Source organism: Tamandua tetradactyla, chromosome 6, assembly GCF_023851605.1.
Source record: "Tamandua tetradactyla isolate mTamTet1 chromosome 6, mTamTet1.pri, whole genome shotgun sequence".
Taxonomy (NCBI): Eukaryota; Metazoa; Chordata; class Mammalia; order Pilosa; family Myrmecophagidae; genus Tamandua; species Tamandua tetradactyla.
This window is the reverse complement of record NC_135332.1, coordinates 174,912,306-175,200,663: the sequence shown is the minus strand read 5'-3', so window position 1 is coordinate 175,200,663 and position 288,358 is coordinate 174,912,306. Positions and strand designations below refer to the sequence as shown.

The window sequence follows — 288,358 nt, the reverse complement described above, 5'->3', positions numbered from 1 at the left end:
AATTTGCTCCACTTATATTGTTTCACTCAGTTCCTCTCACCACCCTTCAGGCAGGTAATATTCCTTCTGGCGCATTCTACAGGGTCTGTGACTTGCCCACAGACACGTAATTAAGGAGGGAGTGAATGGAAGTTTGAATTCAGGGCTGCCTTACCAAAGCCTGTGTCTTTCAAAAGCTAATTCTTCAAGAGCAATCATTTCCCTTTCTCCTCCCTTTGCCCTTTGACTTGTGTTCCTGTTGTCCAGTTTATATGAAGCCCAGTGTAGAGTCACAGAGGGACACCCCTAGAAAGGGCTGCACAGGTCTCGCCTCCCTTCTAACAGCGCAGTTGGAGTTTGAAGACAATCTGGAGGCCCTTTGCGGATTGAACCCCAAACAGGGCTTAGACAGATGCACTAGAGGCAGTAAGAGAAGAGGTCTTGAAGGCCAAGTAGAAGAGTGATCAAAGGGGGGTTTTAAGATGCACCTGATCAGGCAGGTCTCTGCCCTGAGAGAACCAACCACCCCGTTTACTACCGACCGATGGCGTGTGTACCTCTGAGGACATTGGTTGCAGCGCATCCTAAGAGTTCATGTACGTGGTTTTGTCCTGCTAGACTCCAGATCCTTGAAAGCTAGAACCTTCTAGGTCTTACTCTCCCAGTAACCCCAGCACCCTGCGTAATGTCTGGTTCAAAGCACAGGTAAGACAGACACATTGAAGCACGGACCACTAAAATGCTAGGTATTCAAGAACTTGGCACTAAAGTTTCCTGAGGGAAGATTCTGAAAAGAAGAAAAACAATTGGATGAAAATTAATCATCTTTTATTCTACTTCAACATGAAGGGTAGCAGGTTTCTGTGGACATACATTTGCATATCTCTTTTCTTAAATAAGCAGACCAATTTACATACATTTGTATGTTCCATTCAAAGAAACTTGCTGTCAGTATGTAAATTACTCAGCACATTGAGTTCTCCTTTCCTTCTTCCCATTTTTTCTTAATTTTTACTGTTGACTTTGTGTTTAAATATGCATATTTTATGCAAATATCTTCTATAATTTGATAGTGCTTTTCAGTGTCATATATTATTTGAAATTGAATTGTATAATTGTATATGAATTATGTTTGTGCACGCATATATATATTTATATGGGATATATATATATATATGTTCTGAACTTTTACTAATCAAAGCAACCACATCCTTACACTTCAGTATAAAAAATATTCTGCTTTGTGTCTCCCTCCTTCTCAAGGACAAAACCTTATAGACTGAGAACCCTGAGTCAAGGCTTCAAGACCCAGCTCTGCCACTATCCAGCTGTGTAACCTGAGACAAGTCATCGCCCTGCTGTGAATCTCCATTTCTTCCTCAATAAAACGGAAAGGTTGGTGGTCCAAGATGATTTTCAGGTAAACGTCCAACTGCAGGCATCTGCTCCACGTCTCCCCCTGTGTGAGCTTCTAGGGGACACAGAGCCTCCGGGTACCTGGACCCAGGAAGCACTGCTGTGGGTAGAAGAGGCTCAGGGCATGGCTGGAGAGATCTGATGCATATGTCAAAGCATAAATCACTGTCAGGGCAGAATAGAGGAAGCACCTGGAGAGGTGCCCAGGACAGGACTCGGAGCCCCGGGCGAAGCAAAGAGCCCCGGGAATCACATATTCCCAAAGAACTCTGCTCCTTTCTGTTCTTTTTTCTCAATGCGCCATTCCTGAATTCATTAATGTCAAGCTGCCATCCTTGCTTGGCAGACTTACACTGAACAAACAAGAAACTGTTTCATCTCCTCCAAAAGGGCCACCCGCACAAGGACTTTTCTCAGTGTAGATGGGCCTAATTTCCGGGGAACGGAATGCTGCACAAACTGTCCCTAGTCCTAGAAGCCGGTGGTGCAGAGACACGACCTCTGCTGAGGCAGGTGTGATTGTGACACACACAGCAAGGGCCCGCCCAGCTGCAGATACTAATCCTGAAGCAGATAATGTACCAGCCATTTCAAACAGTCCCTCAACACTTACTGAGCGCCTGCTGTATGCCACGCAGTCATGGGAGCAGCAGGGGTACGAGATGTATCAAGTAGAGTTGGTTCTCTATTCTATCAGCGCCACGGCTCCGATGGTATTACAGATAAATAATTGAGTGGCCCTTTACTGTTTGAAATCAAGCCCGTGTGTAACATAACATTTTCATACACATAATTTTAAAAATTAGTATGAAATCAATATAATGCTGTTAGTATAGTATAAAGGAGAACACACTAAGAGATGTAATGAAGCAGTTAGATGCTTACCCTTATCTTTAATAAAAAATAAGGACTTAAGAGAAACAAGACAATTTTTGACTTATTGCTGCTGACACATTTTTATGTTTGACATTTTGAAATAAGTGGTGGGCAGACTAGCGGCCCCCCAAACATGCCCACATCCCAATCCCTGGGACCCGTTAATAAGTTAACAAATTAAGTTCATGGAAATGGGGAATTCAGGTTGCAGATTGAGTTAAGTTGCTGAAAAGCTTCCTTTGAAATGGGGGAGATCATCCTGGCTTGCCTGGGTGGCCCCAATGTTACCACAAGGTCCTTGTAAGTGAAAGTGTGTGCTGAAGAGAGACGCGGGTGAGACAGGCAGCAGGACTTCTCCTAACCAGAGAGGGAAGAGGCCCGCACCCGGGGAAGCAGGCCGCCTGGAGAAGCCAGAAAGGGCAGGACACTGGTTTCTCCGGCTGAGCCTGCACAAGGCATCAGTCCTGCCACCACTGGATTTTAACCCACCATGACCCATTTCAGCCTTCCGACTGCCAGAATTGTAAAATAACAAATTTATATTATCTTAAGCCACTACATTTGTGCTAATTTGCAACAGCAGCAATGGGAAACTAATGGCTATGGACACTCATTTGTATACATACACAGAATCCCTGTAAGGGCGCAGCTCAGAATCCAGTCGCAGCTCGGAGTGCAGGCAGGTTGCCTCGGGTGCCTGGAGGACCCCCGTGGGCAGGGCCTTTGTAAGGGGTGAGCATCATGACAGGTGAGGGCAGGGGTGGCTCTGAGCTGCACAGGTGGTCAGCACGGAGGCCTGGGAACAGCTCCAGGGAGGCCATGCCGGGGACACAAGCTGGATCTTAGCCTGCTGTCGGTGAGGTCATTCTCAAAATGGTGAACAAACTTGGCAAAAATCCCCAAAGAAAATAAAAGTAGCATGTAAGAAAATGCATAAAAGCCGCTTTCTGCTTATATGCAAAGAAGACGTGAATTGTGGGTTTTCAACATTATAAATAAACCTACATGTATGATTAGATACAGAACGTTTTTCACATTAGGGAAAAATTTTTTGTATGGAATTTGTCCTAAAAATCCAGAATGCCTTGCATCTCTAGTTTCCATACACCAAATGCCAGCAGTGCCCCCTCCAAGTAGTGTGGTGAACAGAAAACTCACCCTGGGGGTGGTACCCATACATGCTCCCTATTGTTCGGGGAAGCACAGACACAAATATGCTAATCAATCAGTTACAGCACAAAGTGAGGGGAAGTCACTGATGCTAAAGTGGTTGCATTGTAGGTTGAGATAAGGACATTTTTCTTATATCCCTATAAGTTATAACAGGATCCTGGACAAACAGATGACACATACAAGTAGGATAAATAGGGGAAGTTTAGTAAAGGATAATGTTTTCAAAGTTACAAGCAGGTGGAGGGAAACCAAGAAGGGACATTGAAGAACCCTGGTGCTAGGTGCCATTATCACCTAGAGCTTCAGACGGCTAGAGGGAAAAAGTGCTGTCAACTTTGCTTAGGAAAAAACAGCCAACCCAGGTGGCAGAAAGGACCCAAGGGAATAGAAATAGGGCCTCAAGCCCCTGCTCCTCTACACATCCTGACAATGCCTCCCATCAGCCAACTCCACCAGAAGTGGGAGGACACAGGAGCTCAGTTGATGCACCCCTTAGATCTCCGCCTGTGGGAGCACATGAGCTGACGGAGAGGGGTCCCCGGGGGCAAACAGGGCACATTCCTTGAAGGATGGCTGGTAGCCTCTAGGCCCTGAAAATGGCCTCTGGCCAACAGTCAACAAGAAGCTGAGTCCCTCAGTCCAACCTACAAGAAATTGACTGCTGCCAGCGACTACATGAACACGGAAGCAGATCCTTTCCCAGTCAAGCCTCAGATAGAAATGCAGCCCAAGTGACACTTCGGTCACACCCTGGCAAGACTCTGAAGCAGAGAACCTGGCTGAGCTGTGCTCAGACTCCCAACCTACAGAAACTAAAACCTAATGAATGGTGTTGTTTTAAGCCACTAACTTTGTGGTAATTAGCTTCACAGGAAAAGATAATCAATGTGTTACTGTTGCAGTTTGCTAAAGCTACTGAATATAATATACCAGAAATGGATGGACTTTTAAAAAGGGGATTTATTAATTTACAAGTTTACAGTTCTAGGGCCATAAAAATTCCAATTAAAGCATCAGCAAAAGGATACCGTCACTCAGGAAAGGCTGATCACATCTGGGGTTTCTCTGTCAGCTGCGAAGCACGTGGCTGGCATCTCCTGGTCCTTTGCTCTCGGGTTCTGTTGCCTTCTGATTGCAGTGGCTTTCCTTGTTGGTTCTCCAAGTATCTCTAAATGTCTGGGTGTAGGTGTCTGCTCTCTGTCTCAGTTCTTTTAAGGACTCCGGTAAACTAATTAAGACCCGCCTTGAATGGGTGGGATCTCATTTCCATCTAATCAAAAGGTCCCACCTACAATTGGGTGGGTCACATCTCCATGGAAACAACCTAATCAAAAGATCCCAACCGCAGTGAGTCTGCACCCACAAGGTTGGATTAAAAAGCATGGCTTTTCTGGGGTACATAACAGTTTCGAACCAGAACAGTCACCCCCAATGATGATGATTTTGAAACCACCCCAACCACGTGACGTAGCCCTAAGTCTTAACCCACCTGAGCTGTGCTTGCCCTGATTTGCTGACTCCAGTAAAGCTGCTGCAGAGCCCCGAACAATGGGGAAGAGAAGGGACAGGGGAAAATCACACTCATCCTGTGCCCATCACATGCCAAACACTAAGGATACAGTGGCTGATGAGACACAACCCCTATTTTAGAGACCTCAGCTGGACAGTATGAAAATATCCATTGAAGACGACTCTGTTCCAGGCTCTGTGCTAGGCTTGAGGGTCCAGCACTAAACAGTTGCACTCAGAAAACATAGAGTATAGTGGGGCTGACAGCCAGGTGAGGAGGCAGTGATGCTGCAGAGAGAGAACTAGATCCATTGGCCATGCGGGGTGTTGTGCAAGCTCAGCTACCCTGAAAGATATCCATTCTATAGATTGAGGCTTGAAGAAACCATATAAATTTACCAGGGTCTATACACACAGCAAGGGCCAGAAATGAGTTCTAAACCCAGGCTGGTCAGGCATCTACAGCCTCTCACTGCCCGCCCCCCCACCCCACCTCCACACCATGCACTTTGTGGAGGGCAGGAGGCTTTGAAGAAGGACCAATGGCACTGCCCCGTTAGAACTGAAGCTGATTAAACTGACCCCAGCAATCTCGGCCAGGGACTAGCTCCTGTCTCTCCAGAGTGCTTGTACCTTCTTTCAGAGGGTTTTAAACATAAAAGGGATTGGATCTGATCCATATTTTGATGTGTCTGTGGTCATCATGTGGAAAAATGTTGGTGGGGAAGCTTGAATGTGGCTGGGGAGACATCCGGGAAGCGTCTGCAAGGATTCAGGCGAGAAACGATTGCTAGCCCGTCTTTACACCCGACTCCAAGGGGGAGGCGCTCACCTGGGAGACTGGAGGGTGCATTTTATCACTTTTTTTTGGTATATTTGAGGAAGGCTTTGAGAGTTTAAGGGTATTTTCAAAAAATCCAAAGTAGTACAGACAGAGCCATGATTCCAAAACAGGGGTCTGTCTTCCAAGCTCATGATTTGTCCTTCCCTCTGGTGGGAAGCCTAAAGTCTCACTTAAATACATTTCATTAAAAGTTCTTTGGAGCATAAAACTCTCCACTTCCCTGAACAAGAACTGAAGCACAGAAAAGTGGTAACTTTTCTCTTGGTCACAAGATAAGTGTGAGAGACATGAGAGCAATGTCTCAATACTCTCTCGACATCTGGCTCATGAATGATCGAGTCATTTAGGTTTCTCTGTTGTCCATGGAAACACCCAACAGGAATACTTCTCTTAAGAAAATGAGCACACCTGTTGAGTGGCACCCTGGGAGGGCATCACACAGAGTTAGCATCATTAGCCGGAAAATTCTTACCTTCCTTGAGCTGGATGTTTGTCTGGCTTCTGTTTCCTGGATTTCTAGGGGCCCTCCTGAATAAGAGCTAGAAAAAATTGGCATTTTCTTGGGTCTGGACTTGATCATTTCTCAGTTAATCGAGAGAAATTTTCATTGAGTGCCAATAAGAATTCTACTCTGGGTGGGATGCTGAAGGACAAGAGATCCTGAGCCCTGAGAAGGTAGCAGGGCAGGAAAGAAAGAGTGTGACTTTGGGGCCAGCAGGAGCTGAAGGACCTTCAGTGAATTATTTAACTTCTTGGTCAACCTCTTGGGCAAGTCATTCAGCTTCTTTGAGACTTATTCTCCTCACCTGTCAAATTAGGGTACATATCCTAACTTTGTAGGTTTGATTCTTCTAGAACTGAATTGCATAATGCACGCAAAGTCGTAATACACAGCAGTCCCACAAAGTATGCTCATTTTCTCCCCCATTTCCCTATCCCTAAGTCCTAGGCTTCAAGAGAAGAGGAAATAATTTTATCACAAAGGAAACAAGAGCTAATGAAACCTTCTAGTCAAGAGTCAAATACTAGATGTATTGGTTGGTTCAGATTTGAATAACCTCTGCAGCTCAGAAATTAGCTGCTGGACTTCCCTGCACCCTTGAGAATCTGCTGATAATGGCTTCCATTCCCCCGACCCCTGAGCCATGGCCTGTGAAGGTCTCAGCCTCTTTGGAAAGTTTTCTCCTAAATCCTGAGCAAATCCATTCTTCAGCTCTCCTTGGTACCTAGGGTTCCAGCTCCCCAGCACTGTCTGCCCCCATGTCTACACAACCCTTTTTCAATTTTGATCCAACATTGTTGAACTATGATCAGTCACAAACTCCTGCCATCTCCCAGGCCCACTATCCCTCTCCCCGCTCCCATCCTCCTCTTCACTCCATCTCTCTCCACCAGGAGATTCCAGTTCTTCTGCCTCTGTCATCTAACCCACTCGTCCTCTTCTTTCCTCTCCCGTCTCTCAAGTCTGAGAGATTGACTGAGGAAAATATGACTAAGAAACGTTCATTTCCTATTACTATTACTTCTGCATTTGCTGCCACTACTGCATGTTCAAGAGCATGAGATTACCTGGCCACTTGGATTTGAATCCTGGTTGTGCTTGGACAGTGACTTAGCCCACCTGAACATCAGTTTCCTCTTTTTAAATAGAGGATAATAATGTAATGTACCTCTTCGAGTGGTGTCAGAATTAAATGAGTTAACATATGTTAAATATTTAAAATAGTTTCTGGAACATAAGTTCTCTGTGCATGTTAAGTGCAAGTATCACCTGGGGTCAACGAGGCGAGGGGCTGTTTGCTTTACCCTCAGGCAAGGTCACATGACATCTCCAAGCCCTACATTCCTCATCTATTAAATAGAGATCTTTAACATCTACCTTGCAGGTTGTGGTATGAATTTAAGTGTGTGTACACACACACAATATACATGATGTATATGTAATGTATGTGTGTGTCTTTGGGTGTGTGTATATACATATATATACATACATACATATATATATACACACACACACATATATAGGCACTTAGGAGGTGTTCCCTAAGTTGTAATTGTTTTTCCTAGTTGAAAAGTTTTGTTTTGTTAATTTGCTTTCCAAGAAAAATTGTGCCTATATTGAACCAGATACTCTCTGACATCATTTAAAAAAATTGTTTTTTTAGTGGAATGTGCAAACAGTACTAACTCTTGATCGCAAACTGAACTCTGATTCTTGTTCTCTCTTTTATATTACGTTTTTTTTCTGGAGTTCCTCAAGCTGAAAACAGCAATTTGATTTCACAGCATTCCAGCCTTTGCAGGTGTGATGTGCTCAGGTAGAGAGGGGGATTTTCGGCCTCATCAGATGCAATGGAGACTATTAGATGAAAATGAGTTTTTGACTGTTTCCAGCTAGTTTTGTTTCCGCAGAAGTTCCTGTGCATTATGGCTGATGTTTTAGGGCATGGAGTGAGAGTCCTGGGCAGCCGTACTTTTATTCTAATGTGAAATGCGGTTTTCTTGGCTGTAAAATGGAAAACCTAGTAACACTGCACAGTGTTTACTGAAGATTAAATGTCATAATGCACTTAATGGGTTTACATCATCACTTGGCCCAATAATGTTTGAAATTATGATTGTCATGATGATGATGATAATGATGGACTTTTCGTGGGGACCAAAACCATCAGAGGCTTTTTTTTTACCCTCCAGACATCTTCTCAGGCCCTTTCTCTGATTTTAAAGGCCATGTTAAAGACCCATGCACTAAACTATCAAGTCTGACTCCTGCTGAAAAGTGAGAAAATCCTTCATTATGAGTTTCACAGTTTAAGTTAAAAATAACCCAGCCACTCAGGCACATCATTTCTGTGATGGCACCACAGAAATCACTGCCATTGCCTGAGGACTGGCCATGTGGAAGCTGTCCTGAACACTTGGCTTGCATTAGCTCATTAATTCATGCAGCAGCTTCATGAGGTAGTAGAGTCTTCTCATTTAAGAGATATGAAGCTGATGCCTGCGAAGGTTAAATAATTCTAAGTCCCTTAAACTCAATGGGCACGTTGTTGTAAAATGTCTATAGCAGAGCATGCAAGCATTTGGGAACAATCCAGTAAATGCCTTACAAGTGTTAGGTTCTATTATTATTGCAGCCAGTGTGTCCCCTCCCCCACCACCACCACGTGTCTCTCTCAATAGGGGTCATGGTCAACTAAGGTACCCCAACCTGCCCCAGGGCATAATCCTTGACCACGCATGGGCCCCATCATGCTGTAAGTGTATAGGGGCGAAGAATCATGGGGATGTGGTTTCCCTGAAGTGTCTGTGGTTAGACCATAAGTTTTTTAAAAAATATTTACTATTCCTGTGTTAGTTAGATTCAGTTGTCAACTTGGCCAGGTGAGCATACCTAGTTGTTGCTGCGGACATAAGCCAATGGTACGTGAACCTCATCTGTTGCTAATTACATCTGCAGTCGGCTAGGAGGCGTGCCTGCTGCAATGAGTGACATTTGACTTAATTGGCTGGTGCTTAAATGAGAGAGCGCAATGCAGCACAGCTAAGCAGCTCAGCATTCCTTATCTCAGCACTTGCAGCTCAGCCCAGGCCTTTGGAGATGCAGAAAGAAGTCACCCCGGGGAAAGTCGGTGGAACCCAGGGGCCTGGAGAGAAGACCAGCAGAGACCATCCTGTGCCTTCCACGTAAGAAAGAACCTCAGTGGAAAGTTAGCTGCCTTTCTTCTGAAGAACCAACAAAATAAATCCCCTTTTATTTAAAGCCAATCCGTCTCTGGTGTGTTGCATTCCAGCAGCTAGCAAACTAGAACAATTCCTATTTACTGTTCCTATTTATTGGGCCTCCTCAACCCTAATGTGAGCTGCTGACCATAAGGTTGGGGGGTTCAATTTATGCTACCCTTGGTTCAGTAGCATGAAGCCCTATAAATTAATATTTAATATGGTTCCAAACTGAACATGATCCTGAGATATTTGAAAGAAATAAGCAGAAAATCACCACGGAGGAACGCCCACCAAACCAGGACCCACTGGATTCCTAAAAGTAAAGCCCCACTGCTGATGAGTTCATTATCTAAACCTAATGATGATGATTTTAGTGGTGATACAGTTAACATTTCAAGCAAGTATCATATGCCAGACTCTTTCTAATTATTTTAAATATAATGTTAATACATAGTCTTTCAATAAGAAAGGTCCTATTAATATGCAATTATATTTGAGGAAAGCAAGGCATAAAACATTTAAGGAGCCAAGTCAAGATCACTCAGCTAATAAATGGCAAAGTTGAGATTCAGACCCATGCAATCTGACCTTAAGAGTGTATTTTTAGCACTTTGCTGAACTTCTCCACAAAACAAGCAAGATAATCATGAGTCATGTCAGAAGACAAAGCAAATTAGAACACCGAGCATTTCAAATAATAGAAACATAAGATTGAAGCTACAAAAATATATGTTGAATGGTTATAGACATAAATGAAAGAATTGGAAACATAAAAAGAACACTATGAAAGAAACAGACACATTCAACTTCCATAAATGAACAAAATAGTCAGTGAAACGGAAAACTCAATGGAGAAGTTAAATAGCAAATTAGACACTAATTATTTAGAGAGAAATATGTCGTGAAAATTGATCTGTGGAAAATATCTAGAATGCAGTGGAGAGAACAGAGATAGAAACTATATAGATTCTGAAGTTTCTACATGTTTGTATTAGTAATTCTGCAAGGAGAGAAAAGATGAAACAGGGAAAGGCAAGATATGATAAAGTCTAAGAATTCTCCAGAATAGACAAAAATCATGAATCTTCACATTAAGAAGGAACATTAAGTTGTATATAGCAAAAATCAAAATAAATCAAAATCTAGACATTTTGGTGAAAAATGCAGGAAGCCAAAGACAAAGAGAGCTCATAGAAGCAATCTGTGAGAAGAAAAAGAAAAAGAAAAAAAAAACAGATTACCTAAGAAAGAATAGATCTTAGACCAGCAGTAGCATCTCTCTAGCAACATCAGAAACTAGAAAACAATGGAATTATATTGTCAAAGTTTTAAAAGAAGATAACTGTTAGCATTAAGCTTTATACCTTCTTAAACTGTCATTTAGGAGTTAAAGAAATCATAAGACGAAGTTTGGGAAAGTTTTCCACTAACAGTATTCCACTGAGAAAACTACTAAAGGATGTACTTTAAGAAGAAGGAAACCAAACTACAGAAGTAAGGTAAACAATGCAAAGAATAACGATAAATTTTAAAATATGATAAAGTTGTGTGTAAATATAAATAGTATAAATTAATCAAAAATGGTATTGATCAATTTAGTGTTATAAAAACAATGGGAAACTACAATTCATGAGAGGGGGATGCTCAAAAGAGTTAAAAATTGGAAGGCCCTCGTGTGATTCCAGATGAGAGGGAGAAACACTGATTTTCATGAACTGTGCTCAAATGAAATTTAGAAACAATATACTTAAAAGAAGTAAAGTATCATAATGACTGCACTTAAAGTCAACTTGTGTTCTTACAGATTCACAGCAATCCCTATCCAAGTAGGAACTCTAAACCAAAAGGTCACCTCCTAGCCAAGACCAGCAAGGGTCAAGATATGATTTAGGCTAACAAAAGAGGCTCTAACTAGAGTCTAATATTCAGTGTCACGGAACAGTGCTTTAGTATTGTAGTATCCAGACTCTTGTATTCCTGAGCATTGTCTAGACTGTGCTGCCATGAGAATAACTCTGAAACCTGAGTGACTCCATGCAACAAAAGTTTATTTCTCAGTAGTGCAAAGCCTGTCTGGGTTTGAGCAACTCTTCAAGGTTCTGCCAGCTCAATCTGAGACCTTCTTCCTAAATGCCACCACAGGAGACAAGTAAAACCAACCTGAGAATTGTACCGGAGCTTTTGAAAGTCTCAACCAAGCCACAGCACAAGATGCTTCCCTTCTTGTTTCATTGACCAAAACTTGTCAAGCCCAACTGATGATGGAGGGCTGAAAATTCTAGTCACCCAAATTCCCAGGAAGAGATGGAAAACTGAAAAGAGGTAGTTCCTAATAGTATATATCTTACCATTTTACAGAATTTTGAGGAGCCATGTCTTCTACTAGACTATCATGAATAATAGAAAATGTATAGAAGATATCTCCCATTAAAAATAAACTTGGAACCCCGTCCCCATGTCACTGCATTTTTCCAAGTTCTAGGTGTCTGAATGACTACTCTGAATGAAAATAAACCTTCATAATGCTATAGTACTCAAGAATTCACAAAGTATTGTGGAATATTGCATTACTTCATGCCAGGCATTTATATATTGAACATCTGTGATGTGCTAGATGTCATAGCCAAGGTAAGAACCACTTCTTCTAATTTGAATCCAAGATATCAGAAGCTCAGAGATTTAAAATAACTTACTGAAGGTCACAAAAATTATAAAGTGAAAAGTAAATTTTTCAACCCAGCTTTGCAACATTAAGTTCAGGATGTTTATCATAATATAATATTTTCACTCTTGAAGCTATAGTGGTAAAAGCTGGCCAAGCAAGTAAATAACTATTCCATAAAATATACTCATTTGTCCATGCCACCCTCAAGCTGACAGCATTTTGTTTTGTTGATATGTTTGTTTTAATTTATTTTGCCTTTTTAATTTTTTGTGTGATTTGTTTTGTTTTGTTTGCTATACCTGGATCCACCTGTCTAATTTTCATTAGACTTGGTCCCTAAATTTAGGATGTTTATCTTTGGTCCTGGAAAAGCTCTCAGTATCCTTCTTCTGTAAAACCAGTGACTGACTTTGACACCCTCTTCTGAAGTCTAGTTGATAGTAAAATGTGCCCTCTGTCCAGCCCTCATCCCCTACTTTGAGGGAGACTTATCTCCTTTTTGAGAGAGGAAGTTGTTCATCCTTTCCCTGCCCCCATTTTGAACTTGTATTTCAGTGCAGTTTCTTGATCCCTTGACCTTTGGCTCAATCGGGCATGTAACTCATGCTATCCAACCACAAACATTTATCAGATTTTTCGGTAGAGACAGATAGAGAGAGAGAGAATGATAAGTCTTTTCTCTACACTCTCAGTTTAGTTAAGGAGGAAAAATATGGGCATGGGAGGGAGAGAGACTTGTTGGTAATTAGATACCTGGTACTAGTTCCTTTTTTTTGTTATTTATTTATGGCATCTAATATATTCTTCAGCTCATTCAAGCTGAATTTCTATCATAAATAACTAGAGCAAGCTAACTACTACAAATATTGAGGACAAAGACCAATAGTGTCCCACATTGATCTTCAAATCCTGATTTGGTCCAAATCTGGACTCCAAATCTGTTAGGTCTTGACATATAAGCAGTAATATTAGCCTTCTGGCAGAAAAATCTCAAAATTTCTGGAGTTATTACTAGGCTTTCCTCTTGAAGAAAGAGGATCACATGCAAATATTACCCTCTGAAGCAGAAATGCTGATGGCTAGCCAAACATATTCCCAGGGAGATGTGCCAAATTGATAACATGCTCGCCTCTTCCCCCTCTTCTACACCCACACCTTGTAGAATACCCCCTTTCCCTTTATAGGGCTCAAAGGGAGACGCTCAACTTCCTAACAAAGTAAGTTCCACCTGCCCTAGCTTCTACCACCACCACTGAGGAGTGGTGATGGGCAGGTGCACCGAGCAAGAATGGGGCTGAATAGCTCAAGGGCTGCATTTGACCAGGAGTCAAGAGAGCTGAGCTGTGATCTCAGCTGCACCACCAAGTGGCTGGTTGATCCTGGAATAATCCCCTAACCTCCCTGTGCCTCAGAATGCTTATCTGTCAGAAGGAATGTGGTAGTTAGATTCAGTTGTCAACTTGGCCAGGTGAAGGCACCTAGTTCTGTTGCTGTGGACATGAGCCAATGGTACGTGAACCTCATCTGTTGCTCATTACATTTGCAGTCTGCTAGGAGGCGTGCCTGCTCAATGAATGACGTTGTTTGACTTAATTGGCTGGTTCTTAAATGAGAGAGCACAATGTAGCACAGCCCAAGCAGCTCAGCATACCTCACCTCAACACTCGCAGCTCAGCCCAGGCCTTTGGAGATGAAGAAAGGAATCACCCCAGGGAAAGTTGTTGGAACCCAGAGGCCTGGAGAGAAGGCCAGCAGAGATACCCTGAGCCTTTCCACGTAAGAAAGAACCTCAGTGGAAAGTTAACTGCCTTTCCTCTGAAGAACTAACAAAATAAATCCCCTTTTATTGACAGCCAATCTGTCTCTGGTGTGTTGCATTCCAGCAGCTAGCAGACTAGAACAAGGGAGTAATTGTGCTTGTTTGCTGTTCTGTGAAGACTTGAGAAAAGTCAGGTGTACTCCAGCACAGTGCTAGGCACACACAGGTACTCACTAAAAGCTGGTCATTACATATCACTTTGAATATGCTCATTTGAGAAACATAAAGGAATGTTTTTGTTACTTATACTAAATAGAAAACACAGGCAAAATATTTCTTTCAAATACTTGCTGAGATATTATTTTCTTCCTCTTAGTGTTGGACAGAGTGTGAGAAAAGGAACACCTCATCCAGTGCTGTCAGAATCACACATTGCAATTTCCTTTCCAGAGTTCAATTTGGCAATACACTTCGAAAGCCTTTCACCTAAAACTTCTACTTACAGAATTTTTATTGAACGAAATTTACTATTAGGAAAATGATTAGGCTTGTTACAAATGTAGATGTGCAAAAATATTCACATACTGTGGTTTGTTATGGAGACATATGGAGAGATGGAAGCCCATCAATAGGACATCAATAAACAAGAACTATTACATAATTTGCATGAAACCTATTCAGTTACAAGTGACAGAATGTCAGTTTAAACCAGCTCAAAGTAAAGTAATGTGTTGTTTATGTAACCAAAAGTGCCAGGAGGTTAAATCTGGCTTCAGACACTGATAAACAAAAATGATTAATTCAACAAATATTTACTGAGCATCTCTTATGTTCCAGGTTCTAATTCAAATTCTTGAGATAATTTAATGAACCAAATGGACAAAGACGCTTTCCCCAAAGAGGTTGCATTTTATAGGGAGTGATGGAGGGAGAGGAGGTGTAGCAGACCATGAGTAATAAAGTGATAAATAATAAATTATGTAGAATGAGAGAAGGTGATAAATACCATGGGGAGAAAAAAGATAAAGACAAGCACATGAATAGGATAAAGTGTGTGTAAGTTGCCATATTGAAAAATAAGTTGACTCATACATGTTTCATCAACAAGATAAGCTTTGAGCAAAGACCTGAAGGAAGTAAAGGACTGACCAAGCAAATATTGGAGGAAAGACAATTCTAAACAAAACCAGCATCTAGAATAGAAGACTGTACAGCAGGTGGGTGGCTGGTATGTTCCCAGAATTGTAAGGAGGATGTTGTGGCTGGAGCAAATAGGCTTGGGGGAAGTTGTAGGAGAAGACAAAGAGATAATGAGGAAACAAATTAAGTAGAACTTGTAGAAACATGGTAAGTGTTTTGATTTTTACACTGAGAGGAATGGGCTGTCCAAGGCTTTGAGTAGAGGGGGTACATGACCTGTTTCCCTGTTCACCGAATCACAAAGTAGACTTTCCAGGAGCATGGATGGGAGCAAAGAGGCTCCTGCATCTCTCAGTGCGGACGAACAATGACGATGGTTCAATCCAGGGTGGCCTCAGTGGAGATGGTGAGTGTTTGAACTCTGGGTGTATTCTGAAATACCATCCACAGAACTTATTGACAGGCTGTGTGGCTGAGTGGTCATCATCTTTGAGAAACGAGAAAGAAGAAGATGGGAAAGACAGTGCTTGTGGTGGTGAGGTGGGGAGGGAGTAGATCAGGCATTCCCCTGGGGACATGAAATGGTGTTATCAGCATAAGACAGATACGACGAGCTCAAGTTCATTTCCACTGACTTAATGACACCAGCGGAAGGTGGCCTTTTCCAGTGGTATCTCCTGCAAGAAAGTTTGAGACGGGTCTCCACCTGGCTGCTCAATAAGCCATGCAAAGCTGCTGTTTTGTAGGCCAGCTCTGAACTCATCACCATGGTGACAGGAATTGGTGACTCTGGGTCCAGTACCCCTCTGTGATCAGGTGGGTGCAGGACAGTGCCCTACAGAGAAGGTGCTTCTGCTACTAAAAGAAATGGGAAAAGATACCAAGCAGGCAAGACATCCATCATCCTTTGCACAGCTTCCTCCTTTCTCTCTCTCTTCCTTTCTAACAAATGCCGACATAGACTTTCTATGTTCTAAGTCCTTTACAAATAAATATTTACTTACTCAATGTTCATAATAATCGTATGAGATAGGAATTATTAGTAACCCCATTTGACACATGAGGAAACCTAGGGAGAGAAAGGGAGCAATTGAATGACTTGCCACTCAGGTCCCATAGCTGGTAAATGGCAGAGAAGAATTCAAAGCCAGACGCTCTGGCTCTGTGTCCATGTTCTTATATATGACACTATTCAAATCAGTGATGATAATTGTTATGTGTTGGTGTTGAAATAGATTCAATAATATGGTAGAATTTTTTTTAAGTTTTTCAAATAGCATGATTAATAAGATTTCATTAAAATATAAATTATGCATTTAAATACATGAATGGAAGGACAAGTACCAGTATAGAAGCAACAGTAGCTAATATGTATCTAAAGACTGTGATGCATCAAATATTTTTCTATATCATTTAAATACAATATTTCACCTACATGACATAACAACCCAATTTTAAGTATCTGCTCTTAGTAGTCCCCTTTTACAGAGGTGGAAACAGAGGCACAGAGCCTGAGATACTTGCCCAAGATCATACAGCTGGTAAGTAGCATGGCTAGGATTTGATGCTGGGCAGAAACATTTCATTTTTTATGCTTTTCTATATTGTCTGAAATTATTGCCATGGGGTAGTATCATTATTAAATTGCAAGTAGTAATAAAGCAATTTTTATCTTGAAGTGCAAAAGTTGTTTGATCATTGGGGTCAAAGTGGAAGGGCCACCCCTGGTAGCCACAAGGACTTGGGAAACCAGGTTTGATCTGTGGACATGGCACTGCAAAGGGTTCGCTCTATCAGGAGCCTTCTAACTTCACCTTGAACCCCAGCTCATGAGGCAAACATCCCACTTCCAGCCCCTCAGTCAGCAGTGAAAGGCAGATCCATTTCTCAAGTTATACAAGGTCCATTGTGCAGCTGTCAGTTTTGAGGCAGATGAAATGATTACGACTTGGAACCTCTGTCTGTTGTTGGGCCCTCTCTGGTCCCTATCGGGGCCTTGGCGAACAACACAGGGTAAAACTGGGGAATGTGAGCACAGAGGTGGCAAGGCGAGCTTTCTATTTGCGGGGCAGGATCTCAAAGCAGCGTTATATGGGCATTGTGGTCTGCACACACAAACTACCTTTTCCCTCTAAATTGAAGTCAGGGACTCCAAGGGTTATTAGGGCCAGCCTTTTAAAAAAGAACAATAAGAACAAAACACCTTTTTGAGCTTGGGTTTATGCCCACAGCATCCTGTATTTTTTGTTTTTTTGTTTCCTGGGCAGACAATCCATTTCATCCACTGTATTCAGAGAACCTGGCTAAATTAATGTGCTAGGTCAGTTTGGTTTCTTAGAAGGAGTCAACCTGATCAGAGGAACATTTGCATAGAAAAGGCAGCCAAGACTGAACCTAGAGTCCTGGTCAGGTTGCCCCTAGAATCCCACTTGATATTTTTATCCCCTACCCTGGAGTTATCTTAAAGTTTCCATAAATGCTAGCATTTCCCTCTCAGTTTAGGTTGCCTAACCCTGCCATAAGTCTGTACATTTTAATCTCTGCGAAATACAGCTGCTGTGCCCCAGATTACCCTTTTGACTGTATATTACCTGCCGTTTGATTTTCATAGGCAAGGTTGTTTTGTTTTCCTTTTTCACTAGGCAACAATATTCTCTCTTGTCAATAGCTAGAAGTAACAGAACAAGTAATTCCCCTCTATACTTTAGCCTTTGGAAGGCAAAAACCATGAGTTCATCTTTGCTTTACCAGTTCCTCATAGATAGCATTAAAAATAAAATAATCAAGTTCAGGGATAAAAAAGACAAGCCATATAATCAGAAGCTACCTTACAACTGTGTGTGTGGAATTTCTTTGTTTGAATATATTTAGTGCTACCTTTAAAAGTCACTGGAAAGGTAAATAGTATCAGTGAAAAGTGAAGAAGGCTGGAATGAGAAAGATAATAATATAGGAATGGGATAAAATAGTAGCTGACTAGGCAATGAAGTTGCCAGTGAAATGAGCAACTAATTTAAATTAGGAACTATTCACAGAAAGAATTAGACTTGTGAGAATAGGTTGGAAAGAAAGCTTAGAGGAGATTATGTGGGCAATATAATCAACCAGCTTTCTCATTTAACAATGACAGTTTTAGAGCATGACGTGGGAACCCAAAAACTCCCATGGGGAGCCCAAGTTCAGCATGGCGGGCATTCGCCACATGGTTGTTGTCTGATGATCATTCCAGCCATATGCCCGGTGGGTTGTTCTCATTGTCTGTGCTAGTGCATGCATATCTGCTGCTTTATTACAAGTCCACGTTGCAGATATTCCCAGAATCACTATGAAAATATTCATTTCTTAAATACTTAAAAAAAAATGTTACAGAGGAAACACGTGGTCATGGAGTGAAGAAGCATGGGCCAATGGAATGAGCATGGCCTTTGGATGGAGAAACAAAGAAAGTTCATCTCCTAGTTCAGCTCCAACCTAACTGTGTGATATTGGACATCCTACTTCCCCTATCCAAGCCTCAGTTTCTTCCCCCTGTAGAAGAAAATAACAACCCCTCTCTCATAAGGTTGCCATAAGATTTAAATGAACTGATTCTTTTTACCCTTCTTATACAAATTTTTTGGTCCAAAGAATAAAAGCTCTGTGCCAGTTCTAATCTTTGATAGTTTTAAATAAGCAGTCTTAAAAAAAAATTGTGTTCTGTTGAACGTTAATTCAATAAAGTCCCAATGTGTCTCCTGCGCTCATCTTTACTCTGCTGTGTAATGCTTTCACCAGCCAGGCACATATTTACTTCTCATCACATCAGCAGAAGCCCCATTATGAATTGCTTCTGATTTCATCACAGTCCTTAGCATCTTTTGATCTGCCATCTTTATGTCAAACATATTTGTTTCAGTTTCCTAAGCTGCTTAAAGCAAATACCATGAAATGGTTTAACCTGAACAACAGTTAAAGTTGTTCAGTTAAACAGGAATTTATTAACTTACAGTTTTGAGGCTGCGAACATGTCCAAGGCATCATTAAGGTGATGTTTTCTTTCTAAAGATTGACTGCCAGTGATCCTTGGCTCCTCTGCCATATTGCAAGGCACATGGCAATGTCTGCTGGTCTCTCCCTTTTCTTTCAGGTTTCATTGATTTCAGCTTCTTGTTTATGTGGATTTCTCTCTTTGTACTGCTTCTATTTATAAAGGTCTCCAGTCAGAAGATTAAGGTAGAGACTGTAGTTTATCCTACAAATATTATCATCTAGATTTCTCCTGGAAAAGACACCACCCAGGTCCTACCAAAAGATCCCAGAAGGATAAACTGCAGCTCCAAGCAAGACAAAAGGTAATTGCAGTGGATTCTGTGGTGTGCCACCCAGACCCCCTTCAGGACAGAAGCACTTGCCTTTCTTGCTGCTGAGAGTGTTGCCAGATGGAGGCTCACACATTGTCTCTCTCTGGGAATTGCCATCAGCCAAAAGGATCTGACTCGCCCAAGGTCCCTCCCCACTCTTGAGGGCAGCCTTCATCCGATGACTGGTCTATGCAGGGTTAAGGCCCTCGTCCCTTTCTTCAAGTTAGAACAACCCCAGTTCCAGAGTTCCCATGTTTTTGGCCAAAGACTCTGTTTTAACTGTGCTGCAATTAAACTTCTCCCTCTGTCCCATCCTGCCTTTCCTTACTTCCTCATAGTGTACTCCCAATGAAACTCCTGCAAATCTGAGTGTATTTCCAGGAAACCTGACCTAACTCCATCTATCTGTACTGTATTTGTTCATTTCTTACAAAATTAAAACAATGACTTTGACTCACATTCTTCTTGCCCTTTGTCCTCCCCAGTCTCCCTTTCAGTTATATGCACAAGGGATGCATTCACTGTGAGCTAATAGGCTCATTAATGCCTCCTCACCACATAAACATGTTTTCTCTTCCTCGAGCATCTGCATTTCTTTTTTCCTTAATATTTCAGGTTAGTACCAACACATTTTTCTTGTCTCTTTGATCATTGTTTCAGTTTCCTTGGCTGCTCAAGCAAATACCATGCAATGGGTTGGAGTAAACAATGGGAATTTATTAGCTCACGGTTTTGAAATTAAAACAAAGTTCAAATGAAGGCAACATCAAGGCAATGCTTTCTCCCAGAAGACTGGCATTCTGGAACTGGCTGCTGGCAATCCTTGGTCCTTAGCGTGTCAGTTGGTAAAGCACGTGACAGCATTTCTCTTTTCTTCCAAATTCCATTGATGTTCAGCTTCTGGCTTACCCACTATGGCTTTCTCTCCCTCTATCTGAATTTTATTCTGCTTATAAAGGACTACAGTACTAAGCCCAAGACATCCTGAATGAGGTGGGTCACACTTAACACAAGGAACTTCAACAAAAAGTCCTATTTATAATGAGTTCATGCCCACAGGTATGGAACAGGTTCAAGAATACGTTTTTCTAGGGTACATACAACTCCAGACCACTACAAATATGAATGGTTAAGTAGTTATTGATTTGGCCCTATGGTGTAGCTCTTAAACAATTGAATATTCTATCCCCGGGAGTCTAGAATTGATTTTGCATGACTCTGTAACATAAGATTTTCATTATATTCTCTGACTCTCTCACGAGGATTCTGCTTGGGTGAGGGTTCTACCACTTGTGGGCTCTCCAATCTTAGGCTTTAGAACTAGTGTTTGGTCAGGACACTGTTGTCCACAGAAAAAAGTTGCCAGATTTAGCAAATAAAAACACAGAGCAACTAGTTAAATCTAAATTCAGATAAACAATGAATAATATTTTATTATAAGTAGGCCCCAAACATTGCACATATGCTTATACAACATTTGGGACAAGCATGTACTAAAAAATTGTTCGTTGCTTATCTTAAATTCAAATTTGACTGGGTATATAGTATTTTATCTGAGAACTCTACCATAGAACGTATAAGAAATGGAAAAGACTACAGAGCAGTCACCATAGTGTTTAAAGTACTGAATTTGGAGACAACTTTGGGTTTGAGTCCCAACTCTGCTACTTATAAGCCATATGACTACAAACTTGTTACTCGAAATTGCTCCACTCTCAGTTTAACTGGCAAAAGGGGCATAGTAGGACCTGTCTTGCTTTCTAGAGCCCTGATAAGAATACAAAAAGGTGACAGACAAAAAAATACTTTAAATGTATAAACATAGATTCTAACTTGACTTACTTAGGATAAATACTTAAAAGCTTTAGTTTGGGGTTAATAGATATGCGCATTTTTAAAGATTTTGACACATAGTGCCAAACGGCCCTCCAAAAGACTTGAGATAATTTATCACTAGTGGATGAAAATGCCTCTTTTTTCTCCCAAACCAGAGCCAAATTATATTAGATTATCTCAGCAATTAGTAAATTGTGTGATTTTCTCCTAATTGGAAAGCACAGTTGCTTAAAAAAAAAACAACAATATTCATAGTCTAAGATCCCAATGGAGTGTCATCTCGAATAAATAATGATCCTATTATCAGGCATGAAGAGTCCAAAATCCTTCACAGGATGGCTGAATGGGGTCTAGCACATTTTGTCCTCAGCAAATAATAGATTAATCTATACTACCCCATGTCCAACAGGGCAACAAATGTCGAGGTTTAAATTGGCCCAGCCAAGATGCCTTGCCCACCCACAAAGAAAAAGGCATTCTTGGAGTATCAGCTCATCAAAATCTTTTGTAAACGGATTTCAGATGGCTCATATGTTGGGAAGAAGTCCAGACTAAAAGCCAGCTCGGCCGACAACCAGCTTGTGGTTGTTAGAAGGTCACCTGGCTTCTCCAGGATGCCTCTTACACAAGGAAGTCAGAGCAACGTCATCTCTAAACATTTCCATGCTCTGATGATCTCTTAATCCATAGCTTGGAGCTCCACTATTACTATAAAAATACTAATCTCCAATTCATGGCGTTGGGCTGTGATTCATTCAGCCCAGTATTCTTCTAGGGAGTACCAAGAGATGATTTCTATGAGCGCACTATCCACTCTACTCTTCATATGTTATTTATTCTCCCCCAAATCATTTTCAATAACTAATAAAAAATAAATAAGAATAAGAAAAATAGGGCAATGTGGGACATGACTCCCAGGGGTGTAAATCATCTTGGTGACATGGGACAGAAATCCTAAACTGAGCTGAGACTCAGCTTCAAGGGATTGAGAAGGCCTTCTCTGCTGAAAGGGTGAAGAGAGAAGTGAGAAAATAAAGTGTCAGTGGCTGAGAGATTTCAAATAGAGTCTAGAGGTTATCCTGGAGGTTATTCTTACGCATTATATGGATAACCCTTTTTTAGTTTAAGGTGTGTTAGAGAGGCTAGAGGGAAGTGTCTGAAACTGTAGAGCTGTGTTCCAGTAGCCATGTTTCTTGAAGATGAATGATTAATGATATAGCTTTTGCAAAGTGACTCTGTGATTGTGAAAACCTTGTTCTGATGTTCCTTTTATCTACAGTATGGCCAGATGAGTAAAAAGTGTGGATTAAAAATAAATAAATAATAGGGGGAACAAATCTTAAAATGAATTAAGTAGATGGAAATACTAGTGGTCAATGAGAGGGAGGGGTAAGGGGTATGGTATATGTGAGTTTTTTCTTTGTTCTTCTTATTTCCTTTTCTGGAGTGATGTAAATGTTCTGGGAAATGATCATGGGATGAATATACAACTGTGTGATGATATTGTGAACCCCCTGATTGCACACCAAGTATGGAATGTTCATACATTAAGAATGTTCGTGTTATATGTTGATCGGTTTTATTAATAAAAATTAAAAATAAAATCAATAAAATAAATAATGCAGCTCTCCACAAGGTGAATGATTGCCAATATTTTTTTCCACTCCCCAAAATAGTGTTTTCTATGCTGAGATAGACAACCATTGATTAAACCCAGCAGCCCCCATTCATCAGTTTCTTGAGTAAAAAATGAAACAGCAGGTTCCAACATTTTTATTCTTAGTTCCCTTACTAGAATGAAGGAGAAAGGAAGGGAAGAGGAGAGAAATTAGCTGCTAGATCCAAGATGATGTTGAAATCCATTTCTCTACCTCCTAGCCTACTGCCCCTGGACTCCATACCGTGTAACCCTTCACCATTTCCACAGACACCATTCCCTAAAGCCATTTCCTCCTCCACAGTGAATGAGGACCATGTAACTTTGTTTCCCTAATAAAAAAAAAAAAAAGAAGGAAAAATCGGGCAAAAACTAAGAGCCAAGACTAGGACAGATGGAAAGAAAAGCTTTGGCTAAAGATACCTAATAAAGAATGTTTAGCTTAGCTTGGAGCTTCCTGGTAGGCAAGGCAGAAATGGCAATGCAATAACCTTCAATAGATCTATAACTCTTACAAAAAATCTGACTGAGGAAAATATTAAATTGAATATATGGCGGCAGAATAATTAAACAAAAATCTATGGGACTACACTACACAAACAGTGTCCTATAGTTAATAGTACAATTATGAAATTGTGCCATCATCAATTATAACAAGTGATCCACACCAAGGCCAGGTGTTAATAATAGTGTGGTATATGGGGGTCCTGTGTTTTATGCACAATTGTTCTGTAAATGCACAACTTCTCTAATAAAGCAAAAAGAATCTGACCAATGAAACTACTGGAAAAAGTATGTTTTAGGTTTTGTTCCTTTGCGCTAAACTCTAAGGGGACATTTATAGAAGTCTTTATTTAAGTTATATCACTGTATTGAAGACCTCAATAGCCTTAATATACATCCTTATATAAACACTCCAAGGTTGAGGATGTCCCCCAGACATCCCTAAGTTCAGTCGACCACACAAAATATAAATGTTGCACATGTCAACATCAAAAGTGTCTGCTGCCTTTATGTATCCACAGTCTAGGCTGCCTTTTAGAGTAGCTGCTTTTATGCCATTGACAACCAATATGCAGCCACGAGCCAAATGTGCCTATTGACCACTTGCATCTATAGCTCGCATTATATTTCTATTAGATGGCACCAATATACATACTATTACTACTAACAATAGTAATGACAGTAAGAAAATCATAGATTTTTGAGCAGCAGTCAAGGGCAGACACTATGTGGCTGCTTTGGATTTAGCCCCCCTCATTATCCTTATGGTAACACTGCAAGCCAAGCTAAAAGTCAGAGAGGTCATGTACCTTGCCCTATATTGAAAAACTGGTGCATGACAATTGCATAGTTTTCCCAAAGCAGCTTTTTTCATGCTTTAAAGTTCTGGGTCTTCAAGTTCAGTTCAGCAGCTATTCTTATGTTACCATAATCGATGATGCTTAGTAGTCAGACTAAGTTACATCTCAGATAGGCTTGTGTTTCAGTCCCGTCTCTGGTACTGGCTCCTATCTCAACCTCCCAGATCTCACTTTGCCCTTTGAACTAGATAATCCAAGATCTAATGTGTAAATGTTTATTCTGCTCTTCCTGACAACTCTATGAGGAAGCGCTGGGGATCGTATCATGCGCACACACCTGTCCATGTCTTAATCTGTGTTCTCACAAATTTACACGATCCCATTTGGGTAAAGAAACTTTGAAGATGTTATTATTAACAGTAACCAATAAAGAGTTATTTTGATAAGGCCATATGGAATTTAGGTTGGCCTTGATCATAAGACAGAGGAAATTCAGATGCAGTCCATCAGAGAAAGCCACAAGAGGAGACCAAAGGGATAGATCTCCATGTCCTTAAGCAATCCAGAGGGTGCAGTTTGTCACCCCTGCAAACTGGCAAACTACAACAGATAGTTTCAACTGCATCTGTATTTTTCAAGTGAGGAAAACGAGACACTGAAAGGTTAAGCACTTTCCAAAGGTCACAGCTAGGAAATGGAGAAGGCAGGATTTGAAGGGGTTCGTTCAGCTCCAGCTTCCATGCACACACCTACAGGGGCTCCAAAGGCAGGGCAGTGGGGGCATCTGCCCTGGATAGGAAATAAGAAAGTACATTGTCTTCAAAAGTTTTAAAGCAAGAATCTGCCAGGCTAGATGTCAGTCTGCTTTTACTATCACCAAGCACTGGCAATTCTAAATAATGTCAGTGATAAAATACGAATTCCCCCTAAATTAATTGTTCCAATTAAGTGTCGAGTTTTAATAATATGCATGAGCTTTGAATTAGCACATATTTATTCTCCATTAGTAAAATAGAGATTATATCAGAGAACTCCCAATTATAGCCTGGGTCTCCGACACATGAGGGCCCAGCTACACATGATTATTTCAATAGTAAGTCTGTAATGCCTCAAAACCATTTGAGTTTGCATCAGATGCATGTGCAGTTTGTGTCTCCAACCTCTGTAGCAATACATTCCCCTATGTTGAATCAATAGATGAAAATAAACAATGATAATCCACTGATGGTAAAGACAAAGAAAAATGATTAGTGTTACTTCAATTCTATTATTCCATGGTAGCTCTTAGAGTGTTTATTTCTGTTTAACATTTTACACAGTGAAACAGGATGTGAACTGCAAGTTTTAATACTTTTATTTTTATGTGCAAATTTTAAGTTCCTACATGAAATACATTCTTTCCATGCCATGGTTATTTCTGAAAATAATTTTGTCCTAGAGGGGAAGGAAGAATTAAAAAAATAAATATATCTGAAGTTGATCTGTGTTAACTTCACCAGATTTACCACTGAACTCTGAGTTTTCAAGGATAAACAGCGTCCCCAAGTGACCTCCTGATCTAAGGTGCCATGGTTTTTATTATGTCACCTGTCACTCTTTGTAATTTTTAACCAAGCCAGCTCAGAGTGCTTGACATGTTTTATAAAATGGAACAGGTAATAAATAAACAAAATTAGTTTATGCCAGGCACCTCAATCATTTTATTTTGTTTTATTTTATTTTATTTTATTTTATTTTTTATGCTTCATGGGCCCTTCTCGGCTGTATTTCTCAGAGATGTGGTCAAAGACCCTCATTCACAATGCAAAGTTAATGTTTCTTTATATCCCTGAGTCCAAAATCCTCTGCAGCCTCATTTCATCCAAACTCCTGCAGTTTTCCCAAATACAACCACGACATCCCTCACCTCCATGCCTGTGTACCCGCTCCCCCCTCTGCCTGGAAGGCCTTCTCCCCATTCTTTCCCTCTGACTTACACCTTGGCTGCTGGAAAAGCCAGGCTTGCCTGTTAGGATTCAGCACACATGTTAGTGTGTCCTGAGAACCCCCCTGCAAAGTCAATGGTTATATCTTTAGCGAACACTTACCATGAGCTCATGGGCTTCTGTTCAGAGGCCTGATTCTCCCATAACAGGAAGCTGATTGAGTGCAGGAGCTGATTGAGTGCTTTTTTTTTTTAATCTAAGAGACACAGAACAAGGTCTATCCCCGGGTAAGACCTCCTTAAATATTTGGCTAATAAATGAATGAATGAGGTCCCATATTTTCTGATTGTTTAGGTTGATGCCCCTAGTGAAGAATATAATGACAATTAAAACAATAAGGAAAATTATCTAAGCCTGGGTTTCTAGAAAATTGTCCAAGGACAATCTTAATGGCTAACTTTTTGAGAGAGCACAAAAGAAAGCACCAAAAAGGAAAGCAGGTGAAAGGAAAGGGGATAAAAAGACAAAGTACACGTTGCTAAACTCAAATGAGTTTCAGGTGAAAATATGGGGAATCCCTTGTTCATGGAGAATGTCATAGGAAAAGCTGAGTGGGACCACTGTGTTTCACTAACGTGGACAGAGGAAGACTGAACAGTTCATCTGCCTGTTCTTTCTTGTCTACTATCTCTCACTTGTCCAAGCTTGTCCCATGAGCCATCAACTACACTATTGTTTTTGGCTATGTTACCTGACCCTCCAGGTAGCCTCTGGGGAAGCTGGTGCCTCCTGAGGCAGGTGGGGTCAGACCTGGGCTCTGGGATTGCTGCAGGGTCATGCTGGAGGCTCCACAGAGACTGCACTGAAGGCTCTTGTCACCAGGGGAGGCAACGGCAGGATGTACATGAAGAGGCAGCGGCCAGGCTTTGCTACCATGGCAATGGCAGGAGCCAAAGCTGGGCTACTCTGACCCAGGAAAGGACAAGTGGCCAAGATGTGTAGGTCTGGAGACGTCAAACAGCTCATTAGAACTACATTAAGTGGATCCAATAAAAATAATTAATAGCAAAATTGGAGCAGATAAGTGTTAAGCATTTACATTGGGCAAGACCTGAGATTGGGCCCAATGTCCATGATGGTGTCCAAAGAAGAAAATAAAAAAACAATCCTTCTTCATAGAGTTTGAATGGTTTGTTGGGGAAAAATGAGCATAATTGAATAATCACCAAATAAATGAAAAATTGCAAATATGAAAGGCATAGCCAAGAAAAGGTGATGTCATCCTCTCAGAACCTGTGACAGAGGTTGTTGGCCAAATTGAAGGGTCAAGGAACGAGTCTCTGAGGTTATAAAAATGAAGTAGAGGTATTAAGGGTGAGAAGTAGTTGGCTGGGTGAAAAAAGGGAACCGAGAAAGACAGACAAGAGACCACAGAGGCCATTGTCAGTGAGGTGCCTAGAGCATTTGGTAAAGGATACCTGGGGTAAGGTAAAGATGGAAAGACAGGCAAAGTCTGGGTCCAGGGGGACCCCAAAGTCTACCTTGCAATTTTGTCTTATTCTGAAAAGCAACAGAAAGCTACCAGAGGGTTTAGCAGATTTGGGGGGCATTAAATTGTCCAGATTAGTTTTGCCAAAAGATCATGTTGATGGTGGAGAAGAGAATAAACTAAAAAGAAAAGGGATACAGAGAGAGCAATTAAGAAATTACTGTAGTTTGGACTGAGGAAGTGACAGTAGGTGGAAAGAAAAAGTAGATTCGGGAAATGGTTGACCATGATAAGGCGCCTTACAACAGCAGATGGGGCGAAGCTGGAGGACTGTAAGTGACCATTAAAACAGTCCTAGTTTTACTCCTATCTTCATGAGACCTGAAAAATGTGGGTCATGCCCAGGCTTGTATTATTTGTCTCCTGAGTGCATCACTTCCCACTTTCCTATATCATGTTCCTTTGTATATCCAGGCCTCCTGAGGCCTAGTGAAGCACTTTCTCCTGTTAAACAGGGTTGCACCACCCCAAAGAGCAAAGTGTCATATACAATTGAGAGGGATATTCTTTCATTCCTGCTTCTGAAGTACCTCTTCTGAAATATTTAGGAACATATTAAGACAAGTACCTGCATAGATTTCTAGGATTATGTGCCAAAAATAAATATTTTAAAAGATCGTCACCAACATCATCTTTATTTTTTGGCTCAAATGGAGAGAATTAGCTCTCGTCTCCAGGAACTTTGCACCAGAGTAGAAGGCAGAAAAGCCACCCCATTTCCATTTTGCATGAGTGTAGGCAAGCCTCTTAACCTCTCTGCTTCTGCATTCTCATGTTTGCAAATTGTGCCCTGCCTGACTCACCAGTTTGTTGTGATAAGCCAAGGGAGGTATTGTTTTGTTTTAAAATAAACTGTACACCACTTATAAAAAGGATCATTATCATTACCAAAATAGGAAATGGTAATAGTATTATTTAGTGCAGTGCAATGCAGTATATTATAAGATTTTTTACTGCAATAGAAGATATGACTCTGTTATTTAGTGTAGTAATGCACTACACTAGATGAGAAAAAGTAATTTATTTTTCCTTATAAAACATAATTATGATGGAAAAAGAAAAAATACAGAGGAATATGGAAAAGATTAAATATTAAACTTGTGTGTGAAACATCAAATAAAATGCCATGATGATTCTAACAGGCAAATGAGCTTGCTTCTATGATGATAACCATCAGTAATGTCTCTTAAAAATGATTAAATATTACTTTGAAAGGGATGATACATCCTCTAGTTCTGTCTTTTCTAATTCTTAAATTTTTGCACAGGAAAGAACTATAAAATAGGAACCAGAAGAACTAAATTCCTCAGTTATCTTATGTGTGGTCTTAGGAATGTCACTTAAAAGCCATGATTTTGTTTTCCATCTAACAAACCAAAAACATGAGCTGATACTATATGTGAGACCATATAATTTTAAAATTCTCAAATTTTATCTTTATTTCCTCAAAACCCAGTTAAGACATATTCCACAATCAATTTGAACTGTTTTCCATAGAAACTGTGTCATTCTATGGAAACGTTCTATATAATGTCATTCAAATGATCATTGCAAGTCAAGAAAATAAAATAATGTTATAAGAGAATATAAGCTGTAGATAATGTGGGAAGGGGCATGGTACTGTTTTTATCTTTGCCTCCTTGGAGATGTTTGGCACATGTTCTAGTTTGCTAACTGCTGGAATGCAACACACCAGAGATGGATTGGCTTTTAATAAAAGGGGATTTATTTCATTAGTTCTTCAGAGGAAAGGCAGTTAACTTTCAACTGAGACTCTTTCTTATGTGGGAAGGCACAGGGTGATCTCTGCTGGCCTTCTGGGTTCTAACAACTTTCCCCGGGGTGATTTCTTTCTGCATCTCCAAAGGCCTGGGCTGAGCTGCAAGTGCTGAGATGAGGTATACTGAGCTGCTTGGGCTGTGTTACGTTGCGCTCTCTCATTTAAGCACCAGCCAATTAAGTCAAATGTCATTCATTGCAGCAGGCACGCCTCCTAGCCGACTGCAGATGTAATCAGCAACAGTTGAGGTTCACGTACCATTGGCTCATGTCCCCAGCAACAGAACTAGGTACCTTCACCTGGCCAAGCTGACAACTGAATCTAACTACCACAGCACATATTATGTGTTCAGTGCATATTTAATGAAGTCAAAGAAGGTTCTTTGCTCAAGCCATATCTTCCCTTGATTTGTTTCAAGGGATTTTTCACCTTATGTGTACTTATTTATTTATTTTTGATGGGTGTATTTTTTTTTTTTTGCTTTTGTTTTTGTTTGGAACATTTTTTGCTTGAATTTTTGAATGCTAAAGCTGGCTGACACATAAGGAATTCAGAGGGTCCCCAGATGGGTAAAAATCTCTGGAAAAATCTTTCTTTGATTCATAGTGGCCTCACCATAAACCTTCACCAAAATGCACGGAGCTGTCTTCCCAGGCCATGCCCTTGATGTAATCCTTCATTTGACCACTTGTCCCTTAACTAAACACTTATTAGATGTCTATCATGAGTTAAGTGGCTGCTCTCAGTCCAGGGACACAATGGTAAATAAAACTAAAAAGAGTACAATTTTCAAGGAACTTATATTCTAAAGGAAAAAGACAGAGGAAAAACATCCAAGCAAAAATGTGGCAAAGAAATTTTTCAGTTAGTAGAAGTGTTATGAAGAAAATAAAGCTATATAATTGGGACCAAGTAGGGTGACATTTTAAGGGAAACAAAATGAGGGCAGGTAAGAAAAGATCTGGGGACCCAAAGATCAGCAAGAGGTCAGAGCAAGTGCAAAAATCCCTACCATCTGGGAGAACTTGGAGGGTTGAAAAAAAGATAAAGGCCAGAGCAAAAGGAGAAGTTGAAAAGCTCAGAGGACAATGTCCAAGTCCCAACTGGTTGCTTATTTACATGTGTGGCATCAAAACATGTCATCCACCGTCTTTGAACCCCAGTTTACCTCTGTAAATTAGGGGTGATTATAGTTGGCCTCACAAGATTGCTGTGGGGGGATTGCACGGAAATTTGGCCAGACCTTACTTTGGTCAATTTCCCTTCATCCAGTTTCACCCAAATGCAATGTGTCCTTGCAGTTCCCCTAGTAGGCCAGGATTTCCCAGTGGACTGTGCCTCATGGATGTTCCCTCTTTTTGAAATACCCTCCACTTCCTTCTTCTCTTTATTTTTACTTGGTTGTCAAGTAAAATAGTTCAAGCACTACTTCACTGGAAACTTCATGATCTTTTCAGTGTGGTGTATATGCCCCTCCTCTGTTGTCCAATTACACCCTGATCACCACTGACCTGTAGTCACCATTGTACCAGTTGTCCCACCCTCTCCACTGTGCACTCCTTGAAACATAATGTATTTACACACCAAATTTGCACACAGCCTGGGGCAAGAAGGTACTCAGTGACGATGTGTTGGGTAATCTTCATGCTAGCTAGGGTCCCCTTAATGTTGGCAATCCAGATATAATTGCATCCCATTGTAAAATTCAAATTTCTAGTGTTAGCAAGATAAAATGAATCATTCCATAACAGTGAACATCTCAAAATCTCAATGGCTTATCAACTAAGAATTATCTCTCATTCATGTGACAGATTCCACCTGGGTCGGCTGGAGAAAATTCTCATTGTAGTTCTCAGGGATTCAAGAAGACAGAGATTCCTTCTTGGCACCTGACGCTGAGAAAGAAAATATACCTCTAATTAAACTATTAAGCAATGTTGTAGATCACTTAGAATTTTTACACTTATTGAAAGAGTTTTTTCAAACTAGTCAAATATAGATTTTATCACGCATCACAATCAGATATATGTAAAAAAAAAAAAAAAAGCATAAGTGGTATAAATTGAGAACTATATTCCTGAAACTTTCAAAGTGGTGTTCTTCTGAATAATTTTTCAACTCAGAGTCATTGACATTCATATTTTCCTGAAAATGGCATTAGTTTTGTCATCAAGAGCATTGGTGTTACATTATTTTATTTCTTAAAATAAAGTTTTGTATTTTTCTTCATTATTGTCCCCCTGGATTTTCTTCCAACCTGCTTATATCCATTCTCCAAATTTTAATTCTAACAATTCCTGGATCTTACTAGATGATGTCAAGCAGAGATTCTTCCAGACAACCAAAAACCAGAGCTCACTCTTCTTCTTCACATGGTTCTTAGATAGTTTGTTAAATGAAACATCAAGAAATTGTAATTATCTGGTCAGGCCACCAGGGAAAGCCATCAAGGCCTGGCACTGCAGGCAGTGATGCCAATATCACCCTCCCACTGAGCCAACAGTGTGGGCAGGACCCAGCCAAGTACCGGCCTTCAAGTCCTGACGTTTCTGATGTTAAACTAATATGGATGCTAGGATCAAGGAAATAGAATCGCTATGCAAAGTCAGTCATAGCTGCCAAATTTCTTTCATACCCACTATGAGCCCATGGGAGCATCTTAACCATGTTATAAGGCTGAGTGTGTAGGCATTGAGTTCCTTATTTGGCAGATAAGTAAACTGAGACTCAAGAGTAACTGAAGGTCTCCCTAGAGTTACAGAACTTAAGACCATGACTTCTCAGAGGTCAAGAAAGGATGGGCTCTCCTATTCTTGGAGACCCACAATCGACTGAAAAGATATAGTTACCAAAAAAAAAAAAAAAAACCCTGCATATTTGTTAAATGTTTATATTTAGGAAATTAGTCCCTTTCACCCAAAGGACATAATGCAACAGAAGTGTGCTATTCATAAGAAAATTGTGAGAGTCATTAAAGGCAAAACAAATAAACACTCTGAACAAAATGTACCACTGACAGCTCAGTAAGATGATAGGGAAGCAAGCTTAGAACTGTTTCTTCCTTTGGTGCTAAGTGTACTTCTGTGATCAGATGTATAAATAACCACATGGAGATAAATGTCAAAGGCCTCACATTGAGGCCCAGGACCGAGGACCCTCCTTCTAAGTGCGACCCTTCCTCAGGGCCACTTCTCCACTCCACGTCATCTCACCCGGGGCCTTTTGGAAAAGTTTGGGTTGGGCCTTTGGCTCTGGGCACAAACAGACCTCATAACCAAAGCTTCCCTTGGAGCCATCAGCCTGAACAGGAACTGAAGCCAAACAAGGAAGTTTTATTTGCAATGCGTTCCTTCCGGGTTCCATTGCCACGATGCCTGGACGAGTTATTGTTCTTCAGATTTGTAAGCAGTATACTTGACAAGCTCATAAATCAATCTGACTAATCGTGTGCACAGTTGTTAAAGAGTAACCACAGCTTTAATGGAGACAAAAGGGCACTAGATGTCTCCTTTGGTCTTCACTCAATCTATATAGCTTCACCTCCCTGTTCATTCCGTACCTTGCTGGATTCCATCCAGCTTCCACTCCTCTTTTGTATCAGCCATCCTTGTGTCTTTTGTCCTGTCACTGCTGATACTGGGTTCCATTCCTGAATCAGCCAGACAAATTGCTGTGTAAGTTTGATGAGGCCTCAGTTTCTTCATCTGTACTATGGAGTGGATGATAAAATCTGTCTTGCAGGGCTGTTGTGCAGATTAAATAAAATAAAGATGTAGATGTGCTGGGTTTGACATTAAGTGATGAGTAAGTACAGGTTATCATCTTTTCTTCTCTCGTTTTTCTATTTATCCTTCCTCTTTCCCTTATGTATTTTGTCCCTTTCAAAACCTTCCCAACTTTCTTCCTCTTCCTTTCCTTCCTTCTCTCCCTTCCTCTCCCCTTCCATGCTTTATCTTCTCCTCACTTTCTCCCATAACCACCTGAGTTCATCACAGGTGCAGTGGATCTGAGAATGTTCTGGATGTCTGGCAAGGCTGGCAAAATGTTATAAGACTGAAACATAAGAATAGCATTTTAGGTGGCAAAGGGATAAAGATGTCTGTTGTTTGTTATTGCATTAAGACCATCTTTCTCTTCCCTTTGTGGCTGGTATGCAATGCCTGCTGAAACAGGATACTGAGGTGGCCAGAGCCATAGAAAGGGATGCCTCCGTTCTCTCTTACAGCTCCTATTTTATATCTTTTATTAATTGTCATTGCACGGAAACAGGTGTGGTTAAATATGATACTTAGAAAGTTTCAATTATTTGAGCACTTTAAATCAATTCTAAGTGACATCTTTGATGCTGACTATACACTAAGTAAATCTACAGGGTTTTGTTTGTTTGCTTGTTATCTATTTGTTTTCTGCAGCCCACTTTAGCTATTGCTGGGAATCGATTTCTCTGCCTGAATCTAAATTGTACCCTGAGGTTGAGTTCTTATCACAAAGGACACATGAAGACAGATTGGGGAAAGGAAGACCAAACCACCCATGTCAATTTTATTTCTCACTTCTCCAGCCTCTACTGTGGTTTTAGATGGTCAGACCGCCCAGTGCTGGCCTGTGGGATCTAAGTAATCTGGTAAGGAGTGGTGGTGTAGGGGAAAGCTTTTGCCTTTCTTCTATAAAAAGGAATGTCAGACAAAGCTGGTGGGCACAGTTTTTTCTCCATCCTTTATTTCCTGATTTAAATGCACTGGACCCCTGAAGGCCAGGAGATTTTCCACCCCAGCACCTTTGAGCTTCTGACTCAACACTTGCAACCTTGAGAAAAACAAGCCCCTATCTACTTAAAATACTTATTCACTGTTACAAGTTGAATTTTATACTTAAAATGACATGTCAGAATCCTAAGCCCGGTCCTGTGAATGTGATCTTATTTGGAAATAGGGTCATTGCAGACAGTGTTGGTTAAGACGAGGCCATACTGGAATAGGGTGGACCCTTAATCCAATATGACTGGTGTCCTTAAGAGAAGGAGAGAGAAGACACAAAGAGACACACAAGGAGAAGGCTGTGTGAAGGCGAAGGAGACAGAGATTGGAGTGATGCATCAACAAGCAAGGAAGGCCAAAGAAGCTGGAAGAAGCAAATGTCCCCTACAGGTTTCAGATGGAGCATGGCGCTGCCAAAGCCTGGGTCATGGACTTCTAGCCTGCAACACTGCAAGACAATGCATTGCTGTTGTTTTAAGCCGCAGTTTGTCATAGCAGCCCTAGGAAACCAAGACATTCAGATACATTGTGTCTTGTAGCCAAACATATTCCTAACCAAAACCCTCCTGGGCTTTGAATAGTCATTGTTTTGGTTTGCTAAATGCTGCTAGGATGAAATATACCAGAAATGGAATAGCTTTTATAAAGTGAATTGATTAAGTTACAAATTTACAGTTCTAAGGCAGAAAAATGCCCAAACTAAGGTAATTCAGAGAAAAATACCTTGACTCAAGAAAGGCTGATGCCTGTCATTAGGCTGGTGCCTGCTGGTCCTTGTTACTGGTTCTGTTGCTCCCAGCTTCTGATGCCAGTGGTTTCCTCTCTAAGCATCTGTGGCCTTCACTTAGATACTCCAGGACACAACTCTGGGTTCTGGCTTGCTCAGCCTCTCACGGGAAGGCACATGGTGATGTCTGCTGGAGCCAGCATCTCCAAACATCTGTGTCTGCTCTCTGTCAGCACTCCAAGCATCTTCAAATGTCTGCACCTCTGTCAACTCTCAAGCAACTGTCTTTTCTCCAAAATGTTTCCCCTTTTAAAGGATTCCAGTAAAATAATCAAGACTGACCTTGAATGGGTACAGTCCCATCTCTATCTAATCAAATGGCCACAACCACAATTGAGTGGGTCAGTATCCACGGAAACAATCTAATCAAAGTTTTCCACCCTACAATATAATATCAGGATTAAAGGACATAGCTTTTCTGGGGTGCATAACACTTTCAAACCAGCATAGTAGCTAGGCCCCATCTCTTCTCCAGAAATGAGTTGTTCCTTTATGCCTCGGCTCTGTTTCCCAATCTGACGGAACACAAGCAAAGGGCCCTCATGAGGACCTTTGAGAATGGAATCAGATAAGGCAATAAAATACGAGCACTAAGCCTACTACACAGTAGGTCTTCTAAACACCTGGTTTCATTCTCTTTGGGAGGGATCATTGAACAAAAACGCGCTTCAATGAGAATTCAAGGAAACATTTACAGTTATGTAGTCAAGGCTTTCCTTATTGTGAGATTTGCTCTGCTCCTGCTCATGAAAGCTGCATCTTTTCTTTTAGCCTGGTTAACTCTGCTTCCATGGTTTGCCTTCCTCAGGTACACTAATTGGATAACTACTAAGACTGGGTCATTTTCACTCATTCATTCAAAAACTTTTTGCTGAGTTCCTACTGTATGCCAAGTACGAGACAAAATGGAAATAAAGCAAAATGGCCTTGCCCTCCAGGAGCTCACATTCTAGTCTGAGGAGGCAGAAACAAAGCAAACAAACAAATACATCGGATACAGGCAGAGAATAAGGTATTCTAGAAAGAAAACAAACAGATATTTTGGGGTTGAAAAATTCTGGGTAACCAGTGGAACGGTCAAGAATGATGCCTCTGAGGGAGATGACTTCAGAGCCGACACCAGAGCGACTGGAACGAAGCTGATCCAAAAAGCAGCCTAGATGGGGCAGACAGCCAGCACCGGTGCAGAGAAGCTCATCCTCACTCCCTCTGCTTCTGAGCTCATATTTGTGCTCAGTTCCTACTCATCTTTCAAAGACAGTGCAAATGTGTTCTCCTGGTATCTCCAAAGTGTGCACCCATGTGTCCACTAATTACATAATCAATTAATTATTAGAAGTGTGAAACATTCCTAAATCCAACAGGAAGCAAGCAAAATATTTTAAACAGAGGAATGATATCTCATTTACATGCAGCTTCCTGTTTCAAGTCACTCATGGCTTTATTGAAATAAAATTATCACTACAACGAAGCAAAGAAATCTCTTCCCCATATCCGATGAAGAGAAAATAAAGCAATCTTTCTGTGCCATTTTTACTGGTGTGCAACTGAGTTTTGTGGTTGCTCCTTTGTTTTATTTTAAGAAAGTTGTAGTCTACTGGGACAGTCAGACAGTGAATTAGTTATCTATCACTGCATAACAAGTAACTCCAAAACTTAGGACTTAATGCAATGAACATTTATTACCTCACAGTTTATATGGGTCAGAAATTCAAGAGCAGCTTAACTGGGAGATTTTGGCTCAGAGTCTCTCATGGGGCCACTTCCAAGCTGCCATCTGGAAGGAGCACAGACAGCCAAGGCTTGAATGAGGCTGGTGGATCCTCTCCCAAAATGGCTCACTGACATGAGTGCTTGAAGGGGGTATTAGTTCCTTGCTGGCTGTTGGTAGGAAGCGCAATTCTTCACAGTATCGGCTTCTTCAAAGGCTGCTTGAGTGTAGACACAGCATGGTGGTTGGCTTCACCAAGACTGGGAAATCCATAAGGGAGCAAAGCCAAAGCTATAACATTTTCTATGACCTATCTTTGAAGTGACATACCGCCACTTCTACTGCATTCTGTTGGACATACAGACTAATTCAAACCCAACATTGGAAGGGATTATACAAGGACATGAGGCTCAGGAGGCAAGGATCATGGGTGGTGAGGGGAGGGGCATCCAGGAATAGGGCTCCCATGCACAGGCAAGGCCATGGTAACTGGATAGGGCAGAGATGGACGTGTACTCGTTGCTAAGCAAAGAGCTCGTATGGGAAACAAGACAATCTCCATTTCCTTGCTAAGGTCCACCCCATTTGCTTTTTAACTCTGAAAGGCAGACAGAGTAAGATAGAAGTGGAAGACTTCTGGGAATTTCCAGAAAGATTTTTTTCATCTCTGATAAGAAGGAGACACACAAGGGAGAAACTCCTAGCTTTCGCTTGCTGTGTGCTGTGAGAGAATGAATGCTTAGGGCTACTGCAACCAGCTTGGGACCATGAGGAAAAACCAAAGGAATTTTAGTGTTGCCGGAATACAACCCCTTAGATAACTGGTTTTCTGAACAAAACCAGCACATCCCCATATCTGCATTTCTTAAATTGTGTAAGAGAAACAAACTTCTATTTGTTTAAGGCATTCTTATTTTGGTTTTCCTATCATTTGTATTCAAAAACATTTCTAAACTTGACATAGGAGACCAGGTAAAGCTTTTTGGAAAAGGGGCATCCATGCTAAGAGCACAGGATAGGTAGAAAGTGTGCACCAGGTAGAGGGAACAGCAAATCTATAGATTCAGAGAAAAGAAACAGGAAGACACACTTGAGGAACCTAATTAAGTTGAGCATGGCTGAGCCACTGGAAGCATTGTGGTCAGCACTGAGCAATGGAGCCTGAGAGAGAAGCCATAACCAGGCCTGCAGATATTTGCTGTCCTTTTTAAGGCATGTGGAGGCAAAGCAATGTCATAAAGATGTTTTAAACAAGAGAGAAACATGATCATATTTTTATTCTAAAATTATCACAGCCGCTAAAGAAAGGAGGCAAGACTGGACCTAGAGAGACATGTTCAGACCCTATTAAAATGATCCAGGCAAGAGATGATGGTAGCCAGAAATAAGAAAATGGCATCAGAGTTAGAGGAAATGGAACAGAGTTGTGACCTTCTCTGTTAGCAGACAGTAGGTCATGGGTTAGTAAGTGGGTGGGGCGGGGTGGGGAGGGGGGATGAGCGCTTCGGTACTGAGCACTTGCTTTATGTGATGCACCAGCCCAGGTGTTGTATATGAATTACTGTCAGTCTTCACAAAACTTGGCAAAGTGGTCATTTCTCCCCACATTATGAAAGTTCAAAAGTGATAGGTCACCTGCTAAAAGTCACAGAACTAGAACAATGTAAAGTTAGAACTCAAGAATAGGTATTCATGAATAAAAAGCTCACTTAGAATATTAAACTTTGGCTTCAGGTAAATATAATATTCAGGGAAGGCAGTAAAGATTTTGGAGGTAGACCAATGGCTTTCAGGCTTTGTCTTTTCTTTTTTTTTTTTTTTACTGCAGTTCCACTTTAAATTATGTCCAGTACATACAGACACGTGCCACATGTATGTGTACGTGTGTGTGCGCGTATCTCATGCTATCCAAATCTATTTGATTCCTAATTGGATAGTGAGATTTTGAATCTAAAGTCAGATAATGAGAAATACCATGCGAAACCAATATTTATGTTTTAGGAGTTTCAGCTAATGTGATAAATAGAGAGTTCAGATAAGGTATTTTTCAGAAATTTTATTTAATTTTCTTACTTCTTGATTTCAGAGAAGACGACTTTGGATATTGAAGAATGCCTTTGTACAGAGTAATGAAGCAATAATTATCCTTATGGCTTTATTTTACTCTTGTTTACTTATTTCTTTTATAAATGCTAATTGTGACCTACTAAATTAATTGTACCATCCACATGTCGTTGGAACTCACAGTGGGAAATACACTGATCTGGGGGACAGCGCACACATTTATATACATGGATAATGCTTTGAGATCTTAATTTATAGGGTGTGATTTTCTGTGCTCTTCCCTTTGAAAGCTTTCTATCAATCACTTCCAGAAAGGAGGAGCAGAAAGCAAAAGCCATCTTTCCAGCTTTTGTTTTTTCTAAAACATAATTCCAAAAGGGAATTTAAAGGTATTAGAGGTGCAAGGGGTGATAAGGTGCAAGGAAGAATAGCAATTTGTACAAGAAAAATCAGGTTGGCTTGGAAGAGCTATAATGCAAGATGGATTCTCACCTAACTAAAAGGAGTTACTCTCAAGCTGGGTAGGAAAGAGAGAGAAAGAGAAGCTGTGAGTCCTAAATACTGGCTTCATGGCAGTGCCCTCAGGAGGAAGGTCAGTGTGTCAGGTCAGGCAATGAGACACAGGCAGGTTTGGCCGAGGACTTCCCCTGCCCACGTGTAGGTAAGTGCCCTAGCGCCTCCTCATCCCCACTCCCGACACACCTGGGGTTCCATAAGAGCCTGGGACTATGGCATTGCCCTGGGATGAGAAAAGAACAGATGACAGCCCCAGGAAGGACACAGGCTAAATGTCTCCCTGCATGGGTAGAAAAGAAAATGCACTGATTTTTGAAAGACAAGGAGATGGTATGTTTCTTTCACACTGAATTAATGGACTGAAACCCACACATGCAACATAGAAATGCATATAAATACATTTATATTTTACTGTTATGTTTAAATTTCTAGTCTAAATAGGCTGCTTCAAAGGTCTCCAGTGCAAATAGCAATAGGTTGAAAAGTAAACAATAAGAAGGTTTGCACTCTTAAGATAGCAATCAGGTAAATTTCTTTTTTTTTAAGAGATTAGGGGAAAGCAACCTGCTTTTTATTCTCCCATGAGGCTGCTCATTTTGTCCCAACACTCAATGTGTGCCAATTAAAAAGAAGGAGTCTCAACCATGGCCAAATGAAGGTTTGATGACAGGATGGTGAACTAGCTAAAAAGCTTTTTATCTTTTTTTCCATTGCTGCTTCCTCTAGCTAACTTTTTGATCATTCCTCTAGCGTGCGCGTGTGTGCATGTGTGCCCTTGTTATCTTATGATTTCCATAAGCGAAAGCTTAATAAATTATGTCACAGGAAGCTCGTCCTCCAGTTAAACCAGAGACAAGAGAATCATCTTTTAAGAAGGGAAAAAAATGTTTAAGTATCTCTCCCTTGAAGGTTTCTTCCTCTGACTTGTCTGACTGATGAGCTGAGCCTTTCTTGTGTCAGAATTGTTTTCCCACTGATGAGACTCGCCTCTTCTTCCAGGCACCAGAATCTAATTTAAACTAGTTCCTGTGAAGAACCAAAATGTCTACAAAGACTTTTTTCTTCCCGCATTTTTCAAGGCAGAGAAAACATAAGACAGGAATAAAACAGACACCTTGTTTTTCTATTGGAATTTGTTTTGCATTCTAGATGAATGCGCGTGCAAAGCTTTTAATTCATGGACCTTTCCATGGAGGAACCAACTCACCTTAGACACTGCCTTTCCCTGATCTTGGTTCTCTGATATTTCTTAAGGGTAGTGCCTCCAGGCAAAGCAGGACCGTAATTCTCCTTTGAGGATTTCCGACTTTGGAGCCTGCCATGTCACAAACACTCTCTTTCCCTTTGGAAATAGGATCTGCCTGGTTTCAGGTCCCCTCCTGAACGGAGCCCATCTTTTCTTTTACATGTGAATATTTTATATGTCTTCAATGAGTCTCAGGGTTTCCATGGGCATTTGACAAAAGGGACAGCTCTTCGAAGATTCAAATGTATATACGAATATAGTTCATCTTTGACGTCAAAGTGCACCAGTACGGAAAAAATTTCCTTTTCCTAAGCATATCTAGATGGTTTTTCTCCCAGTGATCCCACAGGATCCTCTACCACCCCCACCGAAATAAAATGAAGTAGACCAAGTCAGTTACTGTGGCTTAATCCAATTTGTGAAAATCAGAAACCATACAAAAGTCTTCTGGCTGGAACAGAGCAAAAATAAAAGAAAATAAAACAGGCCCTCTATCTGAAGAGTGCACTCTGCCACCTCTACCTGCCAGAATTCAGAGTCATGCCACCAGAATTCTCCAAGTCTCAGAAGGAGCTTATTAATTTCGCTTTGAGAATGGCAAATATATTTGACATTTTCATTTTGATCATTTCTCTTTTAATTGGATAAACATTTACTGACTGCTGGTTACGGCACTGCATTTTTATTAAGCACATGGGTGCCAGATAGGTACCATCCAAGTTTAATCACTACAGTTTTGCTGCCCATTAATCATGAGATCCTAAGAAAGTTAGTTATCTGAAACTGCAGTGTCCTAGTCAACTAAATGGGAACAATACAAAGAGAAAAGACACTAACTCATAGAATTGCTGGGATGTTTGTAAAAGGAGGAGTCTGACACCCAGTAGGTCCTCAGTTCAGTGTTGTTTATTATTATCTCCAGGTATGCTGCAGTTGCAAGGAGCGGGTATAAGGGCCCAAGGAAACTCAGCTGACCCCTTCAAAGAGCTCACTGTGCCATGCAGAGAGGTGATGGATAGGTCAGCGAATGGGGTACAGCCCAATCCTATAGCAAGGTCCCACATCACAACTACACGGAAAACTACAAGAAACCAGGGAGAAGTCATTGATTCTCATGGGGAACAACAGGAAACCCTTTATGGAAAGACAAACTGCCCAGGCTGGGAAGGATGTGGGGAGCATTGTATTAAAGGGAGTAGGGGGAGCATACAGGGGCATCCCAAGAGGAGAGAACCACATAAAAAAGTCACTGAGTTGGCAATGTACAGTCTCTGGATCATCCTACAGACCCAGCCTCAGTAAATATGCGTGGAATAAATAGAAGCACGATGCCAGGTTCGTTGTGATCCAAACAGTGCGCTGACTTCTCTTGTTTTAAGTGATAACTATTTGGGGGGTCTGTATATTCCAAAGCCTCTCAGTATTTCTGTTGAGCCAATGCCATCTTTCAAAAACAGGGTGCTTTTTGCAACTAAGTATCTTCCCCCATGTAGGCTGAATAGCACCGTGTTGCCCCAAGAACTTTGGAGTCTAGCTGTGTCATTTGTGCTCTTATTTTAAAACAACCAACTGTAACACCCCTGGAGCAAAGGAATGTTCAGAGTCAGTTGAACAGATGCCATGCTTTCGGTCTGATACATTAGCTTCAACCTTTGAGTTGATGAAATTCTTTGAGTTTCTTTTTGTAGCATGCAATGCTCATTCATCAGCCTGAGTCACTCTATCTCGTTAGGTCCAATCTCCCCCCTCCTTGGCCCGCCTTCTCCTGCTGCTGAATAAATCATCCTGGGCTATGTCCAGGCTGGAGGAAGATTTTCATAGGAAAGTTCCATCTGCTTTGAACCCCTCATTTATTCAGTCTGTCCTCAGGACCCCAAGGAGAAAGGACTGTGAAAATAAAGAGGTGTCTTCCACTGCCAAGTTTGCTAATAGAGTCATTAGTAAGCCTAACTGGGGGCAAAGCCCACAGAGAGAAGATGTGACTACCTGCGCCCTGGCCAGGAACTGAGGGAAGCCCTCCTGCCCTTTCCCTGCCTGTCAGCTCCCTCTTCAAAGCAGGAGTCATTCCCCTCCCCAGAGTTTCAGGGCAGCTGGCAGGCCAAAGGAGTGGAAGGAATTAGGGAAAGGAAAGTCAAGCAGCACTGACTTTCACAGGGTAGCAATTTCTGATGTCATTTCATCAAGAACTTCATAAGAGCAGAACTGAGGTTTTTTTTGAGGTGCTTTGCCCTTAACTTCCAGCCCAGCTACTTTGAAAGTAGCAAATCAATCCATCTACAAAGTGGATGAATTGCCTTTGTATTTAAAATCCAGCATTGTTTTTTTCATTCTCTTTCTAGAGATACCGTAGAATATAACTCTAAGCGACTGGAATTAGAGACTTCTTCAAGGTGTCTACCAAATCCCAGGTATTTACTATTAAGAGGGGAGGAAAATGTGAGAGGCCTCTCTCTCCATTCTGGGAAAGCAGGTGACTTGTTCTGTGTTTAACTCGAAGCGCATATATGTGGGGGAGAAAGAATTAAAAAGGAAAGTATTTAATCCCGAGTTTCTGGGATTTATGTGGTTGGGGTCCTGTAAAGCTTTTCTTGCTCAGGTTGGGCAAGGAGCAAAGGGAGTTTCTCTTCTAGAGAGAAGAGAGAGTCCCTGGCCCAGGAGAGACTGAGAGGGCTGCCAGGCGGTCATTGGGCTTTCAGGGGACGCCGCGGGGAGCCGCCGAAGCGCCCAGGGCCTGACGTCATTGGCCGTCAGCTGACTGCTCCGGGCCCGAGCTCCACCGGCTGCAGCCGCAGACGCGGTGGCGGAGGTGGCGGTCACCGGGGCCCCGCCACCTGCAGCCGGGCTCCGGACTGCGGCGGCCGCACTGGTCCTGCAGCCCCTGCGCCCAGGCGCCGCGTCCTGGGGCGCCCCGAGCCACCGCGGGCTTTGTGCACCGCGACTCAGCGAAGCCCGGGCACGCGGGCAACCCGGGCCCCAGCGGGCCCCTGGAAATGCCTTCCCAGGTCCACATCCTCCTCCTCGGCCCCTTCTGTAAACAGCGAGAAACTTAGCGCGCGAGGCGCGCGGGGTGAGGGTGGGAGTGGAGGGGCGCCCCCATTTTAATGCCCCGCGCCCCCGGCCCTTCAAGATTCGTGTGGCATGAGTCTCCGCAGGAATCTGCCTGCGGCTACAATTGCGGCTTCTTGAGGGGATTTTGCCTTTAGCCTGAAAGTTGGCTTTGCCGAAGGACGCGCGGGTGGGGAGGACGGCAAGGGGCCCTCCGATTCCGAAGCGCTGGGCTCCCGGGAGTCGGTGGGCAAAGCGGCCTAGGAGCGCCGGCTCGGCACCTGCCGGAGACCAGCGCCAGCGCCGAAAACAGAACAAGCGAAGGAAACCGCGGCCTCGGCCAGCTGGAGCGTTGGCTGTCAGCGCCGAGGGAAGGCCGGGAGCGCGCGCCCGGGCGCTGGCTGAGCGCCGAAGCCCCGGTGGCCCTCTCCCACGCCGGAACGCGCGTGCCAACGCCTTCAAGACCTGGGCGTCCTGGCCAGATCTGGGGGCCGGGTCCCCGCCGCCACCCCCACCCACCCTGACTTCGAGGGCGTGGCTTGGTGCGGGAGGGCGGGTTTAAGTCGCCGCGGGTGTCTGGCGGCTCTGACAGGTCTCCAAATTCCTCCCGGTCTCGTGGTGCCCACGGTGCGCTCCAGAACGCGGGGCTCGCGCGCGGCGCATCCCTGCCTGCGGAGGCACCCCTTCCACCTGCACGCCGTCTCGGGCCTCTCTTCTCGCCCAAATCTTCCGGCCGCCGCACCTGCCAAGCTTCGGTTCTCAGCCTCCGGGATCCGCACCTGTGGCTTCCCTCGGTTCTCAGACCTGGGGCTTTGGGAGACCTCCCACTTTTTCTTTTCCCGGCCTCCCGCCCCTCCCAGCTTCGGGCCAAATGGACTCCAAAGAGCGAAGTGAAAGCGATGGGAACTGTGTGCTGCGACTCCTTGGAAGCACCACGGCAAGCGCTGACCTCGTCTTATAGTCGCGACTGGGACCTTGGGACCAGGCCTTCGCCCTTCCTGAGGGATGCTTCTGGCCGGAGGCGCTGCTCAGTCAGTCCTCAGTCTGGAGGTGGGGGCAGCCAAGAGCCAGCCGAGGAGGGAGGCTCGGCGCTTCCGCGCCTCCAAATTAACTCTTCTGTGACTCGTTAGCGCCGAGGCTACCACCTCGCCAACCCTCCCGCCCGGGACCCAGCCGCCGCACCGGCCCCCACTCCTCCCTCCTTGTTGCCCCCGCCCCCTGCTCCGCCCCGGCTCCCCAGCCCCGCGCGATGGAGCTCTCCGCAGGGCGATGTTCCAGCCACAGCTGCTAACTTCGCACCCGTCGCCGCCTCCGGCCACCCCCAGCCAGCCCCTCCGCAGCCTCCGGGTCGTGGGCGTCCGGACCTGGGTGCCGCAGCCCCGACCCACCGCGTGCGGAGCGGAAGCACGGCGCCCAGGCGCCCGGGAGCCTCTTGGAGAGCAAAGGCTGCGCCAAGACGCTGAGCCGAGAGCCTGCCAAGGAGCCGGAGTCCGGGAACGGCGCTGCGTGGCTCGGAGCGCTCTGGCGTCTGCGGGCCAATAGCCGCGGCCGCCGCGCACCCCGGCTGCGCGGGCTGGCGGGGGCTGGGGGTGGGGGCCAGCGCGCAAGGACGCAGAGGTCTGGCTGCGGTCTTCCCGGCGCCCTTTGCCCCGGGGGGAACCATGACCTGACCGGCGTGGCTCCCTGCCCAGGACTCTTGCCAGGGGGCGGCCGGGGATAGAAGGGCTCGCCGCCCAGGCCCCCCAGCCCCTCCAGGCCGCCCTCGGGTCTTTGCAAACCCCTCCCCGGCGGTCACCCCCAGGTCCGCGCCTCCCTCCCCGCCGGCCGGCGCCATGGAGCTGTCGGACGTGCGCTGTCTCGGCGGCCGCGAGGAGCTCTACACCATCCACCCGACGCCCCCGGCCGGCGACGGCGGGAGCGGCTCCCGGCCACAGCGGCTGCTGTGGCAGACCGCGGTGCGGCACATCACCGAGCAGCGCTTCATCCACGGGCACCGGGGCGGCGGCGGCGGCAGAGGTTCCCGCAAAGCCGCGGCCCCCCCGGGTGGCCCGGATCCCCGCACGCCGCAGCAGTCGGGCGATTCTGCGTTGCCGCTCTCTTCGCTGGGCCCCGGGGAGCGAGCGCACGGCGCCGGCAGCACCAAAGTCTTCCCCGAACGCAGCGGCGGCGGGGGCGGGGGCGGGAGCGACCTGGGTTTCCTGCACCTGGACTGCGCCCCGAGCAACTCGGATTTCTTCCTCAGTGGGGGCTACAGCTACCGAGGGGTCATCTTTCCCACCCTGCGCAACTCCTTCAAGTCCCGGGACCTGGAACGCCTCTACCAGCGCTATTTCCTGGGCCAGAGGCGCAAATCCGAGGTGGTGATGAACGTGCTGGACGTGCTGACCAAACTCACCCTCTTGGTTCTGCACCTGAGCCTGGCCTCGGCCCCCATGGACCCGCTCAAGGGCCTTCTGCTGGGCTTCTTCACGGGCGTCGAGGTGGTGATCTGCGCCCTGGTGGTGGTCAGAAAGGACACCACCTCGCACACGCACCTGCAGTACAGCGGCGTGGTCACCTGGGCGGCCATGACCACCCAGATCCTCGCAGCCGGTCTTGGCTACGGTCTCCTGGGCGACGGCATAGGCTACGTGCTCTTCACCCTCTTCGCCACCTACAGCATGCTGCCGCTGCCGCTCACCTGGGCCATCCTGGCTGGCCTGGGCACCTCATTGCTCCAGGTGGTCCTTCAAGTGGTCATTCCCCGGCTGGCGCTCATTTCCATCAACCAGGTAACGCGCGGCCGCATTGCTCTCCCCGCCCCCCACCCCACCCCCGACTCCCGGGAGTTAGTTATAAATAGCTGCCAGAGAGCCGGGGGGGGGGGGGGGGGGGGTTGCTTCACTCACTTCGGGTGCCCTCCCCCAACCTGGCACTGGGCCTTGCACTTAAGAGCCCCGGTGTTGGTGAATGGGCATTTCTCTCTCCTTAGAGAGAGGAAAGTGGAAGGAAAGGACCTCTAAACTTTCTTTCAACTCTACCCTTCTACTGTGATTTTGGGAGTAATTCTCCTCTGACATCAGCTAGGAAACAGTGTTCTTTCTGCATCTCACACATCCTCCAATCTGCAGTCTCTGGAGCAGGTGACAGAAGGGGAGGAGAAGCACCCCGATTTAGAAAGTGCCCCATTCCTTAGCAGCTTTACTCATAAAGTCACAGCAGGATGTCCTAAGGGGCACTGAGACTCTGAGCTGGGTAGCTGTGCAGCTTGATGGCAGATGGCTCAGAGTCTCTGTTCTCAAAGGAACCATTTGCTGAGCGCATATTAATTGCTGGTGCTATACATTTGCTATCTCACTCACCACTCCCAACAATCCTATGAGATGTGTTTGCTTTGGAAAATGTTTATTGCCGTGGGGGGATCTGAGATGGCGTCCTCTATCACTTCAGGTTCCAACCCCAGGGCTTGAATAAATAAACCTCAGGACTTTGAGGAGGGGTGGTTGTTGAGTGACAAAGAATGCAGGTTTTGTTTTACTGCAAAGGGACATTATAGGAAGATTATTTGAAATGATTTTTGGGTGGCATCTCACACTATACGTCTCTTTCTCCTTTCTCCACCTTTCTTACTGTCTTTCACCATTAAGTATGGATGTGTCTATTTGAACAAAGTTTCCATTATGTGTGGCTGAGAAGGTGGGTGAACAACTATTGTCTAAATTCACTAAATCCCATAGACAAATAATGGCCTGGCATGTTGTCAAATATCTGGTAGGAAACAGGCGAGTGAATTGGAAGACTTCTCCAAAACAAGGGAAACATGTCAAGTGAAGTGTTTTCAAAAAGGAGTCCGATGTTAAGTGCCCGGGCTGGAGGCTATTTTGTATGTAGCTGAACTATCCTCAGCCTCTGTGCCACGTTTCCCTTTTTTAGAAGCTTTAAAAAAGTTACAGTTTTGTTTTAATAGATGATTCTTAGAATAAATGGGTGCTATGCCTCTGAGAATTGCTCATGATTCTTAGGCTTTACCCATCCTATGGGGCTTCTAGTCAATTTAGGATTCAGCCTCTTCTCTGATGGCTCTATATTCGTTTGTTTGGGATACTCATCTGGTTGGTGGCTTCAGCAGTGCCGCTTGAAGTCTCTGTATAAAGCAGACAGTGTTGAAAGTCTATGGCTGTGATCATGAAGCATGAAATGGGGAGACGATGAGAGCCTCCATGAATAAGGGCTGACTGGTCGAACTTTTCCTTATTAAGATAAATGTTTTCTCAAAATCACCATTAGTACCCACAGATGACACATTTTCTATTTGGTAAGAGAGAATCAATTTCTTTGTTTGGGATTTTATAAAGTTTCGTTTTCTTAACTGCGTTTCTCTGTCCTGTTTACATGTGGCTCTGAACCTCAAGCTCTTCTAAACCTCCTGCTTTCTTCCAAGCGCTCTCATTTTTTTGAATTCTCTTTATTATTTACCTAGACACCAGCAGGTATCATCTTGTCTCCCTTGCTTCCTCATCCCCTCTTCCCTTCTCACCCTCTCTCTTTTTCCTTCTCTTCCCCTTCTCTTTGTTAATCACTCTGAGTTGTTTTATACAACATGTCATAGCTACCCAGTCATTTGAAGAAAATTCCATTTATTATAACCCCCTGCTTTTCATGTAGCACCCTTTCTCAGTGCATGTTACTAAAAGACTTCATCAGGTAGGTTTGGAGTAGTATTTAGATTAACACATCCCAAGTTGCAAATTATGAATATTCTCAAAGTTCTAAGTATAGAGACACATTTCTTGCCAAATGGATCCAGAAAGTAAATTTTGCTCCATATTTGTTTTATACTCGACTCAAATACTACCAGATGGGAGAAAATTAAAAATAACTCCAGAATGTCTTCCCACTCCCAGCCTATCATAAACAGTTCTCCGCTGTAAAAATCAAGGTCCTATTACAGGAAAACCATGCGCATTCACGTTCGTTTGGGTGGGAAGTAAAGGATGGTTTCACAGGCTGGACCACCTTTTACCGGATTCCAGGGAACAAAGAGAGTGCTCTCCGCCCTCCCTGGGTACTGAAAAGTCCTTCCAGGCTTTGGTTGCCAAACGTTTACCTATGGCGCCCTCTAGGGGTTCAAGCTTGTTTCCCAGCTCTTGCAGGGGGATGAAGTGGCGAATTAATCGCTTTTTAAAAACCCTTTCGTTTTCAATCGGTACTGTTTCTCCTTCCATGCTTGGTGATATCCAAGAAGTACCTAAAACCTGCTAATGGACTTTCATAGCAGCTAGGACAAAATCCTAACGACTTTCCATGGCCTCCTGTGTCCTCTGTGTGTTCATCACTGCTTATGTCTCAGTTCATATTTCTTCTCCTTACAGGCTCCACATACACTGTCCTTTTTCCTGCCTTTCAGATATCTCAAGATGTTTCTTCTGGGCCCTTTTTCTTGCTGCCAAAAACAATTATTCTGCATCTTCACGTAACTGATACATTCCCACTACTCCAAACTCAGTTCACATGCTACTAGGGATGCTTTCTTCATAGTACATCCACCACCTGAGAGGATCTCATTTGCCCCTCACCCCGCTCGATACCCCTACAACATGTTATGTTCTGTAAAGGCATGGGTGTTTTCCATAGTGTGCGTCACTTTATCCTCAGCACCTAATAAAATGCCAGGTACGTACACAGTAGGCACTTATAACCAGGCACTGAATCAACATGGGCTCTTCATTGCATAGGCTATATTGTAAAATACCTAAGTTCCCTGATGTTGTGTTGGAGAGAGCTATCTACACACACACACACACACACACACACACACACACACACACAAAGTTGTATGTGTGTAAAACAGTCTTACTTATAAATGTCTTCTGATGAAATTGAAGCACAAGAATAATCCTTTACATTTATGCAGTGCTTCACATATGGCTGAGCCCTTTCACGCTATTGCTTCTAATCAATGAAATGGTATCACCCTTCATTTTCATTTCAGAGAAGAAAGGACAGATTCTTAGACATTTTAAAGGGACGCCCCAAAATCGTGAGGGTAGTAAGTGGTGAGGGCAGGGTTCAAAGACCAGGTCCCAAGGCCAATCATTTCTCAGGAACTCTTTAGGGATTATTCCTCCAATGTAAGTGAATTGGAAATTGTTCAAGAGTGAGAAGTAGCGGTTTCACTACTCAAAAGCGTGAAACCCCATATAGCACATGAATAAACATTTACCGAAGATGCTGAAGGGAAATTACGAGAGGAAATGACTGACTTGCTGAAAGTGGTCTCTCTGTAGCCAGCGCATCGTCTTGCTCAGCTGGATTCAAATCTATAAACTGACTGCTGTAAATGCTGGAATAGCATCTGTCTCCTCATTAATCCTGATTCCCACCAAGGATGGTTTGCATATAACTTAGAATTTTTAAGAATCGGGAAAATAAAATGAGAGTATACAGTTAATGTACCTTGACAGCTGTTTCAAAAATAACAAATGAGCCAACGATTCCCTTCCCTGAAACTAAACCATGAGCATCTGCTCATCCTCGGTCCTTCCTAAAAAGAATGACATCAGTGGCTTTCCAGGGTAACAGCCAAGCTGTAAGTCTCTGCAGATGCTCTGCATGAGATGAAGCCCTGTGTTCACTTGGATCCTGTACTTTCCACTGTGGATAAAGATGGACCTAAAATGAGTCACCCAGGAGGTTCCTTGCTGTCCACCAAGAGCTGGTTTATATTTTCTCCACTCTTTTAGCAGTCAGAATAATGTCATCGACTTCCCACTCAAACGAAGTGGTTATTGCCGTGGGCACATGTGATCTCCCGTGCTTTCTGGGTCCAGAGTGGCATTACAAATAGTGAGGGACCTTCGGAAGGTTCCAAGCCCAACTGAAAGATGGGCTTTTACCTTTTACCTTTCCCCTAACAAAGCTTCTCTACAGGTAACGCAAGGGTTTCAGTTATTCCCTTGGGAAATCTCACCCATCTCATTTTAAGTCAGCTTCTTGTATGTGATTCAAACCAATGATACAAGTGTCTTAGTCCAGATTCTCTCCAGGACACTGATTTTTCACCCATCTTAAGCGAACTGTTTATCCTGCCTGAAAATTCAGTTTATCTACCTAAAAAGTCATTGCATAATGACATTATAGAGAGAGGCAAATGATACATAATTAGATTATATTTGCTGGTTTCTTTCACAAGGCTGATAAATTCCAAGCACAGTTGCTATAATTAGTATCTTACTCTATGTTAATTGATGGTGACAATAATATGGACTGCCTGACATTTGAAAGCCATTTCATTCTCATTCCTGAGCTCATTAACAGCAAGATGGTGAAAATCAGCAGTTATTGGAAAACCCAAGAGGTAGCAGTACTTAACCAAAAAGATCATTGCATTATACTTTCCTCCTGGGGATTCTAAAATGTTACAGCTAGTGGCTGATCAGTCTTCTGCACTTCTTGGTGAGGTACATGAGCAGACAAGCATGGAGGTGATTCCTCCAGAATAACTCTCCCAGTAAAAGCAGTCACATGTGCAAATCCAGGTTAGTTTGTGCTCAAGGTCATGCCTTCAGATTTGAATTTCCCATGCAGTATTTTCTTTCTGTCTTACACGCATCCCGTCAAACAGTAGACCGAGCCAGAAAAATGCTAATTAATGGCAATCCTTAAACTTGTCTAATAATGAGGAACATTCAGCCTATCATTTGACCTTTAAAAGAAATCCCTTAGGAGAAAATACATTTTTGTACTGGTAAGAGTGGTCTAGGATACGAGTAAGTGGGGGATTTGATTAGAGAAGCTGGCTCTGTGTATGCCAGAATACGCATTCCTGATCGTTTAAATGAAGGATTGACTTCACAGGAGAGATAAAGTGAGTATAGATGGATATATCAGCATCCCTCCCTCCTTATTAAATATAAATATAAGTGTCTGGGATTGCAAGATCCCAGTCACTTAAAGGGAATTGTGACTTCTTTGCATACAGCAAGTGGCATGTATCTGAAACCACCCAATTTGGTAGTTGGTGTCAAGGTAAACACTCACTGCAAAACACAATATTCTTACTCATAAATATCCATTAAATGAGTATGGCTGGGCTTTAATTAAATACTGTTCACTAGTTATCAAGTGCGTTTAAAGAAAACCCAGATCTCTGTATTACTGTACATTTTCCTTTAGCAAATTCATATAGCTTTTAAAAAAAAAATAATTGCAGCATCCCAACATGTCTGAGAAAAATACCTTTTAAAAGCAGATTTGAGTGTCAACCTTCTTGAGAGGATCCTCTCGATTTCAGGAGATGGAAATACTGTTCTCTCTTACTTGTGAAAAATACCCGGAAAATGGCCCTTTTGCTTTTCTTTCTTTTTTAGCGGGGAGAGTGGGCTTTCACGAAGAATATTTTAATGACTGTTGAAATGACCAATTAAATCTCATCAGTCTTGGCCTGGAGTTGCAAATAGGCTTGGGGTATTTAGAGAGAATTATGAAACGATTGTGAGGTGTGTGCTTTTCCAGATTGAATTTTGAATTTGTTTTTCTTTGTATCTGGTAACATCACCTGACTGGTTTCACTGGGTCAGAGAGGAGATTAGAACTGGGAAGCCTTTGCTGCTGGAGCACCTGCTAATGTCAGGCTGAGTAGGACTAATGCATTAGTCATATTTACACTTTGATGACTGATGGCATTTTAAGAGCTCATTAAAAACAAGCGGACCCAAGCATAAAACGGAAGATGAAAAAAAAGAAAACATTCATCCCCACATCAGTGCTGCTAGCAGTGTGTCATCAGAAGACTCTACTACAGTCATGTGCTGTTGTCTAAATATTTCTTAGGATGTGAATTTATTCATTTCGCAAGTGTGTCTATTTGGGTTGATCCTACATGTGTTTATTTTCAGAGCATAGGAGACATTTGTAACACTCATCTCAAACCTTTCCTGTCACCATCAGAAGGGCCCTATATTGATTCTCTGAGGGTCACTATGTCCAAAATATGCAGCTGGGCAGAACAGCAGTTCACTTGACATGTCACCTCTGAAGCGTGTTCTTTGCTCTTTTCCTGGGCTGGAATGCAAGGTAACAGGAACTAAAGGCTGGTGGTGCTTAAGAATTTCTGAGATACGTCTGTCTTGAACCTCAATTAGCAAAGGAATGGGTTTTGTACATGATTTCTTGCCCAGCATTTTCTTGCAACTCGAGCAGAATAATTTTTCTTCCCAGGCCAGCCACAGTGGGGCAGGGGAAACATGTGTGATCTGTCCTGCACTTCCCCAGGAAATGTGATTGGATTTACACACTCAGATTATGTCATGTGAGTCTTGTTTATGAAAGACTATTTTAAGAAGTCAAGTCACTTAAGCAACACTTCGGAAGCCAGCTTTTCTCACCAAGAGATGTTTCACAGTCAGCCCTGCTGCAGAGAGGGACAATTTGGAGATTAATTAACCGGTGAGGTGTCAGAGGTTCTTAGGGGAGGTTAGGCCACATCTTGGGAGGAAAGAAAAGCCATTTTATCAGTGCATGCAGCAATGTAGTTACTCCTCAACAGCCAAGGTAAACTCATAACACGTTTTCAGATAGACCTATGTTTGTGTGTTTCTTTGATATAGCTGCTTTGGACTCTGAATGGGGTTGTCTGTGATTTTGTACTTGCATTTCATTTAACTAGATCAAGTATTTTAATTGCACATTAATTGGCTGCTGGGGTGTTCTATCCCTCCCATCCCACTTCCTGCTGTATCTGCCCAAACTCAGGTGTTACTAATTGCAAAATGTCTTTGAAGAACAAATTCCCCCAACTTGGGTAATGATAAAATCGGGCATGGTGAAGATATCAGCTAGATGTGAAATTAAACCACATTAAGGTTCTGTTTTTTAATCAGTAAATTGAAAACTGCCATCTCTACATGAAGTGTGTACCAGTGTATAATTTTCACTAGATAAGATCTATAACCACTTCATTTTGTAAACACATCCTTTTCTTGTGTCAGCTGGGTTTCTAGTTGACTGGAGTAACCATTTCAGAATCTTCCCTTCTTTTTTTTGTTTTTTTTTTTTGTATGATTACATGCTGAATGCACATGATTGCTTATAAAATAGAGATGACTAAGGATTAAGGAATGCTTGATCAAAATATGTGTATAGTTTCACCCAGAACGTGGGGAAAAGAAATGTAGCATAAACAATCTAACAGAACATGACTAAGAAAAAAGTAAAAGAGGAAGATATCCTGGAAGATGTGAGGACAGAAGGGATGTAGGAAGGATATGATTGCTGTCTCCAAATATTTGAGATGCTGTTATGACTATGACGAAGAGAGAATGGCCATTTGATTCATGTCTCCACTGGGACAGAATAAGAGCAATGAATGGACATGATAACAGAAGAGATTTTATTAGTTCAGTAAAAGGTGAGGCTTTTTAACAACATCAACAAAAAGCTGTCCCGGCGGTTGTTTTTTAAAACGAGAAGCTCTCTGTCATGAGGAGTCTTCAAGACAAACCTGCACTGTCATCCATTTGTGGTGTCATAAACAAAAGTTCTCTACAGGAGTATTTTCTCCTCAATGTCAAGTGAAAGCCATTGGCTGTATGGCCAGCTATTGCATCTGCTTTGTAGGCAGCAAGGAGGAGAAGGGAAAAAGCCCAAGATGGCAAAAAGGCAAGTGCCAGCTGAGTTGGCCCCCTTTTTAAGGAGCTTTCCTGAAATTCCTGCCCAACAACACCTGCTTATATTTCAGGGACTAGAATTGTGTCACGTGGCTACTCCATAGCAAGAGAAGGTGGGAGGGTTTGTGCTTGCTAACCCCACCGGTAAAATCAAGATTGCAGCAGGAGGAAAAGGAGAAGGAGTACTAAGTAGGTAAATTGCTCAACAGTGATTTATTGGCTGCCTCTTGGTTTCTAAGTCCTGGGACTGTTGTGTTTGTACTAGTTGTACTAGTTGTGTTTGTACTAGTTGTTGGTGCTGTACATGTGGGTGCTGTAACGGAGCTAAGTCTTTAATGGAAGTTTGAAGAGAGTTTTGTAACTGGTAGTGGTGGAATTTGGGAGATCTGTACTTGGCTCATGGAACATGTCCAGAGCCTTCAGTAGACATTACATGCAAATGCAATTCTTGGGCTCCTTCACAACGGACCTCCAAAGTATGAAAAATCAAAGATGGAGTGGGTTTCTTTTAGGAGTTGCCTGAAAGGAAAGGTGAGACTAGAAGTTGTGATGGCCATGGACCTCCCTTCCTAGTGAAGAGAGTGTAAAGGGAAGCTGGAGAAGGGCTGACAGGTCAGTTTGTGATCATGTGATCATGTGATCACAAACTCAACCCATCCCAGGCCTGGTGACATGGCATGAGGGGCCATCTGCCTCACATGAAGGAAGGTCAGGCAGGTCTATAGGGGGCTTGAGGTGGCTCTGTGCTCACAGTGATACCAGCTGAAAACCAGTGGAGTGGTCCTCAGGGTCTCCTGGCAACCCACCTCCCACAGGGCATGGGCAGGTAAGGAGCGTGGATGAGGCTCAAATCCTTCTCCTTGAGCTTGCCTTGCTAGCACCCATGTTGATCTCAATCAGAGCAATCCTATAACATTCCCATGTGCTCCACCAGACCATGAGTTCCTGGAGGGCAGGGACTGGGTCTTACTCACTTTGCCTCCCGAGTACCGAGCCCAGCACTTGGCATGTGGAGCATTCCGAGTACCATATTTTTAAGTGAAAGGCAGGAGAGAATATTAAATGACCACTTCCATGGCCCCACCCCATACCCACAGCCTCAAGAATGGAATGAGAAACCAGTGAATAAAGAGAAGTCAGTTTCTCTGTTTAATGCACGTAGAAGCGCATCACAAACCATCCCATGAAGTGCTTTGGGTAGAAATCCAGTGGCTGAGTTTTTTGCTGGAGATATTTTAAAGAAGTCACAGTAGGTAATGTAAAGAAAAATCCAAGTAATTATCCAGATCATTAAAGTCAAAGGAAAAAAAGAGAAAAGGAATGAGAAATTGTGGACATGCATAGTCCATATCTATTCCTGAAAATGTTAAATGGATGGGTCTGATCCTCACAAAACTGAATCCAAGTACTATCACAGGTGTCGCCCTGACTTTTGCTTCCTTCTGGGTTCTTCAGCATCTTTTGGCTCTGAATCCCACCACGGTGACTTGCACAGGCACACCTGACATCCTTTCCCTGGCCTGGCCTCTCAGTTTTGCCCCTTTCTTTCCGCCACTTGCTGCTCGCCCTCTGGCCCCATGCAGGTGTAGCTGTGTGCAGGGGACGCTCCCCACTCTGACCTGCCTCCTGGCACTTGATGCCCCTGGTGGGGGCGGGGGAGGCGCCTACCTCCTGCCTAATGGGAGGACAGAATGGGTTGCCTTTGGTGGGCCTAGTAGCTGGATAATTGCTTAATCTGCCATTCCTGCAGCTTAAAACCTACCACATAAAAACCCTAACCGGACCAGTTTCCCTGCAGGCTGCCTAAAAGCAAAATTAAGTGTAATTTTAAGTATGTATTGGAATCCAATACCACTAATTAAAGTGAGACTATAGAAAGTCCAAAAAATGCTTAATAATAAGTCTTCTGTTTTTATGTTCTGTGAGGCATTTCCCTACTTATTTCATTTTTCTGTCAGTTCAAGAAACAAAAGAAATATCAGTAAGAGCAAGCTTGTTTTCTTCTAAGCTCAAAGTCAGCCCCCAGCCCCGCTGTGTGGGTGGGCCGTCCTGGTCTGTCCGTGGTGGTCAGCTCACCTGACAAGGGCTTCATGGCCCCCCGGTCAGTGTTCAGCAGGCACCAAGTCTCTTCTTTTCTACTCATGAGACAAAGATGCTGTCCTTGTCTCTTCCCAAGTGAAGAACGAAGTCATCTGCATCTCTGGGCCCCTGCCCAAGCCATGTCAGCCAGGGGGGCTGTGCCAGAGGACAGTCAGGGATCTTTGCAGAAGCATGAAGGTCCATTTCCTTAAAGACTTAGAAACCACAGCTGCTCATCCTACTTGGCCATAGATTTTTCTCAGTGGCTTTGGCCAAATAGCTATGGCTTCTTCAGACATGGGTCTCCTCCTGCTTAAAGGGGTTGATGGGTGGTGGGGAAACAGACAGGACTGTGCAGGGTTTCCTGACCCTCCAAATCGAGCTAGCTGTTCCTTCCCTGCTGGCCACCCAGCCCTACCTGCACATCTGCCCTGCCCTACGTTACATTCTTGTTGTCTCTATGTCTCTGTCGCCAGCTGGGCTGGGGGCATCACAATGGCAGGGAACGTAGCTGAGCAGCTGCTGTGTTTCCAGGGCATAGTCTACAGCCAGCTACATATTTTACCTCCTCAAATTCCTGCAGGGCTCTCTCTTCATTCACCCCTTTAATGTTGGGGCTCCTGAAGGTTCCATTTCAAATATCACCCCCTGTCTCACTCCACACATCTTCCTGGAAATCACACACACACCCTAGTGAATCACCACCAAGCTGTGTGTTGCTCACTCCTAAATCTAGATATGGAGCCGAGTTCTCTCTGCCATGCTTGAATCAGGGCTGGCTTGGACTCTGCTGGGCAGCTGTGTTTGAATGTCCCACAGGCAGTTCACCCTACATGAGTAAATAATCCACTTCATCTCCTCCAATATCTGCTGCTCCTCTCATGTTTCACATTCAGCCAACTAGAATCCCCATTAGCGTCATATACACACCAGAAACCTGGGAGCCTTCCTTTATTCCTCCCTCTCTGCAGCTCCCACAGCCAATGTGAAATCCTGATGGCTGGGCCATTCCCGGGATCTGCCCACAGGTCTCCATCTTGCTCTTTCTTTTCTAGTGCAGCCACCCCCCACCCCATGACTCCTCAAGTCTTCGGTTCCCTGCCTTATCTCGCTCTCCCCGACACCAGCTCCACACCTCCCTCGTGTAGGCTTCCCAGTCGCCAGATTCCCTCCCTATCACTGGTTAAGCTCTACAGTTGAAGCTCATTACCATCACCCAGCATTCACGTGTTTTCTAGGAAACTTAGCCTGTCCCTTTCTCCCTTCTTTGTCTAGCAGTATCCACTCAGGTGTCACCAGCTCAGAAAGCCACCTCTGTGCCTCTTCTCCAAGACAGATGCCCAGTTTCCAATTTTATAGAGTGCATTCCATTGGAGAATCCTGCTTTGTTGGCTCTTTTGAGAATTCTCAGATTTGAGAATCTGAGCTTAGGTTAGTTGGTAAGGGAAGGAGGAGCAGAGAGATATTACAGAATGGGACAAAAAGATAAGCAGTCCTCCAAATAAGACTCTTTCACTGCCACGGGAGAGTGCCTGCCCTGGGTATTGCTGTGTGCCCGAACACACAGGAGTGGAGCGAGTCCAGGCAGGATGTGAACTCCTCCAGCCTCGGATTGATCTGCCGCGTCAATTTTACAACACTAGCAAAGGATTTCATCTTTCTGTGCCTCATTTTCTTCAGGTGTAAGAAGGGAATAATAATTGGAGCCCAGAGCATGGTTGAAGAGGTGAAATAATATTGAGGGGTTATTTCCATCAGGGCCCGGAACAAGGAATTGCATGATACATTTTGTTTTTTGTCATAATTTAATTTTCAAAACACTCACCCTCTTTTCTCAAGCCCTTTGCCCTGAGTGGCCATTGTGAGCTCACCTGGCTCAGCAGACCGGTACTTCTCAGGCTTAGTGAGTGCTGGGGCCCCAGGGGTCTTGGTCAAGTCCAGGGGGAAGCTGAGGTTGTGCAGTTCTCACAGCACTCAGGTGCGGACAGAGCCGATCTGCAGATCACGAATTTGGGTTGAAAGACTTTGGGATTCAGCCCAGACCCCACCTGCCAAAAAGTCCTTTCTCTGCTCCCCCAGAAAGTGGATTTTGGTCCCTGTCTCTGGCTTCTCCTAGTTCTTTATCCATCCATCCATCCATCATCCCTCATTCCCTCTTACAGCAAATATTTGTGGGGCACCAGCTATGTGTTGGTTGCTAGTGCTGGGATACTGTGGAGAGAAAGAAAAAGCCAGATTCCTACTATTAAGAGATCATAATTTAGACTGTGAGATAGCCACTCATCAAATAATGACTTAAATGAAGCAAATAATTCCAAACTGAGTTAAGTGCTTTCTAAGCCAGCTGGTGCTCGGTGCAGGGCCCCGTCCAAGGTGAGGCAAGCGAGGCTTCAGGATGCAAAATGTAAAAGGCGCTGACACATAGCGCTGAGCCTGAGAATGAGCATTTCCTTAAACTTTTTGTCTTAGGCACCTTAGCTTGCTTCACCCCAATCCTATCCCTTGTTTCTATGAAAAAAGAAAAACCTAGTTTGAATTGGGATGAGGAAACTATTCTTGATCCAAAACTGAAAGGAGTAATATAAGTTGGCAGGAGGAACTTCTTTGTCTCCAGCCCTAAACCATATGGCCTGGGAGGATAGGGGCTGCCCTTTATATGTACCTGGAAAAGAAGCTGGCACATCGGGTGGGAAACTGAAAGCAGAGCCTTGTGGAGAATAGGCTTGAAAATTCATCTTAGCAAGATAAGCATGAGTACTGCTGCTTCCCTTTAAAAGGTTGCTGAACTCAGAGTGGTTAAATAATTTCCCTTCAGACACACAGCTAGTGAGGAATTCTAATCCAATTCTGTCTGATTCTGAAGTTGACCACTGGATTTGATAGTATTAAAGGTGACTTTATCTCAATGAACTCTGCTAGTTTCAGAGGTAGTAAGTTAAAAGAAATAAATAAGAAGAAAAATTAAATTTGTTTTCCAATGGTAGCAGTGCCTATAATGATGATTTTTTGTTTGTTTGTTTTGCCTTATGGGCCCAGGGGGCCAGCACATGCTATTGAAAATAGCATCAGAAGATTTATCAAAAGACCCATCTCAGATTTGTCATCCAATACAGTGCAACTTTGTTCATATCACGCAACCTATATTGGCCTCAAAATGCATTCTTTGTTCCTCTAAAACTCCATCACTATGAAATGATTTTGGAGGTCCCTCACAGTTCTAAAACTTTTTAATCCCATGAATTATGATGAATGGGAATGGGGGGGTTGTGTTTTACCTGGTTTATTTGGCTCAAAAGATCAGATAATGGCAATTCTTAGAAAAAAGAGAGTTTGTCGGGGTCTTTGACCCCTGAGATTCTTAGGAAGAGAAATATGACTAATGCTGTACAGATACTGAGAGAATTACTTATTAGATGGTATTTAATATTTAATTTCTCCTGGTGGCTTAATTATATTGACACCACGAGTTGTAAAACCATGTGCCATTTTAGTCATATGTTTGATCTGTTTCAAGGGGAATAGTAACTGCAATATTTAATTGACAGGCAATTGTTTCTTTTGAATATTTAATTAGTGACTTTGTGGTACTTGTCAGAATTGCCTCTCTGGCTTTTTCCAAATGTGCATATCAGCTGTGATCAACAAGCCATTTTATGTCAGTCTTACTCAGCAGTGACTGATCGGGCATTTATGGAGCCTGAGAATCCACAGTTGGAATCTCGGCTTTTGTGGATGCCTCCTAATCGTCAAAGGACCCCAGGAAGCAGACAGTGTAGCCTTGAGGAACTCACTTTGTCCTGCTGTATGTGAGTGGCTTCGTCCATAATAAAATGAGGATAAGGCACCTGCTGTCAAAGCATCACTGTTTATAAATAAGAAAGCAGTTAATAAATATGAAAGCATTTTGAACCAATCAGTAGCGATTATCATTCATTTTATTTGTATTATCATTATTATTATTTCTGTAGCCCAGCTGGGTCTATTGCTGTCCCCAGTAGCAGGCTGACTTGCCCTCTCACTGGCATAGACTCTGCTGGTCACAGGCAGTACAGCCCATGTGTGATTGCCTGAGCTGTGGATGAAGCAGGAGGGCTCTGCCATCTGGACCGTTTCTAGTCATAAGAATCATTGCCCACTAGAAGCAGGAACTGCCCTTCAGGATGAGAGGAGGCCCACTAGATTCCATCCTACCCTCCTCACTGCCCTGTCCGGGTATAAGAATATCTGCCACTAGGATTTTGCCACATATCAGAACGTTTTTATAAGGGAAGGAAACCATTTCGTTCTCGATGCTGATCTTCATTTTCTTGGTCCTCCACACTGAAGTCCTTTCTTATGTAACCTTCTTCCTAATTTGGTGCATGAATCCACAGACTAAATTGCCATTTGACATCCTGCAAAAGGGACCTGGCCAGCCATGGACTCAAGGTCATTTATGCATAAAAATGACAGAAATGATCATTTAAAAATCCAGTTATATTTGTGTTTCAGGCCTCTCCCATGCACATGGAGCTATTTTAAACTAGGACTCCACCCAATATTAAACAACCATTAACAGACAGCAAAACTAATCAATTGTTTATCACATTAGTAGGAAAACTCAGAACAAGGAAATAGCAGGTTCTCTCCAATAAATACAATAAAAGAAGCTTTTAGAATAGCAGTGAATCTGTTTTCAAACTGGACTAAACACTAAGATAGAAAGCTGATGACAGTGGCACTGCATTGGTTGAGACATGGAGGGAGACCCAGTTCACCTCGCTCCTTGCTGCATGGCTGTTTTCCTCCTTCCCAACCCACCAAGGTTCCACCGGACACCTTTTGAGAATCACTCTTAGAAGACCCCTTCCCAGTCTTCAAGCTTTGAGGACTTAATTTAGATGTTCCTAAAGGGAGCACCAGGTAACGGAACACAGTGGCATCTGGCAGTGTCTTGTCCAGTGTTGGTGTATGTGTGTGTGTGCATCAGGACTGAAGACGGGTGCTTTGGTTTCAGAGTATCCTCAGCCAAGGTCAAAGAGTTCTAAGGTCTAACATCCACTGTGCACCTCTCATGTCTCTGCTATGTAGGTTACCCACCTCCTATCCAATCAGAATGCTGTTCCTGCACAGTAGCATTGGAATCTACATTTTGAAAATGAGGAAATCAAGATTCAGAAAGATTAATTGGGTTGGAGTCATTCCAGCTGTATGTGGACAAGCAAGGGTTCCAACTCAAGTCTGATCGGCTCCAAGCATATATGGATTTCCATCTACCCCACCAACACCTTGCATATGCCAGGCTGTCTATTAAGTAAATGCATATTCACATTTAATAATTCATTTTCCTTTCATGTGTCAGCTGTCTACTCTGCACTAAACTTTAAGGATGCAAAGTCAAATCAGGTATCTTTCCTGCCTTCAAGCCATTTCTATTTACTGGAGCAAAAAGGTGAGAAAGAAGTTATAGGAATACATAGGCTGCATCTTATGTGGCTTTGCAGAGAGGTACAATGGATTTCATACCTTGATACTTACATGGCTTATGTGCTCTCTTCTGCTTCTGTTATTTAAAATAATCCAAAGCTATTTGCTCTCATGATCCTGAATTAACAATATCCATTGTTTCTATAGATGCTTTAAAATGAGGGTTGAGAAAACACCTGTCTACCTGGGGCAGATTTCTGCAGACAGACTGTGTTTCCAATAGCTGGTTGTCTACCAATATGCATTGCCCCTTTTCCCTTGCAAATAGAACCCAAATCTTATCTTGACAGGGAAAGTAGATTATATATACTTGCCTCCTTTGTCGCTAAGGGAAGCCTATGAGATATAAATGGTACTCATTACAGGAGGATATCAGAAAACATTTAAAAGATGCCCATTTCATTTGGGAAGCACTCCTTTTTTCTCCCACGCCATCTCCTCTTGCCATCTTTCTGCCTGATAAGCAGATGTAATGGCAGCTCCACCAACCATCTTGGACCATGAGGTGGTCTTGAGGATGGAAACCACATGGCAAGCATGGTGGACCACAAAACCGTAAGAATCCTAGGACACAGACACTACCATGAAGTCACGATACTAGCCCTGGACAGCTTTATTCCTAGACTTTTTTATGTGACATAAAATGGACTGCAGATTTGTTTAGTCCACTATTATTTTAGTTCTCTGTTACCAACATCCAAATTCAATGTCTAATTAATACAAGCTGTAAAATATATCCATGGTTTGTCTCATCCAATGAGTAACATTGACTACTCCTTGATATTACATTGTAATCCTTCTATCTTAACATTCTTAGGAATCTGACCATGAAAGACATATAGGACCATTTTCATTTCTGTTTTCCTTTCCTCCATAATTGAGACTTGAAAACAGAAAGATCCAGTTCAGATGTTGAGTTAGCTGATGTATAATTTATAGCAATAAAAGAAATGCCAGGTAACAATTACGGATGGAGAAGACTTGTAGGACTATTTCCCAAGAGAAGATGCTGATGCCTTCCTATTTATAACTCTGAAAGTGAACCAGCCTTGTGATATTAAAAAGCCAGCTCTGGAGGAGCTCAATAGAAGCTAGATATCCCATTGTCATAGATTTTGGGCAAAGGGGAATGGGTTCAACTAAATGATTTTTAAGCTCCTTTCTAATTTGAGGCTTTTGACTCTGTGGCTCTTTAAGTTATAAATAATTCATCTGATATAGAACAATTGGGTTCTAAAAAGAAGTCCAAGAAATCTTTTAAGTGTCAGAACAGAATACTGGGCATTTAAATTAAGCTCTTTCTCTAAACTTGTCCTCCTCCTGACTCTTGATTGCAGTGAACTCAAAGTTCTCTATTCCATCCTTGCTGTGGCCAGACTCGAAAGCTCAAAGGGCAACCTTATCACTTCTTTTTCTCTCACTCCCTATGTCTAGTCCATTAAAAACTGATAGGCCATCTTTTGTTGACACCATTGTGTTCAGCTGCTGGAACTAAAGATGTTCCATCTGTAATTTTCCTGTAGTTCCTGATGAGTTTGCCTCCTGAATATCCTCTAGTCCATACAATTTTATCTCTGCTCCTTCTTCTCCAGTGCAGGAGGTCATCAGTCTTTATCTGGAAAACAGTAACCTCCCTGTGTACACTTTTCCTTCCTTCCCAGCTGTTATCCACAGTATCACCAAGATGAAGTTTTTCTAAATGATGGTTCTACTTCTTCAGTAAATGTCAGTAGCTTCCCATCACTCTTAGGACAAAGGCCAACTCCTTCCTGGGACCCGCCTCTTAGATTTGGCCTCTATCTCCCTCAGAAATTTCCCTTCTTCATCTTGCGTTCTCTCCTCAAGTCACAGTGCTATTCACTAAGTTCCTTGAAAGATCCATGTCTTCTCCTGCCTCTGAGCTAGCTGAGTTTCTGTTCCTTTTCTGCCTGGGATGCCCTTTCCTCATTCTCAGCTCAGGCACCTTCCCCAGGAAAGTTACTCTGCCTTCTCTGATTAGATCACAGAGATTAGGTCACAGCCTAATCAGTTTCAATTCCCCCCATACTTTTCTTAGATAATACATGCTGCAGTGTCTCTATGTGTGTTTGTGTGTGTGTGCTGTAAGATTAGTTCCATGTCTGTCTTTCCCACCAGCCTATAAGTGCAGTGAAGAAAGGGAGTAGGTCAGGTTTGCTTGCTCACTGGAACATTCTCAATATCCCATGTTTAATGAATATTTAACAATGAATGAATCTATCAAGGGCAATAGCCCAGGCTGTAGGTAGAGGCCAGTTGCTAGTTCTGGCTTCTCTGAAGGATACATGGCAGTAGAATTTTATGCCCAAGAGGATGAGATAAACTTGGGTCTCATCAGGTCCCATGCCAGAACTTCCATCAGCTTCTAGGATGCCTCTCTCTGGCTCACATCCTGGGTAAGGCTAAAAATCGCAGATAGAATATTTCCATACCAACAGATAAACAGGGACCATGCCAAGGAAAGATGACCTAATGGATCTGCCAAGTGGTGACTCCATCGGTCCTACACAAAATCATCATGCCAGGGTGATGCTCTTCTTTTAATAGCTGACATTCCGGTAAAAGTCCTCATGCTTTCCACAGGCTTTAAATAGATGATGTCATTGAAGAGGTTAACAGCAATTTTATTAAGCATAATTACTCATTGCCTATTTCTTATGCTGGTTCTCGATAAGGCTGAGCTATCAAATCAATATAAAGGATCTACTGACCTCATGATGAGGAAGTTGACACTGTTACTATTATTGTATGTATATATGCATTAATTACTGAGGAGGATTTTTGAGTCATGCATTCATCCCCTACAATTTAGGATTGGAAGTAGAAGTAATGAACATAAGAAGGTGGGAAATAGATTAATATGTTTAATTTATAAATGTCCTGTTAAATTTTCATCCTAATTCAGCTTGAACAGTCCAATGATGGAAACTCAGTTCACCCCAAGTAGCTTTTTGGCTTAGGTGACAGCTCTACTGGTGGAAATCAATGTTTGTTGTTCACGTACTATGGACAACTGCCGCCCTAGTTTACTGCAAAGACCTGAACACACCCCAGATCATAATAGTCATTACTGTCAACATCACCATCCCTTTCATCCTCACCGCCACCTCCTTTCTTCTCCTTGTTCCTGATGACCACAGCTGTCCCTGACACTGGAGCCACTGGAAGCAAAAGCTGAGGCTTGGACAGATGGGCACGGGGGCCAGTGGGGGTTGAAGGCGGAAAGGTGCACATGGAGCCATAAAGTAAAGAGAGAAGCCAGAAAATAAGCCTGAAATCCCTTACTTAGAAGCTTAAGCTTTCACTGTTGCTACTTGGGAGCTGCTGAAGGGCTTTAAGCCGGAGGGCCATGTGCTTGGATTTACATACAGAAAGTGCCCTGGCTGATGTGTGGATGGAGGGGGTGGGGGGTGGGGTGGGGCCTGAAGCTAAGAAAACTAGAGGACCATTGCAACAGCTCCAGCTCCTCGGGAAGGCAGATTTATATAGCTAAAAAATACAATGCAAGGAAGATTCCCATCCAGGGGGACCCATCCTTCCTTCCTTTTCCTCAGCTGTCCATTTGCCATCATCCTTTCTCAGCCTCAGTACTAGACCCGAGAAGCCCAGGGGAAGGTGGCCTTGCTGACTCTCAGCTCTCCAGCCCATTTCAGAGCACTGTGTTTCCTGCCCAGCTGCCTTAAGTTGACAGTCACCCAGTGTCCCTCTCATTGCCTGATGCCCTGCAGCCAATGTGCTTCTTTTGTCAAAAGTACGTTGTTTAGACTGAAGCTTCGCTTTGCACACAGCCATCATAAAAGCAATGCACTTGCTTTTCTGTATTCTATATGGACTCTTTCCCACTGTGGATGTCTGCACACATTGTCCACCTGCTCTGGGCCTGGCTCACTGCCCTGTGGGTGTCATCTCTTCTATCGTGGGCTCCCTGCCCCCATCCTGATCGTGGGCCCGTGCTCCCTGGAACCGTTGTCACCTTTGTGCTCCCCTGCTGCATCTCACACTGTGTTTGGCATAGATTAAATGCAAGTTAAATGTCTACTGAGTTGAATTATTTCAATGTCTTTCTGAAGCACCTAAGAGGAGGCAGGCATTGTGCTGGATGCAATATGAGAGAGAAGAGGAAGACATGACTCTCCTCTTCTGGGACTTATAATCTAGATGGGGAGAAATAAAAATATACCTTATTGATAGTTGTTCTAGTTTGCTAGCTGCCGGAATGCAACACACCAGAGACGGATTGGCTTTTAATAAATGGGGATTTATTTTGTTGGTTCTTCAGAGGAAAGGCAGCTAACTTTCCACTGAGGTTCTTTCTTACATGGAAGGCACAGAATGGTCTCTGCTGGTCTTCTCTCCAGGCCCCTGGGTTCCAACAACTTTCCCCGGGGTAATTTCTTTCTCCATCTCCAAGGGCCCGGGCTGAGCTGCAAGTGCTGAGATGAGGAATGCCAAGCTGCTTAGCTGTGCTATGTTGCGATCTCCCATTTAAGCACCAGCCAATTAAGTCAAACGTCACTCATTGCAGCAGACTCGCCTCCTAGCTGACTGCAGATGTAATTGGCAACAGATGAGGTTCACGTACTGTTGGCTTATGTCCGCAGCAACAAGGTTAGGTATGCTCACCTGGCCAAGTTGACAACTGAATCTAACTAACACAATAGTATATATTTTTATTCCTTTTGATAGGAACAGTGGGAGGGGACAAACCCTGGGCTCTTGCAAACCAATCCAATCGCTGGGTCCTGGTGCATCCTGTCCAATGGAATCCTGAGCTGCAGGGCTGGGGAAGCCAGAGCGGGGGTCCATCATCCTGACTGGGGACAGTGAGGAAGGGTTCGCCTTGGAGGTGAGCATTTAGACGTACCCACAGAACCGTGTGGTGGTAAGGTTAGCCTGCCACTGCTAGATGAGATGCCTGCATTCATGACTTTCATTGTATTAGAATCCTTAGGACATTTTCACGCCTCTATTTCCTCCCAAATAGAAGGCAGCAGTATGACAAATTCATAAGTCAGTGCAGCAAAATGGGTGAGAATGCATGCAGTAGAGGGAGTGCTTGGGTTTGACTCCTGATACCACCAGACATTCGCTCTATCAATTGGCATCTCCTACATCTCCAGGAGCCTCACTCCCTCTGTCTGTAAAATGGGATCATTCTAGAAAGCATCTTATGAGGGAGGTGTGAGCATTAGCAAAGAAGATGCAGGGGAAACTTGGAAGCGGTGCCTAAGCCATCAGTTCTGCTGTATGATGCGCCTCAGGGTGGCAGCTCCACGAGGGCAGGGACCTTGATTCTCCCGTGTGCCACCGCAGTCCAGCCCTGAGCACAGCGCCCGGCACACGCGTTAGTCCTCCACTGATACTTGCTGAATGAATGAACACAGTCATTCGGGAAACGTAGCACGGCCAATGCGGAAAAACTGGCTTTGGCTAAAGCTCTGGTGACAGGTCTGATTAATAAAAATGTATACCTTTGATATCTTAATTGATATTTCCAAAGCATTTGACTGAGAGCCATAAGCTGTTTGAATACAAATATCACTTCTCTGAGACTGGTGTTTGCCAAAAGGGGGAAAACAGAAAAAGAAAAGAATTACCTCTCTTTCCTTGAGGGCTCTCTTTGACCTTTAAAAAATAATGATAGTGAAAGAAAATAGTGTTGGAACTATGTTGAGTCATAATTTGATTAAATATTGAAGGAGAACATGATTGCAAAGCCCACTTCTTTCCCTCGAACCAACACTTACTCTGAATGATCCACTTGCTCAGAGCACTCGTACCAAAAATATACATATTCTTGGCATTTGTAATGCAATTTATATTTAAAGTTGTCTGATATTGAACGTACCAGATGGCACAATAACTTGGTTACAGAGGCCAGATCACAGGTTCTGCTGCTTATCAGAAGAGGAAACGGGCACGAGAGTTTTCTTTAGACCCAAACACCAGGAATGCTACAATCTTGGCTTGTCATCTCCCAGTAGGTTTTTTTCCCTCTCTCTCTCATGCTTTCTCTCACATTTCTAAAACTCTAAGGGACAAACTGTCAACAAGCTGCGACCAGCCACCCCAAGACGCTAGGCTTGCTAATTGGCCCCCATGCCTGGTCCTCGCAGGCCTGTGGGGTCAAGCCCAAGCCTGGCATCATGGAGGGAGGGCAGTGACCTCAGGCGGCCCCACCCCGGCACTCCAGGTGGACCTCCCGCAGCCTCAGTGTGTTGCTTCAGGCTTCTCTCCTCCCATGCCATAAACGGGTTAATCGACTATTCACTGCCCTTAAACTCAAAAGCCAAGACAATTGTCCAGAGAAGAAGGACTCAGAATGGGGTGAAGCATTGCCATTTGAATGCTCCCAGTTTTGGCTTTCTACCTGCTCTGCCTTTAGCCTCAAGGACCTTCCAGGTTTGGGCAAATGTGCAAGGCAGCAGAGGGCCCTCCTACCCAAAGCAGGAGGTCATGCTCCATTGTTCTGAATGGAGTGGGGCTCGGTCACTTAGGGCTGAAGAGTTTCAGGCGGGCTTCAGGAGGCAGCCTTTGTGCCGTTTCTGATTTTCTCAGCTCTAGCAGATGGATCCATGGCTTCTTTAGGGATAACACCTGAACGGAATATAGCAGCAAGCCAGACCCCTCCTCTGCTCTAAATCCCAGCACAGCTCCCATTTTCCCCGGGGTCAAGCCAGTGTCCTTGCCTTGGTCCTCTAGACCCACCCTTATGCCCGCTACCTCCTTCTGCACTGTCTCCTATTACTTCAAATGCTCTCCTGTCCTTCCCATTGACTGTCCCCTCTGTCTGGAACGTCCCTTCCCCTGTGGTCTGCACGATTCACTCCCTCTCTCTCTTCAAGTTTTGGCTTAAAAATCTCCTTCTCCATGAGGGCTTCCCTGACATTCTTGTCTACATGCGTAACCTGTCCCTACGCTGCATCCTCACCGCCCCCCACCCTCCTTTCCCCTTCACTTCGCTCCATTAGAAAGAAAATTACCATCAACCACTCTGAGTAATTCACTTATTTATGATGTTCGTGGTTTGCCTCTGCCAGCAAAGCAGGCACCGAAGAAGGAAACTGTGTCTGTTTTCTCTGTGACCCACCCCTGGATTCCGATGGCACATGGTAGGCACCAGGAATGTCTGCTGGTTGATGGACGAAGGGATGAATTTCCAGCCCTAACTCCAGCTGTTAACTTGCTGTTGGCTTTCGCTCTTAGGTGGGCACAGGCTTCTTTCAGAAAAGGGACCTGGCCTTTGGGATCAGCAGATGGGGACCTGCATTTCGGGCCCCCACTGCCACCCCCACTCTCTAGCTGTGTGCATGTACAGGTGTCTTCCCCTCTTTCAGCCTCACCTGTCTCACCTGAAAGGGGCATCTGGTCATCACCATACCGACTGGCTGTAGTAAGGAAGAAGGTTTTTGTTGTTGTTGTTTTTAAAGAAAGTACCAGGCAGCTAGGAGAAACTTAGTAAATTTAACTATTATTTTAATAGTGGTAGCAGCTAGTAAGGCACTTAGTTATGAATTGTTTAAAAATCAAATAGCCAAAATTATTGGGAAGAAATGAACTTTTAAAATCCCTGAGAAAAGTGATCAGTTTACATCTTACCTGAGACCCTTTGTTTTTACCTTTTCCCAGTAGCGACGTAATTGCAACAAATATTTTTCATAATGGAATACCTACTCCATGCTATTCCTTTGGGTACCTGCCTGGTTGATCACTTCTTTTGGATTTTTGCTCAAACATGACCTTGTCAGAGATCCCTCCTGTCCACGTCATATAGAACAGCAACCCCTTTCCTTCATCATCCTTTCCCCTTTTTCCAACTTTGATTTTCTCCAAAGCTCTGGTCATCATGGCACAGATGATGATATATGTACTTTTTATTTGCTTGTTTTCAGTCCCTCTCCTTCCAGGTGCAGGGAGAGATTGTCTATTTTGTTGACTGATATGTCCCCAGAGCCTAGAGCTGTGCCTGCATTTGCTGAATTGATCAATTATCCAAGAATATAATTCAAGGACTTATATTCTCGGCCTATATCTAGCCCGTGATTTGTGCCGAGGAGCATCGCGTGCATTCTCCTTTGCACAGGGTCCTCCAGATGCATGCCTGTCTCCTGGAATAATCATCACTGCAATGATGCTCTAGTATCCCGATAATCATTATAGTTGATAATAAAACATTTATAATGATATAGTAATAATCATAATAGCCATAATCATAACCATAAATTGCACTACCTTTGATTCTCAAAAGTATTCCAGTTTGCGCAAGAAATCACATGGCCACTCTGACTACAGAGTCCAAAAGAATTAAATAGGACGAATAATCACTCATCACAGGACCACGCGGTCTACATGAGAAAGGGGAAGAAGTTGTCATCGACAGTCACAGCTAATGTGTATTGAATGCTCACTAGATGCCCAGAGCTCTGTGTCATTATTTCACTCAACCACAGCAAACTAAGAAGGCGGCACCATCATCATCTCCACTGAGCATGGGGGGCCCCTACTCCTGAAATAGGTTGAGTAAATTCCTCCTCTTCCTATACCTGGTAAAAGACAGAGCAGAGACTGGAATCCCAGAAACATCGTTCCAAGTCCTGGATCAGAGCAGCAGGCACCGTGGCTTTCCCTTATCCCGTGGCAGGCCAGGGAGGTAGTTGGTAATTACCCCATTTTTTAAAATTGATGAAACAGAATTAACCGTGTTAACCTGCAGAATTAGGATTCAAATCTAGAATAAGCATATTTATGAGGGAAAAATGGTGACCAGATTGGTACCAGGTTTGCATCTCCTTGGGGTCCGTTATATTTTTTGCTCCCTAGTGTGTCACACAGTGTATAACTCACCCTTAGGTGCACTTATTCATAGCCGCCATGTATGTAAATAGTGGGAGGATACCCAATCTGATTCAAACATTAAATGAGTACACTTGAAAAAGCAGTGTAAACTAACTCTTCATTAATCATTTGCTAAAGTGTATTCCCTGCCTCAGACACTAGCCAAGGCTTTTCCTTAGATAATTCATTATTTTTAAAAGACTCTGGACTCTGGACTCATCAGAGAAAAGCAGTCTTGGGAACTATTGTGTCCCTTCAGTCAAGAAACTTTATGAAGTTATTCCAGAGGAAGTCACCTTCTTAATGAACTGCGCTAGTCCATTTGGACCTGATAAATTCTGTTTCCACCTCTGTTAGGTCACAACAAGCACATATTCCTTGGAAAGTAAAGCAGAAGTTAATATGGCCTTCTTTGGAGGAGTCAGGATCAGGATTTGGATGACTTGAGAAAATGTTCTACTTATCGCTGCATATTCTGCTTTATCAATCCTGAACAACAGATGCATTTTCCACAAAAACAAGCTCTTGGCAAATTTGCTATTTTTAGCCCAGCAACTAATGATGAATCAAAATGTTTTTTCAAACCCAAGTACCCAATAAAAATCACCCCTGTAGCCATCACATTGTGCCACACATCCTGCACACTCACTCCGAGATTCTTCGGTAGCTGCTGCCGCCACCCTTGACACCGCCGTCTGCCCTTAGCGAGGAGGAGACAGTGGGGGAGGCTGGCGAGTTGAAGATGATGCGTGCGGCTCACTCTAGGGAGGGGGGCTTGGTAGATCCATCATGTTCTGTGGAACTCTGCGGTGATTTTCACCAGGGTCTAGAAGAAGTTCAAGCCAAGAACCACCAGCCTACACTAAAGCTTAAACAGGAGGACCTTTTCCTTCCCCCTCCACCCCTCCTCACTGTAGGGTCACCACCCAGCTTTTCCTCTGCCAGGGATAATTGTTACCTGGCTCTATTCTTGGCCAACTCCTCCTCATTCTTGGGTTTCACTTAAATAATCCTACCCCCGGGAGGTCTTCCCTGATTACCTGATCTAAATTAAAGTCCCCACAGGATGTTCTGTGGCATAAGGACCTTAGTTGTCCTATTCACCGCTGCAATCTAAAACAATGCCTGGATCACAGCTGGGGCTCAGTAAGTATCTATGAAATTAATGAAGAATGGAGTAAACTACCAACAAGACAATCATTATCACCATCCATCTGACGGTCTGGGTTGTACAAATGACTTAATTATTTAATTAAAGCGTTCATTCAGTAAATTCATATATTTGATAAACATTGGAGGTTGATGACGGTAGTAAGGATAGTTGAGGCTTGCTGCTTGCTGCAGGCTGCATCCCCAGAGAAGCAGAATCTCAAGGGGTGATGAGTGTATAGGGAGCTTATTAGGGAATATTGCTCAGATCAGCACCTGTGGAAGGGAAAAGTGAAGGAAATAGAAATAGACAGGGGGAAGTTAAGCTGTGATACAATTTCAGCAGAGGCTTCAGCCAATCAATTGTATGAAGAATTGTGAAGCTGCAATGATCTTTCCGAGACGTCCCAGGTTGGACTTAAGAGCACGTGTGCTTCCATTTTGACCGTCATGAGATGTGACCTTGAGTGAGAGGCTGTCTTCAGCCAAGGCAACCTCGTAGGAAGCTGACAGAGGAGGACTGGCTCCCAGCAGCAATCCTAGGAGATTTCTCAAGAGGGATTTCATGGCTCCTCACAGCCCACTCCTTGTGCCACTAGGACCCGCTTCTTCATACAGGTTCTTAGAGCAGTTCTTCTATGATCCTGGTGGGGGAAATGGTGATAAATTACACTCCCCACTGCTGCAGCTGATCTTGGGACCCCAATTCATATACATCATCTCCTTATATTCTTTCTAGATTGTCCTCACCCTCAGCTGGCACCTCTGCAGTTCTAGGGAGTTTACCTAGTGGCATGATTCAGACTCTGATCCCCAAATGCTCCAAAGCATCATTCCTGGGTCAAGGTGGATGGTCGCTCCTCTTCTTACCTGCTGACCGTTTGGCAGGAGCTGCCTAGAGTGCTGAGGGAAAAGCTTTAGTTTATAGTCCAACGACACTCCTCCTGTGTCACCTAGAGGAAGTGTTCAGTCTTTGACAGCCAGGCATTCGAAAGCTGCAGAACCCAGACTTGCAGAATCTGGAATCACAAATTCTCCAAATGGGTCCCTTGGAGTGAAGGTAAGTAGGGTCACTCCTACTTCTGTCTTGGTTCCCAGACTCAGGGATTCAACCATGGAGCACACAGCACCCTATAGAGGCTTTTGATTTTAAAAGTCTGCAGCATCATAGAAGGTAGCACTCAATCCCCATAGAGTCTTGATGACAAGAGGTGGCAGTCTCAGCTTACCTCTTCACTGAGGTATGTCCTCATTCCCCCAGCTTCTGGGTATGGGTTTGGTGATGCAACCAGTGGGTCCCACAGTTGCATCTCCATTCCCACCTCCCCTTTCTTGTAAAAGGAGGTTCTTGGGTCAGGTACAACCCTACCAGACTTTTGTGCACATGTCTTGTCTCCAAAGCTGTAGCCAAACTACCTCGGACCATACTGCCATCTCCATTTTTAGATCTGTGAAGCTTAGCTTGGAAGAAATACTTTCAAGGGTAGCTAAGGAAGATTTCAGCTCTTCTAAGGCCTGTGTCGGGAACAGCAGGTCGTTTTGAATACCCTGACAGTGACCTGGTTAGGTGGGCTCGTTCAGCAGGAGAACCATTCACTCGAGTCTACAGGCCCTATGAGGCTTTTCGCCTCTATTTAGTCCCATCCATAAAGCACTTTAGATGCAGTGCCTGACAGGTCTTAGGTAAAGAAGGAAGAAAATTGAATCAGTGTCCACTCCGGTCTTCAAAACATATCTGATTTGCCTGCCTGTGAATATTTATAGACTTCATTTCCAAAACAGTGTTGCAAAATGCCCCAGCGTTTACATGAGGAGCCCTTTAAGAAAATCCACCTGATTCCTTTCTGACTGCTAGTGATGTATGAGTCGTTATTTTATTTTTTCATTCCACAACATTTATTTTGCATCTCCTATTACTGGCTACACAGCTGGGGGCTTGGGGGATCCTTCACAGATTAGAAGCCCTGTGAGATAATGTCGCTTTTCCATTGTTTGGCTTTTTCACTCACTTCTACATCTACTATTACACATATCATAAAAGGACTTTGACACAGATTATATTTTGCTACTTGGGTGAAGCATGCAATACATTGGAATCACAACTTACACTGGGTTTAGGTTCTGAGATTGACAGCTGAGACAGAAAGCATGCTTTCAGAAAATCCTTTAAATGCCCACAAAAATCAGTACACAGAGGTATCATTGTGGGCCCAGCACAGCCAAATCCCCTAAAAAGTAGTTGGTTCTCATCTTCTTCCTCTAGGTCATTTGTTCCTTGAGCAAACAGCAAGCTATTTAGAATCCTCTAGCTCTCTTTTCTTCCCTTTCTTTTCCTTCCTCTTCCTTCTTTTCTCTCCCTGTCTCTCTCCTCCCTAAACTTGTAATTAAAAAATATATAAATGAATGCATATATGAGGAAACTTCACTGTAGCACAATTTGTCACCTTGTAGAATGTAAGGCCAAATAGAGAAACTTCCTCCCTGGGGATATTTGATGGGCCTTCTCTGAGCCTAGCTCCTGGTGCAAGCAACAACTGAGACAACTTCAACCCCTAGAAGCAGCATCTCTTCCTAAAACTAAATTCATTAGCATTAATACTAATAAGTATTAATAGTATTTGAATAAGAATTAAATTGGTATTTATTTAAATATGTTAAGTAATTCTTACTAATTTAAATGAGTATTTAATAATAAATGTATTAATAGGTTTTAATACTATCAGTAACATTAATACTCATGAGAATTCTTTTCTGATGCCATCTCTAGCTGGCATGTTCAAGGAACTGTTTGCGAGTACTAAAATAAGGATATCTAAATGTTCTGAAGCTGAGGATTGGATCCTGTGAAATGGAATGGAGTGGGGAATCAGACATGCTCCCAGCTCCTCTGACAAATATATGATTGGGAGATGTCAGGAGAGCCCTCTAAGGCTCTGTTTTCTTATCTTAAAAATGGTGAAAGTCATATTTTGCAGAGCTGGGATGAGAATTTAATGGATGATGGCATCAGGCCCTATCTTTACAGCCTGGCATAGCTTAGTTTATGAGGGTGGGCTCTGAAGCCAGACTGGCTCAGTTCCAAGCCTGGCTCTATACGGAGAGAAGTGTGGCCTGAGACAGGGTGTTCAGCCTGTCTTTGCCTCAGTTTCCTCTCCCACTAAGCAGAGAGCTGGGTGCCCGTGCCACCCTCTGTTTCTAGCTGAGGTTTATGCCACTGGGCCTGGCAGAATTATTAAGCATGGTTCTTTTCACTGTCAAAGCTTTTCTGTTTAAACGATAAATCATATGGCCACCTTAAAATAATAAATGCTCACCTCATTCACCTATGTGAATGAAATCAGTTAATAAAGGCATCGGTTTATAGCAGTGTCAGCTGTTCCCACGACGTGCATGTATAGCCCTTGGTGAGCCTCTGCTCTCACCCTCGTGGTGCTGTGTGGTGATCACATGTTTCAGTGCCTGTCTTCCCACCAGACCTGATATCCTAGAAGGAAAATGATACCATCTTGGCACTTCCTGTGTGCAGCTTAATGGACAGTTTTGAGTTCACATGCGCATAAGGAAAAGAAGTCCATATAACAGGGTTAGAAGTTTGGAAACATTTCAAAGAGAATTGCTCTATTTTGTAAGCCTCGAAGTTTCAAAAATAATTCTGGCCCTTACTGTTTATCTAACAATAATTACCAACACCTGCTGTGTGCTGGTCGCCGCTAAGCTCTCCAGTAGGACTTCCCAACCTCAGCCCTGTTGACATTGGCATTGGATGCTTCTCTGCTGTGCATTGCAGCATCTCTGGTATTTGCCCCAAAGATGCAAGTAGCAGCCCCATTGAAGTAACCAAAAACGTCCCCAGACATTGCCAGGTGTCCCATGGGGAGTGTCATGGTCAGGTTTATGTGTCAACTTGGCCACGTGGTGGTTGGGCAAGTTCTGGCTTGTCTGCTGCGATGAGGACATTTCATAGAATTAAATCACCTTCATGTCAGTTGCATCCACAGCTGATTCCATTTGTAACCAGCCAAAGGGGCGTGTCTTCTGCAATGAATGATGCTGTGCTGGTTTGAAAGGAAGTATGCCCCCTAAGAAAAGCCATGTTTTAATATAAATCCCAGTTCATAAAGGTAGAATAATCTCTATTCAATACTGTATGTTTGAAACTATAATGAGATCATCTCCCTGGTTGATGTGATTTAGTCAAGAGTGGTTCTTAAACTGGATTAGAGGATGACATGTCTCCACCCATTTGAGTGGGTCTTGATTGGTTTACTGGAGTCCTATAAAAGAGGAAATATTTTAGAGACTCAGAGAGAGAGCAGAGAATGCTGCAGCACCGTGAAGCAGAGAGTCCACCAGCCAGCGACCTTTGGAGATGAAGAAGGAAAACGCCTCCCGGGGAGCTTCATGAAACAGGAAGCCAGGAGACCAAGCTAGCAGATGACACCGTATTCGCCACGTGCCTGTCCAGCCGAGAGAGAAGCCCTGACTGTGTTCGCCATGTGCCTTCTCACTTGAGAGAGAAACCCTGAACTTCATCGGCCTTCTTGAACCAAGGTATCTTTCCCTGGATGCCTTTGATTAGACATTTCTATAGACTTGTTTTAATTGGGACATTTTCTCAGCCTTAGAACTGTAAACGAGCAACTTATTAAATTCCCCTTTTGAAAAGCCATTCCATTTCTGGTATATTGCATTCTGGCAGCTAGCGAACTAGAACAAATGATGCTTAATCTAGTCACTGAGAGCCTTATAAGGAGGATTCAGAAGAGACAGGCTCTTCCTGTTTCGGCTGGTGAGCCTCTCCTGTGGAATTTGTCCAGACCCTCCATTGGAACCGTCAGCTTCGCAGCCTGCTCTGCAGATTTTGGACTCTGCATTCTCGTGGTCGTGTGAGACACTTTAATAAATTATATATTTGCGAGTGTTCCCTGTTGATTCTGTTTCTCTAGAGAACCCTAACTAATACAGGGAGTAAAATTGCCTTCATTTGGAAACCACTGCTCTAAGACAGGACATGCCTCAGTCACCTTAGGAATAATGCTGAGGAAATTCTGTCTGTGTGGGTTTTGTATGGTAAAAGCTGTGCATGAAAGCCTGGCCCAGTTCAGCAGGCTCTGAACTCCTCCCTGGGCCATTAACATTCATGACAAGTTAATTCAGTCTTGTGCGTCCTTTTTCAGCTAAAAGAGCTTAATGAAACAATCACTGCAATGAAGATATCAATACTATTAATGCATGAAATATTCAATATGTTTTCTCCCGTTGGTGCATTCATTCACTATGGTGTGCCTACTATTGACCAGGCATGGCTTTTCTTCATTTTGGCTTTTAGATGTGTTGGACCTGATATTTCCTTCCGCCCTTACAAATCCATTGTAGAAAATGGGGGATTTACAAGATCAGCCTCATCAAGAAAATAAAATCCTCTATTTGCACAAAATGCCTCCTTGGAAAGATTGTCATCTTTCCTAAGTGCCAAGGCCTTAGCACTCACCCATGCCTCTCTGCAGAAATTGTTGCAGGTCTTTTGGAAGCCATCCATTCTGATATTTCTCTTCGAGATCTAAACAGGATTGGTGAGGAAACCAATTGTTGTTGGTGGTGTTTGTGTTTCCCTTTTTGGAAGTGATTTGTTCAGTGTAGCAGGCCCTGATATTATGAACTTTCCATAACTCCATGTTCCATATACAGATGGAAAAAGCTAGAATCCTGCCATGTTCACATGTGTTTTTAGGTAACAGGTCTTTTATTCATAAAAGCAGATTGTGGGAAAAGCTCTTGACTTTACAAGAGTAAATAAACTTGAAGTAGCTCCAATGCCCAGGAAATCGGCCTCTTCTAAGGGCCTCTGAGTTTGTTCGAAGTGCATTGACAGCATGCCAATTACTAAACCCTCAGAACCTCAGTTTTCTTTTCTTTGAAATGGACCTAAGAAGTCTAAACAGGGTTGCTATTGGATCACCCATAAAATAGCATGTGTAAACATACGCAAAGCGGTGTCTGGTACAGAATCAGGGGGAAAGTGAGCAGAAGTTCTCAAGTTCCCTTGTGAAGAGGTTTGCTGGGAATTTTAAGTGGTGGAACTGTATTTTGGCTAGAAGACACATTTGGGAGCAACTAAAATATTATCCAGCCAGTCTCTGAATATAATGGGATAGACATTTTCAATTTATCAATATCTGAAAGTGTCTTACCTTAGCAGGGTTTATGTTTAAAATTTCTGCTGCTACCTTTACTAATATGTCTCCTATTAAATTTTTTTTGCTCTCATTTTTACCTTGTCTGTTTTGAGAGGATTTAATTACTTCGTTTATCTTTCCTCACCTCGAGTCTTTCCTATTTTAACCCTTAACATTTTTACTTCCCTCCTTCATGTCTTCATTTAAAAAATCCATTCAAAAATCTCATACCCTTGTTCACTTATTCTTAGAGTTCTATTATTAAAATTCTCTTTGTTACCTTTCGAAAGGACTACACTTTTCCCCTCATAACGTTGTAATTTCTCTGGATGTTACTCTTTGAACTTAGCGTTTTAATGTAGGTGTTTCACTATTTAGTTTTACCTTTTATTGTATACTGACTATTTTCAGCAGGCTTCATTTTATACATTTTTCTTAGATTTTTCAGTTAAATGTGCTACGTATTGCCCGCTTTAGTATTCTATTCAACTGTCTCTCTCTTATTTTTTTAACTTCATTCCTTACTATTCATAGCTTTTTTTTTTTTAATTTCAATATATACAACTAAAAAGGGCAGGCCAGGGTGCACAGGTGGTTCAGTGGGAGAATGCTCACCTCCATGTGGGAGACCCGGGTTCGATTCCAGGACCATGCACCCCCCCCCCCAAAAAAAAGGCAGGAGGGCAAGCAGAAGCCCAGTCCCGGGACCAGCAGTGGGGGGGGAGCCGACCAGCTGGGAGAGGATGTGGGCAGGCATACTTGAGCCCTCAGGTAGCCCTGCAGCTTTTCCTGTGGGTCCTTTGAAACAGTTTTGTCCCTCTCTTCATTGAATCCTTGAGTTTAACCTGGGTGGTAAGTCTTCTTCACCCTGTATCACAGGTGACCTTTCTACACCAGCCTGGCTGTCACTTTCCCGCTCCCACTCGATCATGGCAGAAGAGACAACAAAAACAAGAACAGTGACAGTCACCCCAAGCACAGCCAGTGCATATTAAGCAATTATTTCATGACATGCTCTTTGCTAATTGTTTTTGTGCATTATTCAACACTATTCCTGAGAAAAGTATTCCCATTTTACAGGGGAGGCTATTGAAACCCAGAAAAATTCACTATCTGGGCCAAGTTCATATAACAAGTGCATGGCACTACGGGAATCCCATATTCTCAGCCACCGGGCCAGACTGCTGAGCTCGACCTAGCAGGGAAAACCAAACCTTCTAGCACCTGCCCCCTTTGCAAGGGTAATGACCTGCCACAGGCACCCTGTGGGAAGAGGGAGAGAAGGATTCAAAGCCCACTCACTCGTCTAATTCTGTGTTGCATTCCTAAGACCCTCGGTGTCTCCCCTCACAGTAAGTATTGGACATAAACATTCTCTGTAAATCACCATAAATCCAAAAGTTATTTTTAATACATCATGGTCTTCTGGGATGTTTTCTTAATCTGGAGGAAGAAAGTCCATAATGTATCATTTTTCCAGAAATAAAATAGAAATAAAATTACACCATCAGCTAGACTTTGGAAAAAGAGACGGCTGCATATTTCAATATATCCAACATTTATTGGGCATCCATTTTCTGCGAGGCACAGTCACATTTATACATTTGTCTTCCTCACAATCTTACAAGGCAAATTTTGGTTCTCATCGTTCAGAAGGGAAAGCTGAGGCTCAGAGAGGCATAGAGTGACTTGCCTGAGTCACACGGGCAGTGAGGGCTGGGACTGCAGGATGCAAACCTAGGCCTCTGGTTCCAGAAGCTCCAGCACAGGTGGAGGTCGTTTATGCTTCGCTCAGCAGACCCCACTCTTCCCTGGTTTCGGTTTCCTTCTTCTGTAGCCACCAAGGCTTAACTCCTACATGACAGGCCTAAGTCCAAAAGCAAAGAAGGCAAAGCATGCATGCAATTCTCCAGTCATGAGCGTGGTTCTGCAAAAACATATTGCTGATTTGCAAAACCTTTTGGGAGTTGAAAAGCCTGGGGTTTAATCTCAGCTCCAAAATTTACTAAGCTCTTGGCTTTGAGAAAGGTTCTCTCAGGCCTTGGTTTTACCACTTATAGACCAAAACAATAAGCTGTGCCTCCAAACGCCCTTGTGATGGAAAAGAGATGAAAATGTAAAGCCCCTGGTGGCTCTGACTCTGATTAGGGCTCAGGCCTGGGACATAGTCAAATGTTCCATGACTTCTGAATTGAGTAAAGAAACCATTCTTAAAACACATTCAAAGGCCCTTTTCCTCTTTATATCCTGGAACTACTCCTAAGTGAACCCTGTACTGTACAGCACAGCAGTTATAAGTTCATGCTCTGGTTCCAGTTATGAGGGTTCAAACCCAAGTTCTACCACTTGCTCCATTTACAATCTTGAAAAACTATTAATCTTTGAGCTTAAGCTCCCTCATCAATAATGTGTGCATCTTAATAGATTCTACCTCTTTGGGATATTGCAAGGACTCAATGAATTAATCCATGGAAGGCACTTAGAACGATTCTTGCTGGCATATAGTAAGTGCTTAGTAAATACGAGTTCTCTGAGAATAGGACACCAGACCTCTGCCCTGCCATGTTCAGTCACCTGCAGACATGAAGACTTATCCCACATCTTCTCACATGCCCATCATGTGCTAGCAAACCTTTCAACTTCCTCATTCCCTTGGAAAACCAAAGGGGTCACCTTGTTCAGATCCCTGGAAGTCAGACTTCCTGAGTTCAAATTCCAGTCCTACCACTTCATGACTGTTCAACCTTGGAAAAGTTGCTTAACCTTTCTGAATTTAAGCTTCTTCCTGTGTAAAATGGGCATAATAATAATTCCTTTCCCATTGTGACTCAATGAGAACATGTGTGAAAAACACACAGGGTTTCCTAGTATTTAATCTGACCATAACACAAATAAGGAATATTTGCTATTATTTAGTCTCCTTATTACAGTTTGCGCTTTGTCCAGTGTTTATGATGTAACTTCGATTGCAAAAGCAAACCAGGGTACATATCCTTAAAAAATAGTTTTCTCACCATAAGTACATGGAACTTTGAGTAGGGCATGAGATTTTGTAGGTTTGTCCATAGTGATGCCTCGATAAATCCCAGAGTGATTTGAACAGTGAATAAAAAGTATTTGCAAAGTCCCCTTTGCAATGGCAAGAAAGGGGGAAAATTCAACTTCTCCAAGTGGAGAATTCCTGATAATTCTCACAAGCAGTAGGGACAACCAAAGCAATAGGCTGAGCCTTCAATCTTGGGGTTTGTTCATATGAAACTTAATCCCACAAAGGATAGGCTAAGCCTACTTAAAATTAGGCCTAAGAGTCACCCCCAAGAGAACCTCTTTTGTTGCTCAAATGTGGCCTCTCTCTCTCAGCCAACACGACAAGCAAACTCACTGCCCTCCCTCTCTCTACGTGAAGTATGATTCCCAGGGGTGTGGACCTTCCTGGCAACGTGGGACAGAAATCCTAGAATGAGCTGGGACTCAGCATCAAGGAATTGAAAAAACCTTCTTGACCGAAAGGGGGAAGAGAGAAATGAGACAAAATAAAGTGTCAAAGCTGAGAGATTCCAAACAGAGTCAAGAGGTTATCCTGGAGGTTATTCTTACACATTATATAAATATCACCTTTTAGTTAAGGTATAATGGAGAGGCTGGAGGGAACTGCCTGAAAATGTAGAACTGTGTTCCAGTAGCCATGTTTCTTGATGATGATTGTATAATGATATAGCTTTCACAATGTGACTGTGTGATTGTGAAAACCTTGTGTCTGATGCTCCTTTTATCTACCTTATTGACAGATGAGTAAAACATATGGATTAAAAATAAATAATAATAAAGAGAACAAATGTTAAAACAAATTTAGCAGATTGAAATGCTGGTGAACGGTGAAGGGGAGGGGTAAGAGGTGTGGTATGTACGAATTTTTTTCTTTTTTCTTTTTATTTCTTTTTCTGGATTGATGCAAATATTCTGAGAGATGATGGTGATGAATATACAACCATGTGATGATATTGTGAGTTATTGTTTATATACCAAGAATGGAATGATCATATGGTAAGAATGCCCGTGTTTCTATGTTGTTATGTTTAAAAATAATTTAAAAAAATAGTTTTCCACATTTCATATAAATGAAACTTATGGTATCACCTTTCAAAATTCTGGTTTTAATGAAAGTATCGAAAAACACCCAAATGCAAATCCATTGTTGGATTGAGGCGATGACTGCCTTTATTTCCTGTCTAAACTGTTACAGAAAGCTAACGGGGGCAGATCCAGTAGATCTACGGATCACTTTCCCAGAACCGGTCTTTCCAAAAGCACCTGCGTGTGTGTTTCTGGGAGTCGCAGAAACGGGGGCAGGAAGTGGATTTCCTGTGTTCTTAATCAGTCGGGGCCCCCCAGCCTCAGCAGCGTGGGCTGCAGACGTATGAAGAGCACTGAGGAGAGGGGGGCGCGCGGGCCCCGAGGGGCGCAGGCCGAGTCCTGGGGGGGGGGGGTGCTGCCCAGGGAGCCTCTCCCCACCCTCCCCCCATCCCGGGGAGCTGTGCAGCAGCGGATCCTTCTGCAATGACAGAACTCGGGTTCCCCCTCACATAGGGCTGACCCCCCCCACCGCAGCACCCACCTCGGGCGGAGGGACGCGGGGCACTGGGACCCCCACAGAGGGTCCTCCAAACCCCTGGCGCCAGCTGGGGGCGGGGCGGCGCGGGGAAAGGCGAGGGGGGATGCTTCCCACCGCGGATGAATTTGAGTACAGCTCCCACATCAAAGTGACACCATGCCTCTTCCCAAAGGAATTGGAAAACTGGGCCAATCACGAGGTCGGCGGGAAGTAGCTCCTGTGATTGTGTGGAGTCAATTAGACTCAGCAAGCATTTGGTGAGCCCCCAGGGTGCCAGCCCCTCTGCTGGGAGAGGGCGATACAGTGGACACAGGCTCTGCTCTCGGGGCGTTGGGAATCTGGTAAGGCTGCTGGACGTATAAAGAGTGGAGCAGAATTCAGTGTTTTGTGTTGATGGGCAGGTCCTTTACGTCCGCATGCCTGACCGCTGGCCGGCTGCAGCAGATCCCTTTGGGGCTTTCTAAATATAAAGATTCCCAGCCACACGCCTGGGACCAAAAAAAAGAGGGAAGAAACTAAAAGTTGGGTCACTGGGTCAAAAGAAATGAGTAAAATTTTTCATAATGTTGCCAATTTGCTTTCCAGAAATAATTCCGTAATGTAGCTTCACATCAGAAATAAATGAGATTGCTTTCCTTAATAAAAAGTAGTTATTTTTACCATGAGACTTTGTTCATGCTTTTGTGCTTGGAAAATTAAAGGAAGGTTCCTCTTGATTTGCTTCTGTTTTTATCACCTCATTTCCCACATTTAGCTCTTTCATTTATTGGCATTTATTTTTGCATGTAGTGTGAGCTGAATAGCTACCATTTTCCCCAGTAGTTAACAAATTATCCTTTTATGGACAACTGTTCCCTTTTTCCCACTAAATTATTATGCCATATGTATCATATACAAAGTCATTATGTTTTAAATGGTCTATTTCTGGACCACATAAATTCTTCTATTCTATTTCTTCAGTTGAGTTTTCTTCTACTGCCACAGAGTTTTAATTATTGGAGCACGATATTGCATGTTACCTTCTGGCTAGGCAAGTACCGCTTCCAATTCCTTTTCTTAAAAAAAAAAAAAAAAGATTTCTTTGGTGTTCTAACACATACATTCTTCCAGATATACTTTCAAATCCTCTTTCAAGTTCCAATTAAAAAATTCCACATGGGATTTTCATGGCAATGATATTAAAGCTGTAAAGCAATTGGGTACTATTTACACAGTTGACAGTTAGCATTCCTTTGCCAAACATGCCTCTCCTTCTGTCCTTTGCAAAGTCCTGTACTATAGTTTTTCCACAGCTCTCACACATTTTTGTTGTTATGTCTTTTGAAGAGTTACCCTAGCATATCCACACATATTTTGATAGATCGTTTTCTAGTTACCTCATGATTTTACAATATAGTATAAAAGGTATATATATATATGTGTGTGTGTGTGCATATCGTATTTATACCTGTTGTGGATGTATAGAAATGTATTTGCCATTTTATTTTGTTTTATATCCAGCATCATTGCTAAATTCTTATTAATTCTCTTAATTTTTCTATAGAGCTTTTTGAATATTCCAGATAGATAATCATATCATTTGCAAATAATGCAAATATATTTCTTCCTTTCCAATTTTATCACTTTTATTTCATTTTTCATCCTATTGAAATGGCTAGCACTTGAGAATGATATTGGACATATTTGGTAATAACTGTCATTCGAGTATTGAAGTGAATGCTTTCAACATTTTTCCAGTGCATAGGTTGTTTCCTTTAAGTGTGTGTGTGTGTGTGTGTGTGTGTGTGTGTGTTTCCTGTAGAAATCCTACATGGTGACTAAAAAATTTACTCCTGATCTTAATTGGCTAGTAGATATTTTTTAAAATGAAGAATATTGAATTTCATCAGTGCCTTTTCTCCATATAATAGGAAATTCTTTTTTAAGCTGTAAATATGTAAAAGATCAACAGTAAACTAGTTGATTTGATAATGTTAAACTATCCTTAGATTCCTGGGATAAATTCAGTATGGTCAAGTTGTGTTGTCTTTTCTGTACCTTGCTGGATTTCATGTAGGGCTCGCACTCCATGTTCATGAGTGATATTTTTTGGTATCAGAGTTATGCCATCCTTGTAAACCACATTGAGCAGTGTTCTCTGTCTTTCTCTGGTAGAAATTAGGAAAGATTTCAACGATTTCTTCTGTAATTGTTTGTAGAATGCTCTGATGAAGCCATCTGGGCCTGTTGCTTTACTAGTGGAAAGATTTTTAATTACTAATTCCATTATTTAATTTTTATTCTTTAGTAAATTTTGGAAGATTTATTTTTAGAAATATATCAATTCAATCTAATGTTTTATTAGCATCAAGCTTTATAATATAATTTCATTATTAATTTCTGTGCTATATTTAAGTATGTCCTATATCTCATTAATGTTGTTTATTTGTACTTTTCCTTTTTGTTTTTATTAATAGTAAGAAGTGTTTATGTTTTATGAGTATTTTCAAAGAACAAATGCCTGAGTTTATTGAGCCTCTCTATTGTAGACTAACGTTTTATTTCATTAATTTCTGCTCTTATTTTTCCTTACCTTTTTCCCTTTATATAACTTGGGTTTATTCTGTTATTCTTTTGCTAAATCCTTAAGTTGAATGGCTGTGCATTCTTTCTCAGTCTTCTTGTTTTTAGGGAGGCATTTATGACTGTAAATTACTCTGCAAGTACTACTGATTTCTTCAGTAGTATTTTCACTATTTTTGGAATATACATATTTTGAAATCTCCATTATGATTTATTATTCAGTTCATATGTTATTTAGAAATGTTTTTAATTTCAAAATTTATGGTGTTGCTCTAGTTATCTTTTTATGTTGCTTTGTAACTTGACTTCATTGCAGTCCTTAACTGTGGTTTATATGATACTGGTTCTTTGAAATTTTACTGAGGCTAGTCACTAGATCATATTTCTAACATATTCAACATGAGTCTAAAAAGTATTTGTACTATTCTATTGTTAGATACCCTGTTCAATTTCGATGTTGTTTATTATATGAGCTATTCAAATAGTCTCTAACTTTAATGATTTTATTTCTATCTGCTTGATTCATCAACTGCTAAAAATTTTGCTAAAATATACCAATATCATAGTAGTTATGGAAATATTTCCGTGGCATTGTATAAGATTTTGCATTGTATATCTTGGAGCTATGATGTTAAAATGTGAAAATACTGAATTTTATATCTTTCATGAATTAAAACTTGGAAAGTAGTTTGTACTACAAGCATATAAAGCTGTATATTTCCCTCTAGGTACTGCTTTAGCTGTATCCTCTAGATTTTATGATGTGAGATTTTCACTATCTTTCAGTTTTATATACTATCAATTTCCCTTACCATGTCACCATTGACTGAAGAATTACATCAGAAATATATAGTTTGATTCTCCAGTATTTACGGCTTTCCTAGTTCTTGTTTTTTCTTACTTTTAATTTAATTTTATTGTGACCATAAAGCATATTATGTGTGATTTCAAATACTATACGTTTATAGAGACTTGTTGCATAGCCCTGTACATAGTCTATGAGCATGCATTGTTCATTTTTAAGCAATGTATATCTGCAACTAGTAGCAGCAGTTTTCTACTAATATCAATAGGTGAAGATGGTTGATAGTATTATTCAGACATTTATATCTTTATTGAATTTTTATCTAAGTCTATCAATTAGTAAGAGTGGTGTCATAAGCGCAAACGGTAATGTTGCAATTGCAGCTGGTTTTTCTCGTACACTGCTGGTAGAAATGTAAAAGTGTAAAAGATTTCTACAATCGCTTAGAAAACAGTTGATGGTTTTTTAAACAGTAAACATGCACTTGTATGATCCTCTCATTCCATTCCTAGGTATCCCACTCCCAAGAGAAAGGAAATACATAGCCATACAAACATTTGTGCATGAATCTTCATTGCTGGTTTTTATTTATTAGCACCAAACTGCAAACAAACCAGATGTTCATCAACGTTTGGATAAACAAATCGTGGTATATTCATACATCATAATACTTCTCAGCCATAAAAAAGATTATGTGCTATTGATATACACAACTTCATGAACAACCATCAAAATAATGCTGAGTGAAAGAAGCCAGATCAAAGAGGAAAAATATGTACATACTGTACTGATTCTATTTATTTAAAACTCTGGGGAAAGAAAATTAATTCATAATGGCAAAAATCAGACCAGTGGTTGCTTAAGGATGAGGGAGTGGGGCTGGGAAGGATGGATTAAAAGAGCATGAGGGAATCTTGGAGTGTGATGGATATGTTCATTGGCTTCATTGTCATGATGGTTTGATGGATTATATGTCAAAACTATCAGATTGTGCATTTTAAATATGCATAGCTTTTTATATCAATTATACCTAAAGCTATTTAAAAGCTTTTCCAATTAGATTATAGAATTGTCTATTTCTCTCTTTAATTCTGCAATTTTTACTTAATCTACTTTTGAAGTTTCATTTCTAAGCTTATGAGCATTTATGACTGTTATATCCTCCTGATGAATTGGCCTTTTTATCATTATGAAGCTTACATCCTTATATGTGCTAGCACTTTTTGTATTGAGGTTCGGTATTAATATAGACACTTCAGTCTTCTTGTTCATAGCCTTTCTATCTCAGTGTCTCTATATTTAAAATTTCCCCCTTATAGACAGCATATCATTGTATTTAAATTTTTTTCTGTCCATTCTGACATTTTCACTTTTAATCAGAGTTTAGACCATTAATATTTAATGTAAAAATGATGTCATTTTTAATTTTTGTTTTTCTATTTAATTTTCCCTTCTTTCTTTTGAATTATTGGAATGGGTTTAAGAATTAATTATAATTTATTGGCCTTTTATAAAGTAGCTTTAGATGACATATAATCTGTATATCATAAAGATCACCCATTTTAATGTCACAATTTAAAGATTTATAAATTAAATTTATTGCTTTTGTCAACTACAATCAAATTTTAGGACATTTCCATCACCTCATAGGACCCCTTGTGGTTCTTTGTTGTCAGTCCTGTTTCCCACTTCCATCCCCAGACCACCACTAATCTACTTTCTGTCTCTATAGATTTGCTTTTTATGGACATTTTATATAAATGGAATCATATAATATATGGTATTTTGGTATTTTGTGTCTGAATTCTTTTATTTGGCATGTTTTTGAGGCTCATCTTTACTGTAACATAATCAGTAGTTTGTTCTTTTTATCACTAATTAGTATTTCCATTGTACAGATATACATTTTTTATGCAGTCACAAATTGCTAGACATTCGGGTTGTTTCCACCTTTTGGCTATTGTGAAGAATGCTACTGTGAACATTCATGCACAGGTTTTTGTGCAGGTAATGTTAATCTATTGGCTTTTGGCTATATCTTTTTGCATATTTTTAGTAGTTACTTTAGAGATTAAAATATACATTCTTAAATTTTCAGTCTATTTAGAATTAATATTGTATCATTTCACATAAAATGTAGAAACCTTGATACCATGTGGGTTCATTTACTGTAGCATCCTCTTCTTCTCTGTAGCTATCATAGTTTTTCATCAACATTATAAACGCAGAACAATGATCTTAAAACTGTGTTATGTAAAATTTCTTATGTGGTTTTAAAACATGAAGAAGAATAGATAGTCCTTTTTTTTTTTCACCTTTGCGGGCACTGGGAATTGAACCCAGGTCTCCAGCATGGCAGGCAAGAATTCTGCTACATAGTCCTTTTATATATAACCTGATATTTAAGCATTTCAGATTATCTCCCATTCCTTCTTGAAAATCTGAGTTTCTACCTGGTATTATCTTTCTTTAGCTTAAAGAATTTCCTTTAACACTTCTTGTAGTGAGTCTGCTGGTAACAAATATTTTACTTTTATTTGAAATGTCATTGTAATTCTTCGTATAAAATTCTGTACTGACAGATTTTCCCCCTGGCACAGTAGAGATGTTGATCCACTCTTTTCTAGCTTCCAATGTTTTTGATGAGAAGTCTGTGTAATTTGAATCATTTTTCCCTATATATATATAACATTTTTCTCTGACCTCTTTCAAGATTTTCTTCAATTTTCAGCAGTTTCACTGTGACATGCCCAGACATAGTTTTGGGTATATTTATCCTGCTTGGATTTCACTAAGCTTCCAGAATCTGTAAATCTGTGTCTTTTAAATATCTTTATTTTAAATGCCAGCAATGATTCCTTCAAATAAATTATTTTGCCCCTTTCCTTCTTTATCTTCTCTTCTGAGACTCCCATTTCCTGTATGTTGAGCCTTTTGATATTGCCCTACAGATCCCTAGATTTTTTACTTTCTATCTTTTTCTCACTCTTCTTCAGAATAGCTATATTCTGTTGTTGTGTCTTCAAGTTGACTGTTTAGGTCATCAGCAGTCTTCTATTATATATTTTTATTTCAGAAGTTTGTCTTTCAGATCTGTATTTTTCTTTTTCTTTTTTTTCACTTATATTTCCTTGCTGAGATTTCCTAAGATTCACTACTAGCATAATTACTTTTCCATCATAGAGCACTATTGCAAGAGCTACTGTGTATTTTTTTTCCTGCTAATTCCAGCATCTGGGTCACATGAGAATAGGTCTCTGTTGATTGTATTTTTTCTTTTCTTGTGACTGGTTCACAATTTTCATGTTTATGCATTTGTCACATAATTTTGCATTGTGTCATAGATGTGTTACTGTAAGCGGGATTCTGAATTCTCTAACATTCATCTAGAAAACGTTGTGGTTTTTTATTTTTAGCTTTGCTTTTATAGGTGAGTAATTTGATTGGAATCAAATGATGACCTCTGTCTTTTGGACTGCAGTTCAAGTGTCACTTCTTTTATTTTATCCTTTGCTCAGGTTCTTAATGTCTGCCCTGTACATGTGTAGTTCATGGGAGAGTTTATACCTAGAATGTAAGGATCTCCCTCACATGCTCTCTTCTTTTGGGGATCTTCACCACACTTTCCAAAAGCTATAGTTGTCCCTATCTCTCTTCTTTGCTTCTCCAGGCCACCTGGGTTTTCTGTTGGACTTTAAGCTATACCCTATGTGCCATCCATTGTCTGAACTCAGGCTAACACCATAAAAAAAGGTGGGAAACCCATACCATGCTGCTCCTTTTTTGCAAATATTTACTCCCTTCCAGAATCTGCCTGCTCGTCTTCTCTGGGAAGTAGTTTGGAAGCAGGAAAGTTTGAAAGTAAAGCCTTATTTAAAAGTCAAGCCAGATTTTGGTGCCTGATAATAGAGAAATAGCAAAAGAGATGAAAAGCAGTAGAAAATTTTGATATTTTTCTGGAGTTAGAAACAGCAAGACTTGGACATTTTAAAAGGGATTCTAACTAAGAGGCCCCAAGAGCACCAAATTCAAAGTACAGCAGTGCACGCCATGCAGTTAATATCTGTCCCGGTTCTTATTAGCCCCTTCCTCATCTTCCCACATGCTTCTCCAACCATTTAAAGGCCAGAATTTGACATTCGTGAGTAGGTGAATGAGGTAGAGTGAGGAAGAGAGAAGAAGCTGACGGTATCCTTCTTTCTGACCTCATTTTCCAAATCAAGGTTCAGACCCAAATTTGGGGAGCAGGGAAAGCTTTAAATTGGATAGTATGTCATGGGAGGGCTCTCGGAGGGGGGTGGCACTTGATAGTCACCTCAATGACTATAAATACTCATAATAAATAGTGTTATTAGAAGGTTTGGATGACTACATTGTGATTTGCCTGTGAGATGGTTATTTCCTTTTCTCTCTCTTTGCCTTCCAAACTGCTCTTGTTTTAACCACCTGACCGGGCTGTGTTTGTGATTCTGCTTAGGTCGTGGCCCAGGCAGTGCTATTCGTGTGCATGAACACAGCTGGCATCTTCATCAGTTACCTGTCGGACCGGGCCCAGCGCCAAGCCTTCCTGGAGACACGCAGGTGTGTGGAGGCCAGGCTGCGCCTAGAGACGGAGAACCAGAGACAGGTACCACTCACCCGCTTACCTCCTAGCCAGCCTCTAAGTTACGTGGAGGCATGTTTCTCTCCAAAACACATCCTGATTTGCATGTGTTCTCTCAAAGTCTCTGTCATGGGATTCCAGAGTTTAAAGTACGGATGTTCAGCTTGCAGGTCAGAGTGGGTTGCCCTGTTCTCCAAACTCAGTTCATTGTTCCCCATAGAAAATGAAACAATCCTCTCTACAAAGTACTTTTCTGACACCTTTGGCTGGCATCTATGTTTGTGAACAAGGCCATTGTTCCTAAAAATCGTTGGCATTTTCATCTCTTACTCTCCTTCTCTGAGACTTTCAAGTTGTTACTTAGAATACAATTATCCATTTCCTCGCCATTCCGGTTATAGTCACCTCAGGTAAGAGTTCTGCACAGACCTAGTCCCTAATGCCTCATCCTGACTTTCAGAAGAGATCACTGTAGACATTCATTCCTGAGCAACATGGTACCAATGCACATTAGGGGACGCAGTGAGAAAAACAGGTTGGGCCCGGTAAGGGCGATGATGTGCTTCAGTTTGGAAAAGTTGAGATAAAGTCGGTTACTTGGCCATTCTGATTGGGTGCATTGAAAAATAGCTTTAGCTTCAAGTGATGTGCTTCCCAGAAATGAAATTAGCTTTCAAAAAGTAAATAGTCCCTTTACTGAAGCTATTCATATATTTAAAAGTCTTATATACCTTTGCCTCTGAAAGTAATTTTCAAAGAAGAATATCAGGAATGTTTTTAAAAGTGGCTTTAGAATCAACAAATAACTTCCTAAAGTTTTATGCTTTGGGTAATTCTTGGCCCAACAGATATATTAGTTCTGCCATACTAGACTTTTAAGTTATATGCATGGAGATATACTTGTGGTTTGAGAAATTATAAGATAGTGGTGAAAGACTCAATACTTTCCTCTTCTTAATTTGATCAAATCATCAGTAAAGCATGGATCTGTGATGTGAGTGAGGCCAGGTCTGAGTGATAATGGAGGAGGACAGGTAGGGTGGGACTTGGCAGGAGGCAGCTCCTTCTGTCATATGTTATCACAAGAGCAGAGAGGAAATGGCAGGATTTCCAGATCTTATATGAATTTTGCAGGATTCAGAATTAGGAAACTTGCAAGTTAACATCTATAGCTATTTCAGAACCTCATAATTATTTTACTATAAATGCCATGTGATATCCTTATAGAATAGTTAGAAATAAAACTCTAAGAAAGAAAGGACCTTGTACTATAAACATGGCTCTCTCCCAGGACTATGTAGTGTGTTCCCCTGAAAAACAGAGATGTTGCCAGACTGACACATCACCCTTTCCATGGGATCTGTGCCAATTCAGAGACTGCGGCCACATTAATAATTTATTTATTCAGCTGTTTTCTATGCTCTATCGCAACCAGAACTGCAATTGTGGGTGAGTAGTCAGAATACTCAGCCTCTTATACAGTATTTATAAAATACGACAGACACTGAACATTATTGCCATGTTATACCTCATCCTTCAAGTTGGGTACCTGGGAATCGCTGTACTCTATCTAGTAAACTAATATGGTGGAGGGATCTTTCCTCATTTGCTTTCATCTTTTTTTTAAGTTGGTGGGAAAAGATAAAGAAAATTCCAATATACAGAGGTAAGAACAAATGACCACTAGAATATAGTGAAAAGTCCATCAGAGTTCATACTACAACTCTCTTACTTCCTAATTGGGCCACCTAACTGATTTGGTTTCTCAGTTGGTTTTTCAATTCAAGCGTGGGGGCAGTATCTTCCTCTTCTGCATTGTATTTGCCTCAAATGAGATAATATTTATAAAAGCAGTGCAATATTATGTCGGCCTTATTGTTTTTATTGATGAAAAGCAAAACAAAAAAGACTATCCTTTGATGAAAGATTCTTTGTCCTGAAAATGAAGTAAACTATGCTGTAGGACGGGCCACAGTGGCTGAGTGGCAGAGTTCTCACCTGCCATGCCAGAGACCCGGGTTTGATTCCAGGGGCCTACCCACGTTAAAAAAAAAAAAAAAAAAAAGCTGTAGACCTGTTATAGTCCTATGTCCACAAATTTGACAAAGTATTTTTGTTATATTAATCATCCTCCTTCCCCTACCCCAAACCAGGAAAGTATCTGCCATGTAGCTGGCTTTATGTCAGTCATTGCTAAAGTTACTTTCCGTTAATATTTGATCTCTGCTTCAGGGTTCTATCATCCTTGAGTACTTCCCTCATGGTAGATGGGCAGTGCAGTCCAGCAGAGAAGGCACAGGCTTTCAAACAATACCACTCTGGATTTGAAATCTTTGCTTGGTTATTTACTAGCTTTGTGGCTTTACCCCACTGAGTTTTTGTTTCTCCATCTGTATCAGAGAATAATGATACCATTCCCACAGATTCTCCTTCATGGTGAGAAATATTGAGTATAATGTTCTTATATCACTATTTTTGTGCATAATGATTATATGAATCAGCCAGCATGGCTCAGTACCAGGAGGATTCATTTGAGAACTTATGGATTGGATTGTCTAACTGGAAACCCCAACGTAAGGTTATTTATATAGAGGAAAGTAGGATGTTGCTTATCCCAGGTGTACAACAATTGAAATTTATCATTAGGCTCCATATATTTTAAAATATCAGGTGTCATTACCAAATTTGTCCCCATTTACCTCTTATCAGAGCCTATTACAATGACATGACTATTAGACATTCTTTACCAAGTGATGACAGATAACTTTTCCTTGACTAATTATCCCAAGGGAGACTAATGGCATTTTTTGCCTTATGAATGCAGAACCCAAAGAGACCAAATTGCACAGAAATGGTAGATTTTTAAGTACTGGCTTTATCTCATGGTAGGCTTTAGAGAAAAATTTTAAAGGACCTAATTCATTCAAAGATGAATTCAGTTATTTATTGAGGGCCTATCATGTGTCAGGAACTCTGCCAGGTATTAGGAACACAATGGTAACTAACACTCACTCCCTGACCTTTCAGACTTTGCAGGTAGAGAAGGAGAAAGGTGAACATAAAGACACCTGTGGCAACAGTGTGTTGTTCAAACCTAAACTGGAGACCTATACAAGTCTTCCTAGAAAAACTGATGCTTGTATTGATACTCGAATGATGAATAGGATTTAGCGCAGTATAGAAGTGGTGAAAAATACCCCACACAGAGCAAAAAGCCATGGAAACATCCTGAAGAGAGGGAGAATATAGTTTGCTGGGGCAATTATGAGCTTTCCCATGATTGTTCATCCATTTATAGCTCTCTCCACACATTCATGATGCACATACAGGGACAAATAAGGCTCAGTCCTTCTTTCTCTGAAAGGGCCTAGAGAACGAGCAGGACTTTATATACTCGAAGAGAGGGAAGAAATAAAAGCACAAAGACATTGATGGCATGATACATACGATCCACTGAAGGACAACAATGTTGAACAGTAGGTCCTCTCTGATACCCTCCAGCAAAGTTGTGTGCTTTCTTCAATGGGACAACACTGCAACTTTCTATTTAAAAGTATTTACTGAATAGGAACTGTAGACCAGGCATTGTTCAAAGTGCATACAAAAAAATGGACAGTCTATTACATCTCTCTATACAATCTCAATCATCTTTACATATTTTAGGGTATACTATGAGTAGCTCAAGGGTATCCCATGGCTCATTCTTCTATGAATCCCATCTAGCAGTGCTGAAAACCAGGGTGGAATATGTGCTTTTGAAAAACCAGGATCATTGGTATTTAATGGTGGTTGCTAAGTGGTCTATGAACCATGCCGCTTGTTGCATGGGGGTCCCATCCATGATGAGATGCTTGGAAACAGGCCCAGTTCTGGAGAGAACAGCAGGCAGGAGAGAAGAGCAAATGTTAAGAGGCTTTATTCAAAGTCTCTTCTAAATTAGGTTTCTAACTAAGCTCCTTGAAGGGGTCTCTCAACTTTATGACTGTGACAGTGATGTCATTCTTTTCTGCAGCCAAACCCCCATGCATGGCCCAACAGGTTCTGCAGAATCCAGCCCCTGTTCACGCCCCCCTGGGTTCTCACACTCTCCTTTCACACTATACCAAATGACTATCCATTCCCTGAGCTCCTATTTCACTTCTCTGCCTGTGCTGAGTGGTTCTTTCAGCCTATAAAGCTCATTTTCCTCCTAAAGTCCTTCTATTCCTTGAAAATTCTGCTCCGGTATCCCCTCCTCTATGAGGCTTGCTCTCACCTCCCCAAGTTGGGTTGAGATGGCTTCCTTTTGCTCCCAGCAATCCTTGGACGCTAATTCTAATATAGCACGTGTCACACTTTATGACATTTCCTGGTTTGCATTTCTCTCTCTTCATCACCAGTTAAGAACCCTTAAAGTGTCTATAACTCATGTTTGATTTTCTGGTGTCTGTCTAGCACAGTGTCTGTAGTATTAGATCTTCTGCTTAAGTTTTATGTAACTAAATTGAATTGATGTCAATCTTTAGCTCTTGACTTCAAATGCTCTGTAAAAGTTAAGAAACCCGTGCCATTTGACTCCCATTAAATATTTGGGGGAGGGGGATTCATCCAATTGGAGAGACTGGACAAGCCAACCACACATCCAGTACAGAGCTGCTAGGGGAATTTTCCGTCTGCATGCCACAACTTGGAGCATCTCTCTTTAGGGAATTGACTTCTTATTATAATGATCTTTGTAATGCCACTCAAATGGCATATATTTATTTTAAATATTAAAATGAATTAATTGTGGGATTTTTTTTCGCTTTGAGAACTGCCTAAATCTCCTTATGGTAATCATGGTATTTTGAAGTGTCTCAAATCTCTCAGGGCACTGGAGTAAAGATTCCGATGGTGCCATATGTTGCAGCAGCAGGAAGATTATTTTTAAATGCAGCAGATGTTGTAGCTGTATAAAAGCAATTCCATTCAACTGAAATAGCTTTGTTAGACAATATTGGTGTAAGGGAGTGGTTTGGACAATGGAGTGGGTGAGAAAGTTAGGTTTCATCTAAGTTCTTCATTGATTGGTTTGGTTCATCTTGGTGCCCTGAAGCATCTGGGGAATTATTAAAGCTATGGATACTTTTAACTAATAAGACAGAGTCTTGTCATTCTTTCTTCCACTTGTTTATCCATTTTTTTATTCCTTTATTCATCCATGCAAGGCAGCGTTAAAGATGACCTGACTCACTATAATCCCAAAATACCTTGAATCCTCTACCATCAAACTATTTTCCTCCTATTCTCCATCTCAGATATTCAAGGCCACCCATGTACCTGCCTTCATGTTCATCCTTATCTGCTAATGTATTTCACATTCACTGTTCTCTAGTTTTATAGTGGAATATTCACTGTTTCTCTATACATTCTTCTTACTTTCCCACACTCATGTCATTGCTTAGGCTCCTCTCCCTAACTGGTATGACCCTCTCTGTCATCTTGAAACCTTAACTTCCCTTTAAAGCTGAGCTCAAATGTCAACTCAGTCACAAAGGCCCTCTGTGACACTCCCAGCTGTGATCTGTGTGTTTCATTTGTACATTTCTTCAAGGCAGTCATCTCTTTCTACCTCTGCTGTGCTCTTGCCTTACCCTTTTTTCTACATGACAAACTCTTTGAAAATGGGATGTGCATTTCACTTGTATTCTTCACAATAACTGTGGGTCTAGAAGGGGAGAAACCCGAGCTGAAGATAGGTAGACATAGTCCACACATAAATGGGCCCTACTAATTGTGTTTTTCAAATATTCTTTTACTCAAAAATAATCAGGAATAAATATTTGGGGTATACTCTCCTTTACCTCCAAAACTTGGAGTTCAATCTCTCCTTGGCAATTAAGAACTATCTTTCATTTCTTGCATCTGCCTGTCCAATTTCACCTTTATATAAATGACTTCAGTCTGGGTAGAAGGTTGCTTCAGCAGAATATTAAAGAGTAAATAAGAATTTCACCTAGAGGCATCTTCTTGATCATCTCATCCCTGCAAGCATCTGTTTTTCCCTGTTCCATTTCTTACATTGTCAATATTCAAAGGAAAAAGATATATTTTTACCATCATTCTCCCTCAATATATTATACTCTAAAACTGTGCTATCTGATGGAACTTCCCATGATAATGGAAATGTTCTATACCTGCATTATCCAATAAATACTAAGCACATATGACTATTAAGCAGCACATGAAATGTGATTAGTGTGACTCAGAATTAAATTTTTAATTTTTTTCATTTTTATTAATTTAAATTTAAATAGAAATAGCCATATGTGGCTAATGTTTCCATATTAGACAGCATGTCTCTATGATCTAATTTTTCCACACAACTCTACCTATATTCAAGAGTGGTTATTAAGCTGGATTAGGTGATGACATGTCACCCCCCATTTGGGTGGGTCTTGATAAGTTTCTGGAGTCCTATAAAAGAGGAAACATTTTGAAGAATGAAGGAGATTCAGAGAAAGCAGAGAATGCTGCAGCATCACAAAGTAGAGAGTCCATGAGCCAGCAACCATTGGTGATGAAGAAGGAAAACGCCTCCTGGGGAGCTTCATAAAACTGGAAGCCAGGAGGGAAAGCTAGCAGATGACGCCGTGTTTGCTATGTGCCCTTCCAGTTGAGAGAGAAACCTTGACTGTGTTCGCCATGTGCCTTCTCACTTGAGAGAGAAAACCTGAACTTCATCGACATTCTTGGACCAAAGTATTTTTCCCTGGCTGGATGCCTTTGACTGGACATTTCTATAGACTTGTTTTAATTGGGACATTTTCTCGGCCTTGAAACTGTAAACTAGCAACTTATTAAATTTCCCTTTTAAAAAGCCATTCTATTTCTGGTATATTGCATTCCAGCAGCTAGCAAACTAGAACAATCCATTTCTCAGCTGGTTCATTTGAAAGGTGGGGCATGGGACAAACTCACACCTCAAACCCAGCACAGGGTGTAATGCTCTCCAGGATCACCTTCTTAGTATCCCCAATTCTAATTTTTCAGTACTCCCCATGGAGTGTTACTCCCTGTGGAATACAGTCCACACTCATTTACACAGCATCACAGCCCGTCCACCTGCTTCCTGGCCCCAGCCAAAGTTTTCAGCCATGTCCCTTGCTACCTTCCTCCTTATGTTCCAGCACTCAACTCAGATCAGCAAACATACCCCACACTTCTGTGGTTTGAATTTTTTGCTGGCCGCTCCTGTTTGCCCTCTAGATCCAGTACCCATCCTCCTTTGCCTTTCTGTGAGGCTGACCTTTATGGATTGCATCAACAGGCTCCCTTAGTCAGAACTCTGACTTCTGGCCAAGTTTGGCCAATGGAAGGCACTGGAAGGAAACTAGAAAGTGGGAGGTCAGAGAGGTCAGAGTTTTTATCACCTCAACTCCCAGCCTGTTGGGCTATGGATTGGCAGCAGCTGTGATTTTCTGCCACATCTCCTATCAAGAAGCCCTCCCTGTGGCTACAGGGCTTGCTAGGCTCCAGGGATATACTTGTCTTCCCACTCTTCCTGGACATGGTGTGTTTTACCATCTATCATTGGGGTTCTGAACTCATTGAACTCTCCTCCATCATCTCTTTAGAAATGCCGACACTGAGTCCCTCCTAGGGGATCCTGAATAGTAAATATACAGACTTCTACTCTTTCCTTTGCATGATCTCACTCTCTCATTGTGAGTTAGTTTAGTAAAGCAAAAGACACTGGGATAGAAATCGGAAAAATTTTACTATGTCCAAAATAGTAGGCACTAGCCATATATAGCTATCAAATACTTAAAATGTGATGAGTCTTGGGCAGGCCACAGTGGCTCAGCAGGCAGAGTTTTTGCCTGCCATGCTAGAGACTCGGGTTCAATTCCTGGTGCCTGCCCAGGCAAATTAAAAAAAAAAAAGTGGCTGCTCTTAATTAGAATGTGTTGTACTATAAAATACACACCAAATTTTGAAGACAGCATGAAAAAGAATGTAAAAATATCTATTAATAACTTTGTATGTGTTGATTATAAGCTGAAATGAAAATTTGGGGGTATGTAATTGATTGAATAAAATATACGATTAAAATAAGTTTCAACTTGTTTCTTTTTGCTGTGTTGAATGTGGCTACCAGGATATTTGAAATTGCACATTTGACTTACATTGTATTTCTACCGGGCAGTGCTGACCTATGTGTTCAGCCCATTTCTATTTCCAACTCACTGGTGTGACTCTGTGAACATTGTCAAACTACTTTGTGAGTTTCCTCATGTCTCAATTAGAAATGGTAGTGCCTGACATACCCGTGGGGGTGTTTTGAGAGACAAATAGCATAATGTCTGAAAGACTGTTATTTCAACTGTAAATAGCTATACAAATGTTAGGGCTATTTCTGTGAAAATCTCACCAATTCCCCCAAATTGATGCTCACATCCCCCCACACACTTAAAGAACCTCTTCGAGTGCTTCAAACTAAAAGTTATATTTATTTTTCCTTGGCATTTAGAAACTTTTAATTAAGATTTTTTTTCACATTTGTCTTGTTTGACTGCACCGTGAGTCCCTTTAAATGCGTGTAAGATTTTGAGCAGTGAGCAGAGGCCTAGTGCTAACGGCCTTTCACCTTCTTCGAAAGCTGAATTTACTCAAAGGTGTCAGTTTATCTCCTCTGGGTGGGACACCAACTCTTACATCCCATCTGGCTCCCTGTTTCTTTGCAATATTTCCATTTCTATATTTGCATATCCTGGCATGGTGGAAGGAATGAAGGCTTGAAAATGGACAAATCTGAACGTGACCCCTGGTTTTACTGGGTGACCTTGGGGTGCCAGTCCAACTCTCTGAATCTGTGATTCCTCATCTTTGAAGATGATGATTCCTACATCTCAAGATTGCCATAAGGAAAACAGGCAGCAGACGGTGTATCAGTTAGGGTTTTCCCAGACTGATATATATCGTTGTTTCTGTTTCTCTACATGGATATTTATTATAATTTGCTCATGTGATTATAGGGGTTGGCAAGTCCAAATTCTGTAGGGCACAGACTGGAGGTTGCTAATTCCAGTAAGAGTGATGTTAAAGTCGTAAGACTGAATTCCTTAGGCTGGAAACTTAGGAAGATATGGAAGGGTCAGGCTTGAGGCAGAATTCCTTCTGATCCCTGGAACCCTCAGTTCTCTCTCTCTTAAGGCCTCCAACTGGCTGGATAAGGCACACCCACATCATTGAGGGTACTCTCCTTTCCTTAATCTCAACTGAGTATAGATGCTGCCCCATCAATGAAGTATCACCACGTGGCAGTTAGGTCAGTGTTTGAGCAAACAGGTGGACATCATAACCTAGCCAAGCTGACACAGGATATGAACCATCACAGATGGAAAGCACCTGACCCACTGGCTGGTATAGATGCAAGTTGGGGCTCACGGTTGGTCTTTTAGCTGTTGGACTGTAATCCGTCCCTGCTTGCACTGGTACCAGCCGAGCCCTGATCCAGGTTCGTGAGTCTCAGCACTAAAGGAATTTAGAAACAAGAGGGTCACTAGGATTACGTAGTAAAGTTGATTAAAGAGAAGGAGAGAGACTACAGGTTAGAGAGGTTAAGCGGCCATCCTAAGGGAGAGACACATGCAGTGGAGTGACTTAGCTTGTCCTATAGGAAAGTTGACTGGTGGCAGGTTTCCATAGGAATGTTAGAATATAGGTGTCTTCTTTGTTCTATGTCCTGGGAGGAGATAACTAGCAAAATTCGTGGTTTGTTTTCACATACCTTAAATTTGTCTTTGGACAGATGGTTAACAATCTTTATGACCCTATGCTTCCTATCATTAACGAAGAATTTATTTTGGGCCCAGAATTTTAGTCTTTTTTGGTATGCAGAGGTTTGGGGACTTAAGGAAAAGTTTTGTCCCAGGAAGTCTGCAGCTCTGTGTTAGTTCCTTTGGAGCTAGTTAAGAAAGAAGGGACTTGCGGTTGTCTGTTAACTCTTTCAGAGCTGAATAGGAAAACAGGGGCTTATAGCCGTCCTATTTTATCCTGCTTCGGAACCAGCTGGGCCAGATCCTGAGTTTCATAGCTACTTCCATGTTCCTACTGGCTATTTTTGTTCTTATTCTGATTGCGATTCCACGGACAAGCTAATTTTAACTAATTTTAAACACTCTCCTGGATTCGAAGGGAGGCCATCACCCTGCATTCATCTGCATACAATGAGCATGTCCAGAGGCAGTTCTAATAGAAGTTAACCGCTGTCAGGATTCTCATTACCTTTGATGGAGCCTGGAGAAACCTGGGAACATCTGAGCAGCTACTCGGTGTTGGGGGGGGATGAGAGGGGTGGTTATCTCATAAATCCATTCAAGGAATTTTGACTAAAGAAATTGGAATTGGAAACCTAACAGAGTCCAAACTACAAAATCCTGCAGAGAAGGTATATTATATAGTAGAAGGCATGTTTCAAAAGAGAATGGGGTGGTAGTAGAATAGAGCAAGACAAAATTATTTTTAAATGATTGTGGTAGTTAGATTCAGTTGTCAACTTGGCCAGGTGAAGGCACCTAGTTCTGTTGCTGTGGACATGAGCCAATGGTACGTGAACCTCATCTGCAGATTTACATCTGCAGTCAGCTAGGAGGCGTGCCTGCTGCAATTAATGACATTTGACTTAATTGGCTGGTGCTTAAATGAGAGAGCACAACGTAGCACAGCCTAAGCAGCTCAGCATTCCTCATCTCAGCACTTGCAGCTCAGCCCAGGCCTTTGGAGATGCAGAAAGAAGTCACCCCAGGGAGAGTTGTTGGAACCCAGGGGCCTGGAGAGAAGGCCAGCAGAGACCATCCTGTGCCTTCCCATGTAAGAAAGAACCTCAGTTGAAAGTTAGCTGCCTTTCCTCTGAAGAACTGACAAAATAAATCCCCTTTTATTAAAAGCCAGTCCATTTCTAGTGTGTTGCATTCTGGCAGCTGGCAAACAAGAACAATGATGCATGCCTAAAATAGTTTATTTTAGCTGTAAACATGGAAATGTACATTCATTTGCTAATTTGGGGGGAAGTTCTTTGAGTGTGGGTCCATCAATCAGAGTCCTCTATTTTGGACAAACCACACCCAAAATGGACTGACTATAAAAGAGAAGAAATGACTTGACACTTTCAGAACAGTAGTTTTCTATTATTCATCTTTTGAAAATACCTTGCCCCAAATACCTAAGTCCAAAGCAATCTTTTTAGCAATGGAACTCTAAGAATTTCCAAAGCTTTTAACTTATTATTATTATCATTATTATTGCATTGGCAGGCACTGGGAATCAAACCCGGGTCTCTGGCATGGCAGGCGAGAATTCTGCCACTGAGCCACCATTGCACTGCACTTAATTTGTTTTTTTTAATAAAAACAAAAGCTCTCTTTCTTTGAACACTCATATTTTTGTTGTTTACTCCATGCCTGATTAAATTTGGTTGTAGCAATAGTAAATACAACTAATATAAACAGATTTGGAAACAAACCCAGCTGCCTCTTATAAGGACATGACACAACTGATGGAGCAGGCAGGGATGGGTAGACCAGACAGCTAGCTGTGAGCAGCCGGCTTACTGATGACACGTCCATCACTAGGATAAGCTGGCAAGTCAGCTGAGTATAGTTCTGCTGTAATGCAATGCCATTCTATAAATTATTTATGAAAATCCAGAAGATCCAAATTGATCTTATAAAAATTTGAATCTCCTCTTGATTAGTAGTTGGAATCCACAAAGTTAAGACTCTATAAACTCTGATCTCAAGGCCATGAGAAACCTGGCATAGGATGAAATAATCATTTCAACCTCCTCTCTTTGTTCAACCAGCATCGATCTTTCCTTCCCCAGATCATGTGTTCCTTTAGTATCCCTACTTAGTGAATGTACTCCCTTCCACCAGTCCTCCAAGCCCATACCAGCTCTTGCCCTCCATCCCCCCTGATATCCAGTCACAAATGAGTGCTGGCTCTCCTTCCAGACCATCTCTCACATCACAGCCCCCCAACCCCCTTTCTAATATCACTTCATCCTCCTGGATCACTGTAACACCTCCTTAACTCTCTTCAGAGAGAGCCTTCTAAAATTGAAACTTTCTCAGGTCATTTCCATGCATATAACACCTCCATTTGACTTTCCATTGCATTTAGTATAAAAGCAGAACCATTCTTTCCTCATTCCCCATGCTAAAAAAAAAAACCAAACTCCTCTGTGGAATTATCAATAATTAATCTTCTAATTTTCATAGAGCATTTATTATGTGCTTATTGTAATACATGCATTGCAAATATTATTTCATTTCATCCTCAGGACAACCCTATAAAGTGGGGAGTCCTTTTTTTTTTTTTTTTTTAGCGTGGGCAGGCACCAGGAATTGAACCCAGATCTCCAGCATGGCAGGCAAGAACTCTGCCACTCAGCTACCATTGCCCACCCTATTTTTGGGAGGGTAGTGCTTTTATCTTTTTTATAGATCAGGAAATTGATAAACAGAGAGGTTAAGTAGTAGCTAGTAAGTTGCAGAGTTGGTATTCAAATCTAGGCAGTCTTGTTCCAGAGCTAGTATACCTAATCTTTATGCTATATAGATTAATGACGTTTTTTCAACTCACCATGCTCTTCAAAGCCCATCCCTCATCACACTTTCCTCCCTCCATTGGGTGGCCTGAGCCTTCTCTTCCTCAGTGGAATGTCAGTTCACAGTCTCTTTTGGTTTCAAGATGCATTTGGAAGCCCAACTCCTATTGGCCTTGACAAGGACATTTGGAAACAACTCCTATTGGCTTCATGTTACAGAAATATTCAAGGTCAGGAAGAGCTGTCAACAATTATCACAGCAGGACTGTGATGTGATCCATGGAAAGACATGTGGAGATGTGGGGAAATGCGTTTTCTTAACTTAGAGAAACTATACTATTTAATACCCTCCAAGGAACACAGAAACAAGGACCCAGAGCCCTGTGGAGGTGCCAGCTTCCAGTGAAGTCTCTCACTGCCAATGATATGGCCTGACTGGGCTGAGATCTGTCTCTAAGATCTGGTAGGATTCTTTGAGGAACGCTTTGCCTTTCTCACATGGGATGTTTATGTACATCTGTCTCCTCCTCATTATTTGAAAGACTATGGCTTTGTACTTGCCAGCCAACAAGTGCAAGAAACTGCAAACAACTCCCAAGGCATATAATCCTTCTCCCAGATCAGCTTTAGACCAGCCTGAGTCCCATTTCTAATAGGCTTCAGGCATAGCTTCGTCCAGGGGCCCAAATGCAGCTATCCAGTACACTTGGTTGATTTCACCTCATCATTCAGGATACAGCTCAGGAATCAATATCAAACTGAAGTTCCATGTTAAGTGACATCTTCTGAGCCCTCATCAAAGCTTTCAGAATAGTATTAACGAATGTATTTACCCTATCTGTTTTAGTTCCCTGAATGCTAAAGCAAATACAATACAATCAGTTGGCTTAAACAATGAGAATTTATTGGCTCATGGTTTTGAGGCTAGGAGAAGTTCAAACTCAAGGCATCATCAGGGTGATACTTTCTTCTACAGGACTCTGGCATTCTAGGGCTGACTGCTGGCAATCCTTGGTCCTTGGCTTTTTTATCACATGGCAATGCATGTGCAAACCCCACCTGGGTTCTCTATTTTGTTGATTTCCAGCTTCTGGCTGCTACCCTGTGACTTTCTATCTCTCTGTGGCCTTCCCTATAAGGCCTTCAGTAATAGGAATTAAGAGCTATCTTGCCTGATTCAGCTGAGTCACACCTTAATTGAAGTAACCTCATCCAAAGTCTTGTTTACTTTGGGTGAGGTTACACCCACAGGAATGGTTTAAGCTTAAGAACATGTTTTTCTGGGATACTTACTCCACAGTGTCACCATCTAGTCAGGTTTAGTAAATATTTATGGAACTCATACTATGTACCAAGCCCTGAGTTATATACCAGAAGTAAAAAATAAGATTTTTAAATAGAATTTTCAGATAAACTAGTTTGCTAAACATGACACTTTCTGAATCACCTTGCAGACATGTGTCATTTTGTATGCATCCCGATTAAATTGAATGTTTCTCGATCATAGGAGGATGTGATGGTTAATTTCTTGTGTCACTTTGGCAGGTTGTTGTGTCCAGTGGTTTGGTCAAGCAAGCATTGACCTGATTGTCACTGTATAGATCTTCACAGATGGATATACATATGTAGTCAGTTGATTGCATCTCCAACTGATTGCACCTACAATTAACAAAGGAGCTTGCCTTCAGCAATGAGGGGAGTCTCCTTATCCAAACAGTTGGAGATCTTAAAGCCAGAACTGAGGGCTTTAGAAATATGAAAGAATGTCCATCTCTACTTCACCAAACCAACTTCTGGGGAATTCAACAAGACTTCATTGGAATTTCCAACTTGTGGCTTCTCCTGGGGAAAATGCAACTTCACCTTCATTGAGTTTCCAATGTACAGCCTTCCCTAAAGAATTTGGACTTGCCAATCCTCATGGTTGCTTGAGCCAGTTATTTTAATAAATTTCTTAGTATTACTGGATTTCTCTGGAGAACCTTGACTGATAAAAACGACTTAGGTTTTTTCCCTTCTATAAGATATGCTCTGGTATTCAGTACATTCAGTAACATTGCATCAAGTGAATAAAATAGTGATTGAATTCAAGAGCATTTTCCATAAGATTCCTACCCAAAAGTGTATTATTGGTGAATATTGAAGAATTATTTCCCTTCTCTTGTTAGTCAAATTATAAATGGATTTTTCAGAGGTATGCATATCCAATAGAGTATGTTCCTGTTGAACTTCATACTCCATCAGATCCTCTTTCCTCATTCCATTGTCCCAAAGAGTTTGCAGTTTAGTTGCTCTGTGGGAGATACCTCCTTTGTCTATTAATCTCCAGGACATAAATATTTCATCTTTATACTTCCTGTCTTCAACAGCTCAAAGCATTCTTTTTTCACATCTATTATCCTATATTTCAGATTATACATCTATTATATATGGTATCTCTGGGGAACATTCAAGAGACAGATGGTGCCCTGTGCTGACTTCTGTCCTAAAGCCTTGAATATTTTATTGCAGTCACTTTAGGTCCCTCACTCCTCTAGATGGAAAGCCCAGGGTGCTTTCCAGAGGCACAGCTTCTCCGCTGCTCTCCCCAGTACAATGCCCTGGGGCCACTGACTCGTTCCTCAGTACAGATTTGCTAAATTACAGTTTTTCAGACTCATGAATGAGTAGTGGATGGTATTCCAGGATAGATTATATAAAGAGATGGAAAAGATTTTGCTCTGACTGTCAGGCCCAGGAAAGTCATTGAACCCAATTGTTATGAGTTCAACTGTGTCCCCCACACCCCACACTCCGCCCAAGGGATATGTTGAAGCCCTAACCCCCAGCATCTTAGAATGTGACCTTATTTGGAAATAGAGACTTCACAAATGAAATTAAGATGAGATCCCACTAGAGTAGGACAAGCCCTATGTGACTGGTGTCCTTATAAGAAATTTCAAAGGATGAGTTTACAAAACATTTGTCAGTGAATAAAATGATGACAGAATCATGGCAGTTGCATTAGAGGCAAAGAATTCACTGTGTCAGAGACTGTCCAAGCAGCATCTGAAACATGTGAGGAGACATAATTGTCATCAGGTATCTATGGAAACGGCAGCATACTAATACTTGAAATAGGTGATAATTCATTTTATTTGTCCACATGCAGCCAGAGGGAAGGTAGGGCCTCGAAGCAACGGCATCTTCCTGCACTTCAGACAGTGACATTTCCCTGCATTGATAAGCCGACGAAGCTTAAACTTCACCTCTCACTTTCCATGCTGTTTTTTTTTTCAGAGCACCCATCCTATTATTTGTTTCAGGACCCACAAAACCTGGTTCAGGCCACTGTCCTGCTTCTTGGAATAAACAGAATGTTCTCCCCACCCACCCCCAGGACCTTCACCTTGAAAATACCCCAAGCCTTACCTGTCTGCAGGGTTGAGACCAGTTTGAAACTGTGTGTATTCTGCCAGGTCTGTCCCAGTTTTGTTAGGAAAAAATCCTTACATTGTACCAATCTTTTCCACACCAATTTGCAGTTGTAGGAAACACGTGGTCCTTTTTAGCACACGGAACAGAACTTGGTAGCTTTTGTGGCATTACAGCTGCCCCACCCCCCATCACCATTGATCACCTATTATTACGGAGAATTTCTGAATTACTATGGTATGAAAGGAATTTATCATAACTGAGGGGATATAGCTGAGAATTACCCCATGGCTGAAGACAGGCTTGACAGGGCCACTCCTGGTGGTCCCAGAGAACGGAGTTCTTGCTGCCTCCAGGAGCTCATCTAACTGGAAGGCTGAGACGATCGTCATGTGTGCTCCCAGCCCCCCAGCTTGTTCCTCAGGGACAGTCTCATGCAGCACCCAGCAGCAGGCTGCCAGCCTGGCACGTGTCAGGTGTGATTACTGTTTACAGGAAGAAATTGAATTGAATAGTCAAATAAAGCAAATATGCATTCATTTTTTTGGATGCAATGGAATAGCAGGTAAATGTGCCGTGTGACATTTGCAAATATGTAGTCAGGAGGACTTCCAGAGGGCACGTAATTTCTGAGGGCCTGATGACTTTTTTTCAAAAAGGAATTTTGGAGTATTAATAAGATCGCAATCTACCTTGCTGCCCACTCCAGCCCTGCCACCAGTCATCAGGGGGACAGCTGTCTTCCTGCCCCAGGGCCAGAGGTGGGCTCACTCCTATGGCAGGAGGTTGGCCGTCCCACCTAGACCACATGGAGCAGCCTCCCAGGCCTGGGAAAGGCAAAGATTGAGTCCCCTGCTCTATAGCTGGTCGCTCTCAGGCCCTGCTCACCTCCTGGGCTCACCCTGGCCAAACATGGGGAATGCCTGCCTTCCTAATAGCCTCTGAGCTCCTTCCTGGGCCTGGTGTGCTGCTACCTAAAGACCCAATGTCTGCATAGCCGTGACTGCCAGGAGCAAAACCAGGAGGCACTGAAATAGCCTACGTCCAATGTCTACACTCTTAACCTTGCACGATGCAGCGAATTGGCAAAACCTAATTCATATCCAGAGTTGCAAGGATTGGGGGGAATGCAGTAATTGTCTTTCCAGCCTCTTTAACTCAGGCAGGGATCCTCATGGCCTTTTCACTTGTTTGAACTGCAACTTGCAGTAAAAAATCCATTTCACTTGTTGAATAGAGGAATACGTAACAAAGGAAAATTAAATGTTCATGAAACAATACTTACCTTTATAGTCATTGAGCTCTACTGTTTTCTTTCTCTTTTTTTTTTCATTTGTTCTTCTAACACTTTAGTGGTTTGTCCAAAGAAGCCATTACATTAGTAACAAAAACAAATTTTCAACCTGAAGTTCAGATAGAGGGTAAATAGTTCACATGATGGGTAAGGCCTATTTCATATTCAAAGTTCAATCTTTGAAAGAGTGGAGGGGGAAAGCCTGACTTAAAACACAATTTTTAAAACTATACCAATAGTCATAAAATACAATAATTCTATCTCTAAGAAGAATGGCATGCATATGATCAGGTGAAGTTTTTATGTTTAAGAACATAACACTTAGGGTAGTTAAAATACGTTCCTCCTCTTTGGGTCAAACCTGTGTATGGCTTTAGAGCTGGCCCTCAATCAGGTGTTTCTGAGTGACTACTGCTGGCTTTTCATTGTCTGTCCTCCAGTGGGAAGCCGTAATCAAGTCCAAAGGTCCTAGCTCTATGCCCAGTCCCATGCCACGTGTGGGAGGGCAGAGCCGCTTCGAACTTGAACTTCACTGGTATTGTTTTGGATCACCGCCAAAGCATTTTGGGATCGGCGTGGATGTCTGATGAGGTGTCACTGCAGAGGTGAAAAGTGTCGAGTGTTTTGAATTTGGCAGTTGTTGAGAGGGCCTTGGAAGTTCATGCAGAGAATGTGTGGCAGCATCTTTTGTAAGCTGCAGTGCCGCCTCATGTCTGAAGGTGCCCCTGGGACTGCTGCCGTATGTCCCAGGTCACAGGCCAGGGCACTGGGACCCTGTGTGCGGCAGGACGAGTAGCCCCCCAGCACATCTGGGAAGGGCCAGGTCTTAGTACTCTCAGCAAACTGAGCCATTTCCTCATTTGCCTCCGTAAGCCTTTTGGTTATTCAGGCAGAGACCGGGTTCATTTTGTTTTCTTCTGTGCACCAGCTCTGAGGACTAGAGAGGGATCTTTCTGCTTCCTGCTCAGGTTCACCCATTCGACATTGCACTGAGGATTGGCAGCACTGGCTCTTCTGCTGCTGGAGCATGATTTCAGCCAAGGTGTCCTGGACTTCAGCACTGGCAGCATTTTCCATTTTAATCCTTTTCATTTTTAAATGCTGGATATGACCCACTAACATTGATTTCAGGCTCACTAATGGGCCACAAGCTTCAGTTTAAGAAACACTGTCCCAGACATGCTTGGAAAGGAGGTTGGGTGTTTATCCACCCTGTTGCCATTCACCTTCCATGCTACATTCCAGCTGAGCCTTGGTGATCTCTAGTCCCTCCACCTCAAACCTTTGGTTGGTGAGTAATTCTGAGCATAGAATTCACTCGCTACTAGAGCTGTGTGCCTTTGGACAATTTCCTAACCATTCTGTGCCTTAGTCTCCACACTGCGTAATAATAAACATATCTACCTCACCATGGATTGTGAGAACTCAATGAGATAAGCCATATCTAGAGCTTGGAGCAGACCTGGCGCATCGTATGTACTCAGTGAGAGTTGGTGGTGGCAGTGGTGGTGTCGGAATTATGAACATTCTTTCTTAGGCGTTTGCTTTGATCATGAAATAACGCATTCACTGCTCCTTGAAGGAGAAGTGACAGGATGGACACAAAGGCGCTAGGGTGCTGCCATCCTCTGCCCCTGGGTCGGGATTCTGTCTGGAGGGTGAGCTCAGTCTGTGAAAATTCATAGAGCTGTACACCCAGGATAGGTGCCCTTTTCTTCAGTACAAATGTGTAAAAGGCACCTCGGTTATTCCCCATAGCTTTTGAGATGAAGTCCGTGTGCCCCAGCTTAGTACATGTTCTAGTTTGCCAGCTGCCAGAATGCAATACACCAGAAACAGAATGGCTTTTAAAAAGGGGAATTTAATAAGTTGCTAATTTATAGTTCTAAGGCCGAGAAAATGTCCCAATTAAAACAAGTCTTTAGAAATGTCCACTCAAAGGCATCCAGGGAAAGATACCTTGGTTCAAGAAGGCCGATGAAGTTCAGGGCTTCTCTCATGTGAGAAGGCACATAGCGAACACAGTCAGAGTTTCTCTCTCATCTTGAAAGGCACATGGTGAACACGGTCAGGGTTCCTCTCTCATCTGGAAGGGCACATGGCAAACACAGCATCATCTGTTAACTTCTCCTGGCTTCTTGTTTCATGAAGCTCCCCAGAAGGCATTTTCCTTCTTCATCTCCAAAGGTTGCTGGCTGGTGGACTGTCCTTCTCACGGCTGTGTTGTTCTCTGCTCTCTCAGAATCTCCTTCATTCTCCAAAACGTTTCCTCTTTTATAGGACTTCAGAAACGAATCAAGACCCACCCAAATGGGTGGGGACATGCCTCTGCCTAATCCAGTTTAACAATTGATTGAATTGCATCTCCAGGGAGATGATCTAATTACAATTTCAAACATGCAATACTGAATGGGGATTGGAAGAAACAGCTGCCTTTACAAAATGGGATTAGGATTAAAACATGGCTTTTCTAGGGTACATACATCATTTCAGACCAGCGCAGTACACAAACTCCTTTGTTTTGGACCTGTCCCCTGCCTGATTCTCCAGATCCAACTATGTGAAGTTCCATTAATACCTCATCTCTGACACATCACCATGTCTTCACTCATACTATTCCCTGGCAGTTGAAACCTACTCTCCCTCTTCTTCATCCAACTAAAGTCTCCTTGTCCTCCAAACTCAGCTCAAGCACCACCTCTTCCAGGAAGCCTTCCCTAACTGAGTCTCTATGAATCTGTCATCATTCCTGATTTTCCCTCTATCACTGTGTTTGCCACCCCATGTTATCGTTCTTGACATGTCTGAAGCTCTGGAAGGACAGCAGCCTTTTCTTTGGTAAATTGCATCATCTTGAGGAAGAGCCTGGAAAAACATTTGATGAATGGCTATTTGGATAAGTGGATGAATAATATTATAATGATCCCCTTTTCAGAATTGTGATTATAGAAATATGAGAATAAACTGGGGAAAGTGACAGTACTAGGAATTCCAAAATAATATGCAGATAACTGAGTTTTCTGAGTATGTATATTAATACCACATCCAATTTCTGTTTAATTGTTTAATCTACACTTGACCCTTTTTTAAAAAGGTGTCCTCTTGGCAGCACTTTCTACCAGTGCCTCTAAACAACCTAAATATAAAAGAGATTGCTAACTCTGTAGTAATAAGTTTATTAATAAAACATAATAATTGATGTGACAATGGTCACTTGTTAACACAGCAACAAGTAAGAGATATTCAGTAAATAAACACTTGCTGGGCCCCTACTGTATACCAGACCTGTGCTAAGCCAAAAGATGTGTAAGATTTCCTAGGCTGTGCCTTCAAAGTGCTCCTATTCTTTCAAGGTTAGTTTTAATAATAACATGCCATTATTGAACCCTTTCTAAGTACCAAGCACCAGGCTAATTTCTTTACATAAATTATCCAAAATGCCTTTCTCTCGTCCCTAGCATATACTCTGTCACACCAAATTCAAGGTTAATCTAAAATCCATCCAACTTTCTCTGCTGCCACCACTGGCACCCATTAGTGACAATTTCCTAACTGGCCTCCCTATTTCTATTCTTGCTTTCCTATGACCCATTCTCCACCCAGACTGAGATTGATCAAAACAAAAAAACAAGTAATCAAACAAAAAAACCCACTGCAGGCTTAAAACCTCCCGGTGGCTTTCCACCTCTTTTAAAGTACAGCCCTTCTCAGGCTCTCCTCTTTCTCCTCCCTCCCCTTCCCGTCCTCTCTCCTCTGCCACAGCAAGGACACTGCCCTTCCTTCTGTCCCTCTGGCACACCGAGCACTCCCAGCCCGGGGCCTTGCACTGGAGGGTCTCTGTGCCTGGACCACCTCCAGACCTTCCTCTGTCTGGATTCTCTTCCCTTCCCAGCAGCTTCTACTGTCCGCCATGCATAAATCACCTCACCCTGCTCTGCCGCTATCTAATGCTTCAGCCTACTTTGTTTTCTTCTTGGCTCTTATAACCACTAGAAGTTGTCTTGTTCGTTTCTTAGTTTACTAATATTCCGTCTCTTGTCTCACTCACATGACTCCTGAGAGTGGGTCTTTGTCTCTCTCCTCTATCACCATGTTCCCCAGGACCCGGGACAGTGCACAGTCCCTCAAGTGACTTAATAAATATCCATTAAACTTATAAATAATTGACTCCAATACACGTGACGATGCTATGGGGGAAGATACTAGTAACATCTCTATTTTGCAGACCAGAAAACACTCAGAGAGAACAGATAAATTACCCATGGTCTCATTTACAAGTGGCAGAATCAAGGCTCAACAGGTTTGACAGTCTCCAGGGACCGTGCACCTGAACTCTACCCTCTGCAAGTCCCACTCCACGTTTTCTTTCCTATAACTCAGTGTAATAAGCAATGCAATTGAAGCAAGAACAAAGACATATTGAAATACAGAGGAGAGGTGAATTCCAACTCCTGAAACCAAGGCAGTTTCGTCCATGGAGAAGGTGCCTAAGCTGGCCCTGGAAGACTGTGTGATTAGGAAGATGAGATCAGCCTAGCTGAGCTGGAGGCTATTTAGAACCTTCCAAAGATGTCATTGCCCCAGCAGTATGAAGCGCATAATTATAATTCAATGGAAAAGATAAAATAAGTTAAAGATACAAAAATCACTGAGAGAATTGAAGACAGATCTCAGCCCTGCCTCCTACAAGCTTGGTGACCCTTTGGGGGAGAATGTCTTTATTAAAATCCTGACCCTGCCACTCACAGTTGTGTGACCTCGGTCTCAGTTTCCTTACCTGTTCCCTGTTGAGAAGGGTGGAGGTAGTGCGTAGGAAGCAGAGGTTTCTAACTTTGGGGCATTGGGTCCTGAGGATTCTGCTCATGGCCAGAAGTGGCTGCCCTGGGGTTCTGGGATCCCCAAGTCCCCATACATCTGTGAGCAGCTTATGGTACATCATTGACCGGGCGCACAGATTGGGAAGCTCTGATAAACGTATTACTGTGTTGGCACTTGTAGTTGGAACTACAAGTGTAGTTAATAATAATGATAGTTACAATAATCAAAATAATAGGTCTCAATGTTCTTGTTTATAAAATGTTAAACATTTGAACTCCAGAAGTCATTATAGTTCCTACAAGTTCTGAAAGTCTGTGATTATCAGTTGGCTTAAAGTAACATAGAATTGGAGAACTCAATATCATAGACTCACCCAAGGAATGGAGAGAAGTTGAGAGCTGTGGGACTTGAGCCTTTCAGCAAAAGCTGCTTATGGCCATGGAGTCTGGAAGGTTGTCTAGGATGAGCGGAGAGGAAGGGAATTGCATATTCCACAGAAGCAACATCCTGGAGAATAAATCTAGGAATGAGCATCATTCATGTACCCAGGGATGTCAGGGACTTTCCAGAGCAGGAGCGTCAGTGGGAGAGCTGGGTGTGTGGCTGGGAAGGAAGGGAGAGTCTTGAGATCCAGGTGGAAGTCACACTTCAATGTTCAGCAATTGTAAAAGCATAAACTGAACTAAGGAAAGTGACTACTGTGGAGCCTCTCTATGTATTAAGTATTATGTGGGTTACCTCAGTTCATTCGACACCTGCCCCAGGCAGGGTCTATCAAGCCAATATTACAATTGAGAGAATCGAGAGAGGTGACGTGTGCAGTCCCACTAGTGAGAGGGGCGAGCAATACAAACAGAGGCCTTTCTGCCTCTAACCCATGCTCTCCCATCCCCCTGATGGGAGTATTGGGGCCCAATAAATATGTCAAGTGTGTATGGTTGAGGGAATGAGCTGATGCTGAAAGAAGAGGCAACAAGCTAGGGGCCTGGTCTTTTTTCACATCAGAAAAAGATCCATCTGACCATAGCTGCTTTCCTTACTATTCTCATCTTTGCTGACCCCACATAAGACATTCTGAAGACTAGGAACAGATGTTAGTCACAGTCCCTTTGGTCCAAACTATTAGAGCAACAACCTGCTTCTGTGTGTGCTCTGGGGTGATGGAGCATCTTGGTGATTTTACCATGGAAATTGTCTACATTATTCCTTGGGCCCTGGCAGTAGTTGTAAAGTCTTTTTTAGCATTGCATAGTGTTTCCACTGCAGCCTACAGAGATTTTATAGCACAGAGTTTGTTTATAACTGTAGCCATCAGCATCTCTGGGCATTGCTGCAGTGACCATAATAAAATAGAAAAAGCAGGAAGATGCTCAGGTTCCTAGGCCATTGCATCAGCGTGGAGGCATAGCTAGATTAGCTAGATAGGGAGCTAATACATACATACATACATATTAGATAGATAGATATTAGATAGCTAGAAGTTAGATAGGTAGAGATTAGATAGATAGATTAGATAGAGATAGATAGATAAGATAGGTAGATAGATAGATATTAGATAGACAGAGATTAGATAGATTAGATAGATAGATTAAGTAGATAGGAAGGAAAGTATTTAGGGATTAGATAGACAGACAGACAGATAGATAGATATGGTAGATAGATGATAGCAAGATATGATAGAGAGATAGAGATTTCAATGACATTTTTCCTCTGTTTTATACTGTTTCATCCCTTGTTGTACTTTGAAAAGTCGGGAAAGATTTACACTCCATGTATAATCAATAGTACCTTCTCTTTGTCTCTCCAGCTGACCCTTCTCTCTGCCCACATTCATATCTGCTTACCTTGCTCGAAACACAGCAGCAACCTCCCAACCAGGTACCCTGTTTTCTGTCCATCCCTTAGGCTTGCAGACCAGTTTCCACAGTCACGCAAATGATAATGACACTTTCCCTTACCTTCCTCTCCTTGCTTTAAAAATCACCTGCCCACTCCCTATTCTTTCTGGGCTAAAGACCAACCCCTTGCTGCAGCCTACAAAGTCCTCTCTGTTTCAGTGGAATTCTCAAGTCTCAATTCTTGCTGTGCCCCCTTCACAGGCAAACCTGCAACTGTGGTGGGCTGCTCCCCAAACCCACCTTGTGTTACCAGTCCTTTGGGTCTTTGGGCATGCCCATTTCCTGAATGTTCTTCCATCTGGAAAACTTTTGTTTTAACATATCCTCCTGGGGATTGAATCATCCCCAACAAAGACATGTTTCAGGCCTAACCCCTAATCCTATGGGTAAGAACCCATTTGTAAATAGGACCTCTGAAGTTCTGATGAGTTAAGGTATGGCCACATTGAATGAGGGTGGGCCTTGGTCCAATTGGGCCGAAGTCCTTATAAGCAAAGGAAATTGGACACAGAAGTAAAACCCAGAGGAGACGGGAAGAGGCAGATCACCGTGTGACAGAGGTAGAGATCGAGCCACCATAAGAATGCTCCAGGCTTGGGAGAAAGCTTGGCCTGCCGATACATTGATGTCAGTCTCCTAGCCTCAGAAACCGGGAGACAATAAATTCCTATTGCTTAAACCAACCAGTGTGTGGTATTTGTTACAGCAGCCCTGGCAAACTAAGACACACCCTAATATCTACCCAGAATGTCACATGCTCAAGGAAGCGCCTTTGTAAAGTAGACAGGGTAGGGTTTAAAGCCTGCCTTTTACACCTAAGGAAACTGCAATTGAGAGATATGAACTACCTCTCCCACGATAAGACAATGAGCAGTCACAAGCCAAAACAGGACTCAACTTACTCTTCTTCCAATGATAGTTTCAGTGTGTGGGTTTTTCCCCTTATTAAACCACAACAACTGTCTATCAATGTCTTTTTATTGAAATGGCACAGTCTTAGTGATATCTTCTGAAAACAGTAGCAAAACCTGTGGACAAAACCTTTTAGCACTCTCTAAAAAAGACGATAAAATCCTCATGCCACCATGAGAAGTGCGGATCAGAAGGCTCTTTCAAGAGGGGTTCCTGAGCAGTGGATTAGGCACCTACTGACTTCTGGGCTGAGCAGATGCCTTCTTTTCTTCTCCACATTTGACTAAATTCCTTTCAGGAGAGCTCAGCATCTTGCCCAAGTGTCATATTGCCTTTTAGGCTTATTTTTTTCAATGCTGTATCATATTGATTTTTGGTTTATCTTTTATTACTTTTCACTTGGTTTATCCTTTTTATTTCGTAATGTTAGAGTTGTTAAAATATCAGGCTAGGACCTCACCTAAAGGCTGCTGTGGGTTTGCTGAGCCGTGGTGAAGGTGAGGCTGACCACAGGCTTCCACTGGGGTACCGCACAGACCGTTCCACACGAGAACAGCTGAATTGGGGAATATATCCCATATTCCAGGTTCTCCACTAAACAGCACCCAGGGGGGAAAGGGGACTATTTCATCCCTGACACTTGTTTAGAACTGGCACTGAATGGTGATAAGAAAAAGCAGAACAACTGTTAGTTTGTTTTATTGTAATTTTGAAGTCTCTTTCGACAGGGACCCGGTTACTGGTTGCGCCCAGTACCAACCACTCCCCAGCCCACCCCACACATGTGGGACACTGTTGCTAAGCATGTCACAAACATGTCTCACGTGGGCACAGCACCCATAAGGGAGGTGCTGTCATCATGAGCTTGGACAGGTCAAGCACTCCATCCGAGGATACCCGGCTGATCCCAGCCTCTGAACCCTGGCCGGTGGGGTGGGGCCGCACCCTGCCTGGGGCCTTGGGGCACAGTGACACACTGCAGGGCTCCGGGAGTGAGCTGGTTTGAAAGGATGTATGTCCCTAGGAAAGCCATGTTTTAATCAAAATTCCATTTCATAAAGGTAGAATAATCCCTATTCAACACTGTACATTTGAAACTGCAATCAGATCATCTCCCTGGAGATATGATTTAATCAAAAGTGGTTGTTAAGCTGGATTAGGTGACAACATGTCTCCACCCATTTGGGTGGGTCTTGATAAGTTTCTGGAGCCCTATAAAAAAGGAAACATTTTGGAGAATGAAGGAGATTCAGAGAGAGCAGAGAATGCTGCAGCACTGCGAAGCACAGTCCACCAGCCCAGCAACCTTTGGAGATGAAGAAGGAAAACGCCTCCCAGGGAGCTTCATGAAACTGGAAGCCAGGAGAAGAAGCTAGCAGATGACGCCATGTCTGCCACATGCCCTTCCAGAGAGAGAAGCCCTGTGTTCGCCATGTGCTTTCTCACTTGCGCGAGAAACCCTAAACTTCATCGGCTTCCTTGAACCAAAGTATCTTTCCATGGATCCCTTTGATTGGACATTTCTATAGACTTGTTTTAATTGGAACATTTTTTCAGCCTTATAACTGTAAACTAGCGACTTATTAAATTCCCCTTTTGAAAAGCCATTCTGTTTCTGGTATATTGCATTCCGGCAGCTGGTAAGCTAGAACAAGGAGCAATCGGAAAAAGTGAGTGAATGAGGAAAGCAATTCTGTCTCCAGGCTTTAAATGTAAAATATGTGGGAATCCCTATGAGGAGACTTTAGAAAATCTTACCTCCTTGATAAGATGAAAGGAAAAAAGTTTCTGAAACCTGAATTTTGTGGCTCCTCCTTTAAAATGCTTTCCATGTCAGGGACTGTCACCCATAGAGCAGGGCGGCCACTGACTCTGAGTTGGCCACTGGAATGAGACAAACATGTCAGATGATGGCTGCTACTTAATAGACACCTCCTGCATACCAGGATTCTGTATGGGCTTTACATATCTTAGTCTTTATGACAACCCCAGAAGGTGGGTCTTAGTATTCCCATTTTATAGATGAAGAAACTGAGCCCAAGGGGGTCCTGTAAGTTAATCAGGGTCACAGCTAATCAGTGCTGATTTTTACTAGGGTTAAATTCGAACTGCCTAACTCCAAAATCCTTTAGTCTTTGCATTTCTGAGTAGAGTCAAAGTTTTTGGGGTCTTAAACCACCAGCAAGCAGAAAAGGATGCTATCCCAATTATTATCATCCTCACTGAAGCAGTCTGAAGTCCAGGCACAGAATATGCTTTTAGGAGCCAATTAAACAACAGTTTCAACACAGCTGTGCTCACCCTTTGCGTTCAGAGACAGCTCTGAATAAGAATTTCATAAGAGCCTTTGAGGATTTAAACTCAAAATGCCAGAGTGAAAAAAAAAATAAAAATAAAATTATTAAAGTATAAAGGTTTTTTACTGTATAGCAAATTGTCTTTTCACATCTTATGTCTTTTGATATCACACATATTTCCTGTGTCATGTCCCTACCCCAAAAGCTCAATTTGCCTTAACACCGATACACCGTTATGGCTCTTTCTCTTCTAAAACAGTGCCTTAAAATAGAGCATGCTTGCCTGTGAATTTGAGAAACACTTGGCTGTGCTTACGGTGTGCTAGACATTGTGTCAGTCATTTACAAATATCAACTCATTTAAACTCACAACCACCCTGTGAGATGCAGCTATTGGAATCACCCCCGACCTGCAGACAGGGAAACTGTAAAACAGAGATGTTAGGTGATGTGTCCCAGATCACAGAAAGACCAAGGGGCAGAGTTAGGACACAAACCCAGAAGCCTGGCTCTACAGCCAGGCACTTGATATCTGCCACCCACTGCCCTCTACAGTCGTCACCTTCACTCAAGTTCCCTAGTCTGCATCCCTTGTCATGGAGGAGACCCTGGCTCCTGGTCTGCTTTAGGTAGTTATTCATCCTTGGATCATCTGTTCATTCCGTGGACATGCGCAGGCTACCTGCTCTGCACACTGGTTTCCTGCCCCCTCCCACACCTTTCTGGGACTCCTCCCCTTCGACCTGCTCCTCTTTTTGTGAGCCTGCACCCCTGGCCAAGTTCATTAGGCAACATGGTGGAAGTTTGGCCCAAGCAAAGAAATGCAGATATTTTGAAACTTGAACTGAGCCCAAGTCTACTCACAAAAACCGAGGATATAAGAGAGGAGATCGGAAGGATGAAGCTAACCTGCATGAGAGGCAGAGCCCCATGTTTTCAGAGCAAGAGCCATGGTAGCATTTGGGTCGCTAGGTCCATTTGTCCCTACACTCCAGCCTCATTGCTCCCCCAGACTCCGTGAGACACCCACAATACTTATGACGCCTGCTCAGGCTGGCCCTGGGCTATCTGTATTTCTGTTGCCAGAAGAGTTCAGACAAATCCAGGCACTCCTTCCACACGAAGCCTGTGCTGAATTCTAGAGGTGAAAAAGTACCTTGATTCTCTAAAATTTCACAGTCTAAAGAGGGCAATGCAAACAAGCATTGTAAAAACGCTTTTAGCTGAAATGGTCAGGGTGGGCAGTTGTGTGTTTAATTGAAAAGGCCTGTTAGAATGGGGTATTATAACCAAAAAAAGGATGCTTAAATATTCCCTTTGTAACTGAAACATTAAAAAGTACATTCATCATCTGGTCTTTTAAAATGCATTCAAGAATTTTTTTTAACTGTAGATCTCTTGTTTCTTATACAAACAGTAACTATAGTGTATCCCCTATGATTTCTAGTTCCTTAAAATGGAACAAGAATTTAAAAGGACTCTGCAAATTGTCAGAGTGATTTCTGAATTTTTCTGTTTTTTCCCACAATCTTTTGCCCACATCTAATTTGACAGCAACTTTTAACTATTCAACGTTACCAGGTCCCTCCAAAGCATTTGATTCTATTTTCATCTCTCTTTTCCTACTTACTTAATATTTAATTAAATACTATAAGTGCACTAATGAGTAGAACCGACATCACTGGGGCTGCAGATTGACTAGAAGCTGTGGGCATTTGGAGCTCCCCCTTACAGCTGGGGACCTTCAGCCTACAGTGGCTTGCTCAGCTGGCATGTTGGATGGATGGGCTGGAGTGGTAGGTTAACCCAGTGTGTCATTTAATCCAGAGAGATGGTTAAGTGGAGGTTAGTCAGGAGAACTTCTACTGCACTAAAGTGGTACAGCTGCTGGTTACAAGGTTGGTGTAGGTGTCAATGGGAACAGAAGGAGGCAGGTCTACATGGTCTAGAGGAATTGATGGGGAGCTTCCTGGAGGTGGTGTCACTTCACATATAATACAGTAGGGCTTCCAGGCACTGATGCAGCATGATCCAAAGTATAGAGGTGTAAAACAACATGGCTTTAGGTGGGTACTTACACAGCTTAAAGCATTGGGGTGGGAACCTTACTCCTAAGACTGAGCACCCAGTGTTTAGTCTCTGTAGATCCAAATTTTAGCCACTTGGTTGCTGTCTTGCTCTAGAATCTTGATGATGAACTTTCCCTTGTCACCTCTAACAGTGTCTCAGGTCTGACCTGCTATGGATAAAGCAGTCTGCTCTGAGTCACTGGGTGCCTGTCTATGTCTCTAGCTTGTCAGGCTATCGCCAGCCACCTCCACTGCACCACTGTGATACCGTGACCATCACCTCTTCCCCTGTAATCTCTAGGACTGAGACTGTGAGCCCCACAAAGTCAAGGCCCTCGTCTGCCTTGTCCACCCTGTATTCATGGGTCCAGCACTTGGTGGATGTAGTGGAATCTCGAGAAAGATTTGTTGAATGAATGAATTTAGCGAGAAGCAGCATAACACAGCCTCAGAGTTCCCATACTTGCTGCTCCCCTGTGTCTGAAGCAGCCTTCCTTAGCTATCCACAGAGCTGATTCCTTCTGTCTTTCAGGTCCCAACATTAAAATCCCCTCCTTGAGAAGTTCTTCAGTGACCACCAGCTAAGGCAACTACCTGACCCTCTTATTCTCCAACGCTGTCTTTAGACACGTGATTCTCTATCTGCATTTTCATATCATATCTTCCCTCTAGTGCATTTGCTCTACCAAGCAAATACCATGTCTGTTTCTGTTTTTCTGCTGATTCTCCGGGTCCAGGGCCATTCCTGTCACACAGCACCTCCTCCTTGACTTGACAAAAGAATACATTCATGGCTGAATTATGATCTGAGTTTCCAAACTAAAAGAACATGGGCTTGAGGCTTCACTGTGTATGTTCCAAGTGCATGACTTTGAGTTGCCTGATTTGATCTGCACTGTTTGAATCTCAGTGTGCTCCTCTGTAAAACAGGATGAAAATAGTAACCACCACTTCCTTGGATGAACGTTTGGTTTCAGTTAGATAATGGATGTGAGCATTTGGTGTGCTGCATAGTAAGTGATCAATAAAAATAAGCTGTCGTTGTTACCACTAACAGCCACACCTAGGTCGTCACCCCTAGAATGAGTCCCAGCCTGTGCCTGGAACTTTGCTGCAGTTAATGCTGCCATCCCTGCTGTAAAAAGAGGGAGGTTAAGGGACAGCAGTCGCTAAGTTCGCACAAACTGGAAGAAGGAGTTTTTCCTTAAGCCACTCAGAAGCATTGCTGCCTGTAAGCACCAGGGGTGCCCCCTGCATCGCACGCCTGCCCTGCTCTCCTTTTCTTCCCCACTAGAGGCATTTACAGAAAATAAAGATCCTGACTCCCTGTTTTCACCTTGACTTCCCCTCACAGTGGACCACAGCAATCGATGTCCCTGAAACCATTTTAATGACATGAATAGGGTATGGCACGTGGGAAGAGAGAGCCACCGATGCACTTAGAATAAACCTGGAGTCTCTTTTCATGCAAATGGGGAGAACCCAGCAAGGAAAAATTGTGCACACTGTGAGCTCAAAGGCCACCCTGGGTTCCGCTCTGACTCCGGGGAAGATGCCTGTATGTCTGATCTCCGAAACCAGAAAGCCATACTTTATAGCCCAGCAGGAGTTGGGGAATTGTTCTAAGAGGCAAACTTTCCCATTTTCTTTCAGGCTACATTTTCAGGGTGTTTGAAAGATATTTCTCCATGAGTAAGCAAATCTGAGTGAGACGAAAGTGCTGAAAATGGACTTTGATAAGCAGACTCTAGACAAAGTCCTGTCGTGTTGCAGAAAATGTCTTCAGAGTCTGCAGCTGGGCAGTTGCCAATAGCGTAAACTGGCTGGTAGCTGATGAGTCTGGGTGCTGGGGAATTTGCTATTAATTTTTTTTAATTTCCCAAGAAACCCTTGATGGCATGGTGCTTGACAATTGAGTGTGCATGGCTACTTGACTATTTAACAAATAATTCTTGAGCATCCCGTTGGAGTGACCGTCGTGAACTGGACACAATCTCAGCATTCCATATGTTCTCTCCTTTGTTTAAGAAATATTTATTTAGCACCGACTGAATTTTTATATTTACGATGCCCTAAGGAACATATAGTCTTATGAGCAGAGGCACAACTAGACATGTGCGATGTGTGCCATGAGGGGGAGTCAAGGAGCGGAAAGATCTGGTTGTAATAGTAGCTAGACCTCCTGAAGGAGGGGACAGTAAATGCATTAAAACCAGAGCCCTAAGGAGTGAGTGGGGAGGAACACAGCAGAGGCCCCAGGAAAGGGTCTCGGTTCAGGGACCCCAACCTGTAAACACCCAGAGTGAGGAAAGTGATTGGGGAATTCACGGATGTGAAAGACCTTCGATGTGCTTTTTGCCAAGAATGAGAGGGAAGGAGAGTAGTTTATGAAGTGGCTGGAATCTGAAACTGTGGCCAGTGAGTAAGGTAAGGTGTTTGCGTTTCCCCTAACACTAGCACTGTTTAATGGAGGGAAATGGCATGACCAGAACTAGAAGCTTAAGTAATTCCAGGCGTCACTTGCATGTTTTCACAAGAATGCTCTATTCAACTATAAACAAAATGGCCCACTTTTTATTTATGGTAATTCCCTTTTCAACTTCTGAGAATTAGGCTCTGAGGGATCTTTTTCAGGAACAGATTTCTCTGATAAGGTGAGGGGAAGCTTCTAGCTGGCTTTGGAATCTGGCAGACCAGACACTGACCCTCTCTTGCTGTGTGACCTAAGGATGTCACTTTATCTCTCTGAGTCTTAGTTTTCTTGTTTGTCAAAGCAGAGTGAGTTATCCCTGCCCCAGAGCTATGGTGATTATTCTGAGATTGTGCATGAGAGCCCCTAACTCAGGGCCTGGCTCACAGTGGGTGCTTTCAGAGAACATAAATGGCAGCTGGCAAGGGTGCATGTCCTGTGTGCCACCAGCAGGCTCTCGGCCTCCACCTGTCCAGCCTCTCCCTAGAAAGGGATCTCCAGTAGTGAGGATTTTCTCACTCTTACACACACTCTTTGTGTGTCTCCAAAGCCTAGAACCAAGCTGACATATATTCTCAAGAAATAGTTGTTGAATGAATGCATAAATAATGGAATAATGAATTTTAAAAAAATTTAAAACCTTTGACCCATTTCCATTTTTCTCAGGACCCTCTCTCAGAACTCCATCCCCATGTCTTTTAGTGAATATGGCCGTCTCCTTCTGTGAACTCTCACTGCACACAGTTTGCCCCCATCATAGAAATGTCACACATGCTGCCTTCAAGAGTCATATGCATCAGATAAGATGTTATTGGAGTCCCTTTTGTAGGACTTGGAGCTAGTGTGGTAGAAAGCAGTATTTTTGGAGTCAGGAGAATTTGGTTTAAATTCTCTGCCATTTACACCCTAGGTGAGCATGGACAAGATTGTGTTTCTATTTTATTTTTTTTCTGAAGATACGTGCCTCACAGAGCTATAGTAAAGGTTAAGTGAATGAGTCTAGTAGCATTTGACAGTGAGGAGACCAGCAGTTTTCAATCCTACCAGATGTCCCAAACACCAGGAGGCAGTAAAACACTCTGCCTGATGCCTCTACCTGGAATCCGGGTTAGGGAGCCTCGAATGGGGTCTGTACAGTTGCTCTTTACTGAAGTTCCAAAACCATCCTAGGTGGAGACCCCGAAGAGAGGCTCAAAACCATACCCACGGACTTGAATTTCAGAGAGGAACCTCTTCTTGACTAGGTCCTAGTCCATGAACGCCTTTCTGCGTGTCTCAGTTCCCGCCTCCTCTTTCCACTCGGATCGTTTTATGCATGTTGCGTCACCTTCATCTTTTTATTCTCTGTGCTGTTCTGTTTCTATCCTAAGCCCTTCTCTCCTTTGACCTCCCCAGTTCCTAGCCATCAGCCCTAAGGCAACACTAGCACGTGAGATTTACAATTAAACACCTTTACAGCCTGCCCTGGGGCCCTGGGTGTGAGTGGCCCTTGCATCCTGCATGGCGATCACAGGCCATAGCGCTGTGAACACGGCGGTGGCGTCTCGTTCAGATGGGCCACCCTGGGGGCCATGGTCAGTACCCTAAGTCCACGTCTCCAGCCCAGCACTCAGCCCCTTCCAACCGCGATGACTGCCCACTGCCATCCAGCAGTCATTGTGTGAGCAGGGTGGCAGGTGCCTGGGGAGTTGGCAGATAGCTCTGATGGACATGTGATGGACGAGAGGCGGGGGCCCTGCGATGGGACTGCTGTTGAGAGAGGAGGAAGGCACCGTGGAATGACACTGAGTGGGCACTTATTAGCAGAGCCCTTTGCAGCACAGGCAGGTAAGGCGGGAAGAGGGCAGGGATGGAACTGATGCCTAGCCCCTCACCTGATTTATTTCAAGGAACTCTCCCAGCAGTCCTGCAAAGGAGATGGAAACCAAGCACAGGGTGATGAACCAGCTTGCCCGGTGCGCCACTGATACTAAGTGATGGAGACAAGATCCAAACTCAAAAGCCAAGGTTTTCAGGGCTTTTCCCATCTCACCAAGTTTTCCACTGGAGAATGACAACGTGAAGGTCTGCACTCTGGCTTTGTCACCAGGTGACTCTCCAGATTCTGCGAGTAAATGGAATCTTTCCCAGTCTCAGGCTGCCCAGTAAACATAGACAATTATTTCTACCTTCTTATCTTATACACTTTTGTGAGGAAGAAATAAAATAATGGAGAGTGAAGAATTCTTAAAATCCACGAATAACTATGATGAAATGAGAAATTGTTGGCCAGAATGCAGTTGTTCTAGCGCCTCAGCAAACCGTGTGTAAAAAGCCAGGTTCTGGCCAGTTTCCACGACACTGTCTTTTCAGAGTTTGGTTCATCTTGCTAGTTAACCAGTAACTTTGTTGTTCTCTATCATGGTGATCATGTGGAAAGGATATTCTTGTGACAAGCATCGGGTCCCTAACTCCAGGCTGCATGCATCCCACTTCCTCCCCTCTTTCATACAAAGTTAGTGCCTATGACACCTGGCTTCTCTCCTCTGTTCCATGTTTCTATAAATGGCCGCACACCCGCCCAGTCAACCACACGCCAAACCTCACCATCACCTTGGTGACGCCTTGTTTCAAACCTGCCTGCCCCAGCCAGTTGCCACCTTGTGGATCTTACCTCTTGCCTGTCCCCCTGCAGGAGCTTCTCAGCTGATCCCTCTGCCTTTACCCTGGGCATGTTCCCTGCAGTTCGTTCTCCAAATCACCTTCAGAGTGACCTTTCAAATTGGAAATCAGTTCATGTAACTCCTCTGCTTAGTGCCACTTACTGGCTTCCAGTTGCAGTTGAATTTACATGCAAACATTTTACATTGGTCTCTCTCATCCCCCTGTACCTCCAACCTCACCTCCTGTCGCCCTGCCCTTGATCTCTCATTCTCTTCCACACCAATGCTCTTTCTCACCTCTGGACGTTGGCTCCCACTGTTTCCTCTGCTGGAGCTTTCTTCTCCTCGCACTGGGAGGAGTGGCTCATTCCATACTGTGAGGTCACCGTGGAAATGCCCCTTCCTCCGAGAGGCCGTTCCTACTTCCAGATTTAAATCATGTCATCACCCATCATACTTGCTCATCCTGACCATCTTGCATGGCACTCACCACGTTGTATAAATGTGTGTGGGTGCACGTGGGTATGCAATGTTTAGTGTTAGTCTCCCCTGTTAGAGGGTAACTTCCATTTTTGGTAGGAAAAACATCCATTTTGCTCCACTGTGTACCCAGCACCCAGCACAGTCCCTGGCAGGTAATAAGAACTCGGTAATATTTGACATGTTCATATAATGGTATGGAATTACCAGTCCTTCATGAAGTCCAGCCCCCTAGTTGTTCCACCTTCCACCCGGCAGTCTGAGAGACACGGATCGACCTAATGAGAGAGTCCCTTTTTATTGCCTTGTTCCAGGAACGGCTTGTCCTGTCTGTGCTGCCCCGGTTCGTTGTCCTGGAAATGATCAACGACATGACCACTGTGGAAGACGAGCACCTCCAGCACCAGTTCCACCGAATCTACATCCACCGCTATGAGAACGTCAGGTGAGCATAGCTCCCCGCCCCGTTCTCTGCATGCTGCACGTATGCCTGCCTGCTCTCCTCTCACCACCCGAATGCCAGTGCCTTTTTTCCCTTTTTTCTTTTATTAATTCATGTATTAATGATTATTCATTAGAGAGCTCTACATTTCCAAACTGAGGCTAGAGAATAATGTTGGAGGAATGCAATTATATTTGCCAGTTGACTTACTGTCTGGCTCCCCAGCACGAGACTCACCTGCTTTTACATTTTGAGTGGAAAAGGCAAAAAGCTTTTGGACTGTGACTGGAAAACTCATCCCAGATTGTGATCTGGAGGACTCAGGGATGATCACATAAGTCTCCTCCCTTATTACCGAAAAGGAGTACTAACTTTTTTGCCTTTGCAAACATTTATTTGGCCATCCATCCTTCTATCCAACCAGCCAGCCTTCCAGCCATCCATTTCTACCCTCCTTCTCTCCTTCCTTCCCATCCTTCCTTCAATCATCCATCCATCCATCCATCCATCCATCCATCCATCCATCCATCCATCCATCCATGCATCCATGCATCCATCCATCTGTCCATCCATCAGTCCATCTATCCATCCATGCACTCAGTATGCTGAGCACTGTGTAGACCACATGAGGTACTGGAATTCAGAGGGCAGGCTCTGTAGAGTCAGAACAGCTTTAGAATCCCAATTCCACCTCTTCCTCATGTGTAACCTTGGACAATTCACTTTGCTGAATGTCGGATCCTTCTCTGCAAAGTGGACAAGCCATCTTGTGGTGTTTTATTTTGATTATGTGAGTGAAGATCTATACAAAGCATTGGGGAGAACTGAGACTGAAGTAGAGCATCTGGCATATCGTAGTTTGTAACTGACTTGTTTCTAAGTTGCAAGCAAAAAATTCAACTCCAGAAATTTTTAAAGACAAGAAATGTATTTGAAGTCTATGTGGTGGCGCACAGAGCAATCAGGAAAGGATAGAGAAGCAGATCCAGGAAAGGGGCAGAAGGAAGTAAAGCCACAGAGAGCCAGAAACTGAGCCTCAGCAGAGCGTCAGCAAGGACGCTCCTGCCACTCTCTCTAAACAGTCCACTGTTTGTGCTGCCCCGCCCAGGCCCTGGCCCAGTGTGCCACCCCTGCAATGCTTCCTGCACTTCCAGAAGCTGGAGGCTGCTGTTGTTGCCCCCACCCCACTCTGCTCCCTCTGCTTCTTGGCCTCTCAGTTTAAGACTCAGGGTGGGTGCATCTGATTGGCTGAGACCAGTCATTTGCTACCAGTGCCTGGAAAGCAAGTATCAGCATTTTTAGCTCGTCATCTTGAAAGTTGTATTTCCTCCCCTCCCCCCCCACACCAAATATCATCACTTGGAAATTTTCCAAACATAGAGAAAAGGCCATATGTTGAACAGCCCTAAAAAATGACATGTCCACATTTAATTCCTTTGTTCCTAACACCAGTAGAAGAGAAGAACAATTTTATCTCTTACTAGCATCCCTGAGTGTCCTACATTGGGAATGCAGGAACACTCCTTTCAAAGTAATGTCCAACAGACAACATGATGCTAGCACAACCCCTTAGCAGACCTATCAATATAGGGTATTCCCTGAGTCTTGTCCAAGACGTATCATGTTAATCTACACTGATTCAGGTGCTTCTGTTTGTCAAGCAGCTTCCCCATTAGGTAATACACCCCAGATATAAGACCTGCTCCCATAGATAAAACCGTCAATATTACTTCTAGAACATCAGGCATTATCTCTTAATTATAATGCAGTGGAGGGAAGTTCTATCATAAAGGTAGGTAAAGAGTGTTAGGAGATCACAAAAAGAGGAAAACCTCGGAGCTGGGAGAATGGGGTGAGATGAAGTGAAGAGAAACTTTTCTGTTTACTTGAGATTGGGTCAGCCAAGCTAAAAGGACAAAGCAGAGCGATCAGCGTAAGTGGAGACAGAAGGATGGTCCAGGCAGAGAACCATAGTAGGTTCTCCATGCTGCTTTCCGGGCAGCAATACGGCTTGATGGCAAAGGCCAGTTGAGTTGTGTGGCTTGCTGTCTGCAGTCGTCAGTTTTCAGTGCTCTCCTTAGTCATGAACAGATAAAGTTACTCTTCCCTACTCTCAACCCCGCTTGTTATTTTAAATCATGGATCTGAGTCCTTATGCTCCAGGCCCTTTTCCAGAAGTTCACACCATATTACATTAAAATTTGGTGTACTGCTCTACATTTCTCAGCATTCTTGGCGATGCAGCTGCCTCTAGGGGAGAAGATTCCGTGGGCCTCTCCCCAGCCCTCTGGCTATTCGCAGAAGCGTCAGTGGCAAGATGCCAACCGCTCCTGGAGGTATTGAGAGGAAGACTGAGCACAGGGCCAAGGGGCCTCTCCTGCTCACTGCAAGGCTGCTGGGTGCTAAAATAAGACCAGAGACAAAAAGATGGAGGAGAACTGGCCTTAGCAGTGTCTGAAAACAAAGCCAGACCAGCTGCTGAGCCCCCCTCCCCCATCCCCAAAGCAAAACCACTGCAGTGTTAGGAGCATTTTTTTTTTATAGGAGCAATTTTAGACTCAAAAGTTTCCCATTTTTTTGCTCTTTTCCTGGCAACCGGTTCTCTCTTTTCTGTTGCGCTGGGTTGTGCCAGTAATGTAACCTTTTCCTAAAAACAGTCTGCGTACCTTTCTAAGTCTTAATGATATTGCATACAGTTCACCACCTTCTATGAAATAAAGGACACAGTAAGGGGTGCCAGGACTTGGGGGCATTAGTGTGCCCAGGTGACTGAGGGCTTCTCATCCCAGAATCTTCTCCATGAGCAGGAATTTGGCTGCATCATTTCATCTTTCTAGGCCTCAGTTTCCCAATCCAAAAACTGAACTGTTTAAAATGGACAAAAAAATTGGGGCTCTCACAGTTGTTCCAGCTGGAAACTCAGATTTCATCAGATTCATCCTGGAGATCATCTGGCCACTCAGGTTTTTTTTTTTTTTTTTTTTTTTTTACTTGAAGCAATTTGGTCTTACAGTTCTACCTACACATTGTATTTTTTTTTCTTGATTTCTCCCAGGTATTTGAGACCATTCTTGTATTAGTTCAGATAATTCTGGCTGCACTAACAAGTAAGCCCCCAATTTCAATGAATTTTAACTCAATAAAATGTCTTCCCCACTCACACAACTGTCCCCTCCTGATATTCCTGATTAGTGGGTAATTCAGAGTCACAGGCTTGCTGCATTTTGTGACTGTACCATCCCCTGGAACCTTGAAGTTCTCTGCATTCAGCTAGTGGAGGGGAAAGAGTAGAGAAGGCAGGCCTGTTTCCTGATCACCTTTGCCCAGAAATAGCACCCATCGCTTCTGCTGGATTCCACGGGTGAGACCTGAGCACATAATCCCACGTAGATGGACAGGCTTACCAGTAGGAATGTATTGGCTACATACATTGGCTAGAGGCTAGCAGGTTTGCTTCCTTCAGGGGTAGGAAGCATTCTGGACATCTGGAATCCTTGCATTCCTTGGCTTTCCCATCCCATGGCAGGGTCTTTTCTTTCTATTCCTTCTGTTTGGACTTCTGGTTTCTAGTTCCTCCAAGAGAGTTTCTTTCTCTGTATTTGAATTCCCTCTGCTATAAAGGACTCCAAAAATATGGATAAAGTTCAACCTCATTCAGTCGGCCACAGAAATAAAAGAATATCTTCAAGAGAGCCTGTTGACAATGGTTCACCCCAACAGGAGTCTGAATCAAGACCAAGAACATGTTTAAAGGCTGCCTTTGAGAGCTCTCTTTGCAAAGTGAATATCTGGTGATTTTTTTTTTTTTAGCTAAACAAACAATTGTCTTACACCAACTTGTATCTGAAATTTAATAGATGCCTTCAGTATGCTCATCTTGGGAGACTACTCAAGTTTATACCAAGAATCCAAAGACCCAACTTGAGGCCGGATCCTGTGGTTACTTAGAATGAGAATTGGAGTAAGAGTCATGGCTCTGGTTTATACTTCTAGTCTTTTATTTAATAAACCCTTCTTATGCAACTATGATTTAAATTGGTGCTTCTCGATCCTTTATGTGTGTGTGAATTAGCTGAGGCTCTTGGTAAAGGGATGATTCTAACTCATCGAGCCTGGGGTGCACCCTGAGAGTCTCTACTTCTAACAAGCCCCCAGGAGATGCCAATAGTGGCTACAGCCACATTTTGAGGAAAAAAAAAAAACATAATTCTGAAGATTTCTATTGATTCAGCTCAGGAAGCATGAAAGGAAGCCTTCCATGTGCTGGCTGGTTGGGACACAGATGTGGCTCTCTCGCTATTGCTAAACTGAGATGGAGCCCACGTACAGGGGAGCACCGGGGGGCAGGAAAGATGGAGTAGGGGTGGCTGGCTGTACACAGGAAAGTCTCCATAAAAGTGGAGTTTTAATAGATGGGATCTCGAAGGATGAGTAGAATTCTAATAGGTAACAAACAGAATGACAGCCATGGCAGGGAGCAGATGCATCTTGGGCAGGTACATCAGGTGGGGTGTGTTCAGAAGAGTCAAGAAATTTGATGCAGTTGTAACACGGAGCACATCTGAAATGTTTATGACCTAAGCTCTCCGGGACTCCATTTCTTCTTTCAATGGGCTGAGTGTGCCACAAAGGCTGTGATGGCACTGTATCTCCAGTACTTGACACATAGAAAGCATTCAATTGATAAGCTGCTGAACGAATGAATAAATGATTGAACCAATCTTGCTATAGACAGATGAATATCAATAGATGCAGTGTGAAAGGGTGAATGGATCTATAAAGCGAGAGCGTTTGACTAGATGGTCTAAGGGCCCTCTCATTTCCCACTTTCCATGGCAATGACTATAATTATGTCAGAGGCAGCATAGTTTAGTAATAAAGAGCATAGAATCCAGAGGCAGTCTACATGGTTCAGATCGTAGCTTTTCATGACCGTGGGCAAGTGATTCAAGCCTCAGTTTCCTTATCTGTAAAATTTTTTAAAGATTATAATAGGTCCTACCTCATAGGTTGCTATGAGGAGTAAACGAGTTATAAGTGGTGAGACGTGAAAGTCTTAGAACAGCACCAAACCCACAGTAAATACTCTACATGTGTTCCTACTATGACAATTTCAGGATTGTCTCATCATAATGCTTCAAGCTAACAAATAATCCAATTATTGGTCACATTCTTTTCCAACTCCTTCTTTATGCCTATTTATCCACTTACCTACCTATTTATCACCTACCTCTCTATCTCTATCTCCTTCCCTCTCTCGTAAACATAACTATTCAATTAGAGTATGATTTTTTATAAAGTAATGATGGCATGAGCTCACGTGCTTACATAGAACCTACCATGTATCAGGCACTGTGCTGAATACTTGCTACACACCTATGTATAGATATCTAATCGTCTCCAGTTTACAGAACAAAGGTTTAGAGAAGTTCAGCAAATTCCCTAAGGTTACAGAATTCATAAGTGGTGGACCTGGGATTTCACTCAAATTCTCTGCAGGTGGTCATAGGCCAACTTAGCACAAAGCTGTGGCAGTGTGGCAGACCTGCCCTAGGAATCTTTTTATATAAAAAATCTAAAAGCATCATGCTCATGCTTAAACTCCTTCACTAGCTCACCATCATTTTCAGGACAAAGTCTGCATTCTTCAGCCTTCCTTACTGGCCCCTTCCTCATGGAGCCCCTGTCCACTTCTCTGACCTCATTTCCTTCTTGCTATTCCTTTCTCAAGGCCCTTGCTGGATGCTCCTTTCAGATGGTCTGCCCTTGCATTCCTACAGAGCTTTCATGCACATGCTCGCTCTTCCGCAAGACCGTCATGTATACTGATTCCCCAGTCAGAGAAACCTTCCCTTTACCCTCTTTACCCATCAAATCCTACAGGCACTTCTAGACTCAACTGAGACTTTGCTCCACTGGAAAACATCTGATTCCCTTAGGTCTGGACATTGCTCAGTGTGTCCTTTTACAACAGAAGTCATTGGTCTGCATTGTTACTGTACTTTTCCATATGCTGAGCTCCTCTCTCCAAAATCTAAGCATCTTGAGGACAGGCACTAGGTCTTACTTGTCATTTAATCTAACTGTCTAGCACAGTATCTGGCTAGGCATATCATAGATTCATAAATGTTTGCTGAAAGTGTTAGTATATCAACTAATTAAAATATTGCTATGACCTGGCATCTAAGGATTCTGAGGGTGTCCATGCATTGGCTTTGGGACAAATCCCTTGAGATAAGGTACAAAATTTTGACCACTTGGGTATTTTTTAGGAGAAAGAATCCATAGCCTTTATCAGATTCTTAAAGGGGTTTGCAAAGGAGTGCAAAAATCACTAAATATAAGGGGTGACTAATGTAAGTCAACATGTCCCCAAATCTTTTGGCCAATTGCATAGTTCATAAAAACTAAGCTACACTGATTATAGGACTCACCATTATTTTATGAAACACCAAGAAAATAACCAAAGAGTTTGACACACTACTAGGATGCCATCATGGGAAGACACATCACACCTTCAGAAGTGACAAAACATGAGCGTCATTGAAATATGATATCCTGTTTGGGGTCCATTCTTTTCTGAGATGCCCCTGCTCACCTGTCATTCACTGAGGCAGGGGGATAAGGTGAGGTTGGGGCAGTGCCACACAGTGCAGTTCAGCCAAGTAGCGTACCCTAGCTCTGCCATGAGGTAGCTGCAGAATGCTGGGCAAATCCCCTTTGCTTCTCTGAGCCTCAGCTTCTCCTCCATAGCAGAGATACATGTCCCACAGGGTAACTGGAAGGATTAACTATGACAGGGCTCATACAGTGCCTTGTTTTTAGAACTGGTTTTGTGACCTGCCCCTGACCTAACTTTCCCTTCCCTTGTGCCAAGCCATTTGCGTAGGATAAGACCTCACACAACTGAGATCCTTAGTAAGCATAAGCATTTTAGATCATCCAGTGTGTGCTGCATAAGGCCTCCCAGCTTTGTCAACATTTCTTCTCCTAATTTTTGAAAAATGCCTAGCTCTATTGTGGTACCATTTGAGGTAGAATATATGCCATTGGGCTTTAGTATATGTCACTGGACTTGTTTTTCTTTTCTTCCCCCATGTCTATTTCACTCTGTGTTCCTGGCATCTGCATTGCTATTTGTTATGAAAAAAGAAATACTTCACTAGGTTTTATTTTGCTTTAGTCAATAATTTCTTCTGTTTGTAGTGACAAAATCTCTCCTGGGTTATTTGCATCACCCACACTTTAAAACCATGCACAAAATGAAGGGCTTTCAGTTGTCGCCTTATCCTTCCTGAACTCCTTAGTGAACTCTCAGATATTTGTTAAATTCTGAGACATTCCTTATGACTCCTGTGGCAGGGAGAGCTGAAATCTCAGACCATAGAGAAGTTTGGACCATTTGGATGGTGTTGATGTGTCTCCCAGGATAGACTAAAATATTAATACGCTTTCTCCCCTCCCCTTCCCCTTCTCTGTTGTTTAGTATTCTTTTTGCAGATGTTAAAGGATTTACCAACCTCTCCACGACCTTGTCAGCTCAGGAGCTGGTCAGGATGCTCAACGAACTCTTTGCCAGATTTGATCGACTGGCCCATGTGAGTTGAATTTAATTCCCTCCTAGTCTTTTGCAGGAGTGAGGGACTGCATGTGGAATTAGGGGAGAGCAGGATCCAGCCTTTTTCACCAATTTCATTATCATTCTCCATCCTATCCCCAGGCTTGGATCCTTGACTCTCATGCATTCTGGGAACTGATGTTAGTTATTTACAGGTCTCAGATGGGAGGCTTATCAAACTAATTTTCCCAATGGAGAGACAGCTGGCTGAGGGACAATCAAACCAAAGTCTTTTTTATTAGCTGCTTCTCCCTCCCCCATTATTATCTCCCCCTGCCTGTGGCCAGGTGCCATGCCATGGCAGCCTCAGTTCTCAGACATGCAGTGATGGCTGCAGCAGTTTCCCAGCCAACCCCGGCCATGTGGAACAAATTCGTCTATTCTCAAGCACCAGTAATCTACTGGGCCATCCCACCACCATTTTGTTTGACCCAAGTTAAGAGCTTTGTTTTTGGCCAACAGGACACTACCTTCATTCTTCAGCTGGCTTGATCAGAGCTACACTAGAGAATGGCTTAAAAGAGATGAACATCTTTTTTTTAAATCAAAATGCAGATTCTTCATCCTAAAAGCCACTCAAGTTACTACAGGAATGTGAGTGCTACATTCTGTTTCGGAATAGATTTGGACTCAAATGGAAGTGACAATTTCCTAGTTTGGAAAGTGGATATATTAGTGCCAATTTCATAGGGCTGTTGAGAGAACTCACCAAGGCCTCATCAAGTGGGAGTCCATTCCTTGAGTAACAAAAGGTCCTATTTTAAGACCTTCTCCCTCCAAAGGCAATCCATTCATATGTTTCACCTGAGCATCCATTAGGTACAGTGCCTGGTGCTATATGTTGGGAATGTGAGAATGACTAAAATATATTTTCTCCTTTCCTCGAGTTAATTCTAGTTGGGGAGATATAAATAGGAACTTAATGCAGCATTTGCCAAGTGGTATGATGAAGGTAGGTTTGGGGTGCTATGGAAACACAGAGGGGGCATAAACACATAACCGTTGGTTCAGAGAAGACTTCCTGGAGAAAGTGAATCTTAAAAACAAGACAAATACAATAGAATATGAGTCAATAATAAAAAGGAATGGACCACAATACATGCACCATTATCAGTGAACCTCAGAGTATGAAACCAGGCTGCTTGTCTGGGGAGCTGGAAGGAGCTCAAGGCCGCTGGAGCGTGAAGGGCATGGGAGACTGCATGAGAAATGAGCTCCAAGAGGAACACAGGAACACAGCTTGGAGGGCACGGTGCATTGTTTTAAGGAATGTGAATTTTGTTCTGCAACTGGGGCTTATCACCATGGGTTAGTGAGCACAGTCGGGGAGGGTGAGCAAGGTAGGAGTACATGGCCAGCTACAGTGGGTGCGAGAAGCCACATTTCATCTTCTGGACTGTGAGTCTTATTGAAAGATTTTGAAGAAAAGAATATCAAAATAAGCACAGATATTTTTATGGAGTAAAACAAATAAGAATGACTCTTTCAGTTTGCTGAAGCTGCTGGAATGCAATATCCCAGAAATGGATTTGACTTCTACAAAGGAATTTATTAGGTTATAAATTTACAGTTCTAAGACCATGAAAATGTCCAAATTAAGGCATCAACAAGGGGATACCTTCACTCAAGCAAGGCTCATCATGTCCAGGGTTTCTCTGTTACACAGAAAAACATGGCGACATCTGCTGGCCCTTTGCTCCTGGCTTCATTACTTTCAGCTCCTGGTTCCAGTGACCTCCTCTCTGAGCTTCTGTCTCTCTCCAGGCATCTCCAAATGTCTGTCATTTGGTTTCATCTTTCTGTTCTCTGTCAGTTCTGAACTCTCTCTCTCTCTATGAGCTCTTCTAACAACTCCAGTAAACTAATTAAGATCCACCCTGAATGAGCGAGGCCACATCTCCGTGGAAGAAATCTAATCAGAAAGTCCTATCCTCAATCAGGTGGGTCACATCTCCATGGAAACAACCTAATCAAAGGTTCCCACCCGCAGTGTGTCTGCATCCACCCGTTTGGATTAAAAGAGCATGGCTTTTCTGGGGTACTAGCAGTTCCAAACCAACACAATGACTGTTAATTTTTATAAGAATATCAGACATTCATAAACTGTCGAGTATGTGTCCAACACTGTGCTGAGTGCTTTTCCTGGATTACCTAATTTAGTCCTCAGGTCAACCCATGAGGCAGGTTCTATTATTATTCCCATTTTGCAGAATAAGAGACTGAGGCTCAGAGAAATAAAATAATCTGCCCAGAACTATGGGTTGGCAGTGGATCTGTGATGCAAGACTAGACAGAGTGAGGCCAGGTGCTTGCTCTTAACTGAAAGCATCATAGGGATCCATCACGAGGCATCAGAGATGTGTTCAACTGTGGACTGACTTGAATGTACCTTGGACAGATGACCTCTCTGAGCCTCAGTTCCTATTAGAATTGTAATGAAGGATAAATGAGACAATCTGTATGAGGTGTCTTTTAGATCAGAGCCTGGCTTAAATGAAATGAAATACACATTAAGTATCCAAAGAAAAGCTTGAGAACCTCTGCGAGTGCAAGCAATTCTACTCACCTTGGAATGAGAAAACTGGCTCTGAAGATGTCTGCCCTCAACTTTAGGTGGGTCACTTAAAAACTGGGTCACAGAGTGGTAATTCAGTGGTAAGCTAGTGGCAGAGTTTTTGCCTACCATACCAGACACCCAGGTTCAATTCCCAGTGCCTGCCCATGCAAAAAAAACAAAACTGGGCTACAGATTTTGTTTCTGTATAAAAAAGGATTAGACTTGCATTTTTATGGTGTCTTGTAGCAACCAAATTCTGTGGCTTGTAATTCTCTCTGTTTGCCTTGTGATATTTTGCTTTTGATTTTCATTACATTACAGATTGGAGAGAACTCAGCTCATGTGTAAATGGCACATTCTGTACCTGTTTTTTTCACTGCTTTATTACAATGCAAAAATAACTTCAAAGTCTTCTATTAAAGTTCCTCATAGTTTGATTGAGTTCCTCAGTCCACAGAATTCCTCAGTCCCTTTGTGGTCCAGTCTGCTCAGAGCAGAAAATTTCTAACCTTTGATAAGACCCTTGGCAAAATTCAGTAAATCCTCATCTTAGCAATCTGTTTTTTTTAATAACTAGTCCTCACCTAGCCCCACAATCCCAATTAGGAACATAAGATATGTACACAATTCTGAAGGCCTTGAAATTATAAAATTAAGAATATATTTACTACTATATAGATGACATCATTTATGTTTAATTTTTTTAAAAATTTCTGTCAAAACTGGAAGCAACCTAAATTCCCAACAATAAGGAATATATCCACTAGTATAGAGTGCTAACCTACAGCTAAAAAGAAAAAAGATGGCTATTTTTGTACTGACATAGAAGGAGTCTCAAGACATGCTGTTTAAAAAAAAGCACATTATCAGATCTATAACATAGTATTACTCATTTATAGCTAAAGAGCATGAAAAATAATGTGTTTGTATATATATATACATGAATGCATAGTGACCTGTAAGGAATGGAGGCTGGGCATCAGTCTTCCAGAGGCTTGTGTCTGGGATGTGGGGGCATCCATTAGCCTTACTGAGTTTCATTTTTCCTAGGACAATGTGCCAGTTTGAAAGGATTTATGTCCCTAGAAAAGCCACAGTTTAATCCAAATCTAATCTTGTGGAGGAAAGCCGTTTCTTTTAAACCTTATTCAATACTATATGTTGGAAACTTGATTAGATTATCTCCAGAAGCATGTGGTTCTGCCCATTCCAGGTAGATCTTGATTAGTTTATTGGAGTCCTTTAAAAGACGATGCATTTTGGAGAGAGAGGCAGAGCCGTGAGAGAGTTCCGAGAACCGTGAGAACCATGAGAGCTCATGCAGCCAGAGACCTTTGGAGATGCAGAAGGAAGACATCCCTGGGGGAGGTTCATGAAACAAGAATCCTGGAGAGAAAGCTAGCAGATGTCACCATGTTTGCCATGTGCCTTTCCAGTTGAGAGAGAAACCCTGAATTCATTGGCCTTTCTTGAGTAACCTCTTGTTGGTGCCTTAATTTGGACATTTTTACAGACATGCTTTAATTTGGATATTTCTGCAGTCTTAGAACTATAAACTAGCAGCTTATTAAATTCCCTTTTTAAAAACCATTCCATTTCTGGTATATTGCATTCTGGTAGCTAGCAAACCAGAATGGACAATAAATTCATGTATCATTTTTGTAATTAATTACAATTAGATAAAAAGGCTATCAAATTTTCATGCCTGTTAATATAAATTTCTTTTTTTAAAGTACATCAGTGACACCAAGTTTTTGTTTTGTTTTGAGAGTTTTTTCTCTTTTCATTTACCTTTGAGCTTTTTCTGATTACTAAAGAAACACTTGTTCATTATATAACATTCAAACACAAAGAAATATGTAACAGAAAAATACATTCCCTGTAGTCCTAACCATCTCTCCCAAGATATAACCATCTTAAATAATTTGATGCATCTGTTGCCTAATTTTCACTATATCTACATATATGGTTTCATAAACTTTATGGATTTTTCCAGGATTTTTTTATAACATCAAAGTTATCAAGATGGGAAGAAAAGGATTATAATAAGACTAACTCAATACAGTGTACTAGATGACTCTCACCCTACTTTATTTTCATTTCTAATATATTTTTCGAGACACTCTTGCTTCCTTAATATGAATTTTTCAAAGCAGTTTTTGGGAGAAAGTTGCTTGGATATTATTGTCAAGTCATCTGACAGCTTTTGGAATTTGATCAGAAAAAAATTGTCTGCACATTGGTAGAACTTGAAGAGTTGAAGAGATAAGACAGACTTTGCTCCCTCATGAGACGTAATATACATGCATCACATATTTTGAGCCCATGTCTTTTCAAGGAGCATGCCCACTTCTCCTTTTATTTACAAAAGGAATGGATCCTTCCCAGGAGTATCTTCACCACATTGTTCAGTGTCTACTTCAAGAGAGTACTAAGCAATTTTAACCAATCTCCTTCCAAAACACATTTTTGTCAGGCAATCTACCCTTCTGGATTTGGCCACAATTCTTGTTGATTTGTAGGGAAAAAATCATGGAGCCCCAAGGTTAGACAGATATGGGTCTGCATTTCATTTGTGCTTCTTGTGTGCCGTGTGACCTTCTCCTCCCTATGCTGCTTCTCCTCACTGGAAACCCGGCACGTGCCTTGGAAGGCGCTCCTCCGGCTGAAGGAAGCAAACCTAACGAGGTTAACACGTAGCCTCTGACATGCAGTGCAAACTCCATAAATGTTAGTTCCTTCCCCAACTTCAAGTTTTCCAAATGCTTCCACCTCTGTTTTCACGGAAAGATCCCTGATTGGGGGATATGAAAATTACATCTGGTTCAGATCATCACTCTTAGCCAGCTGACCCAGGTGAGACATTCATAGTTCCTGCATTGCAGTTTTCCTATCTTTAAAACAGATGTCAAGGGCCCCCCTACCTTGTTTTGGGTCACTGTGAGGCTCAAGGAGAAAAGGGAGGGAGCAACACCTTGACCGCCAAGAAGCCGCTCCCCCAATATTAGGTGTCACTACCATAGCTAATTGATGGCCAAGGTAACTCTGTCATGTACAAAGGCCAAGGGTGATTATTTTGACACTGGTCACACACATAAGGAATTGATACCCACATTACATCCATGACTTAAGCAAGGTCAAACAGCTGAGGAATTTGGCCAGAATACAGATGTCTTGAGATCTCCTGCTGCACCCCTGTCCCTCATCCTTTCCCATTGCCCACGGGGAACAGATCCCCGCATGATGTTTAGCAGGATTGCGCTCCAGCAGCCGGCGTCACCTGCAGCAGCTCTGTCCCAGGAGACTGTCTTTAGATGCAGTGTGGACTGAGTGATGGAAATCTGTCTCCAGCCTCCCAGCCGTTCTTGTCTGCCAAATCAAATAAGGAATTAGATCAGCAGTTACCAGATGCTCCTTCACAGACAGATATTGGGAAGTCTTAACTTGTGGGTGTGAAATGAAAGGGGGGATAAAACAGAGTGATGTGTTGAACTTCTATAGTGATAAGTTTATTTAGTGTAAAGAACTTCCCTTTATTCTAACAATATGCCTTTCTACTTTTTTTGGTGTTAAAAATGCCCTTTAGTTTATAAAGTGATGGGGAGAGTAAGTAATGGTTGAATTTTTGTTTTTTTTTTTTGTTTGTTTGTGGGTGGATTCTTCATCCTTTCTTGGCAAAATACAAAAATTATACCAGGGGATTGTATTTTAGTTTGCGGGAACTATCACAAATACCACAAACTGACTTGGCTTGAACCACAAGCATTTATTGGCTCATGGGTCAGTTGTCCAATTCTATGGGCAAGACCATGCTTTCTCCTCGGGCCAGTAGTGTGCTGGTGCTGGCTTGTCCCGGTACTTGGGGTTCCTTGGTCTGGGCCTCTGCCCCATTACATGGTAGTAATGTCCTCTCTTTTCTCACTTCTGTGACTTTGGGTTCTTTTCATAAGGCCTCCAGTGATCCAGATTAAGATCCACCCCGAGTCAGCTGGGCCACCCCTTTACTAAAACCAACACCTTCAAGAGGTCCTGTTTGTAATGGGTTCTCACCCAGCAGGAAGCAGGTTAAGAACATGATTGCTGGGTTGCTTAATTCAATCTACCACACACAGTCCCTCAATCCCTCTGACATTTTTTTACACAGATTTGTGAAAATTTCCAGATTTGCCCAAATCTGGGAACTGACCAAATCATGGATGAGGCAATCTTAAGTCCCATTCTGGCCACGACCCTCTAGACGGCACAGAAGAAGCACCTGAAGGTCTTGAGCGTCCCTTGCTGGACAGACCTCGTCTTCAGCCCTTTTCCAAAATTAGCTACACTGAAGCAATTAATTAACAGGAACCACAAGCTCCTAAAAATAATCCTGGGAAGGCTGTGCATGCCATCAGGGTTCTGACAATCACATCTGTGCCCACTGCATCTGCCCATGATTACAGATGGAGATGCAAAGGAGCTAGGCCTGGGGTCCAAGTCCTCATCGTCATAAAGGAGGCAACATTAACTTAGTGCCCCATCTGCTGGACCCTAACTGAGCCTTCACCAGCATCATCTCACTTCATCTTCACAACAACTCAATGTGGCAGGTCCTCGTAGCATCCACATTTTGCAGACAAGGCAACTGAGACTCATCTCAGATGGGAAGGGTGGCAAGGCCCTGGAGGTCTGGTCCAGACAGGAAGCACCGGAGCCAGCCCCGATTCTCTTTTCCCTGTCTGGTATTTGTTTCTGTTTTTTTCATAGGATGATTTCATTCATTTGTTACCCAAAAATAGTGGCCCAACTCATGATGAAATTAGGAAACCAGCACAGAGCTTTACATCTTAGAGGTACCAGGGAATTGCCTGTGCTGCTGGCATCTCAGTGGGGCCCTTTCTGTCACCAGCCTCCTTCCTCCAACCCTCAGACCCTGCTCTCCCAGGGAGCCAGAGAGCCATAGCTCCTAGAACTTCAGCTCAAGAGAACATCTCAGAGGCCATTCAGTCCCACCATCCATCAAAGGGAAATGAGTGGGAAAGTTGCCTGCCTGGGATTACAGATGAAGATGCAAAGGAGCTAGGCCTGGGGTCCAAGTCATCTTCATAAAGGGAGGCATGCATTCACTTATGCCCCATCTGCTGGACTCAAGCCTTCACCAGTATCACCTCACTTAATCTTCACAACAACATAATGGGGCAGGTGCTGTTATTATCCCCATTTTACAGTTGAAGCAGCTGAGTCTCAGAGGTTAAATAGTTTACCCAAATACAGCAAAGATGTGGGGGATCTGAGATTTGACTACAAAACCAGTGCTCTTCACCCGTATGCTATAATGCCTCAAGTCTTCCAATATCGTGCTAGTTCTCTTTCCTCTATATCCTGCAATATATCACTTCCTCCAGTGCAATAAAAAGTATACACCATTTCCTAGGTGCTTGTCTCTCTTCGAAGATTTGCTAGAATCATGTCCTCAAGATCGTGAATCCACCAAATAACTACCATGTTCTATTTCTCTCCTATGAAAGGAAGTTAACTCGACCTACCTCATAGGGGAGAATTAGCTCTATTTAAAATATGGTGCAGAGTAGCTGTTAGGGTTCATCAGTTTTGTGTCCCCAAATCCTCGAGTTAATCAGTGCTGGCTTATCATAGATGCTCAATTTGTTATTGTTGTTTTTCGATGTATAAGCCTATGAATTAATAAATGAACAGAAGGATGTGTGAGATAGAGTCAGCCCTTCTTCTTAAGGCACCAAAACCCTAACTGGGAAAGAACTTAAAATAAAGGTGTGATAAAAGGAATCCCTAAGTGGCCTTATATTTTTAAGTGCTTGCTGTTGCACTGAAGACTGCTAGAAACAGGTTGGAGATGTGTGCTAAGAAGGAAGTTCTCACTGGGGGCCGGATGGGTAGAGAAGCAGCTAGAACATGCATCTCGAATGCCCAGGTTCTGCCAGACTTGTTCGGTGGTGGATGCACGTGCAGCTAGTACGTGGCAGAGTCAGAAAACAGCCCTGTGTCTATTGAGCTCAAGATCTGGTATTTTCCATCATACCACTCCACCTCTGAGCCCTGCAACCCCCCCCTGAGGGGATGCCTCCCTTTGAGGGTATGCCTCCAATTTCCTAGAGATAGTAGGAGAACTGGGTGCAGATGCCTGTCCCCACTCCCTTTCCCAAGCACTGACTCAACTGCTGATACAGTCCTTCCCTCTTCCACTCCCTTTCTTCCAGGAGCATCACTGCCTTCGCATTAAAATCCTGGGAGACTGCTACTACTGCGTTTCCGGACTTCCTGAGCCCCGCCAGGACCATGCCCACTGCTGCGTTGAAATGGGCCTCAGCATGATCAAAACCATCAGGTAATTTGTTCCAGGGGCCCATCAGGGACTGTCCTAAGGGTTTTTCTCTTCCCTAATACCTGCACCTTCAACGCACCCAATGGGAAAGACAAACCAACCTATCCATCCTTTCTGGTCCATCCTGTGTTGAAAGATGAAGTCCTTTGACTTATTACACAAAACCCAGATGTCTTTTAGTTCTCTCTGATGAAATAGCTTACCCACAGGCTTAGTTATTTCCTCAGCATTCCTCACTCTCAGTTATATGTGCAGCACATTTGTATTGCAGCTTTCCTTGTGGTGTTTCAGCAAGAGATAAGGACAGTTTAGTCTGCCTTCAAGGGAGGCTCCAGAGCAGCGGGAGTCAGGAACACTAGACACTCTCAGTCTGGTGCAATGAGCTCTGTGATAAATCAAATCCAGGGGCCTCTGGGGAGCAGAGGAGGAACAGCCCATCCAATCCACGTATTGGAGAAGACTTTCCAGAGGTACAGGCATCTAAGCTGTTTCCTGAAAGGTGAGTGGAAAGTAGCCAGATTCTGGAGATAGAGTGGAGAGCTTTGGAGAGAGGAGCATGGGCAGAGTCCAGGGGGCACTGTACGGTGGCTGGTGCAGGCGGGAGTAGACGGGGTAGTGAGAGGTGGGCTGCAGGTGGCATTTTGTCCTAAGGGCAATGGGAAACCGTGAAAGGGCTGCTGCCAGAATGAGCTCCATGGATGTAGGACCCGTGCTTTTGGCTTTGGTCAACATATCTCACAAATAGTGGCTAAAGTGAGGTGGGAGGAGTTATTGACACCAAAAAGTCTGGAACTAGACAGTGGATGGCAGGGGTCAAATGCTCAGTGCTGTTAGAGTTCCCCTCAGGGTTGCAAAATGGTTGCAGGGCCTCCAAGCACCACATCCTCACACAACCACAGGAGGGAATATGCACGGCTTGATATATGCCTTCATCTGTCCACAAACCAACTAGAGAAGGCTGTACTTGCAGGTTGGTTTTATAGTCTAACAGGCATGTGGTCCTTGGACGTGTCATCTGGATTAAAGGTCTGAGGTCAGCAGACAACAGCCCTTAACCCCCACACATACACCCCTTCCCTGCATGCTCAGCTTACCTGCCGGCTCCTGGGACCAAGCCTGGGGCAGGAAGAAGGGGTTGAAGCAACTGGAGTCTCACATTCTACAGCCCAGCTGTGGCGGATGCATCGCTTTTCCCCTTCCTCTCCTCCCCTCGCCTGTTCTCTCCTTCCCTTCCCATCCCCCTCCACTCTCCAAGCCCCCCACCCCCACCCTCCTTTCCAGCTCTTGCTCTTGCTGTTTTCTTTCTGTATATAAAAAGACCCTCTCACAGTTAGTCTTCCCTCTGGTTTGCTAACTTTAAGGAGGCCGTGTTTCCTGCCCTTGTCTGGAAGGCAGTGGGATAAAGGGCAAGAATAGGCTTTGGGGTCCAGTAGACCTGGGGTTCACTCCGAGCTCCACCATAACTGGCTGGGTGACCTGGGACCAGTGACTTAACCTCTCTGAGACTCAGCTTTCCAGTCAAGGGCAGGGTACAAAGTTATCCATCTTGAGGGTGGTTGTAAGGCTCCAAGGAGATGATTTTCATCCTGGGCTGGCACCGAGTCCACTCTCACTCAGCTACTTCTTTGCCTGTGGTTGTGGTTGTGGTTGTTTTTATGAGCATTTCTAGATCCTGCTCTTAAACTGCCCTCAGCTGGAGACGAGGTGCACATAACAAGCTGAAGGCTGCATTTACAAGCGCTGGAAGGAAACAGTTTTTTCCCTTTGGCAATTGACTCCTCCAGCTTGTTAGGGGAGGTGTCTGTTTTCTGGGTGATTTTACCCTCTTCTCTTGGCAGAAAAAACGAAAAGTAATTAAAATGCAGAAGAAATGCACTCCCCAGCACCATCACCAGGAAAGCAGGTTGCAATTTATTCCAAAGCTAAATGGAGAGTGTTTTCATGTCTTCAAAATGCCCTGGTGAGATGGAGTGAGGGGGGTCCCCAGAAGCCTCGCTCCTGCCCCTGGCTGAGGGAGCCATACCCCTAAAGCCATGCTTGGCACCACCCACCTAGGAAAGGAAAATACTGAAATTCATAAACATACACCAGGCAGTGTGCTAGGCATTTTACAACATTATTGCATTGAATTCTCATAGCAGTGTGTCCAGGAGGGAATTTTTTGTTTTCACCAATTATACTGACATAAAAAAGCAAAATTCAGAGAAGTCAAATGGCTTACCCAGGCTTCAGAGGCAGATTTGAGTAACTTTAAAGTCCTTTTTCTTGGTAAACAGTATGCTGAGCTCCTTATGAAAGAATTGCAAGTAAAAAGCAAAAACATAATTATAATAAATTAAACCTGGTAGATCATGTCTCTGAAACTAAGTCTACTCCTTTGTGTGACCCATGATTTTCCATTCATAGTATCCTGGAAAGTAAAGACCTAAATCTACTGGTATAGTCTTGGATAAATCTGTTAACTTCACCAAGAGGTTAGAAGGACTGATTAGGTGTTTCATCCGAAGTCATGCCACAAATGATAAAATGGAAGATAAAGATTTGCAGTGGTTTGGAAAAACGTTAAGTGAAGTTTGTCTTCTCCAACCTCCTACCAGCCCAACCCTCCAACAGCCCCAATGACCATAAAGAGAAGTGATTTTTCCAGCACACTGGATGCAGAGTAGAATCATACACACATATATATAATGTATATATGTATATGTACTTGGGTTGCACACCGGAAGCCTCGGGCCTCGGGGTAAACTGCTCTAGGGCAGAGCAGAGCATTTTGTGAGCTCCCCTGTGGAGCCCAGTGTCATGGCCTGCCTGAAAACACACTGGATTTAGAGTCCCTAAGAGTGGGACAACAGCGTAGCCAGGGGACATCAGAGTAGTGGGGGCTTGTACAAAATGAAGCCTCACAACTAGGAATGTGTCATCGCAAAGTCCCACTTGGATTGTGGAAAAAGCCATTCCCATAGAAAACTGCATTTTTCCCAAGAGAAACTGACTAGAGAAAAATCATAGTTTTCCAGAAGTTGGTATCCATCTCCCTTGAGGGAAGACCATTTTTTTGTTGAAAGACTGTGTTCATAAGCTGCTGGCCACGAGACCTCCAAGAAGAAGATAAGTGACAAAAGACAGCTCCCAAACATCCTTTTAAGGTTGAGTCCTATTTATGAACTGCAGTTGAGTTGGGTGTGCAGCTGGTGGGGCAGAATGCATTGCCGTGTGGTAAAGGAGGGGTCCGGAGGCCACCGACCAGGCTCAGCTCACAGGCAAGTAGACAGAGTCCAGACGGACCCACAGGTCACGGCACCAGGTGTCTAAGCCCGAAATTCAGGATTCCTTTCTTGTTGGGGCAGACTCCTATTTTTATTCTTCTGATTCAAAGAGAAGAAATTTGAGGATCAGGAGGTGACAACACCCTAGAAACCTGTTCTCTCCCTTTATGCCCTGTCTGATGTAATTCTGGGAATTATCCAGACAAGCTTCCCAGCACTGTGTCTAGGCCGCTGGACTGCCCAGCTTGGTGATGGAAGTGGGTCCAGAATAATTCTGCCTACAGCCAAGCCTCTCTAAAACCACCTGCCGGATGATTTTTCCAGTGAGGAGCAAGAAAAATAGAGGTCCCTTTCCATCGACAGAAATCCTGTGCCGATAGTGGTTGCAGCCTACCTTTTGGGGACCTGAATCTTTATCATGTCTTAAGAAAAAGTACAGTCGTCATAGTCTGTTCACTCCATCGGTCCTCATAGGAAGCAAAAGTCTTTGAATAGCAATTCCACAAGTCTCGTGCTCCATGTAAGGGATTTCTCTGCCCCTCCTCCCCCACAAAACTCAGAAAAAGGATTCATGAGAAAAGCAGAGTAAGTCAAGAGTTTATAGTGCTTGGCTGTGAGATGTGTGATGAAAATCCGCTCCTTCGCTGCTGCTAAGACCAAATATGCAGGTGGAGAACGAGATGGGAAATTCCACTCAACTGTTGCCTCTTCTGTGGGGATCCAGAAGGTTGCTCTTGTGGGGCTTTGGGGAGAACAGTCTATGGGTTCCCCCCAGGAGTGCCCTTTAGGTCAGGCTTGGGTACGATGGAAGTGGCCGCAGATGTTTCTTAGCCGTTACTCTGGCTAAATGACACTTGAGAGTTTTGATCTAAAAACTAGGATTTTAACTGGTTTCAAGGAAGGCAGTGGTGTCAAGACTCAGAAGACTTGGGAACTTGTACCAAATCTAAAACTGATTAGGTATGCAAACATTATTCTGTCAGTCAGTCATTAGGTCATTGCCAGGTGCCATGCTAAGCCTTCAGACGCAGGGATGAGCACGTCACTCTGGGTCATTGTCTTGCCCGTGGGGGTCCTCTAGGAAGAACACTTGGACGTATTGCCTATAGAACGAGGACATTGAGCCAGCCTAGCTCTTAAATCCCTGCCAGTTCTGGAATTTGGTGAGGTATTAAACACTTAAAAATCAAATTTTGGTAGCAAACTTTCTTGAATCTTTCTGCGGAAGTTTGTATCTTGAGCATAAGCAAAAAATATGTGACAGAGATGACATTGCAGAAGAAATTAACATCTGTTATCAAAATGCTTTAAGATACTTGCGGCAGCCCCATAGAGTTGTTGTCAGAGATGGATCCCTGCTTGAGGATATGCCCAGACCCTGTCAAAGGGCTCTCCTTCCGCTATTCCTTCAAAGCGTTAAGGACACAGCACAATCCCCAGAGTGCTGAAGGACACGAGAGGCTGGCATGCTGATGGTGAGATAGCATTTGGATCTTGGTTTTCTTTATCTCAGCAACTCTGATAGACGTTTAGGTGAGAGTTGTAATTTTTGCAGAGGTGATAAACCAATCCTTAACAGGATCCTGGTCCCTGGTTCAATGGTCAGTCCAAATATGTGATGGGAGGTCAGGGTGACAAAATCAGAAAAGGTAATTTGTCAACTGGTATAGTTCCAATGGGCGAGAGTCAAGACAATCAGAGTAACAAGGCTGAGGGAGATACTTTTCCTGATTTCGTTTTTACTGAGCTATCTCCACAGTAGCATTTTTGACAAAGAACCAAAGCTTTTTTTCCTGGAAACAAAGGTATGAAGGGTGTGTGTGTGTGTGCGTGTATTTGTGTGTATGTGTGTGTAAGTGTATGCATTTGAAGCAGACCTTGGTAACTATTATGGTTATAAGCGCAGATAATAGGATTAGTGCACAGAATGTCAGTTGCAGAGAAAAGCAGCGGATGAGGCCAGATAGATAGTTGATGGCCTTCTAAGACCTTCTTGGGCTTTATCGTTGCACAGGTAGTGCAGTCACTGAACCTTAGTGTATGGAAGTGGCATGGTTCCATTTAGGCATCTGAAAGATAACTCTAGAGATGGATAACTCTCTCCAGGTGACTTCTGGGAGAGAGGAAGCAGAGATTAGTGAGGGAAAGGAAACTTGGAGATATTTTTGAAAGAATCCAAGGCAAGGGATCTGAAGGATCTGGACTAGAGCTGTGACTGTGCAATAGAAAGGAATGAGTGATAATAAAACCCCAAAGCTGAAACCCTTGAAGTCCCCCAAGGGAAAATCCATGACATAGAAAGTTTAATTAAATCAAACACTGATCATTACAATAAGCTGATTTATCAGTTGACAATATTCTAAGAAGTGAGGAAAGGATTCCACTTTATTTAAGACACAGTTTGTTGCTGAATGTGATGAGGGTGAATGTTCCCTGAAAGAGAATATTTGATGTACCATAAGCTGACGTCACAGGGAAAAAACTGAGTGAATGAGTTGAGTACCTCAGCTACAATCAGAAGACCTAGGCTATTTCCTGGTCTTTCCAGGAAACAATGTGTGGTTTTGGATGAGTGATTCAACTTCTCAGAGCCTCCATGGCTTCTTCCATAAAATGGGTATAAGAAGATCCCAACCTCAGAGTGGTATTTTGAACACTCAAATAGGTAACACGTGTTAGCACCATAGGGGTATTTTTAATAGAATCTTGCAATTAGGGATGAGTGTGAGCCCTGGAAAATTTGACTCAGTGAAGTTACAGAAACCCCTTCCTTTCTCATGGCTTCTGTTCTATTCAAGTAAGATAATGATGATGTCAGGGTTTATAGAATAGCTGCTATAAACATCTAAATGCCAAGCACTGAGATAAGCGGTTTCCACGGATTGGTTTGTTAAGTCTTTATAATGATGTTATAAAGAGACAGGTAGGGGTGATAAACAAAATGTTTAACACCTAGTATGGCAGCTGCATTGACTAATCAGAATTGTCAGAATAGATTTTGTCTTTTCTGTACCTGTGCATCCTGACTCAATAGCAGCTCTAGAAGTAGGCTCCTGTTAGTCCTGCTTTACCAGTGAAAGTCCAACCTCATGCAACTAGCCATGGCAGAATGAGGTTGCTAATCCGAAACTGTACAATCCCAAGCCATTGTCATAATCACCTTGGTCTACCAAGGTAAGTCTCCCAGTTCCAGACTTGTGTAATTCCTTCCGATGCCTGAAAGCTGTCATCAGTAATCAAAGGATCAAAATATAACTCTAAGATACTCCACATGAATCCCTAATAAATTATCAGAACTGGCATGGGGGAGCAACCTTTCAAGGATAACATGATAATAAACCATAATCAAGAGGGCTTCATAATAAATTCATTCCACCAGAAATACTTGGTTTTAGAAACATGATACTATCTAGATGAATGGCAAAAAAGAAATCAAATGCAATTTTATTTCTAATGAAACATTTAATACCATCTCCTGCATATCTGTTCATGAAATTAAATTAATTAAAGTTGGCTTAGATAATAGTTCCATTACATAGATTAAAAAGTGGCTCATGTGCCTCATCTTTGCATGCTCCAGGTCTATTTTGGGGAGACCTGATAGCAGAGAGAAACCAGAGATGACAGTGGGTGCATGCAATTAAATGCAATATCTTTCTTAATGATCAGCAAATGGCTTCCTTGATGAATCGTAATGAAAATTGCAGAGCCTGGTCTTTTCAGTGCCATTGCTAAAATGTCTTAGGAATGGCTCCAGAATGTCAAATAGGACTAACTTGCCCCCAACAGTTATTAGAGCAAAGGTCTTCATCCTTGTGGCAGGGTTGCCCTGCCAAGCAATATGGGAGGAATCTTGCTTTCCTTCACTTGAGACAAGAAAGCTCAAGCCCTCTGCCTGCCTCTCAGCTTCTCCCCCTCCTCCCTCCTTTATCTTTCTCTCTTTCTTGCACTTTTTCACTTTTTTCTTTCTTCTTCTCCCTTTCACTCCTCTTCTTCTTCCTTCCTTCCTGCTTTCTTTTCCCTTCTTTCCTTCCTACCTGCTTTCTTTTCCCTTCCTTCCTTCCTTCCTTCTTTTTCTTTCTTTCTTCCACTATTTCTCTCTATATGCCCCATTCTCAGCCTGTTTTAAAGGTCATTAAAATACAGCATTCACAATGATACAGCAGGAGAGTCTCTTTCTAGTACATGAACAAAGGTGCTTTTGCAAGATTATTTGTAATGGTGAAGATGGAGCATATCTAGTAATGGAGCATATCTGATAAAGCTGATATTGCTAGAATGGTCACCATGCTCTAGGAACCATACTAAATTATTTCCCTGAGTTACCTCACTTAATTCTGACAACAATCCCACAAGGAAACTCCTATTACTCTCCCTATTTTTCAAATCAGGAAATGGAAGCTCTGATACAGTAAATAGCTAGTACCAATGGCACACATCTTGTAGGCCACAGAGCAAAGACTCTGAGCCATGTTTATATGATTCCCTAAATGTCCAAAGGAAGGGAAGTGGTTATATCAAGTCTGATAGACCTATAAAATAGGAAAATGAGTAGCCATTAAGCATCATGGTTTACATTAATAATCAATGACATAAGAAAATGCTCATAGGTTTAAAGAAGTATACATAGTAGTACATATATACACACATGTCTTTAGGGCAACCTTGATTAAATACATATATATGTTTATTTATTTATAGGAAAGAGAAAGACATAAAGCTCAGTGTGATAGAAAATGAATGGTAATAATTCTCTTCTGTAGTCCTTTCTGTCTTTTCTGTTTTTCAGAAATAAGTATGTGTTATTGATGTAACAAGAAAAGAAAATGTTATTTCATTTAAATAAAAACAGTAAAGAAGTTTCAGCAGGTGGAGATGAGCAGTAAGGTGTCCTTCCCTTCCCTCAGGCAATGACATCTGCAAAAGCAGAGTTAGATTGTAGGGAGGTGGGTCTGGGTAGCAAACACAGGGAGGAACATGCATTCTGGATGGTGCCCTAGGGTGACAGTTGCATGGGGCAACTCTAACTGGGTAGGTGACTGAGATCTTCGGGATTTGTGAGTAGAGAAGTCTAGCAGGGTGAAAGCTGTCTGTCCCTTTTAAATGCCATGAACCCCCAATTCGATGATGCTGTGATCCATTAGTATCCTTGAATCGATATATATTTTCACCGTAAATGGAAAGCACCTCCCAATGATACTTCTGGTATGAGACCATGTGACATAATGGAAAATGCTTAGAATTTATAAATAGGAGAACTCAGTTCACTTTCTACTTCTAAGAACCTTGAACAGAGCAGGCCACGGTGGCTCAGCAGGCAAGAATGCTCGCCTGCCCTGCTAGAGGACCCGGGTTCAATTCCTGGTGCCTGCCCATGTGAAAAAAAAAAAAGAACCTTAAACAGCTCTATGATGGCATCAAAGTTCTTAATGTAAAATTATGCTTATTTTTATTGATAGGAAATAAAAGTATTAATTTATGTGATGGATTGAGATGAGACTGGTCTATAATTAGAAAAATGTATTCATAAGGTGATTTTCTAAAAAATAGGTTTTATTAACTTATTAATAAGGTATGCAAAATCAGTGAATCACATAAAATTTTCCATCCATGAATTTTACATGATGTATCTTGTGGTAGGTTGTATGTAGAAGAAATAATGTCCCCAATTCAGAATGCTTGGGGTTTTGAATGGAGTCAGAGAAGGGCCAGCAGAAAGCCTTGTCCCACAGAGCTTAGAAAAGAAATAGCTGGGTGACATGGAAGGAAATCCAAATGACTCAAGAGAGCTTGGCAGGAGCAATGGAAGGAAGTTCAGGCCAGTAGGTAGCTGCAGGGTGTGTGTCCACAAGAGGCAGAGTCTTGGCCAGAAGGAGGAACACTGGGTTTGAGCTTTCTAGAACCTGAAAGAATGTTTGGTGAACTTGGAAGGGAAAGATACAAAGTGAAGCTTCAGGCCAGGCATCTCATTTTGACCTTGGACAGGGAGGAGAGAGGGTCACCTCAGGGAAAGAAAAGACATTATATTATACAATAAGAGGAGGAAGAACAGGGGATTAAGGGAGATAAAAGGAGCCCCAGTGAGCTCACGAATACCCAGGGGGCTCCACAGTCCTGAGTTTGTGCTACTTTAGGATGAAATTGCTCTGAAACAGCCCAGACCACTCCCATGCCCTGAGTTGGCCAAGGTCAGGAACACCTGGCTCATAAGGAGAGGATGAGCTGGGAGCAGAGCAGATGACCCTCACTATTCTTCTCACATCTGGGTGCCAAGCAGAAGCAGATTGCCAACATCCAGTACAGCTTCAGAAATGCCACGTGCTAAGTGGCCAGGCTAGACCATTCCTTTTATATTTTTCTCACTAGTTCTTCACTGTTTTTGAGCAGAAATGTACTTTAGATTTTCTCCCTACCTTTCCACTCCTAATAGCAGGAATTTAATTCCGAACGTGGTGCAAGCAGCACTGAAGTGTTCGAAGCTCTTTTGGCTTGGAGTCTTGTATAGTAAGTACCAGTCCGGGTCCTACAATTTACATCCTGTGTGACCTTGAGCAAGTGACTCACCCTCTCTCAGCTCCAGCTGCCCTAGCTGCAGAATGGGGATAAGCAATCACAATGTAAGCTCCATGAACACAGGAATTGTTTTGTGTATTTGGCTCACTGCTTATACCTGCAGAGGTGTTCAATGGCCACATGAATAAATGAAAGAATGAGTGAATGAATGAACTCTGTAGATGACATAGGGTGGTTATGAAGATGAAATGAGATTATGAAGATAAGTCTTGCTACTGAGAATGTAGTAGGTCTATCTTGATTCTCTCAGAGACTCAGTTCCTTCATCTGTAAAGTGGAAATTTATATTATGTGTAGGTACCTATATCACAGAATCTGTGTGGGCATGGAAAGAGACCACAAATAGGGAAACACTTAGTGACATCTCAACTTCCATGCTAGGATAATTCATGGTGGCTATCAGACATTTTAAGAAGCAGGTGAACCCCATTTGGGGAAGGGACTTGGACACAGAAGTCCATTAGAGGTTAAAGAATGGATGGGCGTTGAAGATGAAGTCAGGTTTACCCCCACAGTTTTGGCAGCCCCCACCCTTACCAGGACCCCTGAAATAGCAATGCATGGAGTGCAACAGAAACCTGCAAACTCTGTAGATCTACAGCAGGGAACCCAATACAAGTCCCTGACTCTGAAGATTAAATGGTAGGAACTGTGCTGTTCACCTGTTGTGTTGAGCCAATGCAGACTCCAATGGTCCAGAACCTGAGCATAGCTTCTTTTGAACCCGAGGGCAAGGTAGGGTAGTGTAAAGAGTCCACTGCATATAGACCCACATACCTGGGATAAAATTTCAGCTGTTCCACCTAGCACTGTCTTACCTGCTTCTTGTGACTCAGTTTACTTGTTTGTAACTGGTGCTGGTAATGACACTTAGGGCCCTTGGGAAGATAAGACTTGATGCCTACACACCAGGTCCTGCACAGTGAAACACAGTTGACCTTCTGTAATGAATTCTCTTCCCTTTCCTTTTTCCAGAATGTTCAGTGGTTCCATTTTCTTCTGGGAAGCTGAAGATCAATCCCCCATTTCTTACTAGATTATAAATTAGTTCAGAATTTTGGGAGCAGTCTGTGCCTGAAGATAAATTAAGTGGGTCAGTTGAACCTAATTTGAGGTATAAAGAATGAGTGTTTTAGCAGAACTAGGTGAAGTGATCACTTTATAACTTTTCATTGGTCTGATTCCACCACTGAAATTTAGAATTGTTACTAAGAAATAAGAGAAATTAATAGTAGCTACTATTTTTGAGTGTTCAATATGTACCAGGTCAAGTACATTGCTTGCATGATTTACAAAACTATCCTAACAACCTTGCAAAGTACTAATTCTCTTCCCCAGTTCCCCTGAAGAAGCCAGAATTCAGGGGCCAATACCATTGGTCCGAGATCCACAACCAGTAAATGGATGAGCACAACAGAAAACCAGCCCTGCTTTGATGCAGATCCTACGTGGTTACTGGCTCTTGGTGGTCTTGAAAGTGTTTTATTCAGCAATGAAAAGCAGATATCATTCTCACTTTACAGAAGGGAGAAGATATGTGATTTGCTCCAGCCACTGCCACCAATGAGTGTTAAAACCAGCACTGAAACTCCAGTCTGTGACTGCAGAGCCGATAAGTTGGATGTTTGTCCTCCCATGGTACCAAACTGTCACTCTGCTAAAGCTATTCCCTTTACCCATCCATTTGTTTAACAGTAGAGACCGTCTGATTAATAAATCAATGATGACTAAGAGATTACACTTCCTGTCATTCAATCCAGCAATTTCTATAAATTAATTAATTTGCTTAAAAAAGAACCATTTGAAGAATTTAAATTGAAAGAAAAATTCTAGGTTTCTCCATCTTTTCCCATAAAACTGTAGGATTACTGTTTAATAGTTCAATTAAAAGAAATAATGCCAAGTGGGCCACGGTGGCTCAGTGGCAGAGCTCTCACCTGCCATTTCAGAGACCTGGGTTTGATTCCCATGTGAAAAAAAAAAGAAATAATGTCTTCAGTTTTTTACTGGTTAACTATTGCTGTGTTCCCAGCTTGATATAGAGCTACCTTCCAAAAATAGTTTCAGTGGATTATCTATGAAAAAGAAATCTTAAATGGAAATTTACCATGAAAAGCAGGTGAGAATGGAGCTGCTCATTTGGAAGGGAGAAGGTATGGAGGGCAGCTTCCCTCTTCCAGGGCAAGTTCAAAGGCACCTCTGTGGCTTCCCTGGGGATCATAGATGCAGCTTGTGAAATCCACAAGGCTGTTGAGCAAGAAAGCCCATTGACTTTGTCCATTAATTCCATAAGTGCTTTGAGCACTAATTACAGGAATAATTACTACCTTTAGGAAACTCAGAATTTAGAGAGAAGAAGAAGAAGGTGCAGATGATTGCAAGGCAGGAGTTCAATAGTCATTTTCTTTCTGCTTGCAGCTGATGAAGCACAGCAAAACATCCCCAAGTCTCTATTCTGAAATAATTGAACAGGATACATAGCTCAGAGTAGAAATCCCTCCATTTTAGCTTCAGGAATGCTCAAAGCTCCTCCTACAAGGACTGATCTTGAATTATACTATGTGTGCTTATGGTTCTGTTGCATCACAGGGCAGCCTGTACAGACTGCAACAATGTCTGTAAATTATTAATCACTTTCATGCAGTATCAGCCCAAGTTTTACTTAAACCAAATCCCAGACATGAAGGAAGGAAGGAAGGGAGGGAGGGAGGGAGGGAGGGAGGGAGGGAGGAAGGAAGGAAGGAAGGAAGGAAGGAAGGAAAGGAAAGGAAAGAAAAGAATTTTAAGTCTTCTTTTTATGATTTTTGTTTTGTGGAAGAAAAAAATATGAAATATCTTTTCATTAAGATGCCCAGTGCCTTCCTTGTATAATGTGAATTGCCTAATGACATTAATGTCTCATGTGGTTTAATAATCCCTCATGCTTGTTGGCAAAGCTCTTTAACATCCATTACTTCCTTTGGGCTCAGAGCAGCTCTGTAAGTGAAGCAATCAGGTAAAGTTACTTCACAACCATTGACTCGTTGCCTAGGATCCTACACAGTACCTATGTTATAAAGAGTGTGGGACTTAAACACACAACAGTTCCAGTTTAGTCCTAGAATTCAGCTTACTAACTCTGTGGCTCAAGGAAAATCCTTTTACTTCCTGGGCTGCAGTTCAGGTAACCAAGTAATCTTAAGTATGTGTCAGGCACTATTCTGAAATCTCTGCACATGTTAACTTAATCCTCACAATGCTATGATTATTTCCATTTTATAGATGCAGAAATTGAGGTGTACAGAGATCAAGTGATTTGCCTAAGGTCATACAGTCAGTAAGTAGCAGAGCAGGATGCAAGCTCAGGTAGTCTGGCACTAGTATCCATGATAGCAATCCCTATACTATAGTGACTCTATGTAATGAGTAGAAATGTAAATTGGGACTGGTGATTGTACTGGACAGGAGAGTTCTGCTTATGCTGCAGTAACAAACATCCATCCAAATCTCAGTGGCTTCAAATAGCAATGGACGGTTTTTCATGTCCATTATGGGTGGAGTGTGGGGAGAGGGTCAGGTATCACTGTACATCATCCTCATTCAAAGAACTTGGTCAAGGAAGGCTCTTCCACCAAGCTTCCTTGATTGAAGGTGATGCAAGAAAAAATAAATAAGATTATAATTGATCAAGTATTTGCTCTTAAAGCTTCTACCCAGAGAAGACACATATCACTTCTGCTTGCATTTCATTGTCAAAAGCCACCATTGAACATTCAGGAAAGTGAAATCCTGTGCATTGGATATTGTGGTACAGGAAATAGTTAGTGGACAGCACGGATGCCACTCCCAATGACCTCCCTCACAGAGACCTGTTGGGTAAGTGCACCAGAAACTGAAATGCTCCTCTTGGTGTACTGAGTGCTGTTTTTCCCTTTACCTTATTAAATTTTTTTCAAATTATCCTTATTGTTTTCATTGTCAATGGATACAGCATACCATATATATTTTAACCTAAATGTTAAGTGCGAACAATGGCCCAGAAACCAGGAATGTCACCAGGTCAACAGTTGTCTCATTCTTTAGCTTTAAGCAGTTTTCTAATGCCCAGGGCTTACCTTTCTGATATCTAATTTCTTTAGATTTCCACTGTCAATCCACAACAACTATACTTCCTTATTTTAAAAAATTGCACTGGCTGGGTCTCACCCTCAGTGAAAACTGACACAGGTGACTCTTTCCTCCTGAGAGGAGGCCAGTATGGTCTGGGAAAATCTGACTGGGATCTATAATATCTAAGTAGACCCTCCTAAGGGAAAAAAAGGCTGCATACAGGCAGGGCAAGAAACAAGAAAACAAGAACTGAAAAATTCTGATCCATTAAACAAAACCTATGCTAGGGGTCTAAGAATAAGCTGAACTGAATATCAAAGAACAGATAGAGAACAAAGCCATCCAGCAAGAAAATCCTATATAAAAGAGGGAAAACAATCTCCAGAATAAACTAATTAAGGAAATTAAAAATAATGAGTCATACTAGGAAAATTGAAGATATGACCCAGTCAAAGGAACAAACCCACAATTCAAATGAGATACAAGAGTTGAAACAACTAATTCAGGATGTTCAAACAGACATGGAAAATCTCATCAAAAACAAAATCAACAAACTAAGGGATGATATAAAGAAGGCAATGGGAAAACAAAAAGAAGAAATTGAAAGACTGAAAAAACAAATCACGGAACTCTTGTGAATGAAAGGCACAATAGAAGAGATGAAAAAACACTACAAATCTACAATGTTAGATTTCAAGAGGCAGAAGAAAGGATTAGTGAACTGGAGGACAGGACATCTGAAATCCAACAAGTAAAAGAAAATACAGAGAAAAGAATGGAAAAATATGAGCAGGGTCTCGGGGAATTGAATGAAAAGATAAAGAGCATGAATATACATCTTGTGGGTGTCCCAGAAGGAGAAGAGAAGGGAAAAGGAGGAGAAAGATGAATGGAGGAAATTATCACTGGAAGTTTCCCAACTCTTATGAAAGACTTAAAATTACAGATCCAAGAAGTACAACGTACCCCAAACAGAATAGATCCAAATAGACATACTCCAAGACACTTACTAATCAGAATGTCAGATGTCAAAGAGAAAGAGGAAATTTCAAAAGCAAGAGAAAAGAAATCCATCACATACAAGGGAAGGCCAATAAGACTATGTGTTGATTTCTCAGCAGAAACCATGGAGCCAAGAAGACAGTGGTATGATGTAATAAAGATTTTAAAAGAGAAAAACTGCCAACCAAGAATTCTATACCCAGCCAAATTGTCCTTCAAAAATGAGGAGGAAATGAAAACATTTTCAGACAAAAAATCACTGAGAGAATTTGTGACCAAGGGACCTCCTCTGCAAGAAATACTAAAGGCAGTATTAGAGGCAGATAGAAAAAGACAGGAGATAGAGGTATGGAGAAGAGTGTAGAAATGAAAACTATCAATAAAGGTAAAAAGAGAATAAAATTAGATATGATATATAAAATCCAAAATACAAAATTGTAGAAGAAAATACTGCCCTTACAGTAACTATGCTAAATGTTAATGGATTAAATTTCCCAATCAAAAGCCATAGACTGGCAGAATGGATTAGAAACCATGATCCACCTATATGCTGTCAACAGGAGATGCATTTTAGGCCCAAGAACAAACATAAATTGAAAGTGAAAGGTTGGGAAAAGATATTTCATGCAAATAACAGTCAGAAAAGAGCAGGAGTAGCTATACTAGTATCCAACAAATTAGACTTCAAATGTAGAACAATAAAAAGAGACAAAGAAGGACCCTATATATTAATAAAAGGAACAATTAAACAAGAAGACATAACAATCATAAATATATAAGCACCGAGCCAGAGAGCTCCAAAATACGTGAGGCAAACACTGAAAAGAGAAATAGACACATCTGCCATAATAGTTGGAAACTTCAATTCCCCGCTCTTATCAATGTGTAGAACATCCGGATAATGTACAGAGGATCAATAAAGAAACAGAGAATTTGAATAATACAGTAAATGAACTAGACTTAACAGACATTTATAGGACATTACACCCCACAACAGCAGGATACACCTTTTTCTCAAGTGCTCATGGATCATTCTCAAGGATAGACCATATGCTGGGTCACAAAGCAAGTCTCAATAAATTTCAAAACATTGAAATCATGCAAAACACTTTTTCGGATCATAAAGGAATGAAGGTGGAAATCAATAACAGGTAGAGGGCCAGAAAATTCACAAATATATGGAGACTCAGTAACACACTCTTAAACAACCAGTGGGTCAAGGAAGAAATTACAAGAAAATCAGTAAATATCTCGAGGCAAATGAAATGAAAGCACAACATATTAAAATTTATGGGATGCAACAAAGGCAGGGCTAAGAGGGAAATTTATATCCTTAAATGCCTATATCAAAAAAAAAGAAGAAAGAGAAAAAAATCAAGGAATTAGCTGTTCACTTTGAAGATCTAGAGAAAGAACAGCAAACTAACCCCAAAACAAGCAAAAGGAAAGGAATAATGAAGATTAAAGCAGAAATAAATGAAATTGAGAACATGAAAACGATCAAGAAAATCAACAAAACCAGAAGCTGGTTCTTTGAGAAAATCAATAAGATTGATGGACCTAAAAAAAAATTGCACTATTTCTTAAAATTTGGTAATAACAGAGAATTCAAAGATTCATTGTAGTATATGAAATCTCTCATCCATTTCTTCTTTTAAGAAAGGAGGGAGGGTGTCAGGTATTTAAGATGTACTATAAGCAAAGGATGATGCTTTAGGCTGTGAGAGATGCAGAGGAAACAGACTCTTGCCTCCAAGAGTAACCAGAGCTGAGTAACTCTGCCGATACCAGAGCTGAGCTCCGTTCTAGGCTCGGAGTGTCACCATGAGAAAGAATCCAAGGACTAAAAAGCAAGTAGCAGTAAGCATTGAAGTTTATTGAAAGGTTAGTACATACCAGAGAAATTACCAGGGGCGTGCTTAAGGGAGAGGCACATCCTGAGTGGCATGGATTTAGCTTGTTTTATAGGGAGGTTTTGCTAGCAGTGATTTTCCATTTCGACCTTTGAATGCCAGGCATCTTCTTGGCCTCAGGAGGAGATAACCCATCATTGCTATGGCCTCCTGTCACATACTAACAGTTTGTTCTAGGCACATAGTTTAACAATCTTTATGACCCTAGGCTTTCTGTTATTAACTAAGAGCTTGTTTCAAACCCAAGATTTTATAAGCTTTATGGTTTTGTGGGATTTGGGTGCTTTAGGGGAAATTCTTGTCCTAGGGAGCTTTCAGTTGTACACTAGCTCCTTCAGAGCTGGATAGGGTCCCAGGGACCACAGTCTCAATGCCCTATTCTGTCCTGCCTCACAGGGACTTATAATCTTCATCAGAGAGCTCAAGTGTATGAGAACTTGAAAATGAATGGTGTGCGTGAACACCCATCCGTCCATCCATCTATCCATTCAGTCGAGTCCTGGCCAAATGCCAGACAGTGCTGTGTTTAGAAGACTAGATGAGGATGAGCCGTGGGAAGCCTCTGCCCTTCAGAAGTTTACAGTCTAGTAGGAGAGACAGAGGATTGTAATGTAACACCCCAACCACTGTTCACCCAGAATACGTAGGAGTGCTGGGAAAGGCCCTCAACGCAGACTGGGACAGCATGAACACTTTCTAGTGAAGGTGACCCCCAAGGTTGACCCTGAATAATGAAGAAGAGCCCTTCAACCAAATGAGGGAGTGGGCTGTCCAGGCTGAAGGAACATCGTGGGCCCAAAGTGGGGAGAGATGTGCAGGGTTCAGGCAGTGGCTGGTATTTTGGATGACTGGGTCTAAATGTTTCTATGAGAGATGAAAGCGGTGATTGAGGAACTGGGCAGCTCATGAAGGAGTTTGTGTGCCAGACAGGAAATTTTAATAGGCCAGTGGTATCTGAGTATTTTGATCCCTCATCTTTATTTAAAAAAATACTATGTGAGGACATGTGATACCTAAGAAACCATGTGTCATTTATTATCTACTGTATTAATGATATTCATATACTTTCAATATATGCTACAGAGCATACCCAAGAGGAATATTATATGGGTAATAATGAAATCAATATTTTTTTTGTTGTTTTGTTTGTTTTTATTTATTTATTTGCATGGGCAGGCTCCAGGAATTGAACTCAGGTCTCTGGCATGGCAGGTGAGAATTCTGTCACTGAGACACTATTGCACCACCCAATGTTTTTAATTGATTAGAATACAAAAACCATTCTGCCCTCACAATTTTTTTACTGAGAGTGGTGAGTTTGAACATAAAAATAATTGGATATTTTTTTCATCTTAATGGTTTGTGACATGATAATGGAAAGGTCTAGCTCAAAATTCAATTTATTCCTATACCTTGCTTAAATGGCTATCAGACATAGATGTATACAAGACATATACAAGACAGGTAGGTCTTGGAGGAGAACTTGCATCCTTGGCTGTGTTTTCTAAGGTCTTGCCACTAATCAGTTCAGCCAAAGTTTTGTATAAATCTGGTTAGGAAGTGTTCTTTTGCCTTGATACCAGTCAGTTATTCTTACATACTCATCAGAAGGCAAACAAATGGGTTCAAAACTGTCTGCAACTCTTAATTTGAAATCTTTTTAAATAGTTGAGGATATATGCTGCTCTGAGAATTTTCATAGATGTTATAACTTAAGTTTGATGAAAATTCACATAAAGATAGAAACATTCCTGATTTCCATATTCAAAATTCTCTTTTCAGGGCAGGTATTTCTTTTGAAGAGCAATTACTTTCTCAATCAATGTTAAACTATCATCTTTAGCTTAGGAAACAAATTAAGCAGGTGCATGAGGCTTTTTTCAAAATATTTGCTAGAGGAACTATTAATGCCAACCAGTTATAAAAGAAAAGTCAGCAAATTTGGATTCTTTGTCTTTTAGTCAAAGGAAAATGGGTAAATCATCTTTAGGTTTGACAGCTCGTTAAACATTTTGAAGTAAAAGAACCATTGGATCTCAAGTGATAATTAAGAGTTTCTAATTATTTTCTCTACTATTTCAACATATAGCCTACCATCTGAATTTTTGTGTCTATAAAATTTACAACAGAAGTGAGAACATCTAAAATTGTTTGAAATATTCTGAAAGCAAAGAAGAGAGTAGGTGTTCCCAGGGGCACCCTAATGGGGAAACTGTCCTCTTTTCCCAAATGTCCCCTCCCTGCTTACAGCTGGGATGGTTGATTGATTTGGACACTGTGAGGTCACTAGGGTCAACCCATATATCAAATTTTGGCGAAATTTTCCAAGCTAAAAACCAAACGCTATCAATGGCCATTCTGATATTTTCTTCCTGGCTTCCAGTGGATAATCCAGGTCATCCTTTAACTGGAGCACTCTTGTTTGGAGACCACTCCTCTCAGGAGTAGGATTCAGGAAAGAATTTAGACAAGGGAGCAGTGAGGGGGCATGGCCATGCTTGTGTTTGGAAGGAGTCACCAGTAAGCATGTAGACCATGGGCAGGAAGGAGATCAGGCTGAGGCAGGGTCCCAAAGTGCAGCAGAGGGTGACCTGAACTAGAGTGTTGGCAAGAGGAATGGAGAGAAGGAACAGAAGAAAAAAAGTAGTCAAGTTGGAAACAAAGTGTGCAATGAAGTATAGAATTTATAAGATACCCCAGGATTATGCATGCTTGGGTAGGCAAAGATGCTGGTACCGTTCCGAGACAGGGGATACATAGATGAGCATGTTAGGGGAGAAGAGTGATAAGGGCCCTTAGAAGTTCAGATAAAAGGGTAGGGGAATTCAGTAGAGGAAAAGAATCCTCCCAATTATCAGGGAATCCTAGAAAGATTCTTGAGAAGGTGACATTTGAATGGTCAAGAGTTGAATTTATGGAGTGGGCAAGACCAGGTCTGCCTTCAGGGTCTCATGATGCTTACGCATGTGTCTCTCCATTCACCTATTTTGACAGGTATGTGCGGTCAAGGACGAAGCATGATGTGGACATGCGGATTGGAATTCACTCAGGCTCGGTGCTGTGTGGTGTGTTGGGCCTGCGGAAGTGGCAATTTGATGTCTGGTCTTGGGATGTTGACATTGCAAACAAGCTCGAATCTGGAGGAATCCCTGGGTAAGCCAAAACAGTGCCTTTTTCTTGCTTAACCTTGTGATTTTCTCATTATATGACCATGGGTTTCTCATGGGAAGAATTCAGCAATACAGATACAAGAAACAGTTATTTGGGAGGAAACGAGTCATTGAAATGTCATATAAATACTGACCCCAAAAGTCTCAATGAAGACCAAGGATGGTGGAACATCACCTAGGTATTGTGGTCCCAGTTCATCATAGCATTGGTTCTTAACTTTGACTGCACTTTAGATCGACCAGGGAACATTTAAAAATTACTGGTGCCCAGATCCCATGCCACCTCAGTTAAAGCAGAATCTGTGCTTTCGGCACACATGTGTGCACACATGTGAATGCACACACATACACTCTTAAATTCTAAGCCAGGGTTGAGATCTACTAACCTTCTATATGATCTTGGGCTCAACTCAGAAGACCCTCCCTCACTCTTCCTTGAAACCTCAGCTCTCCAAACTTGGCTGGCAAGACCTGTGAGTATAGAATACCCAAAGGTACCCGTGTCCTAGACAGCTTGATTAAACAAAAGTAGCATTAAGATTCCATTTACAGAGGGGTGCCTGGGGACTCAGTGTTAGGAAGATCACCTGCCATGTGGGATACCCAGGTTTGACAGCCAGTGCATACGCACAAAAAGAAGATTCTATTCACTAAACTCTATGTTGTGTATATGGTATCGCAATAAATTTTTTTAAAGAGTTCTGTTTATATAGATTGGTCCTAGTAAGAACTCAGATATTTTCAGCTGGTAAGTGATTTTCTTTAGCCCCTCTCCCTGCGAGATGTTGGAAGAAAGAACTAAAGGAAGTAAGGGAGACAGCAAGCAAAGAAGAAGAAGGGAAGATAATAGGCACCAGACAGACAGAGAGCACTTACACATGTCCTTCTCCCTGCCTCTGAGACCTGCTTTTGGAGTAGTTTTGCCGATTATATTTAGCATCAGGTAATATGGTATCATGCCAGAAGAACTGCAGGAGGTGGAATCAGAGAAACCAGGATTCTATCTGCCCTATACTAAGCTGTGTTATCTTTCAAACGTTATGTCAAGCATGTGCAGTACCTGGCATATAATTTCAGTGCTAATTTTGACTTTCTTAATTGTATCTGTGTGGTCTCTGGCCATGACTTAACTCTTCTGAGTCTCACTTTCCTCACTACAAAAAGAGAAATGATAACACTTAGGATACAGTAACTCATGAATGTAGCCCCTCCTCCATGAGACGTTGTTTTTTCACCTACCAAGTGGGCACAGTCCACCTCAGAGATCCACTCTGAGGAGCAGCAAGGGCACTGGGCATGAGGCGCATTGTGGACTGTGCAATAATGTCCCCATGCCAGATATGTTCTTACGAGAGTCCTTCACTTCTTCATTGAGGTGTGTCATCATAGCTTGCCATGCAAGTTTAGAACCAAGGTATGCCTGATTTGCCTCTTCTTGGTTTCTTATATCTTTAAATTGTTTGTGATTTTCCTATAAGAAACTATCTGCTGAAATCAAACAAGCCAGAATGCTGGTCAATCCATGTGTCTTAAAAGTGTAACTGAATGGGGAATTACCACTATATGCAACGGCTTTCCTGTGCATCTTTGAGGATGCAGAGATACTGCATTTATGTCTGGAATCCAGCTTAGCTAATGCTCTTGGCAACATTAAGAAACCGAAATCTGACTGAGTTTAAATCATGAGGCATGAGTTTGAACCCTGAGTTTACTGCTGTATTGGCCAACATTCTCCAGGGAAACAGAACCAACAGAATACACACACACACACATTATGAGATTTATTTAAGTAATTTGCACACAGACATGGAGGCTGGCAAGTCCATACTCTATAGGGCAAGCTGCAAGCTGGAAACTGCAATTATGGTGATGTTAAAAATCCTGGGAATTCTGGCAAGAGTCAATGCTGAAGCTGAGGCAGAAATTCTTCTTCTGACCTCTGAAATCTCAGGATTTGATTTTAAGACCTCCCACTTATTGGATGAGGTGACTCCCACATGGCTAAGGACAATTTTCTTTGTTTGTTGTAGATGCAGCCAACTGATTGTAGCAACAACCAACAAAATATAGATACAAACAACATCTACAATATACCCTCATCATAACAAGTAGCCCAGTAGCTTTACCAAACAATTTGTCACCATTACCTAACCAAGTTAACATATGTAATTAATCATGACAATCACTTATCACTTACTAAAAGTGGTGCTAGCTCCTTAATCCCCCTGTGGGGTTCTTTCATTGTAAAACTGAGCTGAAAACACTACCAACCTCAAAATGTTGATTCTAAATGAAACAGTGCTTAAAAAGTACTTAGTCTATCTTTTATACAATATTCATTCTGCTTAGGCATCTGATAAACTCAAAAGTGGAAATTCAGTCATGCCAAAACATATCTCCAAATCCTGCATGGTTTCTGATTGTTTTGGTCTGTGTTTTTCTGCTTCCTAAATGTCTGATTATTTCCTAGTCTTATCAAATAATATATATGGAGATAAACTTCACTTACTTTCCCTTTCCACGAGAGAGTTGATCTAAGTATGTGTTGACTACTGAGTATGCATGAAGAAATCTATTAAATACCATTATACCATTTGACCTTACAGCAGTCTATTTAGTAAATATCAATTTAATTTTTTTAATGAAGAAACTGAGGTTTAGAGAAATTAAATAAGCTACATAAGAACAACTATTAATTGTCTCTTTACCTACACATCATGGTCTCCCATTGTTAATTTATCAGTTCACCTTGCTCAGGTTTGTCCTTTATTAGGCATCTCCTGGCCCTCGCTCTGTCCCAGAGCCTATGACAGTGAATGCAACACAGGAAGAAGGGAAGGCAGAGAGGGGCGCAGGGGGGCCCACGGCTCCAGTGTCGCGGTGGTTGAGAGGCTAAACCAGATTAAAATTCGGCCTTACCAGAGGCCCCAGCTATGTGGCCTCAAACCATGTCTTAACCTCTCTGAGGCTCAGGGCCCAAAGCAGCGGTTCCCAGACTCCAGGTGCCTCTGATCCACTGGAGGGCTTGCTGAATCACCGAGTTTCTGATTCCGTAGGTCTGGGGTGAGGCCCCAGAAGTTGCCTTTCTAACAAGTTTGCAGGGGAGGCCGATGCTGCTGGCCTCGGGGCCACAGTGAGAACCACTGTTTTAGAGCTTTTGTTAAATGAAGTGGTGCGCATGGACACCTTTGTCCCACGCTCAGTAAATATTAATTGTGGTGTGGTTGTACTGCTGCTACTACTACAAAGATGCAGCTGTGGGTCTTGGAAAGACTATGGAGTGGAAATCCTTGTCTCAGCCCAGCACCGCCACCTACTCCTGGCATGACTGTGCGCCATTTACTTACTCATTGTCTCTGGGTCAGTTTCATTCTCTACAAAATGAGAAACAATAATGCCTACACTCAGGGTTGTTGGAAAGGTGGAATTATATGAGGTCATGGATGGAGTCAAGCATACGGCAATATCTCTGACCACGAGATACAATTTATGCAATTGTTAGATCTTATTTACCATCCTCATTATTAATAGATCCTGGCATTTATAAATGCCAGAAAATGTCAGGTTTACCTGACACTCAATATATGAGAATATTGCATGAGAATTGACTCATTTCCTTAGGGGAAATGTAAACACCAGGAACTCATCTGCAAATATCTTACTCCAAAGTGCAAGTTAGCAAGGATGAAAAAAAGAGCATCTAAAACCCGTTTCCATTAAAACATTTAAGTGTATGTTGATTATAATGTTAGCAGAAAGCTCAGTAATTAAGTGAAGGTGAGATAGTGTTCTCTGCTGAAAACATAATACTGGTTTAGTATATGCAAATATTAGTCCCCTTGCACTGAATAATAAAATGTAGGATCCAGAGAAAATGCCAAACTGGGTTGATATTTAACATAATTATTTAAAAGAAAATTAGCCATTGGGCTTTACAAAACCCTCCAGGAGTTGCATTTGGCCTGAAATTAAAAAAAAAAAAAAAATCAGCTTTCTAACCTCAAGCTCAGAGCTTACACTGAGAAGGAAGGCTGGGCCATCCATTTCATGGAAAGTCAAGTGACTGAGTAAATTTCCCAGATCCAGGCTACTGAATTCTATGTTCACCAAGAAAACTCATCTCGAGAATATTTTTAACTTATTCAGCACATTTCTCAAGAGAGCACAAACATCTTTCACATGCTTTTATTTTTAATGTCTTTCCCTGGAAATGAATAACAGAAATACTTATTTGGAAAACATGGGGAACGTGCCTTACATGATCCAGAATGCATTGTTTGTATTTTCTGGCTATTTCTTTACATAGCCTTTGCAGTGAATTATTCTCTCTGTAGGAAGGAATTTAGCAGGATAGGTTAGAAGGTGAGAACAGGAGGCAGAAGTCATTCAAAAGTGCAATACAATTGCAAAAAACACTCTGAAAACAGAAACTTCATTATTTCCTTGAATGTATTGTTTTTAGGATTACAGAAACCAAAAACTACTGAGCATGTACTTCATTCATTCATTCAAATGAAGCTGACCCAGGGAAATGACTTTTAGGATGAATCTGGGAGTAGGAAATTGTGTAGAAAACGTGGGGTGCATATTCTAGGCAAACGGGATGCCTTGTTCTAAGATGAGTAGGTGTGAAATTGCACATTGAACTTGGAGAAGTGCCAACTACTTGAATAGCTAAAGACAGCAGAGAGTGGAGGAGTGTCAGAAAATGTCCCCTGGAGTCTCAGGCCCAGAAAACCGAGAATTTGGAGACTGTGTTTGGAAGTTAGATGGTGCCCAAAAGCCTTGAGAAGGCAGCAGTAAACAACAGTTATGTGATCGCAATGAAATTTTTGAGAATACTCCTAATAATTTAATCATTTGTTGTAAAAAAAAAATCACTGTTTTGAATACTTGACATGAATCAACTAATTTAGTCTTTACAATGACCCTAAGAGTTGGGGAGTGTCATTAGTTCCATTTTATGGGTGAAAAAACTGGCTCATAGAAAGGAGAAGTGATTTGCCCACAATTTTTCAGCTGGCAGTTGGCAGAGCTGGAGTTTGAGTCCAGGCAATCTGGCCACAGAGTCCATTCTCTTCACCACCGCTCTAGCTAACCCACAGTACACCGCGGCACAGTCAACACTTTGATTAACTTGGGCAATCATGAAGACAGAACCCCTCTTCACAGAAAGATTTACCATTTGCAGTTCCTCAGATTCAAGTTTGACCCTAAAAGTCCTTGGTATCATCTCTCATTCTGCTGGTAAAGAAATGGGAATCCTGTGCTATGGTGGTTGGTGACTGCGCAGGAATGAGTCTCTCAGCTTGCACGTGCCACAGCTTCTTCCCCTGTATAGGGTATAGGGGAAATTGTATCTTATAGTGGTTTGCCCAAAATATCCTGAATGCAGCCCTGTTTATAGCACCTTCCCTTGTCCTTAAGAAAACTATAGACAAGTTGGAGAAGCAAGGTACAAATATACGAAAAGTAAAATGATAGGTAAAGGGGAAAATAATAGTTCCCGACAATGAGAGATCTGTTGTTGCATGACCATTTGGACACTAATTGCCACTGGGGTTCAGAAACATTTCTGGAACTCACCTTTCCAGTATAATCAATACCACTACAAAAAAAAAGCACCAATTCTTAAAGGTCACTGGGATCAGGCTGATACTCATAGGAAAATCGAAAAGAAGCACTTAGGTGTAGCTCAGCTGGGGATATGCTTGATCAGAGGCAACCGGGCTGCTTGGGGTGCAGTGAGTGACCCCTTTCTCATGGATTTACACTTGAAGCTTCTGTTTTCTTTGATTCTTTCTGTTTTGTGTGTGTGTTGGGGGCGAAGGGACAAATACTGTCCTCGAGGATGTGTCCTGACAGGAACCCATGGACCAGCCGGCTTCTCCCGGGACCCAAATCAGCAGTGGCCTTTGTGGTGACCTCAGGAAAGTGTAATGACCTGTACTTTGTCCACGCAGGAGGATTCACATTTCCAAAGCCACGCTGGACTGCCTCAACGGGGACTACAGTGTGGAGGAGGGTCACGGCAAGGAGCGGAATGAGTTCTTGAGGAAGCACAACATCGAGACCTATTTAATTAAGCAGCCTGAGGAGAGTCTACTGTCCTTGCCCGAAGACATTGTCAGGGAGTCCGTGAGCTGCTCGGACAGGAGAAACAGTGGGGCGACGTTCACAGAAGGATCCTGGAGCCCTGAGCTGCCCTTTGATAACATAGTGGGAAAGCAAAACGTAAGTCCGCACTCCTGCACACCCGGGCGCCTGGGACTCTGAGGCCTCAGAGAAAACCAACTCATCATTAGGCTTTCCTCTGCAGAGCACCATAGGTGCAAATAATCAAAGTATCCCCACAGGGCAGGATTAGCCTATGTACGCGGGCCCAGAAATGCCACAGGGCCCCTGGTACCCCTTCCTCCTTTATTTTTTTGACCTACCTAAAAATAAATATCATGCAAAGCTGCATTGCAGTTTTATAACAACAATAAAAGTCACTCATGTTGAGAAAGATAAACCTGATTTTATTAAACTAGCAACAAAAGCGGATGGTCAGGTCCATGACAATACCTCTTTTTAGGTGGTTGGCCAGCTGGCCAGTGGCCCCTGGGCTATAAGAGCAGGAGGGCGCTGTTGATTTGGGAATATAAAAGCTGATTAAGGGGGCTGACAAGGAACATATAATTTCATGCCATCCACGTAATTCCTGCCTTACAAAGGATGGCTTCGCATCTTATATGAGGGGTAGGTTTGCAGAGTCAGCAAGGAAGTGCAAATCACTAATAATCAATTATTTTTTTAATTTTGGATCAATTATTTTAATTAAAAAAAATTTTTTTAATTGTTTCTTCCAAAGTACAGTCACACCAAACCCGATGAGGGGCCCGAACTCTGAAAGGCACTGGTTGGAGGCAGGGTTGAGGGGTGGGGAGTGGGGAAGCCGGATGGGCACGGGGCAGGATGCTTATTCAGAGCTTGGGGGCATGGGGGGGCAGGGGGGCGAAATCACCCATTTGCATATGGATTTTTGCCTTTATCAAACCACTAAGGCCCAACACATGTGGTTGAATCCATATCAGTTAAATGGTCTGACTCCACTGTGCTTTTTAAAGGAACAAACAGTTTTTTTTGAAAAGCCAATAAATACGAGTTATCTGACAAGCATCTTCCAATGACCTCCACATCCAAGCAGAAGCTGAGTGCTAAAAGAAAAAATAATCCATGGACATGCCCTGCACAAACAGCAAACCCTACGTTAAACTATGGACTATAGTTAATAGTAGAATTATAAAAATGCTCTTTCATCACTTGTAACAAGTGTACCATGCCAGTGCAAGGTGTTAATAATAGGGTGGAATATGGAAATCCTATTTTTTATGCATGACTGTTCTGTAAATCCACAACTTCTCTGATTAAAAAAAAACTAAGTAGAGCAATGCAATAATTTCTCATTGCTTTATGAAGACATAGATGGGTTAAAGTTTTCGAATTCATGGACCTGAATCTTTCTCACTAACTTGTAGATATAAGAAAAATCTGTCTGCTTAAAGATATTTAAAATGGAAAAGGTAAAAATGCTGCACAGTCCCCCATCTTTCTTCTGCACTTGGAAGACTGATAGGGAGTGCTGAGGCCAGGCTAATTTTGGTTTCGTTCCAGCTCTGTTTGGAGGAGCTATGGAACAGGCATGGACAAGCCCCTACTCAGGAAAGCTGCAGGCTGAACCCACCCACATGCCCTGCAAGAGCTGATCCTTAGGTCTTGATGAATCTTTTGTGTTCAATTTCCCGAAAATTACTATAGCCATACAGGTCATCACTAGTTCCAATGCCTAGTTCTTTTTGCTATCCCTGAATTGGAGTGTATGGCACAGCATGTTATTACGTCAAAAAGTGATCTCATATACTTCCTCCAGTGGATACGTGGCTAGCTGACAGTGCTCTCTCTGCTTCCTCTGCCTTTTGATTGCTTGACCCTAATTGCTATTTTTTTTTTAGAGAGATAAGGAGATATATGCCTTACCGTAAATACCTGAATGACTGTGCATAGAGTTCTCTCTTGGTTTTTTGTTTTTGTTTTTGCTTTTGGCTTGTCTGTTTGGAAAACTCTTTCCATTTGAGCTGATTGTGGAAATTGAGATAATTACTTATTGTTCTAATCTCCGTTGTACCTGACCTCACTACTAATTGCTACTAATAACTGAGAACAAAGAAGAGAGAGGTGGAGATGCTTGGTTTTATTCCATGGTTGACTGATCCACTAAAATTGTTTGGAATTTTTTAAGTTAAAATATTTCTTTGTGATCTGCTAAAGACATTTGCTGGTGTCCTTAAGGGTTATTATAAAAGATGCCATTATTTCTCAAAGATTATCAACCGTGTATTTCTTATCATGCCTGAGTTTTGTCTGGCTGCAGCCTATCTGTGGCATCTTCAGCATGAAAATCTCTATTTTGAAGTCTCCTACTCAAGAGCCAGTGAATATGTGCTGACATTCATAATAACTAAGAGGCACTAATAACATTTGGAAATGACTGCACCAATTATATCAGTCACAAGCATTCAGAGCTTAGGCTTAACTGTCAGCATCAGTGAACCATATGTGCAATTCAGAGACATAATGTGTCCCTGGATGCGAAAGGTATCAAGATGGTCTGGTTGAGATTGCACTATGCCAAGATATCCAGGCAATCCCATGGAAAGCCCAGACCATCTGAGTGTTTGCATAACACAGATAAAAACATACTAATGCTTCACTGGGGATTTTCCCACTAAATAAGCCAGGTGTTTTGGCTTTTATTGATTCATAATGTGTGTTTAGAATTAATTCGTAATGACATTGCTATACTGTATCATATTCTGTACTATGTAGACAGCAGATGTTCAGATAGTTCTATTGTCATTAATTTGATAAAGATTAATTGAGCGTCTATTATATGCCAGCTACTGGTAGTAATAAAGAAGAAGGAGGGGCAGAGGAAATAAATACTGCAGAGGTAAGGTTAGCCAAGAGTTCATATGCTTCATGAAGTTAGAGACTATATCTCTTTCACTTACTACTGTTTAGCCTACTATTAGAATAGTGCATGGCAAATAATAGGATTTGATCAAAGTTTGTTGAATGAATGAATGTAGATGTGGCTGGTAAGGGTGAGGAACTGGTCATATTTGACTTCTTAAGCTTTTTGATTGGATGATTGGGTGGGAGATAGAATTGCCAACTGAAATCAGCAATATTGGAATGGAAAGAGATTGGGTAAGGAGCACTAATAATTCAGTTTGGAACATGTTGAGTTTGAAGTGGCTGTGAAAGATCCCCAGAGAGATATCCAGAAGGCTGCTGAACATACACTTCTTAATAAAAGGCATTAAAGAACTGTGCAAAGGATGTGGATTTGATACTCATCCAAATTTGAGTGCTAGTTGAAATCTTGAACATAGAAGAGGGAGTATGTAAAATAAAGTAAATTAAATAAGTAAGAAGGCGTGGGGCAAACCTAAACTAATACCAGATGGGAGGTAAAAGAAAGTGAAGACTCCATGACAGAGATAGAGAAGAAGCAAAGTGTTCAGAGGGGAATAGGGAACGTGACGTCATGGAATGAAAGGGAGTGGAGCGTCTCACTCTTTAGTGACCAAAAAAACTCAAACAGAGCCAAGAGTCCCAGTAAGATAAAGACTGAAAATTGCTTGTCAGAATGGGATTGGAGAACAACATTGGCAAGAGGCAGATTTAGTGAATTCAGAAGCCAAGTTTTCATAGTGGATGAGAGAGGGCTCTTTGTTTCCAAAAAGAAGCCCAACTCCATCCCTGTCGCCTTTACTCTGCCCAGTTCAGGAGTCTCTAGAAAGTTTAGAGGAGCCAGAGAGGTCGCTAAGAATGATTTATGGTACCTTATATGAACCTCCCAGCCCCTGTTTATGTCTGAAGTTATTTCCTTAGTTTTGATGTGCTATATGTTCCCTGTCCTTATAACTGTATCCCTTTGGATAAAATTGCTGGTTTGTCCTAGCCAGGGTGTTGGGTGCGAGTTACCCACAGATATCCTGAGTGCCGATGCTTTTGTCCCTGACTCCCAGTGTGTGCAGAGCTCTGCCCACTGAGACGGTGCCTTGACTCTATGAGCCCTGGCTTAGTTCCTGGTGAGGCCTCCACTACCCTGAGTCACTACGGGGAATAAGAGAGAGGAAACTCGAAATGTTTATGGTCATGGGGTGGGCTTTTGGAATTTAAGACTACAAAAGTAGGGGTGGGTAGTCAAAGTTGACCAAAAGTGAAAAATTTTGCATTTGGGGGAGGGTGTCCAGGAATTTCAAGACTAGGTTGTTGACCATGTCATATACATGGTCATTGACTCTCTCGGAATAATAAAATTTAGGATGAAGAAGACTTAAGAAAAGAATTTTAGTATTAAAATCTGTATATTTCCCCTCTGGTTACATGCTATGACCACAGTCCTTATCTGGGCTTGGTTGTTTGTTCAATTATTTAACTGGCACTTGAGTATTTTAGATCCTGAGGATCCATAAGTAAAAAGACACATTTGGTCCCTGTCATCAAAGATCTTACATTTTAAGAAAGTAGAGAACACTTTCTATTAATTGAAATATATAATTACTATGATAGAAATATAGAGATAGATGACAAAAGGGAAGATAGAATACTGCAGATAGGAATGTCGGAGACAGACTCTCCAAAGATTTGATTTGAGTCCTGAAATGATCCAGTGTACTAAAAACCAAGAGAGGAACATACTAGGCAGAGGAAGATGAGGCGATAAGTTGGGGAAAAAAGTTGAGTGTGTTAGAGGAATTGTAAATGGGTCATGGGCTCTCAAGTACAGTGAGCAGGTAAGATGGAGGCAGGAGATCAAGCTAAAGAAGCAGCTCAGTCCAGCAAGGTTTGTGGGTTTGGGATTTTATTTCAAGGGAAGTGATAGAAGATTTAAGCAAAGCAGTGACATGACCTGATTTAAATTTTTAAAAGATCCGTTTGGCTGCCTCATGGAGAATGGGTAGTAGGGGGCAAGAATGGACTTGTCAGATAAACTGTATCTTAGACTTATGATTTAAAAGAAGATGCTAAAGGATGAAGCTTTTATGTAGCTATAAAATTTGACATGTGAAGGATATTAATAATTGTAACTGCATTTTTAAGACAAGTAGTATACTGATAGAGGTGGAGCCGCTCTCTTAGAAATAGTATCCCTTTTCAGAGCCTGGGGTCTGTCCCTCATATATTATTGTGAAGTCATCATCATTCAAATCCATTCCTTCCCCATTTATCATTGCATCAGAATCCAGGCAGCTTTAATTACTTCTTCAAGTCTCTAAAAAAAAAATCACATGGCCATAAAGAGAAAAATACATTTGGAAACTCCATTGTGTAATTTAGCCATTTCCACACAATAGACTGACATTGGTCACTAGTGTTATCATGATATTAATGTGTGCACTATGAGATTTATGAACATATGTTTAAAGCTGCTGGAATGCGATATACCAGAAATGGGAAGGCTTTTAAAAAGTGAATTTATTAAGTTGCAAGTTTATGGTTCTTAAGCCATTAAAATGTCTAAACTAAGGCATCCGGGGACAGATACCTTGGCTTAAGAAGGCTCATGGGTCCAGAACACCTCTGTCAGCTGGGAAGGCATGTGGCTGGCATCTGCTGGGGTGTTTGGCTTATTATTTCAAGCAGCTTCCCCAAGGGCATTTTCTTTCTTCATCTCCAAATGTCTGGGTCTTGTGTTGACTCTGCAGCTTCTTCCAAAATGGTTCCCTCTTAAAGGACTCCAGTAAGCAACCCCACCTTGAATGGGTGGAGACTCATCTCCATAGAGGCAAAAGTCCCACCCGCAATTGAGTGAATAACATCTCCATGGAAACAACTTAATCAGAAGATCCCACCCAGCAATACTGAATCTAGATTAAAGAACATGACTTTTCTGGGCCACACAACAGTTTCCAACCAGCACAACATAAATGGAATTTCTGTATTTCAGACAGTTAATGAAAAGCAAATGTGCATAGATAAGTACCCATTGTTATTAACCCAAATAGATGTAGAGAGCTTTGTGCCAGTACCATGTTGAGAGACACACACACATTCTTCCCTTTTTACTTTCCCACCAACCTTATAAAGTTTGATGTGTCTCTCTTACAAATAAGAGCATTGGGATTCAGAGAGAGCGATCAATTCCCTCAAGGACATGTAGCCAGGAAGTTGCAGAGCTGGAGTTAGAACCCAGTTATGTCTGATTCCAAAAGCTGCAGGCTTTTCATCAGGCCATACTGCCATCTTTCTATGGCCTGATGACATATGCCAGATTTCTATCTTCCACCTTGTTTTCAGGTCAATTGTGTGTGTGTTTGTGTGTGTAGGTATGTGTGTGTATACAATGATCACAAGGTCAGTACTAACCAGGGGCATTTAGAAATCTTCTGTTACAACTCCAGGAAATGACTGGATTTTCCTCCAGTTAAATTTCGAAAATCTTATCTGACTAGGTAGCATTTCCGAGTGTCCTGTGTGATAATGGTTTGATTGAAAAAAAGACAAGGTTAGGGAACCTTTCCTATCTGCCTAGTGGCAAAACAAACAAACAACCATTTGATTGTGTTCCACTTGCTATGGGGAGTGTGGGCTGAGTGTGGCTGACTAAAGAGCCGAGGGGGATGCAAGACCATATGTAGGCCACTTTATCTCCCCCCAGTACTAGCTGGGGCTCTTCTCAGATCCTGTGCTCGCTATCCATTGGAAGAAAAGAAAGCAATCCCATCTGATCACATTCCTGATCAAAAACTTCCGTTGACCTGATGCTGACTCCCCAAATTCCTCACAGTAAACTGGGTAGTCCTGTAGGCCGTGAGTCTTGTGATCTTTGTCACTCCAGGACCCCAAATTTACCCATATTGTAGGAAGGGCCTTGGATGGAAATTCCAAGATCTGAGTTATAGCTGCGACTTTTCCACTTACTCCTGTGAGAGCCGGGGGCATTTGCCTCTTCCGTCTAAGCCTCGGGGTGTTTCCATAGAATGGAACTGTGACGTTCTGTAATGGACCTTTTTGACAATTCCTTCCAGCTCTGGCACTGCCCCTTCCAATTTCTGTACTTCAGATCCCTAAAGTTTGTAGCCATACCAGTGAATCACATTTCAGAATGCTACCACCCAAAGTCTAGAGAATAAATAATTCACCAGAAAATTATTGTCACATGTGCTGTTTACAGTTATCCTGGTTTAAGATAACAGTTATCCTGTTATTCTAGTGAACTGCCTTAAAACATTAATATCAAATTCAGCAATAAGAGTGAAAGCAAAGAAAAAAAGTACTTGCATTAAAAATGCCAGTTAATTAAGCAATGATATTAACCCTACCTCTCAGCATTCTGAATAACTGAGTTTTCATTACATTGAGATAAACACTCAAGCGATGTTACACTTTGCATTGTTCAAGCACCAGTATTAACGTGATCACTATATTCTTCTATCAGGTAATATTCATCCCTAGGCTTTTGTTTCTTCCTTTCTTGTTTTTATCCCTAAAGAGTAGATTGCACACAAAAGTGGCAGGCTTCTTTATTGTGCATATGGATGCCCCCAAGAGAAATAACTAAATTCAAACTCATTTTACTTCCATCATCCCACTTGGGCAAGTCAGTCCCACCCACCTACCTCTAGATGTTCATTTGTTTTCTCATTCATTCATTCAGTCAGTCATTTTTCAAGTACTTATTGAGTAATTACAGTTTTCCAGGTACTGAGCTACCTGCTAAGGATAGAGAGAGGAAGAAAGTGGTCCATGTTCTCAAGAAACTCACAATCCAGTGGTGTCTGGACACATCAACAGGCTCCCTGGGAAGAGTGCTATGATGATAGTAGAGGAGGGAAAATTGATCCAAGATAATCAGGGAAGACCTTCCCAAGGAAGTGACGCTTCAGCTAAGAACTACAGGCAAGCAGCAATTAGACCAAGAATGAGGGAACAGGAACCTAGGAAGGGGGGAAATGCAAATCTGTCATCTCAGCTTGGGTTGCTACTGCTCAGGGCCAGAGCGTTTGCATTTCTTTCACCTTAGAGACCTCTGACCTGAATCTCCTCTGCATAAAGACACTTGAAATATAGGGTATTGGCCTTCTCGTTGGACGTACATTTTCAGGGTTTGCTATGTTTTGATGTTCATTGAATAAGACCTCTGCCACCACTGCATCAGGAACACGGAGGGCTTTGGAAATTTCCTTGAAGTAAATATGCACTTTTCCAGTAATGTGGCTTTTTCTGACAACACATTTCCCAGGGCTGTCCTTAGCTCTGACTGAAGATAGCAGCTGAGTTCAGCGAGGAAGAGTAATTAGAGGGGTCTGGTCTTTTACTCTGTTCAGAGTAAGTGGACATGCAACTTCCCAGGGAGCATTAAGCGAATTAAGTAGACAATTTGATCCACTAAGTTGAACTGTGCATTCTTCCTTTCTTTGATGTTCCTGGTGTAGACAAAGGTGGAAGAGATAAAGGTAGAGGTGACTTTGTGGTTCACGGAGCATTGCGGGTCTGAAAATGGGCATTTAAGTTGCCACTTACGTAATATGCTCTCTACAATTCCCCATGCCTAAAAACCAGCTGAAATGTTTCTAAACAAATTAGTTGGACTCTTTGTTCATCCAGAGATTCACTAGTTTATTTGCAGAGTCATAACTTTATGTATGAGGAACTGATAACTAACCAACAAGTGTATGGTATTATAGATATGTTAAGGTAGGTAGGAAGAGAAAGAAAAAAACCAGAATTGTTTTCTGACTTGTTTATGTATGTCCTTAATTTGGAAACAGAGAACTAGGGTTTATTTTTTATTAATCTTGCTGCTAACTTTGCCAGTGACTGATCTTAGGTTCTTCATTGTAAAATTTCTCCATTATGCATCAGGATTGTTTCCATCTTTTTGCCGCTATGGGTACGATTTATGTTTTGATTCAGTGCAAATCAAATGTATAAAGGATTTTCCTTTCAAACAAAAGTTGCATTTGATGTGAATGATTTTCTGTTCCTATTTTTAAAGTGATTTTGGACATGTGTCATGATCCACTGCTGCACAAGGAAATGCATGTCATCACTCCGAGGTGATCTAATTCCAGCCTAAAGCAAAGATACTTGGCATTTTTGTGGACCTGGGCAGCCTCATCTTGGGCATTGCTTTATGTATGCATTTTTACTTCACCCAGGGTCAAGAAAGAATTGCAGTGGCTTATCTTGGGTAGTTGTACAGTATCGATTGAACTTTTTAAAAGGTTTCCTCACATCTCAGGGATCCCCAAACTACGATTGTGAAGTCCAGGTTGGAAACCACTGGCTTTGGTTCCTTTCCCCACTCGGTGACTGCTTTTCACCTTTGCTCCTGTAAAGGAGCTCTTCCCACTGGGAGACACGAGGGTCTGTGTGACCCACACGTGGCCTTAGGCACTCGGTGGCAGAGACCCTGGGAGTGACTTCCACACGGGGCCCCTCTCAAGTGATCAACTCAGAAGCAGGCACGGGAGATAGTAACAGCCCAGAAAAATGAAACGAATTAGACAAAGCCAGTGGAAAAATTAAGGCAAGTGGAAGTGGAAGCTACAAAGTCCCAAAGACGTAACAATTAACTCTATCCCGAGTGGTTTCTGCTCTGCCCTGACTTTGTCCTTCCACAACAGGTGAAAAGTAAGAGAGGCTGGATTCTTCACAATCAGTAATTAGTATCTCCATTTGTTAGCCAAATTAAGGAAAATGTCAATAACTAAATTCGGTGACTAGATTGTACAATAGAAGTCTGAAAGAAATTCATACGATAGACTTAAAACAACAAATGAGCAATTTATGAGCAACTGAAGATATAATGCTTCTTATATATTCCTAAGTGAAAAGAGTTTCTTCAGAAACTTAAAAAAGCTAAAAGTTTAGATAATAATTATAGTCCGATTTTCCCCAAATTTCTATTAGGAAAGCACACACATGTATATACACACACACACGCTTTCTTTTTCCCCACAGCACCATTTTTGAAAAGGCAATATCCTTGATGTTTATAATAAAACTGAGTAACTGGGTGGGCCACAGTGGCTCAGCAGGTAAGAATGCTTGCCTGCCAAGCCTGAGGACCTGGGTTCAATTGCCAGTGCCTGCCCATGTAAAAAAAAAAAAAAAAAAAAACTGAGTAACTTAGAGTCCTGATAAATATTTGGTTATTCATTTCCTGAGTTAAAATTATCCAGTTTGCCCATCCAAGGAAATTTGGTCAATGGGAATAAAGGCTGAGTAGAATCCTGGCCTCTCTGGCCACAGCTTGTGATATTTTGATCTAGTCATTTCAATGCTAGGGACACTTGGATTCACATTTATCCTGTGGCACTAAAAAGAAAACCTTTGGTGTTTCAGTTTCTCTCTCCCCAAGCCGTATGTCGCATGTGAATCAGGAGCCCCGTCTCCAACCCTTAGCCTTACCTCATCCCTGTCGCCCACCCCACCTGCAACCCAAGACTACATCAGCACTGGCATGTGCATACCTGTTGCCCACACTCTTACGTATGCAATTTGTAAAAGCTAACCACTCGACTGACAATTTGCCTCAAATTACATGGCTTCAAAATTGCCTCAATTAAGTGGATATGTCAAACTCTGTTTCAGACGATACTGTACAAGTTTGATGACTCCTCTCGTTTGAAAATGATTCATGTGTGTAATGACTCAGGCACATTCACATTTCCCAAATTAATATTGAAATTTTCTTTCTGAGGAACTCATAGACTAATATCAGAGTTGGGAATCTGGCATTAGCTAGATTCCCAATCAAGCTTCTCAAGCAGGACAGAATCAGTGTCAGACCTTCTCATCCAGGGACAGAAGCAGGGCTTAGGGACAAAATGGAGAATGCTGGAGATCCCCTATTGGGCTTTAAATCCTCCTATCCTGAAAGTTCTGGCCAGTCACCTGGAATCATGGACTGGGGGAGGGGGAGGTGGGAATGGAAGTTTAGCCACAACTGATACTGGCCCACACCTTATCCAATGACAACTAAAACCAGTGTGTCCCACGTCCCCAGCCTTGACCCACCAGCCTGAAGCAAGGGCAAGGCAATCAATGTCAGTGTGTCCCACGTCCCCAGCCTTGACCCACCAGCCTGAAGCAAGGGCAAGGCAATCAATGTCAGGCAGAGGGCACCAGGAAGAGAGCCTAGTGCATGCTTGAATATTCTGGGACTCAAACTTAAGGCAATTGTGTTGTCTAAATGTTCCATCTTGTCACTATTATTTGAAAGGTCAAGTTTGTAGGGTTCAAATGAACAACAACATTGTAAATGTGTTGTTCATTTGAACAACTAACTGTCAACTAACTGTGACATCCACCAGATCTAGGGGTCCCTCTCCTGTCAAAATTTTATTCTCTTAATCCTAAAGATATTAGAAATTTAAGGTCACAAAGTGGCAAAGACCAAGCAAAGGTTTCCACACATCCTTTTTTCCGTATCAAATGCACTTCAGTAATATCTGGATGCTTCCAGACTTGCATTGTTTGCTTGTGTTTAGGGTTGCCAAAATCCTACAGCAGGCTCGTGGGTGATTTCTGAATTCTTATTTCAGCAGAGTGGATATTCTGATCCTTGTTGTTTAGTTTCCTAGGGCAGAAGATTTGAACCTATTATGCAAATTTTTTATAACTTCTTCCCATGGCACAGTCCCAGACACATCCTCCCACGATAAAATCTCATTCAGTAGTCTTTTGCTTTGTTGGTAAAACAGATGATGACAGTATAAACATCCAAGAAAGAAAAGGAAAAGGTAAGCAGGATCCCTAAGTAAAAAAATATCAGGCAGATAATTTGGATGTACTAATCCATTTTCTCTCAGTACAAACAGGAAAAGTTGCCCCTTAACCAATATGCCTTGCTTGAGAACGGTCAAATTCACAGGCATCTCTTTTCCATAATAAGGAAAACTTGTTACATGGTGACTTCTGGGAAGCCCCATGTGGACATTTTCCCTAGGGTCTCCCAGCTCGCATGTTTTACCGACATGCCACTTAGTGACTTCTCACCAGAAAAATACGTCTCGAATCCAAGGAACTCTCTGCTCTCCCACCTTCAGATTTGAGGAAAAATAATTGTGCCTCTTTAAAACACAATATGCTTTCTCCCTCAGGCCCTGCATGCAAACTGCTGTCGATTAGATCCCCTCTAAGCTTTCTCACGAAGCCAGCTTTTTACAACAAGCACAAAAATAGCTTACAAAAAATAGTAGGTGCCTTCTCTTCTTAGGGTTGCACTGGGATTTTAGCAAACAGTGAAGAAAATAATATCTCTAATATACAGACCTAGATGTTCAGATTCAGGGTTGGTGTTTGTTTCTGCCAACTTCTTCCCACGTTTGCCTCTGGTTGTAGGACCTGGGAAATGGTATGGAAACTGAAGGGCAGATTTAAGTTCTTGTAAATGCTACTGCTAAAGTCTCTGGTTTTCCACAACCCAAATCTTGGAGGAGTAAGTTTGAAGGGAGCCAGGGAGCCCTCCGAGTTAAGCACCAGCAGACACCACTACGTGGGGTGGGGTACGGGAGGTGATGCTGCCAGTCGGGGTGCCGACTCCAGCTTCAGCCTTTGGGGAGAGACAGTTCATCTCAGGAGGGGAGGCAGAGGCCCCACAGAATGGCCGTGAGCCTGCTGGACATTGTCTTCTCTCTGCATCGTTCCCAAATCAACAGCAGGCTGGGCCCACAACGGCGCACAGTCACAACGAACTATAGCACATCTTGAGACGCTCCAAGGGGAACTAAAAGATGAAGCCCTTTCACTGACGATTCCAGTCTTGTCCTTCCCTCTGGCTCATGAAGGGAGTTCCGACGTGGGGCCCAGAAAGGGCTCTTGGTTAGTACTTTCCATTCTGCGGTCCCTGGTGGCCCTGCAGCCGGCCCTGGGAGGTGACAGTGGGTCCGCAAGGCATTATCCGGATTCCAAAGAGCCAAATAAAGCCTCACGTTGACACACATCCATAAGGCTGCCTTTCAAGATCCTGCTCTTGGCTGGAATTCCGTCAGCTGGCATGGCAATGCCTTTTATCTCATGCTGATCAGAAACCCTGCCTTTGATTGAATCCTAAGAAAATAAAGTAATCCATTATTTAATAAAGACAGTTTGGGAAACAGACTCTTTCCACATTTGGAATTCAGTGTGGGGAGAAGGGGATAAAATAAAGGAGCTTGTGGTAGCCCTCTGTGTAACCTTCCCATACAGCCACTCACCCTTGCATCCTTCCATCCCACATCCCCTTACTCAGATCCTGCAGAATATGGCAGGTGCTGGAGATTCAGTTATGGATAAAACACAGTGCCTTCCCTCAAAATCAGACTCACAATTAGGCAATAGCATCATGGTAATTGCTGTGCAGAGAGTCAGGGCAGGCTCAGAGAAAGCAAGGACTGAATTGGTTTTTAAAGTAGAGAACATGCAGCCTGGTTCTAACATGTTCCAATGTAAAACACAAGGGACCAAGGAATTCCTAATAGTTCAGATTGTGCCAGGGTCTGAGGTCTCCAGGCAGTGCCGAATGTGATCTGCAACGGGTCAAGTCTATGCATAGTGTGTTCAGGCTATGGAGAGACTAGCAGGCTTTGTGAGATGTGTAGAAACCATGTCACCTGTAGAGTAACTGGAGAAATAGGAGTCGTTCACCTGGGGAAGAAGTCTTCGGATCTTAGACGGTTTCTACATGGATGGGGAAAATAGAGCTTATTCAGAGGTCGAAAACAGGTCAGGTGGAATTTGTGAACAGACGCAGAAAAGAACTTTAGAACACTGTTTCTTAAATGGTGCTCCATGAGTGTGGATAGGGAATTCAAGAAAGGGGGGTTTTATGTGCCCCATGTTGGCCCTGATGCTTTTATGTGCTTGCAAGTTGTTCCATTTGGTCTCCAGGACTTTGTTCTGCTTGGGAGGAGCCACACCTGCCAGCTGGAGATGAGAGAACCTGAGGGCTTCCATGTGGCATACTCCCAGAGGGCTTGGGACATAGGACACCCACCAAGCTGTAAGACCTCAGAGTCCAGGTGGCAGGCTCATCCTCCTCTTCCTCAGCCTAGAAAGAGCCTGGAATGCAAAGAGCCAAGCAAACATGGTGTGATGGACCTTGAAGACTTGGTTGGCAGGGGAGAGAAGCAGTGAGGGCCTCCGGGGATGGGGGTTGGGGGGCTGGAAACCATCCAAACGCACCGATGCATGCTGCTGCATGGTAATTTAAGGAAAAAAACACTCCACCATCACATTACAGGACAAGGCCTTGATTCCCATTAGATGGGCAAGGACATCTTTAAAAAGGAAAAAAAAAAAAAAGGAGAGATTTGTGGTCAAAAAAGTTTGAAAAACGCAGAGTTTAAACGTGTTATTGCTGCAGATCTAGTCCATGCCCTTATTTCAGTAATGTGGCTGTGAAACGCCAAAGAATGATACAAGATTTTTTTTTTTTAATTCAACAAATGTACTGAGTGGCTCCACAGTGTCAGGCACTGGCCTAGGCACTGGGGACAAAGAAATAGACAATGTCCCTTCTCTCAAGGGGTGTATTTTCTAGTGGGAAGAGATGGAAGTAAACAAATAGATCTGTATTTCCTGAACTTATTGGTCCACAAAACCAGTTTGCAATAAAACATCCTGCATTCCTTGAAACATGTTTTTGGGAAAGAGTAAATCAAGAGGATCTAATAATGAAAAAGAGTGGTGAGTTCTCCAGCACTCCAGCTCTCTAGCACTTAAACTATATAAGCTGATTATACCCACACAGTTGCTTTCAAGGGTGCTTGGAAACTAGAGTACAACCTGTACAAGCTGAGATGTTTTTGACTCAACAAAACCGGATATTTCTAGACAGTCCAGTTTCTGCCTGAAATTTTATTGGGAGACCCACTGATTGAGGAAGGACAAAGTTTATGGCCATCCATAAAGCAAAGGACCTTCAGGAGATGTAGGCTTTCAGTGGATATATAGATGAAAGAAAATTCCCCAAGAAAAGTCTTCAGGTTGTAAACCAAATGTTGAGATTGAGGACTCATGATCTCCCCCACCCCATTCAAAGCAAGTTTGCCAAGTGATCCCCAGAATCTCTGATAATAATTTTGACCAGAAACCCCAGACTCTTGGGGAGACTCCACATTCAGAAATATGGGTTTAAAGGGGACTCTGGGTTCACTATCTTACGTATCTTAAGCATGTATGAGACAGAAATTTCTGAAATACCTAAAGAGGCCATGGATCTCAGCTCAGCCTCAAACTTTGATATTTCCCCATGTTACTGCTCCTATTTGACCTCTCAAGTATCTAAAAACACCAGCCTAAGTAAATAGAGATACATATTTATTATTGTATATAAATACACATTTCAATTATACATGGAAATATATATTCAAATATATGTAATCAAACATATGTAAATGAATTATATATATACTCTGTTGCTCTCATGGCATTTTCCACCTCCTTCCATGTCTTCCATTTGTTTTTCATATCCTCAAGCACGTTGTTTAAATTGTTTAGAGAAAGAATGGTCTCCACAGCTTAGAGGTCACTTGAAGATTAGAAGAATATTTGAAAGCTTATGCTGTTTTTCAAATGTGCTCCCAATCGAGATCACCCTAGATTGCTACAAGTTTTAAAAAGAGCAAGTCATAGTCTATTAAAAATAGCTTGTTCCAGTATGAATCGAAACAGACGAATAATCAGGCAGGCTGCACGTTGCCTGCTGCTGCCTGCGGATGAATCACTGTGCAGACACCAGGTGGGGGCTCCTGGCATGGGAGCATCATCCGCTGACAGTGAACATGCAAGTCAGATCTTAAGGGTCCTTAGTAACAGAAGGAAAGGAGTATCACCAATAAGTCCCTTATGCTTTGCAGTACATCGGGGGTTAAATGAAGGCAGAAGATTTCCCTTCCAAATTCCAACTTGGTGGGTTCCTTAAGTCAATGCTGTTCTTCTCTGGAGCAGATGGGGCTGTGACAGGGTGAGGGGGGTGGCAGGGAGGATGCTGTGCTTGTCACAGGTAATGGCCATGTCATCAGGGAAAGGACCACTGAGAGTTGTGTGCCTGCATAGAATACTAGGCATTGCTGCCTTGAGCTGGGAATAAAAATAATTGCTTGGACAAGAAAAGCATTTTTCCTCCACAAGATCGTTGGCATTTTGATGAAAGGGGCTCCTCTGGTCTCTACCCGGAGGCACTCATAAAAGGAAGAAGGGTGCCTCCAAATGCCTCTCCCTGTGACGCGGGCCCACAGACAGTCGGGAGAATTGGGTGGGGAATGGGAGAGCTCTGAAAAGGGAAGAGCTTATTGGTCTCTGCCCTGCAGAAGCGGCCAGTGGGGACAGAAATGTCTGGCTGGGCATCTCTTCAAAAGCGCAGGCTGCCGGGAAGCAACGCCTTCAACCCTAGTGTCCCAAACGCCAAACCACAGACCAATATCTGTCCCTGCTGAGGTTTTCACCCGTCCGCATCAACATGAGAAAATCAAGGACGAAGTAGACAGTGAGTCATTAAATTAAATGAATCCAATGCAAAGGATGGTCGTTTACTCTGAGATTATGTCATTCTTGTTGGGGGAATAAGTACCGTTTCTTTCGTGATAGATGACATGGTAGAGAGCTGTCGTTGTGATAATTACTGCTGCTCTGGCTGTAATTCATATCAATTTGTCCCCAAAATATTTTTTGAAATTCCATTGCTTTTTGAAATCCAAAGTTCTCAGAGTCACAGAAGGCAGGAGGGACTGATAGAATGGATGGGCTCAATGTAGTTCTAAGAAGAAAAACTGTAAGAAAATTAAAATTACCCAGAGAGGGAGCAGGAGAGACTCTTCACAATGAATGTATGTAGATGACATCACTGATTTCATCTCCAGTTATTTCATCCCACTCAGAAAAAGAAAGTCCTGGCATCTCTAAGCCAGATTGGTCCTGCAGACAAGGGCCACTGAGCCTCCTTTTTACCTCCTCTCCAAAATAAAAAAACAGACTTTGTCATTCTCCCAACACTGTAGGTAGAATTTCCACCCAAAATATCAATAGGAAATCCCGGCACTGAGTGGCTGACAGCCTGGCCCTCCTCTGCTTTCTGCAGGGCTCTAATAGTCTTGGGTGCCAGGGCCCAGGCCCACTGGATGCTGCATGGTTCCTGCTAACCAGGAACATGGCCCCTGCTTTCTCCTCCTGGCTCCAGTGCTGCTCCTCTCCTCTCATCCTGCCACACCTCCCCCTAACATCTACCATTTACTCTGTGGCAGTTCCCTTGGTATTGAGAACTTAACTGCTTCTGTGCCCTAACAGCTTATATTTTGCTTTCCCATGTTGGCACATGCCACTCCATCCTTTATCCTGGGGCTGGAGATGAGGGTTTTGGTCAGTTCTACCAGTGATGAGGTCCTACCGTTCAATTCTTTTAAGACCTCAGATTGAAGGTGAAGTTGAATATCTCCAGGAAGGTTAAAGTGAAAGGTCCAGTGGTGCCATGGGAAGAGTCCTCACGGAGTGGGCTTGATGGCTCCACAGAGACCAAAGCTCCTGACTCCAGCTGGGGCTCTGGAGTCAGAGACTTCACTTGGCTGGAAAGTAGCTGACAGCTCTTGAGCAGGTCTCTCAGAGGTCCTTGGATTTATGGAAGGTCCCAGGCAGGAGGCCCCCAGGTCTCTTGTCAGCTGTCACATGCTGCCATTCGATGACCCCATCATCTTGTCCCAGTCCAGCCTTGGTCTTCACCATGGCCCAGCTGAGAGGCTGGAAGAGAAAAGCAAATGCACCAAGTGCATGCTCTTCCATTGCCTGCTGTGCAGATGCCCCACATCCTCCTTCTCCACAGGAGGAAATCTCTGGAGGAGGATGGGCTGCTGAGTCCCTGTATCCCTTCAGCTCCAGCCCCTCCTTGTTTGCCAAGAAAGTTGTCTTGAATTGGAGCTGTGATGAGCGCTGTGGATGCTGCCACTGGCTGCTGGGTCATCAGGAGAAAGAGGCCTCCTGGGCCCACCCGGTGCTGCTCCTGCATCCACATTTCCCTCACCACTTACTTCCCAACCACGGTGGCTGTTCCTTTTCCCACCTCGGGTTGTGGATCCCTGCAAAGCGGGAAAAGGCTGTAACTGCTTGCATTTTTTTGCCTAAAGGAAATTATGCACATATATCTATATGAAAATATGGATATATAATGGCTTATGAGGGAAAAAGCATATTTATGTAATATATAAATTTAGCAAAGCTTATCAAGCTCAGGGAGCATATCCTGGCACTTTGGGCCATTCTGTCCATGAGAAATGCTAAAAACAAAAACTTAAAAAAATGCAAGTCTTGGGTCCCCATGTCTCTCCACACCAGTAAGTGAAAGACCACACGAAGGTGTGGAACCCACCTGATTGGAGATGGTCATTTCTTTGGGCTTTTCAGATATGTTCAAATATATTTTACTTTCACTTATTTATATCAGTTCCTTTTCTCATATACCAGGGGTGTGCCTGGTTAGAGAAAAGGTCTTGATTAACATTCCTAAGCCTACCTGAAATACCAAATACCCAAAGAAATTCAGTGCACCTACATAGAGGAAAGGGATGTGTCCCTCCTGATGTAATATTTTGCCAGGTTGTGTTTTGCTGAAACAAATGCTAACTTACAAACTTCTGTAGGTTTCACTGAATACAACTGCATGGAATGCTATTAATGTTCGCAATGCAACTTAATCTAAAAAACATTGCATTTCTTTTTAATCCGAAGGGGACTAGCAGGTTTATTGTGTTTGCATGTGCTTTCCCCCTAGACTCTGGCTGCCCTAACAAGAAATTCAATAAATCTGCTTCCAAACCATCTTGCACAAGCTTTGCATGTCCAGTCTGGGCCTGAGGAAATTAACAAGAGAATAGAACATACCATCGACTTGCGGAGTGGCGATAAATTGAGAAGAGAGCATATCAAGCCATTCTCACTGATGTTTAAAGACTCCAGCCTGGAGCACAAGGTAGAGCTGAGTCTTCATCACGGCTTTGTTTTTTTTTTCCTGGAGTAAATCGTTGTAAATGTTCATGGGACTGGAGAGTGCCCAGGGGCTGTGGTTTTGGTTTGTTTGTGTGTGTGATTGTTTGTTTGCTGTTTGTTTGGTTTGGCTTAACCCTAACCCTAACCCTTATCAATATCGAGAGTCGACTAAAGGCCATGAGAGGGGTTGGTGGTTGATAAAGGAAGCCTCCACTTGGCTCTTTCAGGAAAAGGTGATTAAAAGAACAAAGAGACCTTAAACTCAGTGAGCCTCAAAGAAGTTGGACATCATGCAAGAGTGCTAAACCAAGTGATATTAGTACACATTTTCCTTTGCTCTCAGGTGAATTCCCATCCATTGCAACCCTGGTAACATAACGTAACCAATGACTTGACATAAGTATGCCTTAGATTGTAGACACCTATTCTCCACTTTCCCAGCTGTCTGCTAAGTCAGAGTTTCCCTGATTCATGAAGTAAATAGATTTGTTGTGGATGCAAAGCTGAGTTTGAATCCCGGTTCTGCCACGTCTTTGCTCTGTGACCTTGGGAAAGTGAGGTAGCCTCCCTGAGCAGGATTTCCTTGCTGCAGGATGAGGAAAATGAGCATGCTTCCCTCGTAGGATATTATAAAAGTGTCCTGGGCAATGTCTTGATTGGGTTGAGTGTTCAAAAATGGCAGCCATTGTGATCCTGATGACTTTCTCCCATGCCTGCCCCCCTCCCCCCATCTGCAAAGGGGATTGGGGAGATGATGTGCTAGTCCCTGCTTCACTGAGCTGCTTCTTTGCCTGGACACAAGCTAACACACCTTCCATGCCTGGGCACAGGAGTTGTGCAGTACCTGCAGGAACTTTGGGCAAGAACAGCAGGGAATTTGCAGGCAAATTTCAGGAGTTGGATCCAACACTCTATAAAGCTTCCAGTGAGCAACTCTTTATTGTTTTGTTCAGCTGCCTGGAATAGACTGCTTTCCTTGGTTTGGGGAACTCACCATTCCTAGTGAGTTTTTGCTAACTACCCGAAGATTGCAAACTCCAAATTTAATACCTTCACCTTTAGTTCTCAATTTGAAATGTATTGTGTCTCTACATCTAGCAAAAGAAAAAGAAACATTTTGCCTTGCTCAACCCACAAAATAGCAGGTGGCCTTTTCTCACCGGTAATATAATTAAGGGCATAAGTCCAAATTAAATGCGTTTTCTTTCCTAGTTACCACCTTGAAGGATCTGCAAGGAGCAGGATGGTCTTACAAAGAATCTTCTCAATTAGCCTGTGTCCAGAGCTATACAAAAGCCTTTTATTCACTCTTGCTGAAGATTTACTTGCTTTCCTAATGACCTAAAACCTGCAGACTATCGTTAATTTCTGGCATGTTTTACCTGACAGTGTCTGCATCTCATCTGCAAATACTGGTGATGGGGCAGAAATGGACCCAGGGGAGGGACAGCATGTCTGTGCCTGATTTCTGTGACTGGGGAGCTGCTTCCTGGAGAGACAGAAGGCAGCACATGAGTGGACAGGTGGGCTCTGCCCAGTGACAGTGCAGCCTCACACTGTCTAGACTGCTGTCTACACTGCTTGGTTTCCCCGGTGGTGAGGCAGTGAGGCACATGAGAAAATGTTCATTCCCCTCCTATCATAGAGACCTCCTCATGGCCTCTTGCTCTAGGTGCCGTGTGACTGCAGAAGGGAAAATGTAATAATAAGTAACATCCCTTGGGTATTCGCTTTGTACCAGGCACTGTTCTCAGCTGTTCACACAAATGACCTAAATGCAACAGTTTGAAGTAGGTTCTATTATTATCCTCATCTTATGGTGCCAAATAAGAGAAGCAGAGAACTGATGACATAGGCTACTCAAGGTCAAACAGTAAGCAGAGGGCTGCACTGGGAGCCCCCCAGGACCCCACAGCATGTCAGAGTGTTCCCTGGGCTCGTTGCTATCCCAGGCTCCTGAATAAAGAGGACAATCCTATGCTATCTTCATCTTCTCCACTTTGAACTTTAAATGGAGTGAGAAGCATACGGCAGAGTTCGGGGGAGATGCTGAGTAAGAAAAGGGTCCTGGAGTCTGTGCAAAATCCTCAGGACTCCAGAGTCAGAGAATGGCACCTGCGGGCATCTCATATGTGCCTGGAGTCCCTGGGTGTCAGCGAATCGCCCCCTTGCAGAAGTGCTCCATCCCCTTTCAGAAAACCGATGCTCCATGAGGCTAAGTAGAAGCCGCTCAGAACCAGCTACTACATTCCATTGACTCTGCTGGGCCATCAGCTGTGAGATGCTCCATCTCTGTACAGCACTAAGAAAGAGAAAACACTCTCTCCACCCCCGCCCCAAGAGCTGGCAGGATAGTGAGGAAACTTGCATGCTAGAAGGAGGGGGAAAGCTCCCTGAGAATTTAGACCCCAGTCTCTGCAGAGGATAGCCATCTGAGCCCACACTAGGAATGTAGTCTGACTTTGGATGGCAGAGAATTTGATTTAAAGTCATGTCAGGTTGGCATTGCCCTCTGCTGCCCCGCAGAAGTAATTGCAAACCAAGCTGGGAGAAGCCAAGTTGAATCCTGAGGCCAGTGGTTTTAAGGCTCCATTGACAGTAAGAGACATTCTAATTTCAGAGATACTAAAATGCAAATAAGGGTGCATCTGAGAATTGTTAAAATACTTACAGTATTTATGACTCTAAAACCTGTTCTCGTGCTTCTTCTCTGTAATGAATTTGTCCGTGGAATATGTGTAGGGAAGAGAAGGTTTTATTCTGTTTAAACTACAAGAAGATATACAAATAGGAAAACCTTTCACCTCTCATGCTTTATTAGTGAATTAGGGAGCATAAAAGCTCCTTTGAAATATGTAGACACATCATTCAATCAATCCCTGATCACATTCACATAAAAAATTGGCTTATCTCCAACTGCGTTATCTAAAGCAGGCTTTCATACACCTCATGGTGTGCATAAATACTTGTTGAGTGAAAAAACCACTCAGGTGAAGGAGGACGTTGAAGAGACTGTCTTGCCACCTGCAGCTGGCCTCGGGATAGCATTTGAGAATTCTAAAAACCAGAGGACATGGGCCAGTTTGGATCTGACCCTTTTCAGTGACGTTTCATGAGAAAAGACTGAAGTTCTGCTTGCTCCCTGGATTTCAGGGTGGGCCAGCCCCCACCACCACCCCAAGAAGCTTTTGAGTTTAGCTTCAGGAAAGTGTGCCCACAAATCACGGCGCTTCGCCAAGTTTTCCCATTGCTGGTCCCCAATGCCCTCGCTGGGAAAGGACTGGACTATCTCCTGATCTCTTCCAGCAGTTGCTATGGGGCGGTGAATCCCTACAGCTATGATGTCCTGGTTTGCCTGGGAGAGTCGTGGTTTATGCCCAGGTCCCTAGGGGAACTATGCGTAACACCCCCTTTTACTCTCAAAAATCACCCAGTGTGGATGACAAATAATGTGACCCAAGCCTTGGGCCTTAGCCTCGCTGGAACTGGTAGTTCTTAGTCTCTTCACCTCCCAGGAATCCCATGAACCTATTCTGAGCAGAACCATAGGCAGAGAGTGGGGGATGGGCTGTCTAATCCATTCCTCAAAGTTCCTTTCCAGAAGTTTCCCAGATGAATCCTCTGGCCTTCTTTACTTAAAGATTTCCTAAGGAAACTTCTAAATCTCAAGGGCAAGTCAAATTTAGAAATATGGTAAAGATATGTAGAAAATATGTCTCTGCTGAATACTGTTGATGATACTGGAATTTTTGTTTTCCTCTTCTTGTAAACATGAGTTCATTTTCACTGGCAAAAGTTTCAATCAACCTTCAACGCAGGATAACCACTGTTAACATTTTAGCAACTGTCATGGCAATCTTTCATTAGTGTGCATCTATATACTCATCTAGGCAATTTTTTATTAAAATGGCACCATTTTGAACACTGAACTTTGTAACAGATTAAGCATTCTTTGCTTAACGATAAAACTTGAAGCTTTTTCCATACTATTAAATAGTCATTTACAAAATAATTTTAGTAACTGTATATAGTCCATTGCAGCTCTAACCATTATGTATTTAACCAATACTCCAAATTTGGGTGTTTGCCCTCTTTTTTCACTATTATAAATTATACAAACTATGTATAATAGTTTATATTATATTATATAATAGCCAGGATCATAACTGGATCATCCATCCGTGTTCAATTATTTCCCTGAGATAAAATCCTAAAAGAATTTTAGAAGAATGCACATTTTTAAATACTTGATATGCCTTCGGAAATTGTCTATACACTGCAAGTATGGTTACTGACTTTAAAAATGTTGCTGATTTGATAAGAAACAAATTATCAAATAATCCTGTCATTTTTCTTTTCGTTGTTTAAACTCTTACTGAGATTGAAAGTGTTTCCATGCATGTTTTGGCCTTCTGTATTTCTCCTGCATTGGTGCCCTCCTTCGTCTTAACGTACGTCCTCTTTTGTGGCAGTCACCTTTATCTTATGGTGAGGAACTGAAGTGAGGAATTTAAGCCTTTGTGGGGACATTTGTCTTGGAACTTTGTCTACTGCCCAGATCACTTGCAGGAGGGTATTTCGCAGAATCTGGTCCTCATTTCTCTTGTAGGAAAAAAAGCTACAAATGAAGCTTAGGGTGGGGAAGGTGATTAAATACAATCACTTATGGATACGTTCAGGACAGAGAAGCCAATCCAAAACATTCAGTGCCTTACGATAATCTGGTAACATATTACCTGTTTGAACACCAGTTTATTAATCCTAGTGGTTCCAAAACCAGTGTTGCCACCTCAGAACAAGGTAACTTGATCTTCTACAATAGAGATGAAGTATATATTTAATATGTACTTCAAAGTTCATTGGGTATTTATGCTTTCAAGGCTGGCATTTGGGTGGGGTGAGTGTTAAACATCAGACTCTCTCAATGGAGAACTCATAGGCAATTCCTTCCTTCTTTTAATGCTGATATCTCTCTGTTTAATTCTGAAACACCTTTCTTTGAGAAAAGACCTCCTTTTGTAATTGTGAAACATTTATGCAATAAAAATGTCTTTGTCCTAGGCTAAAGGCTTCCAAACTGAAGCATCACCTGGGACCTTGCAGGTTCCTACCCATCGCCCTTCCCCCCAAGATTCTCATTTTGTAGGGGTTCCATGTTTTGATCCTAGCATTCTCTCATCCTGAGTTTTCAACCCCCTTTCTTGGTTTCTCAAGAAGATTGGGCTGCTCACCTGCCACCAACCTCCAGACATCAGATTGCATCAGCCAGGTGGCCAGGTCCCCAGTCTGGTCCACTTTGGCCTTACAGTAGAGGGCACTATGGCCTTAGAGTCTCTGTGAGGCTCATAGGGGCCCGAGGAGCTCAGGCTCTGAGGTGGGAAAAAAACACCTTTCTTCATTTCTTACTTTGGAAACAAGAGATCACAAAAGGACAGTTGCCTAATTTATTGATCCTTGCTAGATGCTGACAGGCTCCTAACTCTATGTCACTCAAATTTCACCCCATGCACATGCAAACACATCATTTATTTCACAAGTATTTGTTCCTTGTTAAAAGACAGAGGGAAGAGCAAAGACTTGATTACTAGGTCAAGATGACTTGAACCCAATTCCGGCCATGGCGGTTGGGTGACCAGGAGGAAGTGTCTGATCTCACTGAGATAATGATGGCCAGAATGCCTGCCCTTACGCTGGCTGTGAAAACTCAGTAACACATATTCACATAATAAATGTTAGGATAAATGGGGTAGTCTTTCTTTTCCCTTGTCTTTCTGAGTCATCCCATGCAGAGCCTGGAGTGAGGCTAAATCGTTACTTTGAATAAATATCACAATTCCACCAGAGCTCTTCTAAAGCTACTTCATAAAAAATGGTGGAAACCAGCAGTTTTCTTGTGTCCTGTGTCCCAGGAGACCAGAGTCCCCATCTTCAGAAATCTCACAAGACGGACGCCTGGAGCTCAGAAGGGGAAGCCTTTCCATCCATGCCCACAGGCCACTGGAGCACAAGCCCCGGCCACCTGGATCCCTAGAGAGTGTTTAGGGGCATAAGCTGCATTCACTGATCTTTTCTCCAAACTATTTGACTGTTCCAAGTTCCCTAAGGATCAGCTCCCTCTGTAAGGTCTTCTGACCTTTGATCGTCCCCAAGGGCTGTGGTTTTCTTTCTATGAAAACAAGATAAGCCAAGGATTTGGTAACATTCACACATGGGGCTTTTCATGCCCCTGAAAGAACTGCTCTGCTGTCCAGGCTTCTTGTGCTTCCTGGGAAATTCATTTAGCTCTGCTCAGAGCACTTTCTCCACTCCCTTGGGACTTAACACTCAGCATGGCACTGAATTTCGCATCTGAAAAATGGGCATGATAATAGTCATCTCCCAAGGAATATTGTGCAGATGCATTTGTTCACGCCTCCAAGTCTGCAATTAATTGCAACCAAGGCACCTGTGTCCCAAGAGAACTAATATTTCTTGAACACGTATTACTATATCAAGCTCTAATCTAGTTGTATTTGCTAGTTCATCTAATTTAATTGTTGTTACAGTTCTTTCATGTAGGGGCTTTTACTATTTATCCAACGAGGGAGGCTTACAGAGTTTGAGCAACTTTACCAAGATCCACATATATAGAAGGCAGCAGAGCTGGAATTAAGATCTAAGTGAGTCTGTCTCCAAAGCTCAGGCTATTTCTACCACACCTTACACAATTCTTTCCTAAGCACTTGCTTTCCATTCAGTGTGAAATGTGATGAGCGTGGGTGCAGCAGGGTGCCCAGGAGGGGTACACAGATACGCATGGTACAAATACTTTGGAGGAACAGCAACAACAACAAAAATAACTAATACCATAAAAATGTATTTCACTATCTATTCACGCCCCCCCCCCCACACACACACACACATACACACATTCTCCAACACAAATTCCTGGCAGAACTTAGAACCTTGATAAAAAAAAAAAAAAGGAGACTAAAATGGGGGCAGCTCCATCATCCTAGCTGTCCATGCACATGTAAAAATAACTAGTGAATAAATAAACCCATAAAACACCTTCTCTCTTGGAGCAGTAGGAATGGAAATGAATCCTGGAGACACCACTGAGCTGGGTATCCAAGAAGAAGCTTGGTTGGTTCTATCAGTCAAGATAGTTTGGTGGCAAATCCTGTCAATTTGATTGGCTACATGTTGCAGAGATAGGCAAATCCCGATATTTACTCCGATGAAAAGGAAAGGGAGGTTACATTTTTCATGCACAAATCAGCTGTCAGATTATTGCCTTTTCTTCTAATATAATAAGGAGAAAAACTACCATAAATGGTACTTGCTATGAACCAAGTTCTGTGCAAAGTGTTTTCAAAACATTCATTTAATGTTCCTTTTTTTCCCTGTCTGTAGCTACATAAAAGCAAAGATTTGCCACACAAGGGAACATTTAGATAAACCTGTGACTGAGTACTGTTGGTTCTTAACTATGTTCAGAATTTCTTTCAGTTTTCTCTGTACTTTATAAAGAAACTCAAAGTTAAATAGAGACTTCAAAGATTTCAGGAAAAATGTACCACAAACTTTGAAATGTTTCTTTCTTATTCCTGTCAATTCCTATTGAAGTGATAATGATTAGAATAAGATAACAAAGGAGGAAATTTGGCAAAACAATGCAGGGTTAGCTAATGAATGAACTTTTTGATAGGATGTTGAACTTTAAAATTGGGTAATAGAAAAAAATATACTTTTTTCATAACAATATTCAGAATTCACTGAACCACTCTGTTTCTCACTTAGATGCATAGAGGCAGGAATACAGAGCATGAATCAAATGGTCTCAGATGTTCTATTTTGTTTTTTGAATCAGACACTTCCTGATAATTTTCATTCTTATTTTAAAAATAAGTTATTAAAGGAATTGTTCCTTTTTAGGATCAGGTTACTCTTGAGTTTTTACCACTCTGGTAAGGTCCAAAATAGAATAAGTGTTTAGGCCCTCTCCTTTACATATGAAGGACAGATTTCAGAAACATAGGGAAGAAATCTATTCCTTTATTCAAATGGTAGCCTTGTGAAACTCCTTTTATTCTTGGCATTATATTATAAAACTACTCCTATTTCTATCACCTTTTAGGTAGTCAAATGCTATCAAGGGCCATTTCATTTGTGTCTTTTGATCAAATCACTTCATCAACTCCAATCCCCAAAAGGTAGCATTTTCAGAGCCAAAAGTACCAATTTCACTTATAACAGTGTTGGATAGGATGATTGGATCATGCTCATTTTCACCCCAAAGTCATGGAAGCACTCCTGATGCTTCATGTATGGACAGCACTGTCATCTACATCCAGAGGCTTCGAGACACGGTCCACAGGAAAATTACCAACCCAATGACTTCAACATGGCTTGGGCGACTGGGCCAGTGAAAAAAGGAACAGACCCTCCTCCTAAAAATGGAGAAGGAAGTTATTTTGGGGAGCGTGAGTTGGAAGAATGGTTGTAAAGTTCTTCTTGGAATTCTCATATGTAGTCTAACCCCCTCTGAGGAAGAGTATAGCACTGGAAAATGTATCACTTCTAAGGGTCTTCTGTATGGATGACCATTTTAGATACATATTAGCATGTTTCTTTGCGAGTCTACTATACATTAGGAAGTCCACTTTGTTCAAAGTAAGGTTACTTAGGAAGAAGTATGGCATTAAGTGTCCTTAGACTCACCTGGCACTCATTGGATTGGATTATACAGATCATACAAACAGACTAAATAGATCATATAGTCTGTTTCAAAATAAAAAATAAATTATTGAAAATTTATCTCATGCTTTTTTGAGATTATGCCTTTTATCCAATGGTCTAATTTATGTATGCTTTAGAACATTGCCACACTACAAAATGCACAAGTTTGAAAATATAGTAGAGGTTAAATTATTTCATTCACTATTCCAAAATGAGCAGATTTTTTTAGGCTGAGATCTTTCATTAATTTAACAAACAAATTAATTTATGATAATGAAAGATGTTGTACTAGAATATTATCCTTTTTCGAACTAAATTTATCTAAAGATGAAAAGGGCTCCCAAGTGAAGGGTCGATACCCCCATCTCTGGAAACATCCAGGTAGGAAGAGTTAATGGCTTACTACTCAAAGGTTATTACTGAGTTGAATTTGACATTAATAAGCATTGGACCAAGGTGACAAATGTATCCCACTCCACTTATATTTAGTAATATCATATATACACTTGGATGAAAATACAGAGTATGGTTGTATGTTGCAGAATTGCTTTAGTTAGAAACATTCTTTACAGGGATGTAAGAATTTACTTGGTACCCTTTAGCTCACAGTCAAAACGCAGAATCATAGGGAACAGGATGGCTTTCCTACCCACATCCAGGAAGATTTTCCAGAACTGTCTTAGGTACAGAACACAGAAGGTTGGAGGCTCTGTCCATCAGTTCTGTAAACTAGCTCCCCTGTTCATCCTTCTATGGACAAATAATCTGGAGTGGGCTTTTCCTTCATATGATCAGATTTGGGTTTCCCAGTTTCCTTGTGATAGCTCAATGGAATTATCCTCATGGTACTGATTTCATTTCTTTCCTTAGATGGCTTTCAAGAGAATGCAGGGCCAATATACCCAGATAAAGCTGGGGTCCATCTTTCTCACTGAACAAAATGGAACCCAGTTCCTCCTGCCCTATTTCCTTTGAAGGGGGCTCAAGTCCTATCTTGTGCAAATCACATAGGACACTTTTACTTTTGAAACAACTTTTCAATCATTCAAAAATTGTGGTCACTCTTCTTCTGTTGCATTTCGATATAATTCACTATGTTTTCTTTGCTGTGATCCGTTCACTAATTTGGACATAGGCAAGGGCTTTTTATTTTGCTTGCATTGTGCTGAGGATCCATTTATCAATCATGACATGTAGTAATGTCACTTTATGAATTCATAGGATATTTTGAAGGTCCATCCTTCATCCAGATCATATTTCAGTTTTATTCCAAACAATATTTACATAGACTCAAATTTTTAATACATAAACCAGATCATTGAAATATAATAAGAAACACTACCATGCACCTTCTAAATAAGATTGTCTTACTCTGAAAATAGCAAGGTAGCAACAAATAGTGCAGTCACTATTAGTGACACAATTAGTCACTATTGTTAGGAAGAAACCTTCCTAACATGGTTGACCAGTCAATTAGCAACACGTTCTAGGTCCCCACTGAGCACTGAGTACAATTCAGTAGAGGAAGGAAAGACCCTGTTCTAGAGGGCTACACTGTGGTTGAAAAGGCATGTTACACAGAAGTGACAAGTGCAACAGTAATAGATATAACTGAGTGAGTGAATGAGTGATTAATCAATAGTAGGAAACACATAAGGGGATTATCACGTTTGAGGCATTTCTCTAAGCACTTTCCATGTGTGAACGCACTTCATCCTCCCCACAAGCTCTATAAAATAAATAGTATTATCCTCATTTTCAAGACAAAGAAACCAAGGCATAGAAAGCTTGGAGAATTTGTCTACGGTTATATAGCTAGTAAGTGTTAAGAGCTGGAAGTGAAATCCAGGTAGTAGCTTTGGAGCAGTCCATGCTCATCACTAAGAAATGAAAGGCGAAGTGGGCCAAGTGAGAACAGGGAAAGTGAGACAAGAAGTCTCTAACCATGGTAGGAGGGAGCATACGTATAACGTAGTATCTGTAAACCAGAGCACGCAGACCTTCATAAGAGGAAGTGAAATAAATCACCATTTAACCTCAGAATCCTCTCAGCTGGAGATAATTACGAATTTTCTTTTCAAATTACAGCATCCTTAAATTTTCAAAGTAACAAGGTACCCCATGGTGAAACCCAGTTATTTATATATGATTGATTGACATCAACTTCATAAATATTATAAGGTTCTTACTTTATGTGACTGGCATTGTGCTAGATGCAGGGGGTTGAACATGAAGAGAATATAATGTTTTAGTATTGCAAAACCTATGAATGTTATCAGTTTCCCTACTTAACAGATAAGAAAAGTGACGTTCAAAGAAATAGGCTTTCCCTACAGTCAGACACTGACCATGTGCACAATCTGGAGGCAAATTTCTCAGAGTCTTCTACTTTGTCTCCATCCAGCTTGCCATTGGGAAAAAACCAAAAATATCAAATCTGGAAAATGATACTTAGTATGTGTTATTTTAAACTTCGTCAGTAAGAAACATTCAGAACAGGAGTCACCTTTTTATAGCGAGAAATGGCCAACAATGGAAAAGAATGCTTTGCAAAGTAGTGAGATCACAGGCACTGAGAGTATTCAAATTGAGAGTGTTTCAAATCTCAGGAGCCCCTGCCCCTGCTCAGATAAAAGAAATCCACTTCCTCGGACAAAGCAGGGGCTGTCACCCGACGACCATCAGTACACGTTTGAATAGATGTCAGAGATGTTGTGGGAAAGATTCCTAAATTAGAGAGTCCCTTTTAACTCCAAGATACTGTGATGGCTGTGATGATGATGATGATGATGAAGAGAAGGAGTGGAGGAAGGAGAGAAGGATTAAGTACACTAAAAATTAGTATTGCTTTTTAAAACTCAGCAATCAAACCTATATAACCAAGCTAAGCAACAAAGAATCAGGCAGTCAACAATGAATAATTAGATCTTGGGATGGTTAGAAGGTATTCAGACACTTATCATTCATTGAAATGTCTTCTGGGGGCAGGAGGGGTGGTAACTCATTTATTTTCAAGCCAGTATGTGTGGATATTTATGACAGTGCCCTGTTTTTAGACAGCACCATTAGTAACTATTAGTAATATGGATTTTCTGTGGTTTTATCAGCAGTGAGGATGATTTGCAGTGAATCTTCTGGAGCCTGTTCCTGGTTCACCTCCAGGTACCAAGCAGGGAGTGAGCAAGCAGACAGAGGTTTTGATACCAGAGAGTGGAAGAATCACTGCCCTGCAGAAGCAGTGCATGTGCAGTCTCTGAGCAAGACTGTGCTTTGCTCCTGGGGATCCCCCACAGTAGGCAGTTCCCCAAATCCTAACAATGACAATGAGCAGGTAGGCCAGTCTAAGACCCAAGCTACACCAAGAAATTGGCAAAAAATATATAAAACTTGCATTAACTCTTGTTTGTGACTACCTCACCAACAACCGGTTGGACTAATTCATTTATCTGACTGACCTCATCTTGTTGTCCTTCTCTTACTATGGTGGACGTACAGTCTAAGACGTTGTGAGATTTCTGTTTTTCAGCTTTCTTTATAAAAGTGACCCTGCGTGATTCAAATCAGGGCTTGCAAAATTCCAAACATGCTGCAGTTAGTGTTCTCCTGAAGCCAGGCTTAGTTCTCTATTTCCAAAAATATGATTTGCATGCTGTGTGGTTGCAAGCAAATTACTAGGCCTCTCTGACTTCAGAGGTAAAATGAGGAGTTTTAAGCTAACTCTCAAGTCTTTTTCTGATTTAAAAACCTTTTCCTCCTACTGAAAGAACTGGATTAATCTCAATTTCATGACTCCAAGTTGGTTCAGAAAACTAGGCAGCACTAAGGCAAGTACATGTGCAATACTGACCTTCCAGAAGTTTTTAAGACTGGACAATGAAATTACAGAGTACTCTGGATAATGAAAATAAAGTTAGCAGGAGTCCCCAGGGCAGCCTCGGGCAGACACAGAAGAGCAGCACGCCTAGTGGTCTGTCACTCTTGGTTTCTCGGCTGTGAAATGAAAAGGCTGCACCAGCTGGAGCTCTCTCGCACTGCTCTCTGGTCTTAAGATTTTGTAAATTTATTCCTCAAAAGTTTTTTTATAAAAGGAAGGCAGAAAGACTCCTTGGTAGAACATTTCTCAGTGTCTCCAAACCTAACAAGAAACAGAGCAGGTTCCTGAATGACTTCGGTTTACTCATGAAGAAAGTCACTGCGAATTTGATTTGCTGCGCATGTGGGCGTGTGCTCTTCTGTTCCGATACAATGAGGTTTGTGCAGGGGGAGGAGGAGAGCTGGATGTGCTCACGTCATGCAGATCCCTCCTCCCATGTCCTTTCTAATGAAGGAAATTCCATTACTCCTGGACCCTTGTTGGTGGAGGGATAGAGATGATGCCCTGTGAAGGGTTCTTAAGGTATGAGTCCTCTTGATTACTTTAGAATATTTAATTGCCCATTTTTTCTTTCTGTTTCCCCCTAATCACTGCTAAAACTAACCCTTCCAAGAGCCAACTCTGTTGCAAAGTCATTAATTCTCCTCTTCTTTTTCTATTTACAGTATTCGCAAATGAGGGATGAAGTATTCAAGTCAAATTTGGTCTGTGCATTTATCGTGCTTCTCTGCATCACGGCAATCCAAAGTCTGCTTCCTTCTTCAAGGTAAATACGGAGGACTAGATTATCAGGTTAAATGTCTTTGTGAGCTGAGGGTCCCACCCTGGGAGCCAGCCAGCTGACCTTTGCAAGGGATCAGAATTTTAAATAATTGGATCTAGATTCATACCAAATTGTCTGACAATGTCAGTGCCTATTCTGGTTATCTAAAACTCTGCATAATAATCTCACTAGTCTGCCAAGGCAAGAGCCTTTTCTAAATCTTAACAAAAACAAAATCAGAACTCAAAATAGGCCCTCTGTTATTTGACATTGTTTCCATGAATGCAGAAAGTGTGTACGAGAATGTTGACCACACTTTACTTGTTCGTTTGTTAATTCCCTCTGCGTTGTTCATGTACACATAGCTTTCTGGGCCCACACAACTGGCGCTGTAGTAATGCAGGCATACCTGGGAGATACTGCAGACCAGTCCACTATAATAAAGCAAGTATCATAATAAAGTGAGCCGCACACATTGTTTGGTTTCCCAGTTCGTATAATAGTTACACTATACTGTAGTCTGTTAAATGTACAATAGCACTATGTCTAAAAAAAAAAAAGATTTGCACATACCTTAATTGAAATGTGACACAGAGACACAGTGAGCACAGGCCATTAGAAAAAAATGGCATCAATAGACTTGCTTGATGCAGGGTTGCCACAAACCTTCAATTTGTAAAAAAGTGCAATATCTGCTAAGTGCAATATAGCAAACAGCGGTAAAGCAAGGCACGCCTGTAGTGCAAAAACTTCCGTGTGTTCCAATTACTTTACATACAGTCTTATGACAACTCTGGAGGCAGGTGCTGTTACTATCCCCATTTTAAAGAGGAGAGAACTGAGACTGGGGGTAATAAAATAACTTGCCCAGGGTCTCACAGTTGAACATTGTTACAGTTTTTATTCAAACCCAAGAAGTCTAGTTCTTGAGCCTAGACTCTATTGGGCACATACTGAAGTCATACAAGTTGTAGATCCCAAACCAGGATGTGAACCTGGACTAGCCCAATGGCCAAGCTTTTTCCTCTCTCCTACACCGTAAGGTGGATCCTGCCTCCTTTCTCCAATTCCCTTCTCCCTAATCTTACCATGAACTTTTCCTTTCAAGTGGTTGAAAATAGCATCAACAAATATCTGCTAAATGTCTAATAAAGGCAAAGCAACATGCTAGACCTTGAGGAAGGTGCTACTTTGCAAGAGAAGGTCTATAGCCTCTAAGTTATGGTTTAGTGGGAGAGAATGAGACATCAATCAGAGCTGCCAATTACTCAGCTCTTATTACTTGCCAGGAAACTGCTAAGTTCTTTACATGGATTCTTTCAGTGAAGCCCCAAATAACTAATAAGTGAGGCAGCAAATAATTCCCATTTTGTAGCCAAGTTTGCATGGCTATGTAGTGGCTGAGCTGAGATTTGAACCCAGAAGCAGTTTATATTTTTCACTCAACTGCATTGCACCAAGATCAGTAACTCATTAGGCCAGGTGGTTCAAGGAAATGTTTGCAGAAAAGGTGGTGTTTTGAGCCGAGAAGCATAAGAGAGAAAGTGAGGAGTAGTACTCCCAGCAGAGAAAATAGCACTGAAAAAGGCACAGAGGTGTGAAAGTCTGTGAGTTTACAGAATAGTGAATAATTTGGATTCTAGAGTAAAGGGTCTGTGCAAGGATATAGTGGGCACCATGCCTGTAAAAGGAGTGAGCCAACAGGTATTCATCATCCATAATGTGACACTAAGGAATTTGGTATTAATTCAGAGTACAGGAAGGAGCATCTGAGGATTTTTGAGGAAGGTGTAGATTGATTCTGGGAAGGGAGGGAATGGCGATGCTTCACCTTTTCTGGATTAGCAATGGGCATTAGGAGAAGGAGAGGGGGATTCTGGAAAGATGGTGGAAGTGGTGCCATATTCCTGAATTTCTCAGAAGCCCCACATGTCTAAGCAATTAAATAGAAAAACAAAAACCTCCTGGACCATATTTACAACAGAAATAGGTGAGGTGGTAGCCCCATGAATTCCCAAATACACTTGAATAGGGACAATACACCAAGAGCCCTGAGGTTTGCAGGATCTCAGCTCAGTGTTAGAGGAAGCAGAAAGAAGCAACTGAGATTCTGACATATTTGGAAACAAAAGGGCCTCCATAGAGCAAAACGTTGGTTTACTAGAAAGCGAAGTGGACCAGTTTGAGAAAATAGCTGGGAGTGTGGGGCGTCTCAACCACTCCGACAACAGGGGAATGCAAACGTCTACAGGAAGGTGTGCGGAGCTGGAGAAGGCAACACCCTGCGAACTTTCAAAACTCACCAGCCAAAGCTTCCTTCCGAGACAGAGCCCTGGGAGGAAGTGTGTGACTGGAACGGAACTCATGCAGGTAAAGCCTATGGAAAGAAGGAAAGAGAAGCCCAGGTAGCAGTGAAAAGGCAGTCGAGTCCTCTTGTTTTTGAGCACTACATGACAGTAACAAAAGAGAGCATTCTGAGGAGTTAAAAAATGTTTTCTAAAAGTTCATGAAAGTTAGTTTCATATAAAATGAGTAACAAAAAGTATTTGTGACAAACCCCATGCTAAGGTATCATAAGAAAAAAGAGAATAAGAGATAGAATCGTATCCCTACCGACAATGAAAGCACTCCAAAAAGATGTGCCCAACAAAACTCACTTAAATTTTAACCTGCTATTTCAAGAGAAGCTAAATCACTTAATTTGATTCAAGACATGAGAAAAGCAATATAAAACTGAATTATAAAAACAGAAATTGGTCAAGAGAACTCAGGAAATAAATGGAAATAAAAGAATATATTTCAGAAATAAAGATTAAACAGGAAGGAACTAAGTGCACATACACACAGCAGATGAGGCCTTAAGAAAAGAGAAGGTGAAAAAGAGGAACATTGTTAAAATCCAAAAGAAAACAAGAAGGGTTGACAGAGCCCCTCCCCCACACCTTACCCCCACACCAACAGGGATCAAATATTCCAACAAGTGAATTTCAGCTAAAAGAGATACAAGACACTGACCCCTTGTGAGGAGGAATACTTAGGGAAGCCCAAGTTAAGAAAGGGGACAAAAACAAGAGAAATTTGAAATGCTGATACCCAGAGATACAGACAACATTAAACACAGCCCAACTGTGAGCCAGATTCACATAATTCCTCACAATACAGGTCTTTTTACTTGTGTTACTATTACCAGATACAACATGACCAGTTTTCACCACCAGCAAAGAATTATAAGGCACCCTTAAAGGAAAGAAGAGACAACGCAATAATCAGAACCAGATTCCAATATGACACGAATGTTGAGAGTATCAAGGCAGGAATTTTAAATAGCTATATAATAAATATGTTAAGGGCTTTGATGGGAAAAATAGACAACATGCAAGAACAGATGGGTAATATAAGCAGAGAGATGGAAAAATCTAAGAATCAAAAGGAAATGCTAGAAATAAAAAACACTCACAGAAGGAAAGAATAAGTGAGCTTTGAGATAGGTTAATAGAATTTTGCAAACTGAAATACTAAAATAGAATGCAATGGAAAAAAGAACAAAGCATCCAAGAACTATGAAATAATTTCAAAAGATGTAAAATGCATATAATTGGAATACCAAAAGGAGATGAAAGAGGGTACCAATCAAATGAAATATTTGAAGTAATAATGGCTGTTAACGTTCCAAAACTAGTGAATCAGGAACCTTGGAGAACGCCAAGTAGGACAGATGCTCAAAAACGCACATCATATTCAGTCTGCAAAGGCAAAGATAAAGAAAATCTTCAAGAACCTAGAAGTGGGGAGGAATACACCTTAATTATAAGAGAAAGAGGAATAATAATTACAGCAGATATCTCATCAGAAACCATGCAAGCAAGAAGAGAATGGAGTGAAATATTTAAAGTATTGAAAGAAAAAAAACATCAACCTACAAATCTATATCTAGCAATGTAAGTGAAGGAGAAATAAGGACTTTCTCAGATAAACAAAACTTGAAGAAATTTATTTCTACCACACCTGCCCTGCAAGAAACGTTCAAACAATTCTTCAAATAAAAGGAAGCTGCCATCAAATAAAAGGAAACTTGAATTTGCACAAAGAAAGGAAGAGTGCCAGAGAAGGAATAAATGAAATTGGACAAAGCTTCTATTTCTCTTATTCTTAATTAATCTAGGAGATAAATGTTTGTTTAAAGCAAAATAGTAAAAAGTATGGGATGATTATGGCATATGAATAAGTGAAATGAATGACAGCAGTGTCACAAAAAACATAGTTAGGAATTGAGAATATTTTCTCATAAGTTCCCTGCGCTACACTAAAGAAGCAGAGTAGTATCTGAAGGTAGATTAATTTAAAACGTATATTATAAAATTTAGGGAAAGTACTAAAAAGCTTAAAACTAAGTAATGGTTATGTTCATAAAAGAAACAAAATGAAATAATATAGAATACTCAAAATCAGATAATATGGAAAAGGCAGGGAAAAGAAATAAAGAACAAATACAATGGATAGAAAACAGTTGAAATGTGATAGATACTAACCCATCTATAACAAGAGTCACTTTTAAATATAAATGGTCTAAACATACAAATAAAAGACAGAGGCTATCAGAGTGGATTAGAAAAGCAAGACCCAATTATATATCATTTGCAAGAAACCTACTTTAATTATAAAGACTTAGATAGGTTAAAACTAAAGAGTTGGACAAAAATATACCAGGCTAATACTGATCAAAAGAAAGCTAGAGTAGCTATATTAATGTCACATAAACCAGACTTAGGGCACAGAAAATTATCAGAGATAAGGAGAGACATTACATAATGATATAGAGGTCAATTCTCCAAGAAGATATAACAATACTTGCAACTATGTACCTCACAGGAGGGCTTCAACCTACATGAGGCAAAACCTGATAGAACTGAGAGAAGAAATGGATAAAAAACTACTATTATACTGGAAAACGCCAACACTCCTGAGTAACTAATAGGTCAGAGAGGCAGAAAATCATTCCAGGATATGGATGACCTAAACACCACTGTTAATCAACTCTAATCAATTTTTATAGAATACTCCAACTGATGCAGAAAAACAAACATTCTTCTCAAGTTCACATGGAACATTCACTAATGTAATCCACATTCTGTGCCATAAACCGTACCTTAATAAATCTAAAATAGTAGAAACCATACAAAGTGCGTTCTTGAACCACAATGGAATTGGACTAAATATCAATATTAGAAACAAAGAGCATCTGCAAATTAAATGAATATCTATAAATTAAACAAGGGATATCTGTAAACTAGTATCTGTAAATTAAACAACACTTCTGAATCGTCTTTGAGTCAAAATCTAAAAAGAAAATTAAAAATATATTGAACTAAATGAAAATAAAATTTAAAATCTTTTCAGAGTTTTTTGGATGTAACAGAAGCAATGCCTAAATAGAAATTTGTAACATTCAATGCATATATTAAAAAAGAAAGATATCTAAAATAGATCATATTAGCTTCCACCTTAGGAAATCAAAGGAAGATGATCAATTTAATCACAAAGCAAGGAGAAGAAAAAAATAATAATAAACATTACAATAGAAACCAATGAAACTGAAAAGAAGAAAACAATAGAGAAAAGTCAACAAAACTAAAAGCTAGTTCTCTTACATTATCAATAAAAATTATCAACCTTTAGCCATGCTAATCAAGAAAAAGGAAGGCATAAACCATAAATGAAAGAGGGATTATCACTACCGATCCCATGGATATTTGAAAGATAATAAGGAAATACCATGAACAACTTTTTGTCCACAAATTTGGTAACTGAGACAAAATGAACCAATTAGTTAAAAGATACAAACTAACAAAACTCACACAAGGAGAAAACGGTACTATGAATATTGATCCACAATTTAAAATCTTCCCTAAAAGAAAACACCCAGCCCCTGTGGTTTCATTGGTGTCTTCTACCACAGATTTAAGAAAGAAATAATATCAGTTTTCCACAAGTTCCTGTAAAAAAATGGAGGCAGAGGGAACACTTCCCAGCCAATTTTATGGAGCCAAATACCATAATTCAATAAAGTCATTACAATAAAGGAAAACTACAGATTGATTTCTGTCACAAACAGAGTCACAAAAATCCTCAATGAATTTTAAGTAAATCAAATTCAACAACATATAAAAATAATTTTGTACCATAACTAAATGGAATTTTTTGCAATCTTTGTTCAACATTTAAAAATCAATGTAATCCACCATATCAACAGGCTAAATCAGAAAAAGCATGCGTCATATCAATTGACACAAAAGCATTTGACAAAACTCTACACTCATTTATGATAAAAACCCTCAATGCAATAGGAATAGAACATCTTCAACTTGCTATAAAAATATCTACAAAAAAAAAACATAAGTAATAACATCTTAATGGTGAATGGCTGGAAAATTTTCCTCTGAAATCAGAAATGAAGCAAAGGTAACCTCTGTCAGCACTTCTGTTCCATATCATATTGGAAGCCCTGGCTAGTAAAATAAGACAACAAAAAGAAATTAAAAGTTATACAGATTGGAAAGGAAGAAATAAAACTGTCATTATTTGTATATGACATGATCATCTACATAGAAAACCTCAAAAGACTTACCAAAAAGCTTCTGAAACTAATGAGTATAACAAAATCACGAGATACAAGCCAATATACAAAAGTCATTGCTGGGGTACAAGGGTAGTAGAATTCTAGCCTGCCATGCAGGAAACCCGGGTTTGATTCCCAGCCCATGCACTCTCCAAACAAACAAGCAAACAAATGAAAAACCAAACAAGCAAAAATTCAGTAAATGGTGCTGCATTAAGTAGATACTCACAAGGAAAAAGAATGAAATGTGATGCCCGCCATACATCATACAAAAAAAAAAGTCAATTACTTTCCTATATACCAGCAATGAACAATTGGGTTTTGAAATGTAACAATATAGATTAATGTCATTTACAATGGAACCAAAATATATATATATACTTAAGTATAAATCTGACAAAATATGTCTAGGAGTTACATGGAGAAAATTGCAAAACACTGATGAAATAGGTCAAAGAAGACCTAAATAAATGGAGAGACATTCTATATTCGTGGAATAGAAATCCTGTTATTGTTAAGATGTCAATACTTCCCAATCTGACCTGTAGGTTCAATGACAAGTCAATCAAAATCACAGCACAGTATTTTGTAACTATTGATAAAGTAAAGCTAAAATGTATAAGAAAGATGTAGAATAACCAACACAATGAAGAATAAGAAGAGCAGCAAAGCTGGAAGGTTCACACTGCCCAATTCCAGGACTAACAATAAGTCTACAGTTGTTGAGAAGCATGGTATTGGTGAAGGAACAGACCCAGAGCTCAAATGAAATAGGGCGATCCCAGAAATCAGTCCGCACAGATTTAGCCAACTGGGTTTCAACAAAGGCACAAAGGCAATTCAATGGAGACAAGATGATTCTTTTCAAGAAATGGTGCAGAAAATGTACACATCCATATGAAAAACTTGAACCTAAACATAGACCCTACACTTTACACACAGACTAACTCCAGTTGCATCATATACCTAAATGTAAAATGTGGAACTTTAACATTTTTAGGCAAAAAAATAGGAGAAATTTGTCACCTTGAGTTTGGTATGAGTTTTGAGATACAAACCAAAAGTACGATCCATGAAAGAAAAAATTGATAATTTGGACTCTTAAACTTAAAAACTTATGTGGTGTAAAAGACACTGTTAAGAGAATGAAAATGCAAGCCTTAGACTGAGAGAAGTTACTTGAAAAGCACATATTGGATAAAGGATTTGTATCCAAAATAAACAAAGAAATCTTAAAATTCAACAGTAAGAAAACAACACAATTTTGAAATGAGAAAGAAAATCAAAACAGACTTTTCACCAAAGAACTTACAGATGTGTCAATTAAGCACATGAAAAGATGCTCAAAATCATTTGGCATTCAGGAAATGCAAATTCAAACAACAAACAGATTCCAGCACATACGTATTTAGAATGACCAACCCCTCCCCCCACAAATAACAGGCAAACCAATTGATCAAGTGCTGGCCAGAGCTACAGGATATCTCATTAATTGTCAGTGGGAATACAAAATGATTCAGTCATGTTGGAAGAAAGCTTAGCCATTTCTTACAATGCTAAACATGTTTTACCATACAAACCAGCAATAGCAATTCTACTTATGGGTAGTTACTTAATTGAACTTATGTCCACACAAAATCCTGCACATGAATATTTATAAAAGCTTCATTCATAATAATCAGAAACTTTATGCAACCAAATTGCCCTTCAATAGCTGAGTGGATTAAAAAAATAGCTGAGTGGATAGACAAAAAAAAAAAAAACAAAAACAAAACTGTGACATATCCATAAAATGGAATACTACTCAGCTATAAAAAGGAATGAACAATAAAACCATGCAAAGACAAATATGAATGTTAAATGCATATTTCCAAGTGAAAGAAGCTATTCTGAAAAGAATGCATTTCTAAGTGAAAGAAGTTATTCTGAAAAGATTACAAAAGATTGTTCGATTCTATATATTAGGCATTGTGGAAAGGACAAAACTATAGAAACAGTAAATAGATCAACAGTAAACAGTAAATAGCTAGAGGTTTAGGAAGGGGGGAAGGGCTGAATAAGTGAAGCACAGGAGAATTTGGGGGGGTAAAAATATATAGTGTGATACAGTAATGGTGGATACATGAAAATTTACATTTAACAAAATCTGTAGAATTTCATAGCACAAAGAATTTACCTCAATATATACAATTTTTAAAAATCTTATTTAGTGGATCAAGAGATCCCATGATAAAATCAAACTGTGTCAAAAGGTTCTATTTGTATTGAAAATGCGTGAAACAATCTTACTAAAGGAGATGGGAGGAAAAGATGGTGACTTAAGTAGCTTTGGAAATGAGTGGAACTGCACAGAAACACTGTACTCTAGTTGATAAAGTAGTTTCCCACAGGGGTATAGGTTAGCACTATATACACATACCAGAACTGAGTAAGTAAGTAAATGAACGGCAGATAGTGGGAGCCAGGTTTCTCACTGATGGAGAGGAAGGTTACAGGTAGATAAGTCTAGATGATTCACATGGCAATGAATTAGAATTGAAAACATCTGGATGAACTGATGAAATGTTTATAGAAAGATTTATAGATATGGAGCATTTATAGATATGGATGCATAAATGGGTTAGTATATATACATATATTTTCTTGATCTGTCAGATTAAAGTCCAGAAGCAATGACATCCTGCAGCAATAAGCATAGCTAGCACCTGGTTGTCAGGTTATAATAGTATCATCCAATAAAAGGTTCTTAGGAGAAGAAGCTGATTCCAGAACTGGAGCGGGGAATAGATAAGATGAACCTGGAGCATCTTATAGAGTCAAAAAGTAAGGAAGTACTCAAAACAAACAAAGAAACAAAAAACAATAACCGGGACATGTTAAAGAAATACAGAAACCAATTGAAAGAGCTCCCAATGGCCAAAACTAGAAAATTTGAGCAACAGAATAAACAAGGTAGTATTGGATTATAATTCAATATTTAAAACAAATATACATGGAGTTCGCACTGATACAAATAAATTACAGAATAAATAAATAAATGGGAGACAATGGACAAATTTCCCATGCAGAAGAATTCCAGATCATGTATGTAGATACTCTACCCTCAAGGAGAGGAGGCATATCTCTCCATTCCTTAAGTATGGACTGAGTATACTGACTTCCTTCCAAAAAGCATGGCATGGAAAGGAGAGAGAAAAAGAGCAGCTTCACAGTGGAGAAAGCTGTTTTGGTCTGGTGATTGACTTTAATATCGACCGTGAGGAGTCACGTTGATAGGGCATACCCTTTATACGATGTTATCAGAATGCCAGTTTACCCCCATGGCCTTCTTCCCAAAAACCAGCAACCTAATCATCAGAAAAAGTCTCATCATGGGAAAAACACCAGACAAATCACAGTTGAGGAACAATCTATAAAATACCTGACCAGAACCCCTCAAAAATCTCAAGATCATTAAAAAGAAGGAAAGTCTGAGAAAATGCTACAAGAGGAACCTAAGGAGATGTGAGTGCTAACTGCAATGTGATGTTCTGTATTGGAGGGATCTATAGAGAAAGAATGTCCAACCATGAAACAATGAGCATACCTGGGGGACAGACTGTGGTCTTGAAGTCCCATCTCCCCATAAAAGAGGCAAAGAATCAGCCTCAGAAAATGACTGATTCTAAGACTGGAGCGGGAAATACAACATGGGCCTGAAACATCTTATACCAGAAAGCAAGGAAGCCATCAAACATCAAGCACGATGGGGATTCTTCCAAGGGACTCAGAAACCACGTAGAAGAAGCCCCCTCCGTCCAAAGATAGCATAATTTATCTTCAGTGTGGATAATTGTGAAAATGTTCCATCAAAGCCAAGCAAGTACATTTAAATTCATGCATTTATAATAATATTCTTTAAAGTTGGTAAACTTTGGTGGATGATCAGGAACTGATTGATTATCTCGGAAACTGGTAAAAATAAAAAAAAAATTTAGATGGGAAGGGAGTTTTTGTTTTTTGTTTTTTTTGCCTTTTCTGTATGAACTATACCAGTGGATTACTAAGTAGCAGAAGAGGGAAGTATCATCAAAGTAATTGTGGTAATAAATATTAGAGAAATAATGAAATTAAAATTCACCATTTTGCAACCACTAATGAGCATCAAAGGATGCTGTTATCACACAAAAGAAGAACACCCAGACACATATTTCATGATGGAAGATCACAACACCACCTGCCAACTTACCAAAGGGACCAAACTGGGTCTGGTTAGGCCTTTGGATCCAGCTGCCAATTTGCAGAAAATATAGAGAGCAGAAGATGTTGAATGAATATGCATCAGTAAAATCCATACTGTGAGAAATACTATAGAACACAGGGCCCAGAGTCTTCAGTAAACAAATGGCAAGGGAAATAAAAGATCAAAAGGAACCCTATAGATTTAAGAAAAGTCTTAAAGGACAAATCAAATTTGATCAAAATGAAAGAGATTAAACTATAGCATCTAAGACTAAATAATAGAACTCTAAAGAAATGGAAGGTGGCTAATGGGGATAGAGGAGGGACTGGGATTGGGATGAGGTAGTAGAGGGACTTTCAGAGGGCCCTGCACAGTGCGAGTCCATGACTGGGTGGTGGTTACAAAGATGGTCACCTTATTAATTAAGCTATATTTTTATGTGGTTCCCTGTACCCATGCTTCATTTTACAATGAAAAGGTGTTTGTATTTAAAAATGAGAGAGGGAAAGGCTCAGACACACAGAGAGAAGAAAGTCTTATGTACCTCTGCCAAAAGTGAGCTGGGAAAGCCTTTCCCAAATTGCTGTTTGGTCCCTTTTATATGTCAGAACTGCTCTAGATACTGGGAAGACATCAATGAACCAAGAGACAAAAAATCCCTGCCCTCTTTGACCTATTAATCTGATGGAAGGAGATAAAGAAATAATTAAAATATATATAAGTATCTAATGAATTATGCTGTATGTATAGCTGTTTCTAGGCTATGGATGTAGATGCCTATGCAATGGCAATACTACATCAGGGAAGGATACCAGGGAGTGTCAGAAAAGAATGGGTTTCCTGACTACCCAAGAGCCGTATAGAGATTAGGGTCCTGGGTAAAGGCGAGTGAGCCATCAATGTTGTTAGGGTCTCGCCAGGTTCATCCAAATTCCCTGGACTTTCCTCTTCGCTGCTGCCACCAGGGACGTGGGAGCCAAGAAGGGTGAGACCAGATCTGGTGCATGCTTCCTCTTGACTCTGGAGTGCACAGCATGTTGACCTTCTCAGCAAACATTTTCGAGCACGTTCTACGTGCCATCCATGCTGGACACTAGAGATGTACAGTCATGGTTCCTCATGGAACTTACAAACTAGTGGGGATAAAAGACAATTAATTAAGTATAAGACAGTGCAATGACTACTATGATAGGGAACAGATAAGGTGTGATGGGATGGGGACAGGGCAAAGGGAACAGGGTGGACTTCTCAGAGGAGCAGACAGTGGTATCTAAACAGTGTCTTGAAGGAGCTAGCCAGGTCACCGGGGAGGACTGAGAAGAAGTAGGAGGAAGAGCCAGAAATGGAGTGTTCCAGTGGTGAGAGTTTTGTAAGGCTAAGAGAGGAGAGTTTTGTAAGGCTAAGAGAGGAGAGTTTTGTAAGGCTTTCAAGGAATTGAAACAGGTTGACAGAGTAGACCGTATTGATGCATGTTTATCAAAGAAGGGATGTGATCCGATTTGTGTCTAGAAGTGTGATCACACTGGCTGTGGATAATTGATAGGAGAGAATTAGGTCTGGAGTTGGGAAGACCAATTAGGAGGTAATTGCAAAAATGTAGGAAAAAAACATGACGAGCAGTCTCACCACCCTCCCCCTCTCTGCATGGGACATGACTCCCAGGGGTGTGGACCTTCCTGGTAACGTGGGACAGAGATCCTGGAATGAGCTGAGAGTCAGCATCAAGGAACTGAGAAAAACCCTAGAATGAGCTGAGAATTAACATCAAGGGATTGAGAGAACCTTCTCAACCAAAGGGGGAAGAGTGAAATGAGACTAAGTGTCAATGGCTGAGAGATTCCAAACAGAGTCGAGAGGTTATCCTGGAGGTTATTCTTATGCATTAAGTAGATATCACTTTGTTGTTCAAGATGTAGTGGAGAGGCTGGAGGGAACTGCCTGAAAATGTAGAGCTGTGTTCCAGTAGCCATGTTTCTTGATGATGATTGAACAATGATATAGCTTTCACAATGAGACTCTGTGAATGTGAAAACCTTGTGTCTGATGCTCCTTTTAGCTACTATATCAACAGAAGAGTAGAACACATGGAATAAAAATAAATAATGGGGGGAACAAATGTTCAAATAAATTTAGTTTGAAATGCTAGTGGTAAATGAAAGTGAGGGGTAAGGGGTATGGTATGTATAATCTTTTTTTCTCTATTATCATTTTATTTCTTTTTCTGTTGTCTTTTTATTTCTTTTTCTAAATCGATGCAAATGTTCTAAGAAATGATGAATATGCAACTATGTGATGATATTAAGAATTACTGATTGTATATGTAGAATGGAATGATATCTTAATGTTTTGTTTGTTAATTTTTTTTTTAGTTAATAAAAAAAGTTTGAAAAAAAATGTAGGCAAGAACTGAGAGGGACAGGGTAGTGGCGGTGGGGGCACATAAATGTAAGACATCACTTAACAGGATCCCGTGACTGATTGGACGTGGGGTCTGAGTGGGAAGGAGGTGACTGGGGTGCCACTGAGAGTCCCTGTCCCCCATCGGAAGCCACTGTTGCATTTTACCGCTGGCCTGGGCAGCTTCTCTGCTCAGCGCTTGACCGTGAGAGGTGAGCCAGTCGCAGGTTCCCCAATCCCTGGGTACGCGGAGAAGTGGCTTGGGTCCTTGCCCAATAGCTGGTTGGGTAGGTTCTCTGATTCAGGGGTTCAAGCAGAAGCTGATAACACAGCAGCACCCCCAAACTCACTTGTTAAGGGAAAAATCTGAAAAATGAACAAAACTTCAAAGCTGAACTCTGACCATACAATCCATCTGATATGGGAATTGAGGGGCTCTTTGGCCCCAGACACAGCAAAAGCTTTCTTTATTGTGCACTAATTTCCCCTCCAACCCATTTTGTTTCTGACTGATGCCTTGCAACTACACAGATGGTAGATGCCTTTCACTCACATTTTTTTCTGTCATGGATTTTTTTAGCAGATGAACCAGTCTCTGTCCATATGAGCACAGGTAATTCCCAGCCCCAAAGAAAAATTAATTGACCCTGACAAAGAAACACAGTGCCTGCCCAGCTCTTTCTTGTAATTTCCAAATGCACACAGATGCTCCCTTCCCAGAAGAGTAAACTCAGAAAAGACCAGAAAATACATTTTTGAATTCTAGAATAATATATGTAAGTCTGCATGCATGGTGATGAGAAAAAGAGAGGCTTGGAGAGGAAGAAAAGGAGGGGAGGGAAGATAAGGGGAGGGGAGGGCTGAAGACGAGAGGAGAGGAGAGGAGTGGGAGAAAGGAAAAGAAGAAGAGAGGAAGTAAGGGAAGGGAAGAGAACGGAGGGAGGATGGGGGAGAGAGAGAAAGACCCTGGACTATAGTCCCTTCTGTGCATCTTACTAGCTGTACATCTCGGGTCAAGTTTTATAACCTCTCTGAAGCCTCAGCTTCCTCTTCTGTAAAATGAGATTAACAAAGCCTCTTTCCCAGAGTTGCTGGAACAATTAAATGAGACGTACCCATTTTGGGTAAGTTTTGGTTGCCATCCCCTTTCTGAGTCACAGTATTTTCATCTTTGCAGAGACTAAGAATGCCAACCTCTCAGGGTACTGCTGGACTCATAGCCTCTTTGCAGATTCCAAAGTGTCATACAAATATCATCTTTCAGTGTGGTCTGAGTTTGTGTTGCCTATTGCGTCACAAGCTGCTCATTCCCACTGATCCCAGCCTTTCCAGAAAATGTCAAATCATGGTATCAACCCAAAGCCTGCTTTAAAGACCTACTGCAGAGAGTAATTAGGACTTAATGTCTAGAAAGGGTTTGGATAGAGCTGTTTGCAAATCCCTTGTCATTCTTTTTGAGATTCGATTTCAAAATGAAAGGTTTTCTTACCTCTTAGGTACACCAAACAATGCAAAAGTAAACGCAGAAGCCCTGGCCTGAGTAGCTCTAAAAATCACAATCTGATGTTATAATGTTTGGGTGTACAGAAATAAATGAACGCTGAGGAGCTGCTGCAGAGATTTCCAGAGGAATTTTATACTCAGTGCCAGGGTCTTGCTTAGAAAGCCTGTCTTGTGACCATACTCTTGCTGCAGCTCTTTAAAATGCCTCTGATTATCTGAGTTTCACCATGAATCAAGAAATAGAAGTTGTGTTACTTTGAGTTCTTATGAGCTAAGCCTTATACGTATAATCTCTTTACTTAACCTCAGAACTTCCTTTAAGAGGTAGGCTTAAAGAGCCTGGTTTTATAGATTAGAAAGCGATCATCAGAAGAGTGTGATACTTGCCCACCCTGCCGGTTCTGATTAGGAGCTGCAGTTCACACCCAGCTCTGTCTAGCGGCAGAGGTTTTGCTGTCACCACTGGACCACACTGCCTACCCTTGACAGCCCTTGACCTCGTTTCAGCAAGCCCACATTTAAGATGGTGTCGGGGGCTTGGGCAGGTTCTGTTGGCAAATCCTCCCACACAGCCCTGCAGTCTACTGCGGCAACACCACAGCAAAACATAGGCAAAAGCACAAAAGCTACATGAGAAAGAAAGCATAAACTTTATGAGTTTCCACCAAATGCCTGATTAGCCTACGCCCAAACTATGGAAAAATCTGCAATACAGAATGAGCTAAAGTCAAGAGACTAAAATCAAGAGATCATCCTGAATCTCCTTGATCTGTACCTACACCCAGACACCATACTGCAATGTACAATCTTACCACTGTGATTCTTAAGAGACCAATAAAGCACACCTCTCAGTGCCAGAGAATGAGGGAGGCAGACCTGAGAAGGCACCAAATATGTGCCAGGGTTGGGTAAACCTGGGCATCCTGGCTTAAAGGAGAAGATGGCCTAGCCAAAGAGAAGAGAGCTCCTCCCACAGGGCAGATCCAGGCTCCGGCTTCCCTACCATCCAAGTGGATCTCGGAGGAGGAGGAGACAAGAATCTGAACTTGACATAGACACTGACCCTTAAAAGCTGCCCTATCCTCCAAGAAGAAGGGGGTCCACTGAACATCACAGATAGACTCGGGCCATTTAGGTCAACCCTTCTTTCTCCCTTGGGGAGAACATAGCAAAGGGGTCGAGAGAAGAGCTGGGCACATGAGTAGGAGTCCTCTTCTCTATGAGTAGGGAACAGAATCTCCTTCCCCACAAAAAGCATAAGCTGGTGAATATTTATTGAGGATGTTCTTTGTGCTCAACCCTCTTCCAGATGTAATGGAAGAATGAGAAGGAAAGCTGAACCTTAGAGGATGAACAGGACCTTCCACGAGACTAGAGAAGGACCAGCACTGTGCAAGCACAGAAGGGGAAGGCGTACACCCAGCTGCCTGGAGTTAGGATCACCCAGCCCCTGTAGACAGGAAGGTAGAAGAGTGAGAGAAAAGTCTGGAAAGAGATCCAAGGGCAGCTATTCGAGGCCTTACGCACCATGCTGAGTGAGGCCCGTCAGCTTTATCTGGCTGCCAGTGGTGGCCACAGATGATATTGCAAAGCCTTTTTCCTTCCCTGGGTTGCTTCTTTGAAACAAAGCATCCGTTTTTCTCAGTGGTTGCCTCGTGTTATTGAGACACATCAGCCATGGAATCGGGCCCTTCCTTCACGGGACGGCCTGACAAAGCAGTCCACCTGCATTCTCCTTCATGGTGTGTTGTCAGGGAATGTTTTTCCAGCCTGTTTCTAGGGAAGTTTCCCATCTGCCCACAATCCTCAGGGAGCCCATTGCCACACAGACCTTCTGTTCGTATCTAGAACTCCCACAGAGATTTCCTGTCAAGGTGAGCCACTAAATCACAACTGTGCAAGAAGTTAAAAACAAACAAATAAAACTTCCAATCAGGATAGCTGGGGCTACAGGAATCATTTTCTAGCTTCGTGCTCCTTGACCAAGCAGAGGTATTTGGCATTCTTGATTCCTCCCTCTTTGAAAACCTTTTACCCAGTGCCTATCACTATGCCATAAACTCCTGATCTCCTCATTATCTGACCATGTTTCCTAAATTGCCTTTGGTGCCTTCTCTTCTTCCAGTCCATGAGCATGCCCCACAGTTTCATCTTTCTCTTACCCTTTCCCCTGGTTAGTTTCTCCCTCCTCAGGACTTCAGATACCACCTATTCATTGATGACTTTAAACCTTATATCCCCCACCTACAGTTCCCCTCAGTCTCTCTGTCCACACAACTCCAACTGGGTGATCCACGAGCATCAAAAACTCAACATGCCCAAAATCAGTTTCATCAGCTTCATCCACTGTACAGAATAGCTTCTCTTTCTGTGCTTACCTAGTTAAGGCAGCAAAAGCCTTAGTGTCGTCTTCTGACTCCTTCTCTCAAATGCCTCTTACATACAAATAAAGCACTTATAAGAGTTCCTCCACATCTTCTCCCTCCCTCCCAACTACAACTGGGTTTCCTTCAGTTGTTCCCCTGTTAACTCACTGCTTCAACTATTTAAATCTCCTAAATGCTTTCTCTCCTCTTAACTCCACCCTCCACCTCCCACCACATGTCTTTCAAATGCACAAATCTGATCATCTCCTTCTTCAATTAAGTATCTTAAGTATCAGTGCATGCTATAGGCTAGATCTCCCTGAAACAGCATTTATCAAGCCCCTTAGTTTCCAGTCCCATAGCCCACTGCCCAGACAATGGAAAAACTCTGAGCACACAGTTCATTCTCATTCTTCTGATCCTTTGCTCACACTCCCTACTCTTCTTTCCTTAAACACATTCTCTTCAACCTCCAAGACCTAACCCAAATGTCGTTTCTTTTGTTCATCCACCTTGGACTCCCTTTTCTATTTTCCAAATGATGGTTTTCATAACCCTTCATAACTCATGCCATGTGATATCATCATTCATCACTGAGTGTTCATCTTTCCCTGTAGATTAAAATCTCCTACAAGTGAGAGATGATGTATCTTTGCCTCCCTAGCACCGTGCCGAGAAAGAAAGTATTTTGAATGAATGGCAATCATAATGAAACCACAGAGGTAGAAAAGATCAACACAGTATGGGACATATATCACTGACCAAAGTAATCAGAACAGCAGAATGATGCAGCAGAGAAGACAGTTACCAACTGAATGATCACACAGAAGTCGCTTCTCTGAATCTCAAATACTCACTCCTAAAAAAAAGAAAAGGAGATCCAAAGACCTCCTAGGTTTGTTTTGAGGAATGGATGTGAGATATTCTCTATAAAGTACTGAGAAGAGTGCCTAGCATGTAGTCAGAGCTTAATACCTTATTTACACTAATGCTGTTAATAATAAATAGGAAACCCAGCTAGGAGGATAGTAAGAGATAGTGCCAGAAGAGGACATTGGGCCAGCTTCATTCACTGAATTCATTCTTATTGAGCATCAACCACTGGTTCATATTTATGAACTAACTTCAATTTATGGAGGAAGAAGTATATGTAAAATATCCCACCCATTGCATCACCCTTTAACCTGCAGCTATTTTAAAACAGAGGTGGAGAAATTACAGACACCAGTGTACAGCATGAGTAGCTCTACGGAGAGGAGAGATTTAGAGATGGATTCCCAAAGAGAAGCAACACACTTGATCATCAACACACTTGTTGAGGAGGAGAGGAATCATTTAAATATTCCTCCAGAGGTAGAACTTTGGATACACAGAGTTGCAAGAAACAGTTGACCCCTAGTAGAAGGATCTAAAAGACAGAGGCTACCATGGGGCATCGTTTAGTATAATAGCTTGAAGCTTAAGGTGTGAACTTGGAAGCAATGTTGAAACCTTAGACAAGGATGAGTCCTCCTTCTCTGTGTCTCAAATTGCATACTGAGTCATGCAGCATACCTGACACATAGGATACTCCATGCAAGCCATGGTAATTACTAACCAAACTGAACAACTTAGAACTGGTGCCTAATCCCTTTCTTGCCATCAGAATAGACAGAGAGGGAGAGTTTCATAAAATCCACCTCGGAGGAGAAAGAGCAGGTGCCCCTGTCCCCATACAGCCAGAGTATTGAGATAAAATTCCCATGGCGTGTTGCCTTGGCAGCAGTTGCCTAGTGAGAAAGGTGAATGATAAAAGAGGACAAATTGGACAGAAACAATAAATTAAGTCAAATATTTGGCATTCATTGCAAAATTTCTCAGTAGAGAGAATACTCTAGGAATGGATATATGTTTTTAAAATGACTCCTGGAAATAGCTCTTTTCTTGAACAAATCGAATGTGGGAGGAATTATTAGATGCAAGGGGATGGGGAGACATGGGTGCGATTGCCAGCATTACTCAGCGAGTGGGGACAGACGACTGATGTCATGTTAACCAACATTCTGTGACTCTCTGCAGGGTGATGCCCATGGCTGTCCAGTTTTCCATTCTGATCATGCTGCACTCGGCCCTGGTCCTCATCACCACAGCAGAGGATTATAAATGCTTGCCCATCCTCCTTCGGAAAACCTGCTGTTGGATTAATGAGACCTATTTGGCCCGGAACGTCATCATCTTTGCATCCATCTTGATTAACTTCCTGGGCGCCATCCTCAATATCGTAAGCATACCAAGGCCACCAAGCTCTGGTGTCCAGTGTGCAGTCAAGAATTAAGAGTCTGTAGAGCCGGCAGTCCCTTGCATTGCCCTTTCTTGGTTCCAGTTGGCGTGTGTGCCTGGTCTAGCCCCAAGCTTAGGGACAGAGAACAAAGTTGTGGCTGTTGTCAGAACTGTGTATTTGTTGGCAAATTTTTTCTTCAAGGGGAAGGGTATTCACTCCAAAAGGAGCTCCAAAAGCCCTTAAACTTCTGAACTGTCAGGGCCAACCAGTTATAATCATAAATAAGAGTTACCCCTTACTACCTACCTACCTGCTGTGTGCCATGCACTGAAGGGGAAGCTTTCTCTAGTTGTCCTATTTAATCCTCACATAAACCCCGTGAGGTAAGTCTCATTATCCCCACTTTATGGCTGAAGAAACTGAGGCTCAGAGACATGAAATAACTTGCAAATAAGGTCTGTCTGACTCCATGACCCATATTCACTCTAATATGCTGAATCGTTTCTCTGGGAGTGGAAGCAGGGGGAATGGAAATAAAATATTTGGCGTTTATTAAGCACCTACCACATGCCACAGGTAGGTATTACTGTCCCCTTTCAATGGATGAGGAAACTGCATTTCAGGAAGGTTGAACATCTTGCCTGTGATTTTCTAAGGGTCCAGATTTGATGTGACACATTGAACTCAGATAAAATTCCAACCACCATGATATTTATCACTGTCTTTAATTTGGTGATTCATGTTTTAATGATTTCATTTTCTCTCTGGAATGCACTTTGGTAGCTGTGTATATACAAATAGTCTGTGTTGTCCATGACTCAGGGAGCTAGATTTGGGGAGTGATTTATCCACTTCCTGGTTTTGATCTTGGACCTGGCACATTGACAGAGGCTAGTTGCGACCCTGTCTTGAGGCTGAGGGAGAGTCCCCGAGGGTTTAGGGACCCAGTCTGTGGACTCCTGCAATGTCATGCTGTGACCTGGAGGCTGAGACAGCATCAAATTCACTGTCCAAATTGGCCCAATAATGATTTAAAGTCTATTTTGATCCGATTCTGTGGTTGTCTTTGTAAAAATCATAATCTAATGGTATGCATCATCTAACAGATATTTTTCTGGGTTGAAAATACAATTGAAGCAGAAGCACACAGGACTGCTGATCACAGCCGGTGTAACCGGAGCCAGGTTCTCAAGGCTTGACGACCCTTCATTTATTTCTGAGGTCCAGAATTTGGGAATAAGCCCAACGATCCTAGGTCAGGGCTCCCCTGGAGCCAACTTTGTCACAGCAGTGGGGGTGGGAAGACAACAGGCTTTGGAGTCAGATGGACCAGGGTTCAAATCTCAGCTCCACCACGGGCCAGCTCAGTGACCCTGGACAAGTTACTTTACTTCTCAGAGTTTCATATTCTCTGTCTGTAAAATGGGGATAAAAATAGTAGCTACATCATAAGGTATTTGAGAGGTTTCTTTTTTTTTTTTTTAATAAAGTGTCTGGCACAAAGGAGGCATTTGACCAATGGTAGCTATTATTTTCCGTGCATCACAAAATCCCTAGCAGCAATTTCTGACCTAGGAGATGCCCCCTCCCCAGTGTTAAGAATCTGTCTGGAAAATATGGCCCCTCAGATCCCTGGAATCCCGTCAGCTCCTCATCGGAAGGCGGGCTGTGAGCCCTCCCCAGACCTTTTCTCCTGCCATCTGGCTCTCTCTTCTGAGCCCCACAAGCACGCTCCAATGACCCAAGGGATGTGGCCAGCACAGAATTCTTACCCTGGTTTCATGACTGGCTTGCAAAAACATCTTCTAGGCGAGTGATGCCTTTGGATTAAAGTAGGACGCTCCGGGCGGGCCCTACCCTCATGCACTCGTGCGCCCTCCTGGGCCGGGCTCTGCCCCGGGCGTCCGCTGGCACTCAGCGCTCATTGCACGCCACCCGTTTCCAGCACTCACACTGACTTTGTTGTTCCTGTGTGTTTTTTTGTTTTGTTTTGTTTTTTGTTGTGTGTGTGTATTTTTTTTTTTAATCCGCAGCTGTGGTGTGATTTTGACAAGTCGATACCCTTGAAGAACCTGACTTTCAATTCCTCAGCTGGGTTTACAGATATCTGCTCCTACCCAGAGGTATTTATGTACAAGCTCCCCTTGAGACCTGGGCATAGTATCTCCACCAACTCCAGACTGACAGGACTGGCCGCAGGGCCTTAGGAAGAGTCACGTTTCCCTTCTTCTGCCTCGTCTTCCTTCCTTTCTTCTTCTTCCTGCCCTTTTCTACCTTTCCGCCTCCCCTTTATCTCTTCTGCTTTTCCTTTTCCTCTTTCTCCCTTGTGTCTCTCTTTCCAATTCCACCCTTTTGCCCTTTCTCTCACGCTTCTGCCTCCTCTTCCTCTTCTTTTTTCACCTTCCCTCTCTCCACCTTCCTGTTTCCCTTTGTCTCTTCCTCCGCTCCGTCTTTTCTACCCATTTCTCCTACTTGTAGCAGGATGTGCCATCATCGCTTGTGTCTGGCAGGCACAGTCACTGCTCCAGCAGTATTTGCTGCACTAAAAAAGGAAGGAAAGAGGAAGGATGGAAGGGAGCAAGCAAGCTAGCTAATAAGTCACAAAGCAGAAGACCACAGCTGAACTTAAATCTAAGTGGTGTAGAGAATGCCCAGAGCTCCATAAGGTCAGGAGGCATCCAGACCAGATAGAATACCCAGCACCAGCAAAATAATGTATATGTGACCCTCTCTTGCCTACAGAGCTAGTGGTCTGACCCTGGAACTCGGGTTCAGCCTTATGGGGAAGGTAAAGATGGCCCAAGGCTCTATTAGCCATGGCCCAGGGCTTTCACATGTTGGTATTGGAAGTTCTGGTCAGAAAGAAGGATGGCTGGGAGGTCCCATCAGAGGCGGGATGGCCCCTTCCCTGCAGGTCCTGGGTGGACTCTACAATCTCCAAGAGTCTCCTGAGTAGACACTACAATCTCCAAGAGACTCTGTGCAGTCATTCCTAGAATCATCTAGGCCCCAGAACTGGTCTGAGAAACATTCTGAATAGGATAACAACCTCACCTCCCTCACCTCCAGCTCTAGAGCCCCTATTTGCTACATATAATTTCACTAAGTTCTCAAGGTTGAGGATGTAGAGGACATTATTACCTCCATCTTATAGATAATGAGACTAAGGCTGGGAGAGCTTGAATAACTTGCTCTGTGCCCCTGCTGCCTGCTTCCTTTTCTTCCTTCCTGTTTCATCCATCTATAAAGGCTGGTACTGCCATTCAAGCCACATCTGCCTTATTCTCGAGCACACGCTTCTGAATCCAGGCCCATTCTCTAGAGGAGGAACTGGACTTTTAGGGAAAAGCAGACTTCTTTCTGGGACCAAGCAGAGCAGGCTGTGCATTCTGGGACCTTCTCCCACCCTCTCCCAAAGAGGGAAGCCCTGACTGAGTGGACTGTATGGGACACCAGCCCCCTGAGAACTCCCTGGCTCAGAGTGACATTGTTCCAAGAGATAGTTAAGTAGGCCAAGAATCTGATATTTAGGCAAAGGTGGTTTAATCCTCACTGAGCTCCCTTACTTGTTAGCTGTGGGACTCAAATTGGTTCTTAATCTCTCTGAACCTCAGTTTCCTCATCTGTAAAGTAGAAAAAAATAATACCTTCTTTACATGGTTATTGTGGAATTAAGTACCATTGTATCCTCCTGGTCCTTTCCTTTACAAGGTAGCAAATGTTTAGTTTTTTAACATGCTGTGTGACATGAAGTAGATGTTTATGAAAGATTAATGTATGCCTCCACTTCATTCTAAATCAATACAGTATAACCTTGAACCCAAACTTAAATTTCCAAACTCAGAACCACAGTTCTTATGGATTTGCCAATACTAAGAAAGTGGTGGATAAACATTTTTTATCACACAGCTTTATCTCTATGCCTCAGTTTCCTTATCTATAAAATGAAGATAAAAATAGTGCTTTCTTCATTGGGTGATTGTGAGGATTCATTGAGTTAATTAGAGTAAAGTATTTAGAGTAATGCCTGGCACAAAGTATCTACTCAAAAAATGTGAGCTATTTTTTAGTATTTTTTATTATTTCTGGTAAAAAAAAAAAGAAAGGATTTGAGTGAGCATCACCAAAATATACGTTTATCTATATGTAGTGTAGCTACACCACCATGCTGATATATCATGTGCACTATAAAGCATACTCAAAAGTAAAAGTGTTAAAAGTGAGATAAAATAAATATGGATAGAAGCTTTGCTGTTTTTCTCTGACAACCAAAGGGTCACCTTGCCCAAAGGTCAGAAAACTATGGCCACAGGCCAAATCCGTCTAGCTACCAGCTGTTTATTAGAACACATCCATGCTCATTTTTTACAAAGTGACTATGGCTGTTCGTATGCTGCAAGAGCAGAACTGAGTATTTGGACAGATGTGACATGAGCACATAGTCAAAAATATTTACTATCTGGCTCTTCACAGTCAAAGTTTGCTGTCTCCTGTCATCCCCTCAGGTGCAGGGAGCTTAATGGCCTAAGATAGGATCTGGACCCTTTCCATTACCAGCTTCTACCACTACCTAATTTGGCTTCCATTTGCCTTTCTGATATATCTGGGTGTGCTAGAGATCTCTAGAGAATCGTCTGCCAAACTAGGAAGAATCAGACATTCTGAAAGGCTTAATCCTGATGCCCATCCCTTACAGGTGTGTGTCTCCAAGAAAATAGTCTCAACTATCTGAGCCTCAGTTTCCTCATCTGTGTACTTGACCTTTCCACCTCACCCAATGAGAAACAATACCCAGTGAAAAACCTGCTATTAAAGTAAATCATGGGATAGAGCCATAAAAGGCTATATAATATATGATGCAAAGTACAATTTAGTTCTAAATTGGAAGCTTATAAGTTACTAAAAATAATGAAAATGCGAGAAGCGATAGCAAAGACAGCCATATTCCAATTATAATTTGAGTAGTAATCTAGGGGAGGGAAAAGGGTTTTTTGTAGGTTTGCAGACTGTATGCGAATCACATGCATCATAAGACCCCTTATCTCATACACCTGGACATGGTCCTCAGGAGACTCCGTGGAGAGAACACTGCATATTTTAGAAGCAGCCCCTTTATTATACTTTGGCATATCTGAGTAAGCAGTTAGCTATGTTTTTAAGAGCAGTCAGAGCTTGCTCTGTTTATAATGGGCTTCTAAGACCCATTTTTCCAAAGAGGTTTGATTATCTGTATCTTTGCATCTTTGCACCCTGGCCCATTCTCTCCTTCACACCTGCTCAAGTCCTACCCACTCTTCAGGTCCATCTTTTCATTAATATATTCTTTAGTGGGTCCAGGCCTTTCAGATCACCCTCCTTCCTTCTCACATGGGGGCTGGGGTGCCTTTCCACCCCCTCAAATTTATGAGTTGCTTCATGGAGCAATAATAATACTGTATAACTCTTTGAAATTCCTCAAAGAGCTCAGCATTGGACAAGGCCCAAATTCCATGCTTAATAATATTTCTTACAAGAGAAAGAAGTTATACTTCTTACAGGGTATTGGGAACAGGCCTTATACTCCCCCTTGAACAAACTAAAAGAAAAACAAAAAAGTATATATGAAACAACAGTTTAAAGACACTGGCTATAAGGAAAAGAAGGACAGCGCTTCCTGAAAGGTGTGAACAAGTGAAAGGAGTCCTCTAACTGCCTAAGCTTTGTGACAGAGTCTCAGTTTCCAGATCATGGCTCAAGGATGGGGAATCCAGAAGGAACCCCACAGACTCCTGCTCTGAGAAGACAGAACTGAGATTCCAGGAAGAATAAGGAGACTGCAGTTTTCAGAACACACTCCTGGAAAGAGGAGAGCTGCACAGAGAGAGAAACCCAGAGCTCTGCAAGGGGTCCAGTCATGCATGTGGGGAAACAGAGGCTGGGAAAAGAACCACCTGAAATAATTAGTGTTTGACACTCACACAAGGTAATGGTGTTTATTCCTACCAACCAGACTGAAAAACACCATAATCTATAGGGCACTGGATATTATTAACCCTAAATTAAATGCGACTCTTGTCCTTCCTAAAATATCCTTAGAATAAGGTCCCAAAACACCAAACTATCTCCAACTAACTTAACTGTGTCCCAGAACAAATTTCAAGAATATTTATGGAAATATAAAATATCAAGGGCTCAACAAGGTAAAACCAAAATGGCTGGCATCCAAACAAAGCTCACCAGGCATATAAAGAAGGCAGAAGATATGACTCATAATGAGGGGAGAAATAAACCAATGGAAACCACTTCAGAACTGTTGCATATATTAAAATTAGTAAGCAAGGACAGTAAGACAGTATTTATAATGATATGCTAGAGATTCAAAAACTTAAGTAAAGGCATGGAAGATATATTAAAGATACAAATTGAATAGCTAGAGCTAAAAACTATGATGTGTGAGATAAAAGTTCTCTGGATAGGATTAACAACATATTAGAATTTACAAAATAAAGAAAAATAGTGAACTTTTTAAGCAATTGAAACTATCTAAGATGAAATACAAAGAGAAAAAAAATGAATTAAAATGAAACCAAATCAGTAAACTGTGAAGCAACCTCAAGTGGGATAATAGATGTATAATTGGAGTCCCAGAAAGAAAGGGGAGTGAGAAACACTACTTAAAGAAATAGTGACCAAAGTTTGTCCCAAGTTTGATCAGAACTATAAATCCATCAGTCTGAGAACCTCAATGAACCCCAAGCACAAGACACATTAAGAAAACAAAAATGCACATCATAATGAAACTGCTTAAAAGCCAATAATAAAGACAAAATCTTAAAAGCAGCTAGGGAAAACCTGTCATATACCAAAAAATAAAAGTAAGAATTACAACTGACATCTCATCATGAACAATGCAAACAAATTGGAAGTGGAGCAACATCTATAAAGTTTTGAAAGATAAATATCAACCTAGAATTTAGACCCAGAAAAAATATATTCCAAAATGAAGGCAAACTATAGACTTTCTTAGATATACAGGAGCTGAAAGAATCTACAAACAATAGATTAACACCAGAAGAAGTGGTCAAAGGAGTCCTTTGAGCAGAAGAAAAGTGACACCGGATGGAAATCAAGCTCTACACAAACAAATGAAGAGCGATGGAAATGGCAATCACAGGGTAAATATACACATTTTTTACCATTATTTAGATCCCTTTAAAAGATAATTGTTTAAATAAAAACAATAACAATATTGTATAGTTCATAACTTATGTAAAAATAAAATGTTTAATAGTATAAATGCAGGAATTTAAATATCCTGTTTTGAAATTTTTATACTATATGTGAAGTAGAATAATGTCTCTTGAGTGTCAACTGTGGTAAATTAAATAGATGTTAGAAACGCTAAAGTAATGGATAAAATAACAAGGAATTGCAGCGAATGCACTAATAGGGAAGAAAAAACAAATCATTAAAAAATATTTATTCAATCAAAAAAAGGCCAAAAATGGAAAACTTCAATAAATAACAGAAAACAAGTAGCAAGATTATAAAATTAAACCTAACCAAATAAAAAAATGCAATCATTAAACTAAAACATAAAAACCATACAATAGGGTGCGAGGGTGGTTCAGTGGTAGAATGCTCGCCTTCCATGCAGGAGATCTGGTTGATTCCCAGAACATGCACCCAAAAAAAAAAAAAAAAATACAATAATCTCAATAGAAACAGAAAAAAGCATTTTGCAAATGCTAATATCCATTTGTGATAAAAAAAAAAAAAAATTTGAACTCTCACCAAACTAGAAATTGAGGATACTTCCTCAATCTTCATGAAAAAACATCTTAAAAATATCGACAGTTAACATCATACTTAGCAGTGAAAGAACGAATGCTTTCCCTTAAGATCCGAGAAAAAAGACTATACTGCCCACTCTCACCATTTCTATTCAACACAGTCAATGCAACAGACAGGAAAAGGAAATAAATGGCATTTCAAGACTTACATATCTACAGTAATCAATCTAGTACTGAAATCAAGAAAGACAAATAGATTAATGGACCAAAATAGAATCTAAAAATAGAACCATATACATACGGTTTTTGACAAAGGTGCAAAAGCAATTCATTGGAGAAAGTCTTTTCAACAGTCTGGAACAATCGGATGTCCATAGGCAAAAACATAAATGTGGATATATACTTCATACCATATACAAAAATAAATAAGTAAAAATGGATCATAGGCCTATTTATAAAACCTAAAACTAAAAATTTCTAGAACAAAGCAGAGAAAATATTAGTGCCTTCACTTAGGTAAAAGCACGAGCTTTTTTTTGGGTTATTATACCAAAAGTACTATTCACCAAGGGAAAAATTCACAAATTAGATGTTATCAAAATTTTTAATCTTCTGTTCTTCAGAAGAATTGTTATGAGAATGAAAAGAAAAGCACAGTCGTGGAAAAATATATTCAGATCTTATATCTCATAAAGGACTTGTATCCAGAATATATAATAACTCTCAAAATTCCCTAATAACACACAAAAATCCCTCAAGTTTAAAAATAAGCAAATGATTTGAATAGACAGGTCATCAAAAAAGATACACAGATAGCAAATGAGCACATGAAAAGGAGCTCAGCATCATTAGTTCAAATGCAAATTAAAACCACAGTGAGATACCATTACACACAAATATAAGATGGAAATTAAAAGCACTGACAACACCAAGTGTTGATGAAGATTTGGGGAAACTGAAACCTTCATACTCTGCTGGTGGAGATGTTTAACAGTGCACTTTGGAATGCAAAAGTTAAAAGTGTTTTTTAACTCAAAAAGTTAAATATACATCTACCATATGATATAGTCAGTAAAATGAAATATACATCTATATATAGATTTGTGCACAAATGTTCCTATCAGCTTTATTTGTAATAGTCAACAACTAAAAACAGCCCAAATGTCTACAGACAAGTAAATAAATGAACAAGCTGTGGAATAGGCATCCAACGGAATACAACTCTGCATCTGATACAGCCTTTTCTGAAGTCTGAAATTTTTTACTTTGAATCCTACCCCTGGTGCTCATAACTGTGTGACCTTGGGCAAGTTACTTAACCTCTTTGAGGATGGAGATAAAATTTGTGCTGGGAGTAAAGCATGAGGGAAAAATGTTGCCTTTCTCATAGGTTTATAATGGGATGTAAAGTGAGAAAAATGCATGTATAGCACTTAATACAGTTTCTGGTACATAATAAGTGCTTGTTTAATATTAGCTATCATTATGATGATGAAGATTAAAGAAGAAAGGGGAAAACTCAGAAGAGGAAGAAGGGGGAAAGGCAAGAAGGAGCAAAAAGAGGAAGAGAAGCAATTAAAAGAGAAGAGAGAACTGGTAATGATAAAACTGATTTTTAAAATTCCAAAAGTTACTCTAAAATTAGCTCTTCCCTAAACTCTTGCCTTCATTTCTCTGGTTACCTTCTCAGGTAGGAATCTGAACCCTGAGTGACTTAAGAGGAAGCATTATTCACTATAATGTAAAAGTCCCAGCAGGTATTCAGGATAAAATCAGATTTTCTAACACTTCCACAGTGACAGGCCCATCAAATAATTCAGAAACCAGAATAAGTGTTAAATAGTTCCAATGTAACTTCAGAACTTATTCTAGTCTACCAAAGATATATTATATAAGCTCATTTTGCTTTAGTGCAGAGCCAGTTTTATGTTATGGCTACATTTATAAAGGTGATCTTTTTTTTCCCCAAATGGAAATCAATTTTTGAAATTGCCTTTGCCAGGAAGGGTTAAAAACCATAATGGTGCAATATGATCCAGAAACAAAACCACCTCCTTAAAACTTAGATTCCAAGTCCTTAAGCACATTAGTTGAACACGGGAAACAAAATAGGTTTGAATGACAGAGGCTGTGTGCTGATGTAAAACGAGCAAGGACTCTTCTTCCGCTTCCATTTACTAGCCGTGAGGCCTTCGGCAGGTCACCTAACCTCTCTCAGCCTGTTTCTGCATCCATATAATGGAATTATTAATAATACCTACCTCTAGGATTGTCAGGGTGGTGAATTAAGATAACATATGTAAAGCGCTCGGTAAATCTCAGTTTCCTTCCTCTCTCCCTGACTGTTTCTTGAAGTTTTTGGTAGTACCATATTTTGAATTTGAATTTAAGAATGAAGATTTGAATTTAAGAATTGCAGAGATTTGAGTTTAAGAAAGATGATAGGGCAGTGACAAATAAAAATATACCCAAAGTTTCTATACAATTATGCATACAACTTGTGCCTAAACATTGAACAGAACTGAACTGAATAGCAATATCTATCTTCTGGCCTCAGCAAATATTCACAAAATAGTGAGCGTTTCGAGTTGCGTCATTCTCTCAGGGGGCCACAGCTTCCAGGCTGCAGGGTTTGCAGCACTTGTTGTCCTTCTCATGGTAGTTACTAGGAGGGACATGTTCTTCTTCCAGCAATGCCACCAATCTCCTTTTTGCTCGTTGTTCTTAGCTAACAGCATGTGCTTAGAAAATATGCCCCATAATGTCAAATAATGATCATTTGAGAATAATTTGACTCCTAGAAGTCACCAAGATGTGTGAGCCAGCTGGATATTACTATTTGGGAATCAATTACAGAGAGACTTCATTTTTGGAATATTTCAAAACTAGAATCTAAAGATAATTTACAAAGATCTGAGATCAGTCATCAAAGATGCATGGCCAGGGGGACATTCAGGAAAGAACGCGTCGGGACTTCAGTGCGCAGTCCTCCTGCAAAAGCAGTGGGCAGGTGGAAACTGCGTGAAACACCTGTTCTGGGGCCCAGAGGCCGGGGGAGCACTGTACGGCATGCAGGGAAAAGCAGGCAAAGCAACTGAGACATTGCGGCAAAAAGCTGTAGTAAATCATTCAGCAGCGACTGTGGGTGCCCAGCCGCTCTCTTAAAGTGGGGTCCAGTTCCTAGCTGGCTCCTGCAGACAGAGAAAAATATGGGTGCCCTCTTCCCCAAGAACAGTCAGGGGCAAGGTCAAATACTGATCACAAACCTTGATTGGCGAGTTTAGATTGCTGGGTCCTGGCTTTTAGCTGCTCTTTCGGCCCACTATGGACCAGGATGGCCAAGCCATTGTTTCAACACTACCCTGAACACAGGCAAAGGCAGTGGAGAGTCAAAGACGCAGAGCTCTGTAGGACAGTAGGAAAGCATTTGCTTACCTGTGCCATCTGCTGGGCAGGCCAGGGAAGTGCAACTTCTGGGATCATCCAAAGGTCTTTTTGGCATCTTTCCTGACCTCCCCAGGGCTCTTTGAAACTAGTCTGCCCCACCTTGGTTACTATAAAAATTAGCTCTTGCCTGAACTCTTGCCCTCATTTCTCTGGTTACCTTCTCAGGTGGGAAACCCCCTTGGTGGATCCCTGGCCCTTTTTTTTTTTTTTTTTTTTTTTACAGGCACCGGGAATCGAACCCAGGTCCTCTGGCATGACAGGCAAGCGTCCTTGCCTGCTGACCTGGCCCTTTTTTGGCTGGGAAATACTGACTTGGGAAATTCCTCTCCAGGGTGACCCTCCCTGACTTGATCCTCCAGGCAAAAAGCAGCTAGTTGCAGCTAGAAAGGAGAGTAAAAAAAAAAAATTTAAATAATAATAATTATAGAGACAAAACAACAACAAAAAAAACATAACAGGTAAAGATTCCCAAAGAAGGACATGAAGAAAGGACGCTTTCACCTGGGAGTGAAACAATTACACAAATAGTGTGATCTTAAAAATTGTACCCCATGCCCAGGATGAGAATCAGATGAAGAAGAGCTGAAAAAATCTGATCAAACACAGGCAATTCTAAAGGTCTAGAAAAAGTTAAACAAGTGCCACAGAAAAGCCTCAAACTGAAGCCAATCAACAGTAAAACTCTAGCAAGATGGAGATGTTGACCTTCAGTCTAAACTCAGATAATCAGATGCTCAGACAACAGCAAATAATTGCAAGCCATTCTAAGAAACAGGAAGATAAAGCCCAGTTAAAAGAATAAATTAAAATTTTGAAGGTGATGCAGAATTTGGAAAAAATAATCAAAATATTCAAACAAATCTCATAAATCAAGGAGATGAAGGAAAATATGGCTAAAGAGATAAAAGATATTAAAAAGCCACTGGATGAGCATGTAGAAGAATTTGAATATGTAAATAGGAAAATAACAGAACTTATAGAAATGAAGACACAATAGAAGAGATTTAATATACACTAGAGGGATACAATTGCAGATTTGAACAGACAGAAGAAAGAATCAGCAAACTAGAAGAGAGGACAATATAGAATGTCAAATGCTAGAGATAAAGAGAGAACCGTAAAAGCATCAAAAGAAAAGTGATTCATCACATATAGGAAACAGTAATAAGATTAAGCTGATTCTCATCAGAAACCATGAAGACAAGAAGACAGTAGTATAATAAATTCAAGGTACTGAAAGAGAAAACTGCCAGCCAAGCATTCTTTATCTGGCAAAATGACCCTTAAAAAATGAGGGGGAATCTAAAATATTCACAGATAACCAGAAATTGAAAGAGTTCAGCAAGAAACCAGCCCTGTAAGAGATAATAGAGGTCTCCAGACTGAAAGCAAAAGGCAGGACAGAGAGGCTTAGAGGAGTGTGGAAGTGGAGATTATCGGTAAGGATAACTACAAGAGTGAAAAGAGAGGCAAAGGATAAAATGCTACCTTTGCAATAATAGTGAATATTAGTGGATTTGCCTCCCCAACCAAAAGACACATATTGGAAGAATGGATTTAAAAGTTTGACCTATCTATATGCTCTCTACCAGAGGCTCACCTTTGACCCAAGGATATAAATAGGTTGAAGGTGAAAGGTTGGAAGAAGTAACCAGAAAAGTGCTGGGGTAGCTACACCAATATTAGACAAAATAAACTTTGAAGGTAAAACTGCCATAAAAGACAGAGAAGGACACTATATAATAATAAAAGGGACAATCCACAAGAAGCATTAACAATCATAAATATTTATGCACCTAACCAGAGTGCCCAAGAATATATAAGGCAGACACTGTTAAATCTGAAAGGAGAAATAGAAATCTCTAAAATAATAGTCGATGACTTCAGTATACCACTCTCATCAATAGATAGAACAACTAAACAGAGGATAAATAAGGAAACTGAGAATGTGAGCCATATGATAAATGAACTAGACCTAACAAACAAATAAGAAATATTTCACCCCAAAACAGCAGGGATATTCATTCTTCTCAAGTGCTCATGGATCATTCCCCAGGACAGGCCATATGTTGGCTCATAAAGCAGGGCACAAGAAATTTTAAAAGATTGAGATTATACAGAGCACTTTCTCTGAACTTAATGGAGTAAAGCTGGAAATCAATAACAAGCAGAGAACTGGAAAATTCACAAATATACGGTAGTTAAACACATCCTCTTAAACAATCAGTGGGTCAAAGAAAAAATTGCAAGGAAAATTGGTAAATATCTCAAGGTGAAAGAAAATAAGAACACAACATATCGTTTTACATGTGGGATGCAACAAAAGCAGTGCTGAGAGGGACTCATCCATAAGCACCTATATTAAAAAAGAAGAAAGAGCTAAAATCAAAGACCTATCTGCATACCTGAAGGAACTAGAAAAAGAAACAACAAACTAATCCCAAGCAAGCAGAAGGAAAGAAACCACAAAGATGAGAGCAGAAATAAATGAAATTGAGAACAAAAAACAATAAAGAGGATTAACAACATCAAAAGTTGATTCTTTGAGAGGATAAATAAAATCGACAAACTGTTACCTAGATTGACAAAGAAAAAAAGAGAAAATGATGCAGATCAATAAAACCAGAAATGAGAAAGGGAGACATTAGTACTGTCCATACAGAAATAAAAAGAACTATAAGAGTATATTATGAACAACTGTATGCCAACAAATTAGACAACTTATTTGTCTAATGATATCCAGAATGGTCCATACATCCTCAACCCAAGTCAGATATATGCATCACGCCTATTTGTGGAGTTTAAATACAGTTTTGACAGCTCTAAGCTAGTAGGTGGTACTCATGCTCTTTCTCTAGTATTAAAAAAAACAAAAGACACCCAGGAATCCAGGAAGGCTGTACCAGAGCCCCGAACATGTGGAAATGGTTCTTTCTCCTAAGCTAACACAACCCAGTAAATTGCCTCAGCCATCACGCTGGTTGTCTCCACTTGGCACCGGTGGTGACACCCAGATTTAGGAAGCCCTCATGCCTTGGGCCTGGGAGCTGCGCCTCAGCCCAGAAGCTCCGGCAGAAGCCCAGCAGCCTCTGTCCTTTTCCTTCATGGTGCTGCTCCCACCAAGAGCTAAAATGGCTTTCTTTGACGTTGCTGTGACTTCTGAACGTGATCTGTCTTCTTTTCTCCCTGTCCTGTGAGTTCGGAAGGCCACAGACTTCTGGCAGCAGCCATGTCCCGTTGGTGTGCCTTGTTGTGGGGGAGTCGCTTAGGTCCCTCTTCAGTCATCATCGTGGAAAATTCTTCCGCCTCCTAAAAATTAAAAGGAAAATGTGCACATGCAGCCTCCAACTGGATTGGAGAAATGCAGTGTAGATGAAACAATTCGGAGGCCTCAGGGCTATCTCTGGTTCCTGTCGAACCCTCTGGGAAAGGCAGTCTCACCCCTTGCTGTTCTCAGGCTATCTGTCTTCCTTAGTCGTAGATACAGATTCCTGATTATGTACCATAATCTGTCTGTCCAAGAGACATTTTAGCCTGGATTCATGCAGTGAGTCTGATCCTATACAAGGCCCTCTACTAAGCACTCAGCCTACAGGAACTCACTGCTCAAAACATCTGTTTGAAAGTACAGAAGACAATTCTGCACCTCATCTTCCAACAAAACCTGCATGAGCCGGCAGGAGGGTCACCCTCCAGCTGGGCCAAGCTGCCCTCATCCTGCCTCATCCTCTCCCCTGAACCTCACTTCCTCCTACAGGGGCCCACGCCTGATCCCCCAGGGGCTGTGGCTCCCCCTCTATTGGCCCCTCTCAGAGAGGATAATACTCCTTCCTTTGGTTTCCCCAACACAGCAAAATGGAGTGAAATTTTATGAAAACAATTTACTATTAAGATGAGTCCAGACAGTCTTACAGCCCTTTCACTGGCTCTGATTTTTCACACATTTCTTTCTTTATTCAGAAGAAATTCACTGAAAGCCATGAGAGTAAGGTGGTAAAGAGCATGGCATCTGGCGTAGGAGGCAAGGTTCAAATCTAAGCTCTTCTGCTTAATACCTACGAGGCCTTGGACAAATGACTTACATTCTCCAGGTCTCATTCCTAACAGGGGCTGGTAGTACCTCTGTTACAGAGTGCTGCAAGAATTCCATGATAAGCATTTAAAACGAACATTTAAAGTTCTTGGAATAATGCCTGGCACCCCCCAAAAAACAGAAAATAAATGTCAACTTTTATACTACTGATACCAAGGTAGGCTCTGAGGACATATATAAATTAATTTCACATGAACCCCATAACCCAATACACTTCCCATTTGATGGAACAAGCCAGAAACCTGGGAGTCCTCCTTAACTTCTCCCTCTCCTGTCACAGTGATATCATTTCTTGAAACAGAAGAGACTAGAGGAGAAAAATCTTTGATGGGAAAGTTCAAGAGTCCATAGGGTGGCAAGCTTAATTAGTTAAGGGGATGAGATGGTCGGATTGGAACTACGGAACTGCTGCTCTTGCCCTAGGAATTAGGAGCCCCTGAGTCTCAGATGGTGAGACTGTGCGAGCTTCCCTCCTGAAGATGGGAACATTAGCAACCGTCTCCTCTTCCTACCTCTCAGGGTTGGAGGGAGGTTTTCCTTTCAAGCGTCTGCGGAGCCACTTTGTGCATCCTCGTATGAGGGACCTCAGGGAAGGACCGGGGTGTGCTGAGAGTTGCCTGCATCTGACCCACAACCAGCCCTTTCTTCAGAGCGCTTCCGCCAGCTGCTAGCTCTGTGATCCCTACCGATCCAGGGAACCTTTTATTGATTCAGTTAAAATGGAGATAAGCCACCTTTCTGAACTGAGTGTGAAAGGAGAGCGTTAACCCAAAAGTGTTATCACATTGATCTCTTTGACCCTGGCCACCATCATTTAACCTCTCTGGGCCAAGGTGGGTGATATTGCCTGGTGTAAGTTAAAGAACAGGCTTTATTGGGACACTTACAAGCCAAGAAGAGATGTTCGAGTTCTTTAAGTACCTCCTGGTGAGATGGACAGGGGCTGGAGTGACACTCCCAGACCTACAGTGGTTTGTGCTCTAGGGGAGGGCTCCTTACCCCATGCTACCCTACCTTCTAATTATGCAAAGGTGGGAACAGCCGTGCATGAGAGAAAATAACTATAACTTAGCCATCTGGCACTCTAAAGTAAATACAGCTGTGCAGGGAGTGCTCTGCGAAAGCCAGGTGCTCGCACCTGACAACCTTGTTAGAAGTTGGATTGGGGGCTCCTGGGGGAAGGGGAATTCTTGGACCCATACGAAGTTGGAATGACCCAGGCCCAGTTAGTCCATTGGCCAAGCCACCCAAACTGTTAAGGTCATTTTCTAAACATTCCTTCTTGTCTTTTCAACACTCTGTAACCCTCAGGTGCCATTAAACTTGAGAAGATTAATAAAACCTCAATCATAGGGTCACTGTGGTGATAACATGAGATGCCTCAGCAAAGATTTTTCAGGGTCCAGAGCACATAATGTTAATGTATAAACTGTAATGTAGTAAATTATTATATTATATTTTTGTTCATTTATCACCAAGTTCGTAAAAAGGAATCTGTCTGCTATGTTGTAGAAGGAAGTCTGACATTCTACAGTGCCTATGAGTTTCATAATTCTGCTTCCCAGCTCCATAACCCCAACCTCCTCAACACTCTTGTCATCCACCCCTTCTCACTTGGTGTGCCTTCTCCAGCAGTCATCAATCATTGGTATCCCCTGGCCTTTGGTTTCCGGCCTGATTTGATCCCATTTGTGGTTCCCATTGGCACTATGTATCCCGGGAGCACAGCCTTTATCTGAAACTTAACATGTGTACCACACTTAGGAAACTTAGTCTAACACAGTTACTCAATAGATAAGGAAAGTGAGGCATAGAAAGGTCAAGTAAGTCCCCAAGATCCCCAGAACGGGAATAATTGCCCAGAGTCCCTGGCTCCTGGCCCAGTGTCCTTCCCACTGTATGCTCATTCATCTATTCAGGGGACAGCCTTGGGGAGGTACTGAAGGTGCAGAGAAGAATAAGATAATACCTTGCATTATGAGATCACATAGTCAAGTAACCATATAAATGCTTTTTAGAAGTAGCTGATGGCAGGCCATTGTAGCTCAGTGGCAGAGTTCTCTCCTGCCATGCTGGAGACCCAGGTTCAATTCCCAGTGACTGCCCATGTAAAGAAAATAAAAGAAGTAGCTGAGACATGCTTTATAAATAAAGCTCTAAATACTACCAAAGAATATTCTGGAGCAAAGACAAGGGAGCCTCAAGTCATCCTTTGTTCTCAACCATGCTACCTTCACCCACAAAGTCATGACATTGGAGTCACATTTCCCCCCAGCCGGCTGAATCCAGGTGTCCCAGGTGGCACTTTCTAGCTGTGAGATCTTGAACAATTTCTTTAAGCTCTATAAACTCAGTTTCTTCATCTATAAATGGGAATTATGATTTCTATTCTGTCTGGTTATTTTGAAAATTCCAAGAGAAAAAGTATATAAAGTTCTCTCCCACACTGGGCCCTTGATAATGTAAGTTTTATTCTTTTTTCCCACTGGATAGTAGGAATCTGAACCCACCTTCCAGTGATAGTTTGGGATACTTCTCTAAAGGAAATAGGTTGAGACATTTCCCCCACATGGCAGAACCCTGGCTGGGCAGATTGACACATGAGAATGACGCCAATAATCCAGCTCTCAAGTGGTTCCAAGTTTACAATTTGAACAGTTCTATGCCTGGCTATGTAGGATACTTTGGAGAAGTGAGGTAGTATCAGAAGTACCTGGAGATACCAGGAAGACTTCCTGGAGGAGGTGGCACCTGAGCTCTTTTTTTTTTTGAGGAGTAAGGTTTAGTCACATGAATGAGAGTTGACTAAGAAGGTACTGGGGATGCAAAGCACTGAGGTAAGGGAAAGCAGGGCACATTTGGGAAGTACCAAGTAGTTAGATTCTGGAATATATGTTTAGGGTTTGGAGAGTACAAGGAAATGTGACATATGATAAAGGACCTTGTAAGCTTTGCTAAGAAGATAGAACAGAATCTGAGGGAATGGAGAGCTATGAAAGGACTTTAAATTAAGGAGTAGCATTATCAGATCCATGCTTTAGAAATACTGGGGAATTGGAGAAGTGGAGAATGATAGTCTGCTTTGGGGGCAGGGGTGGAGGTGTCCTGGGGCCTTCAGACAGTCAGAGCTGCCAGAAGATGGTTCCAGAGTAGGAGATGAGAACCGAGCCAGGAACACGGTGGAAGAAGAAAGCTGGGCAGACTCGAGATTCGTTAGGGAAGTAGAATCTACGGATTTTCTAATGGCCTGGCTGTGGAGTGTGGGGAAGGGGAGAAAAGAAGGACGAGACCAAGGATTCTGACTTGGAGGTGGTGTGAATGGTCTTGTGACTCACAGAAATGGAGAGCAGAGGTTTGGGTGGGGGTATTAGGAAGTGAAGCATTCAGCTTGAGAGCTCTTGAATTTGAGAGGCTCTGAGACCTCCAGATAGAGATGCCCAGCAAGCATCCACATAGGAAGCCTCACTAGCATCCACAACTAGGAGAATATGTCTTAAAATTATTGATCTGAGCACACCCGCTACGTGCCTGTTGAATCTGACCACCTGCGTTCTCTGTTTCCAGTACTTTGTCTTCACGGGGGTGTTGGCCATGGTGACCTGTGCTGTTTTCCTCCGACTTAACTCGGTCCTGAAGCTGGCTGTGCTGCTGATAATGATTGCCATCTATGCCCTGCTGACCGAGACCATCTATGCAGGGCTCTTCCTGCGCTACGACAGCCTGAACCACAGTGGAGAGTAAGTGTCATCGCACCCTCGGGAGTGCTCCTTCCACGGGGAGGTGGAGCCCACTGGGAGAATGAGTGGGGTAGACTTATTGGAACTGGAGGGTCGGATGGAGATTGAATCAAGGTAGAGTTATTAGAACTTGGGAACTCGTTGGATATTGACTTACATTTCTCCCCTCGAACACTCCCTAGCTACCAAACCTAGGCAAAATTCCTACTTTTCAGTCTTATTTATATTCATTAATTATGAATCCATCCGTTTATTAATGATGGATTTGGACTAGATAGTGAATAAATAGTAACTCAGATCTCCTCCAGCCCTGGTAAGTAATAGTTCCTTCAACTTTAGGGACTCTAAGACTTGTAAGGTCTGATGATAATTTGGCTATAGCAATATTAATAATAAGAACCCTCATGTATTGAAATCTTACTCTTTTCTTGCATCTCATTTATTTTGAAATGCAGAAAAAGTACAAGAAAATAATGTCTTAGCCTAGATTCCTTAGAAAATAGAGCCTGAGGCAAGGCCTAAGTGCTCACGTAACCCCAGGGCAGCAAGCATGAGGTAACAGGGAACTGAGGAAGGAAAGGAGGGAGGCAGATGCAAGCTAATGCCTTATCATGCTGTCCACATGAGTTGAGATTCAACAAATGCCCTGGAAGATGCACCCACTTGGCCAACTGAAGTGTCTCTGCTTAGGTCCCGGGAAGGGGGAGCATGCCTCAGAAGAGAGGTAGGCATCTGTGTGCTGCCTTCTTAGTGGCAGCATGTTGCAGGTGCTCTGTGAAGGTTCTCTGGGTGTTGAGCACAAACACAGCCAGCCAGTTGGCTGCAGATGCATGAGAGGACGGCTTCCTCAGATCAAAGAGCCTAGCGGAGGAGAGGGAAGAACAGGAGAGGGTCCTGTCTTGCCAAACGCAAGCTCCGGGAACCGTGGTGGAGGAGAGGGGAAGACACATGTGGCGTGTGGGCTCTTGCATTTATTGTGACCACAGGGGAGGGATGGGATTTTCCTGTGGATGCTGGGGGTTGCACACACGAAAAGCAAAAGCAACAACGGCCATTTGGAGAAGCTGGGGGCGTCTCCTCCTGGCAGCATCTGCCTTGCTAGTTAAGTTATGCCAGGAAAGGGAGAAGTGGCAGGGGCCCTTCAGGAGAAGAGATGGCAGTGACCTTTATTATCCCAAACCTTCCAGATGGGCAGGCCTTACTAATTTTGGTTCTGCGCAGGGCAGGGCTAACTGAGGTGGTCACTTAGAAGGAAAACTTATGACTAGGCCAGGCAGGATGACAAGGCACCAAATAGGATTTTTAAATACCATTGCACTACAGATGTCCTGTGAAAATATACAGAGGACACAACAGAGGGCAAAGAGGTGTGTGGACAAAATAGACCACCTTTGTAGTACAAATAAAGATCGAACCATCTAAAATGCATTAATTCAAAGGGCAGCACAGCATTAGTGGAGCGAGACAGGGACTGGCTCTGTTGCATTAGGAAGCCACTTCCCACTTCCAGACCTCAATTTGCTCATTGGGGAAGTGGAATAACTGTACTTTATCCCAGGGCTGTGGTCATACCTGGTGCATAGTAGGTGCTCAGTATATGCTCATCCTTCTTTTTCCTCCTTCTCAGGAGAGAAACTTCGGTTCTGAATTCTCTTTCGAAGTCTTAAGGAAAATCTCATACTTAAATTGTTCAGTAGGGTTTTGAAAGTAAAGGTGATCCCAAGCTCATTGTAGCTGCTGATTTGTGAAAAAAAAAAGTTGTGCTTTTTATTCGGTTTTCTCCTGACTCAGGGTCAGTAGATTTAAATTAATGAAAAAACAAAAAGGGACGTGCTCATCCAGACTCCCGTCTCAGCGTCTCAGCTGCATCGTAAACCAGCAGGTTAGTCGTCACCGGGTGTGGAATTTGGCAGTCACGTGTTGGGTTTGAGCCAACCCGTAGGAACTCACTTGGGTTCAGGGTGTCTCTGCTGGTCTCTGGGTGTCAGCTGCCTCCCTGGGTGGTGGAGAGGGCACAGCTTTGCCCAGAGCCCTGGGCTGCCTTCCCATGTGCTCCTCAGATGCCCTTCCTCGACAACCCCTGGCTCAGAGAATGGCACCAAGCCTCACACAGGCGAGGCACTCACACCCCCAGTATCTTCTCAGTCAGTATTCATTCCTCTTCCTCAGCGACCCCGTAGGGGAGCAGCATCTTCAAAATGCTTGTGAGGATGAGTTGAGGAGCTAAACCACTGGGGTTCAAATGCCCGCTGTCCATCAACTTGTGATCTCAAACAGATTCATTAAAAATGACTTAAACTTTCTAAACCTTGTTTTTATCATCTGTCGAGTGGGAATAATGATAGTTACTGCATGTTGTGGGACTAGAAAGGGGATCAAACGTGATAACAGAAACTTGACAAGTCCCAGTATAGAGGAAGCAGCAGATTAATGCTAACACTTAGCTTTAGACATGTAACCTCCATATCACTAATGCCACTGCTCTAGAAAGGTGTCCATCCTTATCTCTGTACTGTAGTCTTCTAACTGGTCTCCTGGCCTAAACTCTCAATCTACCCTTCTCGAAGCCATCTGGTCAGTTCCTTTTTCTTATTAAATCTTGTCATGGGCTCCCTGTTGTCTCTAAGAAGCTAAAAGTTTAACCAGTTTACCAGGGAATTCAAAACTCTCCCTCAACTGGGCCCCACAAACTCCTCCAATCTTATCTCCTACAAACCTACGGTTCACCTTTTGCACCCTATATTCTAGCTACATGAAATCACTTGCTGTTTCCCAAATGAGCTTCTGTGCATCCATCACCCTGACAAATTCCTATCAGTAATTCAGGGCACAACTCAAGGCTCCCTCGTCAGTGAAGCCCTCTTTGACCATTTCTCATTTTCTAATATGTGTACGTAAGTTCTGATCATTGCACTTGCCTCTGTGTGTTGCAGTTATTAATTTCCATGCCTTCCTTCTCCATGAGAATAGCAAATTTTAAGGGCAAGGACCATTGCTCATGTTCCTATTTTTGGCACTTAGAGAATCTGGCAGTAGCTGCCCAACTGAATATCTGTTGAATGAAAAATTGAATGAATGAGTTACTGGAAAAAGTATTAGCTCATTTGGAATCTTTGAGTCACAGTAATCTGTCATACACAGCCCTACAATTTTTGCTCACTATTGTTTTACACCATGTGTCTCCCATCCTGTAGACACATGTTGCTTTTGGGTACAAGTGTCATGCTTCACTTTTAAAGTGATGACATTTGGCTGGGCTTTTTAGCCCATTCCAGTATGTTCACTTTCCTTATCTTCTCATAGGCTTAGTTACCTATATGTCATAACTGATTATCAGAGGATAAGATTTCCATGCCACCTATGCCTTGTTAACTTTCTGAAATATAGACAAAATACTGGAATGCATTGCAATTGAGGTTCTAAAACCTGGGATTGAGTTCTGGCCTTTATTTCTGCTCATCGGTGGCCAGACTGTTAATTAAGAGTGGCAGCAAAGTAAGTTTTTAAGAGCATCAGATATGCTGATTATAATAGCAACTAACCCACCTTGTAAGTTATTTTGCTGGGAGTTAGAGGGTCTGCCTCTACTATCCATGCTCTTTCCACTCTGAAATTTGGAAGTGGCCATGGTAAGTACACATACTATATCTCTGTTTCTAATAGAAGATCAATGGCATTTATTTTAATTCAACAAAAATCTCTCCAGATCTATTATGCACCTATTGTTAGGGTCACAGAAGGAACAAGGACCATCTCTTCCCTTTATTTTAGTATCCAGCTGTCCCTCCCCCTCAACCCCATCCAGATGCCTCATTTCCTAACACTGCTCATTTTGCTCTCGGGCGTCTGAAAGCTAAACAGCATGAGTCAGGGGCTTCTCAGAGCTCTCCACCAAAATTATCCTTGCAAGACTTGCCAACAGGGTTAGGTATAGAAGACATTTCAGACATAAAACGTGCTACCAGATGAGGCTCTCACAAATGAGAGGCATGTATATTATGCTTAATAGTCCACATATCCCTTTTAAATTCATAGCTTCATGTAGATATTATGAGACCTCTTGATGCAGATGTCATCTGTCAACTGAGACTCAGAGAGCTTCATTGACAGCTAGTAAGTGACAGAATCAGCTCTGGAATACAGGTCTTTTGATGTCATGTTCAGTGGACTTTTCACTGAACTGCTTCCGGTTCTGCCCTCCCCTTTGCACGAGGATAGTCTTCAGTATGAAAATACCATCAGGAACCGCCAAAGCCATCACTGTGCTCAGAACCATAGTTGAGTGATCCTGGGAACTAGCCTTCCAGGGTGTTTTAAATTCACAGGTGGCTTTCCTTAGTGTCTCAGGAACGTGAGCTACAAGACCACCACACTGACAAATCTCAACAGGGAGTCAGAAAGAAAGACCAGGCACAGATCCCACAAGGGTAAATCAAACAAGGTCTGCTTCACTAAAGAGGAGGGAGGAGGGCGAGAAAGGCAGGACACACTGCAAACGGTGCAACAATATTCTCCAAGGATGGTTTAAACTCTCCATCCTCAATATGCCTCATCAATGGCCATATTGTTGCAGAAAATAGTGCCTGAATGAAGATCACATCAGACTTTCTGGAAGTATAACTGATCTCCTCCAGTGTTAAATATGTAAGCAAGAGCTTGCCCAAGTTTATAATGGAGACCACCTCACCTGAGCCAGATGTACCTCATAGGTTCAGATGTATGCAATGCAAAATACAATAGCAATGCATTAAGCTTGAACAAAGGTCTCATCTATCATCTTTAGTCTCTCTGAGCAAACAATATATTTCTGAATTCAGTGTTTCAGAAGTAGAATTAGGATCATATCTGGATCTTTCTTGGCATCCTGAAAACAGGCTTCCGCATCATTTTGATGTTATGAAGTACACTGGCCTCTCCCAGCCCTCAGAGTCTGTACCCTTTCCCATTTTGCACTAGCCCTGCCTCCTTTTCAAAACCAGGAAGAAAACCGTTTGGGATGCTGGAGTGCAGGGGTTTGCAAACTACAGCTTGTAGAACAAAGCTAGGTTGTACTAAGTATAGCAGCAGAGGTTAAAGAGAGAGAGAGTCCAGAGTGTGAAAGCTGCCTAGACCATGTTAAGAACCTGGAAGAGTTTGGGGTTCACAGAAAAGGGTTTAACTAAAGGGGCTTGAGTATTTTGAAGGAAGACTTCCTGCTGTGAATAAAGGATTAGAGAGGAACAAGAGTGGATGTGGGGAGACCAATCAGGAAGCCAAAGGAATGGCCAGCTTCATGGTATGTGACCTGAACAAGTACGTTGCACAGGACTCCACACTCCAAAGGGACCTGCACCTGGTGCGTTGCTCTGCTGCCACTGCCTTGAATTTCTTAATACATCTTGAGCAGGGGCCACGCTTTTTGATTTTGCACTGAGACCTGTAAGCTTTAGAGCTCTTCCTGGATATTGCACTCAGCCATATGAGAGGTCATGGTAGATACAAGGAGTAAAGAATCAGAAGATAATCCACAGGTAGGGTCAAAGCCAAGTAGAAGTTGTCCAACATCATGTGACCTTCATCCATCCACTCATCCTTTCAATATACACTACCCCCTTCCTAAGGCTTCTGCTGGGCACTGGAAATTCACAGATGGATTCGACATCATTTTGACCCTCAAGTTGCTTGGGAAAAAGCAGTCATCGATAGATGCTTAAAGGAGGGGATTGTAGCTGATGAGAAGCATCACCAAAATCTGCGTTGAAAACCAGGCTTTGCCATTCATTAACTCTGTCAACTAGAGCAAGTTATTTAACATCTGGGCCTCAGTTTCCTCTTTAATAAAACAGGGATGACAGTATCTTAATTGTTAATATGAGAATTAAAGCAAGATATATATATAAAGTGGTTATTACAGGTCTAGAATGAAACAAGCACTTAAATGGCAATCATCAGTATGGCAGCAGAATGACAGATAAATTCAAGCTGGCTGGCTTATTATGGATTTCATGGGAGAAATGAGATCTAATAGCTAGACTAAAAATTCAGGTTTGGGATGGCAAATGACTAAAGGTCTAATCATGGTGCCTGTGATGTGAGTCTCTCACCCTGCCTTGGACACAAGTCAGCTACATGACCTGAGACATGTTACTCCTCCTCTCTGGGCCTGGGTCCGCTAATTATAAAATGAAAGACTTCCTTCCAGGACATAGCATGCTGTGAATGGCACACATAGTAAAGAATAGCATGGATCCCCAAGATCCATGTTATAGTATCTAATCACATGATGTTATTTTCATAAAAAATCTCTAAGTTCAAAAGTAGGTTACAAAAACAGTATGAACCATATGATCTTAAATTTGAAAAAATATCATTGCAAGTGGAAAAAGGCTTGGAAATGGCATTTAATTGGCTCCACAATTTTAAACACTGTTTTCCTTGCGTGGTAGGCTTGAAGACCATTTTTATTTGCTTATTTGTGAAATTTTTATGAATTTCCCAATTCTCTGCAATTAACATAAATGTTTCTTAATGAGTAGCATTCGAATTACATATTAATTTTTATGAGATGACAGACAAGACAATCTCTAGCCTCGAAATTTACATTATTCTACATGTGTTTTCGCTTACATAGGTTCTCTTCTATTAGCATAGGGAGATGGTAGTATTAATTCAGTGATTTTATTAATTCAAATAAATCAGTTCAAATGGCCCTTGGTTTTAAGCCTTTGCCACCCAGTATTACACAAAGTATTATAATAATGCACTAATTTCAGCCACTGGGCTCTCTTTGGTAGCTCTTCAGAGAATCATAGATACTAAAAAAAAAATTCCTTCTAAATTCAAATCACAGTTCCTTGTGGATGTTCCTTGGCCGGGCTGACATAATCTGTGCTGTTATATTTAGGCCATTTTTCCATCTGATATGCAGCCTAAAGGTTCAGAGATGGATCATAATTTGCCTTTTTTTTTCTTCTGAGTTTGGGCTAGTCATCTCACTATTTATTTTTAGCCAACCAACAGTTGTGAAAATGATTCAAAACGTATTTATGTTTTCTCTGGATTATATGTCTCAAACGATAAATTGTTGGGCTGAAAAAAGCCTCCTGCATTACAAAGAAAAGGATATCAGAAGTGCCAGGCAGAGTAGGAGTTTAGACTTTATTCAGGAGGAGCTAAACATAGGGCATCTCGTGTTCAATCCAAACTGTGTCAACGAATGACTTTTTTAAAAACACCACCATAAGCAGGATTATGGGCCAGGCCCCATGCCAAGCGTGTCACCAGATTCACTCATTTAATTCTCACAGTCGTGGTGGTGCAGTTAGCCATGGGTAAGCAAATTGAGGCTGAGAGTATTAAGTGACTTATCCAGGGACAAACAATGGGTCAATAGCAGAGCCGAGGTTGGAACTTGGGTCTACCTAAGTCTCAAGCTCATGTCTTTAACCATTCTGCCAGGTTCCCACAAATTTTAGGGCCAGAAAATTAAGTGAAGTGAAAAAAAAGAGTGGTACTGGAATGTGACAGTCACCCCAAAATAAATACTATGGTGGCTGTGAATGAATGAATGAATGACTTTTATGTAGATCACACACACACTCCACTTTGGCATCATGGTGGACACCTCTAACTGAGCAGAGCACTCTCTCCTGCTAAGCCTGCATGTGGCCTCAAACATAATATATGATATTTACTTATCATCCCTTCACTAGAGGCTTGAAAACTGGTTAACTAAGCAAGACATATGTCTCATACCCAGAGAACCCATCCCATCTCTTCCACCTGTTGATTTATCATCCTTTAAGACTCAACTCTTGAGTCTTTCCTGAGTGTTCAACCTCTTTCTGTGTATTCCCATAGCAGTAAGTATGCATCCTTTCCATGGAATGTCTCATGTTTATATGAAATTATCTGTGTATTTGATTCTTTCTCATAATGGACTGTTTCAAAGGCAAAGCCAATGTGCCTTATTCATCTCTATATCCACAGCATATCCTTGGTACACAGTAGATGCTCAATAATTGGAAACTTCACTGGGTTATAGAAAAAATAATAATAATAATGAATCTATCTACTATTAGCATTTTGTCTCCAAGGAAAAGTGGATGGAACTAAGAATTCACAAATCCCAGTCTTGTTCCAGCCCACATAGTTATTCTGTTCCCTTGGTTCCCATATGCACAATATCTCTCTAAGAGAGTGCACATTTCCATCCCTAAGTCCCTGGTGAGCTGTACTGTGCTAGCCCTATGTGGGTGGGATAGCCATTGAGCATGAAGTTAGATGAGAAGCTGGTCTTGGCAGCCCTGTTTCCCTGGACCTCTTGCTGCTCTTATTGTTCTCCAGCAAAAACAGAACTTGGGCCAGCTGAACTCAATGGACTCACTCATATATCTGTGGGTTAGCTGGGGCTCATCTCTAAGCTAGGTATGGCTGGAGCACCTTAGCTGTGCAGGTCTGCTCCATGTGTCTCCCATCCTCCACCTGGGACAAGCAGGGCCAGCTTTGCTTCTCCTGGAAAGGCAGAAGTACAAAAAAGTAAGTGTAAACATGCAGGACTTCTTGAAGCACAGGCTTGGCACTGGAACTCCCTCACTTCCATCTCATTCTATTGACAAAAGCAAATCACATTGCTGAACCCAGAACAGAGCAGAAAGGCACTGCTGTGCTACAAGACAAAGAGTAAAGGTACAAAGATGAGTGAGAAATTGCAGCCAAGGGTTAGGACCAGCACTCACACCTCCAAAAAGCCAAAATTTCCTCCCACCCAAGTAACACCACCCTGAAAGCCAGGTTGGCCCTTGCAGAAAGAGAAAAAGAGAACAAGTCTTTGTATTTGTCAGAGATTTCTTTTGTCAAGTTAGCTTTCCTTTGATATCACCATCTTCCTAGTCCACATACATTTCAATGTATCTTTGTACATTTGGAGCCTTCTGTTTCAGGTACTTGCCCTTCTTGAGCTTGTTGGCAAGCTCCATTGGCACTGGAGGGTCACCACATCCATGAAGATTTCCCTGACTGTTTTAGACAGATGTTGCACCTATTTGCCCTTTACTCTCTCTACACCTCACTTAAGCATTTTGGTTTACTAAATGCTGCCAGAATGCGATATATCAGAAATGGAATGGCTTTTTAAAAAGGAATTTATTAAGTTACAAGTTTATAGTTCTAAGACCATATAATTCTAAGATGCCAAGCTAAAGCATCCAGAGAAAGCTATCTTGACTTAAGAAATGCCATGCTTGTCATATGGGAAGGCATATGGCTGGCATCTGCTGATCTTTGTTCCTGGTTCCATTGCTTCCAGCTTCTGATGTGACTGGTTTCCTCTCTAGGCATCTGTGGGCCTTCACTTAGGTCCTCCAGGACACAACTCTGGGTTCTGGCTTGCTTAGCATCTCATGGAAAGTCACATGACAACATCTGCTGGGCTGCGTATCTCCAAACCTCCGTGTCTAGGCATCTGCTCTCTCTGTCAGCACTCCAGGCATCTCCAAATGTCTGCATCTCTGTCTTCTCTGAAGCAACTGTCTTTTCTCTAAAATGTCTCCCTTTTTAAAAGAGTCCAATAAATGAATCAAGGCCCACCTTGAATGGACAGAGTCACACCTCCATCTAATCAAAAAGCCATACCACAACTGAGTGGATCAGTATCCATGGAAACAATATAATCAAAGGTTTCTAACCTATAATATTGAATCAGTATTAAAAGACATGACTTTTCTGTGGTGCACAACACTTTCAAACCAGCACAACAAGCCTCCATGTAGGTCTTATCATGCGGGTTTGTGTATCTGTCTCTATTGTTTAGTCTGACAGTCCCACCAGGGTAGGGACTGGGAAACTTCATCTCTGTGGCTGCAACTGTCACCCAGGAGGTACTGCAGACATTCCAGTTAGTTTCCTTTCTCCCCTCTGGGTTTCTGAGTGTCTTTTTTTCATAACTCCTTCTACCCGTAGAGATGGTTCCACTCTCTGCTGTCTCTGTTTTTTTCGTGTGGCTATTCTAAAGCTTGCCAGACTGTAGTGTATTTCATTTTAAATATAATTATCTTTTTATTAGTTTTGTACATCATTTTTGAGGCCAGTGATTTTATTTCATTTGTCTTTGTGTTCCTTGCAATGCAATGCAGAAATGCAAAAAAAAAAAAAAAAAAAAAAAATTGGTTAAAAGAGTTTCCTTTTACAAAGAACTTACCATGTGCCAAACCTTCTGACAACCACTTTAAAACACACACACATGCTCGGCCAGGAAATGCCAGAACCAGTCTTTGACCACCAGCTTTTATCATCCAAAGCCTGTGCTCTTATATCATTTCACTACATAAAGAGTTCTAAGTCAGGGAAACCAAGTTCTAATCCAGCTTCTACCACTCACTAACTGTGGCCTTAGCCAAGTCACGTAATCTTTCAGCACATCTGTGTTTTCATGAGTAAAAAGGACATGATAACACCTTGTTTCCCTACCCTGAAAAATAGGGTATCAATCGTATCAGACTCATAGAACTGAAATAGAATTACAAGAGTGAATATTTGTGAAAACTCTTAGAGAAGAGCACACCACACAGCAAGCACTGTCTCTTGAGTAGGATAGCATTTATTAAAAAAGAAGGCAATCATTGTCCTCATATAGATCTTTGTGGTGAAAAAGTATAAAAGCTCTTAGAAATCTGAAAAAAGTGCTCTGCAAGTAGAAGACATTATGATGAGCAGGCACGCCTTGTCTATACTCTGGATTCCCTTTTACCAGATAGGACGTGTATAACCTTGTCGTCTTGGGGTCAACTGATTTCTGAATTACCCTATGCAGAAACCCTCAGAGCACCCACTGTCACCTAGTAGATGCTCAGTAAACATATGTTCCTTCCTTTTTCCCCCACTCTTTGCTGACACTCAGTTACCACCACCGTATGGTTGGTGGTAACCAGACCGCCATTTTGTCTTTCTTCTCCCAACAGAGATTTCCTGGGGACCAAGGAGGCATCTCTGCTGCTGATGGCTATGTTCCTGCTTGCTGTGTTCTACCATGGACAGCAGGTAATCCGCATTTTCCTCTGGTATCCCTGGTTCATGTTTCCATAAAGGTGGCCCGTAGGAACTCCACAGCTCTTCCCAGCAAAGGTCTATTAGCTGCTTGTGATTCTTAACAAATCAGTTCCTCATAAAGGCCACCTAATGGAAAACCAAGCTGGAGAAGATGATCTTGTAAGCAAAGTGGTTTTAGAGCCCATTAGCTACATCTCTTTCAAAGGAACTGTTGTCCCAAAAAAAAGAGAGAGAGAGAGCTTTCAATTTCTGCCTGAGGCAAACTGGGATTCCTCTCGGTTTGTTGCCTGGATAAAATTATCACTATGGCTGTTGCATTATGTTCTAGGCAAACATTCAAGTTTGGAATCAACAAAGCCAGGGTTCTAATTCCATCTCTGCTTTGTGATAGTATGTGGTGACAGTCAAGTTCTTTATCTCCCTGAGTCTCTGGTTCCTCCTATCTGAAATAAAAGTAGAAATTCCTACATGGGGTTGCTGCATGGAATTTCCTGAGATTATTGTGCCTGGCATTTTGTGCACTGCCTTGGTGTATACAGGCAGTGCTTCATTGTTGATTTGTCCTGAGTAGATGAGGTGCCCGCCATGCAGGGTCTGCTTCCCTGTGAGCACCTACTCTTTGCCATGACCCAGGCGGGGTCCTGTGGGCAGAACCGTACAAGACCCCAAGCCCCGGTTCCAAGGACTCCAATCTCTTGGAGGAGTGTTGTGCTAAATAATACCGCAGGGGAGTGGAATGTGTGGAAAGGACTTATCCAAGGCCTTCAAGAGTCGGAGGGCAGGAAACAATTTCACTTGGGAGCATCACCCCTCCCTTCACCACGAAGTGATGTCTGGGCTCACAGGGCTGTAGGATTTCTCCAGGCAGATTCAGACCCTGAGTGGGGTAGGGTTTGCCACCTCGGGAGATTTTCCCCTCGTAGACAACTGTCCCTGCAGCTTCACTGTTCCACCTGCATCCTGCTTCATCTTTCTTTAGTCTGTGCGCACTTCAAAAAAGTAACCAGAAAAGAAGAAAAACAAAGCAAGACCATCAGTCGGAGCAGAAATAGAAACATATTGCTAGGAAATCACCATAGAAACAGGGAGGTAATAAACCCTGGGAAACCAAGGAGGAGACCGCCAAAAAATCCCAATGTTTTGTATATTATCAAATATAACATTTATAATATAAAGTTATTTGTAATAAAGGGGATGGTGAAATGTAATCAAGTGAAAAACAGTATAAAAACTTGGTGAAGAGCAGAAAGGAGAAAAAGGTTAGCATTTATCGACTTTCTATATGCTTTACCTATATTATCTAATTTAACCCCTCATCAACCCTGGATAGAAGTCATTATTAGCCCTGTTTACAGATGAAGAAACTAATGCTACTCAGGTCATAACTGGAATGGAAACCCAGATCTGTCCCCAAAACCCCCTCTCTTCCCACTTCACTAGACCGGAGAAGGGAAAAGTTGTCACCATGATAACCCAAGGCACTCAATCCTACAGTATGAATTAGACCTGTTTTTAAATTTGTACTGAATTTACAACGAAACAGTAAGCCAAAAATGCCAAAGTCTGGCCACTCCCGAATTGCTGGGCATAGGTCTCCCTGGCCATCCTTGAGTGCCCAGTTCAGGTCTTGGGCATCTTGATGGCTTCCGGTTGCAGGGGAGAACTCTTTAGTCTGGTATGCACATGGCAATCCTTTTGAGGGCTAGCGAGGTGGAATCAGACAAGGAAATCCTATAGAAAAACATGCACATGCGCCGTCACACAGGTTTACAACTGGCAAGCAAGACCTCCCCGAGATAACGAGGAGAGCAAGTTCAAGGTGAGGGTCCTCATTCCACTGTAACAAGGATGCTCTTGTCTCCTCTGTCACCTGCAGGCAGCACTCCGTGCCCTGTCAGGGCTTCCTTTCTGGAGTTCACTCTTGTGACGTCCCAATTCTGTTTGTTGTCTTCTCCATTTGTCGTGGGAGAGCAGAGAGAGCAGAGAGCCCACCCGTGTTGGGATCATGTAGGTGAGGGATGGACAGCAGAGTGAGGGCCGAGCTACTGTGCTTCAGTGACATCTGACATTTTCCCCTTTTATGTATCACTTTCAAAGGCTTTGATATTATACAACCATCCCATAACTGTAGCAGTTACACTGTAGGCTTTGGAGTTCAAACCCCAAATCTGACACTTAATAGTTATGTGACCTTCAGCAATTTACTAACTCTCTGAGCGTCGGATTTCTCACCTGTAAACCGAGTGTGAGAATAATTGGTTCCACTTCCGAGGGTTGTTGTGAGCATTATATAGAATATAATTGTAATATATGTATTGCAGTGGTGTACACATAGAGTAAATGCTCAAAAAGTGTGAGACAAAGAGGGTGGGTATTTTTAGCCACCTCTCCCCAGACAGAAGTGGAGGCTGAACTCACCGGAAGCCCCAAAGCCAGTAGGAAAAGTCACTTGGAAACAAGAATCTAAATCCTCTCCCTCCTCCCTCTTGGTTCCACCCTCTTTCCACACTGCCTGGCTTCGGCCTTCCTGTAGCTCCTGCATCCCTCAGGGTCCTGCGCTCCCCAGATGAAGCCTGCCCATCGCTGGGCTTGCTTCCTGCTCCCGCCACTTCCCTCCCCCCAGTGACTCAGCGTCCCCTGTTCTTATTAAAGGCTGAGTAATGCCTGCTGATCCCTGTAAGGCAGAAGCCTCCCGGCGGGAGCTGGTGTAATTACACTTCTCTCAAGTGACGGAGATGGTTATGTAACTGAATAATTGGGAAATTTCTTCTTGCACATACGTGGAAGTGATATGTCAAACGCTTCCTCCTCCGAGGCAGGTGAAGGAATGTTCTGAACGTTGGACATGGGGACCGAACAGTTGGGGGTGCCGCCACCCCCCATGCCTGATTCACTGGCAGCCCTGGGCATGGGGGCGGTGCCTTGTCATCTCCATTTACAGCAGAGGAAGCCACACCTGTGCATGGGACAGAGATTAATGAGGTCACGCCTCCAGACACTTGCTTCTGGGTCTAATAAAGACAGGCACCATGGGCTATGGCTTAGAAGGAAATATACAAGTCTTGGGTCCAAATATTCTTACATTTTTGAATCACAGCAATGTCACTCAATGAATGACTGAGCTTGAGACTTAAACTCCCAGAGCTTCCGTTTCTTTACCTGTAAATGAAAAGAATAATGGTTATTTGGAAATGGTTCAAGAGTGGCTGGATGAGTTCATGTGTGGATAACGGAGGGGTTAAGAGTCACAGTTTGGGGTCAAAATGCCCTGGGCTCAAAGCCTGCCCAAGGTGAGACCTTGGGCAGGTGGCTTCACCTTGCTGTGCCTTTCTTTGTTTCCCCATTTGTGAAATGAAGATATTAAAGTACCTGCCTTATTGAGCTGTGAGGATTAAATGTGCTAAGGACAGTGTTTGGTCCAAGGCAGGAGCTCAGTAAATATCAGCTCTCAGCATGTGAGCTGCCTGGCACACAGTGTGTGGACAACATATATTAGTTCCCTGGGTAATCTGTGAATATAGCCGCTCCTTAATAGTTTAGTAAAAACCAGGAAAGAGGATGCGCTTCCAATTCACTTGACATTTCTTGAGCAAATGCTATGAGAATTTTTACTTTTAAAAATCACCCTCCATGCCTGCCCATATGCTGTGCTTTTGTCTCCAGTCTGCAGTAACCACACTGCTAAAAGCAAAGGCTGGCACTTGAATTTCACTCATCCTTGTATCCCCAGCCCCTCGCACATAGTAGGTACAATAGGTCTTTAGTAAACTGAAGAGGGATGCTTTCCTTCTGTGGAGATGCAACACTAGATGCTGGTCTTAGGGAGACTTTGTGCAGAGACCAGGCTGAACTTGGATTAGACCATGCTTATGGACCTGACTTAGATGCAGTCACCTGCAGTTACCTAGAAAAGTTTGTTCTTTGCTTCTAACTAGACTTCCATGCATAATTCAACTCCAGCCCTCCAAATTTCCCTAATCATATTACAGAGTTGAATTTAATTAGAGGAAAGCACTTCTATAGGAGAGAATTTAAAAAATTATCTCCTGATTCAATGTATGCATTTTTAAAGGAAGCCAATGCATTTCATTTGAAAATACTTTCTTGAAGATAAGAAAATATTGTCCTGCAACTTGACCAATCAAACCATGATGCTCTTGAAGCTGGAGGAAAAGCATCAAAGTTCAACTTTGGCCTGAGTTTATCCACAATTACAGCAATGCTTGTAAATCTATGCTTTAGACATTTCTGAAGGCTTTTGTATGCATCATATCATTTAATTCATATAATAATAATCTCTTGAATTAGACATAATAGGCAACCATCCCTATTTTTCAGAAGGGAGAACCAAAGCACAAAAAAATTTGAATGACTTCCCCAAGGTTACATAGCAGCTTGGTAAAGCAGTCAAGACTTTTGTTCATTCTGCTGCCTCCACATAATTTCTTTCAAATTTTTTCTTATGGAATACTTCAAACATATACAGAAGTAGATAAAAGTAGTATAATGAACTCCCAGTTTCAATAATTATTGACTGCTGACCTGTCTTGTTTCACCCATACCCCTATTCATTTTGCGCATTGCCCCCTCGCCCCAATTATTTTGAGGCAAATTCCAGACATCCTATCATTTCATAAAACTTTAATTTGTATCTAAAAGATAAGAGATTTTTCCCTGATAATAATACTACTAATTCACCTTTAAAAAGAAAACAATAATACTTAGATATCATCAAACCCTCAGGCAGTGTTCCAATTTTCCTAAGTAGCTTACAAGGGTTATTTGTTAAGTTTGTTTGAATGGGGATCCAAATTAAGCACACGTATTGCCATTGTTTGGTATGTCTCTTTAGTCTTTTTTAACTTATATTACCTTCCATCTTTTTTTTTCTTACAATATTTTCTGGAAGAGGGTCATCTGATCTCAACAATGCCTCTCAATCTAGATTTTGTTGATTGTATCACAAGAGTGAACTCCAGAAAGGAAGCCCTGACAGGGTACGGAGTGCTGCCTGCAGGTGACAGAGGAGACAAGAGCGTCCTTGTTACAGTGGAACGAGGACCCTCACCTTGAACTTGCTCTCCTCGTTATCTCGGGGAGGTCTTGCTTGCTAGTTGTAAACCTGTGTGACGGAGCATGTGCATGTTTTTCTATAGGATTTCCTTGTCTGATTCCACCTCGCTAGCCCTCAAAAGGATTGCCATGTGCATACCAGACTAAAGAGTTCTCCCCTGCAACCGGAAGCCATTCCGGTGGGAAGTGTCATTTAACACATCCCTTTGTCCTCTGTTTTTCCTGTACATTGCTAGTTTTAACTGGAGGCATGGGCAGTGTCAGGTTTAATTTTTTCTACAACAATATGTAAGTGGTCAGTTTAATGAACTACCATTTGTAGCTGCATAATGTCTGCTTCTGTCTCCTTTTGTGATGTTGGCAGCTATTGACAGCCATTACCTACATTCATTTATTTATAGATGGTGAAACTCTAAACCTATCAATACTCCATAATTTATTAGCTGCATTTTGTCTTTAAGAAGAAACTTATCCTCATCAACTATTTGCGAACTCGAAGTACAATTCATAAAGAAAAGGCGGAATAAGTGTTTAGTTCTTTCCCTTTATTGCCCAGTGTTTGAAACAGTGCGCTTGTTCCTTAGCATCATCCGGAAGTGGTCAGTGAAGTTTTGTTTCCTAAACATCATTATGCATTTCTACATTTAAACATACTGTGTGTTTCAAGCCACTGAAATTATTATTCCTCTTAAAGCTCAACTTTTCATAGCTTTGGCAAGCGGGAGCCTATTCAAATTGACTCCTGAATCCTTTTGACATAACCCCAGTAGTCTCTGATCGTGTCCTTGCTTTCTGCTAGAAGATGAACCAGGATTACTAGTACATTTTCTACCCTAGATTTAGACCCAGCCATTTTTGCAAGGCATCCTGGATCATTTTCATGGGAATTAATATTTAGAAACCACGATCTGGACGCTGGGAGTGCTTGCTGCTACTGAGCTGTCATTTCCAGGCCTTGGTTTCTGTTGGCAGAGCTAGGAAAGATCTATCTTCAGTTTATAGTGCAACTTCCGATTCATATTTGGGACTGTCACCTTTTGGCTTAACCTCATCAGTCTTATGACTGCATCTTTTTCCCTTGCCAAAATTTTCAGTTTCAATAATGCCAACACCATTACTCAATTGCTTTATCCTGCAGTCCATCTGCTACATCGATTATAATCTAAAAATAACATTCCACCACCTCCAATATAATTGTGCAAACAACATATGATTCTTTTTCAGTCCCTCTTATCCTTATCACATTTCACTCCAGAGAAGCACAATCAAATTATCACACCTAAAAGGCAATTGGAATAGTTTCTCTCTGTGTAGTTAAGCCATCAATTAGATATATGCATATGTTCATTTGTTTGTTTTGTTTTTGTCTTTAAGGATTTTTAACTTTGAAACTCTGTTTGATTTTATAATTATGTAATGTATTTCCACAGTTGTAAAGTTAAGTTTACAAAGCAAGTTGTAATTAAGGAAGTCTAACTTTTATCTGTCTCTCCAGCCTCCCTTCCTCATAGGTAACTATATTTTTACCTCAGTTGTTATACACACATACACACACACACATACACACATATATACATACACACACATGTATGTATGTATGTTATACACACACATGCATACACAAACATGCATGTATGTATGTATGTATTCCTTGATTAGATAAATGGTGGCATACTATACATACTTCTTCCCCTTTAGAGACCTGAGTATATACAGATATCCATCATTACTTTTAATAACTACATCATGTTCTATCATGTGCTATACTTTATTCAACAATGAAATGAACACTTGGATTGTCTCCAGCTCTTATGATTACAAATTGTGCTGAAATGAATAATCTGTGCATATGTCTTTTTTTATTCTGCCAAGGCTTTACAATAAGAACAAGAAAAGGAACGAGCTGAATGGTTTAAGCCCTTGAATCAAGGGCATCTAACCGTGTGTTTAACAGTGTTGCATATTGTTCATTTCAACCAAGAGTTAAAGACTGAAATAATGACATTCCCAAAGTTAAGGTGAGAATGAGAAACTATCCACCTTCCAAAATGAAAAGGGAAGCTGGGACAAGAGGGACCTAAGGGGTACTGAGTACCTATTTTGAGCCAGGTGCTTTGGCATATCTTCCTAAATAATGCCTGTTCCACTCTGTGAGATAGTTGACATTCACCCCAATTTTAGAGATAAGGAAATGGACATGGGGTCACTTGTCCAAGGTTACAGTGTTTAAATGTGGAACTAGGACTTTAAGCCGTAGCTGCCAGACAACTAAATCCATGAACTCTCAATTACTAGCTCATTCATTTCTCCATCACTTAGCAGTGGTTAAGAGCTCAGACCCTGGGGTCAGACTTTGGAGTTAAGTTCCAATCCTGGCTTCACCACTAACTAGCTGTGAGAACTTGATCAAATTACTTAACCACATTGACTTCAATTTTCTAATCTGAAAGTGAGGATTGATATTAATAACTTCCTATTAGGGTTGTATGGATTAAATTAGTTAATATATGTAGATTGCTCAAAACCATGCCTGGCACATATTCAGCACCGTGTTAGTTATAGCTGGCTTTATTATTGTAACTTAGTTGTTGAGTCAACAATTATTGAGTGCGCACTTGCCATGTGCCAGGTAGGCTGCTACCTGGTGAGGATGTAATTAAGCAAATGACAAGACCCCTGACTCATAGCACCTACCTTCTAGTAGAGGACACAAGCGTTGTCAGATAACACAAAAAAGTGATGAAATCCTATGTTCCGTAGTGCTGGAAAGGAGAGAGAAGTACAGAGCCCTGTGAATCCCTTATCTGATCTATGACTCCAGGCAAAATGCCTCCCGAAATGCTCAGCTCAGACTCTGTTTCGCTTGGGAAAGGTCCCAGAGAAGGTTTCCCACCTCGTCAAGTCCGCAGGCCTGAAGCCTGAGCCCCCAGAGCTTCCCTGTTTCTCCTCTTTCTCGCCCCACCTGCAGCTGGAGTACACAGCGCGCCTGGACTTCCTCTGGCGGGTGCAGGCCAAAGAGGAGATCAATGAGATGAAGGAGCTGCGGGAGCACAACGAAAACATGCTGCGCAACATCCTGCCCAGCCACGTGGCCCGCCACTTCCTGGAGAAAGACCGAGACAACGAGGTGAGCCCAGCTTGTGTTCCGGTGAGATGGGTGACAGTGGGAGGTGGACACCTGGACACGTTGATCCCACACTCTGGGAGCGGTCTACTATCCCCATGCATGAATGGATGCATGGAAGTAGAGACCAGGTGTCCCAGGTGGTGCCCAGCTGCCCAGCTGCCAACTACTGTGGCAGGTACCCAGAAATCCCCAGTGCTGCGTCTATAAAATGGATTGAAGAGCTCTCCATTGCAGGATTGAACTGGAGCTTTGAAGTTCCATATGTGTGTGCATGTATATATATATATGTATGTATGTATGTATGCATATGTGAATAGATATCTATCATCTATCTGTCATTTACATGTATATGTGTCTTCTCAGCATATTGCTCAGCATGTAGAAAGTGCTTGGAATGGTCTTTTACTTATGTTGTTCTTATTTTATCAGAAGGGACACTCAGTGAATTCAGTCCAGCTGATAGTTTCATTTCTTCATCCTCTGACCTTTTTTAGTCTTAAACGCCCCAAAGATGCCCAAATGATCTCGCATCTGCTATGTCCCAGGCATCGTCCTGGGCACTGAGGTGAATTAGGAGACGTCTGTGCCAATTGTAAATTTGTACCAAGAAGAATTTACAGTCAGGCGCAGGGAGGGATCGAGGGGCTCTGCCAACTGTGTTGTGTTAGCTAATCCTGTTTATCTAGTGCTTTCTTGTTCTACATGTGAGTTAAATGAGACTGAGAGAAATGCAATAATTTCTTCAGAATTATAAAATTGTTGGTTGGAGGCTCACACCAACTCCTCAAGGAGACCCAAGAAGAGGGAAGCCGCGTGGACAGTGCCGCGGGAACAAGGGTGAAGGCAGTGGAGGGCAGAGGTGCCGCCACCGGCCACTGGAGCCGCTGGGTAGGAAGGGACAGCGCAGGTGGAAGTGCACGGAGGACCTCTGTCATCACGTGGCTCCTTGCCATGCCCAGGAATGTTCTGGGAGCCTCCAGAAGTGGACTTGGCATTGGCAGAGCCAGTGAGCACCCTGGAGGCTGTCAGCTAACTGGCTCCCGTCTCTTGTCCCTGAAGTTGATGTTGTGGACCCGCCACCCTGAGGAAGGCAGAAGCACTTCCAGTTCCACAAATGCCCACTCTGTGCCATCACTTTATATGCGTCAGCTTATTTGATTCCCACAGCAACCCAGAAAGGCCGTCGGCGCTGTATTCTCCGGGCTTGGGGGTAACGAGACCAAGGAAAGCTGACAGAGGCGTCCTCGGTTGAGCTAAGGCTGGTGAAAGCTGAGTCAACTGTTGTTTCAACCATTCCTGGTAAAATACATGTGAACGGGACGGTGCAGTCAGAGCACCGCGGGGAAGCTGGGGTGGCGGGAGACGCAGCTGTGGATGCAGGAAGGAGCAGGGGGGTGGGAGCCCTGTGTGTCCCAGCAAGGGGCGAGGGCTTTGTGTCATGGCGACGGGAGTCAGCATGGCAGGGACACCAAGCCGGGTGCGTTCGGCAGGACAGTGGAGGGCTGGCCGAGTGCCAGGCCTCAGCCTTTGGCCGATAAAGGGCAGGATCTCACGGAGGAGGGCCAGATGTCCAACAAACACAGAAGCAGACGAGGACATTTCACACTGGGCCCCATGCTCTGATGGGCAGGCACAGATCATGCACCAAACAGTGACCTTGCAATCACCTGCAAGGGAAGATGCAGCTGGGAGGGCCCCTTAGGGTGGCCACACCAGCCTGAAGGCGGGGAAGAGGTCAGGTCAGCCATGCAAGGTGTTGGGGAGCTCAGGAGGAGGCGGGGGCCCAGGAGGGGGCGGGGGCCCAGGAGGAGGCGGGGAGCCCACGAGGAGACTGGGGGCCCACGAGGAGACTGGGGGTCCAGGAGGAAGTGGGGGCCCAGGAGGAGGTGGGAGCCCACGAGGAGGTGAGGGGCCCCAGGAGGAGGTGGGGGGCCCAGGAGGAGGTGGGGGTCCAGGAGGAGGTGAGGGGCCCAGGAGGAGGCTGGGGGCCCAGGAGGAGGCGGGGGTCCAGGAGGAGGCGGGGGGCCCACGAGGAGGTGAGGGGCCCCAGGAGGAGACAGGGGGCCCAGGAGGAGGCGGGGGTCCAGGAGGAGGTGGGGGCCCACGAGGAGGTGAGTGGCCCCAGGAGGAGGCGGGGGTCCAGGAGGACGCGGGGGCCCACGAGGAGGTGAGGGGCCCCAGGAGGAGGCGGGGGTCCAGGAGGAGGTGGGGGGCCCAGGAGGAGGCGGGGGTCCAGGAGGAGGCGGGGGGCCCAGGAGGAGGTGGGGGCCCAGGAGGAGGTGGGGGCCCACGAGGAGGTGAGGGGCCCCAGGAGGAGGTGGGGGGCCCAGGAGGAGGCGGGGTCCAGGAGGAGGTGGGGGGCCCAAGAGGAGGCGGGGATCCAGGAGGAGGCGGGGGGCCCAGGAGGAGGTGGGGGGCCCAGGAGGAGGCGGGGGGCCCAGGAGGAGGTGGGGGCCCAGGAGGAGGCGGAGGGCCCAGGCCAGGCTCGGGCGGTCGTGCCTCCTACGCCATGGCGAGTGTGTGCCTTTGAGGGTGGCTGTACCTTCGGCCATTGTCACGCACGGCCGAGTGTGACTGGCTTCTGGTAGAGAGCAGCGAGAAGGGTCACAGACCGGAGCCAGTTAGGAGATGTAAAAATGGCCAGGAGCAGCCCTGGCCAGGTGGCCGAGGGTGGTGGCCGTGGAACTGGAGGGAAGAGGATGGGTGTGAGGTGGGTCAGCAGGACGTGACGATGGGGTGGCTGCGGGGGGTGAGGAAAGAGAAGAAATCAAACAGTTCGGCTTGGCCTCTTCCCACCTCAAAAGCAGTGGCTCGAGAGGGCTCTGAAATGTGCCCTTAAATGCTGACGGTGTCTCAGAGAGGGACTGGCCTCGCCCGGTGACGTTCTGGAACGCAGCCCTCAGAAGGGGGCATCTTCAGGGGGGCACCAGGAGGAGCCTTCTGAGGAGGAAGGCGCCATCGGGCTGCCTGGCCCAGCCCGGGACCATGCGCTGGCCCGGGGGGAGCCCAGGACGCCGTGGTCGCCACTGAGCGCAGGGCCGCGTGTGCCGGTGGTGGCGCGTGCCCTGAGGATGTGCGGGTGGAGGGAGCGGCTTGGTCCCTTGCTGGAGCATCCGTGGAGGGAGAGCCCACGCCTGGCCAAGGATGCGACAAAGGCCTGTGTGTGTCCAGGAGGCTGGTGTGGACCCATCCTCCCTGTCCTGGCCAGCAGGCCCGCCGGCCGGCACTATGGTTTGTTGGTTTGCTCAGTTCCTTGTTTAAACGTGTGGACGCGATGCTGTTGGGCATGGAGGAGGCTCCCATGTAACCTTTACATTCTGCTGCTTTCACTACCTGTGGGTCCCTAAAGACCCTGGGTTTGTGATCCTGGCCTTGAATTCCCAGAGATCTAGCCTGGGGGATGCCCCTGGGCCCCGTTTCCAGCCCCAGCCGCTGCGGAAGCACCCACAGAAGAGAAGCCGGGATGACTCGCTGTGCCTTGAACAAGTGGCCCTCGATGGCCCCTGTCCTGGTGGCCTCGAGGGGCTCTGACATGCAGTGCAAAGCCACTGCCCGGCCCTGCTCAGCAGCCGGCGTGCTCTGGAGCTGGGGTCAGGCTTGGTTTCAAGCTCCCCCAGCTTGGGGTTGTCTTACAAGAACGTCTTGAAGAAGCCAGAGAAGCAGAGAGAGTGTCCGTGGGCATCAGCCATGACCACCTGGCGGGGAGGCTGAACCCTTGGAGGAAAAACCCAAAGAGGGATGAAGGGAAACTGCTTTCCAACTGAGACTCTGGAACAAGGCGTCTTTTTGGACGAGGGAAAGAGCAGGAAGGCGCTGACCGGACCCCGAAAGGAGTGCAACCCCCCAGAGACACGGAGCCCACACCCGCCTCACCTGCCATCATCCAGGCCAAAGCCCCCGAGCGAAGTAAATGGCAGGATTGGCCTTAATCACGTGTGTAAGACATTTTCAGTAGCATGTCTTGTCAGACTCTGTTGAAGCTTTATAAATACTTAAACATTTCATGCTCCACCAGGATTAACCACTGAAAACTTTGGCATTGCCTTGAGAACTTTCACATTATTGTGAAATACCGTTTACCTGAACACCTACTCCATTGCCAGATGCTACGAGAGACACTTGATGGAAGTTATCCTCCATTCTGTTCACACCTTGAGAGGAGAGTCCTGTCCACCAGTGTCAGTAGTGAGGGGACCGCCACTCAGTGAGGTCCATAAAGCTGCCTTTCGTCTCAGCAGAGCTGGGGCTGCAATCCAGGCCTTGGGCTTCCTCCCGCTGTGCCACACTGCCCCTGCCTCCCTGCTCTCTGTGCTGGCCTGGGAGGTAGCGGGAGAGTGCACACATGTATGTGAGCGTGTATGAGTGTGGTTGTGTGAGTGTGTTTGTGTGTAGAAGTGTGTATGTGTATAAAAAAATGGCTGGGTCTGTATTACAAGTCTTGAGTGTGAAAAGACCAGGAGTGGGTGTCTGGGTGGGCTGGCTTCAGCTGCCCAGGTGTTCGGCAGAATGGGGAGGTGTGTCTATAATGGGAACGGATGTGGGAAGGAGTTTGGTGTGTGTGTGTGTGTGAGAGACAAAGTGTTCTGCAATGTTGCAGTATGTGAAGGGAGTAACAGGGCAAGGAAAGGACTCCTGTGGTTGTCAAGGACTCCTGAGTCCCTGCCCTTACTAGCTTCTCTCGCTGCACTCTGGGCTGTGGGCCAAGCCTCGGGACACCCAGGAGTCTGGCCCAGCCTTCTCAGGAGTTTAAGGCCCTCTCCCGCAAGCATTCTCTGTTAGTAGCTAGCAGATGTTAATCAGGCAAGGAAGTGGAGGGCAAGTGTCACAGGCAGGCACCCTCACGGGCAAAGCCACAGAGCTGTGATACTGCTGGACATCTTGCTTAGAAGATCTTTGCTTACGAGCACCCCAGTATTTTAAGGGGAAGGAAAGAGGTCAGAGCTGAGACATCACAGGTGCAAAAGGAGAGGTCATGTAGGGCATTGAAGAAGCTTGGATTTTGAGCAATAAGGAAGTAAGGGTTATTGTCCCATTTCATAGATGAAGAAGCTAAGGCTCAGAGAAGTACATTAACTTGCCCAAGGTCACAAAGATGGTCAAATTCAAATCCAAATGTGTCTAACTCCAAAGCAACCGTGTCCCTTCTCCTCCACCTTGCGTAAATGTGGGGGTGCGGGGTCGGGGCTGGGGGTGGGCAATGACAAGCTGATGGATCAAACCATCCAAACCCAAGAAGGTGGACAGGGCCTCGCCCCCTGGAGACACCCTATTCAGCTGCATCACCCACACAAAAGTTCCAGCAACACCTCTTTTCTGATGGGCTTTGGCTGAAATAGTGCATGCCACCCCTGGGAAGAGAATGACTGGCAGCCAAGACCAGCCAGAGGGGTCTGTGGCTGAGCTGGGTCGCGAATGTCGAGCAGACCATTGCTGAGTCCAGCAAACCAGCTCGCTCATCAAGGCTTTAGAAGGAGCTGTTGAAAGGACACTGACAAGGGCAGCTTCCGTGTCTCCAGTGGAAGCATAAATCCCATCTCTGCCACTAATTAGCTGTGTGACCCAAGACAGGTTACCAAACAAACCTCTTTGGGTCCATTTCCTCATCTGATTAATGGGAGAATAATACTGACCTTCTTGAATTGAAGTGAGATCCAAAAAGGGTAAAAGCACGTTAAGTGTCCTGTGCAGACTTGCAGAAGACAGGTTCAAAACAGACCACAAAGCATGTTCAAAAGCCCAGCGCCCTGGGTTCAATCCTAGCTGTGTCTCTCACCAGCTCTGTGACCATGAGAAAATGGCAAACCTCTCCAGACCTAGTTTCCTTATCTACAAAAGGAGGCTAATAGTACTTCCCAACTTAATCTAATCATTATGGCATTTACATAAATTTTTATGCATAAAGCGCTTAAACAGAATTTAGCACATTTTTTTATTTTATGTATTTATTTATTTAAAAAATTTAACAACAAACAAACAAAAGCATTCTTGACATATGATCATTCCGTTCTACATATATAATCAGTAATTCACAATATCATCACATAGTTGCATATTCACCATCATGCGTGATGGTTGTTAGTTATTAATGTTTTCGATAAGCAGGAGCCATCATCACTGTTTTCTTTACCCCTTCTCAATGGCAGCCCCACTTCCCATCCACTCATTCACCCAGTCATTCAACAAGTATTTATTAAGGGTCCAGCCACATGCCAGCTGCTCCTCTAAATACTGGGGATAAAACAGTGGCCAAAGCAGGCAGAGTCCTTGCTATTATGAAGCTTATATTTCCATGGGAATTCAGAGTAAAATGAATGTAGATAAACAGCATAATGCCAGGTAGCAATGAGTTCTCTAGGAGTAAGGGAAGCTGAATTAGAACACAGAGTGTGTGAACAGGGCGGTATTTACACTGGGGAGTCCTAGAAGCCTCTCTGAAGAGGGGACATTTGAGCAGACACTCAAACGGCATGAAAGAACACCAAAAAAGGTCAGCAAGTCTCAGGTGTTTTTTCCTACCCTACAGGAAGGTGGCTTAATTTGGAGTAGGAAACTCAGGTCTTGGAGATGAATAGGTAGGCAAAGGACCAGACTGTGCTTCCCTGGGCAAAGAAAAAACCCGTCTTCTACGCTGGCATCCGCTGGGATGGGGGGTGGGGAGGGAGGGAACGTCCTTATGCCTGAAATCCATTGCAGAGCCCAAACCTGTACCTCCAACCAGGGGAGAATGACAAGAGAACAATGACAGCTTCTCTATATTTATCAGTCCCTTCCCAGTTTACAGTGTTTTCCTCTTCTTTGAGCCTAAAATAGCAGGAAACAGATGGCAAACTCAGAGGGTTGATTGGAGCGAGGTGAGTAGAGGGCAGGTGGGCTGGAGATCTTCTGTGTGTTCTCCAGCTCCCCCACCCTCTCCTCACAGAGCCCGGGGGGCTGAGCTGCCTGGCCGCATCAGTGGTCCCCCACACTCTAAGGCACCCAGATGGGGGTTGCCAGTGGGGCGAGGGCTGGCACTTGGTAAGGGACAGAGGGAGGGAGCAAGAGAGAGAGGTCAGGATATTTATTTCCTTGGTTTCCGCCCTGTTATCATCGGAGGCTGGCTGTGTCCCTCCCCAGAAATTCACTGCTCCTCTTAGGGCCACATCTCTGCCACCCCCACCCCCAACCCCATATCAAATCAGCCCCTTTGGGCTCTTCTCGTCCCTTTGGGCTAGGAAGATGTCAGCTCCACAGCCTGGTTCTGGGTGCCTGAGGATTTTCTAGGCTTCCCCTACATTCTGCCCTCATTTTCTAATTAACCCCTTTATAAATAACCCTCCTTGAATTATCTTCATTTGGATGTCCCACCTCTTTTCTCTTGGGTACCCTGACTGAATCAACAGGGGTAAGAAGAGAATGATAAACCTCCTGGTGTCAGCAGTTGTGGAGTCATCTCCTAGGAGTCACTGCAATGGGACAGGGCTGCTTCCCAGGGGCTGTGGCCTTGGGCAGAGAACCCAGCCCTCCAGCCGTGACATGGGGGAGCAAACAGGCGCCTCCAGCAGAGCATCTCCAGGCAACCAGGGACAAAAGCAGAGCAAAACTCATCACTCCTGTTTCACAGCTGTGCAGCCTGAGGCCCGTAGCCGCACCGTAATATCTGTGAGGACAGTCCTCTCCTCTCTTCTCACATGCCTGCCTATGACAAAGAACTGCCTGCAGCACCTTCCGCCCCATGGGGAAGTATCAGGGAGGCGGTTTCAACCTTTCACGCTCCCCGTTGCCTCGCCTGCCCCCCAGGAGTGGCCCATGGGACTGGCAAGAGGCAGAGGCGCTGGGGCACGATCACCGGTGGGGGCCACTGTGCTGAAAGCTCGTAGCTTCTCATCTGTCTTACTTCTTCTTGACCTGAAAGTGCTGAGATGGATAAGCTTTCTCCTCCTGTGCAGCAGCCCCAGGAGGGCAGGTCACCTTTCCTGTCCCCGGAAAGCGAAGCTCGCCGTTCTCCAGGCCCCCTGCCTGCCCTGGGTGGTTGGTCCAGCTCGGCCTCTGGGAAGGAGTAGAGATTCCCACTTTGGCCTCCGATTCAAGCCACATGGCCCAACCCCATCAGCCCCTGAGAGTCTGTCTGGGAAGTTGGGCTTGAATGGACCCGCGGCCCCTTCTGGACACTCTCCAGTTAGAATCTGGCTGGGGGTGGGGTGGAGTAAGTCTCAACCCACCCTAGTTCCGCTCTTCCAACCTCCAGTAGGATTCCGATAGTGGCAGAGTCAAGACCTAATTCAGGTCGTATTTCTTCCAGGTCAGTGTTCTTTCCAAGGGGGCACTGCCTCCACTGTCACATCAGCCATCCGTTCAGAGGGGCGTTGTCAGAACAAGTCTTCACGGCCAAAGACATGCTTTTTTACTTTCTTTCTTTTGTGAAAAATAGCATATATACAAAAAAGCAATAACTTTCAAACCATGGCACCACAATTAGTTGTAGAGCATATTTCAGAGTTTGACATCAGTTACAGTTCCACAATTTAAGTTTTTACTTCTAGTTGCTCTAAGATACTGGAGACTGAAAAGAGATATCAATTTAATGATTCAGCATGCATATTCATATTCATTTGTTAATCCTATTGTCTCTGTGTAACTCCACCATCACCTTTGATCTTTCCGTCCCTCTCTTTAGGGGTGTTTGGACTATGGGCATTCTAACTTTTTCATATTGGAAGGGTTTGCCACTAATGTAGGGTAGGGAGATGAAACTATTTGATGTTCTGGAGAGGCTGAGCCCTCTAGGTTTCAGGACTTATCTGGTCCAGGGACTCGTATGGAGGTTGTAGATTTCTGGGAAGTTGCTCTAGTGCATGGAACCTTTGTGGAATCTTATAAATTGCTCAAGGTGTTCTTTAGGATTGGCTGGAATGTTTGTGGTTGGGGTTTGGCAGGTTATGATAGGTAACAAGGTCTACCTGAAGCTTGCATATAAGCAACCTCCAGAGTAGCCTCTCGACTCTATTTGAACTCTCTCTGCCACTAATACTTTATTAGTTACATTTCTTTTCCTCCTTTTGGTCAGGATGGAATTGTTCAGGGCCAAACACATTTATTTGTGTGCATTAGATGAGATGACACACGTGCAGGACTCCACATCATACTTGGCACATAGTAAGTGCTCATCAACGTAGCTGATATTGCTATCATTTATTTGTTATTTAAACAGACATTCCAGTCATTGGCAAAAGCCAAGAAATAAAACTAAGGAGAAGAATGTAGAAGGAGCTGGAATTCATTAGAAGATTTAAGTAGATGAATGATGAAGAAACCGCTGGCAACCACCATTTTCCGTCATGGTGACATCGATCTCACTGAAAAGGCTTAAACTGAACCGGGAGGGCACTTGGACTACGTGATTATGGGATGGGCTTCAGAGGGCTATTGTAGAATTTTCTCTTTATTTTTAAGCACAGAGTAGAAATGTAGGTAATGGAAAACAGAGACCTTTTTCCTACATCACAGCCACTGAGAGGGTGTGGTTCTGTAAGTTTTCTATTGTAGGGTCTCCGATTCATCCAGCAGAGAGCTGGACCCCCGTGTATCACGACGCTGTTCAAGGCCAACGCGAGCAGGTTCCCTCCTGGAGAGCTGGGTGCCATTGCCCTGCTCCCTGGCTGCTTCTGCACCCTCCCCCACACCAGCAGTCACCAGCTGCCATCATTTCAGCAAAGGCAACGTTTCAGCTCCATCCACACTTAAAGCTCAGGACCTATTGGTCATGAAACAGTGACACCATCTTTTTCCGACCTAAGGCACGAGAGTTAAAGGTGGCGTGTTCGTGTGTGCAGAGCGTACAAGACCCTGGAAGTCCTCTAATCCTGTTTCTTCCACTACTTTACTATGTAGGATCCAAAATAATAGCTCCTCTCTGTCACGTTTTCCTTATCTGAAACGTGGAGATAAGGATAGTACCTATGGCACAGGATTATTGCAAGGGTTAAATCACTGAATGTATATGAAAGTACTTTGTAAGCATCAATGTTTCCTACAAAGGTTGAGCCATTAATTCAACAGTTTTGAGGCTTGACCTTGCACCTGACCCTGTAGAGGGCGTGCCTTATATTGCAGCCAGCTAGAATATAGTAATTGGATGATTTGATGCAGTAAGATGAACTGCATATGGTCCTTGCCTTCAAGGTGCTGACACTTAAAGGAACAAACGAGCACTAAAGCAGTAATATAGGCTGGCAAGGACTGAAGTATTGAGTTGCTTGGGATGCTGCTAGATGCTACCTGACCCCATATGTAAGCCAGGGAAGGTTTATAGAAGACAGTACATCTAAGCAGTTAGTGACAGCAGAGGACAAGCTAGCCTGGTTACAGAGGCTAAAAGGAAGGAAAGGCATTTCTATCAAGGGACTGGCAGTAAAAAAAGAAAAGCATTTATTGTGAAACAGAAACATGTCTTCACTTGGGTTCTCCCAGCAGCTGTCTTGGAGACAAGGATCCGAGGGCAAGTGATGGAGAGGTAATCCCAGGGAACGCTGATAGAGAGCATGAGGGCAGACAGTGATGACCCCAAAATGATACATTATCAGACTAGTTACCTGTTCCGGTAACTGGAGTTTAACCCCACTGGGGAACTCTGGAAAATGGAATAGAAAGCACATATAAAAGTTATCTGAACCAAGAAGTGAAGGAGTTGGGGTGCTATACACTGATTTCCATCGGTCGCTGATGAGAGTTGCTGCTGAGGGGCATTCATTTCCTGGTATTTTCAGTTGCTGTTGCTCACTTGTGCAGAGTGCCCTCTAGTGGCCAGAGAAAGAAAGGTAGGTGCAGAGAGCAGGACCGGGGTTGGAAGAGCAGGCATGCCACCTGCAGCATCTGCTACAGTGTACGAGGAAGCACAAAAGCCTCTGTGTTTCTGGAGCCCAACGTCCAATGCAGGGATGTGCAGGGTCAAAGGCTGAAGAGGTAGGTGGCACCAAGTGCATGAATAGATGTCACGGACGGTGTTTGAGATTCATCCTGAGGGCAGTGGTTTTGAGATTGGGAGAGGCATGGCCAATGTAACTTGTATTCCTGAGAGAGGCCTCAGGCTGCCACGGGGAGGATGCCTTTGAGTGGGACAAGAGTGGAGCCCTGCTGGAAGCTCTCCTATTAGTGGTCTAGGAAGAAGATGGCAAGGGCTTGCTCCAAAGCTTTATCAGTGGGGTAGAAGAAATATTGGGGAGAAAAAAAATTGCAGGACTTGATGATTTATTGAGTCTGGACATTATGGGAGGAAAGGACTCACGCATGACGCTGAGGGTTCTCAGCTTGACAATGGTGGTACCAGCAACTGAGTTAGAGAATGAAGGGGCAGGAAAAGGTTTGGATGGAGAGAGGAGGCACTCAGCTTGGGACATTTAGCATGTGAGGAGTACGAGAGCAACCCAGCCTGAAAGGTATAAATTCAAAGTCCACGAAGGAGGATTGACATAGAGATAGGAATTTAGAAAATGTCAGCACATGGATGCTGGGGAAGGCGGTGAGTTTGTAAGAGCGCAGGTTAGGATGGACAGTTTATCAAGGACAGACCCATAGTGATCGTTGATATTTAAGGTGGAAAGTCAGAATAAAAGGCATCCTGGAAGGTACCAGGCACAAGAGAAACAAAGAGAGGATAGTGTCACAAAAGACTAGAAAGTCAATAGAATCAAGATATTGGGAGTGATTGTTCTGCAGAGGGATCCAGCAAGGTGTACTGAATGTTCCACTCTGACTTGCAATGCTGACCTGTTCTAGATTGATTTTATCTTAGCCGAGAGGCAAATGGACAGTAAGAGAGTGGGATTAGGCAGTGAAAAAACTAGTTTGAGGGTGCACGGGTAGTTCAGTGGTTAGAATGCCTGCCTTCCATGTGGGAGACCCAGGTTCGATTCCTGGACCATGCACCCAAAAAATACTAGTTTGAGAAGTTTGGATGCCAAGATGAAGAAAGACCTGTTAAAAGCCTAAGGGGGCTGCAGGATCCAGGGCACATTGTTCTTTTCACTTTAAGAGATACTTAGAGGATGAGGAAGAGGGGAGAAAGGTAGAAGGGAAAAATGGATCACCACTGGAGTAAGTTCCTGTAGGAGTTAGAAATAGCTTAGGAGCACCAATGGAAGTGTTGACCTTCAGCCAAAGAGAGAACTCATCCTCTAGAGTGAAAGCAAAAGAGACTAAAATAAATTTAAATGTAGACTGGCTTGTAAGTGCTAAGATGAAGGTAAGTCACCAACATTTGCCACATTTTTTTCAGTGAAGTAAGAGAGATTATCTGCTGAGATGAGTGGACAGGAGGGTTAAGTTGAGGAGAGGGCTAAGGGTCTGGACTAGCCATTGATGAGAGCAGAGAAGGAGAGGAAGAACAAAAGAACGGGCAGTGGGAACTCCAGGCCCAGCTCAGCTTTTCCATGGTCCCAAGCCACATGGCAATGATGCTGGACTATGGTGGTGGCATGATGATGTCAGAAGCCCCATTCTCTGTCCTCTCTGTGGGGACCTGGGCATGTGTACAGGTGCAGGTATGCACAGGTAGTGTCCCTGGCAGAACCTCAACTCTGACGACTGTTGCTGACTCCCTGTGTGTGTCTCCCCCTGTCCAGGAGCTGTATTCTCAGTCCTATGATGCTGTTGGGGTGATGTTCGCCTCCATCCCGGGATTTGCAGACTTTTACTCTCAGACCGAAATGAATAACCAAGGAGTGGAGTGCCTGCGTTTGCTAAATGAGATCATTGCTGACTTTGATGAGGTAAACCTGAGCCTCCAGAATGTAAAATCACAAATGGGCTTCATCGTTGTCCTAGCATCATGTTATTCATTGTAGTGATGGCCATTTTTTGACTTAGAGAAGGCCAGGCTGCAGGGATAAACACTCACACACGATCTAGTTTAATTACCACAGGAGGTAAGTGCCATGGTTCTACATTTTAGAGGTTGTTGACATAAGCTTCAGAGAGGTCGGATAACAGTCCAAAGCTGCATAACAAGCAACTGACAAAACCAGGATTTGATTGGCAGTTCTACTGAAGTCACTGCAACTCAGGGACTGCTACCACAGAGAGTGGGCATTGATAGGGAATTTCTCCATCTGCTCAAAGCGCCAAAGATAAAATCATCAATTAGCATTTATCAGAGGACTAAAGACAAGTATAAAATACTCCAGATAATACTTTCTTTGTCCAGGTTCCATGAGTCTAAAGAATACATTTTAGGGTGGGCCATGGTGGCTCAACAGGCAGAGTTCTCACCTGCCATGCCAGAGACCCAGGTTGGATTCCTGGTGCCTGCCCAATGCAAAAAAAAAAAAAAAAAAAAGAATACATTATATAAGAAAAATAAGTGACTAACCTGGGGAGCATCACAGACCTGGGTGGATGGATCTTCTCCTTCCCCATCCGCCATCTTGAAGAGGGACACCAGTGTCACCCATCACCTAAGCCTGAGATGGGAAGTGATTTATGGAGAAAATGCTAGAGAAGGAACCAAGCAAAGATCTAGCCTCAGCCTGGTCCCACAGGGAGTTTGGGAACATAAAGGGCACTTAGACTTGCCTCGCATTGAGGCAAGGGCCACACTTTTGTTCACCTGCCTGGGTCAGTCACTGGGGTGGTCTGCCCTGGTGGGGGCATGTAAGCTCTGGCATTTCTAGCAAGGGAACTCCCACTGGCCCAGGGCAGTTCCCCCAGAAGGAGTGCAGCAATGCGTTCCCAGCAGCAGCGTGAGGACGACCCCATAGAGGGGCTCTGGGTGGAGCAGCAGCAGCGTCTATTACATCAGCCTCCTCTCACTCAACCCACATCCCATGCAGCTACTTAGTCTTATGAATTTCTTCCTAATAGATCTCAGACCTGCCCCTTTCTCTTTACCCCTGCTGCCCTTCCCTTGCATCCAGCCATATTATTTCTCCCCTGGATGACTACAATCATTTTCTAATTGCTTTCCCACTTGCTTCTGACTATCAGCAGCCATCAAAGCCAGAGTATTTTGCCACATCCCTTGGAAGCCTAAAACTCATCAGGGGCTTCCCATAGCCAACTCCTTAGCAGGTCACCTGAGCCCTGCGGTAACTGGCCCCGTACCTTCGCCAGCCTGGCCTCCTAGCGCATGCCACCTGCTCCCCACTCTCCAGCACCACTTGACGACTTACAAGTCATCAAGCCCAGCTGGCTATTTCACACACCTCTCCTTCCATCTAGAAATTATCCTCCCCCATGCCCCAAGCTCTTTCCCTCCATTCCACTGCACACTGTCATCCCTTTTTTGATGAAAAATTTATACTCTGATAAATCTTCCATCACAGAGCCTAGAACCCTTCAGTCCAATCCAGTCCACACATCTGCCTTCCGTACCAGCTTCTTAGCTTAGGAACAGAGACCCACCTTACTTATCTCCAGAGGTATTTATGAGTGTTAAGCATTTTCCACTAATATTTAATTGCATTTTAATTAAACCCTCTCACCAAGCCCATAGATAGGAATTCTTAGCCTTCACTTTATAAATGAGAAAAACTGAGATTAAGAGACACGAATTGGGCGGGCCGCGGTGGCTCAGCGGGCAAAGTGCTTGCCTGCCATGCCGGAGGACCTCGGTTCGATTCCCGGCCCCAGCCCATGTAAAAAACAAACAAACAAACAAAATACAATAAAACAAGAAAATGTTTAAAGATGTTTCCCTTTCTTCCTCCCTTCCTTCCTTCCATCCTTCCTTCCTTCTCTCTGTCTTTCCTTCCCTTCCTCCCTCTCTCTTTAAAAAAAAAAAAAAAAGAGACACGAATTTTGCCCAGGCTCACATGTCACTAAGGAACAAAGCCAAGATTTTAACACAGGTCTGAGATACTCTTCTGGTTTTTAATCATTGGGCTGTACTGTTTCTCATTTGCCTGGCTTTTCAGGGTGCTGGTTTGGGAGTCAGAAACTCAATGACATCCACTGTAGTTGGCTGAGGAGCATGTGGGAGTCAAGTTCAGTGAGACACAATTGCTTCCTGCCTCCCACAACTTCACAGTCCAGGGGAAAGGGTGACATGAATCACTGTCACATGAGGTAGACAGCGGTGCGTGTACTGGTCGGGGGCCTGGTCAACGGGTGGAGTGGAGAGAGGTCCTGGACAAAAGCCCCCCTGGCTCCTGTCCTCCACATGCTTCCCAGAGGCAGGGACCACGTCTCTCCTGCTGCTTGTTGAGTCCCGGGGCCCAGCACCGTGTCCCACATGAAAGAGAGGCCAATAACAGTTGCTTAACGCATAATTGATACAGGAATTAATTAATCAGTGGGGGACAGAAGTCAGTTGGCAAATAGGAAGGTGATGACCAATGGGTTAGTGTAATCCAAAGAGACTTTCAAATTTAAAAAAAAAGAAGCCCAATTTTTAAAATGTGGCTAAAGGTTGATACATCAGGCTTTGTTTATTTTAATCCATGGCACCGTAGCTTGTAAATTCCTTAGTAGCATGTTTTTAAATTGTAATAAGGTAAATTTGAACTAAATTTGTAACTCAGTGGCCGAAAATCATAAACTCTCTGGTGGACAGGCACCCGTGTCTGCTCTACTCTCCTAGGGGCTTGTAGGTTAGGAGATGAAGATGAGAACATTGGACACGAGAAGAGGGAAGGGACTTGATCCAAGAGTCTGACTTCTTTAGAATATGGATTTTAGATAAGGAGGAGGAGGAAGAGAGGGGGCAAGATGAGGAGGAGGAGGAGGAAGTGGTGGTGAGGAAGAGAGGAAAGAGAAGGAGACAGGAGAGGCAGCGAGGAGGAACTGGAAGAGGAAGCAAAAGAACAGAAGGAGGAAGTGAAAGGGAAGGGGGGAGAGGAGGAGGAGGAGGCAGAAAGAAGGAAGAAAATGTAGCCAGCAGAAGAAAAAGAACAGAAAGCATTCCCTGGCTTGCCAAACCCAAGTGCTGCCGCTCTCTCGGTGGGGGTCCTTGGGTCACCCTGACATGGCTTCGTTCTTTGGGTCAGGGGAGGCCTCTGGACTCTGCCTTGGTCGAGCTCCAGCCGCACGCCTGTTGTTCACCTTAATAACGAAGCACCTGCCACAGGAGCCCGAGATGATACCAACTTCTTTCCTAGGCTCGGGGAAGGCCAAGCATTGTCCAGAGCTCACTCTGCAGGGCTGCGTTTGCTCTGACCCTCCTCCTGCTCCTCCCGCCACAGCCCCTGCCTCAGCAAGGGACCAAAGAGCCTTCGCACACCTCAGCAAGCCATGCTGAAGACTTAACCAGCGCAGGGGCTCATTAGGGACTGCATTATCCCCCCAACACTACTGGTGGTATTATAAATAAATTTGCTACTTGGATATTAAATGAAATAATAAAGACTCTCGCTTCCTTCTAAGCAAGTTCTGCAGAGGGGGCAGCTTTGGCTGAGCCTGAAACCATCACTCAGCTCAGTGGTTGTGAAGAGAAGAGAGGAAGGCAGGTCCTTCTCTCCCCATGATGGGGGCCACCCCACGTCATCAACCCACGGCCATTCAGAAGCTGGGGAGAGGCAGTTGTAAGGAGGTAGAGGGGTTGGGGGGCAACTGAAAGCATCCCAACAGCTGAGCTAAAATATTAATGGACAAATGGCTGCTAAAAGACCAAATTTATATGGTGGTATCTGAGGGTAAATGTCGTTATGATTCAAGGCCATTCTCGCCACTTTCCACCCTAGGCAAAATTTGCCAAATGCCAACCAGAGCTGCACAGTAGCTTCACTTCAGCACAAGGAAAATAATGAACAAGGGTTGTGTTAGTTGGAAATCTAGCTGCCTCCCACCACACACGCACACACACTCACACACACACCTAAGCAAATCACAGAAGCACTTGCTTACGTTTTCCATTTTCCTAAATTGCTCTCAAGCTGGAATTGTGCTTGTTTTCTTAGCTCCTAATCAGTTTGGAGAGGATGCCTGTAGCGAGATATTCTATAGAAAACCTACCTTGTTTTCTCCATCTGGGCCAAGTGAGAGCCAACACCCAGGGTCCCGTGAGCCCCTGAAGCGATTACAGCCTTAAAGGGAGGCAGAGACTCAGAGAACAAGAAATCTCATAGAAAGAGTCTGGAATCTGAGGCCGGTATTTAGACTTGGGGGTCAGGGAGACTTGAGTTTGAAGCCCGCCCCTCCACTCAGGCCTGGTTCCATGGCCTGTGCCCAGGACGCCTGCATTCACAGGGCGCTCACATTGGCTGTAATACCCTGCCTTTCCATCTTCACGATCTTAAGAATTTTTGAATATGGGGCCTCACATTTTTTTTTGCACTAAACTCAATTGAACCTGTTCTGACTCCTGTTTCCCCTCTCTGGGACCTCAGGACACATGCTTCCACCAAGCTGAACCTGTGCTTATACATCTGTAAAATGGAGCTAAGTATACGGGTCCCAGGGAGCTGGTCTGAGGAACAAATGAGAATGCAGATGGAGCCCCTAGGTCAGTGCCCCGACACCTGTGGACAGCCTCTTCTGCTCCATTTGGCAATCCATTAAAAAACATGTTTTTTTTTTTTTTTTTGCATGAGCAGACACCAGGAAGCGAACTCGGGTCTCCAGCGTGGCAGGCAAGAACTCTGCCTGCTGAGCATATCGTGGCCTGCCTCATTTTAAAACTTTAACTTGGGTTTTTATGTTTTGAAAATATAAATATATTTTCATATATATATTATATTATATTATAACCACACAGGCTTGTTGAAGTTGAAGTTATATAAATTAGCCAAGTCCTCACTCCATGTCCTTAAGCAGGTTATTTAACCTCTCTGTGCCTCAGTTTCCTCATCTACAAAATGAAGATAAAGCAAGGTCACTGTAAAGATTATGTGTAAAGATAACAAAGCACAAGGACCTTACTTGGCATGTACGCACCTAAATCATTAAATGCTAAAGTTGCTGCTGTTTGAGTTCTATGGGCAGTGGACAGGGATAAAGCACAAGTTACTTTAAAAGTGGCAATTGTCCTCAGGATCTTCCGAACTCACATGTCCTATTTCTCAAGATCCTGCGTTGACTCACCCACTGCCGGGAAGGCACTGGGGAAACTGAGGCCATGCTGCTGACGACTCTGCCAGGGGATGCTGGCAGCCAGTGTCCGGAAGCTGCACTTCGTGCGCTCGTTGAACAAGCATTTAGCAAGCGCCTGCTCTGTGCCTCTGCTATTCTAGGCCCTGGAGATGTGACAGTGAAGTAAGCAGGCGTAGTCCCGCCCTTGTGAGCTTCCAGTCTGGTGTGGGGGATGGAGTAGGAACAAAGGCCACGAGGCAAGAGTGTGGAGTGCTAGCTACGCTCAGGGACTATGCAAAATAATGCAGAGAGCAGGGGTGGGGGCAGGTAGTCTTGGAGAGAAAGGTGGCCTTAGGGAGACCCACTTGTCCAGTCTGCCCGGGACTGTCCAGGCATCAGGCCTAAGGAACTCCTCGGTCCCCGGCAGACCAGGCTGGCTGGGCACCCTGGAGGCACCTTCAGGTAGGGTGCTCAGGAAAGGCTCATGGGGGAAGGTGATGTTTGCATAGAGCCCGGAGGAGATGAGGAAGCCGTAGGGGTACCTGGGGGGTGGGGAAAGGGGGAGGTGCCAAGCCAAGCAGGGACAGGTGCAGGGTCCTCCCACTGTGAACATGGGAACCTGGCCACTATGAAGGATCTGGAAACTGGGGAACACCCGAGAGTGGTCCAGAGAGCTGGAGAACTAAATATGGAAAAGTGAGGGAGGATTTTACATTGCCAGAGAGCATCCATCCCAACCCAAGGCAGAATCCATCCAAGGAGAAAGTTCCTGGTACTCAGAGGTGGCCCAGCCAGTGCCTAATGGCCTGGGGCAAAGCTGAGGTCCTCAGAGTCGGAATTCCCACCACAGCACAGATAGGAAGTGAAATGGGCAGCCTCAAGCTAAATCCTGCAAAGCTGTCACTTCTCTGTGCCTTCTCCTAAAAATGTGGGGTTTCAATTTTCGAAGAGCTTTCAAAGGCAAAACCCAGGTTGAGATGTCAGTGCAGGAGTCATTCCGAATGCAGGGCAGGGGACAGGGCTGCCTGAGGAGGCAGGGGTGGAGGCAGGCCAACTGTGTCCCAGGGCCTGGCGTGAACTCTGACATGTGGCCAGCAATGGCAGAATGGGCTGCTTTCTAATGGGGTCTTGTGCAATTTTATCTCCTACAGAAATGAACAGATGTAAATATTTAAGGCAAAGAGACAAAGAAAACTCCACTCTCACAAATTATTTTCAGTTAAGGAATTCGGTGTCACAGCATTGCATGGCCCTTCTGATGCTCAAGCATGGAATAAGGATTGAAGTTTGCTGTGATGATACAGTGTTCAGGCAAAAGGAAGCATAGGATTGCATGTTTTAAGTCTCAGGTCTGGGATTGAAGCTCCAGGGCAGGTCGGCTCCAGTCCTGCTATGGCCCTTGGCGCCCACCTGTCTCAGCCCCCAGGGCGGCGGCAGCAGTCCATGGCACCTAGGCGGTGGGCAGCCCAGGCTTTCATGTCCACCCTGTATCCCGAGGGATGAGCTCAGTGCCTGGCACATGAGAGACATCCAGTAGGACCCTCCTGAGTGAGTAAGTGAGTGGGGATTAGCTTTCCCCCGAGACAGCCCATCATCTTCCTCTAAGGTAGTGGTTCACACCTGACCTGCAGCAGAATCATCTGGAGGGCCCATTAAAGTACAACCCCCAGAGCTGCCGATCCCAGAGGTCTGGGGTGGGGCCAGGATTTTGCATATCTGGCAAGTTCCCACGCTGTTGTGCTGTTGCGCTGTGCTTTGAAAACCACTGCTTTAGGGTAAGGTAGGAAGAAAGGTCGGGCATGAGGTTGGGAGTCAAGCCAAGCAGGGTTTGCATTCTGTCATCTAGCTGGGTGACCTGGAGCAATTCCATCCCTCCCTCTGTGCCTTTGTTTCCTCTTGTATAAAATGGGGCAAGTCCTGACTGGCTGAGGTCACATGATCCTTGATAGACGCTTAGTAAAGCATGGTCAACTGCACTGAGGTGAAGCCCACCCACTGGCCCCAAGGAATTTACATCTCAGGCCCTTGGAATGGGGGATAAAGAGAAATATGCAACTTTGTCTCCAACTCAAAAATCCCACTGTCCACTTGACATGCCAAATAGTGATAATTCCAATAGAAGGTGGCTGTGACAGAGGGGGCTGGGGGTGTGTAGAGGAGAGGGGTCCAGGGAAGGTTCTTCGGAGAAGGGGCCATACACAGCATGCTTCGAGCATCCCAGGTGGCACACACATATTGAGGTCAGCCAGCTGATAAAAGATCAGGGAATTATTTCATGTGAGTTCATCATTTGGCAATCTATGGAGCTTAGACATTCTTGGTGCTTACAGCAAGCCAGAGTGAAGCAAACGCATGTGATAGACGAGCAGGCTGTATGATTCACAGCTGGCCTTCTTTTCCACCAGCTCCTTCTCTACCTTCCCAATCTCCCTAAATCACAAACACACATACATATGTACACACATGTGGACATGACTGCTCACACACAAACATGCATACATACATACACACATGTGGACATGCCTGCTCACACACACAGACACGCATACATAGGTACACACACGTGGACATGCCTGCTCACACACAAACACGCATAGATATGTACACACGTGGACATGCCTGCTCACACACAAACATGCATACATACATACACACATGTGGACATGCCTGCTCACACACACAGACATGCATACATAGGTACACACACGTGGACATGCCTGCTCACACACAAACACGCATAGATATGTACACACACGTGGACATGCCTGCTCACACACAAACATGCATACATACATACACACATGTGGACATGCCTGCTCACACACAAACATGCATACATACATGCACACATGTGACATGCCTGCTCACACACAAATACGCATAGATATGTACACACACATGGACATGCCTGCTCACACACAAACATGCATACATACATGCACACATGTGACATGCCTGCTCACACACAAATACGCATAGATATGTACACACACGTGGACATGCCTGCTCACACACAAACATGCATACATACATACACACATGTAGACATGCCTGCTCACACACACAAACATGCATACATGTGCACACACACATAGACACACCTGTGCACACACACAAACACTCATACATGCGTGCGCACACGTGGACACGCCTGCTCACACACACAAACATGCATACATGTGCGCGCACACGTGGACACGCCTGCCTCACACACACAAACACGCATCATACATGCGCACACACACGTGGACACACCTGCTCACACACACATGCATACATGAGCACACATGTGGGCACGCCTGCTCACACACAAAAACATGCATGCATGCTTACACACACATGGACACTCCTGCTCACACACAAACACGCATACATGCATGCACACGCTTGGACATGCCTGCTCACACACAAACACGCATACGTGCGCACACACACATGGACACACCTGCTCACACACACACACAATCTGTGCCTAGACTAGCCAACGCATGCTGCAAGCTAAGGTGCAGAAAGGCCACAAACCACCAAACCCTGTTGATTCCACCACAAATGCAGTCGTTCAGAACATCCAGATAGTTGTCTCTGTCCTTGGTCCAACCCACCACCATCCCCCGCCTGGACCACACGAATGTCCACCCCCCATTAACTCTTTCTCTATATGGCAACCAGAATGACCTTTCCAAAACCAAGTGTGGCCTGGTCTCCTCCTGCCCATCCCCTTCCCATACATGCCGTTGCTCTAGAATGAAGGCCCACGTGGCTGGTATCACCTCCAATGCCCTCATGGTCTGAGGGCTTTGACCTCCCACCTCTCTCAGCTCATCTAAGACTCACCCAGACTCACCAGGCTGCAGCTGCATCAGCCTCTTTTTATCCTTTGCACCCACAAGTATCCTCCACAATCTCAGAGCCCCGTTCGTGCTGTCCCCTATGGCTGGATGCTCCTCCCCAGTGCACGCGCAAAGCCACATGTCTGTCTCTAGGAAACCCCTCTCAGCCTTCCAAGATGACGTCAGAAAATAGTTGCTCAGGGATGCCTCCCCAGGTCCTCCAGATTAGATCAACTGGCCCATGTCCTCATTGCTACAGCCTGTAAGTTTCCATTGTGAAGTTCATAAAATGAACTATGTCATGTTTCATGTGATTGGCATCTAACCCCTCTCCTGGGGCGTCAGCTCCGTGATCACTGGGACCTGGGATGTCTTGTTCATCAGACATCGTTGGAGCTCCATGAACGGTGCTAAGTGAGAGATGAGGTTTCCCTCCCATAGTCTCAGAAACCAAACCAGAGGTAAAGATGAAGGAAATGCCAGGATGGTGCCCATTCTTTCATTCAATCATTGATTCCACAGATATTTGTTGAATGTCTTCTGTGTACTAGGCTCTGTCTGGGTGCTGAGTAGTAAGCACCACAGGTAAATGTCTGCTCCAGGAAGTTTATATTCCAGTGGGGAAGGTGACAATACCAAGGTTCTAAGTAATCAATGCTAAGGAGAGACGATAGAGCAGGGAAGGGGGATGAGAATACATGTGTGGGACGGATGTTGCTTGGGGGCCTAAAAAGGGCTCAGTGAGAAGATGGCTTTTGAAGAAATACTTGAAGGAGGTGAGCGTGTGTGCCTGAGGCTGTCAAAAGGAGCATTGTTCCTAGGAGTGACCTGCACGTGCACAGGTCCTGGGGCAGAAGCAGGTCTGACTCGCTCCAGGACCAGCAAGTAGGTCAACATGGCCAGAATAGAGTGGATGAAGGGGACAGTGAGGGAGGGGATGAAGGGGACAGTGAGGGAGGGGATGACCAAAGAAGCCATGTAGGTCACCATAAGGACCCTGGCTGTGACCTGAGTGGGACAGGAAGCCCAAGGCGGCTGTTGATCAGAGGAGGGATGTGGTCTCACTTACATTTGAACATGCTCACCCTTGCTTGCTGGGAGTGCATGGGCAAGAGCTGAAGCAGGTAGGTTATAGCAATTGTCTGGATGAAGCTTACGGTGGCTTAGACCAGCGTTGCTTCCAGGGAACTGATGAGAAGTGATGAGATGCTAGATTCATTTTGAAAGTAAAACCAAAAAGATATGTTGTTGAACCTGGGAATGTTTGTGATTTCTTCTTTAAACTAATGAGGCAGCTTTGTTTATTTCTAAGATTCATAGAGAGCAATCTGCTCCTTAAAGTGTATTTGCTCATACCTATCACCCAGGGGTCCAGTCCTTAGCAGAAGTTCAATAAATAAATCTATGGTGACTGAATGTATGATTCTCAGAGAGGAAAGCAGCTACCTCAAGGATGCCAGAACAGTACAAGGTAAATCTTAGTGATGAACCAGGGCCCATTTTCATACACATCAGGACTAACAGCATTGCTGGGATCTCTTTCAGTTGCTTGGAGAAGACCGGTTTCAGGACATTGAAAAAATAAAAACAATTGGAAGCACCTACATGGCTGTGTCAGGCCTGTCACCTGAGAAACAGGTAAAGGAGACTTTGGACTCAGCCACACCTATGGCAGGGGCCCCACTGTTGTCCTGCCACTGAAGGTGGTGATGCCTCTATCACCAAGGGGTTTGGGCACGGCGGGGAGAAGATCAGATGGACCAGATGTCCTAGTTACTTGATGTGCATTTGCTTCCAAGGTAAGTGGTGTCTACCAGATGAAACGATGTTTCTTTAAGATTGAGAAACTTTCAAGCTTCATTCTGAGCCTCACTCTTCACTTGAACAAAATCAAGGTCAAGAAGTACTCTAATTCTGATTTAGTTGTGAATATTACTAAATGCCTGATAGTAGCTGTTCTAGTTTGCTAGCTACCAGAATGCAACACACCAGAGACGGATTGGCTTTAAATAAAAGGGGATTTATTTTGTTAGTTCTTCAGAGTAAAAGCAGCTAACTTTCCACTGAGGTTCTTTCTTAATGTGGGAAGGCACAGGGTGATCTCTGCTGGCCTACTCTCCAGGCCATTGGGTTCCAACAACTTTCCCCAGGGTGATTTCTTTCTGCATCTCCAAAGGCCTGGGCTGAGCTGTGAGTACCCAGATGAGGTATGCCAAGCTGCTTGAGCTGTTCTACATTGCATTCTCTCATTTAAGCACCAGCCAGTTAAGTCAAACGTCCTTCATTGCAGCAGGCATGCCTCCTAGCCGACTGCAGATGTAATGAGCAGCAGATGAGATTCACGTACCATTGGCTCATGTCCACAGCAACAGAACTAGGTGCCTCCACCTGGCCAAGTTAACAGCTGAATCTAACTACCACAGTAGCCTATTTTCTTATTCTTAGTTTTGTTTTCTCGGGAAGCAGACGCAATAATAAAACCAGCTCCCACTCTACTGAGCGGTGACTGTGTACCAGCCGCTGGTGTTCAGTGGAGATATTAGCATCGACCGTCCAGGGTTCATGGATGAATTAACTAAGATAATGTCATGCTCCCCTCCCTAAGCTTTGTGCCCGGTGGGTCCTCAAATGTTAAATGAACATGGGTCCACATTACCGGGGAGATGGGGCCCTCATTAATTCCTGCTCATCTTCCCTTCACTTTCTTCCCAACTAAAAATCTAAAAAGACTCTGAGAGTGAATATCTGGAATGAGACGCATAATCACTTGGTACGTATGTGTGGCACTCTGCAGCAGGGGTGGCCAAGCCAGGAACTGCAAGCCAGATCTGGCCCACTGCCAGTCTTGGTGAAGTTTTATTGGAACACAGCCACACTCATTCATTTCTGTTTTGTCTGCGGTTCCTTTCAAGCTATAATGCCAGAGCTGAGTAGTCACAAAAGAGACCACATAGCAGGCAAAGCCGAACATGACTGTGTCTGGCCCTTCACTGAAAATGTTTGCCAACCTCTGCCGCTCGGGGCACAGAGCTTCCACAAACACAGTCTCATCCCATCCCTGTAGGGAAGCAGGCGAGTGTGGTGGCCCCTGTCTTGTTGATGAGAACACTGACACTCAGAGTGTCCCAGGTGGTGAATGACTCTGCGCATTCCCCAGGTGTTTCGGGAGCAGACAGCCGTGTGTCCGTCCCTCAGGCAGACACCCATGAGCGCGTCGAAGTGAACAGACACGGTCCCTGCATTAAAAAGCTGCACATAGAAACACAATAGAATGTGCACACCTAGACACGCACGCACACACATCATTCATGCAGCCACACATACACCTCACACAACACACAAGCAGACCTACACACAAACCACACCCATTACATATGCCATGCCACATACACATGCTACACACACACTTGCTCACCCCCACACACACACCCGTGAGCTTACTCGGGAATTCAGGCTGTGTCAACCTGAGCGGACATGTATAGAGGTGGAGCAAGGAATGTGACAAGCCCCCCAGATAAGCACATGTGGTCCCAGGTTTCCGGGACGCTGATGACCTGGTCTCCAAGGACTCGCATAGTGGTTATTCCCTTCCAGGGAGGTGCGGGTGGGTGAGGGCACAGAGCGGGTCCTGCTGCACAAGCGCTCGCTCTGGCCACACTGAACGGATTCTCTCGCATTTGCTTCAGCAATGTGAAGACAAGTGGGAGCATCTGTGTGCCCTGGCCGACTTCTCTCTCGCCCTGGCTGAAAGCATACAGGAGATCAACAAGCATTCGTTCAACAATTTCGAACTCCGGATTGGTGAGTAGCAGCTGGAAACGCAGGACGTGGGCAGAAGCAGCCCCAGGGCCTGAGACCAAACCGGGGAAGCTTCTTCCTACCAAATGCAGGCGGCTTAGCGCAGCCTTGCCAAGGACAGGAACAGGGTCAGCTCGGGCTTTCTGGGTTACTCTTCCACCCCCACCCTCCAGAGGCTGGAAGTCAGGGAAGGGTCCTGGCCTGTGTGCAGAAATACGAAGCCGTCAGTCTTTAGCAGACACCAGATTATAGCTCCCCACTCTTTCAGCTTATTTGTCCAGTGTGCAATCCATGCAAGGTGCTGCTTAGGCAGGTTGCTGACTCATCAGTCACGTCATCCTGGCTTCCGTGTCCTGGGTCAATACTGTGCTCTCAGGTCCTTCTGGCTAATGCCTTAAGTTAAAAGCAAGTTTCTTCTCTTGAGAATATCAGGTTCTTTGTTGACCCAGGGAAAGGCAAAGAGCTTTGTTGCAATCTTCTTGACCACAGTTCACCCATCCTTGAAGTTTGGAGATGCCCTTATGCAAAGCATCAGCACATCAAAGATAGCAATGCTTGGGATGAACCTTTACAAGGTCCATCATTTGCCAATTCTTTTCACATCTCTGCTGAGCCTAGAGGCCCTCAGAAGCACAGTCTGAAAACCCAGCTCTAGTCCACATTCTCATTTTATCCACGGGTAAACTCAGGCCCAGAGAAGGGGAGTAACTAGCCTAAGGTCACACAGCCAGAGTCATGCTAGCAGGACTTCCTGACTCTGAGACCAATGGTAGCAGCTGTGAGGCTGCAGCCTAAATTGGCTTTTACTGCAGTGTACATATTTCAGACCCCCTCCGGCCAAAATGCCATTTTAATTTATTCGTTTCTCCTCTAGCGGCTTTCAAGAAAAAGGAGTCAAGAAATAGCAATCTCTGACTTGTCAGATCTAAGGAATTTTGTGTGCCTTTGTTCATTGGAATAAAGAAGTTATAGATTTTGGTTTTGATCTCGAGATGGGATGTTCAGGACCTGTTGCCACATCCTTCCATCCACTTTCTGTGTCCTTTCTGAAATGCCTCACTACACAAATGAACCGGGATTAAAAAGAAGAACTTTAACACTGAACAAAGAGAAAATTTACAGTAAATTCTGGAGCTGTTGCCGGGCTCAGGACCAACCCTGTACCATAAAGCAGGCCATTGAGCTCAGAGGTTAGACAATTAATTTCCCAACTGATTGGGCATCTCAGTTTGTATCTTGGGTCTGCTTTAACCAGCTGTATGACTTTGGGCAAGTCATTTAAACTCTCTGAGTCTCAGTTTCCACATGTGTCAACTGCTCCTTTTATTACCTCCCCTGCCTACTGCTTCATAGCAATAATAGGAGAATTAAATGGGATAATGGCTATGAAAGTGTCCTGCAGATCTTAAAGTGCCAAATAAATATATAGCATTGTTGAGATTCCCATGCATTCTGCAGGGTCTGTTTTTGAAATTTCGTCAATTACATGCGTGTGTGTGTGTGTGTGTGTTTTACTCTTTTCTCTGCCTGGAATGATCTTCCCCAGAAATCTGCAAAGTTCTCATCTCATTTCCTTCAGATCTCTGCTCAGGAAGGCATCTGCTAACCACACTACTCCAAAATGTCCCTCTTTTCATATCTCTCTATCCCATTACCCTGATAGCTTTTCTTTACAACTTTTGTCATTCACTGATATTATCTTAATTTTGTCTTCTGCCTCTCCTCAGTAGAATGTAAGCTTTACAACAGCCAAGACTATGTCTGTTTTTCTTTCCCACCATCTCCTCAGTGCTGAAAAGAGCACCAGGCACATAGCAGGCTCCTGGGCAGTGCATGCACAATGAACAAAGACTTCTTAAATCCGGCGGGGGCAAGGCGGGCACCCCTATTAACATGCCTGGTGAATACGCTCATTCCTAGAAGAGAAGTCCATGTTCCTAAATGCCCACCTTTAAACTTGGGCATTCACCAAATAAACTCGGGGGTGAGGAGGAAATGATCAGAGAGAAAGGCAGGGATGAAGTCCCCAGGTGGGACTCTGCAGACAGGTTAGGAAAACTCTTCCGGTTCCAAATGGACATCATGCGGCATCAAGGAGCATGTGGTGATAACAAAGCCGGAAAATTACACAACGGCCAGATCTGAGAAGTCTGGCTGGGGCTTTACCCTACAAGCAAAAGGTCCTGGCAGGTGTTGAGTGGACTGTAATCTGATGAGATGTGGTTTCAGAAAGGGCCCTTTGGTAGCAGTGTGGAGAGTGGCTACAGGACAGAGAGTCAGGGAGGCCATTGGGTCCACGGACCAGGGGAATGACGCTGAGGACCTGAACTAAAACAGCAAAGGAAAGGTCAGACCCAGCTCTGAGAGCGCTGTCACTGCAGAGGCAGGTGGGGTCCTCAGGGTTCTGGCTACCAGGCCAGTGCTCAGCCCGCCCCATTTATAACCGACCAAGGTAAGTCAGTATCCATGGTAGAATAATAGCAATGTCTGGTTGAACACTCAGGAGTTACCAGACACTATTCCAATTGCTATATGTATATTTACAGCTCATTTAATCCTCCTTTCATTGTTTCGACTTTACAGATGGGAAAAATGAGGGCCAAATAGGTTAAATAACTTACCCACAACTTAGAGCACACTTCCAATAAGTGACTGAGGCAGGGTTTGAACCAGGCGGTTCATCTGCAGAGACCTCCCACCAGAGATGCTCTCCCTGGTAGGGGTCCAGCCTGCCACACGGGTGTCCCTTTCCTCTCTCTGATGTCTCCCTTCTTCCCCCACAGGCATCAGTCACGGCTCGGTGGTGGCCGGCGTCATCGGCGCCAAGAAACCGCAGTACGACATTTGGGGCAAAACCGTGAACCTGGCCAGCCGGATGGACAGCACGGGGGTCAGCGGCAGGATCCAAGTGCCCGAGGAGACCTATCTCATCCTGAAGGAGCAGGGCTTCGCCTTTGACTACCGAGGGGAGATCTACGTGAAGGGCATCAGTGAGCAGGAAGGGAAAATCAAAACGTACTTTCTCCTGGGAAGAGTCCAACCCAACCCGTTCATCCTGCCCCCGAGGAGACTGCCCGGGCAGTACTCCTTGGCCGCGGTTGTCCTGGGGCTTGTCCAGTCCCTCAACAGGCAAAGGCAGAAGCAGCTGCTCAACGAGAGTAACAACAAGGGTCATTACAACCGGCGGACTTTGTTGACGCCCAGCGGGTCAGAGGCCGGAGCCCCGGGAGAAGGCACCAACAAATCCGATTTGCCCTAAAAGCGGTTTTCTTTCTGTTTCTTTTTTTTGTATTTCTTTTATATATAAAATAAATATACTAATAAAAAGGTTTAATTTTTTTTTAGAAGCAGGATGGTTTTATTGGTCTTTGAGTGGAAACACGGGTGGAGGGCTCCTTAATCACATTTATTGATTGCCTCTTGTTTACACAGCGCCCAGGGAAAAGGATAAATAAGACCTGGTCCCTAACCTCGAGAGGCTCAGACTCTGACATGAGAGAGGGACATGTAAGCAAAGACCCAATACAATAGGATTATTAATAGCAACAGCCAATTACTGAGCACTGGTCATGTGCCAGGCCCAGTGCCAAACTCTTTACTAATGACTCATGTAATCCTCACGACATCTTGTACTTTCGTTCAACTAATATTTTTTGAGGACCTACAATGTGCCTGTACTGTCCCAAAAAGTACACTGGCAAACATCCTGATCTTGTGGAGCTAATATTCAGGGTGGCTAGTGATAGATAATATTCCCATAAACCAATGTATAAATATTATACTTTCAGATAGAGGTAGATACCATAAAGAAAACTAAGTAGGACAATTGAGATTAAGAATGTTTGGATCAGAGGGCAGGGATGCTGATTTAAATGAAGTCATCAAGGAAGGCTCCTTTAAGGAAGTGAAACCATCTTCTCTAGAGAAGCCCAGAGAGGAAATCGAGGTTCCGTGAATCTTGAACTTTGATTCATATTTGGAATGCCTTTTTGCTCTTGGAAACGATGCACACATCAAAGGAACACTAGAGGCCCCAACGGAATGCAAAGAGAATAACATGGGAAAAGCTGTTGTAAACTGTAAAGCCCCCCATGAAAGCCAGAGGGTGTGATGTTCACAGACTGAGAAAGCCCTGGGGTTCATTCATTCCAACATACTGAGGAGATTTAAGCAAGGTGAAGCTCAAAGCAGGCCAAGTCCTGGAACCACAGGATGGAATCAGGAAGCCAAGTTGGTTAGGGGCTCAATAAGCAACCCCAGCAAAGTGGCTGACCTTTGTCAAGGCAATCAGGCTGGGAAGGCACATTACCTGAAAGACAGAGAAAACTTGATGTGGATCATCAAGCTTTGGTCT

General features: G+C 42.9%; 1 protein-coding gene and 1 long non-coding RNA gene across 10 annotated transcripts; one reads left to right on the top strand and one right to left on the bottom strand.

The window, feature by feature from the left end:
• Positions 1 to 45,436: 45,436 nt before the first annotated feature.
• ADCY8 (adenylate cyclase 8) lies at positions 45,437 to 287,351 on the top strand. 4 transcript variants are annotated; one of them, XM_077167672.1, is made up of 18 exons: positions 45,437 to 46,375; positions 90,430 to 90,579; positions 125,735 to 125,865; positions 133,349 to 133,460; positions 142,250 to 142,377; positions 162,212 to 162,370; positions 168,351 to 168,621; positions 187,190 to 187,387; positions 200,665 to 200,765; positions 219,925 to 220,126; positions 222,160 to 222,249; positions 239,003 to 239,175; positions 250,113 to 250,191; positions 258,242 to 258,400; positions 270,997 to 271,143; positions 281,752 to 281,844; positions 283,893 to 284,007; positions 286,788 to 287,351. In XM_077167672.1, exons 1-18 carry the CDS (start codon positions 45,437 to 45,439, stop codon positions 287,261 to 287,263), a joined length of 3,723 nt encoding a protein of 1,240 aa, XP_077023787.1. In that variant the 3' UTR covers positions 287,264 to 287,351. The 4 variants fall into 4 exon arrangements, with proteins under 4 accessions (XP_077023787.1, XP_077023788.1, XP_077023791.1 ...); XM_077167676.1 differs by lacking the exon at positions 187,190 to 187,387 and having other exon boundaries at positions 45,855 to 46,375; XM_077167674.1 differs by lacking the exon at positions 222,160 to 222,249 and having other exon boundaries at positions 45,855 to 46,375.
• On the bottom strand, positions 249,745 to 272,112 carry LOC143689058 (uncharacterized). Of its 6 annotated transcripts, XR_013178517.1 has the most exons (6): positions 271,743 to 272,112; positions 258,236 to 258,376; positions 257,968 to 258,035; positions 253,283 to 253,359; positions 252,981 to 253,156; positions 249,745 to 251,189 (listed from the first exon to the last, which is right to left on the bottom strand). It is a non-coding gene; the product is annotated as an uncharacterized LOC143689058 (long non-coding RNA). The 6 variants fall into 6 exon arrangements; XR_013178520.1 differs by lacking the exon at positions 252,981 to 253,156; XR_013178518.1 differs by lacking the exon at positions 258,236 to 258,376.
• Positions 287,352 to 288,358: the final 1,007 nt, after the last annotated feature.

Bases quoted from the DNA above. Each gene is read 5' to 3' on its own strand.
- ADCY8 (XM_077167672.1), top strand. From the start codon at position 45,437: ATGGAGCTGTCGGACGTGCGCTGTCTCGGCGGCCGCGAGGAGCTCTAC. The intron at 168,622-187,189 runs GTAAGTCCGCAC...CTTTCCCCCTAG, and splicing joins ACATAGTGGGAAAGCAAAAC to ACTCTGGCTGCCCTAACAAG. The intron at 222,250-239,002 runs GTATTTATGTAC...CTCTGTTTCCAG, and splicing joins ATATCTGCTCCTACCCAGAG to TACTTTGTCTTCACGGGGGT.